At 42.9% G+C, this 244,560-nt stretch overlaps 11 protein-coding genes and 1 pseudogene across 27 annotated transcripts in view; 6 read left to right on the forward strand and 6 right to left on the reverse strand.

Annotated features, from left to right (window-relative positions):
* The window catches only part of LOC115130620 (FK506-binding protein 5), a 14,822-nt gene extending 14,666 nt beyond the window's left edge, over positions 1–156 (reverse strand). Inside the window, exon 1 of the mRNA XM_029661937.2 lies at positions 1–156. This exon is cut by the window's left edge and continues 118 nt beyond it. The gene's annotated coding sequence lies outside the window, so the exon portion shown is untranslated.
* Positions 157–522: 366 nt separating this feature from the next.
* taf7 (TAF7 RNA polymerase II, TATA box binding protein (TBP)-associated factor) lies at positions 523–9,988 on the reverse strand. The gene is made up of 5 exons (XM_065019142.1): positions 9,013–9,988; positions 8,454–8,594; positions 8,117–8,237; positions 2,024–2,127; positions 523–818 (listed from the first exon to the last, which is right to left on the reverse strand). Exons 3-5 carry the CDS (start codon positions 8,235–8,237, stop codon positions 774–776), a joined length of 270 nt encoding a protein of 89 aa, XP_064875214.1. The 5' UTR covers positions 8,454–8,594; positions 9,013–9,988; the 3' UTR covers positions 523–773.
* Positions 9,989–15,898: 5,910 nt separating this feature from the next.
* LOC115130621 (sodium/hydrogen exchanger 6-like) lies at positions 15,899–39,719 on the forward strand. The gene is made up of 16 exons (XM_029661939.2): positions 15,899–16,318; positions 16,923–17,122; positions 17,816–17,893; positions 18,006–18,082; positions 18,490–18,602; positions 18,900–19,005; positions 21,047–21,188; positions 21,628–21,733; positions 21,850–21,938; positions 22,060–22,173; positions 22,439–22,550; positions 34,478–34,631; positions 34,837–34,867; positions 34,989–35,074; positions 35,914–36,019; positions 36,281–39,719. The coding sequence occupies exons 1-16, from the start codon at positions 16,036–16,038 to the stop codon at positions 36,557–36,559; spliced, it is 2,076 nt and encodes a 691-aa protein (XP_029517799.1). The 5' UTR covers positions 15,899–16,035; the 3' UTR covers positions 36,560–39,719.
* Positions 39,720–55,145: 15,426 nt separating this feature from the next.
* LOC115130624 (four and a half LIM domains protein 1-like) lies at positions 55,146–70,641 on the forward strand. 2 transcript variants are annotated; one of them, XM_029661953.2, is made up of 6 exons: positions 55,146–55,254; positions 67,600–67,781; positions 68,338–68,515; positions 69,122–69,291; positions 69,533–69,719; positions 69,909–70,641. In XM_029661953.2, exons 2-6 carry the CDS (start codon positions 67,626–67,628, stop codon positions 70,061–70,063), a joined length of 846 nt encoding a protein of 281 aa, XP_029517813.2. In that variant the 5' UTR covers positions 55,146–55,254; positions 67,600–67,625; the 3' UTR covers positions 70,064–70,641. The 2 variants fall into 2 exon arrangements, with proteins under 2 accessions (XP_029517813.2, XP_029517812.2); XM_029661952.2 differs by lacking the exon at positions 55,146–55,254 and adding an exon at positions 61,681–61,787.
* Positions 70,642–70,663: 22 nt separating this feature from the next.
* Positions 70,664–109,675, reverse strand: LOC115130622 (MAP7 domain-containing protein 2-like). Of its 10 annotated transcripts, none has more exons than XM_029661942.2 (21): positions 109,566–109,675; positions 95,770–95,892; positions 95,064–95,144; positions 94,542–94,705; positions 93,598–93,706; positions 92,714–92,803; positions 91,846–91,953; positions 90,887–90,997; positions 90,248–90,346; positions 87,396–87,521; positions 85,057–85,175; positions 77,383–77,510; positions 76,955–77,247; positions 75,905–76,031; positions 75,645–75,825; positions 75,458–75,562; positions 75,139–75,186; positions 74,936–74,984; positions 74,637–74,823; positions 74,214–74,497; positions 70,664–74,065 (listed from the first exon to the last, which is right to left on the reverse strand). In XM_029661942.2, the coding sequence occupies exons 1-21, from the start codon at positions 109,648–109,650 to the stop codon at positions 74,058–74,060; spliced, it is 2,625 nt and encodes an 874-aa protein (XP_029517802.2). In that variant the 5' UTR covers positions 109,651–109,675; the 3' UTR covers positions 70,664–74,057. The 10 variants fall into 10 exon arrangements, with proteins under 10 accessions (XP_029517802.2, XP_029517801.2, XP_029517803.2 ...); XM_029661941.2 differs by having other exon boundaries at positions 85,057–85,199; XM_029661943.2 differs by lacking the exon at positions 92,714–92,803 and having other exon boundaries at positions 85,057–85,199.
* A 1,081-nt stretch (positions 109,676–110,756) lies between these two features.
* Positions 110,757–115,478, reverse strand: LOC115131150 (uncharacterized). Its single transcript, XM_065019078.1, has 11 exons — positions 115,316–115,478; positions 114,925–114,988; positions 114,717–114,830; positions 114,335–114,516; positions 113,940–114,061; positions 113,759–113,899; positions 113,575–113,688; positions 113,289–113,442; positions 112,987–113,134; positions 112,834–112,873; positions 110,757–112,604 (listed from the first exon to the last, which is right to left on the reverse strand). Exons 2-11 carry the CDS (start codon positions 114,970–114,972, stop codon positions 112,309–112,311), a joined length of 1,359 nt encoding a protein of 452 aa, XP_064875150.1. The 5' UTR covers positions 114,973–114,988; positions 115,316–115,478; the 3' UTR covers positions 110,757–112,308.
* Positions 115,479–120,124: 4,646 nt separating this feature from the next.
* On the forward strand, positions 120,125–144,633 carry LOC115130625 (adhesion G-protein coupled receptor G2-like). Its single transcript, XM_029661954.2, has 23 exons — positions 120,125–120,256; positions 120,609–120,691; positions 120,857–121,480; positions 123,576–123,656; positions 123,780–123,887; positions 124,060–124,151; positions 124,259–124,326; positions 125,904–125,940; positions 126,221–126,246; positions 126,626–126,768; positions 127,453–127,582; positions 133,392–133,498; positions 133,625–133,829; positions 133,972–134,137; positions 135,235–135,384; positions 135,535–135,654; positions 135,730–135,882; positions 135,969–136,090; positions 136,309–136,577; positions 141,241–141,346; positions 141,463–141,749; positions 141,839–141,940; positions 142,049–144,633. The coding sequence occupies exons 2-23, from the start codon at positions 120,616–120,618 to the stop codon at positions 142,207–142,209; spliced, it is 3,333 nt and encodes a 1,110-aa protein (XP_029517814.1). The 5' UTR covers positions 120,125–120,256; positions 120,609–120,615; the 3' UTR covers positions 142,210–144,633.
* Positions 144,634–145,553: 920 nt separating this feature from the next.
* Positions 145,554–151,519, forward strand: LOC115131151 (transcription cofactor vestigial-like protein 2). Of its 2 annotated transcripts, none has more exons than XM_029662746.2 (4): positions 145,554–145,813; positions 148,407–148,618; positions 149,621–150,016; positions 150,283–151,519. In XM_029662746.2, the coding sequence occupies exons 2-4, from the start codon at positions 148,426–148,428 to the stop codon at positions 150,312–150,314; spliced, it is 621 nt and encodes a 206-aa protein (XP_029518606.1). In that variant the 5' UTR covers positions 145,554–145,813; positions 148,407–148,425; the 3' UTR covers positions 150,315–151,519. The 2 variants fall into 2 exon arrangements, with proteins under 2 accessions (XP_029518606.1, XP_029518607.1); XM_029662747.2 differs by lacking the exon at positions 145,554–145,813 and adding an exon at positions 147,863–148,148.
* Positions 151,520–158,031: 6,512 nt separating this feature from the next.
* LOC115131152 (parapinopsin-like) lies at positions 158,032–187,333 on the forward strand (annotated as a pseudogene).
* A 2,727-nt stretch (positions 187,334–190,060) lies between these two features.
* Positions 190,061–194,348, forward strand: LOC115131153 (CD40 ligand-like). Of its 2 annotated transcripts, none has more exons than XM_029662749.2 (5): positions 190,061–190,356; positions 191,293–191,427; positions 191,556–191,577; positions 191,714–191,785; positions 191,934–194,348. In XM_029662749.2, the coding sequence occupies exons 1-5, from the start codon at positions 190,174–190,176 to the stop codon at positions 192,299–192,301; spliced, it is 780 nt and encodes a 259-aa protein (XP_029518609.1). In that variant the 5' UTR covers positions 190,061–190,173; the 3' UTR covers positions 192,302–194,348. The 2 variants fall into 2 exon arrangements, with proteins under 2 accessions (XP_029518609.1, XP_029518608.1); XM_029662748.2 differs by having other exon boundaries at positions 190,063–190,356; positions 191,714–191,797.
* A 7,884-nt stretch (positions 194,349–202,232) lies between these two features.
* Positions 202,233–234,040, reverse strand: LOC115130626 (rho guanine nucleotide exchange factor 6-like). Of its 3 annotated transcripts, none has more exons than XM_029661955.2 (22): positions 233,738–234,040; positions 232,391–232,474; positions 230,042–230,126; positions 222,591–222,709; positions 222,219–222,423; positions 222,052–222,104; positions 221,818–221,912; positions 219,929–220,024; positions 219,528–219,650; positions 218,160–218,298; positions 217,315–217,374; positions 215,725–215,871; positions 214,359–214,445; positions 214,194–214,275; positions 213,146–213,261; positions 212,660–212,848; positions 211,715–211,735; positions 210,753–210,846; positions 209,817–209,903; positions 206,435–206,531; positions 205,996–206,050; positions 202,233–205,777 (listed from the first exon to the last, which is right to left on the reverse strand). In XM_029661955.2, exons 1-22 carry the CDS (start codon positions 233,900–233,902, stop codon positions 205,655–205,657), a joined length of 2,322 nt encoding a protein of 773 aa, XP_029517815.1. In that variant the 5' UTR covers positions 233,903–234,040; the 3' UTR covers positions 202,233–205,654. The 3 variants fall into 3 exon arrangements, with proteins under 3 accessions (XP_029517815.1, XP_029517817.1, XP_029517816.1); XM_029661957.2 differs by lacking the exon at positions 233,738–234,040 and adding an exon at positions 232,720–232,738; XM_029661956.2 differs by lacking the exon at positions 211,715–211,735.
* Positions 234,041–237,471: 3,431 nt separating this feature from the next.
* LOC115130627 (RNA-binding motif protein, X chromosome-like) lies at positions 237,472–243,169 on the reverse strand. Of its 3 annotated transcripts, none has more exons than XM_029661959.2 (11): positions 243,064–243,169; positions 242,356–242,481; positions 241,942–242,048; positions 241,683–241,836; positions 241,379–241,492; positions 241,166–241,280; positions 240,909–241,040; positions 240,739–240,824; positions 239,222–240,181; positions 238,502–238,593; positions 237,472–238,366 (listed from the first exon to the last, which is right to left on the reverse strand). In XM_029661959.2, the coding sequence occupies exons 2-9, from the start codon at positions 242,462–242,464 to the stop codon at positions 239,868–239,870; spliced, it is 1,131 nt and encodes a 376-aa protein (XP_029517819.1). In that variant the 5' UTR covers positions 242,465–242,481; positions 243,064–243,169; the 3' UTR covers positions 237,472–238,366; positions 238,502–238,593; positions 239,222–239,867. The 3 variants fall into 3 exon arrangements, with proteins under 3 accessions (XP_029517819.1, XP_064875739.1, XP_064875740.1); XM_065019667.1 differs by having other exon boundaries at positions 241,379–241,519; XM_065019668.1 differs by lacking the exon at positions 239,222–240,181 and having other exon boundaries at positions 241,379–241,519.
* Positions 243,170–244,560: the final 1,391 nt, after the last annotated feature.

Raw genomic sequence — 244,560 nt, forward strand, 5'->3', positions numbered from 1 at the left:
CTCTAAACTGTGGCTAGGTAAAAAGGTGTGGTTTAAACCCTGGGGCTACACTGCAGGGGGACGAAGCAGCAGTGTGTGAATTTAGACTCTCTCCCCTGCTCTCCCTAATTAGTCTAGTGAGGAGGGAGTGTGTTGACGTCCTGAGGCAGCCCGGTGCAGTCCTCCTGCTCTCTGACAGATTGCTAGATTACCAGGGTTTGAAGAAGGCCACTTTAATCTGGGCATGCTAATCCCCCCCTCCCCAAATCCTCAGAATAATCCCCTGTAAGAAGTTGAAGAGGTGGGTGACCAGAGGAACATGTGAGGGCGAGGCAGAGAGAGATCACTGTGGAAGAAGATCTTTCTAGATGGTAGGAAGGTAAATCCTCGAGGACGTGGGAGACCATTGTCTACTCAACAGGGGTTGATGACTAACTACTCTGCCTCTGTAATTGCTATGGTCAGACTCAGTGGTTTCCATTGCTAGGTCAAATGAGGTGAGACAGTGTTGATCTGTCACTAGGAAATGTCAAACACAAACGATTCAATGGCTTAAAAAGTTTATTTACAGAGATCTACCAACCTATTAAATAAAATAGGAAGAATACAAAAACAGGAAACACGAGTCCTCCAACGAGTCCATGATGTCTGGAGGCAAAAGGGAAAATATATAATGGAATGAAACAGTATGTAAAGGAGGGCTCTTTCAGTGGTGGCAGATGCTTCTTCTCTATTCCCCAGCCGGTCTCACAGCACCCATTTGACACTTGGCTGCCCCCTGGTGGTCACTTGGGTCACTTCTCGATCAGTGAGTCCAGCTGCTCCTGAAGCGAGGCCAGCTGTTGGAGCAGAGATTGGGAGGGTTGATTGATGCCTAATGCCCGGGTGTAATTAGTAGGCTAAGTGGATAATGATTAACACGTCTTCCAACATTATTCCTTTTCCATTCATTTGTCAATACAAACAGCAAAACAAGCTGATGTGAAGACAGAGACGGGACTTGAATACTGATCGTTGGATTGGTGTTAAGAGTTCTTGACAATTCCAATTAAGATCGATTTAGATTGAGTCAAAGAATTGACTTAGAAATAAAGAAAACCCTCGCCATTGGATGTGTAAGGATGTTCAGTTGCTAGGTGAAGACAATGGCAGTTCAATAAAGTGCTTCTTATATAAAAAATATAAAAAACGTGTTTTGGTGTGCTTGTTTGTCTATTCAATTCAAGCATCTTAAATTGCACTGTAACGTAGCGACAGTATACTTTCCCCTTTGCATTCCTTTATGGTAAATTCTGCTTAATACCAAATGAAATGATCAATATACATATAAATTGATGCGGTTTTAAATGCACCTTCCCGTCTTGCTCTGCCAATCTTACCCGCTCCATCGCTCCTCCTGATGAATGATTTTAATTGAGCAGAGCCTGATAGCAGTTCTGCTAAATAAGAGCAGAGTATAGTCTGTCTCAGCATTAGACAGTTCCCTTAGCTTGTTTTGATGTTTCAAATTGGAGCCTGCCGTTGCGCGTAGTGAGCGTATCGTTCACCTGACAGAAAGGCTATTTGGAATCTTAGTCAGATTCCCGTGACCTTTTCCTGTGGCTGGGATAATAATGGTGAAAGATCGAGAACTCAGCCAGGCGAGCAGAGAGCTGAAAAGTCTTGGTAAAACAAGCCAAGGCTGCCCGTGTCTCACACGTTTTTAAATCTGCCCCGAGGAGCTGTTGGCGGAACTATGAATTTTTATGGGTTTTTTTCCCTGTGAGGAACGCACAAAGGGCTGATGGCAGAAATGTACTATTTATGCCTTCTAAAAAAATTACATCTTCAAGTTGCCCTGCGGTCGGAGTTTGGGAAGTTAGTAGTTTAGAGTGGTTATATTCCACATAAATACTTCTCCCTCCAAGGTTGTGTGTGCGCATTTGAGTGAAAGAGTACAAGACTTCTTTTTGAAGGCCTATATGAAATCAGTCTGTGGTCATCTCACTCTGCTATATGACTCAAATGTCATGTAAAAGTAGTGTCTATAGCTCCCTTTCAGCACCTGGTTCTCCACCTTCATGATGAGGTCCTCCTGTTGTTTCTTGCGGGCGCCCGTCTCCTTCAGCTTGGCCTTCACACCGTCTACCTGCATGTGGTACTCCATCACTACAGGAGGAGGCACAGAAGAACCATTTACAGTGTCAGGTTTCCTCAAAACACACAGGTTTCACAATAGCTCAATGGAACCGAGTTCATTCCTCATCTCCACTCTTAAAATCTACATTGAGTGAAAGCAATAAGCTGGACATGTGTCATTTTGATCCTCTTTAAGATGCGTATGAAGCAGGGAAAGGAAGCATTAGAAGGTGACAACTGGTATGGAGATTCAACCCACTGACTCTTCCACACACAGCAGCACCAAGACACGGCCATTTGCTACACGCCAACTGAAATTGAATAAAACCAACAAGGGCCTCTGATTTTGCACAAATCAGAACACATGCTTCCTTCTTCCATCAAAACCTGTGGCAATCAGGTAGTTTGCCTCCAGGAATCAGCAGTATAAACAATACCAAAGCATACTCCCCCGCACCTGTTTCGGTGAAAAGCTGAGGGATGGGGCTGGAGAAATGTAACCACGCTCTAATTCATAGAGCTATGGATGCAAGGACTGACCATCCATGTTATCAACATGAACATGTTTTGGGGCTACATAGTGTTTGTTTACATTTACTTTGTTTACAACGCTTGGAGTAAAACAAACTTATATTTTGGGTTCCAGTGGGGTATGACAGTGATATTCTTCAAGAAGACAGCGCCTCCAGAAAGAATTCAGACCCCTTACATTTTGTTATGTTACAGCCTTATACTAAAATTGATTAAATCGTCGTCCTTTCTCCCATTCTTCTCTGCAGATCCTCTCAAACTCTGTCAGGTTGGATGGGGAGCACTGCTGCACAGTTATTTTCAGGTCTCTCCAGAGATGTTTGATCGGGTTCAAGTCCGGGGCTCTGGCTGGGCCACTCAAGGACATTCAGAGACTTGTCCCAAAGCCACTCCTACGTTGTCTTGGCTGTGTGCTTAGGGTCGCTGTCCTGTTGGAAGGTGAACCTTCGGCCCAGTCTAAGGTCCTGAGCAGGTTCTCTGTGCTTTGCTCCATTCATCTTTGCCTCGATCCCGAATAGTCTCTCAGTCCCTGCCGCTGAAAAATATCCCCACAGCATGATGCTGCCACCACCATACTTCACGTAGGGATGGTGCCAGGTTTCCTCCAGATGTGGAGTCTGGCATTCAGGCCAAAGAGTTCAATCTTGGTTTCATCAGACCAGAAAATCTTCTTTATCGTGGTCTAAGAGTCTTTAGGTCGCTTTTGGCAAACTCCAAGTGGGCTGTCATGTGCCTTTTGCTGAGGAATGGCTTCCGTCTGGCCACTCTACCATAAAGGCATGATTGGTGGAGCGCTGCAGAGATGGTTGACCTTCTGGAAGAATCTCCCATCTCCACAGAGGATCTCTAGAGCTCTGTCAGTCAGAGTGACCATCGGGTTCTTGGTAACCTCCCTGACCAAGGCCTTTCTCCCCGATTGCTCAGTTTAATACATTTTAAAAAATGTCTAAAAACCTGTTTCCATTTTGTCATTATGGGGTATTGTGTGTAGATTGCTGAGTATTTTTTTTTTAATAAGGCAGTAATATAACAAATTGTGGAAAAAGTCAAGGGGTCTGAATACTTCACAAAGGCACTGTATAGGAATAGGCCAATTTAAAGTGAATCCAATCCCAGAACCAGGCTGAGGTTAATGTTAGCTCTCCGTTTTCTGGCCCACATTAGCTCTCATTAGTAGGGAGATGGCCTGAAAACACGTTAGGTGGAATCCGTTGAATTAAATCAAAGAGTATTGATTTAAAAGAAAACGTGCTACAGAGGTCATGGGCTCCTCATTAACGGCACTAGTTTCACAGGCATGTGTGTGGACAGCCACAGCCAGACTTTGACCCATTAAAAGAGGCAGCCCTACAACAGATTAACGGAAAGCTGCAGGACTGGGATGCAGCTTTAGCTGTGTGACGGACAGCTCCATGTGAGCCAGTGAAGGTGCACCGAGCTGTCAGAGAGACAGAGAGCTAGCCCAGCTGTGACTGAACCAGGCTGCAGGAGGAGAGAGAGAGCACCTGTCAGTCTTCTGAGTGGGGAGATAACTGGAGATGAAGGGATGGAGACGTTCGTCTGACCTAGAAAACTCAGTCTTACTCTAACTTAAGCTCATTTGTGTAGGGTTGGGTATTGCCGTCCTCCATTTTGACAAGGGGACATATAGAGTGGTTAATGTGATTTGATGTCCGATCTTTTTGTCGGTCCTCAGGCGGTGCTTCTGTTCTGAAATTACGCCCACATATCAGCCCCAACCCCCACCCACCCATCCTCTTCTCACGTTGGCTGCTATTCCAATAACGCAGACAGATCATTCTGATAGGTGCCACGTTGATACCAATTACAAGACAATCACTCTCCTGTTAGAATAGATATGAAAATGTTATTGCCAAGGAACATTTTGTTGCCAAAATGGAGACAGGATGCCAACGTCTGAATATGTACGACTGCAATCCCCTCTCCATCTGTTTAAATTATATATTTTTCTGTTTTCAGTGTTCTTACGACTCTCCACCAACAAAACACAGTCTTCCCTGTAGGACAGTTATGGACCCACTAGGGCCTACTGTACTGTGCTGGGAGTGGGACAGTGTAAGGCTATGTGACATACCGTTTGTTCCAACTTCTGTATGGGTGTTGTTTGGGGAAAACGGTTATGTTACAGTCTAATTCTTTATAAATGCTTAAGTACTATACTTACTGTACGTACTGGAGTGGGAAAACACTTGTTTAATTTGGCCGCGAGAACTGATTAGAACCTGGTCTTGTTTGACAATGCTTTAAAGAAGTGGAGCCAAGTCCCGCCATCTCTCGTGTAACCTTGCCTCCCGTTAGGTGAGGCAAGCAGCTCTTTGTGCAGAGGTATATAATGACTGTGAATCCGTAACCTCCGAGTTCCTCTCCGGGTTTATCCTGTGTGATCTCCCTTGCAATTGCTTGAATAAACTCTTATTAACTGGATAATGAGCTCTGCCTGATCCTTGGAACGAGTTTTCCTCAAGAGTGGGGTGGCTCTCAGGTAGTGGGAGAGTGGGATGTGTTATGGCTCTCATTTCAAACATCAGCCACATATTGAATACATGTATTGCGTTAACTGTGAGCCACTCTGTATGGAACCAAAGTATCTGCTATACGACAATATCAAAGTATTATGTGAGAGGAGCTTGTTGTGCCCACTTCCATGGTGCTTACCAGAGGAGCCATGCCCCGTCTGTTGAGTCCAGGTTGACCAGACAGCCTTTGTTGTCTGCCTCCTTGGTCTCATCCTCAGCTATCACCTCCCAGCCTGAACACCAGGTCAGGGAAACATTGGACACCAAACACTACCTCACTGCTTTCATTAAGTTATGTGATGTTCCAACTATTACAAACATACTGGCTTCAATATGGGCCAACAATGATATATTAAAGTTCCAGAGTCCACTTAAATTAACACTCAGGGAGCTGTTGATGCTGTACCCCTGGGGTAGGCAACCCTGGTCCTGGAGTGCCGCAGGCACTTCATGTCTTTGATTTAACCAACCTTGAAGACCAGGTGTCTTCAATTTAGATGACCAATGAACTGATCAATTAGCTCAGTTGGTCAGGTGTGGTGCCTAGTTGGAACAAAATCCTGCGGCATGCCAGGAACAGGGTTGCCTACCCCTTCGGTACCCTGTTCTGTGCTCTTATTCTGTCCTGCTGCTTTATTGTTTCATTACAGTGCTAACACGAGAAGGTGTTGGTGCAGGTGACATTAAGACATTAGCAGGAGTCAGTTCGGGTGAGGCCCAGCAGAGCAGAGTGTAGGCTCCCGCTGGCCTCTCCTCAACAGCTACAGGCTGTTGTGTTTCATTTACGGTGTACGCCTTAGGCACGTGACAAACTCATTCTACGGCGGGCCGAGTGTCTGTGGGTTTTTGCTCCACCCTTGTACTTGATTGATGAATTAAGGTCACTAATTAGTAAAGAACTCCCCTCACCTGGTTGTCTAGGTCTTAATTGAAAGAAAATTTTAAAAAACCCGGAGACACTACACCCTCCATGGAATGAGTTTGACAGCCCTGATCCAAGAGACGGGTTGATACAGCATTAGAGAGAGTGAGTCTGTGTGATATATATATATATATATATATGTGCTTGTTTGCCCCAGTGCGTGATATAAAAGGACACGGACACTAACGGCCTCTGCGTCAGTGCTTAGCAATCTCTTTACCTTCTCCACGTCGGGAGACTCGATGTACTGCAGAGGAAATCAGATTACATTTACTTCTGGCCTCCAGACTACTGCACACCGCCTCGGCACACAACACTACTGCACACACACACACACACACATACATACACTGCCCTCAGAGCGAACATCTGGCCATGTGCCAGCAAACACATTTGGAATAAAACAGGGAGCCAAATCGATATGGCCCTGCACCTTAAAGATTATTTATTCAAAAGACAAAATTAGGAATCCTTTCTCTCATTCGCTCAGATCAAAGCGTAGTTAGATTGCTTTTATGCATATCTTTGGGGCAAATGAAGATAGGCCTTTATTTACACTGAAGAAGAATATAAACTCAACATGTTGGTCCCATGTTTCATGAGCTGAAGTAAAAGATCCCAGAAATGTTTCATACACACAAAAAGCCTATTTCTCTCAAATGTTGTACACAAATCTTAACATCCCTGTTAGTGAGCATTTCTCCTTTGCAAAGATAATCCATCCATCCGACAAGTATGGCATATCAAGAAGCTGATTAAACAGCATGATCATTACACAGGTGTACCTTGTGCTGAGGGCAATAAAAGGCCACTAAAATGTGCAGTTGTCACAACACAATGCCACAGATGTCTCAAGTTGAGGGAACGTGCAATTGGCATGCTGACTGTAGGAATGTCCACCAGACCTGTTGCCAGAGAATGTAATGTTAATTTCTCTTCCATAAGCCACCTCCAAGACTATTTGGCAGTAAGTCCAACCAGCCTCACAACCGCAGACCACGTGTATGGCGTCATGTGGGAAAGTGGGTTGCTTTTGTCAACGTTGTGAACAGAATGCCCAATGGTGGCAGTGGGGTTATGGTATGGGCAGGCATAAGCTATGGATAATAAATACAATTGCATTTTATCGATGGCAATTTGAATGCACAGAGATACTGTATCGAGATCCTGAGGCCCATTGTTGTGCCATTCATCTGTTGCCATCACCTCACGTTTCAGCATGATAATGCACAACCCCATGTCGTAAGGATCTGTACACAATTCCTAGACGCTGAAAATGTCCCAGTTCTTCCATGGTCTTCATACTCAGACATGTCACCCATTGAACATGTTTGGGATGCTCTGGATCGACAGCGTGTTCCAGTTCCCACCAATATCCATCAACTTCGCCATTGAAGAAGAGTGGGACAACATTCCACAGACAGCCTGATCAACACTACGTGAAGGAGACGTGTCGTGCTGCATGAGGCAAATGGTGGTCACACCAGATACTGACTGGTTTTCCGATCCACGGCCCTACTTTTTTTTTAAAGGTACCTGTGACCAACAGATGCATATCTGTATTCCCAGTCATGTGAAATCTATTTATTTAATTTGACTGATTTCCTTATATGAACTGTAACGCAGTCAAATCTTTAAAAATGTTGCATGTTGTGTTTATATTTTTGTTCAGTATATATGTAAATCGTAGTTTACTTCCGCTGCTGTTGCTATTTTTATGTCGTTTGAATAAAGGGCCTGGGACGAGATCTCGGCATCATCTTAAGAAAATATTCACGAGAAGAAGGGAAAGAGCGCAGAGGAAACGAATGTCAGTAGCTCTCTTTTTTTTGATATCTTCTTGAATCTTCTCTTCCTTGTGTTCTTCAGAGGACAGGTGGGAGACCAAAACATTATGATTTCACGTTCACAGCTCAATCAAAAAGCAAACTTCTAGACCTGCTGAGGCTTGAGGTTAAGTCTCGGCAGCCGGGCTACAAAGTGCTACACTCAGCAAATTTCAATACAGAGGGGATATAGTTCTACTTACTGCCATGGTTCCACACAAAGCTCTTGACCTCGTCTTTGACCTTCTTCTTCTTGGGGTCTACAGTACCAGTGGGCTCCTCCGGGGGAGGGTAGAGGTCTCCGTCCAAAGTGCACACCAGCATCTGCCGCACACAGAACAGGGTCAATGAATATCAGTTCATTATAGACCAAAGAGCAATGAAAAATGGACCTTTATTGACCTTTTAGAATGCTCGAAAAGTCAACACAAAAACGATAATATGCGAGGTCATTATCAATACAGAATAGAACAGGGCGGCCTGAGTCATAGAGCAGACACTGCCGCTGTTGACAACTGGTCTATACACAATCCTACTCACTTCTATGAGCGCATCCTTCCTGTCCAACCTGACAGATGTCAGCAGTCTTCTAGAAGGACCGTTTTCAGAGACTCCAGGATGCAGGACAGATCCACCAGTAGGGGATGCGGTCCCTTCTCACGATGCCATGTTGACCATTAACTGGAGAGGGAGCAGCATGTCATTTCACACTTATGTCATAAACCTATGCCTATTGATATTATACTATAGATGCATATGCTATATGTCCTACATGCCCGGTAAGGAATGGACATTCTCTGATGTGATGCTGTGAGATTTAATTGAATAACCTCATATGGACCAAAATGTTCAAATAGGCTTTAGGGTTAAACAAGGTTCTTCCTACTTTACTTTCAAATGGCTTAATCAGCATGATTAATGAGGGCACTTTACAGTATCCTTGATTTGAATTATGCAAATTACAAAGCCTAACTTTCTACATTAAAGTGTGGTAATGGTGTGAGTGAACAGTTAGGACAACAAGGTACACTTGAACTAGCAACACATGACGGCTCAATACATATTAGACCATAAATGAGTTGAATAGAGCTTGACCTACCAGTCTGTCTTTGAGGTTCATGCTGCTAGATTGGGTAATCCGTTTTATCGTTGAGGCATATTCTTTTGTCAGAGATAATGCAAATTAGAAAGACATCCATTACCGACTTGGTTCCTGGCATGGCAAGGGTTAGGTTAGATAAAGAGGTTAGGTTAGCGAAAATGCAAAAAAATGTTGACGTTAATTTGACAAAAACTAGATCCCGCCTAGCTCTCAACCTCTAGGCGGCATTACGCCTTGACAGTTCTCAGCCATTAGCTTCGCCCATGACTGCCTTATGTCAACTACAATCCCGACGCTGCGTTTTGACGTTTAGAATCTATAATAATCATCACTTGCGCTATGATTAAGAAACATATGGGCTTTATCTTTCTTCAGCGATAAAGAGTCGTTCAAATAAAAAAAAGATACATTACATGACCAAAAGTATTTGGACACCTGCTCGTCGAAAATCATGTGCATTAATATGTAGTTGTTCCCCCCTTTGCTGCTATAACAGCCTCCAATCTTATGGGAAGGCTTTTCACCATATGTTGGAACATTTGCTGCGGAGACTTGCTTCCATTCAGCCACAATAGTATTAGTGAGGTTGGGAGATTAGGCTTGGTTTACAGTCAGCTCCAATTCATCGCAAAGGTGTTCCATGGGGTTGAAGTCAGGTTTCGGTGCAGGCCAGTCATGGTCTTCCACACCAATCTCTATAAGGCATTTCTGTATGGACTTCGATTTGTGCACAGGGACATTGGCATGCTGAAACAGGAAAGGGCCTTCCCCAAACTGTTCCCACAAAGTTGGAAGTGCTTCATCATCTAGAATGTCATTGTATGCTGTAGCCAGAGCAAATATTTTCCTTCACTGGAACTAAGGGGCATGGAAAACAGCCCCAGACCATTATTCCTCCTCCACCAAACTTTACAGTTGGCACTATGCATTGGGGCAGGAAGCGTTCTTCTGGCATCCGCCAAACCCAGATTCGTCTGTCGGACAGCCAGATGGTGAAGTGTGATTCATCACTCCAGAGAAAGCTTTAGCAGTGCAGAAATTTGATCAACAGACTTGTTGGAAAGGTGGCATGCTATGACGGTACTACAGGAGGTTGGTGGCACCTTAATTGAGGTGGACGGCTCGTGGTAATGACTGGAATGGTAACAAATACATCAAACACAAGGTTTCCAGGTGTTTGATGTCATTCTATTTGGGCCGTTCAGGCCATTATTATGAGCCGTTCTCCCCTCAGCAGCCTCCTGTGGACAGTGCCACATTGAACGTCACTGAGCACTTCAGTAAGGCCATTCTACCGCCAATGTTAGTCTATGGAGATTGCCTGACTGTGTGCTCAATTTTATACACCTGTCAGCAACAGGTGTGGCTAAAATAGTAAAATCCACTAATTTGAAGGGGTGTCCACATACTTTTGTACATATAGTGTACACTTATTGTAGCAGTTTTGTATAGATTATACAGGTATGGGTGCCTTCATCTGACAAAACTACACTTCCCGAGTTACGCTTACGCTGTTTGGAGCATGCTATACAGATAATTATCACAGGTGGTTGCCTCTTGTCTACAGTCTGTTTTCCATAAACAGGAGCTGTAACATGGAGATATGGCCCTGTGGGAACACTAACTCTATCAGGGTGTGTATTAATTTAACCTTTTGTTTTTTTCATGATTTCTCGCTGATATGAAAGCTATGGTCCGTAACGCAAGCGATGCATGTTAATGTTCAGACTGAGGATCAGGGATCTTATTAACAAAACTCCCCTCCCGCAGAAGACGCCTTCATGATTAAGGGCTAGATCCCTTCTGGCCATGACACAGGTTAGGAGAATTAGGTTAAGGTTAGGAAAATAGTTTGCTTAAATGCTCTCCTAACCTCTTATGAAAAGTCCTGTCCTCGAGTACTCCCAACTGCACACATTTTCGTTGTAGCCATTTACATTTACATTTAAGTCATTTAGCAGACGCTCTTATCCAGAGCGACTTACAAATTGGTGCGTTCACCTTAAGACATCCAGTGGAACAGCCACTTTACAATAGTGCATCTAAATCTTTTAAGGGGGGGTGAGAAGGATTACTTTATCCTATCCTAGGTATTCCTGAAAGAGGTGGGGTTTCAGGTGTCTCCGGAAGGTGGTGATTGACTCCGCTGTCCTGGCGTCGTGAGGGAGTTTGTTCCACCATTGGGGGGCCAGAGCAGCGAACAGTTTTGACTGGGCTGCGCGGGAACTGTACTTCCTCAGTGGTAGGGAGGCGAGCAGGCCAGAGGTGGATGAACGCAGTGCCCTTGTTTGGGTGTAGGGCCTGATCAGAGCCTGGAGGTACTGAGGTGCCGTTCCCCTCACAGCTCCGTAGGCAAGCACCATGGTCTTGTAGCGGATGCGAGCTTCAACTGGAAGCCAGTGGAGAGAGCGGAGGAGCGGGGTGACGTGAGAGAACTTGGGAAGGTTGAACACCAGACGGGCTGCGGCGTTCTGGATGAGTTGTAGGGGTTTAATGGCACAGGCAGGGAGCCCAGCCAACAGCGAGTTGCAGTAATCCAGACGGGAGATGACAAGTGCCTGGATTAGGACCTGCGCTGCTTCCTGTGTGAGGCAGGGTCGTACTCTGCGGATGTTGTAGAGCATGAACCTACAAGAACGGGCCACCGCCTTGATGTTAGTTGAGAACGACAGGGTGTTGTCCAGGATCACGCCAAGGTTCTTAGCGCTCTGGGAGGAGGACACAATGGAGTTGTCAACCGTGATGGCGAGATCATGGAACGGGCAGTCCTTCCCCAGGAGGAAGAGCAGCTCCGTCTTGCCGAGGTTCAGCTTGAGGTGGTGATCCGTCATCCACACTGATATGTCTGCCAGACATGCAGAGATGCGATTCGCCACCTGGTCATCAGAAGGGGGAAAGGAGAAGATTAATTGTGTGTCGTCTGCATAGTAATGATAGGAGAGACCATGTGAGGTTATGACAGAGCCAAGTGACTTGGTGTATAGCGAGAATAGGAGAGGGCCTAGAACAGAGCCCTGGGGACGCCAGTGGTGAGAGCGCGTGGTGAGGAGACAGATTCTCGCCACGCCACCTGGTAGGAGCGACCTGTCAGGTAGGACGCAATCCAAGCGTGGGCCGCGCCGGAGATGCCCAACTCGGAGAGGGTGGAGAGGAGGATCTGATGGTTCACAGTATCGAAGGCAGCCGATAGGTCTAGAAGGATGAGAGCAGAGGAGAGAGAGTTAGCTTTAGCAGTGCGGAGGGCCTCCGTGATACAGAGAAGAGCAGTCTAAGTTGAATGACTAGTCTTGAAACCTGACTGATTTGGATCAAGAAGGTCATTCTGAGAGAGATAGCGGGAGAGCTGGCCAAGGACGGCACGTTCAAGAGTTTTGGAGAGAAAGGAAAGAAGGGATACTGGTCTGTAGTTGTTGACATCGGAGGGATCGAGTGTAGGTTTTTTCAGAAGGGGTGCAACTCTCGCTCTCTTGAAGACAGAAGGGACGTAGCCAGCGGTCAGGGATGAGTTGATGAGCGAGGTGAGGTAAGGGAGAAGGTCTCCGGAAATGGTCTGGAGAAGAGAGGAGGGAATAGGGTCAAGCGGGCAGGTTGTTGGGCGGCCGGCCGTCACAACAACTACGTCACGTCACGTAGCCCAGGTCAAACATGCCTGGTTCAACTCATTGAGGGCCTGATGATTAGGTGATAAATTGAATCAGGTGTGTTTGTCCAAAACTACAATAAAAATGTGTACTGTTGGGGGAACATGAAGACCAAAGTTGGGAATCACTGCTGTACTCCATCCTTATTGTGGGCAGCCGCAGGACAAATTGACTCTCCAGCTCATGTTGTGCTTCATTGTGTGTTTTTTTTTACTGACCTTCCCCACTGCAAATTAGTGCATAATAACAGATTAATATTAGTCTTTAATGGTAGCTACCTATAATTAACAAAAATATAAATGCAACATGTACATTGTCAGTTTCATGGGCTGAAATAAAATCTCCCAGAAATGTTTCATATGCACAAAGCTTATTGCTCTCAAATTTTGTGCACAAATTTGTTTACATCCCAGTTAGTGAGTTTTTCTCCTTTGCCTAAATATTCCATCCACCTAACAGGTGTGGCGTCTCGAGAACACAGATGCACCTTATGCTAGGGACCAGAGAAGGCCACTAATATGTGCCGTTTTGTCCAACAACACAAAGCCACAGATGTGTCTGTTATAAAGCCCCTTTGTGGGGAAAAACTCATACTGTTTGGCTGGGCCTGGCTCCCCACCAATGGCTGTGCCACTGCCCAGTTGTGAAATCCATAGATTAGGGCCTAATGAATTTATTTCATTTGACTGATGTCAAAATATGAACTGTAACTAAGTAAAATCTTTTAAATTAATATATAATTCATATATAATATAATTAATATATTTTTCAGTGTAGTTAACTGGCTAGTTACTGGAGCTGTCTGACAATTTCTAGTAACTTTAACTGATTTCATTTGGCTTCACCGAAGACAAACTTCTAATATTCCATGTTAACAAAACGTACATTTTATTTTGGAGGTACATTGTTTGTATTTTTGTTCTGCATGGTGACTACTTTGAAATGAAAAATAGACTGATGCACACAGCAAACCGGAAAAGTCTTATTTAATTAGGTCTTACCTAAAATTCAAACGGCACATTCCGCCACCTACTGGCCGAAATGGGAGCAGGACGGCTTAACATCCCAAACCGACCCCTAGCCCCTTTCTTACGTACTTTAGTGAATCAGAAATATATAGGTGATAGAATCCTCACGAAATCATATGATAAAAGCAATAACCAGCACCTAACATGTGGACACATGGGTAGACTGTAAAATGTAATGTATTTATTTTTTGCAAAGGAAGGAAAAGATAGGTGCAGTTTATTGTGCTGGAACGAAGCTTCATGGTGCGTTCAAGACAACTTAGAAACCTGGAACCTTCGAGTTAAATTTTGCGTAGAGCTTCCTATTGGTTGATTCTGATACTTTCCAAGTGGGAAAGGCTGAGCTGAATGCCGCGTTCACGTTATGTCGGGAACTCGGGGCATACGAATTAAAATTAACATAAATTATTTGCGTAGATCTTCCTATTGGTAGATCTTCCGATTGGTTGATTCTGGTACAAGTGGGAAAGTCGGGTATCAAACTCAGCAAAAAAAAGACATGTCCTTTCACTGTCAACTGCATTTATTTTCAGCACTTAACATGTGTAAATATTTGTATGAACATAAGATTCAACAACTGAGACATAAACTGAACAAGTTACACAGACATGTGACTAACAGAAATTGAATAATGTGTCCCTGAACAAAAGGGGGATCAAAAGTAACAGTCAGTATCTGGTGTGGCCACCAGCTGCATTAAGTACTGCAGTGCATCCTCTACTCATGGACTGCACCAGATTTGCCTGTTCTTTTTGTGAGATGATACCCCACTCTTCCACCAAGGCACCTGCAAGTTTCTGGACATTTCTGGGGGGAATGGCCCTAGCCCTAACCTTCCTACCCAACAGGTCCCAGACGTGCTCAATGGGATTGAGATCCGGGCTCTTCGCTGGCCATGGCAGAACACTGACATTCCTGTCTTGCAGGAAATCACACACAGAACGAGCAGTAATGTCTGGTGGCATTGTCATGCTGGAGGGTTATGTCAGGATGAGCCTGCAGGAAGGGTACCACATGAGGGAGGAGGATGTCTTCCCTGTAAGGCACAGCGTTGAGATTGCCTGTAATGACAACAAGCTCAGTCCGATGGTGCTGTGACACACCGTCCCAGACCATGACGGACCCTCCACCTCAAAATCGATCCCGCTCCAGAGTACAGACCTCGGTGTAATGCTCATTCCTTCAACAATAAACGCGAATCCGACCATAACCCCTGGTGAGACAAAACCGTGACACGTCAGTTAAGAGCACTTTTTTGCCAGTCCTGTCTGGTCCAGCGACGGTGGGTTTGTACCCATAGATGACGTTGTTGCCGGTGATGTCTGGTGAGGACCTGCCTTACAACAGGCCTACAAGCCCTCAGTCCAGCCTCTCAGCCTATTGTGGACTGTCTGAGCACTGATGGAGGGATTGTGCGTTCCTGGTGTAACTCTGGCAGTTGTTGCCATTCTGCAGGTGTGATGTTCGGATGTACCGATCCTGTGCAGGTGTTGTTACACGTGGTCTGCCACTGTGAGGACGATCAGTTGTCCGTCCTGTCTCCCTGTAGCGCTGTCATAGGCGTCTCACAGTACGGACATTGCAATTTATTGCCCTGGTCACATCTGCAGTCCTCATGCCTCCTTGCAGCATGCCTAAGGCACGTTCACGCAGATGAGCAGGGACCCTGGGCATCTTTCTTTTGGTGTTTTTCAGAGTCAGTAGAAACGCCTCTTTAGTGTCCTAACTTTTCATAACTGTCACCGTAATTGCCTACTGTCTGTAAGCTGTTAGTGTCTTAACAACCGTTCCACAGGTGCATGTTCATGAATTGTTTATGGTTCATTGAACAAGCATGGGAAACAGTGTTTAAACCCTTTACAATGAAGATCTGTGCAGTTATTTGGATTTTTACGAATTATATTTGAAAGACAGGGTCCTGAAAAAGGGACTTTTTTTCAAATTAGTTTATTTCTATAACGAGTAGAAATAAAATTAGAAATAAAAGTCAAAATTGCCGCGTTTCCGTCAGAACCTTAACGCCGCACACCTTTCTACAAGGAGTTTCCAAGTCGGAAATGTCCAAGTTCTGAGTTGTCTTTTGCCGTGTTTACGTTAGATTTGGTTTTAGTTGTTTTAAAGCAAGTTCCTAAATCTATACATAGTTTGGCACATTAGTCGTTAATACGGTAACACATTTGTATCATACCAATATCCAAAAGGACTTTTACTTTGAAAAAAAAAAAAAAACACTTTTCCTTCCGGAATCATCCGTCTACTGTTGCTGTCTCCGCTTAGCTAGCTTGCATGAAATATCTTTCTAGAAACCTCGAAAAACGACGACGTACTTTCTTGAAGATTGAATCGTCAAAATGGGTTACAATAAATTCCGAGTCAACGCTACTCGGAAGATGTCGAAGACGTTAGCTCTGACTGTTCTAGCCTGTTTGTCGTTCTGCATCTGTGTTTGCAGGGCAGAGGATAGTGCCATGGAGAACATGGTCACAGAGAGGAAGGTTGAGGATAACCACAGACAAGACAGTGCCGACCTGCTGATTTTCATCATGCTCCTAACCCTCACGATTTTAACCATATGGTTATTCAAGCACCGTCGTTTCAGGTTTTTGCATGAAACGGGACTGGCTATGATCTATGGTGAGTATGGGTGAGAGGCCTCCATGTCAGGAGACTGCATGATGTCGTCATTACTTATCGTCATACTTAGCTTCGATGCAACCAAGAGACTTTGCAATAATGCTGGACTAGTCTCTGACTAGTCCAACACAATATCAAAAGACATACTACATAAACGTCATACTGTTTATGTTGCTACTGGTCACGCACAGTATGTTTATTGACATTTACTGTACATCTGGTAACGTTGCTGTCATTCAAATAGGGATGATGTCGAGACAACACAAGGTTCTGGCAAAAATTAGGCCAACAATGTCCATATCTCTATATTAGATCTCTGTTGTTGGTGTTTGGAATAATATTTATACCTTATCAGTTATGCTACTGTGTGCAGGTACTAAACCCATACCGTTCAATGTCACACACCCAGCAAGGTCCAACTTACTTAGCAGTATTTTTCTTTAGTTGCTCTGAACACTTCATGCACTCCCTGAAGTCCCAGGTTATTTATTTACATTGCGCATGGTGCTGTTCCGGCATGAAGGGCAGAGAGGGCAACTGATAGATGCAATTCGGTATTTGTTAACCCAAGTTCATTCACTCTGTTCCCTCGCTCTCCCTCCAGGCGTGCTGGTTGGGGTGGTCCTGCGCTATGGTATCCACGTACCCCGTGACATTAGTAACGTCACCCTCAGTTGCCATGTCAACGCCAGCCCACCCACACTGCTCGTCAACGTCAGCGGCAAGTTCTACGAGTACACGCTGAAGGGTGAGATCAGCGCCTCTGAGATCAGTGATGTACAAGACAACGAGATGCTTCGCAAGGTAGAGTCCCAAACACGTGGTCATTACTCATTTTGAAACAGGAAGTGATGGCTTGACTGACCAGAAAAGTGGCTGCTTCCACATAAGTCGTGGTTATTGTCTAAACGTGTTTTTTTTCCCTCAAATCTAAACTGCTGTTTGGGAGGCTTTGTACAACTCAGACAAATTGGTTACCTTTCTTTACACATTTCCTTTCTATCGTTCCCTAGGCATTTTCCACACGTACTCACTGTCTAATACACAGACACATGCACACTGTGTCTAACTCGGAGCATAACATGAGGTAGCCTACAGAGCACTGTTATTCAATGCAACTACTTTTGTGAAAATGTAAACAAATAATATCAATCTTAGGATTTTTCAGAGGGTGCTGCAGGACCCTCAGCATCCCTACTTCCTGTGGCTATGTGCCAGTGGTTCCCAACCTTTTTTGGTTACTGTACCACCAATAGATTTTTTAGCGCTGCTCGGAGTACCCCCTTATGTGGATTTTACCAGTAGGCCTATGGTCTCATGAGTTTTCTTAAGGTAACAACAATGATGGAAAATGGACTTTGGACCCTAGTTAGTTATTGTCACATGCATTTCTAATTGGGTTTTAACAACCACAACAAAAATCACATTTTATTATAGTTAGTGGGACACTGTACAGTGATGTAATACAACCCTTCTGAGTTTTTCTTCTTTTCTCAGGTGACCTTTGACCCTGAGGTGTTCTTCAACATCCTCCTGCCCCCGATCATCTTCCATGCCGGCTACAGCCTGAAGAGGGTAAGGCATGTGGTTAGTTGTTTAAAAGTTGAATCAATAGTTAAATATCACAGTGCTGATTTGTTTGTCGGTAATATTTAGGCCTAGTCCTTCACATAACTCTATCTCTCAGAGACACTTCTTCAGGAACATGGGGTCCATCCTGGCCTACGCCTTTCTGGGAACAGTCATATCATGTTTCATCATTGGGTGAGTTTCATAGCAGCTGGACTTTTATTGTCATGAATCTTGCCATGGAGGCTGAACTGAACGATTTCCGCTAGATGGGTCAGCTGCAAAGTCAAAATTAATAAAAATAAAAATTTGCATTTTGATCTTAAATTAAGGTTAGGCATTAGGGTTAGCAATATGGTTAAGGTTAGTTAGGTTTAAAATCTGATATTATGACTTTGTGGCTGTGCCAGCTCTAGTGACCACTCTGCAGAGCTGCCTCCAGGGCAAGATTCATGACAACAAATGCCAACCTGCAAGTTTACACCCAGCTATACTGTATTGTGTATGCGTTACATCTTTGTGTGTTCATACACCTTTAGTCCTTTGTGTGACCTGTCAGAGAAATGCTGAACTGAGGTAATATGATCTCTACCTCTGTGCAGGTTGCTGATGTACGGCTGTGTCACGCTGATGAAGCAGGTCGGACAGCTTGACGGGGACTTTTTCTTCACAGACTGTCTGTTGTTTGGAGCCATTGTCTCTGCAACTGACCCAGGTACAGTCTCTGTTCATCTCAGTCACCTCTTTCAGACACTCAATAATGGACCACGCGGTAATGGTTGAACCGCGTGCTTCAGCAGTAATATGCCTAGTCATATATTGTTATCCGAAGGGGGTTTTCCTGATTTCACAAGCTGCAAAAACTATTTGAGGCTACGGTGTCTCTAAATGAACAAACAGTACTATTGCTGCTTTTTCTTTCTAGTTTTTCAAGCGAAGGTCTGTTAAGGGAGTATGCAGCCGAACTGAAGCATGTGGAAGCCTTTACTTTACTGTGTCTCCTGTCCTGCAGTGACGGTGCTGGCCATCTTCAACGAGCTGCAGGTGGACGTGGATCTGTATGCTCTGCTGTTTGGAGAGAGCGTTCTCAATGACGCCGTGGCCGTGGTGCTGTCCTCGTGAGTCCTCCGTCTTAACCTGACACACCTGTCTACCGTCTGTCTGTCCTTGACACACCCACATCGTGAAGTTTGTTATTTGTCTTTGTGATCCATTGTTGTGAAGCTTTGGCTGACAAACCTCATCTTCAAACAGCTGTGCTTTGGAACTGTTTTAGATATTTTGGGCTGGATAAAGGGGAGGTTTGTCCTAGTCTCGCACACAAACACACAAACACACACACACATGGACACGGACATGCACACCCTCAACCAAATGTTCTTTGGTATTGATTATCCAGTGTGTGACCTGGTTGTACTAAACCAATAACTATTACTAATGTTGTGGAATGTGTGAGATTGACCCTTTGGTAACCCTAACCAAGTACCTTCCCTCTGCTTGGAACTCTGATTATTTTCAGAATTCTAATGGTTTATGGTCGGCTCAGCGTGGGGGTGCAGCACGCCCCTGGAGTCAATCAATCAGCCAATCAGTGGGTAGAGGGCGTGGCGGCGACGCGAGACACTCCCCTGAACGGGTGTGCTAGCTCAGAGTGCTTTTGCGGTGGCTTCTTTTTGCATCGTGAGAACATGCACGGCAAATGACCAGCAGTTACACCCCAGATAGCAGCTATACAAGTACAACCCTTAAACGGATAGTTCACGCCGACATCAAAAGTGTGTCAGATATTTCATGGCATCTGCTTTGTGGATCTTGAGGTATGCATTAGGTGAACTCTTGAGTCCTCAATTCAAAATGTAAGCCAGTTCTCGTGGTGTAGAATCCTGGTGATTTGCTGTTTGGGGACAGGCGTTTATTACGCCCCCAATTTGCATGGTCCTGCTGCTCGGCTCGAACCCCTTTTCCCTTCCTCTCTCTGTCTTCTCGGTCAAACCGCTCTCTCACTCACTGCTTTTCTCTCAGCCTTGTACGTATGCCCTGGTAATGATGTTATGTAAGAGAATTGTTACATTTTTAAGGGAATAGTGATAACCCCCTTATTTGATTAAGTTTAACACGGATTTCTTTTGCTGCCGCATGAGCCAGAATTGTATAACGAGGTTGGATTTATTGGAATTTGGATTGAACCATGTTATCTAGAATCACTAATTCCAAGCTTCAGCTAATCTTTCACGAGTGGTTCCCCGTATCTATGAGTTGAAAAACCCATGCCTAATACTCCCTCTGGTCTGGCTTGAATGGAAAGCTGTTGGAAGTATTTCTGTTACAGTCAGTACTGAGAGATACCTTAAGACTGGGTAGCTAGTAGTCCCATAGAACCCTCCTGTGTAGAACATTGCTGCTAAGAGAATGGTATCACTTCATATACAGGACCGTACTTACTAGCAGATGTCTATACACGAGTATGTGCACCAGTGGAGGCTGGTAGGGGGAGCTGTAGGAGGACGGGCTCATTGTAATGGCTGGAATGGAATAAATGGCACGGTATCAGACATGGAAACCGTATTCCGTTCCATGTATTCCAGTCCAGCCGTTACAATGAGCCCATCCTCCTATAGCTGCTCCCACCAGCCCCCACTGATGTGCACATAATGTAGTATAATCTCATAATTTCTTAATGGGTTTCCCATGTGAAACTACGATAGTCATTGTAGATATTGACCCAGCAAGCCACTATATATTTGCATAAGAGAGTCATCTGCACTTCAAACAGACCGGGCATGCAAATGTTAGTACCATTACTATTCAGTGCTCTTGGGTCATTAGCCTCATCAGAGTCATTTGTATAAAGGCCTCCCCTGGTCTATAGGGATACACCTGGTGCACCATACCTTAGTTCTGATATCATTGGGGGCTTCTCAAGACGTTCAACCTGCTCAGGATGGAAGCACATTTTGTTAACCACCTCTCTAGGTCAAAACGTACTAATGGTCTATGGTTCGCATTCATTTCTCATGCCCAGAAATGAAGCAGTAAAAACCGGTATTTAATTTCCCTTTCCACCCTCGTAACACTTCATCCATCCACATAGGCCGCTTGAGCTACTCTATTATTTTGCACCTTTTCTGGGATTGACTGGGGTGTGTGTGCGTGTACCAGGTCCATCGTGTCGTACCAGCCGGAGGGGGACAACAGTCACACCTTTGAGGTGATGGCCATGTTGAAGTCCTTTGGGATGTTCCTGGGTGTCTTCAGTGGATCATTCGCCCTGGGAGTGGCCACCGGGGTCATGACGGCGCTCATATCCTTTAGTCAACTATGTACTTCCCTTTGTGTGATTTGAAGGTCTAGAAATGCAAATATTGATATTACAGTAACAGCAAGGTTACAAACAGATGCAAATGCTTTTGTTCTTGTATTAGAATGGATGAAGTAGATTCTTAGCCTAGCGGATGAGCTTGTTGGGTCAGTAACCGAAAGGTCGCTGGTTTGAATCTCCGAGCCGACGAGGGAAATAATCTTATCGACTTGAGCTTGGCACTAATTGCTCTTGTAAGTCGTTCCGGAAAAGAGCGTCTGCTAAATGGCTAATATGTAAAAGTGCTTTTGGTATTGTCACCTTGCTAGTTGCTGTGTATTGACCTCAATGCTCTGGAGTCTAAACTGTTCTTTCATTGTTTGGTGAGTTGTGTAGTGTGGTCGTTTTCATGGCGCATTTTCTCCTTGACCGTTATCCTCACGTCACTAAGTTCACTAAGCTGAGGGACTTCCAGCTACTGGAGACTGCTCTCTTCTTCCTCATGTCCTGGAGCACCTTCTTAATGGCAGAGGCCTGTGGCTTCACAGGTAACCAATCATCTTACTGAACCGGTGATAAACCCCCCCCCCCCCCCCCCACACAAATGTTTTTTTTTTTCATGACTCACTTTATCATGGTGTGTCTGGTTGTTTTGTGTCTGTAGGTGTTGTGGCAGTGCTTTTCTGCGGGATCACTCAGGCTCATTACACCTTCAACAACCTGTCCCCTGAATCACAGGACAGGACCAAACAGGTGAGGACCACGTTTACCATTGCATTTATTTACTGCGAGCTACGCTGGACAGCAATGTCATCTGCTAAATATTGACATTCCATCATGGTCCCTGAAAGGTTGTTTTTGTCTTGTCCTGTAGTTGTTTGAGCTGCTGAACTTCCTGGCAGAGAATTTCATCTTCTCCTACATGGGTCTGGCCCTGTTCACCTTCCAGAACCACATCTTCAACCCCACCTTCATCGTGGGCGCTTTTGTATCCTCACCTATAATGCAATGAGATGATGGGAGTACAGCAGGCAACCCTAGTCTAAGAGTAGTGTATAGGGGCAATGACAAACTGGGCATTATTTAACTGTTATTTAACCACTAGTCATAATAGAGTACGTAGCATTACTGGGCATCTAAGTACAGAATTTGGTTTGTAATGCTGGGAAGGCACTAGACTGAAAAGTTTTTCTCAGGAGATTGCTAGTTTCTTTACCCTCTATGGACGTCTCCTTGACAACAATCACTCCCAGCTGGCAGTGTTCCTGGGCAGAGCAGCCAACATCTACCCCCTGTCCTTCCTGCTCAACCTTGGACGCAGGAACAAGATCAGCTCCAACTTCCAACACATGATGATGTTTGCAGGTACTGCATTTACACAGGCAGCCCAATTCTGATCATTTGCCCAATTATTGTCAAAAGAGCTGTTCTAATTTGTCAAAAGACTAAGATTGGAATGTGGCCAGGCGGAGATCTGGCGCCACCATTTTTCATTTTCCTTCTTTCATCACTAGATTAAATAACATTGTATTTACTTGAAGAGAAAAGGTGATGATGATATATTGCTTTATATCCAGTTTCTGGGTTTCAATTGATGAAATATTTGCCCCAATTTTTGTATTTATTATTACTTTAAAACATTTTTAGGGATTTTTCTTTTTTAAGTGCAGAGGCTGGGATATCCTGCCACTTTTTGAACTATGTTGATTTCTGAGTGTGAATTCTTGTGTCCAGGGATTTTTAGGAGTCACTGTTCTGCCATTACATCCTTAGTCTTCTGAAGCTCAGTTGATAGAGAAGTGCGTGCAATGCCAGGATAGTTCCGTTTGATTCTATAATATTATTATAAATATAGAAAAAACAAGTCATACCAGAACGTGTTGTTGAATTGACCGCTATGTAACTGTACTAACTGATTGTCATGTGATGACGATTATTGAAGCTGTTTACAAAGTTCCCACACCAGCCACGTTATCTAACAAAAAGGTTTTTTAAGTGATATGACTTGTGGAGAGACACACACTGCTTGTCGCTTGTGCACACACATACGAACTGGGTGGTTCGAGCCCTGAATACTGATTGGCTGTGTTAGGTTCTAAATATTCGAGTAAGAACCTGAAGGACACTGTGAAAGCTTAAACCAAGTTTATTCTTCCCAAAGGATCGAACAGCTGAATTGACAAAAACATGTTTACAATAGTGGTGGTGTTTGTACCCCACTTTTGGCGGAGTCTCCTCCTCCTCACTAAACATTGTATCTTTATTGCTAGGCAGGAAACGAAGTGATGCGGGCAATAAACCTTTCCTTCTCCCTTAATGTGACCTCGACCCCCTTCATCTCTAATCTATGGTTCTCTTCCCTGATCAATGCCTGCCATGTGATAATTTCCATACTCCACACATTCCAAGCTAATTGCACCCACCATATACCTTCCCCCTACAGATAACCATTAACCTCTGGTGTAGCCCCTCGGCTGTGGCACCCCTCAGGTCTCCATTATAACTAATGAATAATAACATTTAAAATTCAGAAATCCAAACCCATCAGTCCCCCCTTTTTGAACATTTGACATCATACTGTTCAACATCACATAAACTTGGAAATTACTATATAAATGGACAAACAATGACAATAAAACATGAACAAACAAAAAAATAAACATGATTAACATTCACCGTGAGGTTTACAAACTCAGAGACTTATGGCCTGTGTTCTATGATCACACCAAGCACACGCTCATTTCCATTTCTCATAAAACACTGATGATAACGTGTCCGCTGGAGCTGTTGACTTCTTCCATTTCAACTTTCTCCTTCTGGTTCCTAAGAGTGTGACAATACAGCTTCCCGGGTGGCACAGTGGTTAAGGGCGCTGTACTGCAGCGCCAGCTGTGCCACCAGAGACTGGGTTCACGCCCAGGCTCTGTCGTAACCGGCCGCGACCGGGAGGTCCGTGGGGCGACGCACAATTGGCCTAGCATCGTCCGGGTTAGTGAGGGTTTGGCCAGTAGGGATGTCCTTGTCTCATCGCGCACCAGCGACTCCTGTGGCGGGCCAGGCACAGTGCGCGCTAACCAAGGTGCACAGTGTTTCCTCCGACACATTGGTGCGGCTGGCTTCCGGGTTGGATGCGCTGTGTTAAGAAGCAGTGCGGCTTGGTTGGGTTGTGTATCGGAGGACGCATGACCTTCAACCTCCGAGCCCGTACTGGAGTTGTAGCGATGAGACAAGATAGTAGCTACTAAAACATTTGGATACCATGAAATTGGGGCGAAAAAGGGGTAATATTTTTTTTTTTAATTAAAAAAGAAGAAACACAAAACAGAAACTATGCATAATTATATATGCATGAAAACCCAAAGTCTGATAACATTTCCCACTCTCTCTTCGCCTGACTCTATGCCTCCAGGATACTTTTCTGCTGGATTCCACAAACATGAAGGCCCTAGAGAACCTCCTCATGCTTTCACCCAGACTTCCCCTTTCCTGCCACAGGCTCCGAGCGGTGTTCCCAAGCCATGTCATTTTCACTTTGTTCCCCGTCTCCTTCTTTGCCACCTGATGTGCAAGTGCATAGCCCTGATCAACGCTACTCTTGAGGTAACTCAGCACTGTATGTGCTTTCACACCAATGCCTCCAGAATGTTGTCCAGAGTACAATAACCCCAACATATATCCTTTCATCTGATGCATTAACCAAAAAGGCAACTCAACCCTTTCTATGGTGGTTGAAGTAGCTCCCAGACCCAAAACATCTGTATGTCTACAGTGGAATCTAGTCTTTCTCTCTCTCATTAGCTCCGCTTCCTCTGTCATGGCGTCTTCAAGCTCGCCCATTATGCGGCTGGACCTCACTTCGCGTGAGAACCGTGAACCCACCGAGGAGAGACACGACGATCTTTACCGCTGCAGGTGATGTAAGGAGTACTGTGTGTAGACCAGACCAACGCTGTCCCAACACCCCCGCCTGGTGTATATTGACGTACACTCAATCTCCAGAATTCAGCCCGTGCCCTCGGTTATCTGCTGCTCCTCATGTGCTGCTTCCACCTGGGAATATACACAATGCAATGCATTGGTCATTTCCTGACAACACAGACTCCCCTTAGCCCAGATCACTAATCTGTGACATGTATAACAGCCCCCGGTACTCCCATCGGTCTCCCAGTTACCAAGCCATGTGGCATGAGTCCTCGTAAAATTCTATCCCAACAATGCTGCTAAAATAACCCTTGCTACTACTGACACTGACGCATACCTCAATCTCCCTCATTTGCTCCGTAGTCCAATTCCATGCTGTTTGTTACTATAGCCTCCTTTTAATTACTGTCCCTACAGCGACTGCCGTGAGTAGCTACTGCATGGAATCTTTCAAGTGTTCGCTGGCTGTTATGAACAGGGAAAAGATGAAGGAAGGATATCCAACCGAACAAAACTCTTTGCGTCACAGAGTTCTTGAAAGTTGACAATAGTGTCTGAAATGCCAACACTATCTCTGCTACTCACACCATGATCTGGGTATGTGTCACGTTCAGTTTAACTTCATAGTAGTCCCTATATCGTGCACAGTTAGCTCGCAGGAGAGTGAGGACAGCTCTCTCCTGTAACAATATACATATAGTCTCTTATGAGCCCCACAGATCTCCACCCCAGTCACATTCCATCTCACTTAACAGCCTTATGTAAACATTATGTCTCAAACACAGATCTCATGTGTACCTCACTTCCTGCTACAGATAGATTTGCACACACATCATTCCATCTAAACCATAACACACTAGTCACTACCCCCAATGTACTTCTACAGTTATAAACATACTAAAACATTCTTAAATCAATTAGTCAATGTACATCAGTCCCTCCTGGAACAATGATCACACTTATGTTGCACGAAACCTAAAAACGTATTGGCTTGAAAAGGAAAGAGGAAACCGTAAGTGTTCAATCATTTCACACCACCCTTGAGGCGACTAAAACTGGGGAAAGAACCATCCATCCGTTATGTTCCAAGCCCATGTGATGCTGGTCTCCGTGCCCGTCTCCTTCATTTTTGTCCTTGGGTGTTAGTCTGGGTCATTGCATTATGAGCCTTGTATGCAATTAATGAGCCTTGTATGCAACCGTATCATCCAGCAATCTATATGTGTTAATGCGATTTAACATACTAATTCTGATCACATGGTTAAAAAAACCGTCATGTTTGAACCAAGCTGTCATCCAGTGAGTTTTCTAATAACCTCCCTGTCGGAGGACACTTAAAGATAAGGTTTGTAGAGGCTCCCTGGGCATAATACATTTGAGCAGTGCAACCCACCCCTCACAGTTTGAGAACAACTCTCTCCCGCTGTATCCGAATTATAAGTAAAACATTTGATACATTATCCACCCTAATTTAGAATCACTGTCCTTAGTGCTTTACTTTGTGTCGATCACTCGAATTCCAGCTTCTCAACCTAGCACACATCACGGTTAGAATGTACATTTAAAAGCGGGACCTTTTATTGCCGGTAATAACTCTTCTCATTACAACCCCCCCCTTTATCCCTGTTTTCCTGTCGCGAGTGGCATGGTAATGAAAGATTGGTATCTCAATGCATTCTTAGTCTAGATTGTTCGCAGTGTGTAGACCTTCCTCAATACCACCCCCTCCTCCCGGCACTTCCTCCTTCCCAGTGGCACATACAGTTGAAGGCGGAAGTTTACATACACTTAGGTTGGAGTCATTAAAACTTGTTTTTCAAATACTCCACACATTTCTTGTTAACAAACTATAGTTTTGGCAAGTCGGTTAGGACATCTACTTTGTGCATGACACAAGTAATTTTTCCAACAATTGTTTACAGACATTATTTAACTTCTAATTCACTGTATCACAATTCCAGTCAGTCAGAAGTTTACATACACTAAGTTGACTGTGCCTTTAAACAGCTTGGAAAATTCCAGAAAATGTCATGGCTTTAGAAGCTTCTGATAGGCTAATTGACATAATTTGAGTCAATTGGAGGTGTACCTGTGGATGTATTTCAAGGCCTACCTTCAAACTCAGTGCCTCTTTGCTTGACACCATGGGAAAATCAAAAGAAATCAGTCAAGACCTCAGAGAAAAAATTGTAGACCTCCACAAGTCTGGTTCATCTTTGGGAGCAATTTCCAGACGCCTGAAGGTACCACGTTCATCTGTACAAACAATAGTACGCAAGTATAAACACCATGGGACCACGCAGCCGTCATACCGCTCAGGATGGAGACGCGTTCTGTCTCCTAGAGATTAATGTACTTTGGTGCGAAAAATGCAAATCAATCCCAGAACAACGACAAAGGACTTTGTGAAGATGCTGGAGGAAACGGGTACTAAAGTATCTATATCCACAGTAAAACGAGTTCTATACGACATAACTTGAAAGACCGCTCAGCAAGGAAGAAGCCACTGCTCAAAAACCGCCATTAAAAAAGCCAGACTACAGGTTGCAACTGCACATGGGGACAAAGATCGTACTTTTTGGAGAAATGTCCTCTGGTCTGATGAAACAAAAATAGAATCGTTTGGCCATAATGACTATTGTTATGTTTTGAGGATAAAGGGGGGACGTTAGCAAGACGAAGAACACCATCCCAACCGTGAAGCACGGGGGTGGCAGCATCATGTTGTGGGGGTGCTTTGCAGGAGGGACTGGTGCACTTCACAAAATAGATGACATCCTGAGGATGGAAAATCATGTGGATGTATTGAAGCAACATCTCAAGACCTCAGTCAGGGAGTTAAAGCTTGGTCGCAAATGGGTCTTCCAAATGCGCAATGACCCCAAGCATACTTCCAAAGTTGTTGCAAAATGGCTTAAGGACAACAAAGTCAAGGTATTGGAGTGGCCATCACAAAGCCCTGACCTCAACCCTCTAGACAACTTGTGGGCAGAACTGAAAAAGCGTGTGCGAGCAAGGAGGCCTACAAACCTGACTCAGTTACATCAGCTCTGTCAGGAGGAATGGGACAACATTCCACCAACTTATTGTGGGAAGCTTGTGGAAGGCTACCCAAAAGTTAAACAATTTAAAAGCAATGCTACCAAATACTAATTGAGTGTATGTACACTTCTGTCCCACTGGGAATGTGATGAAAGAAGTTAAAGCTGAAATAAATCATTCTCGCTAATTCTGACATTTCACATTCTTAAAATAAAGTGGTGATCCTAGCTGACCTAAGACAAGGAATTGTGAAAAGCTGAGTTACAAATAAATGTTATGTAACTCTTGCCTGTCAGATTTGATGGCCCTTGGTAATGTCCCGATTTTTCAATATAAAGTAATCAGTTTTTCCCACGTACACAATTCTCTCACACCTGAGCCACTACCACCATTCTGTATGGTCCATTTCTCCCACCAGTACAACAGGAGCGTAGGAGAAGTTGGTATGTTATCTCACTCCACATGCGCGGTCTCAGGACTCATGGCGCACTTCTGCCGCCCGTACCCAAGTTAATGGCTCGGACTCAGATTGGAGTGTTTAAAGTCACTGTCACATTGAATGCCTTTTTTGCTCTTTCTTCGGCTGGTTAGGGATGGTTTTGAGGTTCACACACACTGTTAAGACACAATCTGCATTAAGACACAATCTGACGTCACCTTCCATGATAACCCCGAGAGGACAGATCAGAACAACAGTTTAGTTCAATTCCTTTCTGATTCAGGAAATCCAGACAAGCATTGACTATCACAACTATTACACTCCCAATTTCCTTATTAACATTATCTCTACGACCAATGCCAAAGAGCATAACAACATACTGTTACAGTTGAAACCATTTTCAAAATGAGTTCATACTCCCTTATTTTACTGGCGACCTCTCGGAAGAGTTACCAGGTCAGGGAGTTAGCACCCTAACCCATGGGAGAATCCCAAAAATCCAGCAGACCCAATCTTGTGAAATGTTGTATCGAAACAATGTCAAGAAATTAAATCAGCAATTCACATATCACAATCCATTTCATGAAATCAGCTGGTAGTTTCCCCTTTCAACACATGATTCACATTGGGATTCAAAGTCGTGTTAAATCTAAAATAAACAAATTTGAATAACCCATCAACTTAGAATTACAACTCTTGATAACTCCATAAGGAGATGATGATATCTTATGAAGTAATGGTAAAATCGAATAGACAGACTGGTGTTTCTCATTCATTTTATAATTAAATCCCACCTGTTTTGATCCTTTCTAGTGAGATTGGTCAGGCCTCACCAGAAAGTCAGGGTACAGGGCATCCAACACCATTAAATATTTCCTCTCCCCTTTCTTTCCCTGTCCTTCAGAAACCCTTTAAAACATGTCAAACATTTCCATCATTCTGCATACCCAATTTAAAACCAAATTGAAAATACCCCACCCAAAATAAATCCCACAGTCTCAACACCACTAACGCATATTCATAACCAGTAAATTGTTTGTGTGGTAAACCGTAGGTCAAAAACACACATGAACAGGCCTTATCTGGGAACTCCGTTTATGGCCTATTCCAGATACTTTTATACTTAACTTCTTGACGCACCCATCCCGTTAGCGGGATCATTTTCATCAACATCAGTTGAATTGCAGAGCGCCAAATTCAAATAAAATTACTAAAAATATTTAATTTTCATGAAATCACAAGTGCAATATAGCAAAACACAGCTTAGCTTGTTGTTAATCCACCTGGCGTGTCAAATTTCAATAAAGCTTTTCGGCGAAAGCATAACAAGCGTTTATTTAAGAACATCTCTCTCGGTAGACAAAATATTACAAACCGCTAGCAGCCAAGTAGATTGGTCACGAAAGTCAGAAAAGCAATAAATTAAATTGCTTACCTTTTGATCTTCGGATGTTTGTTCTCACGAGACTCCCAGTTACACAATAAATGTTCCTTTTGTTCCATAAAGATGATTTTTATATCCAAAATACCTCCATTTGTTTGGCGCGGTATGTTCAGAAATCCACAGGCTTGAGCGGTCACGACATCGCAGACAACTTCCAAATACTAAAGAGGGTAGAAAGATGTCAAATGTTTTTTTATAATCAATCCTCAGGTTGTTTTTATAATATATAATCGATAATATGTCAACCGGAATGTAGCTTCTTCCATAGGCGAGAGAGAAATTGGCTGTTGCGCATGAAAAACACTGCTGGCACCCAGCCATCCACTGACGCGATGGGTTCTTTCTCGCTCATTTTTCAAAATAAAAGCCTGAAACTATGTCTAAAGACTGTTCACAGCTTGAGGAAGCCATAGGAAAAGGAATCTGGTTGATATCCTTTTAAATGGAAGCAAGGCATCCAATGGAACAGAGAGCTTTCAGGAAAAACAGCACTTCCTTGTTGGATTTTCCTCAGGTTTTCGCCTGCAATATCAGTTCTGTTATACTCACAGACAATATTTTGACAGTTTTGGAAACTTTAAAGTTTTCTATCCTAATCCGACAATTATATGCATATTCTAGTTTCTGGGCCTGAGAAATAGGCAGTTTCAAATAGGTACGTTTTTTTAGCCAAAAACGAAAATACACTCAAGAAGTTAACTGCTTTCTCCAAGACCACAGTCTAAGGGAACATTCCAACGAGAGACAATGAAACCCCCTCTTCTGGAAAAGAAAGTGTACATTTTGTTAGCATTCACAATGCTACATCTTAGCGGGGCGGCAGGTAGCCTAGTGGTTAGAGCGTTGGACTAGTAGCCGAAAGGTTGCAAGATTGAATCCCTGAGCTGACGAGGTAAAAATATGTTGTTCTGCCACTGAACAAGGCAGTTAACACATGGTTCCTAGGCCGTCATTGAAAATAAGAATTTGTTCTTAACTTCTTACGGCTGAAATAACGTTAATGGGATCGATATGACACCAGCCAGTGAAAGTGCAGGGCGCCAAATTCAAACAACAGATCTCATAATTAAAATTCCTCAAACATACAAGTATTATACACCATTTTAAATATAAACTTGTTGTTAATCCCACCACAGTGTCCGATTTCAAAAAGGCTTTACGACGAAAGCATACCATGCGATTATGTTAGGTCAGCACCTAGTCACAGAAAAACACAGCCAGTTTTCCAGCCAAAGGAGTCACAAAAAGCAGAATTCATCACTAACCTTTGATCTTCATCAGATGACACTCATAGGACTTCATGTATTGTGTAACATGTATGTTTTGTTCGGTAAAGGTCATATTTATGTCCATAAATCTGTTTACATTGGCTCGCTGCGTTCAGTAGTTCCAAAACATCCAGTGATTTTGCAGAGAGCCACATCAATTTACAGAAATTCTCATAAAATGTTGATGAAAATACAAGTATTATGCACAAAATTATAGATACAGTTCTCCTTAATGCAACCGCTGTGTCAGATTTCAAAAACACTACCGAAAAAGCAGTAATCTGAGTATGGCGCTCAGTCCAAATCAAGCCAAACAGATATCCGCCATGTTGGAGTCAACCGATGTCAGAATAGCATTATAAATATTCACTTACCTTTGATCTTCATCAGAATGCACTCCCAGGAATCCCAGTTCCACAATAAATGCTTGTTTTGTTCGATAATGTCCATAATTCATGTCAAAATAGCTCCTTTTGTTTGTGCGTTCAGTCCAGTAATCCACATAACGCGCTTTCACTAGGAGCAGATGAAAAGTAAAATAAAGTTCCATTACAGTTTGTAGAAACATGTCAAACGATGTTTAGAATCAATCTTTAGGATGTTTTTAACATAAATCTTCAATAATATTCCAACTGGACAATTCCTTTGTCTTCAGAAATGAAGTGGAACTTAGCTACCTTTCACGTGAGCGTGCGAGACTGATGCTGTGGCACTCTGCCAGACCACTCACTCAAAGAGACCTCAAACCAGTTTCTAAATACTGTTGACATCTAGTGGAAGCCGTAGGAAGTGCAACATGACCAATATACCACTGTGTATTCGATAGGGGCTGAGTTGAAAAACTACAAACCTCAGATTTCCCACTTTCTGGTTGGATTTTTTTCTCAGGTTTTTGCCTGCCATATGAGTTCTGTTATACTCAGACATCATTCAAACAGTTTTAGAAACTTCAGTGTTTTCTATCCAAATCTACTAATTATATGCACATTCTAGCTTTTATGGCTGAGTAGCAGGCAGCTTAATTTGGGCACACTTTTCATCCAAAATTCCCAATATTGCCCCCTACCCCAAAGAAGTTAAAGAACCAACCCTACACCATATATTTACCTAGATCTCACAGAGCAAAACCTCCACTCGGGACCTATCCTTAACCTATTGGAACTACCCATCCCGGATCTGGGAGAATTGTCATCAACTAAACTAATTAGCATTGCGCATCGATCAAAAAATATTACTAGAAAATATTCATATTCATGAAATCACAAGTGAAATATAGTGAAACACAGCTTAGCCTTTTGTTATTCACCCTGTCATCTTAGATTTTGAAATTATGCTTTACAGCCAAACGCAAGATAAGTGTTTGTAAGTTTATTGATAGCCTAGCATAGCATTATGTCCAGCTAGCAGCAGGAGGCTTGGTCACGAAAATCAGAAAAGCAATCAAATGAACTGTTTACCTTTTGATCTTCGGATGTTTTCACTGACGAGACTCCCAGTTAGACAGCAAATGTTCCTTTTGTTCCATAAAGATGATTTTTATACCCAAAATACCTCCGGTTGTTGGTCACGTTATGTTGAGAAATCCACCGGAAATAGCGGTCACGACAACGCCGAAAAACATTCCAAATTATATCCATAATATCGACAGAAACATGGCAAACGTTTTTTATAATCAATCCTCAAGGTGTTTTTCAAATATCTATTCGATAATATAACAACTGGGATAATTGGCTTTTCAGTAGGAGCGAGAGGAAAAATGACTACCTCTGTCTTTTACGCAAGAATCACTCTGAGAGCCCTCAGCTGGCCACTTACGCAATGTAGTCGTTTACGCTCATTCTTCAACATGAAGGCGTGAAACTACGTCAAATCTGGATGATATCCCTTTCAATGGCCAATAGGGGTGCATAGGAACACAACGGTTTCAAAATAAGAGGCACTTCCTGATTGGATTTTCCTCAGGGTTTCACCTGCAATATCAGTTCTGTTATACTCACAGACAATATTTTGACAGTTTGGAAACTTAAGAGTTTTCTATCCTAAGCTGTCAATTATATGCATATTCTAGCATCTGGTCCTGAGAAATAGGCGGTTTACTTTGGGAACGTTATTTTTCCAAAAATAAAAATAGTGCCTCCTAGTTTCAAGAGGTTAAAGGAACCTACCCTACACCATCATGACACTCATGAATCTCACAGAGGATCACCCCTACTCGGGACCTATCCCTATGGAACCTACCCTACACCATATATTTACTACCGGTCGTTACACAATGGGCCTACTGAATAAACTCAGGCTTTCTAGGTCTGTATCCTATAATTGTTCGGCCTACAATTCTCATCTCCCCAAGATGTCAAAATGATTTGAAACGGGTTTAGGAACTGTGCCTACCTAGTTTGTTGCCTGCGCCACTGATCCCGACTCTCTGGTTTGACTGTAAATCGTGGTGAATCCTGCCGACAACGCCAACTGTTCTAATTATTAGAGTAAGAACTCGATGGACACTGAAAGCTTAAACCAAGTTTTATTCTTCCCCAAAAATCTAACAACTGAAACGACAATAACATGTTTACAATAGTGGTGGTATTTGTACCCCACTTTGGGCGCAGTCTCCTCCTCGCTAAACATGATCTTTATTGCTAGGCAAACTAAGTGATACGGGAAATCAACTTTTTTTCCTTCTCCCTTAACGTGACCTGATCTCGACCCCCTTCATCACAAATCCATGGCTCTCTCCCCTTATCAATGTCTGCCATGTGATGGTTTTCCATACTCAGTACATTCCAAGCATAATTGCACCCACCATATATACCTTGCCCCTACAGATAACCATTAGCCTTTGGTGTAGCCCCTCAGCTATGATGCCCCTCAGGTCTCTCTAATGATTAATAACATTTAAAGTTCAGAAATCCATAACCTTCAGCTGACAGCCGTGGTATATCGGACCGTATAACACGGGTATGACAACACATTCCTTCTTACCGTTCTAATTACATTGGTAACCAGTTTATAATAGCAATAAGGAACCTCTGGGGTTTGTGGTATATGCCAATATACCACAGTCCAGGCACTCCGCGTTGCGTCTCGCTTAAGAACAGCCCATAGCCGTGGTATATTGGCCATATACCACACCCTCTCGTGCCTTATTGCTTAAATAACCCCTCCTTGTCCTCCCTAGGGTTGCGTGGGGCGATGACTTTTGCCCTCTCCATCCGGGACACGGCTACCTACGCCCGTCAGATGATGTTCACAACCACCCTCCTCATCGTCTTCTTCACTGTATGGGTCTGTGGAGGCGGAACCACCCAGATGCTTTCCTGTCAGCACATACGGTAGGTCCACCATGGGGGTCGAAAGTCAAAGTTTGGGGTTGTTGGTGTGTGTCTTTTTTTTGCCTTCAAAATGAACCTTTTGTTGTTTTGATGTTTATTCTAATTTCGGATATACACAGCACGTAGAGTTGTCTGTCCAGTTTCAGTATGATCGTCTGTGAACACTGATCTGGGAGACTCATTTGTGTTTCTGCATTTCGAACAGTGTGGGTGTAGATTCGGATGCAGATAACTCAGTGAGTATTAAGCCTATGAATATTGAGTTATTTGACTCTACTGCTGTAATCCATCTGATGTAGTGCTGTTGTTTTGAGTGGATCTCTGTATCTGTCTTTTCTGTGACTCTTGTCTCCTCAGATGAGCATGACAGAGGGATCAGAGCGGCGGAGCACCAAACACGAGAGTGCCTGGCTCTTCAGGATCTGGTACAACTTTGACCACAAGTATCCTTTGGTGTCACTCCCATCAGCACACAGCAGATGGCACTCCAGTGACATTCATTTCAAAGCATTTTTTGTTCTCTATCCAGTTGTTCTCTATGAGTATAAAACCATGATTTTCCCTGATTGACTGACCTTCATGTCTTAAAGTAATGATGGACTGTCGTTTCTCTTTGGTTATTTTAGCTGTTCTTGCCATAATATGGACTTTGTCTTTTACCAAATAGCCCTATCTTCTGTATACCACCCCTACCTTGTCACATCACAAGGCACACCTTTTAATTGAAATGCATTCCAGGTGACTACCTCATGAAGCTGGTTGAGTGAATGCCAAGAGTGCAAAGCTGTCATCGATGCAAAGGGTGGCTACATTGAAGAATCTCAAATATAACATCTATTTTGATTTGTTTAACACTATATATATATATATTTATTTTTTTTGTGATGTATTCACTATTATTCTACAATGTAGAAAATAGTCAAATTAAAAACTCTTGAATGATTAGGTGTGTCAACTTTTGACTGGTATGGGGTATTATTTTGACCCCCATTATGGGGTATTATTTGTGGATTGATTAGGGGGAAACAATTTAATCAATTTTAGAGTAGTGCTGTAATGTAACAATGTGGAAAAAGTAAAGGAGTCTGAATACTTTCCAAATGCACTGTATACAGTATGTGTGCTTAATTTCTGCAATAACATACTAGCCTACAGCAGTGGAGGCTGGTGTATTGAGGAAGAGGAGTATGGTACACATATACTAAATCTCCATTACGTATTTGAGCAGTTTGTTTTGATTCTCTGTGACACAGTTGAGGCCTTGACTGTAACCCCTCTCCAGCTACCTGAAGCCCATCCTGACCCACAGCGGCCCTCCTCTCACCGTCACCATGCCTGCCTGCTGTGGACCACTGGCCAGATGCCTCACCAGCCCACAGGCCTACGAGGTCAGTCCCCACAAACCATGTGTTCCTATTAACCCGGTGACCCTGTTAGGGTGGTTATGGTAATAGCGATGACCTGTAGTGTTTTCTTCTTTGTCTTAATGGGTATCACAATGGATCACGTACCGATGAATGTACTCAAATGAAGAGTTGCCTGTTTCATAAAAGCTAAAGAATTAGTTCAGTTATAACAGGAGTGTTTGATCCGTTAGAGTTAGTTGTGACCTATTCTTATATGTTCCTTTCTCACTTTCCTGCCACCAGAACGAGTGCCAGCTGAAGGACGACGATTCGGACCTCATCCTGACGGACGGGGACATTAGCCTGACCTACGGTGACATCACGGTGAGCACGGACGCCAGCGGCGCTCACATCAGCGCCGGGCCCGCAGGCACCACCTCCGCCGTCATCTCCGCCGATGACCTGGACCGCGAGCTGACGTACGGTGACCACGAGCTGGTGATGAGGGGCACCCGCCTGGTCCTGCCCATGGATGACTCCGAGCCCCCCCTCGCGGACCCCCGACACCGTATGCGGATGTGAGGCGAAAGAGAGGCCAGCTAGCCAGATGACCAATTCACTCTCCGTCCTGCTCACCTTAATCTGCAGGAATGAGATCAACTAAGATCAGCAAGAGACTGGTCTATCTCTGTCTGTCTGTTTGTCTCTCTGACTGTGCCTGTCTGTCTTTCTCTGACTGTCTTTCGCTCTCTCTTTCCTTTTCTCTCATACCGCTCATCACCTCTTTCTCACTCTCCCTCACTCTCGTTCCTCTTTGAGTTTCTCAAGAGGCTAATCCATGTCTCTACCTCATTCTTGTTTGCTCATTTGTACTCCTATCGCCATCACTGTAATATGAAGTATTTATTCATGTTTTCTTTTGATTTGGTTAAACCGATAGCTTTTCTCAGTTTGTCTTCTAATAGGACCACGTGGCAATCTTGTCACAGTAGTGTTGTAGAGGACTCATTAAGAGTCTATGCGCATGCATTAGTCTATGTGTGGAGGTCACAGTACAACAGCTAGTTTGTCTCTGTATCACAAGGTGTGTAATAACGGTGACATGCTAACTGTGCATGCTAAATTGTGCATCCTTTTTCTATGCGTGGGGAGTGAGAAGGTTGAGAGGCTGATTTGAGTTTGTAGCCTTGTTTTTGGGTCTGATCCTGAATGTTACTGCCTTCTCTGTGTGATCCAAGGCATGCTGACTTGATTTAATGGCTCTGCGTTGCATTTTGTTGCTATGTGAATACGGTTACAATCAAGTGCCTCAGTGACCACTGTAGTTTTATTTTCCCTTTTTAGAAGTAATACACCTCCGTCCACATGGTGGCGACGTTTTCTATGGGTGACGGGCTGTCTGCATTTGAGCCGTTGGGCTGTGGACTGTTACAATGTTAAAAGCCTGGTTGAATGACAATGGAAGGACAGTGGTTTAACCAGGCTAACAGTGTAGCCTGGCACACTGTCTTGGACTTCCCACAACGACCTTAGACTGTGACTTTGGGAGGGTTTGACACCTTACTTTAGAAGCTGATGTCACTCACCACAGATGCAGAAAGAAGGGCTGTCGTTTTGAATACCAGATCCAAATCTCTCATACGGTGAAAGCTAGTGCCATTTTCTCCTGCATTGACATTTTATGAAAAGAGTGCAGACAGCCTCAAAATACTTTGTATGTATTTTGCAACATACTATAAGTACTTTAGCTACATAACTCATTGTCACTGTAATTATACGATACTGTATGTGTAACATGGTGAAATATTTGATATTAGGGACTGCAATGTTAACTATTATCAAACCTACTGTGGACTTTCTATCTGTGCTAAGCTCTTGCTTCCTACTGGCTAAGATCTATCTGGTTATTCACTGCGTTGAAGTAGTATACAGGGAACATGCTACAGTAGCTCTTGATCAAGGATCAAATTTGCTTTGTTTTTGTCAAATTTGTCTGGAATTTACATTTTGTGGATCAACGATGTTTAATCTATTCATCATTTCTTATCCAATTCTATTTCAAATTGAATTTGCTTCATTTGGGATTACTTATGGGAATGGCCTGAGGTATGTCCGTGTCAAAAGATTGAGCTGCACTCTATATACTGGACCGCAGTTGAACTGTTAACTGCCCTGAGTTACTGGTCTATTGGCTACATGGTCCCTGATACTGTATGATGTTGTGATATCTCGCATAGTATGTAGAAATCCCTCACAACTCAAATAGGCAAGTTGGGGTAACATTTCGGATTAAATGATTCAGAATAGATATTTTGAGAAGAAAACGGAATGGTTGTACGAAAGGAATTTGTGCTAATCTTTATTTGTGTAAAATAATTATACAATAGGTTTGTATTAGACTTACACTAGTCTAATGTATCCTATATGCCTCGCTGTATGGGGTTTGGCCTGATTTATAGCTGATGCCTGGCCTCTGAGTAGCTCTTCTAAGCTTCTTGTCTATATGGCCTCTGCCCTGTGACTGGTCTGCGATCAGAGTGAGTAGCTCCTCTGAGCTGCTTGGATTCATGTGCTCTACCCTTTTGACTGTTCTGGGATCAGCGGTGGCTGGTAGTGTAGTGCAGCAGGAACTGTTGACAGGACACCTGCCTGGCAACGCACTGTTGATATGGATTGAATCGGGCACTGTGCCAGACAACACTACAGATGAGTGAGGGAGTAGGAGAGCGAATGAGGCAGGGTAGGAGCTGAGGAAAGGGAGGTAGAGATGAATAGTGTACATTTTTCCTAGACATGGCTTGGTCTTTCCCTCAGTGTTCCCTCCTGCTGTGCAGGAACCTCTGACGGCACGTGTCTTCTCTCTTCGTTTTTATCAGGCATGCCTCTTGACACCACAGTGTGCAGTTAATTATTTTTTTCCCCCTCTATTTTCTGTTTGTTTCCCTCTATATATTTTTGTATTCTTGATGAAGAAGGGAAATAAGGCGAAAGCATTGAGGATGTTGCAGCATTTGCACTTGTCTTTTGAGAGTTGTTTGTTTCAGTTTGCTTCGATTGTCTTGCATGTGACATTTGTCCTACTTTTGAGCTGCTTTTAACTGGCTTTGAATTACACGTTGGGTTTATAATGAAATGAAAAGGAATTCACATGAATCCAGGGAAATGTGATCCATTTATGTACAGGTTATTATGGCCTATGTTACCAAGAGAAACAAGATTGGCCTCATTCCTATTCCATGCCATTGACTGTCTTCACAACAACAAGAAGGTCAAAAATCAGGAGTGTATACCAGTCTACCACTGACAGATCTAATGTTGTAGGTCAAAAAAAGCCACTTGTAGGTCTACTTATATTTGCCAGTACTGTTCTTACAGTATGTGTTCCATTTTTGTATTTGAACTGTCAATGGTAACTTGTAATTAACTTGTTGACACTAGTCTGAAGTAGCTGACCAAAGGGGCTTGTTGTGCTCTGTGTTTTCAGACTGTCCACTCTGTGTTTATACTGCTACTTCGCTGTGTGTGTGCACGTGTGTGTGTGTGTGTGTGTGTGTGTGCGCATGTTGTCTACACCTATGCGTGCGTGCGTGTGTGTGTCTGCTGTAATGCGTGTGTGCCACACTGTGCTCCCCCAGTGTTGCAGGTACTGACTGTTTACATCTCTGTAAATATTCCTCACCTGTTCCAAGTTGCGTGCAAAATATTCAATAAACAGAATCCTGTGCTTTGGATTGAACCCCTCTGTAATCGTATCCTTATTGACTTGCTGATTTCACATCAACGTTATGATGTAGACACGATCTAGTTGGCCTCTGAGAATGTAACGTTAGCTAATAGCTAACCAGATCAAGTCTCTGATGCAGACTTCTCCAGTCCAGACCTTCCCCTAAGATTTGGCTGGAATAAGAACAGAACAAAAAACCTGTTGAATCATGCCAGTCATTTATCGACCAGCCTTGGCCTTCATCCCCTTTAGTACTGTATCACAATACCCTCTAGGATGGACAGCCTGAATCTCAAACCTATTTCTCTCCAGATCCTCTCATCAGAGACTGGTCCATCCTTCACCTGGACTGCCACACAGACTGAGGTGGGGTAAGGTTTCCTCCCTGGGCAGATGTAGGTATAGGGAGGTGTTCAGTACTCCTCCTCTGGCTATAGGTTCAGGAGTTGTCCCTGATTTAAAAACTAGAGTCCTAGTTATTCTTTTTCTGCCTAGGTCACATCGTTAGGAAACACTTTAACCATTTTACTAGGGATGGACATTTCCCATTCACCTTTCCAGGCATGAGATGTTTTCAGATGGGAGGCAGCTCTCTTTACCGCCAGAGTGTTAGGCATTCTCCCTCCAGCATATTTCCTCAGTGTAGATCTGGTAAGAGGATGTTCCTAATATGGTCACAACTCCCCTAAAAATTATTGTTTGGTGTAAATATCAACTTTAAAGGGTGACTGGGACAACATCAGGATCTCCCAAGGGTCATTCACCATTTATTGCGCTCTCTCTCTCTTTCACACACATACACCTTTCTAAATCTATGCCCAAACAGTTTGAGCTTCTAATCTCTCCAGAAATGTCTCTCACTGTTGCTGCCTGTTATAGACCCTCCCAACTGTGTCATGGACACCATATGTGAATTGATTGCCCCCCATCTTCTGTTAGGTGACCTAAACTGGGATATGCTTAACACCCCGGCTGTTTTACAATCTAAACTAGATGCCCTCAATCTCACACAAATGATCAAGGAACCCACCAGGTACAACCCTAAATCCGTAAACATGGGCACCCTCATAGATATTATTCTGACCAACTTGCCCTCCAAATACACCTCTGCTGTTTTAAATCAGGATCTCAGCGATCACTGCCTCATTGCCTGCATCCGTTATGGGTCCGCGGTCAAACGACCACCCCTGATCACTGTCAAACGCTCCTTAAAACACATCTGCGAGCAGCCCTTTCTAATCGACCTGGCCCAGGTATCCTAGAAGGATATTGACCTCATATCGTCAGTAGAGGATGCCTGGTTGTTTTTTAAAAGTCATATCCTCACCATCTTAAATAAGCATGCCCCTTTCGAAAAATGTATAACTAAGAACAGATATAGCCCTTGGTTCACTCCAGACCTGACTGCCCTCGACCAGCACAAAAACATCCTGTGGCGTACAGCACTAGCATCGAATAGTCCCTGCGATGTGCAACTTTTCAGGGAAGTCAGTGAACCAATATACACAGTCAGTTAGGAAAGCAAAGGCTAGCTTTTTCAAACAGAAAATGCATCCTGTAGCTCTCACTCCAAAAAGTCCATGGAGAATAAGAGCACCTCCTCCCAGCTGCCCACTGCACTGATGCTAGGAAACACTGTCACCACCGGTAAATCCACGATAATTTCAATAAGCATTTCTCTACGGCTGGCAATGCGTTCCTCCTGGCTACCCCAACCCCGGCCAACAGCTCCGCACCCCCCGCAGCTACTTGCCCAAGCCTCCCCAGCTTCTCCTTCACCCAAATCCAGATAGCAGATGTTCTGAAAGAGCGGCAAAATCTGGACCCGTACAAATCAGCTGGGGTAGACAATCTAGACAATCTCTTTCTAAAATTATCCGCCGCCATTGTTGCAACCCCTATTACTAGTCTGTTCAACCTCTCTTTCGTATCGTCTGAGATTCCTAAAGATTGGAAAGCTGCCGCGGTCATCCCCCTCTTCAAAGGGGGTGACACTCTAGACCCAAACTGTTAAAGACCTATATCAATCCTGCCCTGCCTTTCTAAAGTCTTCGAAAGCCAAGTGAAGAAACTGACCATTTCGAATCCCACCGTACCTTATCCACTGTGCAATCCGGTTTCCAAGCTGGTCACGGGTGCACCTCAACCACGCTCAAGGTACTAAACAATATCATAACCGCCATCGATAAAAGACAGTAACTGTGCAGACGTCTTCATCGACCTGGCCAAGGCTTTCGACTCTGTCAATCACCATATTCTTATCGGCAGACTCAACAGCCTTGGTTTCTCAAATGACTGCCTCGCCTGGTTCACCAACTACTTATCAGATAGAGTTTAGTGTGTCAAATCAGAGGGCCTGTTGTCCGGACCTCTGGCAGTCTCTATGGGGGTACCACAGGGTTCAATTCTCAGGCCGACTCTTTTCTCTGTATATATCAATGATGTCACTCTTGCTGCGGGTGATTCCTTGATCCACCTCTACGCAGACGACACCATTCTGTATACATCTGGCCCTTCTTTGGACACTTTGTTAACAAACCAAACGAGTTTCAATGCCATATAACACTCCTTCCGTGGCCTCCAACTGCTCTTAAGTGCTAGTAAAACTAAATGCATGCTCTTCAACTGATCGCTGCCTGCACCCACCCGAGGCCAATGTCATACCAATCACAAAATTCCAGCTAAATTTGGAGGACAGTAAAAAAAAAAACATGCTTCTGACGAAGAGCTACAAAAGTAAATAAAGAGCCTTATTAGACTGAAAGTATATATAAGGTGATTAAACTGATCCGGTACTGCCCCAAAAAACTATCCCGCCGAATGTCCCGCCAAATTGTCCCTTTGTCCTGCATTTGGGTATTTTAAATGTGTCATCCTAAATGGAAGACATTGCACACCTGTCTAAGATTCTCCTGCATCTAGATTTGTGGGATTAATTGGCAGTATGGCAGGAACAGCTGTCATGCTTTGGGCTATAAAGGTTATAGAATCTCAATACAGATGCCCTTGGTATACAGGAAGACAATACCCTCACCTTCATCATCCTCATTGGCATACAGAGGAGGCTAAATGAATGGGTCTCATCATCATCCGTTTATGAAAGGAACGTGTCATGGTTTCTTGTTAGCATTGCCAAGTGGGAGATATGTGTTTACTCTCATGTACTGTGTTCCTACTGTAGGTGCTGGTTTAGAACTAATTCATTCAGATGTTATTCTCTAAGGATAGAGGACAGAAGCATTCTCTCCGTTATATAGTGTGTTTAATGTGTCTGCTTACGAGAGAGAGAGACAGGAAGAAAGAGAGAGTGTGTGTGAGACGACAGTAACCAGATCAGTGTGGCAGCCTTCACCCTCCCCTTCAGTAGAAATGAACACCAGCTCAGCATAAGCTCAGCTCACATACTTCTGGCCTGAGGTTTGAAAGACCCAGTCACCTATAAAACATTACAGACTCAAGTAGACCATATCTCACTCTCTCACACACACACACACACACACACACACACACACACACACACACACACACACACACACACACACACACACACACAACGAGTGCTTGGGACTACGAGGTTCCGGTGGCAGAACGAATCAGCTGGCCGGGCCTTTGATTTCCATAGGCTGGGCACGTTTTTGCTGTTTTTATGGGTGTAATAGCAAAGACCATAGGCTGCTCGTGAGTTTCATGTTTGGGGAAGCTTGCAATTTACCATTTCTACCAATCTGTGTGCCAGTTTATGATTATTTTGATATACGCGTTTCCGTGGAACAGTTTCATTTCATTTCAATAATTACATTTTTGTTTCTCAAAATCATTGTCATGTGGTTAATCATACAAGTCGGAAGTAAAATGATACAGGTCTAAAAGTTAAAAATCAACTATGGCAAGAGCACTACCCTCTGCCATATGGACACATTAATAATCTGTGACCCATTGGCGGCTAAAGAAATGAGAGCATAGAACTCAGAGATAGCCTATTGGCCAATGCAGCAGTAGGCCTATAACTTCCATCATCAACTAAGTAAAATACATAGACCTAAAGCTGACAAATAAAAACAGTAGAAAATATCCTGATAAAAATTCTAGTTACACAATCTCTCCACTCCGCCTGTCTTCCTCTCTTTCTATCTGTTTTGACTTGAGCTATTGCTAGTGAAGTGCAACATTGTATTAAATCATCACTGGGTCCAGCCTGAAGCTGTAGCTGGCGAACTTGCATCGTTGTATCAACTAGCCTATTTCGGACCCTCAGAGTTTCCTGGGCCAGTGAGCTCAGGACAGACAACTGTTTTATTATGACATTTCCACTGGATATATAGGATCATCAGATCGTGATATTTTGCTCCTTCACACCGAGGCTTGGTTATTATAGAGGCCAGGAGTTTTGGAAAGATTTTTTAAACGCTGAGGAACTATCATTCGCAATGGATATTCAAAAAACAGAATTCGTTGACTTTTGTGAGGCGAACAAAAAATGACTGAGAAGCTCAGCTAACAGGCTATGCACACACTGCCTATAAAATGAGGTGTAAACTGAGCTTCCAAATGTATGACTATTAGAGACACATATTTCCCTCAGATTACACAGATCCACAAACCCAATTTTAATAAACTCCCATATCTACTGTGGTTCTAAATCAATAGCTGTTTAGTGGTCTGAAAATGTTGGAAACATACATTTGCTTGACCATGCTCTAGGTCGACCTGGCCGGGGTATCCTGGAAGGATATTGATCTCATCCCGTCAGTAGAGGATGCCTGGATATTTTTTTAAATGCCTTCCTAACCATCTTAAATAAACATGCCCCATTCAAGAAATTTAGAACCAGGAACAGATATAGCCCTTGGTTCTCCCCAGACCTGACTGCCCTTAACCAACACAAAAACATCCTATGGCGTTCTGCATTAGCATCGAACAGCCCCCGTGATATGCAGCTGTTCAGGGAAGCTAGAAACCATTATACACAGGCAGTTAGAAAAGCCAAGGCTAGCTTTTTCAAGCAGAAATTTGCTTCCTGCAACACTAACTCAAAAATGTTCTGGGACACTGTAAAGTCATTGGAGAATAAGAACACCTCCTCCCAGCTGCCCACTGCACTGAAGATAGGAAACACTGTCACCACTGATAAATCCACCATAATTGAGAATTTCAATAAGCATTTTTCTACGGCTGGCCATGCTTTCCACCTGGCTACTCCTACCCCGGTCAACAGCACTGCACCCCCCACAGCAACTCGCCCAAGCCTTCCCCATTTCTCCTTCTCCCAAATCCGTTCAGCTGATGTTCTGAAAGAGCTGCAAAATCTGGACCCCTACAAATCAGCCGGGCTAGACAATCTGGACCCTTTCTTTCTAAAATTATCTGCCGAAATTGTTGCCACCCCTATTACTAGCCTGTTCAACCTCTCTTTCGTGTCGTCTGATATTCCCAAAGATTGGAAAGCAGCTGCGGTCATCCCCCTCATCAAAGGGGGGGACACTCTTGACCCAAACTGCTACAGACCTATATCTATCCTACCATGCCTTTCTAAGGTCTTCGAAAGCCAAGTCAACAAATAGATTACCGACCATTTTGAATCTCACCATACCTTCTCTGCTATGCAATCTGGTTTCAGAGCTGGTCATGGGTGCACCTCAGCCACGCTCAAGGTCCTAAACGATATCTTAACCGCCATCGATAAGAAACATTACTGTGCAGCCGTTTTCATTGATCTGGCCAAGGCTTTCGACTCTGTCAATCACCACATCCTCATCGGCAGACTCGACAGCCTTGGTTTCTCAAATGGGGGTGCCACAGGGTTCAATTCTTGGACCGACTCTCTTCTCTGTATACATCAATGAGGTCGCTCTTGCTACTGGTGAGTCTCTGATCCACCTCTACGCAGATGACACCATTCTGTATACTTCTGGCCCTTCTTTGGACACTGTGTTAACAACCCTCCAGGCAAGCTTCAATGCCATACAACTCTCCTTCCGTGGCCTCCAATTGCTCTTAAATACAAGTAAAACTAAATGCATGCTCTTCAACCGATCGCTACCTGCACCTGCCCGCCTGTCCAACATCACTACTCTGGACGGCTCTGACTTAGAATACGTGGACAACTACAAATACTTAGGTGTCTGGTTAGACTGTAAACTCTCCTTCCAGACCCATATCAAACATCTCCAATCCAAAGTTAAATCTAGAATTGGCTTCCTATTTCGCAACAAAGCATCCTTCACTCATGCTGCCAAACATACCCTTGTAAAACTGACCATCCTACCAATCCTCGACTTTGGCGATGTCATTTACAAAATAGCCTCCAATACCCTACTCAACCAATTGGATGCAGTCTATCACAGTGCAATCCATTTTGTCACCAAAGCCCCATATACTACCCACCATTGCGACCTGTACGCTCTCGTTGGCTGGCCCTCGCTTCATACTCGTTGCCAAACCCACTGGCTCCATGTCATCTATAAGACCCTGCTAGGTAAAGTCCCCCCTTATCTCAGCTCGCTGGTCACCATAGCATCTCCCACCTGTAGCACACGGTCCAGCAGGTATATCTCTCTAGTCACCCCCAAAACCAATTCTTTCTTTGGCCGCCTCTCCTTCCAGTTCTCTGCTGCCAATGACTGGAACGAACTACAAAAATCTCTGAAACTGGAAACACTTATCTCCCTCACTAGCTTTAAGCACCAACTGTCAGAGCAGCTCACAGATTACTGCACCTGTACATAGCCCACCTATAATTTAGCCCAAACAACTACCTCTTTCCCTACTGTATTTAATTGATTCATTTATTTTGCTCCTTTGCACCCCATTATTTTTATTTCTACTTTGCACAGTCTTCCATTGCAAATCTTTTTTTGCCTTTACCTCCGTTATCTCACCTCATTTGCTCACATCGTATATAGACTTGTTTATACTGTATTATTGACTGTATTTTTGTTTTACTCCATGTGTAACTCACATTTACATTTACATTTAAGTCATTTAGCAGACGCTCTTATCCAGAGCGACTTACAAATTGGTGCATTCACCTTATGACATCCAGTGGAACAGTAGTGCATCTAAATCTTTTAAGGGGGTGAGAGGGATTACTTCATCCTATCCTAGGTATTCCTTAAAGAGGTGGGGTTTCAGGTGTCTCCGGAAGGTGGTGATTGACTCCGCTGTCCTGGCGTCGTGAGGGAGTTTGTTCCACCATTGGGGGGCCAGAGCAGCGAACAGTTTTGACTGGGCTGAGCGGGAACTGTACTTCCTCAGTGGTAGGGAGGCGAGCAGGCCAGAGGTGGATGAACGCAGTGCCCTTGTTTGGGTGTAGGGCCTGATCAGAGCCTGGAGGTACTGAGGTGCCGTTCCCCTCACAGCTCCGTAGGCAAGCACCATGGTCTTGTAACGGATGCGAGCTTCAACTGGAAGCCAGTGGAGAGAGCGGAGGAGCGGGGTGACGTGAGAGAACTTGGGAAGGTTGAACACCAGACGGGCTGCGGCGTTCTGGATGAGTTGTAGGGGTTTAATGGCACAGGCAGGGAGCCCAGCCAACAGCGAGTTGCAGTAATCCAGACGGGAGATGACAAGTGCCTGGATTAGGACCTGCGCCGCTTCCTGTGTGAGGCAGGGTCGTACTCTGCGGATGTTGTAGAGCATGAACCTACAGGAACGGGCCACCGCCTTGATGTTAGTTGAGAACGACAGGGTGTTGTCCAGGATCACGCCAAGGTTCTCAGCGCTCTGGGAGGAGGACACAATGGAGTTGTCAACCGTGATGGCGAGATCATGGAACGGGCAGTCCTTCCCCGGGAGGAAGAGCAGCTCCTTCTTGCCGAGGTTCAGCTTGATGTGGTGATCCGTCATCCACACTGATATGTCTGCCAGACATGCAGAGATGCGATTCGCCACCTGGTCATCAGAAGGGGGAAAGGAGAAGATTAATTGTGTGTCGTCTGCATAGCAATGATAGGAGAGACCATGTGAGGTTATGACAGAGCCAAGTGACTTGGTGTATAGCGAGAATAGGAGAGGGACTAGAACAGAGCCCTGGGGGACACCAGTGGTGAGAGCACGTGGTGTGGAGACGGATTCTCGCCACGCCACCTGGTAGGAGCGACCTGTCAGGTAGGACGCAATCCAAGCGTGGGCCGCGCCGGAGATGCCCAACTCGGAGAGGGTGGAGAGGAGGATCTGATGGTTCACAGTATCGAAGGCAGCCGATAGGTCTAGAAGGATGAGAGCAGAGGAGAGAGAGTTAGCTTTAGCAGTGCGGAGCGCCTCCGTGATACAGAGAAGAGCAGTCTCAGTTGAATGACTAGTCTTGAAACCTGACTGATTTGGATCAAGAAGGTCATTCTGAGAGAGATAGCGGGAGAGCTGGCCAAGGACGGCACGTTCAAGAGTTTTGGAGAGAAAAGAAAGAAGGGATACTGGTCTGTAGTTGTTGACATCGGAGGGATCGAGTGTAGGTTTTTTCAGACGGGTGCAACTCTCGCTCTCTTGAAGACGGAAGGGACGTAGCCAGCGGTCAGGGATGAGTTGATGAGCGAGGTGAGGTAAGGGAGAAGGTCTCCGGAAATGGTCTGGAGAAGAGAGGAGGGGATAGGTTCAAGCGGGCAGGTTGTTGGGCGGCCGGCCGTCACAAGACGCGAGATTTCATCTGGAGAGAGAGGGAGAAAGAGGTCAGAGCACAGGGTAGGGCAGTGTGAGCAGAACCAGCGGTGTCGTTTGACTTAGCAAACGAGGATCGGATGTCGTCGACCTTCTTTTCAAAATGGTTGACGAAGTCATCTGCAGAGAGGAGGAGGGGGAGGGGGAGGAGGATTCAGGAGGGAGGAGAAGGTTGCAAAGAGCTTCCTAGGGTTAGAGGCAGATGCTTGGAATTTAGAGTGGTAGAAAGTGGCTTTAGCAGCAGAGAGAGAAGAGGAAAATGTAGAGAGGAGGGAGTGAAAGGATGTCAGGTCCGCAGGGAGGCGAGTTTTCCTCCATTTCCGCTCGGCTGCCCGGAGCCCTGTTCTAACTCTGTGTCGTTGTATGTGTCGAACTGCTTTGCTTTATCTTGGCCAGGTCGCAATTGTAAATGAGAACTTGTTCTCAACTTGCCTACCTGGTTAAATAAAGGTGAAATAAAATAAAATAAATAAATAAATAAATAGGTCATATAACTGTCTGTTACTATACAGTTGAAGTCGGAAGTTTGCATACACTTAGGTTGGAGTCATTAAAACTTGTTTTTCAACCACTCCACACATTCCTTGTTAACAAACTATAGTTTTGGCAAGTCGGTTAGGACATCTACTTTGTGCATGACACAAGTCATTTTTCCAACAATTGTTTACAGACATTTACATTATTTCACTGATAATTCCCTGTATCACAATTCCAGTGGGTCAGAAGTTAACATGCACTAAGTCGACTGTGCCTTTAAACAGCTTGGAAAATTCCAGAAAATGATGTCATGGCTTTAGAAGCTTCTGAGAGGATAATTGACACCATTTGAGTCAATTGGAGGTGTACCTGTGGATGTATTTCAAGGCCTACCTTCAAACTCAGTGCCTCTTTGCTTGACATCATGGGAAAATCAAAAGAAATCAGCCAAGACCTCTGGAAAAAAATTGTAGACCTCCACAAGTCTGGTTCATCCTTTGGAGCAATTTCCAAACGCCTGAAGGTACCACGTTCATCTGTACAAACAATAGTACGCAAGTAACACTGCTACTCCTACTGCCCTCTCTTCGTCCGCCCACGTGTTCTCGCACACCCGAGAGCTTCTGGTCAGCGGGGTGGTGGCACCGGGATCCTCATCTCTCCCAAGTGGTCATTCTCTCTTTCTCCCCTTACCCATCTGTCTATCGCCTCCTTTGAATTCCATGCTGTCACAGTTACCAGCCCTTTCAAGCTTAACATCCTTATCATTTATCGCCCTCCAGGTTCCCTCGGAGAGTTCATCAATGAGCTTGATGCCTTGATAAGCTCCTTTCCTGAGGATGGCTCACCTCTCACAGTTCTGGGCGACTTTAACCTCCCCACGTCTACCTTTGACTCATTCCTCTCTGCCTCCTTCTTTCCACTCCTCTCCTCTTTTGACCTCACCCTCTCACCTTCCCCTCTACTCACAAGGCAGGCAATACGCTCGACCTCATCTTTACTAGATGCTGTTCTTCCACTAACCTCACTGCAACTCCCCTCCAAGTCTCCAACCACTACCTTGTATCCTTTTCCCTCTTGCTCTCATCCAACACTTCCCACACTGCCCCTACTCGGATGGTATCGCGCCGTCCCAATCTTCGCTCTCTCTCCCCCGCTACTCTCTCCTCTTCCATCCTATCATCTCTTCCCTCTGCTCAAACCTTCTCCAACCTATCTCCTGATTCTGCCTCCTCAACCCTCCTCTCCTCCCTTTCTGCATCCCTTGATTCTCTATGTCCCCTATCCTCCAGGCCGGCTCGGTCCTCCCCTCCTGCTCCGTGGCTCGACGACTCATTGCGAGCTCACAGAACAGGGCTCCGGGCAGCCGAGCGGAAATGGAGGAAAACTCGCCTCCCTGCGGACCTGGCATCCTTTCACTCCCTCCTCTCTACATTTTCCTCTTCTGTCTCTGCTGCTAAAGCCACTTTCTACCACTCTAAAGTCCAAGCATCTGCCTCTAACCCTAGGAAGCTCTTTGCCACCTTCTCCTCCCTCCTGAATCCTCCTCCCCCCCCCCCTCCTCCCTCTCTGCAGATGACTTCGTCAACCATTTTGAAAAGAAGGTCGACGACATCCGATCCTCGTTTGCTAAGTCAAACGACACCGCTGGTTCTGCTCACACTGCCCTACCCTGTGCTCTGACCTCTTTCTCCCCTCTCTCCAGATGAAATCTCGCGTCTTGTGACGGCCGGCCGCCCAACAACCTGCCCGCTTGACCCTATTCCCTCCTCTCTTCTCCAGACCACTTCCGGAGACCTTCTCCCTTACCTCACCTCGCTCATCAACTCATCCCTGACCGCTGGCTACGTCCCTTCTGTCTTCAAGAGAGCGAGAGTTGCACCCCTTCTGAAAAAACCTACACTCGATCCCTCCGATGTCAACAACTACAGACCAGTATCCCTTCTTTCTTTTCTCTCCAAAACTCTTGAACGTGCCGTCCTTGGCCAGCTCTCCCGCTATCTCTCTCAGAATGACCTTCTTGATCCAAATCAGTCAGGTTTCAAGACTAGTCATTCAACTGAGACTGCTCTTCTCTGTATCACGGAGGCCCTCCGCACTGCTAAAGCTAACTCTCTCTCCTCTGCTCTCATCCTTCTAGACCTATCGGCTGCCTTCGATACTGTGAACCATCAGATCCTCCTCTCCACCCTCTCCGAGTTGGGCATCTCCGGCGCGGCCCACGCTTGGATTGCGTCCTACCTGACAGGTCGCTCCTACCAGGTGGCGTGGCGAGAATCTGTCTCCTCACCACGCGCTCTCACCACTGGCGTCCCCCAGGGCTCTGTTCTAGGCCCTCTCCTATTCTCGCTATACACCAAGTCACTTGGCTCTGTCATAACCTCACATGGTCTCTCCTATCATTGCTATGCAGACGACACACAATTAATCTTCTCCTTTCCCCCTTCTGATGACCAGGTGGCGAATCGCATCTCTGCATATCTGGCAGACCTATCAGTGTGGATGACGGATCACAACCTCAAGCTGAACCTCGGCAAGACGGAGCTGCTCTTCCTCCCGGGGAAGGACTGCCCGTTCCATGATCTCGCCATCACGGTTGACAACTCCATTGTGTCCTCCTCCCAGAGCGCTAAGAACCTTGGCGTGATCCTGGACAACACCCTGTCGTTCTCAACTAACATCAAGGCGGTGGCCCGTTCTTGTAGGTTCATGCTCTACAACATCCGCAGAGTACGACCCTGCCTCACACAGGAAGCAGCGCAGGTCCTAATCCAGGCACTTGTCATCTCCCGTCTGGATTACTGCAACTCGCTGTTGGCTGGGCTCCCTGCCTGTGCCATTAAACCCCTACAACTCATCCAGAACGCCGCAGCCCGTCTGGTGTTCAACCTTCCCAAGTTCTCTCACGTCACCCCGCTCCTCCGCTCTCTCCACTGGCTTCCAGTTGAAGCTCGCATCCGCTACAAGACCATGGTGCTTGCCTACGGAGCTGTGAGGGGAACGGCACCTCAATACCTCCAGGCTCTGATCAGGCCCTACACCCAAACAAGGGCACTGCGTTCATCCACCTCTGGCCTGCTCGCCTCCCTACCACTGAGGAAGTACAGTTCCCGCGCAGCCCAGTCAAAACTGTTCGCTGCTCTGGCCCCCCAATGGTGGAACAAACTCCCTCACGACGCCAGGACAGCGGAGTCAATCACCACCTTCCGGAGACACCAGAAACCCCACCTCTTTCAGGAATACCTAGGATAGGATAAAGTAATCCTTCTCACCCCCCTTAAAAGATTTAGATGCACTATTGTAAAGTGGCTGTTCCACTGGATGTCTTAAGGTGAACGCACCAATTTGTAAGTCGCTCTGGATAAGAGCGTCTGCTAAATGACTTAAATGTAAATGTAAATGTAAGTATAAACACCATGGGACAACGCAGCCGTCATACTGCTCAGGAAGGAGATACGTTCTGTCTCCTAGAGATTAACGTACTTTGGTGTGAAAAGTGCAAATCAATCCCAGAACAACGGCAAAGGACCTTGTGAAGATGCTGGAGGAAACAGGTACAAAAGTATCTATATCCACAGCAAAACGAGTCCTATATCGACATAACCTGGAAGAACTCTCAGCAAGGAAAAAGCCACTGCTCAAAAACCGCCATTAACAAATCCAGACTACGGTTTGCAACTGCAAATGGGGACAAAGATCGTACTTTTTGGAGAAATGTCCTCTGGTCTGATGAAACAAAAATAAAACTGTTTGGCCATAATGACCATTGTTATGTTTGAAGGATAAAGGGGGATGTTTGCAAGACGAAGAACACCATCCCAACCATGAAGCACTGGGGTTGGCAGCATCATTTTGTAGGGGTGCTTTGCAGGAGGGACTGGTGCACTTCACAAAATAGATGGCATCCTGAAGATGGAAAATTATGTGGATGTATTGAAGCAACATCTCAAGACATCAGTCAGGAAGTTAAAGCTTGGTTGCAAATGGGTCTTCCAAATGCACAATGACCCCAAGCAATACCTACAAAGTTGTGGCAAAATGGCTTAAGGACAACAAAGTCAAGGTATTGGAGTGGCCATCCCAAAGCCCTGACCTCAATCCCATAGAAAATTTGTGGGCAGAACTGAAAAAGCGTGTGCGAGCAAGGAGGCCTACAAACCTGACTCAGTTACACCAGCTCTGTCAGGAGGATTGGGCCAAAATTCACTCAATTTATTGTGGGAAGCTTGTGGAAGACTACCCGAACCGTTTGACCCAAGTTAAACAATTTAAAAGCAATGCTACCAAATACTAATTGAGTGCATGTAAACTTCTGTCCCACTGGGAATGTGATGAAAGAAATAAAAGCTGAAATAAATCATTCTGACATTTCACATTCTTAAAATAAAGTGGTGATCCTAACTGATCTAAAACAGGGGATTATTACTAGGATAAAATGTCAGGAATTGTAAAAAAAAAAAAAAATTAAAAGATGAAAAAAGAAAAAAAGAGTTTCAATGTATTTGGCTAAGGTGTATGTAAACTTCCGACTTCAACTGTATGTGCAATATCCTTTGTGGACTTCACTGGACAGAGGTTGCTATCCTGTTTTGTGTTAAAAGAAAGCTGTGGTTGAATTTATTCTGCCACTGTGTCTTATTGTCTCGGGCCTTTAGGCCTCTATATCATCGTGCAATTATCACACAGTGATTGGTGAACATTTGATCTCAATCACTTTCATGGGAATATGCATTTAGATTTTCTTGAATGACTGTTTCGAGCAAATTAGAGCAGACGGTATTATAAAACGGTAGAGCCTTCCTGTATTTTGTTTCAATCAAAGCTCATTCTGCTTAGTTGCGCTCTGTTTTGATTTTTGGCCAGTGTGAGATTTTTTTGGGACTATTCAATTTACCATCCTAAAATCTCAGAAGAAATTAGGTGGTGTTATTGATGTTACAGCAACGTTATATTATGTTAATATTTGGTTATGTATTGTGGAATACTAATGAATCATTATGTGATCTTCCAAGACACTGATTTAGCTTGGATCTAACTTTACTCAACAAGCACCATTGTGAGAGGTGCAGCACTAGCCTACACCTGCTGCACCGAACAAGCAATTGAAGCGCAATTAGCCTATACTATTGTTGCCTTGCACAACATTTGGTGATGCAGAAACGAGGGACCACAGGTATTGCCGTTTTATGAAAATCTGGGAATATTTGGCCAAGGAAACATTTCTGTTTGGTCTCAGGGAATGTAAAATAGTTAGGGTGGGGGACTTTTCAAACACGATTGAGTTTGAGTGAAGTAGCAGCAAAGATGTTGAATGAGAAACTACCACATATTATGATATATATGTTTTCATTCGCGAAACTTGACCGCAAGAGACAGGTTGGTTGTCTGACTGAAATATGGGACAAATCGACCTTTTTTTCTAAATGAGTGGTGTTTGAATTTGTTGATATAATGCGGGACATGTTTGTTTGTTTTCCGGACAAAGGGACAAAATGCGGGAATGTCCGCAAAATGTGGTCACCCTAAATAGGACCACTGGGAGAGGGGTGTCTGCTCCCAGGGAATTTCCATCCATGTACTGTTAGTGATGCCAATAGTAAAGCCAAGCCATTTCGATCTTTGTTGCTAGAATTGTGCTTTTGATATAAAATCATATAAAATATGGTTATCCTTATGTCATTGGCAACTCACAGTTTGATAAGATACAACGTTCTAATGTATCAGCAATATTATTTACCTGTGTTATTCCTTTGTAGTAACAGTTGCAGGCTTAAGGAGGGTGAGTAAGGATACAAGTACTGTATTTACTTTTGGCTTAGTGTGACTCATCTTGTTGCAATCTCTCTCAGCAAACGATATTCATTACCAAAGAAGGAGGTGAGCATGCACTGGGGAATACTTAGCATACATATGGATAATATACATGACATATAAATGTCACGTCAAACATCTCCATCCTAAATACATTTTCTGAACAGCACAAGACATCCTCCTCTGAATGCAATTAAATGGATATATGTAATGAAAATAGCTTAGGCTACGCTAAGAGTTCAACGCCATACTAAAACATTGCAAACTTGTATTGCGATTGCTTGATTCATATGCCTGATCTCAAGGAGCAGCCTGTTGTTAAGCAGAAGCTCTTTCTTGATGCTTTTGAATTCTACAGTATTGCTTCCATTACCTCCAGTACTAACCAGTGAGAAGTTGAGATCCTAACAGCTACATCTTATAAATTCCTGGATGAGGTCATTGTTGATATTAACATAGAGGTTTGGATCATATCCTGCTGTGTTTTTTTTTCGTTTGAGCTCCACTTGCTTTTAAGGAGCGTCAACGGCGCGTCTGGTACCTCGGCTAAAAACGTACTGTTGGACGCATCACTGTGGAGAGAGGAGGGTGCATATTTTACGCTTGGAGATAGGTGAGTGAAATTACATTGTTGAGAATTAAAAAACAACTCCAAACCTAGTAATATTCGTTTTTAGTTTTGGGATAAAGTTTATCTTTGAAAGGGAAAATTCCAGCGGACCAGACTGTTTATGCGAAAAAGTTCAACTTTTTTGTTATATATTTCTTTACTCCCCTTTATGTCTATGACGTGAGTAAATGTTTAAATCACATTTGTTGTGCTTTTGTTCAATTCTTACTTTGGGTCCGAGCAACAACAAAAAATGGACACAAGGTGCATGTGCATTTGGGCACATTGAATGCTGGTGTACATAATTAAATTCCACGTAGTTGGCACCAGTAGCTTTAAAGAGGTCTAATAAGGAAGGCTGGAATTTTAATAGTCAGTGATGTGAAGTAAAGTCCCATCCCTGGAGGCATGTGATGTTTTTATTCTTAGTGCATTTTAGCCTATTGGCAATTATTAATCTCAAGTATATTTTTTAAAGAAGCTGTTGCAGTACATTTTGTGGACTGAAAATGTATAGATTTTCAGATAAAACCAAAGATCTGTGAGTGTCTAAATGCATATGGTTATTGTGTGGCTTGGTGAATTACCGAAGCCAGTTTTAATGGTTTAAAATTAGCAGTTTGGTACATGTACTAGTGCTTATAATTTCTAGTTTTATAGTTTACTGACATATGCAAAAATAACTAACTGAAAACCATTTTATTTACATTTTGTGTTCTGTACACTGATGAAGCCATCTATTCAATCAAACCCTGAAACCGGCCTTCTGGCATAAGTCAAAAGCAGCATTTGTCTTCCTCAAGCAAAATATTGTGTACAATGGGACTCACAAAAAAACTTTACTGTATATAATGTTGTTTTGGACATTTCCAATAGTCAAAATGTGGTATCCAGTATTAACTGAATAGGGCCCTGGCCCCATTTCTACATCAACAGTGCTCAACAATACCATAATAACAGTAGCCTACCTCCCGCCAGTGGGCTATTCAAGGTCAGCCCAAAAACCCTTTACAAAACACACAGTAAAATAGGTTGCCCTTAGCCCTGCTACACTTTACTGGTTAAGCCAGCTGCCATGCCAAATGTATGATGTCATTTTCTCCCAGCAGCAACTTCAGAACACCTGGGGAGGCCCCTCCTCCTCTAGTGTGACTGGCTCTCATTGTGCCAATGACATCACCATTTTAGGCAATAAAAGCCCAAACTATTTTTTGTTTGGATTGGGTTCAGTGCCCATAGCTTTTCATAATATGGTACATTAATTATATGGTACTTTACAGCACACTCCTTGTCTCTAACCAGACTGATTGATTCAGTCCTGTTTCAGTCGTTGTGAGCATTTGTGCCGTCGTGAAGAATGTGTTCATGCAAAGTTTAATCTGATCAACCAGTCATATAGTGAAATATCAGCCTGGCTCACCAGCAACAGCAGCAGGACCCAATGTTTGCAGACATAATGCCCATTGGAACACATTGTGACATTGATTATGTTAGATCAGAGGGCTCAGCTACTGGAGGGCCTTGTGTTTCCTGTATGGTCCACATCAGTCCCAGGGACACCTGGCCTTCTGCCCAAGAAGACAGCCTCTGGAGCATCAGTGTCCTCTGTTTACTCTCACTGCGTGTGTGTGTAGGCTTGCGCCTGTGTGTACTTGTTGGTTAAGGGGCTTTTAAGTAAGCATTTCACTGTTGTATTCAGCGCACGTGACAAATAAAATTAGATTTGAAGTGTGTGTAGATGAGTGGAGCATATGAAATAATGATACAGCACGCTCACTAGCCTTTCAGCTGACTGCTGGGTAGATCCTAATTAGGCAATGTAGTGTGTCTGACTGACCTGCTGGCTGTGAGGGAAGCAACATTGTCTCCAGTGGAGGCAGAACTGTACCTCCCTGCCTTACACATTTTACATTTTGGTAATTTATCCAGAGCGACTTACAAGAGCAATTGGGGGTAAGTGCCTTGCTCAAGGGCACATCGACAGATTTCGAACCAGATTTTGGGGATTCAAACCAGCGACCTTTCAGTTACTGGCCCAACGCTCTTAACTGCTAGGGTACCTACCACCCATCTCCACATCCTTCTTGTGTTGTTGTTACAGAGAAAGAGAGAGCGAGAGAGAGAGAGAGAGCTCATAACCCTCTCCCAGACCCTCTTTCCAATTGGCAGAAGTACTATGTGACTCTCCAAATGACTATGAATTTAACCATATTTTGCAACTTGGGGCTCACCACTTTTTAAGGGCGGTCGGCGGGCTTATAGGGAGGGATGAAGTGAGTGTGTCTTTCTTTTAAGAGCTCTTTCCATCGTCCTACTTGACATATACTGGGGATAGACTCCTCAATCTATCTTTATAAACAGAGCAGACTGGGCTATTGGAGCAGTTTACTTTTGGAGAGATTCAGAGAGCTGTGAGTCATGCAGAAGAAATGGGAGCTCGAAGTGTTGGCCGGCCCACTGTGAAATCCTTATCAGTGTGTGTGTGTGTGTGTGTGTGTGTGTGTGTGTGTGTGTGTGTGTGTGTGTGTGTGTGTGTGTGTGTGTGGGCTCAATGTCATGGAAGGGGGGGGGGGGTGGGGGGAGGGTGAATGGAAAAACACATATCCCCAACACCCCCTCTTGTTTGGAAACACTGCTGCCCTCGATTGACACATAGGACCGAGAATAAATGTGTGGTTGTGTACGGGGTAGTAACCTTTGTGTGCAAGTGTGACGTGAATATCATGTCAGTGTCATGTCCGGTTGCGAGATGAGGATGTGGGCATATGATCACGTCAGACTTGTTGACAAAATGGCTCCTTGTGTCCACTCAGAAATCACACATATTTGACCCAGGTTTGTCTCCACCTTCACCTCTGTTGTTGCTAGGGAACATGTGTTGATATAGTTCTGTGTCTGTGTCACTGTCTGTGTGTGGTGGTGAGTCAGTAATACAATAGTTCTCCCCTGAGATTAGACGGCCTTATCACCGCCCTTACCACTGACCAGGACCAGGAACGGATGGTGACAGAGTCACAACAGAACTCAGAGAGACAGACAGAGGGAACATTCTGAGAAATTACCCGTTGGATAGGCTGTCCTTTTGTTTCTGTCGGTGCTATTTCAACCGTCCATTAACTAATTTATCACGATTAGAGGCTGACATTTTTTGCCAGAGAGGTGGTCATTGAGAATGTGTTATTTAAGCAATAAGGCCCGATGGGGTGTGTTATATGGCCAACATACCACAGCCCAGGGCTGTTCTTAGGCACCACACAACACGGAGTGCCTGGATACATTATATACATATATTGGCCATATACCACAAACACAGAGGTGCCTTATTGCTATTATAAACTGGTCACCAAAGTAATTAGAGCAGTAAAAATACATGTTTTGTCATACACGTGGTATACAGTCTGATATACCACGGCTGTCAGCCAATCAGCATTCAGGGCTTGAACCACCCAATTTATAATGACAACTTAAACACAGTCACACAAGATTAATAATGCATGTTGCCAGTGGATGTCAGTGTTTCTGTAACACATGGTAAGGGATAATTTGTGCTGTAGGGTAGGTTATCGACAGATCTATGAACTGTGATAAAACCACAGACAATGTACCAGTGATATAGCTGTCTCACAGGGCTATGGTGATCTTAGGTTGTGTCTGTACACACTGTACACTAGGCTGTACAGTAGAAGGGGGGTCGGCATGTTCTAATGACCCAATCAGGACCTACTCCTGCATCTGGTCAGGAAGTCCACTCCAGACTTCCTATTTTTTCCTACCTCTCTAATCCCACTGGTAACATGTGCAATACGACTCTGTCTGGTTAGATATATGATGTTTATGCACAGAGGTTTTCAAATGATGTCATGATCTACTACCACCACCACTACTACTGAGCGGCTGCCAGGTTATCCTCTGAACAGTTCTTTTAATCTCTGCCAGGGAGCATAAAGACTGAGAACAATAGCGTTTCATGCAGTGGAGTGCTAGGAAGCATTGAGGGACAGGAAATCTGTGGTGCAGAGAGTGTAGAGTCCCGATATCTGTGTCCCGGTTGGATAGGTAGATACACTGTGACATGGACACAGTAGATTAGAAAGACAGAGAACTGAATGTAGTCAACCTATTCTCCTACAATATGTCACATGTATTGTCAACATTTGAACACTTCGGTGTGTATGGCTATTGGCTAACTAACTCCTATCAGTTTCCATCTTTAGATTGGAAAAGGTATTTGTGGTTCTTGTGTGGTTTGTTGTTGCTGATGGAGCCAGGGTGAGTGTGTGGTGCTATTTCCGTCCTGTTTAAAGGCAGTACCTAAGGGACTGGCAGGCGGGCATGCATTCCTCTGCCATTGTCTACTAGGAGAATAGACACAGTCTCAATAGCAGTACCCGCAAATGAGCCTGTCACACCGCTGTCAGCATTCCAAACACGCATGTGTACAGGGACACGCACGGACACATGCACAGACGCACGCATGTTTTCTCACACACACACACACACACACACACACACACACACACACACACACACACACACACACACACACACACACACACACACACACACACAGATTTATATTGTCAACACAACAACTGCCTGTTACAGAGGGAGGGGGAGATGGAGGGAGAGAAGAGAGAGATATTGAGAAAGGATCAAGAAAAAGAACAACTGAGGGAGGCCGTACAAGGGAGAAAGGGACAGGGATGACAATAATGGGGGGGATGAGTGTACTAAACAGAGGACAAGAGACAGGGCTCTTACTCAGGGGACTTAAAAGGGCCATCTGTGATTGCCACATCCATTTCTAGTCAAGTGTAGTGCACTGCGCAGGAGATAGGATGCCATTTGGGAGAAACACAGGGAGAAGGGCTGAGACATGGTAGACTCATTAGGGCAAGTAAACAATGGGGATCATGGGTCTTTACTCGGGTCATTGACATGATGATGTCTTGATTATTTAATCCCGTTCCCATCATTACCTCCCATACTTTCCTGTTCAATTTGTGTGTGTGTGTGTGTGTGTGTGTGTGTGTGTGTGTGTGTGTGTGTGTGTGTGTGTGTGTGTGTGTGTGTGTGTGTGTGTGTGTGTGTGTAGAACCACACTTATGTGAGGCATTATGAGGTCCCTGGCAATTCCCAGCCCTAATATTAACATGGCATAAGTCGTGGCAAAATATGTAGAATTGCAGGAAATTCGCTTTTAAGCTGCAAAAATCTCTCTCCACCCCATGACAAAGTGGATAGAATTGCAGGAAATTAGCTGTTAAACTGATTTTCTTTTCTCTCTTCCCCATGGCAAAATGAGTAGAATTTAATTAAATTTGTTATAAATGTATTTTTAAACTTAAATTTTTTCTCCACCGTGAAGACGGGCCAGGAAAAGGTTTTGCCCACGAGGTGCCCCAACCAAATCTCACTTAAGGCCCCCAGAAGGCTAGGGCAAGCCCTGGCTACTGGTATAATGCATTTAGTTAAGAGAGTTAAGTAGTTTAACTGCACAAATATATTGATTGCACAAATCCGTTGTCTGCATGTGTGGGTATGGATGTGGGTACGCAGACCCGCGAGCCACATGATGCGGTCCCTCATGATGAGTTCATCTTTTTTGTGTCCCCCATCAAAGTGGCCCATCCCAGCTCTATGGTGTATAGTTCCTTTTGAGTTACAAAATAAATCCCTCTTACTGTGAACAGCTTCGCTCCTTTCAAGGAAATATTTTCACTGAGAGACACCAAGGTCACAGAGAGGTATTCAACATTGGAAAAAAAGTGTTTGAAAATTTCTCTTTTTTTTTCTCTCCTTTGGATCTTAAATGCATCTTGTGTTTGTGCCTTGAAGAACGTTGTCTGGGAGCACTTCAGAGCATAGTTTCTACAACACATAATCGGGTTATGTAAATACAGACACACACAAACGCACGCAGAGACACACACGCAGACGCAACATGCACACATACGCACGCACAGACAGACACACACACACACACACACACACACACTCTAAGTGTTGATGGTAATATAAACAGTGTTACGAAACAAACTAACCATACATTATGGCTTGATTAATACACTGCACAATGTCTTTCAGCACTTTCACTGAGTAATGATATCAGCTTGCTGGTCGGTTGCAGTGTTGCACTCTCTCAGCCACTGTCTCAATGTTAATATAATGTATATATTATATATAAAAATAACATAGGGGGCAGTGGGGGTATCTGTTGCCTCTGATGTCCCAGCCATGGTATTGGCTTTCTCTGTCCATCTCCCCCCCAACACTCTATTCTTCTGATACATATCCTAAAATGGACTGGATAGTTCATGGTTGGGTTTGGGTGTGGGGTTAGGGGGTGAGGGGGCGGCTGTGGGCGTCAGGCTGTGGGTCAGAGGGGGTGTATATATAACCCATACCTTGGTGGGGTGTGTGGTCTTCTCCTTTCTCCCTGCGTGGATGCTACTCTCTCCTCCGGTTCTTTGATTTGTCTTTCTCCTCTCCTTACCTCTCTTACCTGGACCTAAACATGGCTTACAGACTTTCAGGTAGCTAAAGAAATAGGCTGATGTAGTGTGGGGTTGCATTGTGATGGATGCTTGTCTTGTTCATATGGGTTCAATCCATTACTGATACCTGGTGCTGGACTAGTGGTGGTGGTTTGGTTTGGGGAGATTTTCTCAAGTTTGATCAAAGACACTGGCTGGTAGGTTGTGGAAAGTTCCTCTTGGGCCTTGGCTAAAAATATGGGTTTGTTTGGTGTGTCAGAATGGACATTTTGTGAGGAACCACTACTCTGGAGTTCATTTTCTAATTATTGCATTTTTGGTGGAAAGGAAGCGTAGACCTTAAGACACCACAGAGGGAGCAGAGGTCCCTCGAGTAAGTTGGAAAAAAATATCTGGAGTAAAGTGATGGTTTGACCTTTTTCAAGGCAATGCTATTTACAGCTGGATTGATGCATCTGTATCATGGAAATGAAGTCCTTGGGACAGCATCATTTAGGCTGTAAGTAGTGGATCAAATATGATTCACTCAATATTTTTTTATTGGGTACATTTCAAGTCAGACAGAGATATCACATGGTAGATACTATAGATTCAGTGCCTTCAGAAAGACTTCTCGACTTTTCCCACATTTTGTTGTGCTACAAAGTAGTATTAAAATGTATTTAATTGTCATTTTTTTTGCAATAATCTACATAAAATACTTTATAAGGTCAAAGTGGAAGAAAAAAATGTAACTAATATATCTTGATTAGATAAGAATTCACCCCCCTAAGTCAATACATGTTAGAATCACCTTTAGCAGCGGTTACAGCTGTGAGTCTTTTGGGGGTACGTCTCTAAGCGCTTTACACACCTAGGATTGTGCAATATTTGCCCATTTATTATTTTTAAGCTCTGTCAAGTTGGTTGTTGATCATTGCTAGACAGCCATTTTCAAGTCTTGCCAGAGATTTTCATGCAGATTTAAGTCAAAACAAGGCCACCCAGGAACATTCAAGGTTGTCTTGGTAAGAAACTGTAGTGTAGACTTGACCTTGTGTTTTAGGGTTATTGTCCTGCTTAAAAGTGAATTAATCTCAGAGTCTGTTGGAAATCAGACTGAACCAGGTTTTCCTCTAGGATTTGACTTGTTCTAAACTAGATTCAGTTTATTTTTATCTCGCAAAACTCTGCATTTCTTTCTGATGACAAGCATACTCATAACTCCCAAGTGGCGCATTGGTCAAGGCACTACATCTCAGTGCTAGAGGTGTCTCTACAGACCCTGGTTTGATTCCAGGCTGTATCATAACCGGGCATGATTGGGAGTCCCTTAGGGCGGCGCACAATTGACCCAGCGTCGTCCAGGTTAGGGTTTGGCCGTCATTGTAAATAAGAACCTAGTTAAATAACATTTACAAAATAACAATGCAGCCACCTCCATGCTTGATTATTTGTAGAGTGGTACCCAGTGATGTGTTGGGTTGCATTTGCCCCAAACACTGTATTCAGAACAAAAAGTGAATTCCTCTGCCTCATTTTTTTTGTTGCATTATTACTTTGGTACCTTGTTGCAAACAGGATGCATGTTTTGGAATATTTTGTATTCTGTACAGGCTTCCTTATTTTCACTCTGTCATGCAGGTTAGTATTGTGGAGTAACTACAATGTTATTGATCCGTCCTCAGTTTTCTCCTATCACGGCCATAATTCTCTGCAATCGTTTTAAAATCATCATTGGCCTCATGGTGAAATCCCTGAGCATTTTCTCTTCCTCTCTGGCAACTGCATTAGGAAGGACGCCTGTATCTTTGTATTGTCTGTGTGTATTGATACAACATCCAATGCCCAATGAATAACTTCACCGTCCATGCTCAAAGGGATATCATTTTATTTTTAACCAATCTATCATTTGGTGCCCTTCTTTCTGAGGCATTGAATCCGTTTGAATCTGTGCATGAAATTTGCTACTCAACTGAGGGACCTTACAGATAATTGTATGTGTGGGGTACAGAGATGGGGCAGTCATTCAAAAATCATGTTAACCACTATTGAGGTCACACAGAGTCTGTGCAACTTGTGCGATTTGTTAAGCAAATGTTTACTCCTGAACTTATTTAGGCTTGTCATAACAAAGGGGTTGAATACTTATTGACTCAAGATATTTCTGCTTGTCATTTGTTTATTTAATTTGTACAAATTTCTAAAATCAAAATTCCACCTTGACATTATGGGGTATTATGTTTAGATCAATTTAATACATTTTATATCCAGGCTGTCACGCAACAAAATGTGGGAAAAAAGGTCAAGGGGTGTGAATACTTTCTGAAGGCACTGTAGCAGTTGATCTTACCTCCAAAACCCTCTCTCTGGGGTCCGTTTGGCTTTGATCTGCCATCAGTAAGCCATCCGTGATCAATGCTAATGAGAGCCAGGCTCTGTGAGGCTATCCCTGGCATCCTGGTTCACCACTCACCGTGCTCTTACTCTGACCTTTCCACTGTAAAGTGTTTCTCCCACCCCAGGGACCAAAGTGGTGTACTCCAACCCCTCCTACAAAGAGTGCTGGTGCATACCATGGCTGTTTCTGTGGAAGCAGCTGTGTGATTGGCAGTAGCTGAAAGGCTTAGTGTTTAATCACAGTGCTCTTTTATTAGGCACATCTAGACCCACAATGGTCACGGTGGCACAGTGGCATCCACAGTGTCCTCAAAGGTCAATCATCTGACTTTGTGGGCCTAGGTGTCCCTGACATACGGGCACAGTGCTTACACACTCAGAATGGAATGCATGGTTAACTCAGTTTGAGATGGATTTGGGCTTCTGAGACTGTGATACTTTGATACCCTACTGCCTCTAATCTAGCCATTGATCCGGTCCTGCCAATTGGATTCTATTGACCTGATCCCGAGTGGCTCGTACCACTGAGATAAGAATGGGGATGACTCACCGGTGGCTCTGTATATAGGGGCTCAAGCCAGGCTGCCTCCTTTATCCCTCTGGCACAGTGAAGACGGGCCTCTCTTTCCCCTCTTGTACGAATCTATCCGAATCTATCCACATATCACAGCGTCTCTAACTCATCCCGTTCAGTTCACCACACTCACTGTTGACCACATCCCCATGCCACTCGAAGAGCACCAATTGGCACTCATCAATATTTGCAGTGTTCCCACGGCTACCAGGATATATTGTCATTCCATCATTAGTATTTCCCCCCATTGCTCTCATTGTATTAAAAAGGTTTAAGATACTTGAGCGCTCACAATAATATCACATCTGTTGTCTCATTAGTCAGAGATATTTTCGTGAAGACGGGTTGGTTGTTTAGCAACAAAACCAACACATGCACAACTATGGGGCAAAACAGACAGGGTTGGCTTAGATTGTTGACAACATGTCAATTGTATTTTGTCTCCAATGTTTATTGAAAATATAAATACATTTGCACAATCAGCACTTGTCTCTCAAATAAGGAGATGATCGTGGACTACAGGAAAAGGAGGACCGAGCACGCCCCCATTCTCATCTATGGGGCTGCATTGGAACAGGTTGAGAGCTTCTAATTCCTTAGCGTCTTCATCACTACATTTACATTTACATTTAAGTCATTTAGCAGACGCTCTTATCCAGAGCGACTTACAAATTGGTGCGTTCACCTTATGACATCCAGTGGAACAGCCACTTTACAATAGTGCATCTAAATCTTTTAAGGGGGGGTGAGAAGGATTACTTTATCCTATCCTAGGTATTCCTTAAAGAGGTGGGGTTTCAGGTGTCTCCGGAAGGTGGTGATTGACTCCGCTGTCCTGGCGTCGTGAGGGAGTTTGTTCCACCATTGGGGGGCCAGAGCAGCGAACAGTTTTGACTGGGCTGAGCTAACAAACAAACTAACATGTTCCAAGCACAGCAAGACAGCCGTGAAGAGGGCACAACAAAACCTATTCCCCCTCAGGAGACTGAAAATATTTGGCATGGGTCAAAAGGTTATACAGCTGCACCATCAAGAGCATCCTGACGGGTTGCATCACTGCCTGGTATGGCAACTGCTCGGCCTCCGACCACAAGGCACTACAGAGGGTAGTGCGTACGGCCCAGTACTGGGGCCAAGCTTCCTGCCATCCATGACTTCTATACCAGGCGGTGTCAAAGACTCCAACCACCCTAGTCATACTGTTCTCTCTGCTACCGTACGGCAAGCGGTACCGGAGCGCCAAGTCTGGGTCCAAGAGGCTTCTTTAATAACTCTACCTACATGTACATATTACCTCAATTACTTAGACTAACCAGTGCCCCCGCACATTGACTATGTACCGGTACCCCCGGTATATAGCCTCGCTAGTTGCAATTTGTATTCTATGACATTTCAGATCTACATATAATAATCTTTCACAAAGTAGTTTGGATGTAGTGAACTACTTTTTCAAGGTAACTTTAGTAAACTATATGTTTCATAACGGTAGCTGTAGTTTAGCTTAACCTTCTTCCGTTGTGAAATAGATGGTAGCTTGGTAAACTATATTTTCAGAGTACCTTCTCCAGCACTGTTGGTGTTATCCTGACGGATGATCCGCATGTGCTGCCCATTGTGAATGGAATGTTAATGAGAGGAGCAGAGGACAGTTTTGTTCACAGCCAATGAAATGATGCTGCCAAAAAGAAGACAACGGCAGAGAGGTTGGATGGGATGTGATGGACTGAATGAGCCAGGCACTCTAAAAATATGACTTTAACTTTCCAACAAAGCCTGATAAAGTCAGCCAACCCCCGCAGGGCCGAGTTAGACACAGCGTGATGACTACATGCTAAAGCTCTGTTCACAGCCAGACATCTGTGGGTCATTTTGAGGCAGCCATTTTCCACACTTCCCTCAGACGTTTGGCATGCCGGTGCTAAGCCCCTTGCCTGGTTGGGTCTGATTGGAGGACAGAACTCGTACTGAAATGCCAGCTTGAACATGTATTTTTCTTAGCTTGGATGATGGATAGGTTTTGTGTGTCTGGGTGACTGCTAGACAGGGCCATGTTTTTTCAACATGACAGTGTGTGTTAATGGGAGTGGTGGGAAAAGTACCCAATTGTCATACCTTAATAGAAAATGACTCAAGTAAAAGTGAAAGTCACCCAGTAAAATACTACTTGAGTAAAAGTCTAAAAGTATTTGGTTTTAAATATACTTAAGTATCAAAAGTATAAATAATTTAAAATTCCCTATATTAAGCAAACCAGACAGCATTTTCTTCTTTTTATTTTATTTACGGCTAGCCAGGGGCACACTCCAACACTCAAGCATAATTTACAAACGAAGCATTTGTGTTTATCGAGTCCGCCAGATCAGAGGCAGTAGGGATGAGCAGGGATGTTCTCTTGATAAGTGCATGAATTTGAACATTTTCCTGCCCTGCTAGCCATTCAAAATGTAAACGAGTACTTTTGGATGTCAGGGAAAATGTATAAAAAGTACATTGTCTTTAGGAATGTTGTGAAATAAAAGTAGTCAAAAATATAAAGAGTAAAGTAAAGTAGATACCACAACAAACTACTTTACACCACTGGTTAGTGGCAGTGTGAGGACGTTGAGGGCCCGGAGTCATTATTCAGGTCTGGCTGCATGCATTGTAGATGGCTGAGGAACAAGTTTCAAGTTCAAGCTTTAATGACATGTGCACGAGTAACACTTTTCTTTTGGTTACTACATGATTCCATGTGTGTTATTTCATAGTTTTGATATCTTCACTATTATTCTACAATGTAGAAAATAGTCAAAATAAAGAAAAACCCTGGAATGAGTAGGTGTGTCCAAACTTTTGACTGGTACTGTATACATGACTTGTTCCCCAAGGTAAATGTGGTTGTTGTTTGTGTTTGTACAGGGCCGAGGAGCTACTCTACTTCCACCATGACTGAACGCTTTGACTGTTACTATTGCCGTGACAACCTGCATGGGAAGAAGTATGTGATGAAGGATGAGAAGCACGTGTGTACAAAGTGCTTCGACAAGCTCTGTGCCAACACATGCGCCGAATGCCGTCGCCCCATTGGGGCTGATGCCAAGGTGGGTATTGTGTATGTCCTTGTGAGTGCACCCTTAAATGTGTGTTCATAAAGCTGATTGGCTTCAGTTCATATGTCCAGATTAAGGCCAGTGTTACATATCTGTGCCCGTATCCACAAAGCCTTTCAGAGTAGGAGTGCTGATATGAGATCAATTTAGCCTTTTAGATAATAACGAATATGATTATATGGACAGGTGGCGACCTGATCCTTTGGCAGCCGCCTCCACAACATAACAGTCACAGATACTTACTTGTGTTATAGACACTATCATTGCTAACGAACCCTGAAATATTATACAATTCACATTGTTACACCATGACTAGTGTCTACCCCAAGGTGTCCGGTTTGGCTGTCAGTCCCTTCATGGTATGCTGCACTCAAATTCACGTAATCTGCACTAATGCTTTCCAGAAGGACATTCTCTTTTTTTCCTAACACCTCTGAATACCATCGCCAACAAATGGTTGGGGAAAGTGCCTTAGTCTGATGAGGTGTGTAGGAAGCCCATGTGAATGAATGCATCTCACGCCTTTCCCTCCCTCCTCTCTGTCCAGGAGCTGAACCATAAGAACCGTCACTGGCACGAGGACTGCTTCCGCTGTGCCAAGTGCTACAAGCCCCTGGCTAACGAGCCCTTCGGCGCCAGGGACGACGGCAAGATCATGTGTGGCACGTGTGGCTCCCGCGAGGATGGCAACCGGTGCCAGGCCTGCTACAAGGTGGTCATGCCAGGTGGGCTTAACCATACCCATAATACATTTCTTTCTTAAGTGACCTAGCAGTGTGCACATGGCTGCTGTTTACATTTGTTATTCTTGTGAAGCCCAGGGCAAATTCCGATACTATGCGTGTGAGTAAATTCACTCTGAAGTGCTAGAGTGGGCTCTGGGTGTTCGTAAATTCAGAGCGTTTAGTTCTGTCTCGGAGCGTTCAGAACGCACATTGGACGCTCTGGCCGAGGAGTAGGGTTGATCGGAGTGTTCTGACCTCACACTCAAGCTATCTTGCTAGCTACTTTCAGACCCAAATGAGAGAACATCTCACTTACCACTTTATTCGCCCTAGCATAGCTGGTTAGACTGTTTATGTTATCTAGAGTGTTGGTGACTAACTGAGCTGCTGGCAACAAATGAATTCCATGTTTTTTTTCCGACGCTTACTGATACCGGTCATATTCAACAGGTGTTGCGCATTCGTAAATGAATCCGTTATTCTGCACTCTGGGACACTCAGACAAGAGTACTCTGAAATCTGAGTAGATAGACAGTGAGTTTACGAACTCACCCACTGTGTGAAACAAGCGTCTGTTTTCTAATCTATTACATCTTTGACTGCCAGGCACCCAGAATGTGGAGTATAAGAACAAGGTGTGGCATGAGGAGTGCTTCACCTGTATCGAGTGCAAGCAGCCAATCCGCTCGCAGAGTTTCCTGAACAAGGGTGACGACATATTCTGCGGCCCGTGCCACGAGAAGAAATTTGCCAAGAAATGCTTCCACTGCAAGCAGGTGCATAAGACCTGCCCCTTCACACACCCACAAACAGAACAAAATCGTTGTCATTCTGTTGTGAATTTTGTTTCATTATTTCCTGCCATGTTAGTGTAATTACAGTAGGCCTAATTATAGCATTCTTATACTCAAGTATACCAACAGAAGGTACAAGTTAAAAGGAAATGCTTTCAGTTATTCATACAGAATAAGTACATGGTCTTCCAATGCAACTAACATGGTGTTTTTCTCCCCTCAGCCCATCACCTCAGGTGGTATAAGCTACCAGGACCAGCCCTGGCACTCAGAGTGCTTTGTGTGTCGTACATGCCGTAAGGGCCTGGCCGGAACGCGCTTCACCTCCCATGAGGAGCATGTCTACTGTGTGGACTGCTACAAGACCTCCGTGGCCAAGCAGTGCAACGGCTGCAAGAATCCCATCACAGGTCAGACACCCACACTTTACATGAACATTTATTGTAGGGACACTTTTTATAATAAATGAAGGATTTCATTGTGTAGGATGGAATGTTTTTAGTGATATTCAGTGGCATTAATAAGATGTTATGCCTGTAAACTGGTTAGAATATATCTGGCCCATTACTATGCTGCACATACTATCTCCCATAATACAGGGTTTGGCCATGGGACCAACGTGGTGAACTACGAGGGTCACTCCTGGCACGAGTACTGCTTTAATTGCAAGAAATGCTCCCTCTCCCTGGCCAACAAGCGCTTCGTCATCAACGGAGAGGACATCTACTGCCCTGACTGTGCTAAGAAGCTGTGAGCATAGCCAGCAACATGCCCTGTCTCATTCATGTTAGGGGCAGAACATAAACGGGATAAGCCAACCAACTCCAATTAAGTGGCCAATCAAGCTTTAAAAGAGAAAGTATGTATTAGGTTAATCACCTGAATGAAATCTAACAGCAGTTGAATATGAATCTTGTTCCACTGTTTTCTGTCATTGTTGAATACTAACACACCAAGTGGTTTGTTTTTCTTGGCCTACAATATGTAATACTAACAAGCTTGGGTCAAATTCAGAACTCTGCATAATCATTAGGGAATGCCCTTTTCAGTTCCTTACTGGAACAGTAATAATGGCTGTTACATGCTTCCTGAATCATATACTAGCTAAATAATCAGTCATGGTGTCTCTGAAGTGATGTGTTTGAAGAGCTGTTGACAGTTTTGCGTATAGTGCTTCAATAATCAGTATGGACAAACTAGGTCTTTGTAGGTATCAGTGTTATGCTCAGAGTCTAAATCATGTACTCAGCTTTTTGAAGTGAAGTTTAGGATGTGAATGCACATTATTGCTCAATAAAGGTAAGCGCCAAAAATTGTGTTTATTTCCCTCTGCTCGACAGAAATGAAAGCCCTCTTATTTTGCAAAACTTTATTTAACAGTTCATATCCTCAGTACATTTTAGATATATTTACAAATATAATTTGTGGACAGGGCTTGGGTTAGGGTCTGAAAAGCCTCCAGAAACCAATTCATATTCACTGTAGCCCTGGTCAGGTAGAATGATTGTCATGGCCAAGGTAAGGACATGTGATGCGTTTTATTAGTTATTATAGCAATCTAAGGCACCATTCTAGCCTACCGTCATGAGATCTTTAAGAACAGTTAGCTATTCAAGCGCACCGATGCAGAAAGGGATTAAAATAAGTGTCCAAGGCCTGTTTATTACTAATAGATCAGGACTGCCGTGTATTGGCGGTGTCTGACTGGATGTGCCACTGCCATTACCTAAGCACATGTAGCGCTGACCACGGAACAACCATGGGTTTCACATTGAACATGTCTACGGCAATACCCTGCACTTTGAATAGATGAAGGTTTGTCAAGTCAAGGAGGGAAGTTCATAAAAAGCCTGGACGGGAAGACACCGGGGAGGAGAGAGAAAATGTATTTCCTTCAAGAATACCAAACCCCCCCTCAGGACTATACAGTGAAGTCACCCCAATCTACAAATGTAATTCATTTCAGAAAGCTTTTCAACCCTTTTAAAAAGTGGAAAACCTCCCACAGTGCAAAGCGTATCATATTGTGATGAATAATAAAAAGGTTTGCACATGAAAACTAAAAACAGTTTCCCCTCTGACAGAGATGCTTGCTTGTTTGTTTCGTCAAAGTTACATTCTTTAAGCCTATAAGTCAAAGCTAAGCTCATTGCCCTCCAACTCTAGACATGTATATAATATAAAGCCATTTCAGAGAAACCTTCTGGTTTATTAGCACAACAATCAGCCAACAGGCTTATTATGAGGCAAAAAATAAGGTCCCCAAACCTCTGTTTGGACAATTCAAGCATAGGGAATTAAAGCTTCTCCATACAGCTTTAAAAAAAAATAAACGCACAAGACTGACCAAATCACACTGTTCCCGTCTCCATCCTTCAGTGGTAGACTCAGTCACACTGCTGTTACAGAGGTGTGGGGCGCAGTGGTCAGAGTCCATGTTAACTTTTCTATTGCAACCTTCAAAAACACCATCCCTGCAACCTTTCACACCATGTTAAAATGCCCTGAAACATTCTCCCACTCCTCAGTCCACCCCTCAGTTGGGAACAAATGCAATTGTCTGAGGTGGTTGGGGGATGAATAGCAGAACCATTCAGAGCATCACAAAAATGCCCTCAATCAACATACACACCCATGTTCTCTCAACAGTATGGGGATCCCATGTGTTGTCCCCTAGGGCTTGTAGAGTACTAGAGAAGAGGGTTTCCTATTAGCGCCCAGGGTAACTCCCACCCCCAAACAAACCTAACTCGATTCCACACAAACCCTTAGCCCCTATCCCTTTGCACTTGAGGTGATCTGCAAGTACTTGATAGGTATAAGCAATATAATAGTGTCACCTTGTAGAATTGGTTCCAGATTGCTTACACCGATCCAATCTAGTGTCTAGAGGCTAGGGACTAGGGCTTGACTTGGAACAGTGCGTAGGACAACAGCACTGACTACCCTGCCAAAGAGCACGAGTCAAACAGAACCCAAACTAAAATACAGTAACAGATGAGACAATTAACATCCATTCCCACTACACCACCCCACCCACATCGGCCTAACACTGATTATATACACACACGGTACAATAACACTTAAATATGGAAATATATTTTTCATATAAACAGACAGCCAAATTATACATTATAAAAATAATTGGTTTGTTTTTTTTGCCAGGAGAGAGAAAGTATAAAAGCATTAGCTAGTGTGTTTTGGAGATCATAGGGCCTTAGTAGAGAAACAATGGAATTAGCTACACAGACTGCGTACATCTACTGCCGGTTCAAAACTGCTCAGATGCCTGACAGAACTGTTGTTTCAGCCCTATACTTTGGGCGTTGTAAGTGAGAACTTCAAACCTTTCAAGTTCAGTTTCTGGACTAGTACTGTACACACACACCCCCTTCAGAGAAAACTCTGAAGCAATTCTAAAATGAAGCTGATGGACCTTGTCTGACTGCAATTAACCAACATACACAAGTTAATCCGTTATGGGCTATAGTCATTCATATGGTAAGAGTATAGATTCATGCAGTCATTGCTGGGGGTCAAGTTATACCTCAGCGCTCAGGGTGCAATTAAATTAGAATTTGATACGAGTTAGCTAACAATTAATTCTATATACACATACATGTAAAACCATAACGACATGTCAAAATATTTTTAGGATAAACCTAAAGACCAGGAACTGAAAATTAACAGCAACAGTTAAACTTCACTGAACAAATATTCACAAAATCACCAGCTTTTTTGGGAATTCCTACAGCCTTCAGTTTGTAAAGACAAAGCAATAGTCAAGAGTCATTTCATAAAACAATCAGTTTGATTTGTAGACATAAGTGCCCCCTAGTGGCCCTAAGAAGAGTAGAAGTGAGGGAGGTGGGAGAAGGCGAGGGAGATGGAGGGGCTCTGACCAGCCCTTCGGAAGACAGGGAGAGGGGTAACCCATAGAAGAATAGGGTCTAGAGAGTTTTAAGGTTGGATCTATGGATGCTGGGAAAAGCAGCCTGCCAGACAAATCCAGAATTCTAGGTCAGAGTACAATTTGGGTAGGATGGGATTACAGTTACAGAGTGCTGCTCACGGCTTGGGCACACAGTAGGTCCTAACCGGTTTGTGTAAGTGCTCCCTCAGTCTATTCACTGGACACGCCCCTTTAGGCAGACCCTGAGACTACAGTACCCAGCCCACTCCCCACCAATCAAAATGGGTTTGATCTCATCTCAGCGGGGACTCAAGTTTCCTGACATGAGAAGTAGTGAAGTCTTAACCATCATATAGCCGAGTGCACGTGCATCCTGGAATATTCTCAAACCAGAGTACCCCCCCCCCAAAAATAGACATGAGATAAGTAATTACATATTACAAAGAAGCCCAAATTTATAAATTACGTCACACCCCCTGCCCCACCACCTACAAAACATCAAGTGTGAAAAAAAAAAAAAAAAAGAACCAAGTGAAATGGTAAGTATGGGAGGATAAAGATGAGACCTTAAAGCGAGCACATTGAAGGAAAATTGAGAATTTCCCTGAAGCATCGTTTCTGTGTTGTATTTTTAATGTTTTTTTGTGTGTGTTGGGGGGTGCAAAGCTAGCGTTCTGGATGTGTCCCCCATGCTCTTCCTCTGGCTGAGGTGGTCCAGACAAGAAGGCTGGGTGGGGTGTGTGTATGTGGGTAAGTGTGTGTGTGGAGGGGGGTCAGTTGGACAGGAACTCCAGGAGTGCAATATTAACAGGCCTCTGAAGGGAGAGCTGCAGCCTCACATGTCTACAGAGAGAGAGAAAGAGGGAACAAAAATGTGTAACTGATTATAGAATATCCACAAAGCTATTTACTTTTCTACACAACACGTGCAGTACAGTTACAGAAAATCAACTATACAACCAGTTTAGTTGCCAAAGCACTTTTCTCTCACCTGACAGTGCTTCGATAGGCTGGCTGGAGGGGTGGAGGGTGGCCACGGGGATCCCCTTGTCCTCGAAGGCCACCCTGGGCCCCTCGGGACCCCCGTCACAGTCGATGAGGCCCTGGTTGCGGCCCTCTGCATCGATGAGGGGCCGGCCCTTGGAGTTGACACCCAGGTCAATGAGCTCCTCGAAGCTCCAGGGGCCAGGCTTACCGTTGAGCCCCGGGGCCAGCTTGTTAGAGTCCTCGTTCAGGAACTCTGAGCCTTCTACCAGGCGACCCTTAGGCACTGGACTGGAAGGGGAGGGAGAGAGCCAGTCAGTATAAGGAAGGCGTCGAGTGAGTAAGTGAAAGAGACACTTAAAGCCAAAATAGTCCTACATCAGTTTCATTGTGCTTCATGTATTTGGGAGTGTGTGTTTTTGTGTCATACTTAACAGCCAGGGAATCCTCAGCGCTGGTTCCGTTGTTGTTCTCCTTGTCGTCCGCCTCTGGCTTCCAGTTCACGCTGCCCAGCGGCTCCCTACGCTCTCCCATTGGCTCACTGCGGGTCAGGCCACGCCCCTCGTCCATGCAGTCAGTCTCCATGGCGACATCTCCGGTCTGGGCTGACTCGTCGTCTGCAGAGACGAAACAAGCAGATGACTCAATTTGCACACGTACACAGAGGGAGTGGTGTCTGTGCAAACAGACAGGCTATTCAGTGTACACACACGGATGGTGGACAGTTACCCTTGGCTTCTTCTTCGTCACCCTCCTCGTCTCCCTCATCATAATCTCTCTAAACAGGACACATTAACAGAGTACTGGTCAAAATATCCATCAACAAGTAGGTGCAAGGACTACTGGGTGTTCTTATCCAAGGCGACTGACCTAAGTATTGGAGAAATTCCTGTTGCCATGGAGAGATCAGAGTATGAGAAATGTGAACTCACTTTTTCTAGGTCCCCTTTTCTGGTTCTCTTCATGATCTCCTCAATTCGCTGTAAGTAAGAGTGACAGGACGGTTCATGTCAAGAACCGCTGGCAAATTACACCCTGCAGACACTCAATGTAATGTAATACAAGTTAATGACAGTCGATTTGATTGGACTGCTTTAAAACTCAAGTGTTGGTATAGTGAGTGGATGTAGGGGGTATTTTCACTGAGTGTGCATACTTAATGTACATAATGAACATGTTACTGAGACCATAGTGAATGCATACAGTGTGTATGATAAAGTGTGCAAGCTGAAACGGTGATTCTCCACCCACCTTCTTCCTCTCCATGCGTTCCTGTTGGTTCTGGGCCATGACCCTCTCTCTCTCAATGCGGACCTTCTCCGCCTCAATTGCAGCCTGTGCCTCCGCCTCTTCACGCTGTGATTGGACAAACATGTTGCCAATCACACAAGCAGACAATCAATTAGATCAACACAAGACTAAAAGCATTTGTCCGTACCTCTTTCTGTAGCTCAGCCTGTCTCACGGCCTCCTCTACCTCCAGTCTTTCTCTGTCTGCCTCCGCCATAAGAGCGTCCTCCTCCTCTTTCTTCTTCCTCTCCTCCGCCAGCCTCTTCTCCTCCTCCAGGCGTTTCAACCGATCCTCCTCAGCCAAGCGTTTGTCCTCCTCCTTCCTCAGCCTATAGATAACGAGATATGGCCGGTCAATTTCCCCCCAGAGAGAGAAAGAGATTATAGTAGCCTCGTCTGGTTCCTCACTTCTCCTCCTCCTCTCTCAGAACTCGGAGTGCCTCCTCCCTCTCCTTCTTCTCCCTCGCCAAACGACGGTTCTCGGCCAGGATCATGGCAGCCTCTGCAGCCGAGTTGGTGCCCGCCATGGACTTGTCTAAGAGCCAGAGAGGAGACACACAAGAGTTTAGTTCGACCAATCTTAGCTAATATATTGGTCCACTAATAACAAAGTGTCAAAGCATAGCCAACACGATACAGGAGCCATAGCATCAAACACTCCATATAGAACTCTACTACTGTAGAGCACATTGAGAGGAGAATGAGAACTATAGGTTGAGAGAGGGAGATCGATGAAAAAGATAGAGAAAGAGGGAGCAAGAGAGAGAAACAAAAGGTTGGGATCCGATTTCAAATGACAGTCTCTGTGGCTGCTGGTCATAAAGAGCTTTCTGTGTCCTACTGCAGACAATCCTATTGATAGCAGCGAGTCCCTGCAGCACACGCAGTATCCATTAACCCTCTCCTAATGAGTTCTACAGTAGTAGTACAGGACTCTCACCAGAAGGGGGCACGAGACATCTCTAGGGCTAACAGGATGTAACTACAGCTGGGAGGGAGTTAATGGCTGTGCTGGTCTACAGCTAGCTACAGATCAACTTTCTGCTGCTGCCATGTCAGTTTCCCTTGCTAATGAACAGCAGAGGAACACACTAAACACACTGGTGAAACTTAGGAATTAAGCTATAGATCATTTATATACATCAGGATGGAGGACAGAGCAGAGGCTACTATGAGCCAAACAGATGTTCTTTATTACTCAGTTCACATATAGTACAGGGTTTCCAACCCACTGCTTCAGGGACTCACAGTACAGGCCCTGGCTCTCATTATCAGACGAAAGTGAGTCTCAAGACTATGAGACTGGTGTTTTTTCCTGCTTGATCAGAGCACGACAAGGTCCTTATGCAAGTGAGATTTTAGCCTTATGTCATGACTGTGGTACTGACAGAAGGAAATGGCTAACTCAGCCTAGAGAGAAATGTGATCTCAGTGAGGTTGGAGGTCCTCTTCACTCACCGTCCTTGTCTTTGGTCTTACTGGAGGTGGTATGAGTAGGGGTGGGTGTTGTGCTGGTCTGGGGAGCCTCTGGGGACTGGGGCACCACAGGCTGGATGGGACACAGGTCCTTTGGCTTGGAATCCCGCTTCCGCAGGGTTGGGGGGCCGGTGGGGGTGAGGGCCGGTCTCTGGATGGGTGGAGGTTTGGCCGAGGTGGGCTGGGGGGACGGGGGCTTGGCCGAGCTAAACTGAGGGGATGAGGGGCGATGTTTGATACCCCCAGGTGACGAGGGACGGTTACGTGGGCTTGGCCTGTAAGAGGGGAGACCAGATTAATGACGGTTTTATAAATTATCCAACAGCTGAGCAATATCAACAGTACACAATTAAAGACAGGAAATATTGGATATAGTTCAAACGTTCTCAGGGAGAGATGTGGGGTGTTACTTTGCACTGGGGGAGGGGGTTCTCTTGCTCGCTGGGAGGGGGGCGGGGGAGGGCGAGCGGTGGCGTCCCGCGATGTTGGAGGGCGAGGCGGGACGTTTCCCTCCGGGCGATGAGAACCTTTTCTCCTTCTGTCGTTCCACACAGAGATAGTGAGAGAAGAGGGACGATTCAGTCCATTACGTCAGATCCTCCAAATGTTATATTTTATCATCTCTAAAATAACACATTTAATTTTTTTTTTTATCTAATATAAAGTTACATGTAGGCTATAACATTTTATTCATTTCGTGTCATGCAGGGTTTTATCTGGATCAAAAGGGGCTTAGGTGGTGTGTGTGGCATGGGGGTACATAAATCCATCTGGTTTTAGTCATTACGGTTTACACAGAGTGTTTATTTAATCCCCCCAAAAATGTTCTACAATTAAAAACACTGGAATTAGTCGGCTTGACAGAACGTTTAGGCAGCCCGCCCAAGCATTTCAATGGCCGAAAAATCTGTCATGTATTTTGTTTCCACGTTAAGTGCATAATGGCGCCCCACCACTAAAATCCCTCATGAGAACACAAGTGGGTCAATAAACATGGAGTGACCAGATACCACCTGATCCATGAGACAGTCTCCCTCCCATGTGGTCAGTGTCATGGACAGTCTCCCTCCCATGTGGTCAGTGTCATGGACAGACTCCCTCCCATGTGGTCAGTGTCATGGACAGTCTCCCTCCCATGTGGTCAGTGTCATGGACAGTCTCCCTCCCATGTGGTCAGTGTCATGGACAGTCTCCCTCCCATGTGGTCAGTGTCATGGACAGTCTCCCTCCCATGTGGTCAGTGTCATGGACAGTCTCCCTCCCATGTGGTCAGTGTCATGGACAGTCTCCCTCCCATGTGGTCAGTGTCATGGACAGTCTCCCTCCCATGTGGTCAGTGTCATGGACAGTCTCCCTCCCATGTGGTCAGTGTCATGGACAGTCTCCTCCCATGTGGTCAGTGTCATGGACAGTCTCCCTCCCATGTGGTCAGTGTCATGGACAGTCTCCCTCCCATGTGGTCAGTGTCATGGACAGTCTCCCTCCCATGTGGTCAGTGTCATGGACAGTCTCCCTCCCATGTGGTCAGTGTCATGGACAGTCGCCCTCCCATGTGGTCAGTGTCATGGACAGGACAGTCGCCCTCCCATGTGGTCAGTGTCATGGACAGTCGCCCTCCCATGTGGTCAGTGTCATGGACAGTCGCCCTCCCATGTGGTCAGTGTCATGGACAGTCGCCCTCCCATGTGGTCAGTGTCATGGACAGTCGCCCTCCCATGTGGTCAGTGTCATGGACAGTCGCCCTCCCATGTGGTCAGTGTCATGGACAGTCGCCCTCCCATGTGGTCAGTGTCATGGACAGTCTCCCTCCCATGTGGTCAGTGTCATGGACAGTCTCCCTCCCATGTGGTCAGTGTCATGGACAGTCTCCCTCCCATGTGGTCAGTGTCATGGACAGTCTCCCTCCCATGTGGTCAGTGTCATGGACAGTCTCCCTCCCATGTGGTCAGTGTCATGGACAGTCTCCCTCCCATGTGGTCTGTCATGGACAGTCTCCCTCCCATGTGGTCTGTCATGGACAGTCTCCCTCCCATCCCCACTGCAGCACACATCAGCCTTTAAATAATGTCACAGGACTGACAGTCACTGTGAAGGTTACCGTGTGGGCCTGTCTGTTTCAAATGCATCCATTTGTAAAAAGCCCACGTGCCATGGGACGGGGGTCTGAAAACATGCTGATGGCACAGCAAGTTCATCCAAAATTTGTGTCCAAAATTTGACTGGTACTACACACACACAAACCAAAATTATAAAATGCAACATATAAAGTATTGGTCCCATTTTCCATGAGCTGAAATACTGTAAAAGAACAGATTTTCCATACACACAAAAAGCTTTTTGTTATCAAATTGTGTACACATTTGTTTACATCCCTGTTAGTGAGCATTTCTCCTTTGCCAAGATATCCATCTACCCGTCAGGTGTAACATTATGAAGCATGATCATTAAACAGTGCACCTTGTGCTGGGGACAATAAAAAGGCCACTATAAAATGTGCAGTTGTCACAACACATTGCCACTGATTTGAGGGAGCATGCAATTGGCATGCTGACTGCAGGAATGTCCAACAGAGCGGTTGCCAGAGAATGTCATGTTTATTTCTTTCGACCATGAGCCCCCTCCAACGTCATTTTAGAGAGTTTGTAAGTACGTCTAACCAGCCTCACAACCATGTGTAACCACAGCAGCCCAGGACCTTTACATCCGGCTTCTTCACATGCGGGATTGTCTGACGGGGGATGCTGAGGAGTATTTCTGTCTGTAATAAAGCTCTACTGTGGGGAAAACTAATTCTGATTGGCTGGGCATGGCTCCAGAGTGGGTGGACCTGGCTCCCAAGTGGCTGCGCCCCTGCCCAGTCATGTGAAATCCATAGATTAGGGCCTAATGAATTTATTTAAATTGACTGATTTCCTTCTATGAACTAACTGAGTAAAAAAAATAAAGTGCATGTTGCATTTATATTTTTGTTTAGAGAGTGTGTGTATATATATATATATATATCACAGCTCTGGAAAAAATAACAGTACAACCACTAAAATGATGAGTTTCTCTGGATTTACTATTTATAGGTATGTGTTTGGGTGAAATGAAAATGTTTTTGTTTTATTCTATAAACTACTGACAACATTTCTACCAAATACAAATAGTCATTTAGAGCATTTACTTGCAGAATGTTTTAACTTAAATCAATATTTGGTGGAATAACCTTGATTTTCAAATCACCACTTTCATGCGTCTTGGCATGCTCTCCACCAGTCTTTCACATTGATGTTGGGTGACTTTATGCCACTCCTGGCGCAAAAATTCAAGGAGCTTGGGAGTAATGTCAGTAGTTTATAGAATAAAACAAAACAACGTGTTTCTTACCCAAACACATATCTATAAATACACTGCTCAAAAAAATAAAGGGAACACTTAAACAACACAATGTAACTCCAAGTCAATCACACTTCTGTGAAATCAAACTGTCCACTTAGGAAGCAACACTGATTGACAATACATTTCACATACTGTTGTGCAAATGGAATAGACAACAAGTGGAAATTATAGGCAATTAGCAAGACACCCCCAATAAAGGAATGGTTCTGCAGGTGATCACCACCTCTCAGTTCCTATGCTTCCTGGCTGATGTTTTGGTCACTTTTGAATGCTGGCAGTGCCTTCACTCTAGTGGTAGCATGAGACGGAGTCTACAACCCACACAGGTAGTGGCTCAGGTAGTGCAGCTCATCCAGGATGGCACATCAATGCGAGCTGTGGCAAGAAGGTTTGCTGTGTCTGTCAGCGTAGTGTCCAGAGCATGGAGGCGCTACCAGGAGACAGGCCAGTACATCAGGAGATGTGGAGGAGGCCGTAGGAGGGCAACAACCCAGCAGCAGGACCGCTACCTCCGCCTTTGTGCAAGAAGGAGCAGGAGGAACACTGCCAGAGTCCTGCAAAATGACCTCCAGCAGGCCACAAATGTGCATGTGTCTGCTCAAACGGTCAGAAACAGACTCCATGAGGGTGGTATGAGGGCCCGACGTCCACAGGTGGGGGTTTGCAGGACGTTTGGCATTTGCCAGAGAACACCAAGATTGGCAAATTCGCCACTGGCGCCCTGTGCTCTTCACAGATGAAAGCAGGTTCACACGGAGCACGTAACAGTCTGGAGACGCCGTGGAGAACGTTCTGCTGCCTGCAACATCCTCCAGCATGACCGGTTTGGCGGTGGGTCAGTCATGGTGTGGGGTGGCATTTCTTTGGGGGGCTGCACAGCCCTCCATGTGCTCGCCATAGGTAGCCATTATGTACCGAGATGAGATCCTCAGACCCCTTGTGAGACCATATACTGGTGCGGTTGGCCCTGGGTTCCTCCTAATGCAAGACAATGCTAAACCTCATGTGGCTGGAGTGTGTCAGCAGTTCCTGCAAGAGGAAGGCATTGATGCTATGTACTGGCCCGCCCGTTCCCCAGACCTGAATCCAATTGAGCAGGTCTGGGAGGAGATCCCTCAGGAGACCATAGGTAGCCATTATGTACCGAGATGAGATCCTCAGACCCCTTGTGAGACCATATACTGGTGCGGTTGGCCCTGGGTTCCTCCTAATGCAAGACAATGCTAGACCTCATGTACCGACCATCCGCCACCTCATCAGGAGCATGCCCAGATGTTGTAGGGAGGTCATACAGGCACGTGGAGGCCACACACACTACTGAGCCTAATTTTTACTTGTTTTAAGGACATTACATCAAAGTTGGATCAGCCTGTAGTGTGGTTTTCCACTTTAATTTTGAGTGTGACTCCAAATCCAGACCTCCATGGGTTGATAAATTTGATTTCCATTGATAATGTTTGTGTGATTTTGTTGTCAGCACATTCAACTATGTAAAGAAAAAAGTATTTAATAAGAATATTTAATTAATTCAGATCTAGGATGTGTTATTTTCGTGTTCCCTTTATTTTTTTTAGCAGTGTAGTAAAACCAGAGAAAGTGATCATTTTGCAGTGGTCTCTAAATTCTTTCCAGAGCAGTATATCAGGGTTTCTGTTGGGAAAATGTGGAGCTTGACATTTGACCAGCAGCAATTTAATTCACCGGATATTTGAGAAGTTTACCAGACCCATATGCAAATCACATTTAGGTTACAGTAATTCATATTAACAGAACATTCGAGGATGCAAAGATATGCGGTTCTTCTTACTGAATTCTGATACGCACTTTGAAGATGTGGACGGTTATTCTAACATTTACTTTTCCTCAGCCAACAAGATGACAAACGAATAGCAAAGTCACTAGCCCATGTCAACCTACTATCGGACTTATTAGACAAGTTAGCCTCTTCTATTGGTCAGCTTGTTGAGAAAGAAATGGACTATTCCAAAACAGACTCTGGGACAGTTGTGGGACAATAGATGGCAAATTCATACAACCAGTTGGTCTAGGCTACATAAAAATAACAGTTAAAAAGCAACGAGGTTAAAACAAATCAGAAAGTTTAGCTTTTAATGTTGATAAAATATTAGTAGGCTACAAAATGTTTAATTCCATAACACAATTAGCAGGAAAACACCTCAAAAGTGCCTCAAAAGGGTACCGGACATGTGACAGAAGAAAATGGAGAAGCGAGATCTAATATGCAACACCTAGCATTGGTTGCTAATATGAATAGGATTATGCCTTTGGCTGCAGGACAAGGAAATACATTTGATATAAACTAAGTGCCCCCACGAGTCCACGGATATGGTGGAATTTGGCTGGCTACTTTGACACAAGACATAGCTCAATTTATTTGAGTTTATTTAACTAGGCAAGTCAGTTAAGAACAAATTCTTATTTACAATGACAGCCTGCAGGGAACAGTGGGTTAACTGCCTTGTTCAGGGGCAGGAGAGATTTTTACCTTGTCAGCTCAGGGATTCTATCCAGCAACCCAAGGCTCTAACCACTAGGCTACCTGCCGCCCCAATAATATGTGGTAAAACGTTTTAATTTCAAACAATTAAGTATATGTTTTCAAAATGCATACTGCCTAAGATGCATAACGAATATACTGTACACACACACACTGCAATTTAATTCCACAATTTTATTCATAGTAACCTATAGACCGATAAGCATGACCAGTCAAATGTATTTACATCGACTGGTATTTCAAATCAATTAGGCTAAATAGCTTTATTTCAATGTGGTTTTTTCCCTCCCAGTCAAATTGTACATTTGATTTATTTTCTAATATATCTACATCATTATTATTTTTTTTAATCAGCCAAAAAAGCCAGTTAACGGAAACCCTGGTGTGTGTGTGTCACATGCGTGCCTGTGTACTTATCCTTGCTTTGTCTGAAAACTGTTTAAGAAACCGTAAAAGCCAGAGTGTGCATTTAGTTCTAGACCATTTGTTTTATGTGGGAGCAGAGAAGGCAAAGCAGAGAAGGCAAAGTGCATGCACTGTATGATAATTATTCTGTGAGGATGTGTGTGGAGAAGAGAATGAAAGAGAGGGATGGCTTCATAAGAGGAAGTGCCGTCACCTATCCATTTCACCACACAGAGTACCCTCCGTCCACACACACACTGGAGATGTACACTAGCTAATCACTCAGAAGATGAGTGCATGGACAAGCACACACGCAAAGACACTGGCATGTCTGCCCGCATCATAGAAGCAGAATGACTCCCTTTAATGTGTATTCTGGATATCACCAATTTTCTCTTCACATACCATCTCCCTAGCTTAGAGCTGTCCCCTGCAAAGCTTTGGTGAGATACCTACACGAGTGTCTTTGTCTCGCTCTGCAATCTCTTTTGTAGGCTGTACTGTGAAACATCTCTCCTCCTCACCCACAGCTTCATCTCCTTATCCTCTCATTTATCCTTGCTGATCTTAAAAACACAGACTGTGTCAAAACAATATAGAGGCTACCTACCAGGAATTGGCTTTCACCTGTCCAGTTGTTCATAGTCGGAGGAAAAGAGCAAAGGAGACGAGGAGAGGAAGCCACCTCAGGCTATTGAGACGCAGCCCCGGGCAGGCTCACGATGTGGCCTGCTCGCTCTGTCCTGCTTTGCATTGCCTGACCCAGCCGCTCCAATTCACTACTATACTCGGCCTATTGCGGCTCCTTTGTCTTTTTCTGAGACAATAGCGCTACTTCATATGCAGGAAGGACCATGGAGGAAGGGCAGGGAGGGAGAGCGAGCCAGGCAGTGGAGGACACTGAACCAATCAAAGAGCTTCCCACAGGCTCATGGAACACGTCTCGAGGCCAACATGATGCTGCTTAATGCCCAATGACTCTACTTAGGGACTAAATCTTGAATGCAGTATAGTTGCATCTTTTTACTTGTTTGGTAGACATCTCTAATGCAGCAAGAGTGAGCAACGACCTCCTCTAGTGAACAAAGCTTTTCACCCCAATGGACAATAAAAAAAATAATTCAATTCAGACTCGGTCTGAACTGTGGGATAGCAATGTGATCCTGAGAGAACACCGCTCTCAGATCAATATCGTGGATGGATAACCCACAGGGCTGCTTTGACTGGCAAATCATACAGGATGTGTGTGCATATAAAACCAGTACCATTTGTCCACAGGATTTATTTTCCTGACACCGTATCATTGCAGGCTCGGAGAGAGTGTTAATCATGGCTTTAAGCACCTTGTTCCTGTAACTTTATCCTGGTGTCATACGGGCTTCTGGGAAAGATACCCCACACACATTTACATAGCATACACGGCCACTGTGGACTGTGTACTTACTGAGAATGCAGAGACATGTAGCTACTGTATTTCCACTGGCTACTATGGCGATACATTTACACAGTGGAGACACAACAACGTTCTTAACTGATTTGCCTAGTTAAAATAAAAATGATCAGTTTGCCACCATGGACATGAACACACTAGCTACACCCAACCCTATCAGGTGTTAAAGTGCTCGGCTTTGCCATTCTTAGTGCTCGACACATGCACCAGATCCCATGTCCATTCTGTTAATAAGTCTGTCTTCCATACGTCCATTCTATACATGCTAATTCTATGTCTTCCATACCTCCATTCATGCCAATTCGGTCTTCCACATTTATGAGGTCTCACCAGTGAGGGGTCCACTTGGTCTGCCGAGGCGGATGTAGGCAGGGTGGCGCTCTTCTGCCGGTCGATACTGCGGCTGCGCAGGGGTCCTCGCTGCACCGGGTGCAGGGGGCTGGCCGAGGCTGAGCGAGGACACAGGTGACACTCTGGTAAAGGACACAGTCATCGCAGGGCAGGGAAACCAGCCAATGGGAGCATGGGTAAAAGCAGCCGAGTTGGGTGAGCAAAGCAGAGGCATGGAGAGAGAGAGAGATGGAGAAAATACAAGTAGAAAGAAGATGGTTCGGGGGATAAGAGCACAAAACAACATGGCATATTGTTAGATTATGCACTGGTGGCACAAGGTTGGTTGTTGAAGCATCAGGGCTAGGCTGGCAGTGGCAGGGCTGGAGGGGGGAGACAGAGAGACTGGGACAGACTGACATCCCCTGATTGGTTCTAAAGCTCTTGTGCTGCACAAAGCTGAACACATTGACACAACACGGCACTGAGCACACCGCCACAGCAAACAGTGCACACAACCCACCACCATCGCAGCACAAGCTGACCGCACTCACACTCTAGAAGCACCGCAAATGCTGGAGGATGACGTTAATGGTTGGTACCCATTTGTATAAAAAAAAATAATAATAAAAAAAAAAAAAAAATTGGGGGGGGATCATTTCAGGCGTATCAGCATTTCCTGTTTTAAAGAATATTTTAGGGCTTAGCCTAGTACACCAGTGCCACTACTCCTTCCACCTTGAATTCAATCCAAATCAAAACAGTAGAATACATGACAGAAGTCCTTCAGGGAGAATTCTGTATGCACACTGTCAGCTACACCATAGAGTACTCCAGTATATTTGGCTTACCTGGCTAGTCAATTTCTGACCCACATGGAGTAGCTAGCCTCTCTAAAAAGGGTGTTAATGAGAAAACCTGAGTGAGTCGGTTTCATAGAGAGCCAGTGTAAGCTGGTCTGTGGTTCGGGACACGAGTTCTTACTACTGTAGCTGGGTGCTTGCTGTGTCAGATTGGGGGATTAGCAGTGGTAATCCGGAGGCCCAGGGATTTTGCTCACCCTGCCAGTCCCTACTCCCAGATATGCTCTGTAACTCATTCTGATGAGCAGCAGAGATAAAGGATGCGCTGTTGAAATTAACACTCCCTGTCCATAAACTGTCACATCATGTTTCTGGGGGCTATAATTATTAGTGGGGAGGGAAGCCATACCAGCTAACGTGTCTCAATGGGTTGTCGATACGCACCGCACAGCTGTCAAATCAGCACCACGTTACGACACTATGCAGTACATGGCAGGCCAACCAGGCCACTCAACCATGTTCAACTAGCCATCTCAGAGCATAGGGTTAATGGGTTCAGCCCAGGATATGTGATCAGGGGGTTAAGTCCATTAGGTAAGCGGAGGAAGAGCCTCTAGATAGGGATCAAATGACCCCTAAGTAGTATGGAAGATATCTCATAGCTTCTGCACTTCCTCATGGTGACGTATTCCCATGAAAGCACATTAGATATTAACAAATAGCGTTCTAATCACCGGTGTTGCAAGTCAACAGAAGTCAATGACCTGTGCTGAACTACCTTTAGGTCAAATTAGTAAGACCAGCTGAACTGTGCATTCTGTAACAGGTATTCCACGGGCAGTGTCCTAATAGAATAGAGTTGTAACAGGGATCGGAGCAGAAGCTCCTCTAGGCAAGTCCCCAGCTCCCTGAGATCATTACTAGTTACCAGCACACAACCACCACAACACTCATTCTCTCTCACGCAACAAGCACTGGGCCCACAAGAAAGCAGCTTAGTGCAAAGCCTCCAGCATGGGCCCTGTTTCCCAGGGCCCCATCCTCAGACAATTGTGTCTGAGCTAAGTGCATGTGAGCAGTGCTTGTGTGTGGCGCCAATCTACATATGTATACACAACCTTGTGATCACGAGTGTACTTTTACTGTAAAGCAAGTTCTGTACCACTAAGCAAGCAGGGCCCCTCAACATTGAAATTACAGGACTATAGCCTTCAGCCACCACTGTACAGCAACCACCACCAAAAACAACAAGGGGGCACAGATTGCTTCAAAGGATTTGCCTAGCCAGCAGCAGGGGCCTGGGCTAGAGAGATATATTTCTATATATCTAGTGACATAATATGGTCCTGGGGTGGGGGGAGATCTGGGTGTTTTATAGCTATTAGGTAGTGATGTAATGGGGGCAGGGGTGTGGATTTCAGGCTCTTATCGTATACTGTAGCTAGTGATATGATGGAGGCCAGAAGCAAGGTTGGGGGGGGTCCCTGTTAATTGCTGAGTCCTCAAGCTCTAAAGGGGTCTCCTCTGTGGGGTTACCTGGGGCGTCGCCTCCTTCGGCCGACAGGGCAGCGGCGCTCTTGCTCCTAGCTAGTGAGGCCTGGGTGGGGGTGAGCAGGCGACTGAGGAACCCTCCGTCCACGGGGCTCGCCAGGGGTTTGCGAGCTACACGGCCAGCATGAGCGGAACCCCCCCAAAAATGAAGGAGCCAAAACAAGAAAAAGAAGGAGGCGATAGGAGGGGGGGTGAGGGTCAACACAAAGAAAGGGGCGGAATGGGGTTTTGGGGGGGTCACCATGTGATTTCCACTCATAAAAAGGAGAGAATAAACATAAGAAACCAAGCCGTGTCGCAATAGTCTTGAATGGCTTCCCTGTGGAAACCTAGTCCTATCAACATTCCACCCAGTGGTCATGAGGACAAAGAGACCAGGAAAGGAAGCCATGAAAAAGTATTGAGACAGACCCAGAGTGATTGTCGAGCAACTGAAGAGGACTAGTGAGGTACAATGAGGTCAAATTAAGGTGTGTCCCTGGTGCAGAAGGGATAAAAAGGGTGTTAGTGAGCTTAGTCCACAGACAGGAAAGGGTGTGTGCTATGGGGTAGATAGGGAGGGCAGGGAACATAGAGGTAAGGGCTCAACGTAAGAGTGCGCAAGTACTCTTAGGTTTCTACTGTACAGACTCAGTGCTTTGTTTTGGGAAGAACAATAATTTAAAGTCAAATGGAAAATGCCAATCTAAGGCAGTAATTCTATGCCCTGCCCACCGCATTTGAAAAGACAGTGGTGTACCGATCACTTATGCACGTTATCGAGAGACTGTGAGTCTGACAGTAAAAACCGAGAGCTCTTGATCTCATGCAATGACAGAATACAGTTCCCCTTTGGTTCCATTGGAAACCCAGTAACAAAAGGATGAAAAACAAAAACAGAAAGGTAAAAGTAAAATGGGCTATAAGCACCGTTTCCTTTTTGGCACTTTGGATGAAGGGACTTCCATCGAGGCCTCCTTCAGGCTCCCTGACAGAGTGGACGTCTTTTTCAGACAGACTAATGTTTTAGAGGTAGAGTGGCCCAGCCCCTTCAACTGTCAGTCACAGAGCTCCAGACTGATTATAGGACAGGGTCATCCAGGGAACATGGTTAGGAACGGGAGAGTTTTCCCCTGTCTAGTTAATGAAGGGATTCAGCTTTTAAGGACAGACATGGATGTCTCGTTGTGGGATTCTTCTAACTCAGTATGAGACGTTCAAAGATGATCTTATTGAGTCAAACTGAAAGGCTGAAGGATATTTGAACACTGCATTAAGTCTCACAAAACATCACAGCACTGAGAAACAATTTGCCCTGTAAATGAGATGCGTTTTTTTTCTCTCTCCCCAACGCAGTTAAGCCAAAACCACGTCCCGTTATTCAGAGGAGCGTTCTACTACGCTCCCATTGGCTAGCTAGCGGTGTCTCACTCACAGGCGATCAGGGCGGAGACAGTGAACCTTCCAAGTTAAGGATGGAAAGTGTAATTTAACAACCACCATAATGGAGGCATATTATCATCGCGTCATCATGTTTGGTAACATTTGCCCATGTATTTATTTTCAGAGTTTCAATGGGTTGTAAAAATGTCTCAGAACTCTGCTGAATTCCCTCAATTTAAGGTCAGCAAGGTTAACCTAGGCTAATTAACATTACTAGCTCGGTATTTGAAGTTATATTATCATAAGTAGTCTACCAGGTGAAAGCGTATGCTTACTATTCATAATTCCTCAAATATTTATTAGCTAAATCATTCAGTCGAATACGCTATGCTACAGCCATTGAATCGGTCTGAGCGTTAAGGGATGCAAACGGCTAGCTCGGTCCACGACGTCATGTTTGAAAAATATACTATCTTGAAGATAAAAGGGCAAACGTTATTAATCAGTAACTGAAATTTCGCACTACGGAGATATTCACTTCCGGACTTGGAGCGCTCAAAGCGTTGTTGAACGCCCCTCTGAATAACGGGGCGTGGTTTTGGCTTAAACTGCGTTGGGGAAAAAGAACGAACGCAAATGAGATGGTCGCTTTTCAAAATGACTCTACAATCAATATACAGTATGGACAGATGGAGTGGTTAACACATAGGCATACAACACAGTTAGTAGTAATAGCACAGCATTTCAACAAGGAGTGGCCATGCTAGTGCTCTCTAGACACTAGCTGAAGTGGGATGGCACTGACATACACCGCAGGGGCACGAGACCACACGTGTCAAATCCTCTGCTTACATACGTCATCTGCAGGGAAAACAACAAACCCATTGTGACCAACAAACAAAACATTGTGTTAGTCAGGAGCACAAAGGAGGTATTTCTGGTTTATAGCAGCTCCGAGAGAGAGAGCGAGGTTAAGACAAGATTATCTGGGAGCAAAAAAAAACACAGGGGTGAGCAACAATATAGGAGGGATCTGTTCGAGAAAGATAAAGGAGTGAGGTGAGTTAGCAACACGAGGACCAGAGAGAGTCCCTGGTAGAGACCAGGGATAGACGGAGACACAGGAGTTGGGCAGGTAGGTTAGAGGCTGTCGAGAGGCAGACAGACAAGTGTGCGCAGTGTTGGCTGGAAAAGAGCACATGTGTAGAGAGAGGGGCAAAGAGTGGAGGAAAAGGCTGGTTTGGAAGTTTAGAAGCACTAGGCTGCTGCACTTCACAATCGCCGCAACACAACAGTAGCTGCAACTGGCTACACCTCTCCAGCTGGCGCATACAAATCACCGCTAGGAGCTGAACATTAGCGAACTGAGTTAAAAGACAAAATGTCAGAGGAGATGCGTGCTTGTTATTACAAAAAGAGGAGGTCCGAGCGATGCAGACAACGACGAGAATATAAAATAGGTACATGCTAGCCACCTTGGTCGTCTGTAGTCCCCTTGTCGAGCTTGGAGGGGGTTTGCGTTTTGCCCCCTCCCGCTCGTGTAAGGGAGGAGCTTCTCTTCTTCAGGGAGGGTCCTACAGACAGGAGAGGGGGGTTACAGCCTACCAGGGACAGAGGGGGCGGGTCAAGCTCCCCTAAAAGTCCTCAAGAACAACATGAATGTTATTTAGCATTATTTTGTTCTCATTACAGTACAAATCAATTGTTAGTCGACTGTGGCTAAATTGCACTGTATGTTCCATGTGAGCAGAAGGAACACAGCCATTGCACTGGTCATAATCTGGTTACTGGCTCTCTCTTGATAGAGAGCTACATGATGTCTAGCACCACAGTAGTGCATGGTGTTAGCCTGCATCGGTCAACTAATCAGTTCCAAAAAAACATTCATCTAGATCTAAGAAACATGCAAAAAACTAAAAGACTCTATATCAATTATCTTAAATATGTTCAGGCACCACTTCCCAGTGGGCACAGGTTGAATCAAAGTGGAATAGACGCCGAATTGCAGTCTTTGCCCAGTGGGTTGTAAGGAGCCTCAGAGCCACACCAGGCAATGGTTGCTCAGACTCATTAGAGGTTGTGTAGAGCATGTAAAGGAGGGCCTTAATATGCACCTGTCTGTTCCACCTGAAGCTTTTTCCTGCCTTCCTTATTGGGCTGAGTGTATAGGTCGATTTTGTCGTTTCTAGGCAACCGGTTCAATGACGAACTCCTCACACGAGCACCTGAGAGACAACGAGTAGACACCCAGGGTGAAACAGTGACACAGCCATTTCTCTTCCCGTCTCCTTCACAATAACAGGCATAGGAACATTGTTGTAGTTGGTCTAATTTGTCCCTTCTACTTAAGAGGGACATACACACTGGAATATTGCTGCAGGTGGTCTTACAATTTCCATCATCCTACCACAGGAAGGCCCAAGGTCACAGGGATCGTTATTACAAAAGAAAATGTGCCGACATTCTCAGAATGTGTTCCTAACCCTGGTGAAAAAGGAAACGGGCTAGTGGAATTTGACACAGAGACAGGTTAAGGAGGAGAGAAATCAACAATATCAGATAGCGAGAGAGGACAGACAACATTGTAAGTATCTTGGCGACGGTGGAGGAAAAGGAAGCTGTGGAGAGAGAACGATTGGACCTAGAATGATTCTTCTTCTCAGTGATGGTCAGAAACAATGCAATTCCCTGCGAATCAAACCAGGATGAATTGCATTAGCATTAGGAAGGTACAGTACAAAGACTACCGAAGACGATAGAAGAGATCACAAATGCGTCACTGATGCTTTGGGGCAACTCCTTCCCTGTGTCACAAAATGCACTACAAAACTGAAAGTGAACAGTAAATGGATGCAATGGAATCCCAAGTTCATGCTGGGTTGATCATTGGTTGAGGTCAGAAACAGCGAGCCACGGCATTGGTTTACCAGTCTATAATGTTCCGCTGATTGGCTTGTCTCTCAGCTCCTGGACACGGGAAGGAGAGGGTCAACGCAGTGACAATAACAGTGGGCTGACACGGTGGCTGGGTAGAGGGTAGGATGGAACGCAGGAGGGTGGAAAGGGGACTTACTTTTGTCGGGAGAGTTGATGAGGGTGGCGGAGGAGGAGGACAGGCGCTTGTTGATGCCAGCCTCAGACAGCTGTTTCAGGTTCATGGTGGAAGTGGAGCGCTTGTCAACTAAGGGGTGGAGGGAGAGACAGATAGGGAGGGAGGGGGTTATACAGGAGACTGACCAATGGGAGACTGGTGGAAGGGGAAAGGACATGGGGTGGGGGGGGTGGGTGGAGGACAGGGTTCTGCAGGGTCCTAATGACCTGCAACCAACATTCAACACTCATTTAGCCTCAATTCTAGGGCATACTACACCGGTGGGGTCCATGTATAAAACAATCATTGAACTAAGGCACTACTGAACATAATACATTTTGATAACAGAACAAGTAGCAGACCAAAGCCATTCCAGTTCATAGGCAGGCACAGCAGTTCATGATAAAAGTTGAAAAGCCAGAAAAAAAATCCACAGAATAGATACCACAGGTGAACAGTCAAGAAATCAACATTAGTTGGCACGTGTTAAACAGTCAACAGCAGTGCTGCTCAGAGAGCAGAGCCTACATGTGACACCTCATCTGAAAGTGCTTCAAAGTGAGTGAGAGAGTAAAGAAAAAGAGGAAGTCCACCGGCTTGTGGGACAGAAGTGACAGTGAAGTTGCCCATACATGCTGATCTAAGGTCAGCCTTGCATTTTCCCCACTAACGGTTAATGTCAGGATAAGCTGATCCTAGACATGTACATATAAGCAAAATCAACCCATCCCTGGGAGAACCAGGAAGATATTAGTGAGGGAGTGAGTAAGATAAGGGCTGGTGGTTAACATAACAGTGCCAGTCCATGCTGCTTTGCTGTGGGTACAGTACAGGTATCAACCAGTTTAACCTGCACTTTGTTGTGTCCTGGGGGGCTTTTCTGGAGACGCGGGTGAGATTACTATAGCTACTGGAGAGGCGGCACCTGCGTCAGGGTCTCCTGTGGGGGGGGAAGAGAGTCTCTCAGCGGGGAGACAGGAGCAGACACATACCGCCCACAGGGGCAGTGAGGAGGAGGAAAAGGGCTGGCTGACAACAATCAGTAGATTTCCATCTCTGACAGTCAGCGCCCACAACACAGCTGCTAGGAAACAAGCTCACATGATAAGACTCGGATGAGGATCAGACCACATATGGGTCAAATGACCTGATAACAGACATCTTTTTTTGACCTATAATATGAACATTGCTTTTATGAAGTATGGTCCGGATTCCCTTACACAGATTAAGCCAAATCCTTGACTAAGCGCTTTCAAATGGAGATTCTCTTGGATTACATTTTATGTCCAGGACTAGGCTTAATCTGTGTCTGGGATACGGCCCCTATATGATTATGAGCAATAAATTAAAGAAAAACAGATTGAGATATTATATAGCAGCTATGCTAACGCTCACTGCACATTAAGAGTATGCGTCATTAAACTAAAGAGGCATTCAGACTTCAAAAGAAAAGCATAGAAAATGTTGAGAAATGTCGTTAAGCGAGCCTCGGACATACGCAGAACATATACCGATGCCTAAATCAACATAACTCCAGCTGACAGCAAACCAATAACGAGCCAGTCACTCTGAGGATGAGTCAGCAAGTTTTAACCGACCTGTGCTTTTCAGCATCCGCTGTCAGACAAATAGGAAACCATAAATCCTTACACACATGCTTGAGTCCTATACACTTAGCAGTCCTATCCATATGGTATAGAGCAGAGTGGAATGGTATGGAGGAGGATTCCTTACCGGATCGGTTGTCTGATTCTGAGAGTCCTCCCCAAGACCACCTCTTCTGCCTCTGCTCCACTCTCTGGCTGCGCTCCAGGGTCCGCCGCATCACCGCCTCATAGTGCTCCTGCAGCACACAGAGGGAGAGAGAGAAGGGGAGAGAGCGGGGGTGGAGGAATGCAAAGTCATTCACATGACAAAGTAATTCTCTGGGTCTCCCAAACCCAAATAAACAGGGTCAAAGGGATAATGATGACAATATGAGCCTACGTCCCCGAATGAGGTGAGTCGATAACTCAAAGAGAAATGCTGTTTTCAGTCTGACAATAACAGTTCACTACAATATGATCATAGTGAAACAAGAGGGGGTGATGACAACGTTAGATAAAGCCCAATTGTCTGCTCTACTTTGAAGCAAAGATTAATATCCCTGTAATATTTTTTAAATTATTTAGTCTTTCATATGTTATACCAACACTACATTGTTCTGGGGTGGTAGAGTTGCATTTGTCTGCTTAGCAGTGGTGCAAAGCAACAGGTCACTAGAACCAATCAGGCTGGAATAAGAACACTGAGGGAATGAATTTCCTGCAGCAGACGCCCATTAAAAGAAGCAAAAACAGGAGATGGTTTCATTCATAACACTAACAAAGTATGCATCCTTTCCTGAAGTTGTTCACTCATGCTCTAACAGAGACATAGCATTAACTCTGCCAATTAGGCTACACCAGACAATCCATGAACCTGAGCAGTGAAAATAGTCAACTCGTGATAGCTGCACATTTGATTAGTCACTGCAGTTCACCCGTCCCAATTCAAATACATTATTTTCGCTTACTATGGATATCGACATGCTCCAGTTTAGTGCACACATTTACGCCATTGACTACACAAATAGTCTACAAAACAAGAGTTGTATCTGTAGCGCCACCCTGGTGTTGGAGGACCCCCGGGACCCGTACCTTCTCTTCCTCCTGTTTCTGCTTCCTTTTCTCCTCCACAGCCGAGCGTCTCTGCTCCTCCTTCCTGCGCTGCTCGTCCAGCTTCTTCTGGCGCTCCTCCATCTGACGCTCCACCTGCAGCTTGGCCTTACGCTCTCTCTCCAGGATCTGAGAGTCCTTCGCAGCTGGATAGGCGGGTGTGTGTTTAGGTGTGGCATGTATGCGCGCGCAGTGTAAAGAGAAAAAGGGAAAACACATTGGTTTGTTTACTTTGTGACCAGCCCAGTGGTCAAAATCACCCAATTAAAATCTCCCAGTAAAGTCCCACTATATAGAAGGTATTTCCTGTCTCAACAGGAACTTGTAATGTATACACTTGTGTATGTTGCTAAGATAAGTAATGAAATGGTCAGAGGCTGGGCCCATTAAAGAGAATGGTGTACAGGCCGGACTCCTGAGACATTAGCTAATAGCTAGTAGAACGTGTTGATGGATTATGACCAACCCATAGAAATGGACCCACCATTTAGACTGAGCTCTTACCTTGCTGCCTATCGGCCTCCTCTCGTCTCTCTTTTGCCACTCGAAGCCGGTCGTCTATCCTTAGTGCAGCACCATCAATGACTGCATGCACACAGAGATGCAGATAAGTGTGTACACACATGCAGTGGAAATAGTGTGGGCATGGGCAGAAAATCAGTGGTGGATTATGATGTGCTGCAGGGTCACCGTGAGTTAATCACCTGACAGGCAGATGTGCTCATCATGAATGACATTAATGCCCTTTGAGTCATCACCTTATTACTGCAACAGTTGACAGCACTGTTTATGCGGCATTAAGCCACAACGACATGGCGGTGTGACGTGTGAGTGATAAGTGTCACTCATTATAACCCAGGTAACAGACAATGTGATTTGTAGTTAAAAAACCTGTATGAGATAAGGAATATATATAAATAAAAGACTGGCCACTTGGCAATGAATTAAAGGTAGGCTTAATTTATGACTACTGAGCCATCGTCATGTTTACCACATGGTTAATGACAAACATTAGCTAAGCCTCCACACTGGAACTCTGGCAGAGGCTATGGGAGAGACATACGAGCTGTTCTGGTGGTGGGTGTGTATACGTTTGTGTAGGCCTAGGCTATAGGTATGCATAATATATACATATGAATGTACCCTGTTTGTTTGTGTGTGTGTGTGTGTGTGACAATGCAGATGCAGCAGGCTAGGGATATTTTGTTACCTGGCCGGGGAGACTTCGCTGCAGTGGTGTTGGGTGGTGTGTTTGCTGTTGCAGGGGATGCAGGTACTGGGCTGTTCCCTGCTAGGCTGCGCCGCTCCTCTGCCTGCGCCTGCGCAGATGCAGCTAAAGACACACACGACACAGAGAGAGAGAGAGAGAGAGAGAAAGTCAGGTCACGCTGTCTAGAATAGCATGATGAAATGTCTAATGAAATGAAAATGCCTTTGGAATAACGAGCTGCTGAGCAGTCTAGAGCAGGTGGCTCTCTGTGCTTTGTTTGTCCTCCATAGGAATGCATGTTCTAGAGAGATCCAGAGGAATTAAAGCTACAGAACAATCCAGCTATTCAGCCTCCCCCTGCCCCCTCTCATCAACGGTCAGCCAGGCTGCTGTCCACTGGGCTCTGAGTCTCTCGAAACACCCAGTTCCCAGCATTCAAGTGACCACCCTATGCAGACATCCCTGGATTTTAAAGGATCAGATGAGGAACACTTTAGTGTAAGGGTTAAAATGTTGGTTTCAGACTTGGGCAAATGACAAAAAAACATTGAGGCCTAGACCTCCATAGGGCACATCAGAGAGCCCCACTCAGCATGGCCAAAATGGCTCCATTCAAAGTTGTAACCTATTGCTATAGGGGCCTCTATAATAAGCCTATCAAGGCAGCCAAGGCACTAGGCCGGCAGGGGGGAAAAGAGGGGGGTGGAGAGAGGGAGGAAGTGGAAAGAACGTGATCAACAGCTCTGAGCCATGGTAGCAGCCCTTTCCTCATCCCCAGTACGTGAAAATGTGTGCGCGTGTGTGTCAGTGGAAGAAAAAGTACCCAATTGTCATAAAAGTAAAAAGATAACTTAATAGAAAATGACTCAAGCAAACCAGATGGCATTTTCTTGCTTTTTTAAATTTATGGATAGACAGCGGGCACACTTCAACACTCAGATATAATTTACAAACAAAGCGTTTGTGTTTAGTGAGTCCGCCAGATCAGCGGTAGTAGGGATGACCAGGGATGTTCTCTTGATAAGTGTGTGAACTGGACCATTTTCTGTCCCGCTAAGGATTTAGGTCAAATGTATGGAGTAAAAACATTATTTACATTATTTTCTTTAGGAATGTAGTGAAGTAAAGTACAGATACCCAAAAAAAACTCCTTATTAAGTAGCACTTTGAAATATTTGTATTTAAGTACATTACACCGGTGTGTCAGGAGCATTGTGAGACTGCTGACAGAGGGGTCGTCATGTGATAGCACTCTGGCTGCTGATCAAGCTCAAGCCAATAGTCTGAAATAGCCTCCTGACTACTGTCCTTCATGACCACCACTGATAAGTGGAAGGACAGGTTGGAATTTTCAACTGCTGCTTCGGTGATGCTCTATCTGGTTAGATTAGAGATTGTGAAGGAAAGAATACAGGAAAGGACACCGCAAAAGAGTCCCTTTCAGGCTGTTGGAGAACAAAGTCAACACAAAACCGGTCCCCTCTCACTGCTCTTTATGATGTCACATGCAAACAATAATGTTAGTGCAACACAAAGGAACCGTGATCCTTACTTCCCACAGCACCTCTGGCTCTCCCTACCCGTCTGCATTGAGACAGTAGGTGACAATAGGGGAGCTCTCAATGGCTCTCCTTACAAGAAGTGACACTGACAGTACACTGTGTTCACTGCCATGCTTTGTTTCATACTGTTGTTTTCTGCTGAGTGGGATGACCGGGAGTGCATATTACAGAAAATCTCATATAAGGAGGAAGAGAATCTGCAGGAGAAAAAAAAACAATTCAGCCGGATATGAACACAAAACAAAGGCAGGTTATCAGCGAGTGGAAACTCAATCAGGAACATAAAGGGGACTATAGAAGAGGACTATGTTACATCCCTTTAGCATTACATTAGCCCATATCACTGTGGTTCTGGAGAGAACACCTCAAATAGTGACAGACAATGGAGCTCAAAGTTCAATGCTCCTCCACTCCCAATATTACCGGAATAGATGTGTATCTTTAGCCATTGGTCTTCACAGACTAGAGCAATAGGATGTAGTCAATAGGACAAAAAAATAAAACATATTATACAGAATGACGCCGGAGGGGGATGGCTGCCGTTTTATGGGCTCCTAACCAATTGTGCCATTTTGTGTGCTTTTTCGCATTTCTTGTAACTTATTTTGTACATAATGTTGTTGCGAATGTCTCTTATGACCGAAAAGAGCTTCTGGATATCAAAACAGCGATTACTCACCTCAAAGATTTTTTTCTTTAATGAGTCGGAAGCAAAGGCTATAATGTTGCTCCCAGATGGTCCCAAATCCTAGGGATGCACGATATGAAATCGGTAAGCACATCGGAATTTAGCTTTAAAAAAAAGCCGACATCGACCCGATGTGTAGTTTAACGCCAATGTGCAAAACCGATGTCCAAACTGATGCGCAAACCTATATAACGTAGGTAGACTAAGTAGTGGCGCCATGGAAAATACAGCACTACACAGAACAAAAGCAGAAAAATACTAAGCGTACACTTCCAACAATTAAACATGTTCAGGTCGAGCATTCATTTGAAAGAGTAAGAACATTTTAGCGAGACAACTCAAAGGCGAAATCCATTAACTCCAAGATAATGGAATTCATTGCCCTTGAAAATCAACTGTTCCCTGTCGCGGATGATGTTGGCTTGCACCGACTTGTCGAGCACCGGTACACACTACCAAGTATGCGCTATTTTACAGATGTTGCACTACCGGAGTTACATAGTATTGTTGTAACGCACATCTATGAGCTACTTGTTATGGGTATCACTGCTATTAGCTTCACAACTGACATTTGGACCAGCGATGTCAGCCCCATGAGCATGCTGAGTCTGACCGCACAGTGAGTCGACGAGGATTTCGTACTAAGGAAAGCCGTATTGCATGTTCAAGAATGTGCTGGTTCTCATACCGCTGCTGCCATTTCAATGGCATTGAAGAACATTTTTTGAAACATGAACACTCCTAGCTCCAGTCAAACAACAGACTCGAGAAATAAGCTCAACTGCGTCTGCAGTAGACGTGATACCCTCTGTCAAAACTGTCGACACATACCGTGGGGTTAAAACTTTCAAAAGTACTCTACAAGAGGCTGTAAACAAGCGATTCGGTGGAATTCTCTGAGCCTCTGTACTGTGTCGCCACCATGTTCGATGCTAGGTACAGGGACGACAGATCCAAAATTCATACAACCACTGCACAACAAAACATTTTCAAAAGCAATGAGGCTGATGCAACAGATCAGACAGTTTAGATTAAAATGTTGATGAAGTTGTATTTCTTCATATTATAAGCTCAGAAATGTGTACATGGCTGTAGGCTACACATGAAGGTTCCAAAACGCAATTAGCCAAAAACACTTGTCAAAAGTGCACCGCACGAGCGAGCAGTTTCATGTGACAGAACTGAAAATATAAGTTAGAAATTAAGAAAAAAGGGGAGCTCTAAAGATGCAGCAACTAGCATGAGTTACTAATATGAGTAGGATTGTGCCTTTGGCTGCTGGACAATAAAATAATGTTGATTTGAAAAATTGAACATAAGAGAAATGCTAGTTTCAAAGGCATGAGGTGTTTCTAAAAGCATTCCCTCAACATTTCCATGGTCGTTTTCTGGCTAGTCTACTTTGAAACAAGGTAAGAAATGGTTCATAAAATGGCAAAAACAGCCAGGTTTTAAACAATTAAGTTTATGGTTAAATAGTTTCAAAATGCGGACCACCTCCGCTCAGATTCAAGGTGGGCGATGTGCAACAGGCACTGTCCTTCACTCTCTGATCTTGTGACAACTTGATCTGAATGAACTGTGCAGAGTATGGCGACAGAATCAAACCCATAGACGTTAATGTTAGTTATCATTCATTATACTTGTCAAACATGACTGACATTTAGCCTATATTTCTGTAATTTAAAGTCTCATAGTTTGGCAACATTTTCTGGCCCATCCCTCGAGTCAGCATCAGTTTGGACACGAGGCTGTAGTCAACATGCATATCACATACACTGACATGTAGGCTTTTTTAATTTGAATATTATTTTCAATGTTGGTCTCTCTGATCCAATTCTGAGCAGATTAATTATTTGATATTGCGGTGTTATTTATTGAAACTTGTCCATTTGGACAACTTAAAGGGATACTTCGGGATTTTGGCAATGAGGCCCTTTAACTACTTCCCCAGAGTCAGATGAACTTGTGGATACCATTTGCTAGCAGATACCAATACATTGCACTAACTCTAGTTAGTATTGGCTCGTGAAACTACCTCCAACTTCCTTCATACTGGACACAGAGGCATAAAGATGGTATCCACGAGTACATCTGACTCAGAAGTAGATAAAGTATCCCTTTGTATCTATACTCTTCTTGTCCGACTTTTTATTTTTTACTTGACACTGACAAGAGAACAAGCATTACTGTTGAGCTCTGAAACAGTATCAATATTTTTCATGCAGGTCATCATGGATGAATGAATGTCTGCTGCTAATCCCACAGGAAGTGGAGGTCAGTTTACTTTTCCTCTCCTCAAATCAACCCCCCGCCGCATGTTTACGAAACATGTCTGGACCAACACTGAAATGCTTACTTATGGGCCCATCCTAACAATGCAGAGAGAAAAGACAAATATGAAGTAAAAACACATAAAGTCCTAATAGATGCACAATGAGTAACGATAAATTAAGTATATAGCAGGGGTACCAATACCAAGTCGATGTGCAGGGGTACGAGGTAACGCGTCACTGGGTGGGAATCCCAAGTTAAGTGACTCAAAAGGTGGATGAAAAGGAGTTCTAATGAATGACGATAGAATTCATAAGCTTATGAACTAGTTAGAGGCAGTGGGTTGGCTAGAAACTGAGGGGTACTTTGATTCCTGCTCAGTATTCGAATACACATTTGGGGTTAACAATTAAGTAGTATAAACATCCACCTTTCCATCAAGGGAATAGACAGGGGAGAGAAACAGGTGGAGGGAAAATAGATTAACCTTAACAAATACACAGCTCTTGGGTGTACCAAATAGGGGAGAAAAGATATAATCCAAGTCTGTGCAGATATTTATGAATCATCCACAAAATGAAGTTAGGCTTAAAGTGACTCTTATGACACTATTCATCTGGTGTCCTTCTCGCCCTGCCAAGGCTTAGGCAGCTCTGTCGCATGGCAACTGTTGCTGAGCGAGGCAGAGTAGAGCTTGAGAGACCAGACAAGGGTTTATATCTCGCTCACTGTGGACCAAATCCTCAATTCACACTAATTCCAAGCGCAGTGCCAAAGAGAACTGAAAAAATATTTTTTTTAAATAATTCACCCCGAACCACTAATTCCTATGATTAACAGTGTTAGTGTTATATTGAAAACTATTTTTGTTAACAAAATGTTTCATTTTGGCATTATAGCATGATTGGTAGAAACATGTGAAAATCGTTTTTGGAAATCTATTGCAGCTCAAGTCTACTACAAAACCCACAATGCAATGCTCTCTGGGCTGGCTAGCTAGAAAACATAGCTACACACAATAAGTCAAAGCATGTGAAGTAGCTACCTACTGTACAAATCAGCTAAACTGCACTATCAATTTAGAAGTCTCTCACAGAGTTCAACTTGCATTTAATCTCTGCCCAGAGCACATTTCTTTCCCACAGAGTTACTTTTGAGAAGATGGGAAACTCCATTAGAATTGTATTAACACCCATTGTGTACGTTGCCCATGCATCGTCAATGGGATGCGCGGTGCATTCTGGGACAAGGAGAGCCCTCCTCCAAGGAGTGAATGGGAATCAATTGGGTGCTAGCTCAAAAACCAAACTTTGGCATGCATTTCATGAACAAGTACAACATTGCAAAATACTCATATCCTGACTTTCAGAAGGGATTGTGTGACAATTAGCTTAGCAACCGCATTAGGTGAATGTGATGAGTTGACAGTCAGTTTGGTGGGGCGATTTTCCATATATTGCCCAATGGGAGACCCATCTCCTTTCTGTTACATCTTTGTTTCCCACAGACAGAGCTTTGCGACATGGTTCTTAGAGAAACGTAGTTCAATTATTTGGTACACTGTTTAGATTAAGCACATCTAAGCTAAATATATACTTTGTCATGACGATATAAATGGATGGATGTGTTCTAGACAACTATGCCCATACCAGCTATTGGCTGATTTGGCGATCTGGAATTCAGGTAATTGTTTAAAAGTGTTGTAAAATGTGATGTGTGTGGTACCCCATCAATAGAGACGAGAATTATGTAGCTATGACACGTTCCTACATGATTTCCTAACTTTCACGGACGGACCACTTAGAAGTTAAATCATGGGGACATTTTCTATTTCCCCAAAATAATGCTCCTCCACTCCCAATATTACTGGAATAGATGTACATCTTTAGCCATTGGTCTTTACAGAGTAGCTCAATAGGAGCTAGTCAAGAGGACAAACCTAACACGGTAAACAAAGCTGCAGCAATATCTCAGTAATGTATTAGTGAAACAGCCTTAATGATCACCTGCTTGTGTGATAGCGTGATTAGGACTTGGTGTAGCCTGCCCTAGCAGACACAGTAAAGAGCAGGCTGAGGATATCATTACAGAATGTGAAAAAGGAGACAGTCAGTCACCATCCTTCCATCCACTCAAAAAAAGGATTGCAGTGGGCAAATATTGGGCACGCTCCATTACAATGGATGCAAATAACAGTTCACCATGCCAACATTAATGATCGAGTCCCTGGTTACACCCACCTATGCTCCAGTCCATACCCATTAACCCTACTACTACCCCTTGAGAATGTTGATACCAGACATTATTCAAAGCCAATATTAGTCTTAAACTATGCATTTATCCAGGTCTCTCCATATATGTCAACGTAATGTAGAACTGAAAGAGCCAGGTGTCCCAGGGCTCTACAGTGCGACCATTTTAAAATGTAGGAGCACCAGTGGGGCTAGAGAAAGGAAAGATTCTACATTTGTGTGTGCACCTAACTGTTTCAACTTAGGAGCACACGTCATCCTTGTAAAAAGGTCAACATAGAACCCTGTGTCCTTGTGCACACAGAGAAGAGCTGACGAGGGGAGGAAGAGGGCACCTGCATCCATCTCTCCATCACTATGGAGATTTGCATCAATAAGCATACATTAGACCTGAATGGGCTGGCTGCAGAAAATCAGACAGACTGACGCAGCACAAAGCCGGGCAAGAACGTGGGTAGTGTTTTTTAAACCAGAAGTCAATCGTGACTGTGTGAATGTATTATGGAAAACCATTAGGATAGACAGATTTTCCTGCCTAGCCTATGTCCACAACTAAAACACTATCCTTTGAAAACATAACCTACTTTTTCCTGCATCAGACCATAGAGGACATTCCATTTTATATAGCATATGCTTGCTAGCTGCGGAGGCGCCACATTGCTGCGATAGGGGGAAACTCCTTAACCGATTAGTCTGTAGTACATAACTTATCCTATTAAGCAGTTAGGATATAGTACAGGAACAGCTTTGAACAGAGCTCTCTATAAATCACACGCAACATAGTAAATAGACTGGCTATAAACGGGTTGGTTGTTTAGCAACAAAACCGACACATGCACAACTATTGGGCAAAATCATACAAGGTTGGCTTAGATTGTTGACATGTAAACCATTCTATTTTCAATAAACATTGGAGACAAACACATTTGCACAATGATCACTTGTCTTTAAAATACATTGTAGGTGACTGTTGTTGGTTAGATAGCAAGCTTTTTTTTTTACATAATAGCATTGGCATGAAATCTGTCAAAATAACTCAACAAGCCATGGTATCAAGAACAAGATTAAAAAAGTCACTTACAATTCCCCACATGGCAGTTTCTTGTCATTGTTGCTATCTATCCATCCAAAATCACAACAATACAGACTTCTTCCCCATTGTAGTATGCACATAATTTGACATTGTCAGCTAACCCATCTGTTGGTTTAGGCTAGCTAGGCTAGCCTAAAACATCCCCCAGGCAGAGCTGTTAGGGGCAGCAGTAAGAGACCACTCTCCACGGGGCTCCTGTCTTGGAAGAGGCCAGTCAATGGTCATAAACAGGAAGCAGGCCAGCCTGCACTAACATGCAGCTGCAGTTATGTTCAGACGGCCAAAACCACCAGTATCCAACCAGCAAATCCCTAACTTCAAAGCACTATGGGTAATGCACACTTGTATAACAGTATGGGGCATAAGGGTACTCATATATCCACCCGACTTTATAACTGGAGGTCGACCGATTAATCGGAATGGCCGATTAATTAGGGCCGATTTAAAGTTTCCATAACAATCGGAAATCGGTATTTTTGGGCACCGATTTGCCAAGTTTACATTTTTTTTTTTTTAACACCTTTATTTAACCTCTTAAGTCGACCCTCTACTTTTTTGAACATTCTGTTAAACATCGCGCAACATTTCAGCGCCCTGCTACTCATGCCAGGAATATAGTATATGCATTTGCTTAGTCTGTGTGGATAGAAAACACTCAGACGTTTAAAAAACTGGTTAAATCACTGCTGTGGCTTTACCAGAACGGCATTTACATCGAAAAGCACAGGAAAAACTGATCACTGAAAATGGGAAAATATATCCATGCGCTACTTGAACCCATTGATAAAGGTGAACCACAATTAATTGACTGAGGTTGCAGTACCTACAGCTTCCACACGGTGTCTAGAGTCTTGTCATTTCCCTTCAAGTTTTTTCTTGGTCAAACACATGCAGGGCACCGTATCTCCTATGGTCTAGGACCGGATATTTTCGTTGAGTTTCTAGCCGGACATTTTTCCAGACGGACAGCTAATGATCTTTACATCGCCTCCTGATGAATTTTATCGCTTATTAACGTTTACTAATACCTAAAGTTGCATTACAAACGTATTTCGAAGTGTTTTGTGAAAGTTTATCGTCGACTTTTTGAATTTTAAAAAATGACGTTACGTTTTGAAACGATGTTTTTTTCGTTTATCACACAGTCTACATATAACGATATCTAGGCTTTATATGGACCGATTTAATCGAAATAAAGACCCAAATAGTGTTTATGGGACATCTAGGAGTGCCAACAAAGAAGATGGTGAAAGGTAATGAATGTTTTCTATTTTATTGTACGGTTTGTGTAACGCCGAAATGCTAATTATTTTGTTTACGTCCCCTGTGGGTCTTTTGGGGTGTTGCATGCTATCAGATAATAGCTTCTCATGCTTTCGCCGAAAAGCATTTTAAAAATCTGACTTGTTGCCTGGATTCACAACGAGTGTAGCTTTAATTCGATACCCTGCATGTGTATTTTAATTAACTTTTGAGTTTTAACTAATACTATTAGCATTTAGCGTAGCGCATTTCCAGAGCTCTAGTTGGGACGCAAGCGTCCCGAGTAGAAGCAACAGGTTAACTAGGCAAGTCAGTTAAGAGCACATTCTTATTTTCAATGACTGCCTAGGAACGATGTATTAACTGCCTCGTTCAGGGGCAGAACGACAGATTTTCACCTTGTCAGCTCAGAGGATCCAATCTTGCAACCTTACAGTTAAGTAGTCCAACACAATAACAACCTGCCTCTCTCTCATTGCACTCCACAAGGAGACTGCCTGTTACGCAAATGCAGTAAGCCAAGGTAAGTTGCTAGCTAGCATTAAACTTCTTATAAAAAACAATAAATCATAATCACTAGTTAACTACACATGGTTGATGATATTACTATATATTATCTAGCGTGTCCTGTGTTGCATATAATCTGACTGAGCATACAAGTATCTAAGTATCTGACTGAGCGGTGGTAGGCAGAAGCAGGCGCGTAAACATTCTTTCAAACAGCACTTCCGTGCGTTTTGCCAGCAGCTCTTCGTTGTGCGTCAAGCATGTGAGTCAAGCATTGCGCTGTTTATGACTTCAAACCTATCAACTCCCGAGATGAGACTGGTGTAACCGAAGTGAAATGGCTGGCTAGTTAGTGCGCGCTAATAGCGTTTCAAACTTCACTCGCTCTGAGCCTTGGGGTGGTTGTTCCCCTTGCTCTGCATGGGTAACGCTGCTTCGATGTGGTGGCTGTTGTCGTTGTGTTGCTGGTTCGATCCCAGGGAGGAGCGAGGAGAGGGACGGAAGCTATACTGTTACACTGGCAATACTAAAGTGCCTATAAGAACATCCAATAGTCAAAGGTTAATGAAATACAAATGGTATAGAGGGAAATAGTCCTTCAATAACTACAACCTAAAACTTCTTACCTGGGAATATTGAAGACTCATGTTAACAGGAACCACCAGCTTTCATACGTTCTCATGTTCTGAGCAAGGAACTGAAACATTAGCACATATTGCACTTTTACGTTCTTCAACACTTTGTTTTTGCATTATTTAAACCAAATTGAACATGTTTCATTATCTACTTGAGGCAAGATGTATTTTATTGATGTATTATATTAAGTTAAAATAAGTGTTAATTCAGTATTGTTGTAATTGTCATTATTACAAATACACTATTTATTTATTTATTTAAATCGGACGATTAAATCGGTATCGGCTGTTTTGGTCCTCCAATAATCGGTATCGGCGTTGAAAAATCATAATCGGTCGACCTCTATTCATAACCCCTGTATTCATCACAATAAACTGAGAACATTGGTTCACTGCTAAAGAAGACCCATGCTGACTGACCGTTGCACTGGTGCCTCCTGTTCAAAGCACCACCCACCACACACATACCAGTCAGACGACAAGAGTAAGTTCAGTGGGTCAGTGAAGTTGTTCCAACACTCGCGCTCCCTCTCGCTCTCTCTCTCCAGGACCCGGCTGCAGCTGTAACAGGCTGGGTGTTACTTGGTTGGCAGAAAGTGCAGTACTGCAGATGCCTGGAGTGTAATGTGTCCACACGGTCTAACAATGACAGCATTCACCGGGCACAACTGTGATGAGGGTGCGCACACACACAGACAGCAGATCTTGTCCAGGACAACTGGGGACACATTCACTCAAGAGCTAAGCCTGGGCTATTTCCAGAGCCATCGGGATGATGATACGTCAGCAGGTCGTACACCATTCTCATTGGCTAATGAGAGAATGCCCTGACCAGAGCTTGGCTCCTTAGGGTGCACACAAGGACTGTCCCAGGTGTGGACATGCATCACATTTCATCAACATCACTCATGGTGGGCAAACAAGTGCAATTGAGTGGATAGGCTAGAAGGCTCAATGCTTATACAGTCCACTGATTCAAAGCCAAATCTATGAACTAGGCCCATCTTTCCTTTTTAGTGTGTCATTTACTACTCTATACCATCAAAATGAGAGGGCGATGGACTGGCCTCTTATTCAAATAATGTAGTCTACATTTGTTTCTCAAATCTTTCCACTGTGCCGAAAGGAGAGGGCCTTTTGCATGAGTAAGCACATCCATGATCGTTAACTGCAACATAATCAGTTCTTATTCACCCTATAAAAAGAGTTGACCTGCCTGGGGGCACGTTTCTCTCTGTGCTGTAATGCCTGGTGAGTAACCAAACTGTGTTCTTGACTGGGGCTCTGCCATCTCACTGGCTAGCGGGTCATGACCTCAACTCAGGGTTAACCTCCTGCAGAAGGCAGAGATGACAGGATCTACTCCTAGCCGTTTCACTGCTACAAGCGACTGCACCAAATAAGGCTTGTCAATTTCATCCTTTGATTCAATCACAGCGATTCAGAAATATTGATCACGCTTTTGATTCTGCAGCCCAGGATTCAGATATCCTTGCTGGGATTTGAGTCCCAGGCATCTGATCTGCACTCAAGGTCTGAATGCCCAGTTTGATACACAAGCTCACATTCTTGTGGAGATTTTAAGGCTGGACTAGATTCCAGCCATTATTTTGTTAGCCTTCCTATGTCCAAATGTTGAGGGAACCTCTACAAAGTCAGTGCAGTTGGGATTTTCAAACATCCCCTCATCACACTCTAGTCTAGATTGCATTTCACTGGAAAATACTTCCACAAAAATCAGTGTGGATATAACTTTCAGAGTGAAAATAGTGAATGGGAAACTGGATGAGGAAAAGTTATGGTCTACTTTCAGAAACCCCTTCTCCACAAGGAAAAATGCACACCCAATCCGTGTTATGTTGGGGGGGGGGACACTAGCATTTCAGCCAAATCTTACAGCTTGAGTCAAAACAAACTGGGCATTCAGACCTTGACGTAGACCCAGTGAGAACTTGGCTGCCACTCAGGGAAGTGGCCCGCAAAAGAGAAAAGTAATGGACGAGGGACATTGAAAGGAACTGTGTGTAAATAAAATTACTACCGTTATAGAGTAAAAGACAGAAAAAGTGTTGGTTTATAAAGCAAATTTCAACCACTCAAGAAACAACCCTTTATCACTGACTACATCCATGAAAACTAGCTGTAACTGGACAGTCTTATCCTCCATCAGCAGCTATGTGGGCTTGTTGTTCATTGCCTGTGTGGAACTCAGTGCAAGACCACTTTAGAAGTTATGTAGCTAGCTACTTTGTCAAAAACAGTTTTGACCATGGACATGATTACACTAGTCTAGTCACTCTAATCATGCTAAACTTTCAGAGTCACTCATCTAACTTTTGAACCATATGGTAGAGTCATAGGGTTTGGATTATTGCAATTCTCTATTGAATGGACATGTCTTTATAAAACTTGAATTAAATACTAATTTTATGGGTGAACACCTTAGAATCTGTCACATGTAAACAAGGTTAGTACAGTAGACTGAAATATTTTTTACTTTGAGATAATGTTCACTGCTTGAATGCTAGCTAGCTAACAGGCCAAGACAATTGATGTAGTAACGTTAGCTAGCTAAAGTTAGCCAACAGTTACATACAGCCAAGTAGGAAAACTGCTGCCTAGACAAATAAATATGGTTAGCTAACTAACGTTAACTCTTTGCTCAGCTAGCTACCCTGCTAATGTAATTTGAAAGTATCACTTGCTGGCCTTCCCAGAATCAATCTTATTAGCCGAGATATCTACCTAACGTTAGCTAGTAAACTAGTTAGTTAGCCAGCCAGAAACCACCGTTTGCTACTTTTCATACAAAATGGCTAGGTATCTAAAGTTAGCGTACTAGTAAACGGTAGGACTTGGGAGTCAAAGATGGGCATGACGTTAGTCAGACAGTAAACACTTGAGGCTGGCTAGCTAAGTGTATACACAAATCTGCCAACTATGTTAAATGGCCAAATAAGTTAGTTAGCTTTTACCTAACTAGTTAGCCAAATATTTAAAATTTAAAAAAAAGTGAATGTATGGCGCCAGACAGCAGCGCGCAGATGTGTCAAACGGTCACGAAATCAATGTCGGATCCAACGATTGGTTGTCGTTCTACTACTACGTTAACTCTTGTTAGTTTAGGTGTTTAAATTGCAGGTCACAATAAATAAACTTTAATTGAAAAATGCCGAACGTTGTACCAAATATAATGGCGTGGTTATGATTGCTAGCCAAGTCACATTACAGTGCAAAATAAATGACCCGGTAAACTATCATTTTGATGTAGCTATTCCGCTAAATAGTAGTAGCTTTGACAGATAACGTTAGCTATCAAACTAGCACCGAAGGGGATCAGACAACCAACCCCAGCACATTGTCAACGGATAGCTAAGGCTTACTAGCCACAGAACATGTTCAAAATGAGTATTAGCTAGGTTACCGGTAGCAGGGTCACTTGGCAAACAACCAAGAGCAATTTCGACTTAATAAAATACATTTGGCACATCAATATTTAGTTATGCTATGTGTATTTCTTACCCATTTGAGCTCGCAACTCTTTCAGAGACGTTGCACCCTCCGCCATTTCTATGAAGTTTTCCTTCTCTATTTTTTTATGGCACATTACCCAGAGACGCGCATAATCCGCGGGTACGTGGACATCCAAGTAAAACAAGGGAACAAGACAATAATAGGCAATAGCGTCACCTAGCGTGAGAATTTATGGTTGACAGTAGGCAACTGTTGCTTATCATGTATTTTGACATGTTGATGGTGAAATCGTTTCAGAACACAGATTATGAAATGATAATGTATGCATGTTTTATTCCAATGGAAGTTTAATTAGAACACGGGTGGTAAGTAATATTAGGCCTCCCGAGTGGCGCCACGGTCTAAGGCACTGTACATCGCAGTGCAGGATGGGTCACCACAGTCCCTGGTTTGAATCCAGGCTGTATCACATCTGGCCGTGATTGGGAGTTCCATAGGGCAGTGCACAATTCGTCCGGGTTTGGCTGGAGTAGGCCGTCATTGTAAATAAGAATTGGTTCTTAACTGACATGCCTAGTCAAATAAAGCTTACATGTAATATATATCATTTTGTATTAATATTATATGTATTGCTGTCATAGCATAAATACAAAGTTTCCTTGAGGACTTACCTTATGGAGAAAGCTGGAGTGTCTGAGGAGATTTGCTGCAGTGGTGAACCAACCCCTCCCATAAAGAAAACAACATGTTCTCCCTATTTCCATCCAACACTAATGCTTCTGTCCTACCCCATCTCACATGCCTTAGCCAGCGGGCCCTCATTAATTTTACATGGAAAACAGGGAGAAACATGACACCGTGGGTTCAGTTACACTGCCCTGAATGATACAGAATAGCCCCATGTTATTTAACACTCTGACCACCATCGCAAATAATGGAAGTGGTAGTGAGATTTTGGACCAGTATACCTATGAGATACTATAAACCCCACAATGGTATAATTGTCATGGGTTCACAGCCTGCCGTTTACATACTATTTGATGGTTAATGATGACGTCTCTGTGCTCTGCATCCTGTGATTCGGATGACAAAGTCATCTATCTAGGTCACATTACAATGCTGACTATTCACACCTTATGCAAACAAATGATACCACACTGTCTTATGCAACAGAAAGGAGTTCAGCGGTATTACATATGTAATGGCTATACATTCAATGGGTTAATTTAACCAAATGTGCACAAGTAATAGCAGTTTATAGCCCAAAATAAATCACATTTCAAACTGTCAAGTTCTGCTCCGTTTCGCTTGATTAAACCAACATTGACATAATTGGTACCATTTAACAAGCCGTCAGTCCCTCTTTTTAACAATGAATTGCAGAACTAGTGCATTATCCAAGAGTATAATTTCAAACCAGGGTGTGACATACCATGCTGACTTCATGTCATGGTGTTAGAGTACATTCAGAAATTATTCAGACCTCTTTACTTTTTCCACATTTTGTTACGCTACAGCCTTATTCATCAATCTACACACAATACCCAATAATGACAAAGCAAAAACAGGTTTTTAGAAATGTTTGAAAATTCATTAAATAAATAAGTATTCAGACCCTTTGCTATGAGACTCGAAATTGAGCTCAGGTGCATCTTGTTTCCATTGATCATCCTTGAGATGTTTCTACAACTTGATTGGAGTCCACCTGTGGTAAATTCAATTGAATGGGACGTGATTTAGAAAAGGCACATACCTGTCTATACAAGGTCCCACAGTTGACAGTGCATGTCAAATCAAAAACCAAGCCATGAGGTCGAAGAAATTGTCCGTAGAGCGAGACAAGATTGTGTCGAGGCACAGATCTGGGGAAAGGTACCAAAACATTTCTGCAGCATTGAAGGTCCCCAAGAACACTGTGGACATCATTCTTAAATGTAAGAAGTTTGGAATCACCAAGACTCTTTCTAGAGCTGGTTGCCTGGCAAAACTGATCAATCGGGGGAGAAGGGCCTTGGTCAGGGAGGTGATGGTGACAATGACAGAGCACCACAGCATCACGCTGTGGGGATGTTTCTCAGTGGCAGGGACTGGGAGACTAATCAGGATCGAGGGAAAGACGAACGGAGCAAAGTACAGAGAGATCCTTGATGAAAACCTGCTCCAAAATGTTAAAGACGTCAGCGCTCATGACCTTTGCCCCACGACCTCAGGACCTGGGGCAAAGGTTCACCTTCCAACATGACAACGACCCTAAGCACACAGCCAAGACAATCCAGGAGTGGCTTGGGGACAAGTCTCTGAATATCCTTGAATGGCCCAGCCAGAGCCCGGACTTGAACCCGATTGAACAAATCTGGAGAGACCTGAAAATAGCTGTGCAGCGACGCTCCCTATCCAACTTGACAGAGCTTGAGAGGATCTGTAGAGAAGAATGGAAGAAACTCCCCAAATACAGGTGTACCAAGCTTGTAGCGTCAAACCCAAGAAGACTTGAGGCTGTAATTGCTGCCAAAGGTGCTTCAACAAAGTACTGAGTAAAGGGTCTGAATATTTATGTAAATCTGATATTTCAGTTATTATTATTTAATGTTTTTTTGGGGAAAAATCTAAATGCCTGTTTTTGCTTTGTCATTATGGGGTATTGTGTTTAGATTGATGAGGGGGAAAAAACAATTGAGTCCATTATAGAATAAGGCTGTAACGTAACAAAATGTGGAAAAAGTCAAGGGTCTGAATACTTTCCGAATGCACTGTATGTCACACAGGCCAAGTTGGGATTGGCAACATGTCCCTAGGGCCTGGATATCTCTGTGTGATTGACCACCAGACCACGGTGTATCCTAGCAACAACGTCAGGGCGGGGCAGGAGGGCGGCGGCCTGGGCCAGTTGGGGCAGTAGGATGTAGGTGGAGGTGCGCAGGTACTGGAAGAGATCCTGGAAGCCATGGAGGTTAGAAAGGACCTCCGGGGTGACACCCAAGGAATAGCCCAGCCTTCTCACCCCGCTGCCCCGGCCACAGCCCCCTGAGTCCAGCAGCAGAGACAGGTCCTGGACTGTGTCATAGTTTAGCTCCTCCAGACTCTGACCTGGACCAGCACAAGGAGTTCAGTGTCAGTCAATGACATAAATATTGGTGTAAGCACTGTAATAGAGACTTGTCAGTCAACACCTAAACCGTGGAAACACAAAAACCTGATATCAGTTTCTGAAAACATTTGGTTGTATATTCATATGAAAATACAAAAGCATGAATTGATTGAATTGATCAATCTCACCCTCAACATCACTTGTTCGACATGGGAGATCCTACTGTACCTTGAGAAACTTTGCAGATTTCCAACAGTTTTTGTTCCATCTACAAATGAAAAGTGGAGTGAGTTAGACTAGTTATAAGAATTTCCTAGTGTCTCATAATTTATAATAGATCAATATTCATTAGAAAATGGAAACACAAAGCACATGCAATACCTCCTCTGGTGTGTGACAGTGTCCTCTCTGACCCTCCCAGGGGCCGTCTTCACCTCCATGTTGAAGGGATGGCTTGATGTTGGTGGTGACATTGATGACAATAGAGGTGGGATGCACTTCACCTTCACGGCTCAGTGAGCTTAGGCATCTTATTGGTGGAAAGAAAGAGGCTCTATTGTTTGACATCTATTCATCAACCAGCCAACATGACCAGTAGATGGAGCAATGCAGAGAAGATTGTTCAATTGACCCGATTACAGTTATTCCCCAAAGCAGAACCTCTGGCCAGGAGGATTAGGTACCTGTGGTGGGCGTCCTGGGTTGGTCCAGGACTCTCTGGTGGGGTAATTGATGGTATCGCTCCAGTCTCTGTGGTGTTAGAGAGGAGTGTATTCCGTGGGAAGGCTGTGCCTACTTCAAAATGTAGACCTTCAGGACAATACTTTGGAACCTGTTCTGAACACCCCACAAAAAAAAACAAAAAAACATATAATCCACATTCCATTCCCACCTTGTGTGAATACAGAAAACGAATGGGAGATTGAGTACAATTTTTAGCCATGGTTTGAACGGGAAGGCAAAACTCACCGAATCTCTCAATGATCAGTAGTAAGGCCCAAAGTAACAGAAGCAGTAGGAAGATTGAGGCGGAAGTCACTGAACCAATAAGAGCCATGGAGACTTGGACCGTATTCAGCGTCACTATATGAACAATACACACATAACCATCATCTACACAACTAGTTTTAAGAGTCAATGTACTATTACTCACTGTTCTCTGTAACTCCTTTGAAACTTCTCCTGGAAAAAGTGATTGCCAATGAAATTCTCACTCCGAGGAAGATGATTTGAACATCAATGGGCGCTACCAGTGGAAGGCTTACAGAGACGTTATAATTGTTTGCTAGCAGCATTCATTTATTTGCTGGCTGTTCAATTCATGTTTACCTTACCTGCTGTGGAGGTGTGTTTCCACTGCAAAGGTAAACACTCTTTCCGGATCTTGCGTGTTGGGCTGTAACAGGGCATGCACGACAGGTCCACCTCCCCACTCCTACTTCTGAGCTTATAATACCTGAGTACAGACATAAACACCAGACATAATGACATACGCAGCATGGCCCATGGGGATGGTGACTGATCCTACGTTTCCTTCATGCTCTCTAAGACTACAGCGGTTTTTGGCCTCTCTTGAACGTTATTGGAATAAAACACAATGGAATTGCAATCAGTAATATGTCACAAATGGAAACCAGCCAAGTCCAACCTTAACCCCCTGAGGTGAAATGTTACGTGTTTGCTTTTGTCTGCACTGCACTTTTACTCACCCCATAGATATAGGACTTACCCTGGGAGGCAGTTGCCACACTGGGCATTGTTGATGGGTGAGCACACTGCTCTCTCCTGGCGGTTTAGCAGAATACAACGAGTGCACTGCCAGCAGGGGGCCAACCCAGTCTCAGTACTGAACTGCCCCTCTGCACACGCCACACAGCGGCCGCCCTCTCCCCCATCCCCATAACCACAGTCCTGGGACAGGAATCAGACAGGTGTAGAGCCAGAGGCAGTTAGACAGACAGACAGACAGACAGACAGACAGACAGACAGACAGACAGACAGACAGACAGACAGACAGACAGACAGACAGACAGACAGACAGACAGACAGACAGACGGATGGATGGATGAACGGATGGACACACACACACACACACAGTAACTATTTGTTACGTCTGTTAGCTGCTCCCCAGGTCCACAGACAGGACAGTCAGCACAACTGCCATTAGAGTGCAGAAACTGGGTCTGATTACAGCTGGGCTCAGACAGTGCCAGCAGACAGGATGCCTGTGGAGAAGCACAAGCCACAAAAAAACACTTATTGGCATAACTCTATGGTGAAACTCCCCCACAACATAACACATACTTTAGAAGGACCTACCATCAGCAGAGCTGCAGAAGCACTGGCCTCCATAGAAAGACCCTCCATGGTCCTGCAGTCTGGGCTGCTCAATGTGGGGGACATGAAAGTATTATGAGAGAGTATTATTATAGTAATCAACTGAAGAAGTCAAGAAATCATACATTTCTCCATCATTTTGCAAAAAGAGTAGACTGCCCTCTAGGGGTTCCAAGTCATATTTTTGCAAAACGCCACAAAAATTCTGTCAATATTGATTACGTTTCAGAATTTTGAATATGCCCATATGCCCAGTAGGTGACAGTAATGCACCTTAACATTGCACACTGCCATAAAACACCAAAGAGTCAAAATTGAGAAAAACAGCAAAAATCATGCTAAATTACATAGACATAGTCCTTAATTGCCATACCTGTAATGCTTCTTCCCAGTGTGTTCTCACTCAAACTTTATGGGTGTCCAGGGTCTGTGGAACTCATCCAACATGTATTCGGAACTGCCTGTTACTCTACATGGCAGACCCTCACTCAGCACAGCAGAAGAGAACGAGAGGGTTGCTTGCCTCATTTAACCTTCAGGCCCCTCCCTCTCTCTCCACCGGGTGGCTCACATTGGTGGGAAAGCTTCATGGGAATCCCCCTCTCACCACCCAGCATTCCTGCTCTGTGACACAGGAGAGATTCCCTCCCAGGCCAATAGAAGACAAGGAGAAAAAAAAAATAGAAGGCAAGGAGAAAAAAGAAAAAAGAAAAAAAATAGAAGGCAAGGGAACACTGGTGATGCTGATGCCCACCTGGAGCCTACGTAACGACTGGCATTCTCAGGTTCCCCCTGGTCTGGTCCTGGCTGGGAAGCCCTCTCCAGGGGCTGGGCTCTGTTCTATAAGGTCAAGGAAGGGAGGGGGGCAGGTGAGCCTTGAAAGGGGATGAATACAGTCTTCTGTTTCATACAAAATAATAGCCTTGTGTATGTAGGCTGTGTGTGTGCCTCCATGGGTCTTACTCCTCATGTAGTGTATTGCAGATTAGAAACTGTATAGAGAAATGCGTGAACAGTCAGTCATGTAAAGAAAAAGACTCAACTACTGAATAGTGATGCACCTTGAAGGTTACAGCACACTAAATGCCCAATAGTTGGCAGGCTCAAGAGAATAAAGTAATGACCTTTAAATCAAAACAGTAGACTCTCAGGAATACGATTAGATGTGTTACCTGAACTGAAAACCTAAAGGTGAACGTTGCCGCCACTATTTGCACAACATTACAGTTCGGTATTGGTATTTTATTGTAGACCGCCATTAGCTGTTGCGAAAGCAGCAGCTACTCTTCCTGGGGTCCACACAAAACACAACATAATACAGAACATTAGTAGACAAGAACAGCTCAAGGACAGAACTACGTCAATTACATTACACTACACATAAGAGTCATTGGACGAAAGTGTCTTCTGTTTTGTCAAGAACCCCGACTCTTGGCCTGAACATTAACACGCATCGCTTGCGGTACGGTTTTGGAAGTATAAGGACCTTATCTTTCATATCAGCAATAAATATTCTTTAAAAAATTAAAAGGTTACATTGATACACACCTTTATAGGCTTAGGGTTCCCACACTGCCATATCTCCATGTTACAGCGGGTGTTTACAGAAGACAGACGGAAGACAGAGAGACCACCAGTGCTGATTAGCTAATTTAGCAAGTGCTGAACACCAGTGTGTCAGTGTGTAATGGAAGAAGGCCGCAAGAAACGTGTTGTCACTGAAAAATAGTGTCGGCTGCAACTGTGATACAGTCGGTTAAAACTGTATACAGTAAGTGTATATTTTGCATTTGTGAAATAATTCTGATGTGACATGAAGGCAAAGGGCTTTATGTTTCTAGAACAGTATCACAATTTTGAATCGATTCACGTTTAGAGGGAGTATTTGGCTGTTTTGGCTGCCAGAGCAGTATACATTGCATTCGGAAAGTATTCAGACCACTTTACTTTTTCCACATTTTGTTACATTACAGCCCTTCTAAAACGTATTCAATTGTTTTTTTTTCGCCCATCAATCTACACACAATACCCAGTAATGACAAAGCGAAAACAGGCTTTTAGAAATGTTTGCAACTTCATTAAAAAACATCTAAAACTGAAATATCATATTTACATAAGTATTCAGACCCGTTACTCAGTACTTAGTTGAATCAACTTTGGCAGCAATTACAGTCTCAAGTCTTCTTGCGTATGACGCTACAAGCTTGACACACCTGTATTTGGGGAGTTTCTCCCATTCTTCTCTGCAGATCCTCTCAAGCTCTGTCAGGTTGGATGGGGAGTGTCACTGCACAGCTATTTTCAGGTCTCTCCAGATATGTTGGATCGGATTCAAGTCCGCGCTCTGGCTGGGCCACTCAAGGACATTCAGAGACTTGTCCCGAAGCCACTCTTGCATTGTCTTGGCTGTATGCTTAGGGTCATTGTCCTGTTGGAAGGTATACCTTCGCCCCAGTCTGAGGTCCTACTTTCTATAGGATTGAGGTCAGGGCTTTGTGATGGCCACTCCAACACCTTGACTTTGTTGTCCTTAAGCCATTTTGCCACAACTTCGGAAGTATGCTTGGGGTCATTGTCCATTTGGAAGACCCATTTGCGACCAAGCTTTAACTTCCTGACTGATGTCTGAGATGTTGCTTCAATATATTCACATACATTTCCATCCTCATGATGCCATCTATTTTATGAAGTGCACCAGTCCCTCGTGCAGCAAAGCATCCCCACAACATGATGCTGCCACCCCCGTGCTTTTTTTAAATTTATTTTTTTTAGTTCATTTTACTTTTACAGGGACAGTGCACATTAATCAACGTTTCAGTAAAAGTGCCGGTTTTAGCCAGCCGGCTAATTTTCAACCGCAGTCCCTGGGCAGGTTATTAAAAACAATTACAATATAGACAATAGCACCATAGAACAAGCAAGACATAGCAACATAGGACAAGCAAGACATAGCATACAGACAGAGCAACATAGAACAAAAAGCAGCAAGACAAAATTCATAAAAGCAACAAAGTGTTTCCACACCTCACAAGCTACAGACAACAGACAACATGGAAAGCGGCAACACACAGCTAGGGACCATGTTCACAAATCTGATTGACCTTCAGCCAGGTCTTCAAGCATTTTGTGAAAGTGTGATATGTGGTGCAGTTATGTGTGTCTGATGGCAGTGTATTCCAGACATGGGAAGCTCTCACAGAGAATGCAGATTTACTAAAGGTGCTTTTCCTTAGGGGAACTATACAGTCACCTCTCATGGCAGACCTTGTGGATCTGCTGCCATATGTCTGGGTTTTCTGTTTAACAAAAATATTGAGTGGAGGGGGAGCCAGGCCATTAAGGATCTTGAATACAAGACATGCGTCGGTGTATTGCACAAGCTTCACAGTTGGGATGGTGTTCTTCGGCTTGCAAGCCTCCCCCTTTTTCTCCCAAACATAACAATGGTCATTATGGCCAAATAATTATATTTTTGTTTCATCAGAACAGAGGACATTTCTCCAAAAAGTACAATATTTGTCCCCATGTGCAGTTGCAAACTGTAGTCTGGCTTTTTTATGGCGGTTTTTGGGCAGTGACTTCTTCCTTGCTGAGTGACCTTTCAGGTTATGCCAATATAGGACTTGTTTTACTGTGGATATAGATACTTTTGTACCTGTTTCCTCCAGCATCTTTACAAGGTCCTTTGCTGTTGTTCTGGGATTGATTTGCGCTTTTCACACCGAAGTACGTTCATCTCTAGGAGACAGAACGCCTCTCCTTCCTGAGCGGTATGGCGGCTGTGTGGTCCCATGGTGTTTATACTTGCGTACTATTATTTGTAGAGATGAACGTGGTACCTTCAGGAGTTTGGAAATTGCTCCCAAGGATGAACCAGACTTGTGGAGGTCTACAAAATAAAATTCTGAGGTCTTGGCTTATTTTTTACAATTTTCCCATGATGTCAAGCAAAGAGGCACTGAGTTTGAAGGTAGGCCTTGAAATACATTCACAGGTACACCTCTGTTACGTTCCCCAGTTTATGTATTGTAGTTTGTATATTTGCATGTGTTTATTTCAGGAAATGGCTTCCTGAAATCCCTCAAGCAGCTGATTGGTCGACTCCATGGCTAATTGGAGAGCTGACCCCGCCCCCTCGTCAAGACGCAGCTGTCTCCAATTACCCATTCCCTCTGAAGCTATATAAAAGCCAGTGTTCTGTTCAGGAGAGAGAGATTTTCTGGGAGGTCATTGCAGAGATATTTTGATAGAGGTTGATTTTGCTGGGAGTTCATTGCTGAGAGTTGGTATGTTTTGTGAGTTTGTTGCTCAGATAGAGCTTATTTGATGTCCTTTGTTTCTTAGTTTGTTTGTGAAATTGTTTAATATTCTGTTTCATTTGTTCCCAGGGGGGAAGGGGAAGGCACCTAGGGAGTGTTTAGGCAAGAGGCCCGCGGGCATACATATACCCGTAGCATATTCGCTGTCTAGGCACACTAGGTAAGACCTGGGCGGACCACCCCCTGTATTTTGGTTAGGGCACCAGGTGGTGCTAAATTAGGTAAGTAGTGGGTAGGCAGGTAAGATAGGAGAGGGGGGGGACTTTGAGATTTACTTTCTTTGCTTTGGTTCCGTCCAGCCCCTTTTCCCCATATTACCGTGTAAAGGAATAAAGTCCTTGTAAACGGTACTACATTCTGCCTGTTGTCATTCTTACTCGCACCTACAGTCCATACCTTTTTTCGCTTCACGGAGAGCTTAGTTGTAGCAGGGTGTTGCGTTCCCTCTTCATAGAGGCGTGAGTAACAACCTCCAATTGACACAAATTATGTCAATTAGCCTATCCGGACCTTCTAAAGCCATGACATTATTTTCTGAAATTTTCCAAGTTGTTTAAAGGCAGTCAACTTAGTGTATGTAAACTTCTGACCCACTGTAATTGTGATACAGTGAATTATAATAGAAACAATCTGTCTGACTTCAACTGTACATAGGGCACATACAGTACATCTAAGTTGGGTAGAATTTGTATTTATTTCCATTTTTGAAGAGCTAAAGTTGTAGAAGCATGGTCCAGCTGCCCTCTGTTGCATTAGTTCGTTTTATTGCTAATTAATAAGTAACCTAGGGTACTAAATGAGAGGGCGTGGAGGTCTTCTTAAAGATAAATACACTAAAGTCTCCCTCCTTCAACAAAGACTATTATCCCAGGAGGTCAACCTTTTCTCTTTACCTTCCATTGAGTATTATAGACATATAAGAGACAATTTATTAAACTCATTTGCTTGTGTTTTCTGGCAAAGGAGAGTGCTGTTTGGACTGGGGAATGACACAGGTAAGTCATAGTTTTGTTTGCATGTACAGTGCCTTCTGTCTACTTTAATACACACAAGTGAATTTTTCCCAATACTTTTACTCCCCTAAAGTGGGGGGACTATGTACAAATTACTAAATGGTTCACCTGATATGGATGAAAATCCCCTCAAATTAAAGCTGACATACTGCACTTTAACCTTATAGTCATTGTTATATTTCAAATCCAAACTTTTGGAGAATAGAAGAGAAAATGCTACCCTGTCCCAATAATTATGGGGGGCACTGTACTGATAACAATTCTATTTGCAGATAGTCCTAGTCCTTGTTCCCCTTTTCTGACATGAGAGATATTGTTCCTCTTTTGTCTTTAGACTCGTGATGGATTCTGCCAGGAGACCCTGTTTAATAGCTGTGTGTTTATCAGTACTGGCAGCCACTTGTCTTCCATGCTCTGGTATGGTCATAAATATACTGTATAATAATGTAATTATGAAGCATTAGTGTTACAGTAGTATCAATCAAATGTGTTATGGCTTTGACTGAAGACAGGAGGAGTTTGGTGAAATTGTCCAAAAATGTCCAATGTCAATGTATGATATTGGTTCTGTCTCTGTACCAGGCTCCCCAGGCCCCAGCCTGTGGGGTAAGAAAGTGGTGTTCATGGGCCGTCACTGTGTGTGGCAGCTGGATAAGGGGTGCGTAGTGCCTCCCCTGGAAGAGCTCAGTGTGTGTGTGCACCTATACCGGGAGATCGCAACATCTGAGTGGACAGGCTTCGTGTACAAGGCGCCTGGCGAGAGACAGGTAGAGCTGGGTCTGGCAGGCCGAGGAGGGTTCTTGGTGGCATGGCTGTTTGGGCATCAGTGGTCCGTACCAGAGGATCTGCCCCTGAAATGCTGGCACAATGTCTGCCTCACCTGGTCCAGCCACTCCGAGAGGCTCCGGCTCTACATCAATGGGAGCAGTTGCCTGGACGCCCATGTTAACGCCACCCTGCCCCGGCGACTGGCCTACAATGGCACCCTGACCTTGGGGGTGTCCCATAACATAGTGGGTGGGGTGATGGAGTTTGAGAATGGAAAGAACTTCCTGGGTGCCATCAGCCTGTTCAGGATGTGGGGGCATGAGCGGACAGCTGAGGTGCGGGCCCAGAGCTGTATTGATGGGAACGTGGTGAGATGGGACAACAACGACTGGGATTACCAGATTTGCCTACCTGAAGATGACACCAACATCCAGTGTGGTTAGTTTCCATACATATTGTGTTCTACTGTGGGTGCTATTTTGAGTTCTATTAAAAGGGCTCCATTGAACAAATGTACAATAAAGGACAAAAGTTATACATTTGCCATTTAGCAGACACTCTTATTCAGAGTGACTTAAAATCAAATCCAATCAACTGGTATTGGTCACATACACATGGTTAGCAGATTTTATTGCAAGTGTAGCGAAATGCTTGTGCTTCCAATTCAGACAGTGCAGTAATATCTAACAAGTAATCTAACAATTCCACAACAACCACCTAATACACACAAATCTAAGTAAAGAAATGGAATAAGAATATATACATATAAATATATGGATGAACAATGACTCAGCGGCATAGGCAAGATGCAATAGATGGTATAAAATACAGTATATACATATGAGATGAGTAATGCAAGATGTGTAAACATAATTGAATTGGCATTATTAAAGGAGCATTATTACAGGAGAAATTCGGGTAAAGTGCCTTGCTCAAGGGCATATCGGCAGATTTTTGTTCTCCCCTTCATCTACACTGATTGAAGTGGATTTAACAAGTGACGTCAATAAGGGATCATAGCTTTCACCTGGTCAGTCTATAATGGGAAAAAAACAAGTGATTCATGTTTTGTACACTCAATGTACAGTTTAAGTCGGAAGTTTACATACACTTAGGTTGTAGTTATTAAAAGTATTTTTTCAACCACTCCACAAATGTATAGTTCACAAACTATAGTTTTGGCAAGTCGGTTAGGACATCTATTTTGTGCATGACACAAGAAATTCACTGTATCACAATTCCAGTGGGTCAGAAGTTTACATACACTAAGTTGACTGTACCTTTAATCAGCTTGGAAAATTCCAGAAAACAATGTCATGGCTTTAGAAGCTTCTGAGACCCTGCCGCCCCTATGGTTCTCAATCAAGGATAACAATTGACAGCTGCCTCTGATTGAGAACCATACCAGGCCAAACACAGAAATAGAAAATCAAAGACAAACTAACATAGACAACCCACCCAACTCACGCCCTGACCATTCTAAAACAAAAGACAAAACAAAGGAACTAAGGTCAGAATGTGACAACCGCTCAGGAAGGAGACGTGTTTTGTCTCCTAGAGATGAACATACTTTGGTGTGAAAAGTGCAAATCAATTCCAGAACAACAGCAAAGGACCTTGTGAAGATGCTGGAGGAAACAGGTGCAACAATATATATATCCACAGTAAAATGAGACCTAAATCGAATTAACCTGAAAGGCCACTCAGCAAGGAAGAAGCCACAGCTCCAAAACCTCCATAAAAAAGCCAGACTACAGTTTGCAACTGCACATGGGGACAAAGATTGTACTTGTTGGAGAAATGTCCTCTGTTCTGATGAAACAAAAATAGAACTGTTTGGCCATAATGACCATCGTTATGTTTGGAGGAAAAAGGGGGAGGCTTGCAAGCCGAAGAACATCATCCCAACTGTGAAGCACGGGGGTGGTAGCATCATTAGGTGGGGGTGCTTTTCTGCAGGAGGGACATCTCAGATATCAGTCAGGAAGTTAAAGCTTGGCCGCAAATGGGTCTTCCAAATGGACAACGAACTGAAAAAGCGTGTGCGAGCAAGGAGGCCTGCAAACCTGACTCAGTTACACCAGCGCTGTCAGGAGGAATGGTCAAAAATTCACCCAATTTATTGTGGGAAGCTTGTGGAAGGCTAACTGAAATGTTTGACCCAAGTTAAACAATTTAAAGGAAATGCTACCAAATACTAATTGAGTGTATGTAAACTTCTGATGAAAGAAATAGAAGCTGAAATAAATCATTCTCTCTACTATTATTCTGACATTTCACATTCTTAAAATAAAGTGGTGATCCTAACTGAACAAGACAGGGAACTTTCACAAGAATTAAATGTCAGGAATGGTGAAAAACTGAGTTTAGGGGTATTTGGCTAAGGTGTATGTAAACTTCAGACTTCAACTGTACATGTTCAAACACATACAAATAGCATGCACAAAGCATACACATGGATGCAAATGGAATGCACATTCACATTTTTCACGCTGTTAGGCATACCTATTTGTAATATCTCTCTTCTTCACAGGGGCTTTCCCCAATGTGACAGCCTCTCCTCCCACTGTCACCAACACCACTCCTGGTTCACCAACCAGCACTAATACATCAGGTGACAAAGTTATTTCATAAAATAAAAATGCTGACTGCTATGCACTAAGGAGGACCTGAAATTGGCTTCGATTACATTTTCATAAATCTATTCAAAAGAAGCTGGTTAATTTCTTGTCTGTAGACCCTGTAACCCCTACAGAGACACAGCAACCATCCCTTGGACTGCCTGTAAGTCCCACTGGCCTGTCTACAACCAAAGAACCTTCAGACCTCAACTCAACAGGAACAGGTCAGCCAATAAGACACATTTGATTATAGTCTGCTATCGCAAGAAATATGCTTCATTTTCATAGAAAAATCTCAGTGGCTCTGAAGTTCTTTCCGTCTCCATGGGTGCAATATTCAAGGTTAGAGATGAAGGCTGTTCAAATGTACAATGATTTCCACTGTTATGCTGCTAGGCATTGCATCCACCTTCTACAGAGTTCAAATGAAGCTGAACATGACAATGACTGTAACTGGCAGCGACCCAGGGGAGACCATTCAGACGTGGGTAAGAAACACAACAATGACAACACTGAAACTGGAAGATGATAAACGTACAATGACATTCTCTTCGATATAACTTTTTTATACAGCGTCTTTATGTATTGGCTACAGGTTCAGAGAAAACTTGGAGAAGTCAGGATGAACGCATTACATTTCCAAATATTTCAATCGACTTATAAGTAAGTCCTCATCATTCACAAATGGCATCACCTACCTACATGAATGTATATGGCTACGTGTAAAATAGCATAATAAAAGCAAGACTGCGTTTGATGTGCAGGGGTGGAAAGAGTACATTTACATTTACATTTAAGTCATTTAGCAGACGCTCTTATCCAGAGCGACTTACAAATTGGTGTGTTCACCTTAAGACATCCAGTGGAACAGCCACTTTACAATAGTGCATCTAAATCTTTTAAAGGGGGGTGAGAAGGATTACTTTATCCTATCCTAGGTATTCCTGAAAGAGGTGTGGTTTCAGGTGTCTCCGGAAGGTGGTGATTGACTCCGCTGTCCTGGCGTCGTGAGGGAGTTTGTTCCACCATTGGGGGGCCAGAGCAGCGAACAGTTTTGACTGGGCTGCGCGGGAACTGTACTTCCTCAGTGGTAGGGAGGCGAGCAGGCCAGAGGTGGATGAACGCAGTGCCCTTGTTTGGGTGTAGGGCCTGATCAGAGCCTGGAGGTACTGAGGTGCCGTTCCCCTCACAGCTCCGTAGGCAAGCACCATGGTCTTGTAGCGGATGCGAGCTTCAACTGGAAGCCAGTGGAGAGAGCGGAGGAGCGGGGTGACGTGAGAGAACTTGGGAAGGTTGAACACCAGACGGGCTGCGGCGTTCTGGATGAGTTGTAGGGGTTTAATGGCACAGGCAGGGAGCCCAGCCAACAGCGAGTTGCAGTAATCCAGACGGGAGATGACAAGTGCCTGGATTAGGACCTGCGCTGCTTCCTGTGTGAGGCAGGGTCGTACTCTGCGGATGTTGTAGAGCATGAACCTACAAGAACGGGCCACCGCCTTGATGTTAGTTGAGAACGACAGGGTGTTGTCCAGGATCACGCCAAGGTTCTTAGCGCTCTGGGAGGAGGACACAATGGAGTTGTCAACCGTGATGGCGAGATCATGGAACGGGCAGTCCTTCCCCGGGAGGAAGAGCAGCTCCGTCTTGCCGAGGTTCAGAGTACTGAAATATCCTACTCAAGTTAAAGTACAGTTACTTCAATTAAGTAAAATTACTGTTGTAAAAAAAGCTACTCGGGTAAAAGTAAAAAGTAGATCATTTAAAAAGTACTCAGAGTAAAAGTTATTGAGTTACTTTTCAAATAAAAACATTGACCTTGATAATAATGAGCTAACTTTGCTAAGGTTACCTTAAGGTTGTTACACATGATCTTTTCCATGCATTCAATTGAAAATGCAAGAGAGGAAATAAATGGAAATGGAAATAAACAGCAACTAAGTTAATTTATTTTATGATTGCAACATCTGTATGTAAAAATACTATTATACTATGAACATATTCAAAATAAATGTAACATTCAAAGCAACTAAAATCAGGGGTGGAAAGAGTAGGCTTCTGAAATATCCTACTGAAGTAGAAGTACTGTTACTTACATTACATTTTACTCAAGTAGAAGTAAAATTACTGACTGAAAAATACAACAACAACAAAAAGGTTCTCGGAAAAGCTACTCAATTACAGTAACTAGAGTAGAGTTGTAATTCGTTACTTTACACCTTTGTCCATGTGTTTTTTTATAGGGACAATGATAAAAAAGAGACTCAAAGAGTGGAGATGGTGAGTATTAAACATTTTGGCTTTTATCAAACATGCAAATTGATTAGGGTATGATTAAATGTCAAATGTAATTTGGGTAGACAAAGCATCATCGCAGCAATAAGGAACCAGTTATACTACTGCAACAATTAATAACCATAATCTTTATTACCACACTGTAAGTCTATGGCTTTGTCTTCAAATAACGTTCAATATGAATAAACAAATGGTTTCCCGGTAGCAATGAATTGTGTGTGTTTGATGAACAGTAAATACTTCCTTGTGGTGTCTTCTCTGTTAGGCTGCTGAGCTGAGAAATCAGAAAAGGTAAGTGATGATGAAACAAACCATGTCTGATCATTCAGAGACGCCTTGATAGATATTGAAAACTACATCTTGATGTAGTATGCAGTTGAAATTACAGTAACCATTATTTGATATTTTACTGAATCATGGGAGGTATGTATCATGATAATCATGGGAGGTATGTATCATGATAATCATGGGAGGTATGTATCATGCATCTCACAATGTTAATTTAGGATCAGTTTTGCCTTTTAGATCACAAGGAAAAAGATTACATGGATACGGAAGACCTGATCCTAGATCAGCAGTCCTATTATTCTGAGACGCTTGATACGTATGGACCCTGGTCTATTAGCAGCTGCCTATGGTTTCGGGTACTCATCCCATGTTGTCTGTATAGGTTTAGATGTACCTTCCATGTTCAGGATGCCGATGCACGGAACGTCATGACCACTCAGAGACTCATCAATGACCTTCTGTCCAGGATCCATTTTGGTGGAGAGATCCAGGTAGACAGCAGAGACGTTCACGTCTCACATATAGGTACAGCACGGCTTTCCTCGATCTGTATTAGATTTGCTGATCTACACTGAGTGTACAAAACATTACGAACACCTTCCTAATATTGAGTAGCACCCCCCTTTTGCCCACAGAGCAGCCTCAATTCGTCGGCGCATGGACTCTACAAGGTGTCGAAAGCGTTCCACAGGGATGCTGGCCCATGTTGACTCTAATGCTTCCCATAGTTGTGTCAAGTTGGCTGGATGTCCTTTGGGTGGTGGATCATTCTTGATCCACAACTGTTCAGCGTGAAAAACCCAGCAGCATTGCAGTTCTTGACACACTCAAACCGGTGCGCCTGCCACCTACTACCATACACCGTTCAAAGTAACTTAAATATTTTGTCTTGCCAATTCAACCTCTCAATGGTACATATACACAGTCCATGTATCAATTGTCTCAAGGCTTAAAAATCTTTCTTTAACCATTCTCTTCACCTACACTGATTGAAGTGACATCAATAAGGGATCATAGCTTTCCTCTAGATGAACCTGGTCAGTCTATGTCATGGAAAGAGCAGTTGTTCCTAATGTTTTGTGCACTCAGTGCATATTAGACTTCATAAGTGAATGAATGGTGTCCACTGCTGTCACCCATCATACTTTCTCAGATCTGTGATTACTTCAGGAAAGAAGGACGGTGCCTGACTTCCTTCCCCCTCTACAGATCCAGGGAGCTGTCCTGAGGACACCCATGAGAGTATCAGGGGTGTGTATATATGGCCAATCAAAGATGCCCAGAAGACAGAAACTATGATCTGTGAGAAGAACAGTGGTGCCAGGGCTTCCAGGAAATGGTGAGAGGCCCAGCTAAAGTTACGTTTGCAACAATGCTTGTTGATTGGTAAACATATGTGCCATCAGTGCATTTGCAAAGTATTCAGACCCCTTCCCTTTTCCACATTATGTTACATTACAGCCTTATTATAAAATAATACAATTAATTGTTTTCCACATCTATCTACACATAATACCCCATAATGACAAAGCAAAAACAGGTTTTTATCCATTTTTAAAAATAAATTAAAAACAGAAATATCACATTTACATAAGTATTCAGACCTTTTTTATATGAGAATCGAAATTGAGCTCAGGTGCATCCTGTTTCCATTGATCATCCTTGAGATGTTTCGATAACTTGATTGGAGTCCACCTGTGGTAAATTAAATTGATTGGACATGATTTGGAAAGGCACATACCTGTCTACATAAGGTTCCACAGTTGACAGTGCATGTCAGGGCGAAAACCAAGCCATGGGGTCAAAGGAATTGTCCGTAGAGCTCTGAGACAGGATTGTGTTGAGGCACAGATCTATGGAAGGATACCAAAACATTTCTGCAGCATTGAAGGTCCCAAAGAACACAGTGGCCTCCATCATTCTTAAATGGAAGAGGTTTGGAACCGCCAAGACTCTTCCTAGAGCTGGCCGCCTGGCCAAACTGAGCAATCGGGGAGAAGGGCCTTGGTCAGGGAGGAGACCAAGGAACCGATGGTAACTGACAGTGCTCCAGAGTTCCTCTGTGGAGATATTAGAACCTTACAGAAGGACAACCATCTCTGCAGCATTCCACCAATCAGGCCTTTATGGTAGAGTGGCCATACAGAAACCACTCCAGTAAAAAGCACAGCCTGTTTAGAGTTTGCCGAAAGTCACCTAAAGGACTCTCAGACCATAAGAAACAAGATTCTCTGGTCTGATGAAACCAAGATTGAAATCTTTGGCCTGAATGCTAGACGTCACATCTGTAGGAAACATGGCACTACGGCGAAGCATGGTGGTTGCAGCATCATGCTGTGTGGATGTTTTTCAGCGGCAGGGACTAGTCAGGATCGAGGGAAAGATGAATGGAGAAAAGTACAGAGAGATCCATGATGAAAACCTGCTCCAGAGCGCTCAGGACCACAGCCTGGGGCGAAGGTTCACCTTCAAACAGGACATCAACCCAGCTCACACATCCCACTCAGAGCCCGGACTTGAACATGATCGAACATATCTGGAGAGACCTGAAAATAGCTGTGCAGCGACGCTCACCATCCAACCTGACAGAGCTTGAGAGGATCTGCAGAGAAGAATGGGTGAAACTTCCCAAATACAGGTGTGCCAAGCTTGTAGCGTCATACCCAAGAAGACTCAAGGCTGTAATCGCTGCGAAAGGGGCTTCAACAAAGTACTGAGTAAAAGGTCTGAATACTTATGTAAATGTGATATTTCAGTATTTAAATGTTTTTTTTAGATATGTGTAAAAACTTGTTTTTGCTTTGTCAGTATGGGGTATTGTGTGTAGACTGATGGGGGGAAATAAAACAATTTAATCCATTTTAGAATAAGGCTGTAACGTAAGAAAATGTGGAAAAAGTCAAGGGGTCTGAATACTTTCCGAATGCATTGTATGGTCAGGCCACGTGGTCAGAAATTCTCAAGGATGTATGGATTATGGTGAGAGCACCATGTATGATACTGTAAAGTAAAATTATGTGTATTAGACCTTGTTAAGCCAGGCAAAATTTAAAAAAAGCTTTATTCAGACAAACAGTCCTCTTAGCCCTTTATGTCTTTCTGAGAATTTGTGTTTCTGAGAATGTGTACTCTTAGTATTATGACAATATTCAGCTTTTTACCTGTTCAATGCCAGAGCTGTGAAAACGGTCAGAGGAAAAAAACACATGTTGCCATAGCGACGGCTCAGTGAGGCCCTCCTTCAATTAACTTCAACACACAATACAATCCTGTTCTATGCGCTCTTCCCTATGTGCACACAATCACCTACTCACAGATGTGACACTGGTGGATCTCTGACTGCTAGCAATCAAGCAAGAATCAATTTCCTTCAACTGAATTATTAGGCTACCAATCAATGTCTCACAACACAGATATTAATATTGCATGAAGATAACCAGACAAGTCCAATAACTGAATGATGAGGATAATCAGTTTTATGGGGCCGTGAATGGAACGCCTCTGCTGTCAGAGTGAAACATTTCCTCATGTTTATTATGCACGCAGTAAAACATTGCCCTAATATTTATTATGCAAGCAGTAAAACATTGTCCTAATGTTTATTATGCAAACAGTGAAACATTGTCCTAATGTTTATTATGCAAGCAGTGAAACATTGTCCCACGTTGTTTCCACGCCATTAAAACAATACAATAAACTATGTGATGACATTGAATCAACGTGGAAAACTGATTGGATTTGCAAAAAGTAAATTTAAGGACACTTCGTGTTTTTTTCACCTAACTTTTAACTTAAATCCAATGACATGGTGAAATGTTTTCTTGATTTCACGTTAAATTCACAGTAGTTGACAACTCAAACAAATATAAATCAAAACTGACGTCTGTGCCCACTGGTTAAGGCTCATACAGGAAGGTTTACTCTAGGTAATAAACATTGAAGACCTTTTAGGGGGCAGGAGCAAATACATTATTTTCATACGGGATGGTTTGGGTTAGATGATTAGCAACAAAACCGACGCGTGCACAACTTTAGCACAAAACAAACAAATATTGAAAACATTTAAACTATATTTCGTCTCCCTGAACTAAAATATAAACACAACATGCAACAATTGAAACGATTTTACTGAGATACAGTTCATATAAGGAAATCAGTCGATTGAAATAAATTCATTAGGCTCTAATCTACAGATTTCACATGACTGGGAAGGGGTGGAGCCATGTTCGGGCCTGGGACCGCATAGGCCCACCCACTTGGGAGCCACCCCCTCCAACTGGGGAGCCAGGCCCCGCAAATCAGAATTCGTTTTTTTTTAACAGACAGACATACTCCTGGTTAGCGTCTCTGGCAACCGAACCAATAGATCGAAAGACCTAGAGTAGCAACCCTAGATTTGTGTCGGGACTATATATTGTGAAATAATTTAATAGTATGAATAAATTAATAAAAATACAGCATTGAAAGTAGGAAAATATGTCAATCATTATTTGAATATTTTGGTAACCTGTTGTATAAAAGTGATAATGCGGTGCGTGCCAACATATCCTCCAAACACCGGCTTCGAGGGTATTATCACGTAACTATGTCCTGCCATGGTATAGGCTCTGAGATTAAATAGGCAATGATGTTGTGCTCCTATTACACAACAATACTGTAGCCTAACGTTACCCATACTGTCAAATATTTTACAGAAGCTACCAGTCTGTACTGTGTTGGCAGAATGTTTTAATGGCAAATTGTTCTGGACCTGTCAGCAGAACGTTTGAATCCCACAACGTTTTGCATTTCCCCTAGCTGGCTAAATTTAACTCCACGATTGACGAAGTTTTCGCACCCAAGGAATAGTGACCAATTACACCGAACAATGTTGTCGGAGCTTCATTCCGCCCACACTAGTCGAAGCTCAAGTAAATGTATTTATTAGGCTATTGGTCCAATTAAATCAGAGACGCACATGGTAATTTGTCGTATGGCTCCTTCGGGAATATAAACCCATCACGGCTAGAAAAGGTAAGGAATTTGTTCTGCATTGGTTGTGAAAATAAAATAAAAATGATCAAGTTTTATGTATAATTATTTTAGATGATAAAGTAATCATATAAAACAGATTATTTTTCTCAAGGCAAATGGCTACATTCTTGTTAATATGTTTTCCAGTTGTTTTATTCATAAATATGCTTTTCATCATATCCTCCATTTGCACAAAATACTTAGGCCTACTCGCCAACTTGCAATACAATATTTCCACCACTAACAGATGTGTATACACGTGGTCTAACGTTTGCCAGGAGGTGAGCATATTGTACATTTTTTTTTAAATTAAAAAGCCAACTGGCGCATTCACATTTTGGGGTATATTTTGTATGGACACACGGTTTATAAATGAGTCCCCTGGAGACTGCGTCCAAGATGTCTGAACATTGTGTTCAAGGTAATTTACTCATGTTCGCATACACCAATTCATGGGCCATCTGTATCTTGGTTGCATCCGGTTTACACGGACCAACATCACATGTACACTAGCCCTCAGTGCACACAGGAAGCAGTGCATGTTTACTTCGACATTATATATGTTTTATAAAGAGTGACAACACTGCCATGTTGATATGTGCTTTGCTGTTGGAAAACCACATTAGAGTCTGACTTTCACGTGTGGCAGATGCACCACCCCCAACTTCACTCCTGTGAGTGACGGAAAATAAAATCAGCAACAATTATTTGAATAATTCAATGGATGTTTTGTGCACAACGTTGGTGACTAAAGTGTCTTATTAGGAATTTTCTAATCTGAGTTTTGTATGTGGCCGTTTTTGGAAATTGTCTTTCTGGGCCAGGTGTCAGTTAAACTGCAGTACCGAAGCAATACTATGACTACTCGAAACAGCTGTTCTTAGACCTGAACCCTGGCACGTTGGGTGGGGGCGGCGAACTTGACGACGTCACAACGACCTAAGGGCATTATGGAAGTCCAGAGGGTACATCATTATGAATAAATCAAAAATGCCCTCATTATGTCGAGATCACAACTTATTTATCTCACTATCACGACATAACAAAAGTTGTTTAGTCAAGATCACAATATCATTTTCTCATGATTATGACATAACAGAAGTTGTTTTGTTGAGATCACAAGATAAACTCTATAAATAGGAGCGGACACAGATTGACAGTATGGCTGGGGCGGCAGAGCCCACGTTGTATCAACGCATATGTTTTTATTGATTACTGCACTAAGGGATGGTACATTTCATGCTAATATTATGCCTTCGTTTGTGTTTGGAGCTCATTTTCAGTTTATAAGTTAGAATGTTACTACCAAGCTAAATGTCCTTACCATCAGCTACGACCTCTTGGGGCATCTCAGCCCTCATGGGGCATTTAAGACCTGAACATGCCTGACAGGCAGCCTGTCTCCTAGGCTGTATGACACCCCCAAGACCACAGCCAATCGCATGCAAGCAACAACGTAGCTCCGGTGCCTTCAGAAGGTATTCATATGTCTTGACAAATTCTACATTTTGTTGTGTTACAGTCTGAATTTTCTCACCAATCTACATACAACAACCCGTAATGACAAAGTGAAAACACATCTTTAGAAATGTTTGCAAATTTATTGAAAATTAAATACAGAAATATCTCATTTACATAAGTATTCACACCCCTGGGAATACTTTGTAGAAGCACCTTTGGCAGTGATTACAGCTGTGCGTCTTTCTGGGTAAGTCTCTAAGAGCTTTCCACCCCTGGATTGTGCAACATTTTCCCATTATTTTAAAAATTCTTCAAGCTCAGTCAAATTGGTTGTTGATCATTGCTAGACAACCATTTTCAGCTCTTGCCATCGATTTTCAAGTAGATTTAAGTCAAAACTGTAACTCAGCCATTCAGGAACATAACATCAAATTGTATTTGTCACATTCGCCGAATACAACATTTGTATTTGACTTATGTTCTCCATGATGACTCCTTAGCCCACCGTCCTTGAAATAATTGTTTTTTATCATTGTAAAAATAGATGTGCAATTATGCAAAATAGCAACATATTGCTTAATGACTACAGATCAGAACAAGACAAGACTGGTCCTCTCGTCTTCTGCTCATTTCACCTTAATCTCCTTTTCTCTTGGTCCCCTTCTTCACATTAGTGAGTTGGATGGAGTGACTGAGAAGGCCAAATGGGCTGAGCCAAACCTGAAGGCATGCAAGCCAATGATCACCATCTCTGATCTGGACAATGTCACCGTCACAGCAAGTAAGCCCCTTGTGCAGTCTAAATACCAGTGACTAGGTTCTGGTGAAATAACAGTAATTTGTCATGTATTATACTGTACCAACGGCATGCATACATAACTTTGGACTTTGTGTCTTTTCCTCCCAGACAACTCAGCAGATGTGGTGGACATGATTGAGGACCTCCTGGGTGCCGAGGGGGACCTGAGTGACTCCCAGCTGGCCACCGTGGTCCAGAAGCTGGATGAGGTTCTGGGAGTCAGCACAGTGACCCCTGCCCTCGGCGAGGACATTGTCAGCATAATCGCTGACATCCTGGGGTCCAGTTCTAACCTATCAGCGGTCGCCAACGAGTAAGGGAAAGGGACAACGGGGAGAGGGAATGTGGTTGCATTACAAGAGTACATTTGAATCTAGCCTCGTCTAATTTTTTGCCTTCACTGCTGTCGTTTATGGCAAATCTGTCACACACATTTCCCATCATGTTCCCAAAAGCATACTGGGTATCACAGGCAGCGTTGGGGACCAGATGGATTTCCCTGAGGAGTCACAAAATGTGACCGTCCCCTCCCTGGCTCTCTCCATGATCAACGTAGATCCAGAGCAGTTCCAGGGCCTCACATTTGGCGTGTCCTCCTTTTCAACTGGCCTTGCTCCAGAGGTAAGTCAGCAATGACACTCTATTTTCTCGTCAGGCACGTACTGGATTTGACAAGCAGTGGCTATCACAGCTGACAGAGATACACTGTCTATGCTCCAGCAGTCAAATACCTGTCCTGTCAATATAAATGTCCGATCCTTTTTTGCTCGAGTCCTTCCTTACTGAAAATCAATAGCATGAAACACTAGACTGTTTTTACTCCATTCAAATGAGGGCATGCCCTTGAATGAACAGAGAAAATGTAGGACACATGCAGAGGTTATTGTGAAACAGCTAAAGGTTTCTTGGAACTGACTCTAGCCTCTAGCATTAATTTCTAGTTAACCTTCAATGTGGAAAAACAGCACAGGATTTAAACTGCGGCGAAACACTGAATGGTAATGAAACTACAACGATTTAAAGGAACAAGAACATTGCTTTACAATAACAGTGTGTATTCCAACACTTGTCCAGTGTTGTCTCTGTGGTGTAAGGACCTATTACATTTAATTCCATGATGGAATGGAGTTATATAGGACGACTTGAATAAAACATATGTTTTGAGTTACTTCAAATCAAAGTTGACAGTTTAGCAGAGGTTATAGTGGGTGCAGTGAAATGCTTATGTTACTACCGCTTAACAATGCAGTAAAATGTCAAACAATTCAAATGTAAGGTTGGAAAAAGGACAAGAAATCAAGAACGGTGTGATAAATCTGATTAAAAATCCAAATAGCGCTGTAGCAGTAGCCAAATGTAATCTATACATACTGTATATACACCTGGAGAATTTACACAAGATCAGCTTAGAAAGATATGTACAGCAGTATATATATTAGAGTAAGTTATGTCAAGAATCCAGTGTATATATACATATGTGGTGTGGATAAATAGTGTAACTAAAATACAATGTACAGTAGTAGAAATATTATGATGAGCACAGTGTGAAACGGGAAGTGACCAGTGGTTCAATGTCTCTATAGCATGAGACAGCAGTGTTGGCTGTGTGTGTGTGTGTCTGTGAGTGTGTTTGTGAGTATGAGGTGTGTGTGGTAGCTTGTGTGTGTGTGTGAGTGTGCATCACCTGGTAAGTATATGTACACCTCTTTCTGTTGTAGATCTTTGTCAACCAGACATTCCTGAGTCAGCCTTACGACGGCACAGTGGCGTCCATCTCTCTGCCCCGTGCCCTTCAGAACTTCTTCCCCGAGGGAAACAAAAAAAAGCGAGTTCAGTTCCACTTCTATGGCACACAGGAGCTCTTCAAGGTGATGACGTATGAGGTGTCTAATTATTTTGGGTCAATTATTCATTAATAAGGAATGATACTCGGGATGTTTCATGGTTTTCTTACTTCAAATGAAAGATTCCAGCAAATGTACAGTAATTCAGTGTTCAAGTTTTATGATCATTCACAGGATCCAGAGACCAACTGGACGCTGAATAGTTACGTGGTGTCTGCCAGTGTCAATAACAGCAATGTCAGCAACCTCGGGAATCCCGTGGTGGTGACACTTACTCACCTCAAGCCCAAAGAGGTGAGGAATAAAAAATAGCTTTATCTTACCACTGAGCGTAGCGATGACGAACTAAATCCTTTTCTTCCCCAACAGAAAAACGACAAGGTGGAGTGTGTGTATTGGGAGTTCCAGAAGAACAATGGGAGTGGTGGATGGGACAGCAACGGCTGTGAGACACTACCAAGCATCTCCGCTTATCAGACCACCTGCCACTGTTACCACCTGACCCATTTTGGCGTGCTCCTGGTGAGTCACCTTTTTCAAATCACACTACTGCGTTAGTGCAGTGCATCTGGACTGATATATTATGCTCCTATTGTGGTGTCCTACAGGATGTGTCCAGGACTCCTATCAGTGAGGCTGACCAGGAGACACTGATGGTCATCTCCTACTTGGGCTGTGGTGTGTCCTCCATCTTCCTGAGCATCAGCCTGCTCACCTACATGGTCTTTGAGTAAGTCAGCATCCAGACAGATAGAATATTGTTCTCTATTTTTCTGTATCCTTTGGCATCTCTCCCCCTTTTCTCTCTGTATTATCTAATCTCCTCCTGTACTTCATCTGCCACTCTCACTATTCCTCTCATTCTCAATCTCTTTCCACTCATCTCCCAATTTCTCACCCTGTGCCTCTCTCTCTATCTCTCACACACTCCTTTCCACTCTGTCACAGGAAGCTGCGTCGAGACTATCCGTCTAAGATACTCATCAACCTCTCTGTGGCTCTGCTGGGCCTCAACCTGGTTTTCCTGATGGACTCTTGGCTGTCCTCCTTTGGCTTCTATAGCCTCTGCATCACCACGGCAGCCATGCTGCACTACTTCCTGTTAGCCTCATTCACCTGGATGGGCCTGGAGGCTGTCCACATGTACTTCTCTCTGGTCAAGGTCTTCAACGTTTACATCCCCTCCTACATCCTCAAGTTCTGCACCCTCGGCTGGGGTAAGCCAAGGCAGTCTGAGGCAAAATAAGGACACTTGTAAAAACATCTTTAAAGTAATTGTCCAATGAAAATATTTTAAAAGCTGTTAACTCATACCCAAATAATGTCGTTGACTCATCCTTTACTTGTATTTGTGGCCAAGTCATAAATTAGATTTTTTTTTTTTTTAAACCCAACTCAAACCGTTTAAAAAATGCTTGCTATTTCCTCATAGAGGATGACGTCATGTTTTTGGCTGAGAGGTCTCATTGGCTCATTAGCTGAGCTGGCCAATCAGCTGTTTTACTTGACATTAATATTTTTATGATTGAGGCTACGAACACAGAGTTTTCGCCCCCGCAACTCTGGAAACGTCTTTCTCAAAACTAAGGATCCGAATAACATTCTGCGCATGTGTGATTTTACGCACACATTCAAGTTTCTCTATTTACACTATGCTTTACTCAGCCTCTTCTGAACCGTCAACCAATTTGAGCGACATGATAATGAAGCCTCATATTTCTGAACAGCTGAAATAACAACTTGGTGATGATTTGAACGAACGTTCCGAAAATATATACATTACCTTCAGCAAGTATTCATACCCCTTGACTTTTTTTTCGCATTCTGTTGTGTTACAGCTTGAATTTAAAATTGATTCAATTTAGATTTTTTTTTGTCACTGGCCTACACACAATACCCCATAATGTCAAAGTGGAATTCTGTTTTTAGAAATGGTTACAAATTAATAAAAAATGAGCTGAAATGTCTTCAGTCAATAAGTATTCAAACCCTTTGTTATGGCAAGCCTAAATAAGTTTAGGAGAAACCATTTGCTTAACAACTAACATAAGTTCATGGACTCTTGTGTGCAATAATAGTGTTTAACAGGATTTTTTATGACTTCCTCATCTCTGTACCCCACACATACAATTATCTGTAAGGTCGGATCACTGCTCAATTATCTCAGTCGAGCAGTGATTTCAAATACAGATTCAACCACAAAGACCAGGGAGATTTTCCAGTAACTTGTAAATAAGGGTATCTATTGGTAGATGGGTAAAAATGAAAAAGCAGACATTGAATATCCCTTTGAGCATGGGGAAGATATTAATTACACTTTGGATGGTGTATCAATACACCCAGTCACTACAAAGATACAAGCTTCATACCTAACTCAGTTGCCGGAGAGGAAAAAAACTGCTCAGGGATTTTACCATGTGGCCAATGGTGACTTTAAAACAGTTACAGAGTTTAATGGCTGTGATAGGAGAAAACTGAAGATGGATGAACAACATTGTAGTTACTCCACAATACTAACCTAAATGACAGAGTGAAAAGTAGGAAGCCTTTACAGAATAAAAATATTCCAAAACATGCATCCTGTTTGCAATAAGGCTAAAATAAGGCTAAAGTAAAACTGTGAAACATTTGGCAAAGAAATTAACTTTATGCCCTGAATACAACGTGTTAGGTTTGGGGCCAATCCAACACAACACATCACTGAGTACCACTCTTTATATTTTCAAGCATACTGGTGGCTGCATCGTGTTAGGGGTATGCTTGTCATCAGCAAGAACAATGGAGTTATTTTGGATAAAAATAAACGGAATAGAGCTAAGCAAAGGCAAAATCCTAGAGAAAAACCTGGTTCAGTCTGCTTTCCAACAGACATTGGGAGACAAATTCACATATCAACAATAACCTAAAACACAAAGCCAAATATACTCTGAAGTTGCTTACGAAGACAACATTGAATGTTCCTGAGTGGCCGAGTTACAGTTTTGACATAAATCGGCTTGAAAATCTATGGCAAGACTGGAAAATGGCTGTCAAGCAATGATCAACAACCAACTTGACAGAGCTTGAAGAATTAAAAAAGAATAATGTGCAAATATTGTACAATGCTGGTGTGCAAAGCTCTTAGAGACTAACCCAGAAAGATTCGCAGCTGTAATCGCTGACAAAAGTGATTCTAACATATGTTGACTCAGGGTTGTGAATACTTATGTAAATAAGATATTTCTGTATTTCGTTGTCAATAAGTTTGCAAACATTTCTAAAAACAGGTTTTCACTTTGTCATTATGGGGTATTGTGTGTAGATGGGTGAGATTTTTTTGTTTATTTTGCCATTTTGAATTCAGGCTGTAATAACAAAATGTGTTATAAGTCAAGGGTTATGAATTACTTCTAAAGGCTATCTGTCTGTTGTTAGGGATATTGCCGTAGCACAAGCAAGACGCAATCTACACATTGCATTGGGGAAAACTATCAGAGTTTTGTGTGATGATGCAATCGTTATAGTTATGCTGCCATAAAGCCATAGTTGCTGAAAAAATAACTCTGCCACCCAATAGCAATGTTTGCACATTAAATCGCTATTGACTGCCTCTGTGTCTTCATTGTTGGTATGCTGTATATTTATAAATATATATACAGTGGGGAGAACAAGTATTTGATACACTGCCGATTTTGCAGGTTTTCCTACTTACAAAGCATGTAGAGGTCTGTCATTTTTATCATAGGTACACTTCAACTGTGAGAGACGGAATCTAAAACAAAAATCCAGAAAATCACATTGTATGATTCTTAAGTAATTCATTTGCATTTTATTGCATGACATTAGTATTTGATCACCTACCAACCAGTAAGAATTCCGGCTCTCACAGACCTGTTAGTTTTTCTTTAAGAAGCCCTCCTGTTCTCCTCTCATTACCTGTATTAACTGCACATGTTTGAACTCGTTACCTGTATAAAAGACACCTGTCCACACACTCAATCAAACAGACTCCAACCTCTCCACAATGGCCAAGACCAGAGAGCTGTGTAAGGACATCAGGGATAAAATTGTAGACCTGCACAAGGCTGGGATGGGCTACAGGACGATAGGCAAGCAGCTTGGTGAGAAGGCAACAACTGTTGGTGCAATTATTAGAAAATGGAAGAAGTTCAAGATGACGGTCAATCACCCTCGGTCTGGGGCTCCATGCAAGATCTCACCTCGTGGGGCATCAATGATCATGAGGAAGGTGAGGGATCAGCCCAGAACTACACGGCAGGACCTGGTCAATGACCTGAGGAGATCTGGGACCACAGTCTCAATTTAAACCATTAGTAACACACTACGCCGTCATGGATTAAAATCCTGCAGCGCACGCAAGGTCCCCCTGCTCAAGCCAGCACATTGTCCAGGCCCGTCTGAAGTTTGCCAATGACCATCTGGATGATCCAGAGGAGGAATGGGAGAAGGTCATGTGGTCTGATGAGACAAAAATAGAGCTTTTTGGTCTGAACTCCACTCGCCGTGTTTGGAGGAAGAAGAAGGTTTTAGTACAACCCCAAGATCACCATCCCAACCGTGAAGCATGGAGGTGGAAATATCATTCTATGGGGATGCTTTTCTGCAAAGGGGACAGGACGACTGCACTGTATTGAGGGGAGGATGGATGGGGCCATGTATCGTGAGATCTTGGCCAACAACCTCCTTCCCTCAGTAAGAGCATTGAAGATGGGTTGTGGCTGGGTCTTCCAGCATGACAACGACCCGAAACACACAGCCAGGGCAACTAAGGAGTGGCTCCGTAAGAAGCATCTCAAGGTCCTGGAGTGGCCTAGTCAGTCTCCAGACCTGAACCCAATAGAACATCTTTGGAGGGAGCTGAAAGTCCGTATTGCCCAGCGACAGCCCCGGAACCTGAAGGATCTGGAGAAGGTCTGTATGGAGGAGTGGGCCAAAATCCCTGCTACAGTGTGTGCAAACCTGGTCAAGAACTACAGGAAACGTATGATCTCTGTAATTGCAAACAAAGGTTTCTGTACCAAATATTAAGTTCTGCTTTTCTGATGTATCAAATACTTATGTCATGCAATAAATGCAAATTAATTACTTAAAAATCATACAATGTGATTTTCTGTATTATTGTTTTAGATTCCGTCTCTCACAGTTGTACCTATGATAAAGTGTACCTATGATAAAAATTACAGACCTCTACATGCTTTGTAAGTAGGAAAACCTGCAAAATCGGCAGTGTATCAAATACTTGTTCTCCCCACTATATATATATATATATATATATATATATATATATGAGTACAGAAATTGTTTGCTCATTGGGAAATGAATATCCAACTAGTCAGTGACAACTGTTTGGAGTTTGTGACAGCAACTATGTGAGCTTGTTGCAGTGTTATAGACACTATGTCCTCAGATTTACTATGATCTTCTATGTACCTTACCTTCTTACGACTCTTGTGTAGCTTGTGAGCGTCACAGAATTTGGGCATGTTCATGAGTCTCAGCTTTTCATAGATATTGTTTAATAGTTTGTATCTCATACGATTGGGACTCTACAGATGTTTTTGTAAAAAGACCCGGCCCCAGTCCATTTGGGGATCCGCTCTTACAAACATCACTCTAGCTCAGCCCCCGTTAATCACACAGACTAATGGTTGGTATTAATGGATGTAGAAGAAGTAGACCAATTGAATGGTGCAACCCATATTGTCAATCATATTGTAAAAAAAAATGAACATCAGTCTATCAATCAAATCAAGGTAAATTAAAGTTATTTAATTTCCTTTTGAGTGTTTTTATATTGTAGTCAGCGATTGAATCCTTCACACGGATCCTGTTTGACCAAGGGAATAGAATGAAGAAGTAAAGTTCTCTGTCTCCACACAGGCATTCCTCTGGTGGTTGTCAGCCTGGTCCTGGCCATAGAGAAGGATGCCTATGGCAATGTTCTATCTGGGGACTCCCTTGACTCTCTACAGGGCTCAGAGCCATTGTGAGTATGCAGCATGGCCAGTTGACCACTGTTACGGATACATGTGATTAATCACATTTCTCTTTCTCCCTCTCTATTTCACTCTCTCTCTGCCTCCCTCTTCCTCCTATTCTCAGCTGTTGGATGCAGAGTAACGTTTTCTTCTACATCACCATCGTGGCATTCGTGCTACTGGTCCTGGTCTTTAACATGGTCGTGTTCATCATGGTTCTGATCCAGATCCGACACATGCAGACCAATAATCCTGCAGCTACAGTAAACAAGCGCAGTGTCATGCATGATCTGAGGGCGGTGGCCAGTCTCACCTTCCTATTGGGTCTCACCTGGCCAATAGCCTTTTTTACCTGGGGACCGGCCAGGGTACCTATGCTCCACCTCTTCTCAGTCCTCAACAGTCTGCAAGGTAAGAGGACCAATATACGTTGTCTACTGTACAATAGAGAGAGAGAGAGAGAGAGAGAGCCCATTATCTTCTCTCCGGCTGTGTTTCAGGGTTCTTTATCTTTGTGTTCCACTGCCTGATGAAAGAGAATGTGAGGAAGCAGTGGAGGATCCACCTGTGCTGTGGCCGATTCAGGCTCAATGACTACTCAGGTACAGTCGAGGGGCCTCCAAGCAGTCTATCTGATATTGCATAAGCCCCATGTGGTTCATAGAGAGTGTTCCTGAGGTTGCTTCATTTTTACCTTTGACCCTGTTTAGATTGGAGCCGCTCCGTGACGATGGGCGGCAGGACCAAGCAAAACCATCTGGTGCACCGCTTTCCGTCTGTCAAGTCTGTCAACACCTCCTCTAGGAAGATCTCTGATGACTCCACTACAGCTAGTGGTAGCTCTTCCCCACCCTACCACCAGTGGGCCTAGTCTACTGTAGCTCCACCAGGGGGCCTAGTCTACTGTAGCTCCACCAGTGGGCCTAGTCTACTGTAGCTCCACCAGGGGGCATAGTCTACTGTAGCTCCACCAGGGGGCATAGTCTACTGTCGCTCCACCAGTGGGCCTAGTCTAGTTCCACAAAGGGTATTAACTTGGCTCCACCAGGGGGCCTAGCCGGGCTCACAACATAGTGCCATAATACCACTCACCTGGAACAATGAGAAACACTTGAGCTCATGACACCATAGCAGACACCTAAGTTCAGTCCATTCTGAATTACACTGTGAAAAGTCCAGATACTCGACTGATTCTATCTAAATGACCAGTATCCTTCCCACGAACTGCTGTATGTCTCTCTGCAGTGCAGTCTCTCTGCAGTGCAGTCTCATCATCCTCGGGAGATATTCATTCATACTCTATGTGCAAGTATTAGCCTGTTCTGTGCTTTAAAGGACATAAGCTCTATTATTATAGGACAGGGAGGCAAGTAGCCTAGTGGTTAAGCGTTTTGGTTCCAGTAACCGAAAGGTCGCTGGTTCGAATCCCCAAGCAAACCAGGTGGAAAATCTGTTTTCTGTACCTTTGAGCAAGGCACGTGACCCTAATTGCTACTGTAAGTCGCTCTGGACAAGAGCATTTGCTGAATGACAAAAAAAAAGTTGACTTCATGTCAGACTATTGTTGTAGAGTATGATCAATATTTTGGTACTTTATGCATTCTCTTTTTAAATGACATTTCTCTTTCTCAAAATCTGTTTCTGTTCTTCTTTTCATGATGTTAAATAAATAAAACATACACATAGTGAAGTTTAAAGAGTCAAGGACGCTTAATGACTTTTTTTGACTTCATAGAAAGAACAGATCTTTTCAAACAAATGTACAAAGCCTCCTTGCTGTTATGCAATGAACTGTAGGCCTACCATTGATCTGTGGATCTGTCACCATTTCAACTGAGAAAAAATCCAGGACATTTCATGACACACGTTATGTTCACCGCCATCTCTAAAAGACTTGAAGGTTGATGAATGTGGGTTGTTTAGCGTAGGGGATAATGCAGTAAAGATATTTTATGTTCAGTCTTTTCTCCATTTCTCCATCTCAAATGCAGCTTATTGTATGAATGGCGTTCTTCCCACGCTCGCCTTTTGACACAAAGATAGGACTACTAAGTAACAATAACATTCTGTATATACAGTAGGGTCCGAAATTATTGACAGCCTTGATAAAGATGAGCAAAAATTACTGTATAAAATAAATAATAAAAATACTGTGCTATATTGTATGCTCAAACAAATTGGGAAATTATACTATTGTATTCCAATACAGTTGCTCAGAGAAAGTCCATGGCAAAAACCGGTGGAATCAATGCTGTTTCCACGTCATTAAAACATATATATATCTATGTGATGATGTTGAATCAACTTGGAAAACTAATTGGATTTGCAAAAAGTCATATATGTAAGGGAAAGTTCGTATTTTTTTCTTTTAACCTAAATCCAATGGCAGGGTGACATTGTTGGTTGATTTCACATTGAATTCAAGTTAGTTGACAACTCAAGCAAATGTAAATCCAAACTAGACATTTAATTGACGTCTGTGCCCAGTGGGAGAGATTTTGTTTAACAAGTAATACTTTTTTTTTTTTTAAAGGTATGGTCAAAATGATTGACAACCCTGTTTTCAATACCTTTCAATACTTCACCTTGCAAGGATAACGGCACTGAGCCTTTTTCTAAAATGTTTTATGAGTTGGAGAACAAATTGGGGGGATGCAATAAAATGCAAATGAATTACTTAAAAATCATACAATGTGATTTTCTGGATTTTGTTTTAGATTCCGTCTCTCACAGTTGAAGTGTACCTATGATAAAAATTTACAGACCTCTACATGCTTTGTAAGTAGGAAAACATGCAAAATCGACAGTGTATCAAATACTTGTTCTCCCCACTGTATTTGTTCTACACTACAGGGTAAAAAAATATTAAGTTGGGGTGCTTCCAATATCTTGTCTGTAAGAAGAGCTTCATGTACTGTATGTGACAGACCTCTGGGGTCTAATACTCTAATACTCCTGGTCTTGTAGGATTTACTGCAGGGTGAGGCCTAGGGCTGAAATGTGGACTAATGCACTTCTTTACAGTCATAGGTCCCATTTCCTAAAGTGTCTCAGGTAGGAGTGCTGTTCTAAGACCAGCTACCCTCTGTCCATGTAACCATATAAATGATTATGAAAAGGCTAAACAGATCCTAGATCAGCACTACTATGTTTAATGAATACAGGCCCTGCCCTGGTATACAGTGTACTCCAATTTATGTGCCTGTTCTGGTACGTTATCACTTTGCTCACTTTGTTGTATGATGGGAGTATGTATTCTCTTTAAATGACAGTGAATAAACCAAGTCAAAGCTGAGTCTTATTTTGGAAAATACATATAATTTGTTTGGCTCATGTGTCTTCCAGACAGTATACACAGTTTGTGGAGGACACGTTGTGAGCATGTTCAGCAGTGTAGTCCATTCAAAATGTCCATTCTCAACACATCTGACAATAAGGCTATTTGTCAAGTACATGATAGCATAACGTCACGTTTCTCATTGTGTTCTTATATTGACTAGTGAAAAGATACCCCACCACATCTCCATTGGTGGCTGTAACTATCATTGTGGTTCTCTGCATGTGTAACAGGAAAACCTCAGTGGTGTCTTTTGTTATTGTCAGTGTACTTTCTGAAATCTGTCATCATTTATCATAATATCAATCACGAATACGGCTCTCGTTTTTGTAAGAGAGCTATTTAAAATAAGAATTTAAAATATAATATTAACATGTTATTACACCCCTAAATTAAAAATAAATAAAAAACCTTTTATTACATTATTGTCTGACATTACTGTGTGAAATGCTCAGCTGTGCATTCTGCCTAAAGGAAAACATCTATACCAAGCATATAAAGCTTGTCTTAGTTTAACAATATAATTATTACTTGCACAGTGCACAAAAAAGTATGATAATGGTGTTTTCTCGGCGTAACGGCCATTCTATAACGATGGTATTCATTTGAATCCTTTCAGTATCACACAGTAGATATTTCCACACTTTATAATTAAACTCTTTCCATATAGCATGTGTTCCCATAAGCCATTTTCTAAACGTGAATACGAGTTGACAGTGTAGACAGAGTTGACAGTGTAGTTCACTAAGGAATGTTTTGATAAGGTGCTGCCGGTGTGTGGAGGAAGTTGTTAAGTTACATTCTCATCATACTGTCGTAGCGCATCACACCCTCCCTCGCGATATCTCCACACAGCAGGCAGCTCGAGCGCAGGATGTGTTGAATGAAGGCGGGTTTCTGACGAACAAACTCCAATAAGCGAAGAGATCGATGTTTTCTCCATCAATCTGGAAATTTGAGAGCACAGTAATCTCAACAGGTTGTGTTTTATCAGCAGCATTTGAGGAATGCCAGTGCTGTTGTTAAAATAACATTATTTTGAGTAATTGTGCGCAATTGCATATAGGCAGCATCAAGGGTTACTTCAATCAATCAAACCTGGGACTTGGTCCTTGATCAGAGGAGCTCACCTGCTCAGGTAAGAGAGAGTACATGGCATGCATTTCTTTGTAATATAATCTTACAAGACTGCATACGTAATGTATAGTTTTATCAATATTTGCAGATACATGTCTGATTATTATAATTCCCCACTTTATGGTGTATTTATTTTTTTCTGACTTATGTCACTTGGGAACTTTTTTATTCAATATTACATGGTTGTTGACATAATTTAACTGAAAAAAGGTAGGCCGATTTATATACAGAGATAAAAGTTGTGATGCAAAAGGCAGGTTGACCTTTATTGTTATGAATCTTGCCCTGGAGGCAAAACTGAGCGTTTCCTCTAGATTGGCCAGCTGCAAAGTCAACATTGTCTATATTGTAGAAACATAAACTTTTTGGTCTTAAATTAAGGTTAGGGTTAGCACTGTGGTTAAGTTTAAGGTTAGGTTTAAAATCAGATTTTATGACTTTGTGTCTGCTCCAGCTACACACTAAAATATAATGGTTCTAAATAGACCCAGATAAGGGTTATTTGACTTGTAACCATAACGGAACCCTTTTTGGTGCTGTAGTTACAACCCTATTTGGACCCCTTTTATATAGGACCCCTTGTAATGGTTCTTTACAGAACCTTTATGGAGAATGGTTCTATAAAGAACCATTAAAAAAGGATCTATATAGCACCGGGGAAAAAAGGCTTCAGCTGTGGTTACAACCCTAATTGGGGCTATATGTTTCTTTCTAGATGCTTTATGGAGAACGGTTCTATAAAGAACCTTTTTCAATCTGAAAGGTTCTTTGTCGATCATTTTGAAGAACCATACAGGGTTCTTAATTCTGGTCAGCCACATTATACTGTTAAAATGCTATAGGTGTTATTAATGAGTTAATTGACAAGTTGAATCAAGTGAGCTACCTCTGGAACAGCTGGGGGGTCCCTGAGGAGAGAATTGAGACCCACTGACTGATTTAGTCAACCATTTTCAATTGACAGGCCATACATGACTCATTCACAAGACACCATCACTGGCCATAAATAATATGCAATGGCATAACACAACACATTAGATAAACTGGAATGACACTCTCACTCAGGGTTGTACAAAAAGAGCTGTGCGCAAACCACACCCCAAAATATTCTAATGAGCCGGTCCCCAACATTTTAATTATCACCAAAAGAGCAAATAACCTTTTTGTGAACTGTAAAGAGCCATTGAAGAATTCAAAGGTTTTTTTGAGCCATTATGGTTCCACATAGAGCCATTACCCTTCCCAAAGAACCCTTGAGGAACCCTCATTTTTAGAGCGTAGTGACCGCTCTGCAGAGCTGCCTCCAGTACATGAGTCATCTCAATAAATGCCAAACTGTATAAAAAGGATGTAGTGAACAGCCTGTAATGTGCTGACATGAATAAGCATTGATTTACTTTGAACCTTTGTGTAATGACAAGCAGACATTGTTTGCAAATAACAGATAAATACCAATAAAAGATGACATTTCAGTCAGGTTTTGAATAGCTTATCCTGCCCACTATTTTATGTTGATACATGCACAGAAGAAGGCGATTTCTCAACATGTGTTCGATGAATCAAATAAGATCACCTTGATACTTATTGAATTATTATTGAATTATCATCCCGGCAGAGTGGAAAACAAAATGACAAATGAATGTTAGGTTATAACCCTTTTACTACTTAACGGTGAGATGATCTGTGAATTCCTCTGGATGCTACAATAGCCACTCAAGTCAGTAAATAAAACAAAAATGGAGAGAGTAAGCCCTAGTTCAAAAACCTCTCTATCGCCGTACCAAACTTAAAAACACGTATCTTTGTCTTTGGAAGAGTGGGGATAGAGTGCCTTCTGAAACCACGCAATGCGCCTCGTCAAACTTCTGACAATAGTTCGGCAGCCTCTTTCGGTGCTATGCAAGTGAAACAGGCCTCTGTTTCAGGCAGCGCGTCAGAGCAGTTCTTCCACTGTCGGGAGAAATGGTCATGTATGTTAAAATATGTTAATTGTAAAGGTTGCTTGGCCACACCCACCGCGGGAAGCACAATCATGGGCTCGGATTCTTAGGTGGACTTCTGTGAGAGGTCACTGTTATGCCAGCCGACTAAACTCAACTCCACGATTCACGATGGAGTTGAGCGGTGACTAGTGTGGGCGGACTGGAGTTCCGACGTCACATAAAATAAAGTTTTTAAAATCAAAATCGATGGATTTCCACACCCAAAGAATAAGCCGCGTTTACAAAGAACAAATGTCACGGAGTTGTTTAGTCGGCTACTGTTATGCCTGAATTGAACCCAAACCAACGAGGAAGTCTGCTGCAGTGTTGAGAGCGGTTGAATGAAAACAATCGGTATGCCAAGCAAAGCTCTTAACCGTCCATGCCAGACGACTTTTAATTTCTATTCAGTTTGACTCACCATAAGTTCAGCGTCTGAACTGTGCATTATAATGTTATATCCATATCCCTTAATTATGGACGTACAAAAGCCATAACTCAGCAATCACATACTGTATGGGTAGCCTAGCCTACAGATGATGCATGGACTTGTTAGGCAAAATATGAATGTTCTCTACCTTCCAACCATTGTACTCTACTATGTTCCCACAGGATCTAAGTTGAGTCAGCGATGGCAGGACATTCAGGTAGCCCCCAGGTAGTTCTAAAGACAGAGGAACAGTCCAATAGAGTCATCTTCACCTACTTCCAGGGTGACATCGGTAGCATGGTGGACCAACACTTCAACCGTGCCCTCAGCAAGGCCAGTAAGACCAAGGCCCCCAGCGGGAAGGGCAAAAAGAGCCACAAGGCTGTCAAATCTGGTGAGCAGACTGATACCTAACTATGCAATGAAGGTTGGAATTAAGATTGGAGTGATTGATTGAGTGATTGGCCAATACACTTGGAGTCCAGTGCAATTAGGAAATAAACTTTATATAAAATATACATTTTTATAATAATATATATATATATATTATTGTGGCTGAATGGAAGCAATTCCCCGCAGCAATGTTCCAGCGTCTAGTGGAAAGCCTTCCCAGAAGAGTGGAGGCTGTTATAGCAGCAAAGGTGGAACCAACTCCATATTAATGCCCATCATTTGGTAATGAGATGTTTGACAAGCAGGTGTCCACATACTTTTGGCCATATAGTGTACATAGATCTAAATCAGGCTTGAATTATGAATGCAGGTACTATCAGTCTGACAATGATTTTGATGTGATATGAAGGCTAAGGGCTTCATGTTTCTAGAACCATATCGCAATTGAGAATCGATTCAGATTTAGATGGAGTAATTGGCTGTTTTGGCTGCCAGAGCCAGTACACAGTGCATTCGGAAAGTATTCAGACCCTTTGACTTTTTCCACTTTTTGTTGTAAAATTGATTACATTGTTTTTTCCCCTCATCAATCTACACACAATACCACATAATGCACTGTATATATATATATATATATATATATATATATATATATATATATATATATATATATATATATATACAGTGCAAAAAAATGAAATGCCTAAGTCTATAAAATAACATTACCTGCATCATTTCAACAACTATATATATATCGTTGTTGAAATGATGCAGGTAATGTTATTTTATAGACTTAGATTTTATCTGCTAATTTCAGCTTGTCTATCCCCCCCAAAAATAAAAAAGGCATTTCATTTTTTTGCAATGAACTTTGTATGCTATCATCATGATGCTGTGTGCACCAAACAAGAAAACGTGTGTTCACTGACATGTGAAATGTACAAAATGAACACATTTCTAGACTCTTTGTGGATGTATTTTTGTCTATCCACATCTGTTTCAGAGTCTGACTCAACATCTTGCCAGTGGGTTGTTCCAACCCCATCTTGGTCTGAAGACCATTTTCCCCCTGTGTCTGGTCGCCTTCATCTGAGCAGCACCAATGAGTCTCTTTCCAGCCACCGCCTGGCTCTCAGCTCCCCAGATGAGAGCACCAACCCATTGGCCTTCGCTCCGAGGCAACATGGTGGTCTGGGCCTGCCTGCCATGGCCTATCCTCACTCCATGTCCCATGAGGGCCTGGGGGTCACTGGACAGCCTTACACCAACTCCCTGCTCAATCTCTTCCATAGTGACCAGTCAGAGGTGGCTGCAGGCGTGGCCTCGGGCTCCAAACCAGAGCTCCTCCCTAGCTGGATGGGTCAACCTGGCTTCAGAGACCCCATGAACCGTGACTCAGGTATGGCTGCCTCTACCCAGATCCCTTATCACTATGCATGTGCAGGGAGAGGGAGACTTCTTTCTTTCACATAGATTAGATAGTGAACTGACAAATAAATCTGTAATTCTATATCCATTGGATTTTGTAAAGATTAGGGAGGTTTTACAGTATCTGTGCTCCAGTGTTTTTTATTTTTTTACTTCATTTATTTTGGTGGTTTGCTTGGTTTTCCAAAGGTCTCTTTTGAGTTATTCAACACCTATTCTACCCTCTTTTGGGAATAGGTCTGCAGAAAAGGGAACTCTATTGGTATTAAATGAAGCATGACCGCGCAGGGAAGAGAGGAGTCTGCAACATGTGCATGCTGTGTTCACTCCTCTGGTTATCAGACAGGCCTCCTCCACAGCCACTAGAAGAAGGAAGTGCCGGTAACTCTCCCCTCTGTTCCTCTTCAAAGGATGACTTCAGTTCCTCACAATGCAGCAGCTGGAACTGCCTCTCAGAAACAAATCACTTACTGACTAACCAGTTTGCAAACCGGATCATAATTCACATCAAAGACCAAGGTGACAACCACTGCCAGTCGCCAGTATGCTGCCTACAACTCAATAGCTTTAAGCATTTATACACAAGGACAGAGAGAGAGGGAGTGAGAGGGAGAAGGGGGTGTTTTGCATGTGTAAGAAAAACAGTGTTATGTCAAAAGTAGCCTGTATCGACTGGAGAAAATTTACAACGTTTTTTAAGACTATTTTATTGAAATGTTGGTGTTTAGGAATATCTGTTTTCTCTGATGTGTGGACTTCTTAAGGAGGGGGTTTTGATGTGATTTTCAGTTGTGATATGGAAACAGAAACTGTTTTCATTTTTTTGCACGTAGCAAATTAATGAAATGCCGTTGATATCCTAATAAATGATTGCCAAAGTAACCATGAAAATGAAAGATGTTTATGAAGAGGTTTTTGTTATTCAGAGATTTCTGATGAGAATACCAAGTAGACTATCTGCATTGCATTGTAGGAATTGACACAAACCTCTTTTACTGTAATAATTGAGTTGTGATTCGTGATTAAACATTAAAAAATATATATTTTCCATCTTAAAAGTAGACTCAGGGAAATGACATTGCCACAAGCAGCATCGCATATTTTGAGATGAGCAAGATGCAAGACTTTGCTCCCACACAGTCACACACAGTATCTGTGCATGGGTTCACTTCACCCTGTTAGAGCGTGGTAGCCACAGGACCAAAACGGGAGAAGTTGAGCCTTGCTGTTTACTTTCTACATCTACGTCATATCGCTGAGTCTACCTTTGATGAAGTGGAAATACATGATGAACTGGATCAGATGAGATATCTCTCGCCTGGCAAGTGCACATAGTGTACATTACTTTCACAGGAACAGACCTCAAGCCATTTAGAACAAGTGTGACAATACTGCCATCCCGTGGCTGAAAATAAGAAGAGGGAAAAGGTGCCAAATGTATTTCATTTTCAAATTAAAAATGTTAAGAAATAAATACTAGACTACTAAATATGGTCATGTTTTTGCATTAATTCTTTTATGTTCATTATGTGTATTTACATTTACACTTCAGTAATTTAGCAGATGCTCTTATCCAGAACAACATACAGTTAATGCATTCGTCTTAAGATAGATGGGTGGGACAACCAAATATCACAGGCATAGTAAGTACACTTTTCCTCAATAAAGTAGCTAACAGCAAAGTCAGAACTAGAAAGGTGGGAGTCGAGGTGTGGAGGGGGATAATTTAAGATACTCTTTGAAGAGGTCCCTACCTCTTTCAGGTGCTTTTGGAAGATGGGCAGGGACTCTGCTGTCCTAGCTTCAGGGGGAAGCTGGTTCCACAATTGGGTGACAGGACAGAGAAGAGCTTGGGTACGTGGTGCAGACACAGATCCTCTCCACGTCATCTGGTAGGAGCGGCTTGCCAGGTAGGATGCAATCCAAGAGTGGGCAGAGCCTGAGACACCCAGCCCTGTAGGGTGGAGAGGAGGATCTGATGGTTCACGGTGTCAAAGGCAGAGGATAGATCTAGGAGGATGAGAGAGAGTCAGCTTTGGCAGTGCAGAAAGCCTCCTTGACACCGAGAAGAGTAGTCTCGGTTGAGTGATATGTCTTGAAGCCTGACTGGTTAGGGTCAAGAAGATGGTTCTGAGAGAGATAGCGAGAGAGTTGGTCAGAGACTGCACGCTCCAAGTGTTTTGGAAAGAAAAGAAAGAAGGTTTATGGTTTTTGACATCAGATTAGTTGAGTGTTAGTTTCTTGAGGAGGGGAGCGACTCGGGCCATTTTAAAGTCAAGAGGGGACGCAGCCAGTGGTCAAGGATGAGTTGATCGGGGAAATGTGGATTGGGAGAAGATCTCCAGAGATGGTCTGGAGAAGGGATTAGAGGATGGGGTCAAGCGGGCAGGTTGTCAGGCGACCAGACCTCACTAGTCACTCAAGCACGGAGCAGGAGGGGAGGGCCAAGCCACCCGGGAGGAAAGGGGACAGTGCGAGTCATACGATGCAGAAAGGGAGGAGACTATGGTCGAAGAGGCAAAATCAGGAGACAGGAGGGAGAAGGATTTTGCAGAAGGGAGAGATGATAGGATAGAAGAGGAGAGAGTAGTGGGAGAGAGAAAGCAAAGATTGCAACAGCGCAAGACCATCTGGGTAGGGGCTGAGTGGCAAGGGTTGGAGGAAAGGGAGACAGAAAAGGAAACAAAGTGGTGATCAGAAACGTGGAGTGGGGTTGCAGTGAAATGAGAAGGCGAACAGCTTCTGGTAAAGTTGATGTACAGCGTATTGCCTGCCTTGTTAGTTGGAGGGGATTGGGAAAGGGTGAGGCCAAAAAAGGCAAGGAGGGGAAAGAGAAAAAAATCATCAAAGGGAGGTTTAAGTTGCCAAGTATGAAGAGCGGTGAGGCGTAGTCAGGAAATTAGCTTATCAAGGTGTCAAGCTCATTGGCCCAAGGGCACCTGGTGGATGATACATGACAACAACGCTAAGCTTGAGTGTACAAGTGACAGTGACATAATGGAATTCAAGTGAGGAGATGAGAGAGGGAGAAAAGAGAAAATCTCCAGTTAGGATAAATTAGTAGCCCTGTGCCACCACCGCGATAACCAGATGATCTTGGACTACGAGAGAAAACGTGGTCAGATGAAGAGAGAGCAGCTGGAGTACCAGTGTTCTCTGGGGTGATCCATGTTTCCGTCAGGGCCAAAAAGTAAAGGGTATGAAAGGCAGCATAGGCTGAGATGAACTCTGCGTTCTTGACCACAGATCCGCAGTTCCAAATGCTGCCAGTGACCCGGGGAATTTACCTCGACTAACCTGTGTCCCCGCACATTGACTCGGTACCGGTACCCCCTGTATATAGCCTCGTTATTGTTATTTTATTGTTTTCCTTTCTATATATTTTTTTCCTTTAGTTTATTTGGTAAATATTTCATTTATTTGGTTTATTTGGTAAATCATTTCTGAACTCTATTTCTTGAACTGCATTGTTAGTTAAGGGCTTGTAAGTAAACATTTCACGGTTATATTTGGTGCATGTGACAAATAAAATGAGATTTGATTTGGACACATCTCATGTGCACGTGCACACACACGCAAACACACGCATACACAAAACTCTTGTGTGGTTCCTTCCTGTGTGTATCGTGTCACCACTGGTGGTACAGAAGAGCCTTTGTTCCTTGGCTTCAACACCAATAGACATCTGAGGACTTCTAAACAAACAGTATTCACCTGTATCTCAATACATATAAAAAAATATATATATAAAAAATAATTATTTGGTGGAGATTTGACATTACTAGCTAATTACACAAAGTTCCAGGCATCCTTAGCATTCTATTTACATGTACGTTTTTTTTAGAGTGAGATGAGGGGAGTCCTTTGACATCCATTTCAGCAGTTTGATTGATGCGCTCCCATCTGCATTTGTCACAGAGGCTCCGTCCAATCAATTGGTTGGACACGCTCTTCTCCCTTATTCAGAGTGTATCAGTGACTCAGAAGCCAGGTGTGCCACAACAGTAGCAGTGCAGCGCTACACATGACTAATTAGCTAATTAGTTACAGAGAAACAGGGATGTCAATGTGGAACAATAAGAAGTTTACAGGTGACCTTATAATATAATGTCCCTTAGATTTTTCCCATGGTAATGTGTTATTTCAGTTTCACAAACACATTTAGAACCTAATTGTCTGTCCAAGTTACAGATTGACCTCGTATTGATACCTTAAAAGTTGATGGGCAAGTGCGTTAACCCAAGGGTTTGTTTTATTTGCCAGTTAGCATTGTTGAGTGCGAAACAGTGTGTGGAAGGAAGAGCCTGCCCCCAGTCACTTCAAAACATGGTGACGCTGCCTTTTTTTCCCACTCTTATCTAAAAACTCTAAACTGACCTATGATTTTTCAGGTGGCATTTGGCCATAATGGATTCCACTGTCTGCTCTTTCTTGTCTCTATCTTCATCTCTATCAGTCTCTAACCTTTAACTCAGTTTCAGTCAGCACCACTATATCCACATTGAATTCCCAATCCATTTCAAATCCTTTGTCGGAACTCGCAATCAGTTGCATTAGTTAGTGCCAATAAAAGGGAATCGCTTGGAGGAGCAATATTGGTCATGACGCCCTTAGGAAGCAGCGGCGGTACGAGGGGGCACTAGCCACCACTGATGTATGATTGGCCACCTTTGGTTCCCCACATTCTCATTGGGTCAGAGCGCTGTCAATCTGTCTCAGATTGAAGAGGAAAAGACTGTGCGTTCATTCTGGTTTGCCCGTTGGGTGGAATACTTTTTGTGGCCTCACAATTTAGTTTAATGAGATGAAAGCGCTGCAAGCGTTGATCTGGATATCCTTCTCCCCCAAAAATAATGTTAAACTAGGTGCGAGGCCTAATTACACAGGACGAACTGTGGTTGAAAATGGTTTCCTTTCAGACGGGGGAAACCCCCGGCCTTGATGGCATTCCAATAGAGATATAAAAACCTTTTAGGAACTACTGAAAGATCCATTACTACTATGTTTTAATTACTGGTAAACACGCACAAAAAAAACGTAGATTATCAAATAACATTACTTGCATAATTTCTCATTTCCAATACCTCAAAGGAAGATATATTGGAGAAAACATTAGACAACTAAAAATAATTGAAAACTATGAGAATGCAGGGAAACCAGGTCTAATTTTTATAGCAGATTTTGAGAAAGCTTTCGATACAGTATGTCTAGAATCAGTTTATACGTGCCTGGATTTTTAAAATAACTATTAAATAATATACAACAATTCTTTATAAAAAAATAATAAATAACGGTTACTTCTCTGAGAACTTGAATTGTCAAGAGGCGTAAAAAGGTTTCTCTCTGTCACCATAGTTATTTATTATGGCCTTTGAACTGTTAGCTCTAAAAATCAAATGATCTAATTAAGGGGCAAACAACGAAGGGATTAGAGACAAAAGTAATAATGTACGCTGATGATTAAAGGTTTCTTTTGAGTCCTCAATCTTCAAAGGCCTTATTGAGGACTTGGATCATTTCTCTGGAAAGGGGATACCTAGCCAGTTGCACAACTGAATGCATTCAACCCCTCTGAATCAGAGAGGCGCTTTAATCGACATCCACACCATCAGCACCCAGGGAACAGTTGTTATTGGGGGTTAACTGCCTTGTTCAAGGATAGAAAATCAGATTCTTTTCAACTTCCAGGCTTGGGGATTCGAACCAGTGACCTTTAGGTTATTGGCCCTTAACCACTAGGCTACCTGCCACCCCTAAAACACAAATGTACTATATTACGAATTGGGTGTCTAAAAGATACAAACTTGAAATTGCCTTGTGGTCTCCTGATTAAATGTAAAGTTACACCGAAGCAACAAAAGAAAACGTTGCACCCACATGATGTACCAGCACATCCTTGGTCTAAAGTGGGAATGGATCTGTTCACAGTCAAGAACGTTCCTTGTCTGATTATAGAGGACCACTATTCAGATTTTTGGGAAGTGGAGAAAGTGATTGACACAACAGCCGCTTGCATTATCGACGGTTTTAAGCAGCAGTTTAGCAGATATGGCATACCTCAGTGGTGTAGTTACGGACAATGGGTCCCAGTTCACGAGCCAAGACTTTGCTTTGTTTTCATTAGCCTGGGAGTTCCATCATGTGACCTCCCCACCCTACCACAGCCAGAGTACTGGTAACGCAGAGTCAGCAGTAAAAATAGCAAAGATTCATCACAAAGGCTATACAGATGTGTGGCAAGCCATTTTGGTGTCGAGAACAACTCCCACAGAGGGCTTCGACTGCAGTTCTGTACAGCGCTTATTGTCTAGACGCACTCGCTCTCTGTTGCCAACAACTCCCAAGCTCCTCGCACTAAAGGTCATTAGGGATGTTCAGGCACACAAGCGTGCACGTCAGGATAAGTCAAAACATTACATTGACCAGTATGCAAAAAATTGACCTGTAATAAATCAAGGCCAAGCTGTCAGAATGCTCCTGTCACCTCACACCAGGGATGCCACATACATCTTGGCACATACGTAGGGCACATTAGCGCAAGGTCATATGAAGTGGAAGTAAAGGGCCGAAAGTATCGAAGGAATCAGAAGGACATACCCCCAGTTCAGGAGAGCATATGGCACAGGAGGGACACATGGGATGACTGTGAATATCCTCTGGATCGTGTGGGCATTACACATAAAGAGGAGACTGGGAAGACCCCACCAGGGCAGTTATCTCTGCCGACAGTACCTCCGCAATTTCAGGAGGCTGTGGAAGAGGAAGGAGAGGCCCTGAAGCTCCCAGATGTGCCCAACGTCCTAGTGGTATCAGTGTGACACACTAGGACAAGGGCTAAAATAAGACCGCCCATGCGGTACGGGAGACAATGTCCCTTAAGAGATTGACAATGAATTGTGTTATATTATAAAAAAATGTTTTAAAGGTGTTGATAATGTAAATAGGTATTTTCACTGTGGTATTGAAATGGTATGAAGTGCTCGAGCTAATTATATATGAAAAGGAAGATGTTAAGATAGTGGGCATAATGCCAACCCAGAGATGGCCCTAGTCGGGCACCTATCTAGGATATATAAACTGGATCATTATGAGTGTCTGAATTGGGATGTCATGACCTGTAACATGTAATACCTGAGTAAAGGATTATTCTTGCATTTTACAAAACTCTCCAACGTGAGTTATTCTAGCTTTCAATATATATTTTGTTTGTTCAAATCGATGAAGGTTTTTTTATTCAGAAATATGAAGCAGACATAGGCTACATCATCATGGTTCAGAAGAGGGTGAGTAAAGAGATAAACATTAAAGGAGGGGGAGCATGAGCAGTAACTAAGTTGTGTGCGTAAAATAACACACCGCAGAACGTGATCCATATCCTTAGCTTTGAGAAATAGGTTTCCGGAGGGGGCGTGGCAGGGCGGGGCAGGGACAAAATCTCTGTATTCGCAACCGCGGGCCTTTTAAATAACATTCTTAGAAAGTTAATTTAAAAATAAATTTAAATTCTGAGAAAAGACTGTGTTTTTAAATAAACATTTTAGAATGTATTCTAAATGTTACTAAACTTTTCATGTGTTTTTTATGGAAAGTCTTCTTTAACATTCTCAGAATAATTTGAGAATATTATTTTTAATAGAACCATGCTGAAGTACTGAAATTCCCACAAAATAACGTTGTTTCTTAATGTTCTCTGAACCATTTGAGGACATTCCCAATGTCAAACCAATTGGAGAACGTTCCTAGAACATTACCAAGATATAAATGAAATGTAACCGTGTTTTAACATGTAGGAAACGTTCTGTTAAAGTAATGAATTGCCAAGAAATATCGTTTTTTTGTTAAGATTCTTAAAGGTTCTGAGAATGTTACAAAGCCAAGTAACGATCCTGCACCATTCCCGGGAAGTTGTTGGAAAGTTGTATGCAAATTACCATTAGGACAACCACGCTCTCACCAAACTCTAAGAAACATCGACTGCCACTCGAGCATGTTTTTGGTACTAGCTGGGTTGTAAAAGTGATAGAATAAATGGGGGTTCTGTATGTCTTCCTTTGCCACCGAGACTGTTGTGAGCATGTGTTCTGCACTGTGAACGAGTTTGAATGAGTGAGAGAGCGTTCACTCCTCTTGTTGTAAGTCACCCCCGCGTGCGCTGAGGGTGCTGATGGTTGTCCACATAAGAGCTCTGAATTTCAGCAGCACCGAAAGCTCTGCTTCCAACCTAAGCACCAATGTCAGTGTTCGGGACACCTTGGTTCCCCAGGACACCCTCGACCTGAGCAGGCAAGGCCACACGGTGGTGGCAGTATGCCTTGGGCTCATTTTGGTCCTGGGATTCTTCAACAACCTTCTTGTCCTGCTTATCTTCGCAAAGTTTCGGTCGCTTTGGACGCCCATAAACCTCATCCTTCTGAACATCAGCGTGAGCGACATCCTCGTGTGTATTTGTGGAACTCCATTCAGTTTTGCGGCAAGTCTACAGGGGAGATGGCTCATTGGACACCATGGTTGCAAGTGGTACGGCTTCGCCAATTCGCCTTTCGGTGAGTTTTTCAAATATTTCAACAGGCAGCGAAAGCCATGTAGCCTACACTTTAGGCTAACCTCCATGTGACAAAAATAACAAATATTTAGCATATAGTAGTTTCTTAGCCTAAGCAACTTTACTGGCAAAAGGGCATGCAAATCCATCAGATTATTACTGCTCGATCAATTCTTAAATAAATCCTCCAGGCTCATTATGAAAAGTCTCAGAGCACAATTCATCATCAATTTATGACTGTATATCCAATCTAATTAATAAATGAATGGTATTTTATTCCTCCCTGTGCTTGTCAAATTTTCATTAACCTACATTTGAATATGAAAACAGTCGAACATGAATGAAAAACGGTTGCATAAAGCTTTAGCAAGAGACATTTGCATTCAACCTTTATACCAAAATTGATTCGTTTCGGTGTGTGAATAAGTTTCAATGTGCACTTGACTGGGAAGCTTGACATAGTAAATGTAGTGACTTTGCATAGGACCTTGAAAATGTAAAGCATGTAGACTGTTCTAATGTATAACCCCATAATGGGACCGCCCATTCAACACAGAGTACAACAGCCTACCCCTTTTAGATCAGCCACTCATACAAATTGTAGCTGATCTTATACATGTACACTTCTCACCTGTCATCTCTCCTTGCATGTCTCTGGATCCAAAATTGGATAACCAAAATGGATTGAATTATAATATGTGGGTGTTTGACAAATGCAGTTCATTATGTTAAATAAAGGTTACATAAAAACATGTTGGTGTCATTCATGTTTCTGATTAAAGTGTACAAAAAAAATGGCTATTCTTTTTAATGAGCTTGGCAAATACATAAATTGTCAAAGCAGGTTATTGGTCCAATGCTGTGACATTTGGCTGATGGATATCTTTAAAGCTTAGTGATTATCCCGATGGGAGCGATACGGCTTCCCTGTTCCCCTCCCTTTGAAACCACACAGGAGGGCAGTGACACACACACACGCATGCATGCCCCCCCCCACCACATAAGCGCACACACATGCAAACCCCGGCTCCACAGAAAGCTCAACCAAACCTGTAAACACTCCTGGAGGGGAGGAATGGGCACATCACGCCGGCCCTGAACAATTTCTCTAATGGATGCCATATTTTACTCTGTCTGCTTCCTGACGGCTCTATATGCTGTCATTCTTCATAACAGCCAGCAACCACTAATCAAGGATGGCATCCATTCACAACTAACAAAGTCTCAAAGTACTCTGAGCACTTAGGAAGACTAAATTAAGTTGGGCAAACTTTTTCTTTCGTTGCCTTTCAGTTGTTGCACAGGAGGAAAACTTTTAGCATGTTCTCACCTCCTGAGAGGACACACTGTCAATTCAATAACAAGTCACACTTCCTAGAATGTCAGGCTAGTACTCTGAGACAGACTAGCATGATAAAGACACAAACCTATTTTTCCCTCAGCTTTAGACAAACACACACACGTCCCAATCGCACACTTACAGACAGGCAGAAAGACAGGCAGACATGCGCGTGCGTGCACACACACACAGTATAGAGCTGTATAGCACGTCAGCACTAAAAGCCAACTTGCAGTGGTCTGACTTCATGTAGGAATATAATACTGCACCATATATTTTCTTACTGTCCTGTGTGGCATGGCGTGCCAGCTCTCTCTTGGGTTTACTAAATATTACTTTTAACATTTAGCTAAATGTTACCAAAATAGGGCAAAACAGAGCTAATGATTGTTATGTAACCTCCCATTCTCCTTAGCATCTGAATTCTCAAACTGGTGAAAAAAAACGGTGATAACTGGCATCTGTTATAACAACACCAGACGCCCCATGACACCCTGATAACCTCCCCCGCATCTCTCTCTCTCTCGCTCTTTTCCTCTCTCTCTCTCTCTTTCTCTCGCTCTTTTCCTCTCTCTCTCTCTCTCTCTCTCCTAGGGATCGTGTCCCTGGTGTCTCTGTCCATTCTGTCCTATGAGCGCTACCCCACGGTGCAGCGCTCCACCCAGGCTGACGTGTCTGACTTCAGAAAGGCCTGGCTGTGTGTGTGGGGCTCCTGGCTCTATTCCCTGCTATGGACCCTGCCCCCCTTCATGGACTGGAGCAGCTATGGCCCGGAGGGGGCCGGGACCTCCTGCTCTGTCCAGTGGACCAGCGCTCTCCGGCCAGTGTCTCCTATGTGGTCTGCCTGTTCATCTTCTGCCTGCTGTTGCCCCTCGTGATCATGGTCTACTCCTACGGCGGGATAGTGGTTTCCTTCAGGGGGGTGAGTGGTAGAGGTCGACTGTTTAATCGGCGAGGCCGATTTTAATTAGGGCCGATTTCAAGTTTTCATAACAATGGGTAATCTGCATTTTTTGGACGCCGATTATGGCCGATTACATTGCAATCCACGAGGAGACTGCATGGCAGGCTGACCACCTGTTATGCGAGTGCAGCAAGGTAAATTGCTAGCTAGCATTAAACTTATCTTATAAAAAAATAATCTTAACATAATCACTAGCTAACTACACATGGTTGATGATATTACTAGTTTAATAGCTTGTCCTGCGTTGCATATAATCGATGTGGTGCCTGTTCATTTATCATCGAATCACAGGCTACTTCAACTTCGCCAAACGGGTGATGATTTAACAAAAGCGCATTCGCGAAAAAAGCACAATCGTTGCACCAATGTACCAAACCATAAACATCAATGCCTTTCTTAAAATCAACACACAAGTATATATTTTTTTAAACCTGCATATTTAGTTAAAAGAAATTCATGTTAGCAGGCAATATTAATTAGGGAAATTGTCACTTCTCTTGCGTTCAGTGCAAGCAGAGTCAGGGTATATGCAGCATTTTGGCTCGTTGCGAACTGTGTGAAGACCATTTTTCCTAACAACGATCGTAATTAATTTGCCAGATTTTTACATAATTAAGACATAACATTGATGGTTGTGCAATGTAACAGCAATATTTAGACTTGGGGTTGCTACCCGTTCAATAAAATACGGAACGGTTCCGTATTTCACTGAAAGAATAAACTTTTTTTTTTCGGAATTATAGTTTCCAGATTTTACCATATTAATGACCTAAGGCTCATATTTCTGTGTGTTTATTATATTATAATTAAGTCTATGATTTAATAGAGCAGTCTGACTGAGCGGTGGTAGGCAGCAGTAGGCTCGTAAGCATTCATTCAAACAGCACTTTCCTGCGTTTGCCAGCAGCTCTTTGCAATGCTTGAAGAACAGAGCTGTTTATGACTTTATGAATCTCAACTCCCGAGATTAGGCTGGCAATACTATAGTGCCTATAAGAACATCCAATAGTTAAAGGTATATGAAATACAAATGGTGTAGAGAGAAATAGTCCTATAATAACTACAACCTAAAACTTATTAACTGGGAATATTGAAGACTCATGTTAAAAAGGAACCCCCAGCTTTCATATGTTCTCATGTTCTGAGCAAGGAACTTAAATGTTAGCTTTTTTACATGACATATATTGCACTTTTACTTTCTTCTCCAACACTGTGTTTTTGCATTATTTAAACCAAATTGAACATGTTTCATTATTTATTTGAGACTAAATTGATTTTATTTATGTATTATATTAAGTAAAATAAAAGTGTTTATTCACTACTGCTGTAATCGGCCAATTTTTATATATACAGTGGGGAGAACAAGTATTTGATACACTGCCGATTTTGCAGGTTTTCCTACTTACAAAGCATGTAAAGGTCTGTAATTTTTATCATAGGTACATTTCAACTGTGAGAGACGGAATCTAAAACAAAAATCCAGAAAATCAAATTTTTAAGTAATTCATTTGCATTTTATTGCATGACATAAGTATTTGATCACCTACCAACCAGGTTACCTGGTCCTCCAATAATCGGCGTTGAAAAATCATAATCGGTCGACCTCTAGTGGGACTCAGGTGGGGGAAGGTCCATTTTGAAAGCAGTCAATACCGGAAGTGAATTGAAGTGTATGAATGGAAAATGTTTCCATTCATTCATGAACTGAATTTCAAATTCTCATGTTTTTCTTCCTAAATGGACTCCAACCCTAGAGTGGTGCTGTCACTCATTGGTGGTTGGCTACATGGTGTCTGGTGCCTTATTGAGACTCATGATGAAGATCATGAGATTATGATGAAGTGTGCACTCTGGTACTAATGAAGTGTGCACTCTGGTGCTAATGAAGTGTGCACTCTGGTGCTAATGAAGTGTGCACTCTGGTGCTAATGAAGTGTGCACTCTGCAGCTGGTTATATAGTAACTCTACCTGTCAGATCTGTGCTTTACATGACATGAAAGATTTTGACATGCTGAGACAGAGTCTGCATTGAAATATATATTATATATACAAAAGTATGCGGACACCCCTTCAAATGAGTGTATTTGGCTATTTCAACCACATCGGTTGCTGACGGATGTATAAAATTGAGCAGAGAGCCATGCAATTTCTATAGACAAACATTGGCGATAGAATGGCCATACTGAGGTGCTCAGTGACCTTCAAAGCTGCACCGTCATAGGATGCTACCTTTCCAACAAGTCAGTTCGTCAAATTTCTGCCCTGCTAGAGCTATCCTGGTCAACTGTAAGTGATGCTATAGTGAAGTGGAAATGTCTAAGAGCAAAAACGGCTCAGCCGCGAAGTGGTAGGCCACACAAGCTCACAAAACGGGGCCGCCAGGTGCTGAAGCGTACGGTGCGGAAATATTGTCTGTCCTCGGTTGCAACACTCACTACCGAGTTCCAAATGTCCTCTGGAAGCAACATTGTGGGTTTCCATGGCCGAGCAGCCACACACAAGCCTAAGATCACCATGCTCCATGCCAAGTGTTGGCTGGAGTGGTGTAAAGCTTGCCGCCATTGGACTATTTTTCATGGATCAGGCTAGGCCCCTTAGCGCCAATGAAGGGAAATCTTAACGCTGCAGCGTACAATGACATTCTAGACAATTCTGTGCTTCCAACTTTGTGGCAACAGTTTGCCCCCGTGCACAAAGCGAGGTCCATACTGATGGTTTGTCGAGATCTGTCTGGCCTGCACAGAGCCCTGACCTCAATCCCAATGACAATCCTTGGGATGAATTGGAACGCTGACTTCGAGCCAGGCCTAATCGCCCAACATCAGTGCCCAACCTTGCTATTGATCTTGTGGCTGAATAGAAGCAAGTCCTCGCAGCAATGTTCCAACATCTATTGGAAAGCCTTCCCAGAAGAGTGGAGGCTGTTGTAGTAGCAAAGGGTGGACCAACTCCATATTAATGGCCATGATTTTGGAATGAGATGTTCGACAAGCAGGTCATGTAGTGTATCCTGGTCAAAATCAAGCTACTGTTGGGTAACTGAAAAACATTTTATAACAATGATATTGGTAGTTCATACAGGTAATTGTAGAATGTATACCAAAATAGCTTTGTTTTTGATGTTGACAGACCGTACTGTGGCTGCCCGCATAATGGTTCAAGCCAGACCATGATTCACCATTATACACAGACCCTACTCAGCCTTTGTGCTTCTGGACCCATTATCCCTTTGACAAACAGTGTAATTGGAAAGGATGTCTGGATATATCTGTCTGGCTGGATGATTGGGAGATATTATTACATTTATACAGAAGTATTTCCTTCATTTAATGACTGGAGGCCAAAACCAGATAGCACTACACAGTACAAACAAGATGTTTCAAAAACACATACGGAGACACAATCTAGATCATTTCCTCAATGTATTTTTTGCCACTGCTGTGACCATGCTATAAAGATCTATGGTAACACGTAGCATGGCGGAAAATAGTTCATGTCTATTAGGAGAAGCAGCTAGATATTGGCTCATGGGCAGGCTCTCTGGGGAGTATTGGAGGCAGGCTCTCTGGGAAGTATTGGAGGCAGGCTCTCTGGGAAGTATTGGAGGCAGGCTCTCTGGGAAGTATTGGAGGCAGGCTCTCTGGGGAGTATTGGAGGCAGGCTCTCTGGGGAGTATTGGAGGCAGGCTCTCTGGAGAGTATTGGAGGCAGGCTCTCTGGAGAGTATTGGAGGCAGGCTCTCTGGAGAGTATTGGAGGCAGGCTCTCTGGAGAGTATTGGAGGCAGGCTCTCTGGAGAGTATTGGAGGCAGGCTCTCTGGAGAGTATTGGAGGCAGGCTCTCTGGGAAGTATTGGAGGCAGGCTCTCTGGGAATCTGGACCTGGTTGTGTTCAACCCTCCTTAGGTTTTTGTGAATCATTCTTGCCGTTGAGGGGCTTTTATAAGCCCTGGGCATCTGGCTCACACAACCAATTTGTAATTAATGGGTTCCAATTGGTGGCTGCCTGCCCTGCTCAGAATGCCCTCGCCTTATGCTACCCGCCAGCGCTACTCCATGAATGAATCAACTAGGAGCCATTTTTGGGCTGTGGAATAGGCCCTTACTATTGGTGACAATCCAGTTATGTAAGTGTCTCATTTTCCCTGTGTTTGTTGAAGCCTGTTCAGCTGAAGGGACCAGCGCTGCAGACCTGATTACTTGTGAATTTCCGCTTCGCTGATCCACCAGTCACCTTCCTTCTGAAGCCCCCCCAGGCTTTTCTTAGAAACCAAGCACCAGCTTGTGGAGTAGTACAGTCATCTGAGAGGTGAATTACAATTCACCATGCAGTGACACATCACACAGAGAAATGACATTCATATGAAGATAATCAGTATGGATCCAGGGTGGTATTTTATGGTTGGGCCTCACTGCACATCTTAATTCCAGGCACACTGTTGGTCATAAAAGCCTCTCCCATCACTGTGAGATTTATCATGCCGTAACTGTGCCTCAGAATAAATGTCGATACGATGGCATCCTAATGTGTTACTCCAATGCATGGCCAAATCTCCAGGTGTCACAAATGTACCTTTTTTTATCAATTTCCTGAAAAGAACAGTCTGAGCCTCCAAGATAGAAGTGCCTGCTTCCTTTGTGGGTCTGGAATAGAGAAATCCAGGCAATACACCGGAAATACCCTTTGTGATGGCTTGGCAGCAGTAGAATTCCTATTACATGTTTAAGAAGATTGCGTATGTAACAGAGGTTATGGCCTACTCGGCCGGCAACAAGGCTGTGTCTAATTGAGCATCAGTGGTGGTCGTTGCCGTTTAAGATAAGGGAGGATGATTACTTTTTTTATGAACATGGCCTTATTTCTATTACAGCATATTGGATGACTGTCATTCATATTCCATTCACCCAGCTCAATGTAATATTGATAGGTTTAGGCTACTACATAATACTCACATTTTCCCTGTGCCCATCATGAGGTTGCTACAACCTAGCCTATGAACGAAGGTTTACAAGGTAGGTGCACAGGTTGAGAGAGTTTTCAGTAATCTAGGTAACAGACAGTGACACCTTCAATACCACCTTGCACACTCTTGCCTGCATCTAGCTGATTTATGGTGTAATCATCAGTCCAACAGTTGCAAACGAGTTTCTATTGGACAAATTCAGGTATCCCCGTTTCATTCCATTTGCTTCCGTTTAACCGTTTAAGAAAAGGTTTTCAACAGAATCTGTGCAATGAATATCCCAATGGTCACACGCAAACAGTTCAGTTTCATAGCAGCCACATTCAAACAGCTCGTTGTACATATAATTCCTTCTCGCCTCTATCTACACGCTCTCCTCCTCTCACCTTTTTTCTTCGCTTGTGGACTTCAGTTCACAACACATCAGCTGTGTCTGTGACTAGGAGAAAAAACCTTTCCAAGCTAAACCTTCATATCATGACCGCTACACACAGCCTACATTGTTGTCATGTCATAGTCAACATAGCTACTAGAACTAACACGTTAGTAAACCCGCTACAATCACGCAGTACAGTGTAGTCAGCAATCAGTTTAGCAGTTACACCGGAGGGCCTCGGTGGCAATAAATTAATAAAACCAAAAGCTTACCTTGACTTAGAGTTCCAGTGTTAGATAGCCAGCTAGCTAACATAGCATTCCTGTCTGTTTGAGTAGGCTAAACTGCATTTGACACTAGCTAAGTGAAAGGGAAAGAAAATATACAATGAAATATTGCTCTCTCGCTTCACTTTCGTTTTTGAAGAAATTAATTTGTTCAAAACTGTTAAACTATTGTCTTTCTCTCTTTGAGTAAACTACTCAACACATTTTATGCACTGCAGTGATAGCTAAGCTGTACCTTATGGCTCCAGTCCTAGATTCATTCTCTGATCCTTTGATTGGGTGGACAACATGTCAGTTCATGCTGCAAGAGCTCTGATAGGCTGGAGGACATCTTCCAGAAGTTGTCATAATTACAGTGCTAGTCTCTGGAAGGGGGTGAGAACCGTGAGCCTCCTAGGTTTTGTATTGAAGTCAATGTACCCAGAGGAGGACAGAAGCTAGCTGTCCTCCGGCTACACCATGGTGCTACCCTGCAGAATGATGCTGAGGCTACTGTAGACTAGGGTTGAATGGCGAGAACACAGTTACCGATATGTACCGGGATTTACCGACCAAAACCACTCCCCTTTCCCAGGATAAATAACTGCAAGAAACCAGTAAATTATAATAAAGTATTTATATGAACAGCATGGTGTGAAATGGAACTGTTAAACTATATGCAAATCTAAATCTGGCTACTCAATGGCTTCTGCATGATGAATCATCAATGCTCAAGGTGGGGATAGGCCGCCCATCTCAGTACGGAGCGCAGTTCACAATGCATGTAGACCAATCATCTCATTATGATAACTTTTTTTTTGTGACAGGTAGGCCTGCATTTGCTGCAGCATAGTTTATGCTACAGTAATATAAAGACCGAATGCACCTCTAATTAACCCATCTCCATCGGGCTTTTAGGATCACCTTGTTTTTTTATTGGAAAGATGTGTTTTTTTTATTGCAGCTGCAGAGTTCTAAAACAGCTTATCACTCGAATATCATTGCTTTAAATCAGTGCACGCGCGAGCACTCTGTCGCAGTCTTTCTCTCTCCCCGTCTTTCTCTCTCCCCGTCTTTCTCTCTCCCCATCAACTCCATTCAAATTGCACCCAAAATAGATCATTTTCTAGATGGATAAATAGTCCTATATATAGATGTCCTAGCCTACCTCTTTCAGGTAATACATTGCATGCAGTTTTAGCCTTATATTTAGCTAATTAATGATGGGTTATGCATAATAATCTTCTAACTTATAGCCTCTCTTGCACAATAAGCTGTGCTTTGCTGGCCTCTATCCTTAGCTCTTGAAAAGCTAGAATAGTATAGCTTGCTGGACATTGTAATTTTTTTTAGCCTTTCTCATACCAATAGACTATTCGAAGAGGGACACAAGCTATTATTTGCTGAATGTTAAATACATCAGCCAATAGAACTTACTGGTAGTTTTGAAAGGAGCGAATTTGTTCTATATTAATCAAGGATGTCATTAGAATAATGAAGATAAGGACAATGCAACTTATTTCATTTAACTGTTGGAAGCGAGGAAGGAATGAAGCAACAATAGAGAGAGAGGAGGTACAGTAGGCTAATAACATTAGGGGAAATATTATGAAAGGTAGGCCTATGTATGCGTCAGACTACTAATTATACAAATAAGCCTATTATATTAACAAAATTAGAATCAAATTCGCTAGTCACATGTGCTGAACCAGAATTGTAGGTTTTCTCCCTGCTTTATCATGGTTTGAAGGTAATTCCAGTCCATTGAATACAGTATGAGACAATACAGTTCACTCAAAATGATTAACCTACTGGAGCTAATTTCATTTATTTACCCAAGTGAGCATATAGCTAGCTACATCTATGGGCTTTTATGTTTTTCTGTCATGCTTAAATGTGCATTAGCCTCTATCATACAGTACCAGTTGTCGTGTCTGTGACTATCATTAAATGTGAAGACTGTATATTATCAAATCAATTCTGTGTAATTTAATGACCCGATTAAACTAATCATGTAACTTTAACTAGGAAGTCGGGGCACCATGGAAAAATGTTGTTTATAGAGTCTCCTTTTTCCCAAACCGACTGTTCAGATATTTTAAAATCTTATCAAAACAGGCCCTTATTAATGAATTGTACCTCATCTGTTCTCATTACTGAATATCGCAAACCCTTGGCTATCTGCACAAACTCTAGCCTCCATAATGAATCAGCGATATACAAATTGGCTTAATTATTTACTAACTAACTAATCAAATCACAGAAATACATAAACAAACAATAGTTATTGGTTACTAACACAATGCATTGAATAGTCCCTAGTGGGCTAAACCCGTATGACGGCTTGGTAGATAATGGAAAGAGGTGGGGACAAATAATTAAGCCAATGTGTATATCGCTGATTCATTATGGAGGCTAGGTTTTGTGCAGATACCCAAGGGTTTACGATGTTTAGTACTGAGAACTGATGGGGTACAATTTATTAATAAGCGACTGTTTTGATAAGATATGAAAATATCTGAAGTCGATTCAGGAAATAGTTATTTAGTTAATGACAGTAAATATTTTCCCGTGGTGCCCCGACTTCCTAGTTGATTAAAGTTTAGATGATTAGTTTATCAAATCAATTCTGTGTAATTAAAATAAGTCTTCACATTTAATGATAGTCACGTTACGACATATAGTGCGCCGTGTGAGGAATCTAAGATAGAATGAGGCATTTATTTTGATTCAGCCTGTATAAATTTGAAAAGCAGATTGCATTATACACCCAGATTATGCTATACAGCAGGGGAGTTGTAGACAGGAATTATTGGTTGTGTGTGTTTACCCATATAAGTTGTCCTGGTGTCGCGTATCTGATGACGTCAGGGTGTCTTATGAGTTGGTAAAGTTAGTGATAAAATTTCTAGTACTTGGATAACAATCCAGCTAATTATAGAAATTATAGAAATTGATGCGTGTTAAGGGAATTTTAATCAATGATGACTAATTATGTATACATTTCAATCAGGACTGACTAATCAGAATACTATTATGTTACTGTATATGTATGAATTTTCTTTTTAATCCTAATACTGAATATAATGTGTGTAAATATAATCAAGAATTAGAACAATGACTGTCTGTTCCTTGGTAGAAATGAATGAACTATATCACCAGAAGGCTTATCTTCAGAAGCTGTCCTGAGCTCAGGTCGTATATTATCTTAATAGGGAGAGACGATGTGAGAACCATGCAGCCTTTGTATTAGAACGGAGATGGGACGGGTTGGTACTGGAACTAATGACGTCATTTCCAGTTTATAACCTGTGGTAAACTGTATCGTGTTCAGTACTCTCGTGAATAAAGGCTGCTATTTGACTTTATACTGGGCTCTGTCCATTTCTATAAAATAAAATAAGGGTCATACAAATCCTTATGAATGACAGAGTGTTTAATTTTAATTGGGTATTAAAACAGATTAATTAAATTCCTGCAACAACGCGTTGGGCCGAATGTGCTATTTCTGTCTCCCGCGTTTCAGAACCGGGTAGACTCTGTCATTATTAATTTCTCGAGCGAGGACAGAGAGGCAGCCGAGGAGGAGGTTTTAGCTTGACAAAACGATGATTCTCTGTCCCTCACGGTCTCAGTAGCGTGAGTAGACTCCGTGTATTTCTTTGTTTACCACGCGTTCCAGTTAAACCATTCCCATCCCTTTAAAGGGATTCTATGTTATGCTTGAAAGTGTACAAAGTAGGATTAGCTTGCACGAGATGCTACAGCTAACAAAGGCAAAGTAACCATTTCGTTTTTCCTGTGTCACGTTGAAATTCCTCCGTCTTAAGCGACTTAAGTCCCACCCTTTGTACTTCCATTTGACTTCAGCTTTCTGCGTTCAGTGACCCCTGGGGGTGAAGAATCGGCAGGATTTAAAAAAATGTTTTTAATCATTTGTGACACCCAGTGTGTATCACGTTTATATCAAGTGGTTACTAATGTTATCCAGCCAATCAACGGATTGGGTATAGTTGTCTCTTTCAATTTAAATAATAAGTAAAATTGCCAGACTTACCTTTTTCAAATTGACATTTTAAATAATTTCCAAATTGATTGGTTTCTGCAAATGAGACAATTTTCCACATTAACCTTGATACAGCAACGCTCTCAGGTTAATTAAAGTTGAATTCCCAAATAGCCTACACAGGTTTGATTTATCATTAACATTGATTAATCAGTCAAATTTGCTTTTGCAAAGCTCATTCAGTACTTCCCATTACTGAAGGAAATCCCGCCTTCGCAGGAATCCCATGTGGCTTCGGCCTTGGGGATAAGTGACCCTAGTGGTGAATGTACCTTAACTGTAACCAGTAGTTCAAATGTTATGATAATCCAGACTATCTTAATTGATTGGATGTAATCGTCTCATTCAATTTAATAAGTTAAATTGTCGAACATACACTACCGTTCAAAAGTTTGGGGTCACTTAGAAATGTCTTTGTTTTAAAAGAAAATCACATTTAAAATAACATCAAATGGATCAGAAATGCAGTGTAGACATTATTAATTTTGTAAATGACTATTGTAGCTGAAAACGGCAGATTTTTTTTATAGAATATCTAAATAGGCGTCCAGAGGCCCATTATCAGAAACCATCACTCCTGTGTTCCAATGGCATGTTGTGTTAGCTAATCCAAGTTTCTCATTTTAAAAGGCTCATTGATCATTAGAAAACACTTTGGCAATTATGTTAGCAGAGCTGAAAACTGTTGTCCTGATTTAAAGAAGCAATAAAACTGGCCTTCTTTGGACTAGTTGAGTATCTGGAGCATCAGCATTTTTGGGCACGATTACAGAGTTAAAATGGCCTGAAACAAAGTTTCTTCTGAAACTCGTCAGTCTATTCTTGTTCTGAGAAATGAAGGCTATTCCATGCGAGAAATTGCCAAGAAACTGAAGATCTCAAACAACGCTATGCGCTACTCCATTCACTCAGATTGCAACACGTAAGGGTATCTCCAGAACACTCTTCTGATGCTCAACACACATGCCACTAATAAATAGAACCCTTCATTCAGGAGGAAAGTTATTAGAAGTCATGAACCATAATCACACTGCGTATGACTGGTTCAGTGCTTACTTCCGTCTTGAGGGTAACTCCTCCGTGGATGACATACAGTTGAAGTCGGAAGTTTACATACACTTATGAGTCATTCAAACTCGTTTTTCAACCACTCCTCAAATTTCTTGTTAACAAACTATAGCTTTGGCAATCCGGTTAGGACATCTACTTTGTGCATGACAAGTCATTTTTCCAACAATTGTATACAGACAGATTATTTCACTTGTATCACAATTCCAGTGGGTCAGAAGTTTACATACATGTACACTAAGTTGACTGTGCCTTTAAACATCTTGGGAATTTCCAGAATATTATGGCTTTAGAAGCTAATTGACATCATTTGAGTCAATTGGAGGTATAACTGTGGATGTATTTCAAGGCCGACCTTCTAACTCAGTGCCTCTTTTGCTTGACATCGTGGGAAAATCAAAAGAAATCAGCCAAGACCTCAGAAGAAATTGTAGAGCTCCACAAGTCTGGGTCATCCTTGGGAGCAATTTCCAAATGCCTGAAGGTACCACGTTCATCGGTACAAATAATAGTATGCAAGTATAAACACCATGGGGCTATGCAGCCGTCATACCGCTCAGGAAGGAGACTCATTCTGTCTCCTAGAGATAAACGTACTTTGGTGCGAAAAGTGCAAATCAATTCCAGAACAACAGCAAGGACCTTGTGAAGATGCTGGAGGAAACAGGTACAAAAGTATCTATATCCACAGTAAAACGAGTCGTATATCGACATAACCTGAAAGGCCACTCGGCAAGGAAGAAGCAACTGCTCCAAAACCGCCATAAAAAAGCCAGACTATGGTTTGCAACTGCACATGGGGACAAAGATCGTACTTTTTGGAGAAATGTGCTCTGGTCTGATGAAACAAAAATATAACTGTTTGGCCATAATGACCATCGTTATGTTTGGAGGAAAAAGGGGGAGGCCTGCAAGCCGAAGAACACCATCTCAACTGTGAAGCACGGGGGTGGCAGCATTATGTTTTGGGGGTGCTTTGCTGTAGGAGGGACTAGTGCACTTCACAAAATAGATGGCATCATGAGGTAGGAAATTGATGTGGTTATATTGTAGAAACATCTCAAGACATCAGTCAGGAAGTTAAAGCTTGGTCGCAAATGGGTCTTCCAAATGGACAATGACCCCAAGCTTAAGGACAGCAAAGTCAAGGTATTGGAGTGGCCATCACAATACACTGACCACATCCTAATAGAACATTTCTGGACAGAACTGAAAAGGCGTGTGTGAGCAAGGAGGCCTACAAACCTGACTCATCATCTCTGTCTTCAGGAATGGGCCAAAATTCACCCAACTTATTTGTGGGAAGCTTGTGGAAGGCTACCCGGAACATTTGACCCAAGTTAAAACATTTAAAGGCAATGCTACCAAATACTAATTGAGTGTATGTAAACTTCTGACCCACTGGGAATGTGATGAAAGAAATAAAAGCTGAATAAATCATTCTCTCTACTATTATGCTTACATTTCACATTCTTAAAATAAAGTGGTGATCCTAACTGACCTAAGACAGGGAATTTTTACGAGGATTAAATGTCAAGAATGATAAACTGAGTTTAAATGTATTTGACTAAGGTGTATGTAAACTTCCGACTTCAACTGTAGCTATGAAATAGACTCCTTCATACCTATCACCACTACAATGGTGTAAGACACATTGACGTGTCATAAAACTACTACAGGTTCCCTTAACATATGTCTTGAGGTCGACATCAATTCTTACTGACCTCCAGGCATTGACCTGGAAATTATCTGATGACATCAGACACATTCTTGTCACGCCCTGATCTTAGAGAGACGTTTTATTTCTCTATTTGGTTAGGTCAGGGTGGGATGTGGGGTGGGCATTCTATGTTTTGTTTTCTATGATTTTGCCAGGTTTGGTTCTGTATGCCTCCTGTATGTCTTCCCAGCCTGGTGAGTCCTGTGCCTGCTCCCAGAGCCAGGACTCCTGTATGTCTTCCCAGCCTGGTGAGTCCTGTGCCTGCTCCCAGAGCCAGGACTCCTGTGATGATCCATGGAAAGAAGCCTCCAATGATGATCCATGACAAGAAGCCTCCAATGATGATCCATGACAAGAAGCCTCCAGTGAGGAGTCATGGCACGAAGCCTCCAGCGACGGCCTCCAGTCTGGAGAGCCGTTTTAGTTCTCTATTTGGTTAGGTCAGGGTGTGATGTGGGGTGGGCATTCTATGTTTTGTTTTCTATACTTAGGTAGCCCTTTCCCTCCTTTCAGTGTGGGTAGTTAACTTTGAAGCTTCACAGCCTACCCGGATACTTGGTTACTTGGTATGTGCTTGTGTAAGCACAAACACACACGTACAACGGCACATGTAATAAGGATTTATACTTGGATCACTTAAGCATCCGAGCAAAATACCAGCCTTAGTAAAGTTGAACATTTACTTTGAGGCCTTTAACTCTACAGCTGCAGTACTCACCAGTTTCTCCAGAGGTCCATAGGTCATCCCTGTAGACTGCCCGAATCTGGTGCCTTGCAGCTGTAGACTTATCATGTAGTTATCAACTTAGGATAGCGCCCTAAGCAACACCACAAATTAGGAACGCCCTAGATATGACATTAGACAATGCCATGATACGTTCATGGTCGGCAAAATGAACCTATGTAGAATACAGTCCAATTAGATGGTTTGATAATTAGATTTTGTATATCATTTGTTTATGCTTTCATTCCTTTTCCTTTCAATTCCTTTGACACTTAGGAAGTGATAGAGCCATAAACAAAGTCCCCATACAACCATCACTTAGTGCCACAATGCCGCTCAATGGGAAGAAATGTAATTATATATTTTGAGTGTGTGTGTGCGTTGTTAACATCTGCCTAAGTTACTGCCCAGATCTTCCTGTCTGGATGACCAGACGATGGGTACGGAATGACGATCCCAATCTGGACATCCGCTGCCCATCCTTGTGGCGGCCCGTTCCATTTGCAAAAATCCTACCCAGGTCGACCACCAAAGATGGACCACAACGGCAATCACCAACTGGACATCCACTGCCCATCCTTGTGGTGGACTGCTCCGCTTTCAGAGAGCCTACCAAGGTCAACCACCAGAGGGGGACTGCAACGATGATCCACAACCAGGACCTCACGTGGTCGTTAATTTTTTATGTTGGTTTACAACATGCAGGATAATCACAAGATTGAACCCACCAGAGGGGGACTGTCACGACGTGGCCCCTTTTGGGTGTATATCGTGGCTCCCCCCTCTCTCTTTCTCTCTCTCTCCCACATCAGGTTTTACAACGGTCATAAATACTTGGAAGAAACTGCCATGCAATGTTGCGGGAGAGAGTCTATGGAGACAGAGCTTCTCTTGCCAAAACTCCTAATCCCTAAAATGGGAGAATAAAACAATATTTCTATTTTTGTGAATGTGGGAATGGTCCGTGGACACTTAAGGGACAGTCATGTCGAGTGTGTGTTTCATTTGGTGATCTCATGAAGGACAGGAACCACTCATTACTGTATATTTGGTTGTGTACACTTCTTAATTATGGGGTTTACATCTAAATATTGTGAAACGTATGTGATTAAACTGTTTGTGAAAAGATGTAATGTGATGGTAACCTTCTAAATGAGAAAATATGGGTTTTCATATAAAGTTTACCAAATCAGTGGCCACTCCCACGTGAGCATATTTGGCGTCATGGACCCCCCCCCCCCCCCCCTTTTCTCAGACGTGTATAAAACCCACTCCTGACGAAATGTACATTAGACCAGAAAATATGGAGCTAACGCTACATGTTGAAATGGTTAAGAACTATAACTCTATAGGCCAAGGAGACCAGACAGCGTGTAGTATTGGCTACACGGATGGAAATGGTTCAACACTGAGACTATCGATCACTACAGAATAAAAGCAAATCCAAGACGTAGAATTACAGTGCCTTGCGAAAGTATTCGGCCCCCTTGAACTTTGCGACCTTTTGCCACATTTCAGGCTTCAAACATAAAGATATAAAACTGTATTTTTTTGTGAAGAATCAACAACAAGTGAGACACAATCACCAATAACTATGTAATAATTACAAATAGAATTGATTTGATAAAATAAGTCTTCACATTTAACGATATTCACATTACGACACAGTCAAAAGTTTGGACACCGACTTATTCAAGGGTTTTTCTTTATTTGAACTATTTTCTACATTGTAGAATAATAGTGAAGATGTCAACTATGAAATAACACATATGGCATCATGTAGTAACAAAAGTGTTAAACAAATCAATCTATTTTATATTTGAGATTATTCAAAGTAGCCACGCCTTGATGACAGCTTTGCACACTCTTGGCATTCTTTCAACCAGCTTCATGGGGTTGTCTCCTGGAATGCATTTCAATTAACAGGTGTGCCTTGTTAAAAGTTAATTTGTGGAATTTCTTTCCTTAATGCGTTTGAGCCAATCAGTTGTGTTGTGACAAGGTAGGGAGGGGGGAAGGGGGGGGGGGGGGGTATACAGAAGATAGCCCTATTTGGTAAAAGACCAAGTCCATATTATGGAAAGAACAGCTCAAATAAGCAAAGAGATATGACAGTCCATCATTACTTTAAGAGATGACGGTCAGTCAATGTGGAAAATTTCAAGAACTTTGAATGTTTTGTCAAGTGCAGTCACAAAAACCATTAAGCGCTATGATGTAACTGGCTCTCATGAGGACCTCCACAGAAAAGGAAGACCCAGAGTTACCTTAGCTGCAGAGTTACCAACCTCAGAAATTGAAGCCCAAAGAAATGGTTCACAGAGTTCAAGCAACAGACACATCTCAACATCAACTGTTCAGAGGAGAATAAGTGAATCAGGCATACATAGATCGAGTTTCTGCAACAACAAAAAACTACTAAAAGACAGCAATAAGAAGAGGAGACTTGCTTGGGCCAAGAAACATGAGCAACGGACACTACGGAAACCTGTCCTTTGGTCTGATGAGTTCAAATTAGAGTTTTTAAAATTCCAACCGCCGTGTCATTGTGAGACGCAGAGTAGGTGAACGGATGATCTCCGCATGTGTGGTTCCCACCGTGATGCATGGAGGAGGAGGTGCGATGGTTTGGGGGTGCTTTGCTGGTGACACTGTCAGTGATTTTGAATACAAGGCACACCTTAATACCAGCATGGCTAACACAGCATTCTGCAGTGATACACCATCCGATCTGGTTTGCGCTTAGTGGGACTATCATCTGGTTTTCAACAGGACAATGACCCAAAACACACCTCCAGGCTGTGTAAGGGCTATTTGACCAAGAAGGAGAGTGATGGTGCTGCATCAGATGACCTGGCTTCCACTATCACCCGACCTCAATCCAAATGAGATGGTTTGGACCGCAGAGTGAAGGAAAAGCCGACAACAAGTGATCATCATATGGGAACTCCTTCAAGATTGTTGGAAAAGCATTCCAGGTGAAGCTGGTTGAGAGAATGCCAAGGGCATGCAAAGCTGTCATGAAGGCAAAGGGTGGCTACTTTGAAGAATCTAAAATATATTTTCATTTGTTTAACACTTTTTGTTTGGTTACTACATCATTCAATATGTGTTATTTCATAGTTTTGATGTAGAAAATAGTCAAATAAAGAAAAACCCTTGAATGAGTAGGTGTGTCCAAACTTTTGACTGGTACTGTATATGTATTGGATAACAGCACAGTCATTTGGGATTTTTTGGGGCTCATTAAAGGTATTTAATTTATTTAACCTTTATTTAACTAGACAAGTCAGTTAAGAACAAAAATCTTGTTTACAATGACGGCCTACCCCTTTCGGATACTGGCCCAACCCTCTAACCACTAGGCTTCCTGCCACTCCATTGATGTATGACTCATCAGGGCTCTAATCAAATCCAGACATAGGCCTATTTATATGCTTTATAATGCTTTTGAATGACAAGTCCGGTTTTTGTGGGAAATACCGGGTTACCTGGGAGAAAAGTTATTCTTAGGAGGGAACACATGTAGAATACTGGTAGAATAGTCAACCCTACTGTAGACTTTCATTGCAACACAGTGTCTTTTAATAAATGATTTGGTGACGTGAATATATTTAGTATAGTTTTTTTCACGATTTACATTTTTAAAATCATGAAATTTACTGACAGAAATGGTCCGCCCCTTCCTCCTCCGATGAGCCTCCGCTGTTGAGCATGTAAGAGGTTTGTGGCGCTGACAGAGACATAGGAGCTGACATCCTGTTATTCCTTCTGATTGGCTGATATCCTCAGTCGGCCATGCTCATTGTTCGGGGTGCTGCGACAGGCGTCAGAGTGGACATTACAGAACGACGCACTTGAGGAAGCATGAAATCAACTCTGGGGAGGTGGAAAACACGCAGCACCACAGTGCTTACGCAAAGATACTGTTGGTTCTCATGCCAGAACCGAGCTATTTTGACACAAAGACATGACACAAAAAAAATATTTTCAGATAAGTAAAAAATGGACTGCAATTACAGCTGATCATTTGGCTCTGTCATACATTACATAAAATCCACTGTTTTTGAACCCTTAACATACATGACCAGCACTACAGCATTACAAGTGGGGTGCTACACATTGGTAATAGCAAAGATAATACAACAGTATAATCAATGCAAAACTTTGCCAGACAATTTTCTTCTCCCCTCCTGTTCCCAGGTGGCTAAAATCAACCTGCTGTCGGCCCAGAGGCGAGAGCAGCACATCCTGCTCATGGTGCTGTCCATGGTGTCCTTCTACCTGCTGTGCTGGATGCCCTACGGCATCATGGCCCTGGCGGCCACCTTCGGCCGGTCAGGCCTGGTCACCCCCGTGGCCAGCGTGGTGCCCGCCGTCCTGGCCAAGAGCAGCACTGTAATCAACCCTGTCATCTATGTGCTGTTCAACAACCAGGTGAGAGGGGGCGCTAAAGGATGGACCAGAGGGACAATGGTGTTGTTCACCTGTCGTGTAGCCTTTACAGCGGTGGGGAGAAACGTATATGCAGCTTAGACAGCCTTATGACAGCCTGGCATGTGAGTAATATAGAGGCGAAAGAAACGCACACCTATTTAGGCGAGGTGCTGGCTAGCGGAGTAGAACACTTGACAAATTAAAGGAGAGCCACACACTCCGATGCAATAATTTAATAACCTAATAATCAATGTTTCGACAGACAAGCTGTCTTCATCAGGGTATAATGACAAACACTGCGGGGTGACTAGTTTATATAGTGTCAAAGGACACACACAGGTGTCTGTAATCATGGCCGGGTGTGGCCTGATATCATTGGTTGATTGTCAGATATAAAAATAACATACCAAAAACATAAATGGATAGCATACTATCATAGACACAATTTGGCTACATAAGCCTACAAACATTTACAACAGCAAAATCAGAAGAATGGCTTCAGATCAAAGTCTACATTAAGACCGAGGGAGCAAGGTTCTTTAAATTAAAGATCCAGGCAGCCTCTCGTTTTAACAATAAATTGTCCAGGTCACCCCCTCTCCTAGGGAGGGTGACATGTTCAATGCCGACGTAAAGTAGGGACGGAATCCAGTGGTTTGCTTCCAAGAAGTGGGCCGGGTAAATCCAGTTCTGTCATGCTCTGAAATTTGTACTTTTAATTCGCGCTTTGTTTTACCCACATCATTTTTAGCACAAGGACAAGTTATAAGATAAATAACGGCCTTAGTGGAGCGCGTGATAACACCTTTTGATTGGGATCTGTTTCCCTGTTTGGGGGTGTTTGAAGGATCTACATTTATAAGTGCCATTGCATGTAGCACAGCCATTACACTTGTAGTTTCCATCCAGTAGGGGCGCAAATAGACGTTGTGCAGGGATATCTTGGGGTGGTAAATCAGAGTTTTTTTTGTTTTGAATTTTCTCAATAGCAATATTAATCGGACCATTTTTGTACCCCCTCACCTTGCATTTTCTTTGCTTCTCAGCCATATTTCTGTCTAAATCTGATTTATTTTTTTGCAAAGTCTTTTGATTCGACAGAATTGGCTGTAGGGCAAACTGTTTTTCAATGGATGCGGGTGACAACTTTCAGCCCTCTACGAACTGTTACGATCAGTAGGTTTCCTGTAAAGATCAGTGTATAGAACATTATCCTCACACAAGATCAGGAAACTGATTTGACGTGTCAGACTGCATAGTAAATCTCAGTTGCTCAGAACAAGAGTTAAGAAAAGCATGAAATGCCTGGAGCTGTTTTGCATCACCCCTCCATAGAACAAAAATATAATCAATGTACCGTTTCCAATTAATGATGTTAGTAGGAAAACATTTTTGAGAGGATTGAAAATGGACTGTTTCTCCATGTAACCCACATACAAATTAGCATAGTTAGGAGCCATGGGGGATCCCATAGCAGTACCCTTCGTATGAATAAAGAAATCATTTATTATCATGAAGTAGTTGTGTGTGAGAGTACTATTTCAGACAATGTTATAATGCCTGCAATGGAAGTTAGTTCATTTGGGTCACGTTGCAGAAGAAAATGTAACAGCTTCAATTACCGCCCTCGTGGGGAATATTTGTGTATAACGACTCGACATCAAAAGTAACTAACAAAGTATTGTCAGGGAGAGATCAAGAGATTCAGTAATAGAGATCACACTGCTGGTGTCCTTCACAAAGGAGGGGAGCTGTTCTGCGAGTGGTCTAGTAAAAAAGTCAACAAAAGTCGATAGAGGGGCCGTTACTGCATCAAGGGCCCCTACAATAGGGCGCCCAGGAGGTTTTGTAACATTCTTGTGTAATTTCGGCAAAGTATAAAAAGTAGCAATTTTAGGGTGTTGAATAACCAAAAAAGAACATGACATTTTAGCTATCTGACCAGAACTGAAATACCCATGTAGGACAGTAAAGATATTGTTCTGAAATTGGGCAGAGCTTGTTTTTCATTCCTTAGGTAAATGATGGAAAGATATGTACTCTTGTTTGTTCTTAAGGAGATGAACAACATATTTGTCAACGAGTCTGCAATACGTCTCAATAGAGTGATTGTGATTGGATGGAGGTACAAAATAACACCTACTTCTAAAAGGAGTCGGAGTATGTGCAGGTGAGAAACCTACATGTTCAGTAGAAATATCACTATTAGGGGAGAAAAAGTATTCCCTTAAATGGATGTTATATCGACATCGAACATGTCACCCTCCCTAGGAGAGGGGTTGACCTCGACAATTTATTGTTAAACGAGAGGCTGCCTGGATCTTTAATTTAAAGACCCTTGCTCTCTCGGTCTTATACTTTGATCTGAAGCCATTCTTGTGATTTTGCTGTTGTAAATGTTTTTAGGCTTATGTAGCCAAATTGTATCTATGATCGTATGCTATCCATTCATGTTTTTGGTATGTTATTTTTTATATCTGACAATCAACCAATGATATCAGGCCACACCCGGCCATGATTACAGACACCTGTGTGTGTCCTTTGACACTATATAAACTAGTCACCCCGCAGTGTTTGTCATTATACCCTGATGAGGACAGCTTGTCTCTCGAAACGTTGGTAATTAGGTTATTAAATTAATGCATCTGAGCTCCTAGAGTGTGCGGCTCTCCTTTAATTTTTCAAGCCTGGCATGTGAGGCCAGAAAGACAATCACACACAGCCCCCAGAGTCCATACTAAGGATATCATTGAGGTTTTCATTTTAGAGGTATGTCCTAACATGTCGACATGATGTTTTTGCTAAATACTCTATTTCACGTTCATGGACATGATTACTTTAGCTTGACAGGCTAATCATGTATTTTGTTATGAGAGGTCAGTTGATAAAATTAATAAATGGGGGTTCAAGTGCTTGTGACAGCCCACCTGTCAGTGAGGAGCAGAGAGGGACTGGGTGAAGGGACACTGCTAACATCCCCACAAGGACTACTGACAGTGACACCCTAACTCCTGTCATTGTGGGGACACAGTATTGTGAGGACACAGACTCCCAGTAATGACTTTGCACCTCTCATCGCCCTCTGCCTCATAGATACTACCTATGACACTTACAGTAAGAACAGGCCAGCTGACATACTTAGTTTGGCAGCTACCTTACATCCCATCTGTCCTCTCTTGGGGCACTTGAACCAAGAAGAGGTGTCAAGTATCAACACACCACAGGAGGTTGGTGGCACCTTAATTGGGGAGGATGAACTTGTGATAGTGGTTGGACCGGTGTTAGTGGAATGGTATCAAGTACATCAAACAGGTGTTTGATGCCATTCCATTTGCTCCGTTCCGGGCATTATTATGAGCCGTTTTCCCCTTAGCAGCCTCCACTACTACAAAGACTTATTTTGACAATTTTAATAGAGAACACATACTAGCAAACTAGGTCACTTTATGCTCTCTTTATGCAGCCTGGTCTCATAGACTAGACATAACATGTAAATCTGGAACACTCAAATTAGTATGATGCTATGTTTGGTATGGTGACATAAGACAGAAGGTTACTGTTCGAATCTCATCACAGAAAACTTGATCACTTTAGCTAATTAGCTACTTTAACTACTTACTATGTTTTAGCTACTTTGCAAGTACTTAGCATGTTAGCTAACTCTAACCTTAACCTAACCCCTAACCTTAACCCAACCCCTAGTCTAGCTAAAGTTAGCCACCTAGCTAATGTTATCCACAACAAATTGGAATTCATAATGTTTTTTAAATTGCACATTTAGCAAATTCTTAACATATAATACGAATTGTAATTCATAACATACGAAATGGATGATGGACATCCACAAATGAACACACGAAACCTATCATACTAAATGGAGTGTCTCTGATTTACATACAGAATAATATGAAATGCTCTGAGACCAGGTAGCTTTCTTTGGATGAGTTTGATCAAATCAAATGTTATTGGCCAAATACACCTATTTAGCAGTTGATATTGCGGGTGTAGCGAAATGCTTGTGTTCTTATCTCCAACAGCGCAGTAGTATCTAACAGTGCAGTAGTATCTAAAAAATAATTCACAACAATACACACAAATCTAAAAGTAAAAGAATGGAATTAAGAAATGTATAAATACTAGATTGAGCAATGTTGGAGTGGCATTGACTACAGTAGAATAGAATACAGTATATATACATATGAGATGAGTAAAATCAGTATGTAAATATTATTTAAACATTATTAGTGACTAGTGTTACATTATTAAAGTGGCCAGTGATTCCAAGTCTATGTATATAGGGCAGCAGCCTCTAAGGTGCAGGTTTACGTAACGGGGTGGAAGCTGGCTAGTGATAGCTATTTAATGACCTTAAAATAGAAGCTGTTTTTCAGTCTCTCGGTCCCAGTTTTGATGCAACTGTACTGACCTCACCTTCTGGATGATAGCGGGGTGAACAGGCCATGGCTTGGGTGGTTGATGTCCTTGATGATATTTTTGGCCTTCCTGTGACATTGAGTACTGTAGGTATCTTGGAGGGCAGGTAGTTTGCCCCCGGGGATGCGTTTGGCAGATTGCACCACCCTGCGGTGCAGTTGCCCTAACAGGCGGTGATACAGCCCGACAGGATGCTCTCAATTGCACATCTGTAAAAGTTTTGGGGGGCCAAGCTGTTGCGCCTTCTTCACCACACTGTGTGTGAGTGGACCATTTCAGATGGTCAATTATGCGTATGCCAAGAATCTTTGAAGCTTTCCACCTTCTCCACTGCGGTTCTTTCGATGTGGATAGGGGCGTGCTCCCTCTGCTATTTCCCCGAAGTCCACGATCAGCTTGTTTGTTTTATTGACATTGAGTGAGAGGTTATTTTCCTGGCACCACTCTCCCCGGGCCCTCACCTCCTCCCTGTAGGCTGTCTCGTCATTGTTGATAATCAGGCCTACTACTGTTGTGTCGTCAGCAAACTTGATGATTGGCCACGCAGTCATGGGAGAACAGGGAGTATAGGAGGGGGCTGAGCACGCACCCTTATGGGGCCCCTGTGTCGAGGATCAGCAAAGTGAAGGTGTTGTTTCCTACCTTCACCACCCAGGGGGGCGGCCCATTTGGAGGTCCAGGACCCAGTTGCACAGGGCGGGGTTCAGACCCAGGGCCCCGAGCTTAATGATGAGCTTGGAGAGCTCTATGGTTTTGAATGCTGAGCTATAGTCAATGAACAGCATTCTTACATAGGTATTCCTCTTGTCCATATGGGATAGGACGGTGTGCAGTGCAATGGCGATTGCATCGTCTGTGGATCTATCGGGCAATAAGCAAATTGAAGTGGGTCTAGGGTGTCAGGTAAGGTAGAGGTGATATAAACCTTAACTAGCCTCTAAAAAAACTTAATGATGACAGAAGTGAGTGCCTCAGGGCGATAGTCATTTAGTTCAGTTACCTTTGCTTTCTTGGGTACAGGAACAATGGTGGACATCTTGAAGCAAGTGGGGACAGCAGACTGGGATAGGGAGAGATTGAATATGTCCGTAAACACTCCAGCCAGCTGGTCTGCTCATGCTCTGAGGACGCGGCTAGGGATGCCGTATGGGCCGGCAGCCTTCCGAGGGTTAACACGCTTAAATGTCTTACTCACTTCAGCCACGGAGAAGGAGAGCCCACAGTCCTTGGGAGAGGGCCATGTCAGTGGCACTGTGTTATCCTCAAAGCGGGCGAAGGTGTTTAGCTTGTCCGGAAGCAAGACGTCGGTGTCAGCAACGTGGCAGGTGTACCCTTTGTAGTCCATGATTGTCTGTAGTCCCTGCCACATACATCTCGTGTCTGAGCCATTGAATTGCGACTCCACTGTCTCTGTACTCACGTTTTGCCTGTTTGATTGCCTTACTGAGGGAATACTTACACTGTTTGTATTCAGCCAAATTCCCAGTCACCTTGCCATGGTTAAATGCGGGGGTTTGCGCTTTCAGTTTTGAACATATCCCAGTCTGTGTGATCCAAACAATCTTGAAGCATGGATTGCGATTGGTCAAACCAGCGTTGAATAGACCTTAGCACGGGTACTTCCAGTTTGAGTTTCTGCCTATAGGAAGGGAGGAGCAAAATGGAGTTGTGATCAGATTTGCAGAAGAGAGGGTTAATCATGAAACATACACCCCTGCCTTTCTTCTTCCGGAAGAGTTTTTAAAATGTTTTATTCCCGTCTGATGCGATGTACTAAGAATCCAGATGGCTGAATGGAAGGGGACAGTATATCCCGAGAGAGCCATGTTTCTGTGAAGCAGCGTATGTTACAATCCCCGATGTCTCACTGGAAGGAGATCCTCACCCTGAGCTTGTCTACTTTTATTATCCAGAGACTGAATATTAGTAATATACTCTGAAGAGGTGGATGGTGTGCACGCCTCTGGAGTCTGACTAGAAGTCCACTCCGAATACCTCTTCTCCGCTGGCGGTGTTTTGGAGTAGCCTCTGGAATAAGTTCAATTGCCTTGGGTGTACAAACAAAGGATCCAATTCGGGAAAGTCGTATTCCTGGTCGTAATGCTGGTGAGTTACCGCCGCTCTGATATCCAAAAGTTATTTCTGGCTGTATGTAAAAACACCCAACAAAAATTCTAGGGTAATAATGTAAGAACTAACACAGTTGCTTAGGAGTTAGAAGCAAAGCTGCCATATCTGTCCGATGCCATCTTACTGTTGTATCAAATGCTATCGCCTCAGTGTGTGAGAGTGAGATTTATACTCAAAGTGACTCGTGTGTGTGTGTGTCAGTTTTACAGATGCTTTGTGGCCTTTGTGAGATGCAGAGGGGAGCCCCAGTCTGTGTACGGCTTTAACACCCAGCAGAGCAGCAGAGAGGAGAACGCTACCCCCGGTAAACCCCTTTCATGCCCCTCTCTGGCCCAAAAACAGCCCTCTCTTTGCTCCCCACACACCGAGAGCTACAGGAGCCCCAGCAATGCCCCCCTGTGTGGCCTGCGGAGCGAACGGCGCACCATGTCTCTGGTGGTCCACTACACCCCTTGAGAACCTCCTTTACTGGGCTGGGGGAACCACACTCTTGAGGTGAGAGAGGCTCAGAGAAAAGATAGCCACCTGCATTCTCCTGTGGAACCTTTGAATTCCTTTGTGAGCAAAGTCAACCCAGTCTTAAGCCCTTAACCAAGAGGAACTGGTCGCGACCCATCAGTTGTGTCCCCAGCCATCTAGGGAACTCTGCCTTGGATTCTACAAGGAGTTGTGAAAACATACAAATTTGACAGATTTCTTGAGTTATTTTAGATTAATCCAGACTATTTTGAGGAAGTGTATACTAATTGCCGCTTTTTACTCTTATTTCAAGCGAAGGTCTTTTAAAGGAGAATACGAGCACACTCGTTCAGCTAGACGCCTTAGGCTACCTGAATGTTCTGTCAAAGGCTCACAGCCGTAATCGCTATCAAAGGTGATTCAAACATGTATTGACTCAGGGGTTTGAATACTTCTCTAATCAAGAGTGTTTTTTTTTTTTTTTCTCCAAATGTTGAAGCGTTCTTTCACTTTGACATTAGAGTATTTTGTGTAGATGGTTGACAAAAAATGACAAATCCATTTTAATCCCACATTTTAACACAACAAAATGTTTAAAAAGTCAAGGGGTGTGAATACTGTACAGTATACAGGCTCATGTTCACTTGAACTGAGGGCACCATTGGGACTGTTCTACCCAGAATCCCGTTGGAATTACATGACACTCTGGGTTAATTGAACTGTGAGGCTTTGCCAGTGGTGAGGATTTTTGTATTCAAACATGTCCAATTTTACATCCACTGTAGCTCTAGCTCTTACCTTAATTTCAACCTAACTTGAACTGTAACCTTAAACGTAGCTCTAGCCTTGTATCTTCATCCTCAACCTAGCCTTATGTCAGACTCGCATCTTTTGCTTTTAATGCCAGCCTAAGGTAAGCACATGGATTTCAAGTTAGAATGCGGCCCTCACTTAAGAGTGGCATGCCACCAGAGAGATTAGTACTTACACCACTAGAGGAAGCCCTACGTCATATTACTGAGATGGCTAAGTGTTTTTTTTTGTTTTGTTATAACTCTCAAAATCAAATCAAATCCAAATGTATTTGTCACATTCACTGAATACAACAGGTGTAGCCCATACCGTGAAATGCTTACTTTACAAGCCCTTAACAACAATACAGTTCAAGAAATAAAGTTAAGAAAATATTTACTAAATAAAATCAAATAAAAAATGTAATAAAAAGTAACAATAAAATAACAACGAGGCTATATAAAGGTGGTACCGAGTCAATGTGGGTGGTTACAGGTTAGTTGACGTAATTTGTACATGTAGGTAGGGGTAAAGTGACTATGCATAGATAGTAAACAGCGAGTAGCAGCAGTGTAAAAACAACAGGGGAGGGTCAATGTAAATAGTCCCGGTGACCATTTGAAACCACCTAGTATATAGGTCCTGGATGGCAGGAAGCTTGGCCCCAGTGATGTACTGGACCGTACGCACTACCCTCTGAAGTAACTTACGGTCGGATGCCTATACTGTAGAATGTATTGCTTGGGCAGTTGTGTATTGCAGGACAGCTTGCCAGTCTGTGCGTAAATATGCTTCAATATTAGTCTCAGTATTGTTGAAGTACATGACATTGTTCAGATATTATTTTAATTCAAGGTATCACATAAACAAGCTGACGCCAAGACAGTTTTTTTTTGTAGTTGTTTTAAAACTGTTGCCAATGCTGCGTTCAGTAATGGGACACTCCAAATTGTGTCATTTCTCTGCTTAGCAATGTGCATTATGAAAATAAAAGTTTAGTTTATTTCTAGTTTGTCTAAAGTCCTCTGTTACTGCTAGTGCAGAGTGAATGTCAACCCAAGACATCCTCTATGTCTGCTTTTCAAATGTCACCCTATTCTTTTCATAGTGCTCTACTTTTGACAAAGGCACTAGTCAATATGAGTGCACTATCAAGGGAATAGGTTGCCATTTAGGACGCAACCTAACACTCCAAATGAGCCGGCAGATGACACGTGTTGACATTCTATGGAAACTGCTTGACTCAATTGAATTAGTAAATGGAAAGATTATTGTCTGAGAAACTCCCAACTTGACCATAGTCTTCCCCTTCTCTAAGTTCCACATCGTGATTCCTGTACCCTGTAAGAGTGTGTAGGAGTGTGCATGTGTGCACGTGTGTGTGTATGTGTGTCTAAGTGAGAAAGGGTGTGAGAGAGAAATAGTCATATATGCCAGCCTGGGGCGGCAGGTAGTCTAGTGGTTAGAATGTTGGGCCATTAACTGAAAGGTTGCTGGATCGAATCCCCTAGCTGACAAGGTAAAAATCTGTCGTTCTGCTTCTGAACAAGTCAGTTAACCCGGTAGGCCGTCATTGTAAGTAAGAATTGGTTCTTTATTGAACTAGGCAAGTCAATTAAGGTGACATTTTTGTTTAAATGATGTATGAGTCATGATACCTGCCCTGTCCTGCCCTCTCACACTGATGGAGAGAAGTGTCATTTGCACCCAGGGGTACAATTTCTGGGAGAACCAAGTAGAACATGTTAATTCTTTCTCTATAACCTTGGTTCCATGGGGGAAGTCAGATTCTGATCCAGGTGTTAGCGTCCTGCTTGTATTGGCTTTTAGAGAAGGAATTTAAGACTTGAGTGTGTTTCAAGTAGCCTACCTCTCATTAAGGTGCCTGTAGTACAAGCACAGTCATTTTCTCTCCTGATGTAACTACTGCAGCTGGGCCAAACAAATGGCTGCTAAATGTTTAGCAAAAGGCAGCTAAATGTTTTCCCCCAAATTGAATGACATAATTAAGGTTTGAATTAGCGCAAATGTCAAAAGATGCTCATTCCAAGCGCTGGTGTAAAAATACATTTGAACAGAGATTCATTAAATGAGTCTCTGATTGGCTTATCCTGCCAATGATGACACAGGTGCTGCATAGACATACAGTAGAAGATTCATAAAATAAAAAGTTAGAGAGAGCGTCTGTTTTTACCACAAGAATAGTAAAACAAGGACTATACATTTTGCCTGTCCCCATATTTTAGGTTCAGGTGTTAGGGTTAGAATTAGGGTTAGGGGTTTGGTTTAGGGTCTACGGTTAGGGTGTGTGTGTGTGTGTGTGTGTGTGTGTGTGTGTGTGTGCGAGAGAATAGAGAAAGAAAGTGTCTTTGTATTTGCATAATTTAAATATGTTTATTCATATGGGTGAGAAGAACAAACATCTGTCATGTAAAAAAAAAAAAAACTTCACAACAACTGCAGGCAATCAAGCCATCAGGGTCTAAAAGGTTGTCGTCACCTCTTTGAGGTCTGTTTCAAGGCAGGCCACAGGGGATGACTTTGTGCCCACAGCCCCTCACTGAAATCTTGCATGGGAATGCATTTTCAGTGACACCCGTAAAACCCTATGCATATTAACACGTTGTCTTCAAGCGAGCGGTCTTTCCATTTTCGCTAGTCCTACGGTCCAAATAAATACTTAACTGTGGAAAGAGAGGCTGGGGGTGGATCTTAAAGCCACATACATCATTCTAAAGTAAACCAAACTTCCAGCTTTTGTTGGGGGGGGGGGGCAACATTGGTCACACAAGCATTGGTATGGTTGATACTGACTAATTCTGCAACCTCAGTGGAAATCTCATGGACAGATAGAGCTACGGTAGAAAGAAAGATATGCATCAAATAAGTAGACTATTAAATGAGTGTACATTGACGTGTCAAATGTGAAACCTCTTTCTGTAACCAGGGCAAACAGTGTGGGTTTTGGAGCACCTGTAGATGAAAGAGGGGCTGATTTCCACTTAACACCAATTTGATGACACAGTTAAAATGCGTATAGACACTGCTTTTGTCTATTGTTTTGGATTGCATCCGATCGACTAATTCAGTGGTGTAAAGTTTCAGCTTGTTATGTTGTCCACTGTGAATCATGATGGTCGCCTAAAGTCTTCAGGACGTTGTCTCATGGTCCCCTGGAGGTTTTGTCTAGTTCCCAGTTTGTCCCGAGGACGTTTTTAGGACGTTACCGAATTTCCTCAGGGCATCCCGTTTGCTGGGTAGATGTGTCTTTAGGTGCTTTTACACTGGTTGCATTTTTCTTCGGTTACATGGACACATTTCGGCCACAATACCTTGCTCAGCAAATTCATTGATTGCGCAACATCCGAACAATTCTTAGGGAGTTTTTCATGGGCATTTCTGATATGCTGTTATCATATCACACACCAACCACTTCAAGAAGGGAACTGTTTGGAATTAATCCTTGGGGAAACATGGACTTGAGAAACCAACAGGTGAAAGGTCAAGGAATGAACACTAAATGTAAAACGGGGTTGTTTTTCTCTCTCTGCATTGTTGGTAAGTAAGCATTTCACTGTCTACACCTGTTGTTTAAGAAGCATGTGAAGAATAAAAGTAGATTTTTGGGGGGGAGGGGTTGATGCCTTCAAGTCATACACACTGTACAGACACACACATGCATTCAGAGACACACACACACACACACACACCTCTTAAAGTTGAGATTCCAGGAAGTGAACTCAGAAAAATACACTAGCTAGTGACAACTGACAGTAGCTGTTCAGATGTGTATGGTGTGTGAAGGCAGTCAGATCTCTCCTCTCTGTATCTAGATCCCTCTGCACCACCATGATCAACACTTACCAGACCAGCATGCCTCCGCCACCTATTCCCCCACGGCTAGGCTCTGTCATGTCGGCACCAGGACCAGGCCACAGCAAGCCTCTTATCAGGTTTCTCATTGGCATGATAGTGCTTCAAATGGTTCTGCTACTGGGGGGATTCACCTACCTGTACCACACGGACAACAAGGTACGAACTCACCTCTCTTTAAATATATAGACACGGTTATTTAAACATCTAAGAGTGGGTCTAACGTTCAGGTTCATTGGTTTTGGGCAAAGTTTCTTAGTGCCAAGTTCAGAACTATCATAGATCTTGGATACAAGTCTACTTTTGTTATGCAGCCTATTTGAGAATAACATGTTTCACTGTACTTACTTAAAAAATATATATATATTATGAAGACAGTAGGCCTATTTTCCTCAAGTTTAATTTTAAAATATTCTCAAGAATGTGCGTGTGAGTGGGAATGATATAAATGTATTCATTTAGTTATGTATAATAAGTATGTTATATAGCGGAAATCTATCCTGGGGTGTCTTAGAGTGGGATATTGTTTGATTACACGTGAGAAAGACCTCTTGGATATCTTCACTCTTCAAAGAGCGATGGGGTTTAATGCAGAGCATCTTTTCAACATAAAAATATTTCAGTGAAAACCTAGGCCTATTTATTCTTCAAGCACAGGGGGTCTCAGGAAACTTCCCAGGATCCGAATAAAAACTTCAACAGATACATTCAGAAACAGCTCGTACACAACCACCGCTTAGTCCTAACGTTTCATGAGTTTGTCCTGATGCGAACTTACCCTACATTACTCATCTCATATGTATATACTGTACTCCATACCATCTACTGCATCTTGCCTATGCCGTTCTGTACCATCACTCATTCATATATCTTTATGTACATATTCTTTATCCCTTTACACTTGTGTGTATAAGGTAGTAGTTGTGGAATTGTTAGGTTAGATTACTCGTTGGTTATTACTGCATTGCATGTGTATGTGACAAATAAGATTTGATTTGAAAGACTGACATATGATCATTCTTAAGCAGTGCTGATATTAAGATACATTTAGCTAGAATAGAGTTAACGTTTATTCCTGCTTTTATTGGGGCTCAGTATCACAAGGACCTTGACAGCAAGTACCTGGATGATATGATCATCCTGAAGAGACTTGAAGAGTGTGAGAAAGACATCCAGTCAGTGCTGGACTGTAAGAATCTTGTGGAGAAATACAAAAGCATCCTGGCAAAGGTAGGCCGAGGTTGCCGAGACTCAAATTAAGATATCGGAGGTTTCATGAGTACATTTTGTAGAAGAAAAAACATGCGGTATTAACATATGATTAAGCAATGCTGTGCTCTCCTGTCTCTCCGCTCAAGGTCTCACAAGAGGAAGGAAGAGGTATGTTCAAATCTTTTATAGCATCTATGTATGTATCATTTGCTTGACTTGCTACTCTACCAAGCTCACCTTCTGTCAGCAGAGAACCTTCTCTTCTGAGAGGGTGAAGACTAACTGTTTGTCTGTTCTGTTTCAGCTGCTAAACTCACTGGGGATGGGCCCTCGTATGGAGCCATGGCACGCATGATAGTAAAGCAACCCGTTTCTGGTACGCCCCCAAGTAAGAGATGTTACTTACCACTATAATTCTAGGTTTGTTTTGTAGGAACATAGTGGCCTATGTTCCTACAAGATATAAGAGTTTCAGTATAAGGTTTTGAAATGCACTTCAACATGTAAATTGTCTGCTTGAACAGCAAAGTATCTGGAGTGGAACATAGGCCACTCTGTGCGGAAGAACGTCCAGTACTACATGTCCAGCTGGCTGAAGGTGCTGCAGCCTGGAGACTACAACATCTACTCCCAGGTGGCTTTCTCCAAATGGCACCCCAAAACCCCTCTGGCCAGCCGGGTGAAGCTGAGGAAGGGGGAGACGGGAGAGGAGAAAGACCTGATGACAGCCTACTGCAGCCTGGGGGACCAGGATCATACAGACGTATGTACAGCTTTCCAGGGAGGAGTGTTCCGTCTGGAGCCAGACGATCAGCTTAGTGTGTGGGTGACGGACCCCAGCCTAGTCAACTATGAGGAGGGGACTACCACCTTTGGATTGTACAAGCTGTAGGCTGGTCATCACAATGGACATTGCCTACAGTATGGAGATGATGGACTACGTTACTTTGGATTGGGCCTGTTTTTCGAGCGATGAATGGAATCCAGGCCATGTGAGTGGTTGGAGTGGGACAGGACTGAATACAAATCTCCTAAATGGATCTAAACATGGACTAGACCAGTGGTTGCCAAACTTTCTATAGTCCCATACCGCTTCAAACATTCAACCTCCAGCTGCGGACCCCCTCTAGCACCAGGGTCAGCGCACTCTCAAATGTTTTTTTGCCATCATTCTAAGCCTGCCACACACACACTATACGATACATTTATTAAACATAAGAATTAGTGTGAGTTTTTGTCACAACCCAGCTCATGGGAAGTAACAAAAAGCGCTTATAGGACCAGAGCATAAATAATAATAATAATAATAATTTTGCTCTTTATTTAACCATCTTACATATAAAACCGTATTTTGTTCATTGGAAATTGTGAATAACTCACCACAGGTCAATGAGAAGGGTGTGCTTGAAAGGATGCACATAACTATGCAATGTTGGGTTGTATTGGAGAGAATTTGTCTTAAATAATTTCCCACAGACAGTATGTGCCTGTATTTAGTTTATGCTAGTGAGGGCCGAGAATCCACTCTCACGTAGGTACATGGCTGCAAAGGGCACCAGTGTCTTAACAGCGTGACTTGCCAAGGCAGAATACTCTTAAATTACATTTTCACAGAACCGCTTGCTGCAATTTCGATGAGGCTCTCTTGTTCAGATATCGGTAAGTGGACTGGAGGCAGGGCAAGGGATAACAAATCCAGTTGTTTGTGTCATCCATTTTGGGAAAGTACCTACGTAATTGTGCACTCACTCAGCTATAATCACATTTGACATCGTCCATAAGCTTGAGTTTATTTGCACAAAAAAAAAAATCATACAATGATGGAAAGACCTGTGTGTTGTTCTTGTTAATGCAGACAGAGAAGACCTGTGTGTTGTCCATGTTAATGCAGACAGAGAAGACCTGTGTGTTGTCCTTGTTAATGCAGACAGAGAAGAGCTCCAACTTCTTAATCAGAGCCTCAATTTGGTCTCGCACATTGAATATAGTTGCAGAGAGTCCCTGCAATCCTAGATTCAGATCATTCAGGCGAGAAAAAACATCACCCAGATAGGCCAGTCGTGTGAGAAACTGGTCATCATGCAAGTGAAAATTATGGTCAGTAAAGAAAACTTTAAGGTCGTCTCTTAATTCAAAAGAATGTGTCAATACTTTGCCCCTTGATAACCAGCACAGTATGTTGTAAAAGTGTTACTTGGTCGCTGCCCATATCATTGCATAGTGCAGAAAATACACAAGAGTTCAGGGGCCTTGCTTTAACAAAGTTAACCATTTTCACTGTAGTGTCCGAAACATCTTTCAAGCTGTCAGGCATTCCCTTGGTACCAAGAGCCTCTCGGTGGATGCTGCAGTGTACCCAAGTGGCATCGGGAACAACTGCTTGCACGTGCGTTACCACTCCACTACGTCTCCCTGTCATGGCTTTTGCGCCATCAGTACAGATACCAACATGAGCAGCAGCTACGTTTGGCTGCATACGGACCGTTAGTGGAATTTCCGCGAGAGAGTAACGGTTAATGCGACTGGATGTTAATTATTTGACTAGGCTACCTGTATTTGACATTGTGTTGTTATTTGCTGAACACTAGATGGTTTAATTTTATTTTTGGCAGTGAAATGAGGCTACTCAGGCGAGAGAAAAAACTCACCCAAATGTATAGCCCTGTTGGAAAATATAAATGTACTGTTTGAAAATGGGAAGATTTTTTTATATAATAATATAATATCTGGACTAGATCAATTAAAAAATATTAATTTTCTTACCAAGCCCATGGTGAAACCCACAAATCCCTGGAACTTATTGCTGTTGATTGGATAATTTAGTATCCCAGCCCTACGATGTTTGATATTAATATTAATTACTAGGAATATGGCAATGACTGTGTATTTATTGTGACGTATGGTGTCTGTATAGATAATAAATTATTTTTTATTGAAAACGTTCGATTATTTAATGACATATAACCGTATATCTCTGTGCTACGTTTCCACTTGGTTTATCACATACAGTATCTCTGTGCTAAGTTTCCACTTGGTTTATCACATACAGTATCTCTGTGCTAAGTTTCCACTTGGTTTATCACATACAGAATCGGCTTGGTGGTTGGAACTGATGCAGCCTGTGAAACCTTTAATTTCACAGGCCAAGTCCCTCCATCTCCCTGCAGTTTTGTGGGTTGCTAAGTGTAATGATCAAACCAATGGTTGGTTGTTTGGCTCAAGAACACCACCAAATAGGCTGATCAATAGCATGAGACATCACCACAGACATATCAAAAGTCATGCAATTTGTAAAGAGGCATTATGGTTCCCCACAGAGCAACAAAGTTTATGAAACCAAGTTGCAGCCTTGCACTCAAACCTTCTGCATCCTTTTGCATCCCCTCACATCAAATGTAATACAGTGACCTTCCAGAACTATGCACCACAGCAAGAAGATCTGTGCAGGAAAACCACAGACTGGAAATAGATCAGGGGATGTGTGGAAGAGGTTCTTTACCAGACCATAACGTGATGATGCTTTGACAACGATATGAGATCTTAACACTGACGGTAAGCTACTTTGTAAAGTAACATCTATTCATTGACTATCGTGTGTGTATATATATATATATATATATATATATAAAAGGTAAGCGCAGTACAAAGGTTAAAACTCCACACAGCCCCGCTGTCATTTATACCATTCTACTCCAGAGATCGAGTGAGTGAGTTGTTTAACAGCATGGAAAGTGTGAGTCTACAGCACAGAGGTGCAGAACACCCTGCCAGAGGTGTAGAGGGGAGGTTGCATTCACAGGATGTCATCTATACTCACCCATGTCATGGGTCTCTCAACATAGAATATGCTACAGTGACTAGCCTATGTACCTGTAGTGCAGGGGTCAACTAGATTCAGTGGTGGAACACGTTTTTTCATAATTATGTTCCGGCCACCTGAACATAATTATAAATGAGTTGTACTCTGCAAATTGACAGAAGAAGCCCAAATAGATATAGCATTGGACAAACACATGATCATTTAAAATATTGATTACATTGGTAAATGATTACGTCTCTCTATGAGTGGGAATACTTTAATAGATTTCCTGAATTAAAATAATTTTGAGGTGAATTTCTGTTGATGTTACAGTATTTTATGTCAAAAAATATAAACACAAATTGCAGCAATTTCAATTATTTTTACTTGAGGAAATCACTCAATTTAAAGAAATGAATTATGCTCTGATCTATATATATATTTCACATGACTGGGCAGGAGCACAGCCATGGGTGGCCCTGGGAGGGCATAGACATTGAGTTTTTCGCCACAAAACTGATTTATTACCTATAGAAATACTTGTCAGTTTCATCAGCTATCCAGGTGGCTGATCTCAGACAATTCCGCAGGTGAATTAGCTGGATGTGGAGGTCCTGGGCTGGTGTGGTTACACATGGTCTGCGGGTTGTGATGCCGATTGGAAAATACTGACGAAATCTCTAAAACGACATTGGATGCGTCTTATGGTAGAGAAATGAACATTACATTCTCTGGCTACAGCTCTGGTGGACATTCCTGCAGTCAACATGCCAATTGAACACTCCCACGAAACTTGAGACATCTATGGCATAGTGTTGTGTGATAAAACGGCACATTTTAGAGTGGCCTTTTATTGTCCCCAGCACAAGATCCACCTGCGTAAGGATCATGCTGTTTAATCAGATTCTTGATATGATGGATAGATGGTAGATGGATGTGGACACCCATTCAAATTAGTGGATTAGGCTATTTTAGCCACACCCGTTGTTGACAGATGTATAAAATTGAGCACATAGCCATGCAATCTCCATAGACAGACATTGGCAGTAGAATGGTCTTACTGAAGAGCTCAGTAACTTTCAACATGCTATTGAGTTTAAAAACATTTTTTTATTGAGTTTATTTTATTATTACAGTGCACATTAATCAACGTTTCAGTAAAAGTGCCGGTTTTAGCCAGCCGGCTGATTTTCAACCGCAGTCTCTGGGCAGGTTATTAAAAACAATTACAATATATACAATCCTTGAGCAGTGAGCACACGCAGAGCAACATAGGACAAGCAAGACATAGCATACAGACAGAGCAACATAGAACAAAAAGCAGCATGACAATGCTACCTTTCCAACATGTCAGTTTGTAAAATTTCTACCCTGCTAGAACTGCCCCGGTCAACTAAAAGTGCTGTTATTGTGAAGAGGAAACATCTAGGAGCAACAATGGCTCAGCTGCGAAGTGGTAGGCCACACAAGCTCACAGAATGTGACCGCCGAGTGCTGAAGCACATATTGTGTACCAAGTTACAAACTGCCTGTGGAAGCACAATAACTGTTCGTCAGGAGCTTCATGAAATGGGTTTCCATGGCCGAGCAGCCACACACAAGCATAAGATCCCCATGCGCAATACCAAGCGTCGGCTGGAGTGGTGTAAAGCGGGCCTCCATTGGACTCTGGAGCATGAATCATGCTTCACCATCTGGCAGTCCGACAGATGAATCTGGGTTTGGCAGATACCAAACATTGGCAGATACACTATCTGTCCAATGCGTAGTGCCAACTGTAAAGTTTGGTGGAGGAGGAATAATGGTCTGGGGCCGGTTTTCATGGTTCCGGCTTAGTTCCAGTGAAGCAAAATCTTAACCCTACAGCATACAATGATGATTATGTGCTTCCAACTTTGTGGCAACATTTTGGGGAAGGCTCTTTCCGGTTTAAGCATGACAATGCCCCAATGCACAAAGCGAGGTCCATACAGAAATGGTTTGTCGAGATCAGTGAGGAAGAACTTGAGTGGCCTGCAGAGAGCCTTGACCTCAGCCCCATCGAACACCTTTGGGATGAATTGGAACTCCAACTGCGAGCCAGGCCTAATCGCCCAACATCACTAATGTTCCAGTGGCTGAATGGAAGTCCCCGCAACAATGTTTCAACATCTAGTGGAAAGCCTTCCTAGAAGAGTGGAGGCTGTTATAGCAGCAAAAGGGGGACAAACTCCATATTAATGCCCACTACTTTGTAATGAGATGTTCGACAAGCAGGTGTCCAAATACTTTTGGTCATGTAGAGGTGTGTGTGTGTGTGTGTGTGTGTGTGTGTGTGTGTGTGTGTGTGTGTGTGTGTGTGTGTGTGTGTGTGTGTGTGTGTGTGTGTGTGTGTGTGTGTGTGTGTGTGTGTGTGTGTGTGTGTGTGTGTGTGTGTATATAAAAACAAACACATACATCATCTCGGGAAAATGTTCCAATTTCTTTTACATTGCAGCCGTATTCTAAAGTGGATTACATTTGTTTTTTCCTAATCAAAACACAAAATACACAATACCCCATAATGACAAAGCAAATATCTTTTACCAACGTATTAAAAATAAAAAACTGATCACATTTACATAACTATTCAGACCCTTTACTCAGTACTTTGTTGAAGCACCTTTGGCAGTGTTTACAGCCTCAAGTCTACTTGGGTATGATGCTAGAGGCTTGGCTCACCTGTATTTGGAGAGTTTCTCCGATTCCTCACTGCAGATCCTCTCAAGCTTTGTATGGTTGGATGGGGAGAGTCGCTGCACAGCTATTTTCAGGTCTCTCCAGAGATGTTTGATCAGGGTTCAAGTCCGGGCTCTGGCTGGGCCACCCAAGAACATTCAGAGACTTGTCCCAAAGCCACTACTGCGTTGTCTTGGCTGTGTGCTTAGGTTCGTTGTCCTGATGGAAGGTGAACCTTCTCCCCAGTCTGAGGTCCTGAGCGCTCTGGAGCAGGTTTTCATTGAGGATCTCTCTGTACTTTGCTCCGTTTATCTTTCCCTTGATCCTGACTAGTCTCCCAGTCCTTACTGCTGAAAAACATCCACAGCATGATGCTGCCAACACCATGCTGCACCATAGGGATGGTGCCAGATTTCCTCCATACATGACACTTGGCAATCAGGCCAAAGAGTACATCTTGGTTTCATCAGACCAGAAACACTTGGTTCTCATGGTCTGAGTGTCCTTTAGGTGCCTTTTGACTGAAGAGTGGCTTCTGTCTGGCCACTCCACCATAATGCCTGATTGGTGGAGTGCTGCAGAGATGGTTCTCCCATCTCCCCAGAGGAACTCTGGAGCTCTGTCAGAGTGACCATCGGACTCTTGTTCAACTCCCTGACCCCTCCCTTCTCCCCCGATTGCTCAGTTTGGCTGGGCAGCCAGCTCTAGGAAGAGTATTGGTGGTGCCAAACTTCTTCCATTTAAGAATGATGGAGGCCTCTGTGTTCTTGGGGACCTTCAATGCTTCAGAAATGCTTTGGTACCCTTCCCAGATGTGTGCCTCGACACAATCCTGTCTCGGAGCTCTACGGACAATTCCTTTGACCTCATGGCTTGGTTTTTTCTCTGACATGCACTGTCAACTGTGTGACCTCATGTAAACAGGTGTGTGCCTTTCCAAATCATGTCCAATCAATTGAATTTACCACAGGTGGACTCCAAGTTGTAGAAACATCAAGGATGAACAATGAAAACAGGATGCACCTGAGCCCAATTTCGAGTCTCATAGCAAAGTGTCTGAATACTGAATCATTTTATATCACAGATATACGTACGTACGTACGTACACACACACACACACACACACACACATATATATATATTTATACAGTCGTATGAAAAAGTTTGGGCACCCCCCCTGAGGCTGCATAATCATTTACTCTGTCGTCACAGAAAATGATCACAGTGGCATGCCATTCATTTTCTAATAAAAGCTGAGTACTGGGGTATTGTCCAGACAAAGATTTTTTTGTGTAGCAATATTAAGTTGTATGAAATTAAATCAGATGTGAAAAATAGGCTATGCAAAAATGTGGGCACCCTTGTCATTCTGTTGATTTGAATACCTTAGCACTGATTAATTGGAACACACAATTGGTTTGGTGAGCTCATTTAGCCTTCAACTTTATAGACAAGTGCATCCAATCATGAGAAAAGGTATTTAAGGCCAATTGCAAGTTGTTGTTCTCTTTGACTCTCCTCTGAAGAGTAGCTACATGGGGGCCTCAAAACAACTCTCAAATGACCTGAAAACAAAGATTGTTCAACATTATGGTTTAGAGGAAGGCTACAAAAAGCTATCGCAGAGATTTAAGCTGTCAGTGTCCACTGTGAGGAACATAGTGAGGAAATGGAAGACCACCGGCACAGTTCTTGTTAAGGCCAGAAGTGGCAGGCCAAGTAAAATATCGGAGAGGCAAAGGCGAAGGATGGTGAGAACGGTCAAAAACAGTCCACAGACCATCTCCAAAGACCTACAACATCATCTTGCTGCAGATGGTATCACTGTGCATCGTTCAACAATTCAGGGCACTTTGCACAAGGAGAAGCTGTATGGGAGAGTGATGCGGAAGAAGACTTTTCTGCACACACGCCACAAACAGAGTCGCTTGAGGTATGCAAACGCATATTTGGATATGCCAGCTTAATTTTGGAATAAGGTGCTGTGGACTGATGAAACAAAGATTGAGTTATTTGGTCATAACAAGGACCGTTATGCATGGTGGCAAAAGAACACAGCGTTCCAAGAAAAACACTTGCTACCCACAGTAAAATATGGTGGGGGTTCCATCATGCTGTGTGGCTGTGTGGCCAGTGCCGTTACTGGGAATCTTGTTAAAGTTGAGGGTTGCATATATTCCACTCAATATCAGCAGATTCTTGGGAATAATGTTGAAGAATCAGTCACAAAGTTGAAGTTACGCCGGGGCTGGATATTTCAACAAGACAACGACCCAAAACACTGCTCAAAATCTACCCGGGCATTTATACAGAGGAACAAGTCAAATGTTCTGGAATGGCCATCCCAGTCCCCAGACCTGAATATCATTGAGAATCTGTGGGATGATTTGAAGCGGGCTGTCCATGCTCAGCAACCATCAAACCTAACTGGAGATGTTTTGTAAGGAGGAATGGTCCAAAATACCTTCATCCAGACACTATAACAAGCCTACCTGGTTAAATAAAGGTGAAATAAAAAATAAAACTCATTAGAGGCTATGGGAAGCGTCTAGAGGCTGTTATTTTAGCAAAAGGAGGCTCTACTAAATATTGATGTGATTTTTCTATTGAGGTGCCCAAATTTATGCCCCTGTCTAATTTTTGCACATTTTCTGTTAATCCAATAAACCTCATTTCACCACTGAAATATTACTGTGTCCATCAGTTATTTGATAGATCAAAATGAAATTGCTGATCTAAACACCCAATTATTTATAAATGGAAATCCTGGAAATTGTCAGGCAGGGGTGCCCAAACTTTTTCATACGACTGTGTGTGTGTGTGTATATATATATATATATATATACACACACACACACACACACAAACATATACATACACACATATATACAGTGGGGAGAACAAGTATTTGATACACTGCCGATTTCACAGGTTTTCCTACTTACAAAGCATGTAGAGGTCTGTAATTTTTTATCATAGGTACACTTCAACTGTGAGAGACGGAATCAAAAAAAAAATCCAGAAAATCCCATTGTATGATTAAGTAATTAATTAGCATTTTATTGCATGACATAAGTATTTGATACATCAGAAAAGCAGAACTTAATATTTGGTACAGAAACCTTTGTTTCCAACGTTCTTTGGTACGAAAAGTGCAAATAAATCAGAGAACAACAGAAAATGACCTTGTGAAGATGCTGGAGGAAACAGGTAGATAAGTATCTATATCCACAGTAAAACGAGTCTTATATCGACAAACTTAAAGGCCGCTCAGCAAGGAAGAAGCCACTGCTCCAAACCCACGTTTAAAAAAAGCCAGACTATGGTTTGTAACTGCACATGGGGACAAAGATCGTACTTTTTGGCTAAATGTCCTCTGGTCTGATGAAACAAAAATAACTGTTTGGCCATAACGACCATTGTTATGTTTGGAGGAAAAAGGGGGAGGCTTGCAAGATGAAGAACATCATCCCAACTGTGAAGCACGGGGGTGGCAGCATCATGTTGTGGGGGTGCTTTGCTGCAGGAGGGACTAGTGCACTTCACAAAATATATGACATCATGAGGTAGGATATTTTGTAGCAACATCTCAAGACATCAGTCGGGAAGTTAAAGCTTGGTCGCAAATGAGTCTTCCAAATGGACAATGACCCCAAGCATACTTCCAAAGTTGTGGAAAAATGGCTTAATGACCAAGTCAAGGTATTGGAGTAGCCATCAAAGCCCTGACGTCAATCCTATAGAACATTTGTGGGCAGAACTGAAAAAGCGTGTGTGAGCAAGGAGGCCTACAAACCTGACTCAGTTACACCAGCTCTGTCAGGGGGAATGGGACAAAATTCACCCAACCTATTGTGGGAAGCTTGTGGAAGGCTATCCGAAACATTTGACCCAAGTTAAACAATTTGAAGACAATGCTACCAATTACTAATTGAGTGTATGTAAACTTCTGATCCACTGAGAATGTCATGAAATAAATAAAAGCTTAAATAAATCACTCTACTATTATTCTGACATTTCACATTCTTTAAAATAAAGTGGTGATCCTAACTGACCTAAGACAGGGAATTTTTACTAAGATGAAATGTCAGGAATTGTGAAAAACAGAGTTAAAAAATATTTGGCTTAGGCTTTTGTAAACTTCAACTGTATGTATGTATGTATGTATGTATGTATGTATGTATGTATATATACTTTTACATTTAAAATAAAGTTATCAGCAAACTTTAGGTGGCCAAATAAAAATCAGCCGCCAGTTGATGATCCCTGTAGTGGAATAGGCTTACCAATGGACTTTCACAACATGAATGAATACTGTTAATAAAACTATGGTTTGCGTTAAATTTTTATTAAAATAATGAGCATACTGAAAGCATAACATGAAAGTATGCAGCCGCTACAAAAAAAGAAAGAAAAGAAAGACTTACAATACTTCTAACAGTCATACTTTTGCATAGAATAACTTTTTTAAACGATAGACGTGGAGCAGTCTGACAGGTCTCGATGAGAAGGATGGGATAGGTTATATCTCTCCAAGTGCTCACTTAGGCTTTCAGGCATTAAACATTATAAAACGCTGTATGAAAACTATTCAATACAAATATTGATGTAATAATAATAATCTTAGCAATAAAACATGAACAAATGATACTGAAGGACATTTGTACAGGTGACAAAACATGCAGAACTGAGCTGACATTGACAGTGGGACCTGAACACAACAGTGTGTTCCAGTATGCTGCTATCCATCATGACTAGAGAGAACGCACTGCTGAGATAGGCCCTTTTTGGTTAAGGGGCAAAGGAGGAGTCATCACTGCAAATGATTTCTTCATGCATCCTGGGTCTACATTGCCCAACTGACCGTTTCAGAGTGACACTGTAAAGCAGCCACGGGCTGATTCTTTTTCTTGAGTGTCTGGTTGGGGGGCCTGAACTTACTTACAAATAATGTTTCGACTGCAAGTTGACCACAAGAAGCCCAAACAGATATAATATTTGACTAAAACATCATTTAAAACCTTACCATTGTATACAATCACAGGTCTCTATTATGCGTGAGAATACTTGGGAACAGATATCTGAAATGTTTATCAATTGGTGCTGATTTCATGCTGTTATTACAGTCTTATGTCCAACAACAAAAACTCTAATAATAACAAATAAAAAAAATACTTGGGGGGCCAAAATAACCGCCAGTTGGGGAACCCTGCTGTAAAGTAAAACAGTCAAACTGAAGCAGTCACTTAGTGCACTGCTCTGCAGTGCAGTAGGAGGTTGGCATCAGGTGTTACAGTGTATGCACTACATATAACCCTGGGATGAAGTACTGTGATTGCAATGAATCATTTCTCACCTAAGGCCTTGACATAAGGCAGGGATTCCCAAACTCGGTCCTGGGGCCCCCCCTGGTTTTTGCCCTAGCACTACATAGCGGATTCAAATAATCAAATGGTTATTTGAATTAGCTGTGTCGTGCTCAGGGGGGGGGGGGCTAGGACAGAGTTAGGAAATCCCTGACATAAGGCACCAAAGCCCGAATCCACACTGAATTGTTATAATACCCTTACCTCTCCCCATGAGCATCTAACCAGTGCCATAAAACGCATTGAAATGTGAAAACATGACATAAAAACCAACCTGGGCAATTTGCTAGAAAACCCATTTAATCCCTGTCACTTAATTTATCCCTCCTCGTAAAGTGGATCAGGAGGCACTTGATCACTTCTTCTCCTACACTACTCACACTGACTCACTCTATACACTCTCCAACAACACAATCAAAGTGGGGACATATTTCCCTCTGCCTGGAATAGTTCCAATATGGGAAGGAAGCATAATAATGACTATGAGACGAGGGACGGTATTCCTAAAGTGTCTGAGAACAGAAGTGCTGATCTAGGATCATTTATTCCTTTTTAGACCATAATTAAAAGTGATCATATGGACAGGAGGGGCTTGATTATAGATCAGCACTCCTACTCTATGATGCTTTGTGAATACAGGCCCAGAACACTGATGTTAAATGTAATGACACTTTCTTGGAATTTATACCAAACTCAAAATGTGGGACATAGCCTACTACATACAAATAACAAATAAGAATGTTCCTGTTGTACCAAATTCTAAAAATCAAACTGAGTTGTTTTGTCTTCCCCAATGGACAATGTCCAATAAATAAGACCACTTAAACTTTTCCCCCTTGGCACCAGAACAAGGTTAACATTCTGTAGAGGTGGTTTTCTGCAGTGCGGGTTGGATTGAATTCCAGCCCAGTTTTAAAAAAGGCAGAAACCCATAATGACCGCCCCAAGTGGGTTCCCAGTACCATATACATACACTTTTCTACACAATTAAATGTTTTAATGGAAAATAAATAAGCAATATATATTATTTAACCCCAGAATAAAGCAAAGCTATGAATTATTAGTACATGTATTGAATTGTTATTTGTAAATTGTCTCGGTAAGAAAGTATGTGTGTATTCTATACACAATACACTTTAAGAAATAAGGCACGAGGGGATGGGGTGTATGGCCAATATACCACGGCTAATGGCTGTTCTTAGCACGACGCAACGCGGAGTGCCTTGATACAGCCCTTAGCCGTGGTATATTGGCCATATACCACAAACCCCAAATGTGCCTTATTGCGATTATAAACTGACTACCAACGTATTTAGAGCAGTAAAAATAAAAGTTCTCATACCTGTGATATACGGTCTGATATACCACGGCTGTTAGCCAATCAGCACTTCAGGGCTCGGACCACCCAGTTTATAAATATCTATATCCCTGATAGCTTTGGACTATATATTGATTAGCATGTCTAATGCGTAATACTATCTTAGAAACACTGTACACCCATGCAGATTGTAAGGTACACAGTCAAGGACCTTTTTCGATAAAAATTAATACCAGCTTGGAACAGTATTGAAATCCACTCTCCATGAGCTAGAAGACCGTTTTGATAGTCTATGGAAAGGTCTCACCTATCTGAAATGAAAAGCTAAAGCCTACAAAATATCTCGGAGATGCAGAGTCTCACGTCTAGAATGTGCAATCGCAAAATGCCAATCGTGTTCACTGAAACTCGATGCAAGCTTCTCTCTTTCCCCACGAGGCTGCGGGGGTGTCCTCAACACCAAACAAACGCCAAACAATGCTGTAACAGATGTAGAGTGGGACAGATGAGCCCTAGTTATGGTGGAACGAGTCGCTCTCCCGCTGAAACAAGTGCATGCAAGAAAACACCCATTGTACCTAAAGAAGGCTTCTCTTCACCCATTAAATTTCCTATTGAAATGTAGACACAGTAGTCCAGAGTGGCGATGCAGCTGGTGACACTGCAGTACTAGTTATTTATCCTTTGTCCAAAATGGTTCCATCAGTGTTGACCAATTACAGTGGCAGCAGAAGGGATGCAACCAATCAGAATGTTCAATTCTGGTTATTCCCCTCCCATTGGTCTCAGTTAGCTTTTCCGGGTGCTTGAGTAAGACCCATGGTTATGACTTGAAAATCCTCCAACAGGGTTGGATTAGGAAGACAGATAATGAATAGTTCAGCATGTGAGGCCAAGCATCAGAACAGCGAGTTGTTCCAACCAGAGTCCAGCTAAATTAATCCAACCCTTCTGTGTTGTAGAGATGGAAGCATGGACACACTGCACACAGTCACACACTGCTCACTTACTCACACACACACACATATATGCAGGATAGGTAAATGGATAGGTGTGTGGGGTTGTTCAGTGGTCTCCATCCTCCCAGGCACAGTCGTTCTTCTGCTTGGCCAGCTTCCTGACCACTCTCTCCAGCTCCTTACGAGACTTCTGCTCATCCTCCAGACATTGCTTGATCCACTTACTCTCCTGGCGAGACATACACAAATATCCATTGAAACTCCGCAAAGACGTGAGAACACACGCATTCACACACACCTACAAGCAGGAACCCACAATCACAAAACATGTACCTGCAGATAGACAAGCACGCGCCCACATAAACCACAACACCGACACTCCTGAACAAAATGGCTTGTCAGACTTTAAATGTGTCAGAGTGAGTTTTAGATCAACAGTTATTTTACCTTCTTTAATTCATGGACCTCATCCTTTAAAGCGTACACCGCATCAACCAGACTCCTGCAAGTCAAGAAACAAAAGGTTAACAGAAAAGCCGGACAATAGCATATTAGTCATGTTACAATATGTATAATATGGCTTTGGAATGAGTGGTCGAGGTAGTTGAACATAACAATTTCACAAATATTAAAGTCCCAATTTCTTGCTATTCAACGTTCAAGACAAAACCCCTGTTTTGCCAACACTTCCAGGTCATCATGTAAAGACATACATTTTTTCATTTGAACTGATAAATAAAATACTAGTGTCCTACAGTATCCGTGAAAAAGCTTCGGATTAGACGTGTTGAAACGTCCGGCTGAACAATAACTAACTGCGGATGCATGTGCACAGTAATGTAATGGCCTAATCAAAGTCTATTCTCCTGAGTGATGGCAGTCTTACTTCTCCTCTATGATGGTCTGACCGTTGTTCTTCATCTCTTCCACCATCTTCTCTTCCTCCGGCAGCAGGACCTGAGGGACAGAATCTTTCCTCACCGCTGCAGATACACACAACACACACACACACACACACACACACGAGTAAGCCTTTGTCATTGCCATGTCTATCTATGGGCCATTAAAAGGTGTGGTACACACACACATCTTGGACGTGTTGAAGAAAACTATGTCGTCTGTATAACACACACACGTATTACGCGAGCCTACCAAACTAGCTAAATGCCTTTTATGCTCGCTTCGAGGCAAGTTACTGAAACATGCATGAGTGCACCAGCTGTTCTGGACGACTGTGTGATCATGCTCTACGTAGCCGATATGAGCAAGACCTTTAAACAGGTCAACATTCACAAGGCCGCGAGGCCAGATGGATTACCAGGATGTGTAATCAGAGCATGCGCAGACCAACTGGGAAGTGTCTTCACTGACGTTTTCAACCTCTCCCTGACCTCCCTCTGCAACTGGATCCTGAACTTCCATGATGGGCCGCCCCCCAGGTGACAAGGGTAGGGAACAACACATCTGCCATGCTGATCTTTAACACGTGGGCCCCTTAGGGGTGCGTGCTTAGTCCTCGCCTGTACATCTACGACTGCGTGGCCAAGCACGACTCCAACACCATCATTAAGTTTGCTGACGACAACAGTGGTAGGCCTGATCACCGACAACGATGAGACAGCCTATAGGGAGGAGGTCAGAGACCTGGCAGTGTGGTACCAGGACAACAACCTTTCCCTCAACATGAGCAAGACAAAGGAGCTGATCGTGAAACACAGGAAAAGGAGGGCCAAACACACCCCCATTCACATCGACGGGGCTGTAGTGGAGCGGGTCCTGTAGTGGAGCAGGTCCTTGGTGTCCATATCACCAACAAACTATCACGGTCCAAACACATCAAGACAGTCGCGAAGAGGGCCCGACAACGCCTTTTCTCTCTCAAGAGAGATTTGGCATGGGTCCCCAGATCCTCAAAAAATTATACAGCTGCACCATCGAGAGCATTCTGACCGGTTGTATCATCGCCTGGTATGGAAACTGCTCGGCATCCAACCGTAAGGTGCTGGAGGGTAGTTCAAACGGCCCAATACATCACTGGGGCCAAGTTTCCTACCATCCAGGACCTATAAACTATTGTCAAAAACTCCAGTCACCCAGGTCATAGACTTCTCTGCTACTTTACGACAAGCGGTACCAGAGCACCAAGTCTATGTCCAAAAGGCTCCTTAACAGCTTCTACCCCCAAGCTATAATAATGCTGAACAATTAATCAAATGGCCCCCCAGACTATTTACATTAACACGCCATTTGTTTTTACACAGCTGCTGCTCGCTGTTTATTATCTATGCAGTCACTTTACCCCCCTACCTACATGTACAAATTACCTCGACTAACCTGTACCCCCAACACGTCGACTCTGTACCAGCACCCCCTGTACATAAACTCGTTATTTTATTATGTTTTACTTAAATGTATTTAGGTAAATATTTTCTTAACCAACAATGCAGTTCAATAAATAGAGTTAAGGGCTTGTAAGTCAGCATTTCACAGTAAGGTCGACACCGGTTGTATTCGGCGCATGTGACAAATATATATACAGTTGAAGTCGGAAGTTTACATACACCTTAGCCAAATACATTTAAAATCAGTTTAACAAATCCTGACATTTAATCGAAGTAAAAATTCCCCATCTTAGGTCAGTTAGGATGATCACTTTATTTTAAGAATGTGAAATGTCAGAATAACAGTAGAGAGAATGATTTAATTCAGCTTTTATTTATTTCATGACATTCTCAGTGGATCAGAAGTTTACATACACTCAATTAGTAATTGGTAGCATTGTCTTCAAATTGTTTAACTTGGGTCAAACGTTTTGGGTAGCCTTCCACACGCTTCCCACAATAAGTTGGGTGAATTTTGGCCCATTCCTCCTGACAGTGCTGGTGTAACTGAGTCAGGTTTGTAGGCCTCCTTGCTCACACAAGCATTTCAGTTCTGCCCACAAAATTTATTTAGGATTGAGGTCAGGGAGGGATTTGTGTTGGCCACTTCAATACCTTGACTTTGTTGTCCTTAAGCCATTTTGCCACAACTTTGGAAGTATGCTTGGGTCATTGTCCATTTGGAAGACCCATTTGCGACCAAGCTTTAACTTACTGACTGATGTCTAGAGATGTTGCTACAATATATCCATATACATTTCCTACCTCATGATGGCATCTATTTTGTGGTGTGCACCAGTCCCTCCTGCAGCAAAGCACCCCCACCTAATGATGCTGCCACCCCAGTGCTTCATGGTTGGGATGGTGTTCTTCGGCTTGCAAGCTTCCCCCTTTTTCCTCCAAACATAACGATGGTCATTATGGCCAAACAGTTCTATTTTTGTTTCATCAGACCAGAGGACATTTCTACAAAAAGTACGATCTTTGTCTCCATGTGCAGCTGCAAACCGTAGTTTGGCTTTTTTATTGCGATTTTGGAGCAGTGGCTTCTTCCTTGCTGAGCGGCCTTTCAGTTTATGTCGATATAGGACTAGTTTTACTGTGGATATAGATACTTTTGTATCCGTTTCCTCCAACATCTTCACAAAGTCCGTTGCTGTTGTTCTGGGATTGATTTGCACTTTTCGCACCAAAGTACGTTCATCTCTTGGAGACCGAATGAGTCTCCTTCCTGAGCAGTATGACGGCTCCGTGGTCCCATGGTGTTTATACGTTCATACTATTGTTTGTACAGATGAAAGTGGTGCCTTCATCCTTGGGAGCAATTTCCAAACGCCTGAACCAGACTTGTGGAGGTCTACAATTATTTTGGCTGATTTCTTTTGTTTTCCCATGATGTCAAGCAAAGAGGCACTGAGTTTGAAGGTATGCCTTGAAATACATCTGCAGGTACACTTCCAATTGACTCAAATTATGTCAATTAGCCTATTAGAAGCTTCTAAAACCATGACATCATTTTCTGGAATTTTCCAAGCTGTATAAAGGCACAGTCAACTTAGTGCATTTAAACTTCTGACCCACTGGAATTGTGATTCAGTGAATTATAAGTGAAATAATCTGTCTGTAAACAAATGTTATAAAAATTACTTGTGTCATGCACAAAGTAGATGTCCTAACCGACTTGCCAAAACTATAGGTTTGTTAACAAGAAATTTGTGGAGTGGTTGAAAAACTAGTTTTAATGACTCCAACCCACGTGTATGTAAACTTCCGACTTCAACTATATATATTTTTGATTGACAGGTTGAAAACAGACAATCACACAGACACATACAAACGCGGTGGCGTGTGCTCGAATACGAACACACACACTATCCTTCGTCTCACCCGTGTTGTTCTGATGCAGGCTGGCCCCTGTGCAGTAGGACTCGATCACCTTCAGAATCTGTGCATCCTCCTCCAGAGCAGCTGTACCTGTCAATCAAAGGCACGCAGGGGAAAAACAATGGGTCAGGCGGCTTCTGAACCACAACAACTAACTTTATATTCAAACCATCAACATTCCACTGACAGTCAGGTCCAACAGATTTAGCTGCAGCATCTCTATGGGTTTATGCTACCGATGGTCCATTTCCCTCTCATCGTTCCATGCAATTTAAAGTAACAGTCCAGTGTTTCCAGATGTCTATGAAATATGACCTTTATTTCATTATAACATGAGAAAAATAGTTTTCCTTCCAAGAAATGGCAATTAAGAATATTATAAAGCAGCTTTTCTGTGTTGGAACGGTGTGGGCGTACCCCAACAACAGTTTTGTTAATGCCGGTCATAAAAAAATATATTAATGACAACTAGTAAACAGCTGATTGGCCAGCTCAGCCAACGAACCAACCGTCATGTTAAACGAGGAAAGAAAAATCATTTTTGAAACAGTCTGTTTGAGATACAAGGTGGTGTCCCCACCCCCCCCCCTCTAATTTACACTTTGGCCACAAATACGAGTATAGGACAAGTCAACAACATTATTTGGGTACAAGTTCAACTTTAAACACTAATAAGAAGCAGCTGGATGTGTTTGATGAGTAACTGACTCACTCACCTTGAGAAGGCGCACAGACTGCGAGTTACCATCAACCACGTGAGATACACGTTTGAGCTAATATGCAGAGAATTACATTGTGTTGATTCACAGAGCTAGAAATTGGTCATTGGTTAGGCGGCGGGTGGAATTTGTCACACAGTGTGAATCTGTGCTTTCCTTGGTGGCAACACATTTGGACACTAGGAAATTATACATAATAGTGTGTAATGATCAAACCTACTTTTCCGCAGGAGGAACTCATCGTCGGAAGGTTTTCGTTCCGTTTTGCGTTTCGGGAGGAACTTCTTAATGGGCCTCGGACTTTTACCGGAGTCCTGTAGGAGTCGGGGAGAAGTGTTAGCAGGGTAGAGTACACAGTGACAAATGTTGTCAAGCCAGGGGAAAAGGACCACGGTAACTGCAAGCCTACAGTAACACACATTGCCACCATGGACAAAAACAAACAAGGTCGACAAAGTCTTACATATTGCATAAGCATGGGAGGGTAATAACCAAAGAAACCTGGGTCATGTTCAGTAGGACACGCAACATGAAAAGACAATTGGTGTTTCTTATTGAACAAGTCTAAGTAGTCACTCCCTCTCTGTCAGGTTTCTTCCTTTTGGTGGCTAATGAACATGACCCTGGTGTCATTTTAAACAGTTCACTTAAAAAATAAAAATAAATCGTCTTCTCTGAGTCATTAATTATGTGATTTCCAGCACACACGTCACACACTTGGAGCAAACTGTGTGGTCTATGATGTCATCATGGCAGCTAAAATGGATATCCTTCACCATTCATGAGCCAAAGATGAAGATCCTAATTGAAACGATGAATAAATCAATGTAATCCTTTCATTTGTAGTCTATTTGTAAACGATTCTATTTTAAAACCTGGAAAGGGAATGAGTGTTTCTGCGCCAAATTCCACTTGTACAAGTATGGCTTTCTGTTACCTAGAAATCGGGCTTTGTTGTTACCTAGAAAACAGATAGAGATCTCAGGTAGACCGTCTGCCAGAGGTTTTGGGTGACTACGGGGGATAAAAGACAGACAAGGCAGCAGAGAACACAGGAAACCAAAAGCTTACAGCAGAGGAAGAGGAAAACAGAGCAATGGGTTGCCACTTTAGCACAAGGGCGCACACAAGCACACACACACACATATCCACACAGTAAGAGAGAGATAGATCTAGCCTTACCTTCAATATATAAGACATTCTCTATAGAAGCCAGTTTGGAGAGAGAGAGAGAGAATTTTCTTTGAGAATGTTGATAGAAGTAGATTAACAGTGAACATTTCAGTGCCCCCCCCCCATCCTGTAGTGTGAAGAAAACAGTGATGAAAATATAACATGGTAGGGGAGAGAGTTAAAGGGGAGATGGATGCATTATACAAAAGGGTAGAGAAGGAGTCCCCGTTATTAGCTGCTTTAACCCTGGGGGCAGAGAGCATGGTGCGTAATTCTCAGTGATGAACTACCACACATAACCCATTTTTGGTTATTGCGTGTATGTAACATCGTTTGTCTGCTTTTTTTTTTGTTATTTTTTTTTGTTATGGATGTCAGGACTCACAAAACTATAGCCATTTTTAAAAAGGACTATTCTGGCTAAAAAAAAATGGAAATTGAATGAACTAGAGAGAACATTAACACCTGATCATTCTAGCTCACCCTCATCTCACAATGACCACAGCTGTATCTAGTGCAGCCGACCACCAGGTCAAACACAAGTATTTACCAGAACTAACGTGGTTACTTAACAGGAATACACCCCCCCGCCCCCACTACATGGTCATCCTATAGCTTCCGGGAGCACCGTTTGCCTACTCATCTGCTAAGCGCTCTGCCCACACAAACAGAGCTATATCCCAGAGGGATTTTCCATAGTCCTATTAGAGTCAAGTTACTGAGAGACGTAAAGCAGTGTTCTGTACGCCAGCTCCTGAAGAAACTTAGCGCATGCAGGAGTTTGTCCTAGCCCAGCACAACATCCTGATTCAAGTAATCAACTATTCTTCCAGACCTCGATAAGAACAATCTGGAGGGTTAATGCTGGGCTAGAGAGCTGCGCACACTGCAGCTCTCCAGAATCAAGAGTGAAGAACCCAGAGATAGATGGACTATAAATCTGGGTTGGCCTACCTCCTTGTAGCCCAGTGCAGCAGAGGGCTTGAGGGGCGGGGCAGGACGCAGGCAGCTCAGGGACCAGGGTTTGGTGGTCTTGGGGGGCTCCAGTGGTCCCCGGTTGCCCTGGCTGGGGGTGATGAAGATGGGCAGGTGCGACTGGTGAGTGGGAGTGCCCACCATACTGAGCGGTTTCCCCCCCTCGTTCTATATCATCCATACACAGAGGTAAGCCACAGTCAGAAAGAGGGGATGTGTGAGGTTCAATGGAAGTTTAATTCAAGTGCCAGCCATGTGTGAAGTTCAGTGGTAGTTCATAGTTCAGTGCAATGCGAGTTCTAGCTACGTGTGGAGTGGTGTGCACGTTGTCACATCACTGGCCATGTCTAAAGGGAAATACACCATTTTGTTTAGTGCACACTCTCTACACACAACAGCACTTCCTGTATCTTTGAAACAATAAATAATGCAGTGTATGAACGTGTGTGTGTGTCATGTCTTTACCCTGATTATGGTGCCCACAGGGCTTCCGCCTTTGGTGTAGGTATTGAGATGGTCCAGCCAGTCCTGCAGTTCCTGGGGGTTACTGCAGATCACTGTGACACGATCAAACATGCTCCCTGCAACACACACACACACACACACACACACACACACACACACACACTTCAGTGGGTTGCACTTTGCTGGGAAGTTCCAGGCTAAGCTACCTAAAGTTAGGTACGGGTAACACTTTGTTAGCGAGCTGTTTCGTTAAAGCCCACAAGTCTGACATGAATCACAAACGCCCACCACGGCACAGTGTCGTGACTGGATGACAAACTGGATCATGGTGTCATGGTTACAAAACAAGTTAGCCTCAGTACAAAACCACTGGCAACTCTGAAAAATACGAGGTCAAATCATGACGTCAGCGATCTTCAGGTCGGAAAGTTAGAACTCTTAGAAAGAGACCCGAGTTCCAGAGTTGGAATTCCGAGTTGGAAGACTGTTCGAATCAAATTTTCCCCAGTCTGAGCTTGTTTATTTCAGAGTTCCCAGTTGTTTTGAACTCGGCATATATCATAGCATGTGTCAAGTGGCAAGTAAATAAGAAAACTCTGATGAGTGGTTCTCCCAGCAGTCTTGTCATGTTAAAATGATAGCATTACATAAACACTATGATTCATAGTTGACATAACTCACTTAGTATCGCTTCCTTTCCCCCTCAGTGGATATCATAAGTCTTAAATCATTTAACCAGACATTAATCAAGGTTTACACAGCCAGAGTTTGTACTGAAGGGACTGGAATAAGAATGGCTGCCAAATCAGCTTGATATTATTTTATCAAAGGAATGCTATATAAGAAAAACTCCATTGGTTCACTTAAATGAGACGCAAATGGCCATTAATAGCCTAGAACCCACTGATGTAACAGGAATACGATAACGGACCAGTGACCTCCAATCTACTCAACAGGACCTGTGTATGATACGGCCCTTTCAATAATTGTGCCGCAGATTATAGTATTCCGGTCTTTCTCTATCTCCTCTGAGATTAATTTACTGTACCTGTGATATCAAAGGCATAGTGGCCGTTCTCTGTGTCGTCTGTCTGTCTGGAGACCGTGGAGCCAGTCAGTGGCAGCCTTCCCTGTTGGAAAAGAGAGGGGGGGGTGACACACTGCCACAGATACTTGGGAATCACCTGGGACACATCTGGTGCTTGTAGGTTACCTGGTATATGAAGCCGCTCATACGCGGACTAGCAGACAGCATGACGAGCACACTGGGAAACATCATGAGATAGCGCTCCTCTTTCTCCTATGGAGAACACACATTAACACAGATGCAGCATGAACGAAGCAGACATGGCTGTGTGTCAAATACACACATTGACACCCACAGACAGAGATGAGTGTCTGAAAACTCTGGCAACGGGACGTGAAAATCAGTTGCATCGATGATATTTGGGGAGCAATATCGTAGATTATGAATCCACAAATCAAAATATTTCAGCTAAGTTTAAAGTTGCACTATAAAGAAATTGCTCTGCCATTTCCCGGTTACTAAAATTCTAAATCATTCGCCAAATTTCAGTTTATGTGACAGAGCAAGTGAATATAGTGTAGAAAATCATTGTACCATCTAAACCGCTGTGAAATACACTATTTTTCCCACAATCAAAAATATTGTATTTTCAGCTGTTTGAAGCTAGTTTACAAAACCGAAAGTAAGATACAAAAACTAAACATAAAAAAGGGAAGTCTAGAAAAAGCGCACATAGAACAGATCTACCACTTCTTAGAATTGCTTTCAATGAGAATGAAAGATTTGTAACTCACATTTCTATGTGAATATTGTCAGGTCTCCCAAAAAGTTACATATTGCAGCTTTAAAAAGGTGAAGAAAACAGGTTCTGTTTGAAAGATATTAGATAGATGTTGGTTGGTGCTTCAATAAGACCAAAACAAAGCCAGACATTTGTTCCCCTCAGCCCTCAGATCCTCATATTCGACCCCTACACAGAAACCACACTACAGGGGGGATGACTTTTCACTCTACAGTCTGTGGTTTCTGATTCATAATGAATTCAAATATTTGAATAACATTGGCTTAATGTGGGAGAGGCGGTTGCAATCACAATATAGGACTCATCTTCAGAACGTGTTGGACGGAAACAAACTTATCTGCTCTGAATAAAGTCGTCAGGTGCTGAAATATTACAATTCTGAAAGGGGAAATAAGTCCTTGGATCGATTCTAAGCCTGTGAGTGAACAAACAAGCAACAATTTTACTTCCTGTTTGTCAAGCATAAAAAGTAACTGGTCCACCTCACTTTTCCCGTTATTTGCTTTGCCCAAGCACACATGCATGCTGCTCAAAACATGAATATCCATTCAACCACATGGCTGTGAAAGGAGCCATTGGAGTCGTTACTTTGAACTTTGACCTTCTCGGAGGTTGCCTGTAGCGCTCCGTCTGGATAGTTGCCGATACACACAGATCTATGATTAGCTTACTGCCCACAATCCTAACATTAACCATTGGTTGACTCATCTTAGTTCAGCATATAAGGACACCCGTATCTGTTGCTCTCACCTCATTGGTCCCATTCTGCATGTGCACCTGGGACATGTAGGCCACGTGACCCAGAGACTTCATTCCGTCTCCCTCCCAGCCTCTCACTGGCTCTGACAGGATCTGTAGTTCTAGGTTCTTACGCTTCCGCAGGTCCTGACACTGGGTCTGAAATGAAAGGGAGAGGTGCCAATTAATGTATAGTGCATATGAGACACTGTTAGTGTGTGGTGGAAACAGACAGACAATAAGAGAGCCATTTTAAGCCTGGGTTAATATAATATAAAATGTCCATGATACGGCATTACTGCAACAGGTATAACGAGTTACAGAGAACAGTTTACGGGACCAGAAGGGGGAATCCCCCTCTCACAAAGACAAAATGACAAAGCAACATCCACCAAGTTCTGACTCAGACATAAAGAGCAGGAGCGTATGTAAATAGGCCTGGCGGACCCAAAAGAACAAGTTAACCTTTGGGAAGCACAAACACACGCCCCCAACACACATCTCACACACAGACACCTCAAGAGACTACAGTACTCTCAGCCACAGTGGAAACTGTCTCTCAAACTATTTCTCCAACAGACACCTTGTATTGACTCTCATCTAACGCTCGTCTTCAAAAATCTGTGCTGCTATTTCAGTAACAACCCACCGTAGGAAAAAGCTTTTCACTGAGGACATATTACACAGGAAGCAATATATTTGATTTATTAAAACTGCTGAGATGGGCGTATCAATGCCCTTTCACACAGGTTAATATAAGCACCGCCTCTTTGACCTTTTTTATGTGATGCTCCTCCCGCTCAGTTTGGCAACATAAGAACTAGATACAGAAAACATTGACCCATCTTCAGAGAAGCCTTTATTAATGTCACACAATGAAAATGTGCTTTCATGAAGACACTGAGCGCGGTTATTTGCACACAATAATGCGATTATTGTGGATAGTCAGGTGAATATAATAGTTTGTTTAAAACTTGCACATGCTTGGGAAGAAGAACGATTTCCATAATAATCCTGTTTACATGGACACATCTGAAATCAGGCTACCTGATGGGACTTTTGAGAAATGCAGAAAATGTCCAATCAAAATAAAACCTGCCACAGTGACCATGTTTATTTTTACGAAAGCTTTTTGATTCGGAGTTCAGACATATAACGTTTGTATGTGAAAACTAGTTCTAAGAAGCATATTTTCAGTTTTTCTGAACTCACTTCACTCGCGCGTTAGAGGAAGGCTCTGACCTACTGGTCCTGGCACATGCACAGATCAAATACATCGCTGGAGCGCTGATTAAGCTGTTTACATGTCCTAATCATTCAAAAGATTGCGCAGAAACCCAGGCGTTTTAAATCGGCATGTGCTGTATTAGATTTTGGCCTTACGCCGATTAGGATAAACATTGTACCCTGTTTACATGACTATTTCATCATTTGCCTACAGCCATAATCAGTTTAATATTAAATTATTATTGTATATGTAAATGTACTCACTGATAGACAAGTCACTGAAAACTCTCTCTCTGTAGTGTGTTAGTAATATAGAATAGATGATGCTACTATAGACTAGTAAGATTCTACAATGCACAGGGGTTCTGTACCTACCACCAAGCTCTTAAAGGCCACCGTTGCCTTCAAGATGTCACTGTAGTCCGGGTGGGCCTCCTGCAAGACAGTCAACAACAACAAAAACTGTTAATTAACTTAAGGTTTTATACACACCACCTTATAAAAAGTCAGGGTTGAACGTAAGCCGGTACGGAGTCAATGGAAAAGAATAAGTGGGTTACATAGTGGTTTGATGAGAACACTTCCATTTTGCCAAGGCAGAGACGAGTGGCCGTGTAGTCTAATAACCATCGCAGAATGTAGTTACAATACACGTTTAGGTGTTTCGTAACAGAAGGCCGTTTCCATTCATCAAATGGTGGGCGCACAGAGCAATGTTCGGACGCTGGAATTATTTTGTGAGTGGACGAACGTGCACGGGTAGCTTACAGGAGAACCTTTTTCAAGTGATTGTTCGACAATCAGATGAAGACATCATGACTGGTTGTGTTAATGCCACATTAAAATGTAATACATGCCAAATGTTACGACAATTCATTACTAAGCCTACAGAGATCATAAGAAATGAATAGGGATTCTATAATTACACCTAGGCTATTACACACACACACGGAGTACCGTACTAGTAAGAAATTAAATATACTTTCACCCCTGAATAAAGGTGGATGTAAAAAAAATAAAATGTAAATAATCCAACTACATTAAGATGTTTGGGAGGGATATCAAAAGGTGGTATAGCAATGGTATTTGAGCGTTGAAGCGGAGTGCCATCTGGGACAGCGGAGGAGAGTTCAATTTCAGTTGCATATGGTTCCATAGATGGGCCTATAGAGAGTTAAGCAACTGCCCTCCATGTTGGCTCTAGATGAGGCCTACTGTACCTCCACGTGTCTCTCCAGCTCCTGCAGCAGGACGGGGTACTTGTCCAGCCTCATGAAGGGTTTACTCAGGCTGGTGGTCAGGGTCAGGATGCCTGGCGTACTGGCCCCCTGGCTCTCCATAAACGTACCCAGCTCCTCACTACAAAACACACACACACACACACACCAGGCTTACGATGTAAAGAGATAAAGGGGAAAGATTCTACCAAGATTCCCCAAAAAAAGACATTGATTTTGGAGTGAACAATCAATTAAGTCAATGTTGAATTTGTTTGATAGTGAAAGGACAAAACTTAAAAAGATCCCACAGTATGAAAGATGCTAATTAGTTTAGTGTGAAATCGAAAATGCCTCATCTGTCTCGAACAACAACCACAACTATAGATATCCTGTGTGCAGCTTCCTGTACGTGTGTGTTTTCTCTGCAGTGCATCTTTTCACATTAACTGTGCAGCAAGAGACGGGGGAAATAGCATACATGATTAATTTGCTAAACTAACATAATAATTACACAACCGCTTGATTCATTTCTTGGTTTTAATTACCACTACCGTGTGTGAAGGACAGCAGAGGATCCATTAAGAGGTGCACAGAGGCTCCGGGCTGATTGTAGTGAATGACACAGTGAGGATATGATGACGGTTGGCTACACACTGAAGGTCACTCATTCATAGTTACAACTGATAAGCGAGAAACCCCTCTGTCGTGTCCAATAATGTATATAAACCCTGGATTTGTAACGATATGCATTGGCCATTGAGAGGCATTGAAGCCACTGGTCGGCCATTTTGGCACTCCCAAGTAGGAGTCCTCCATAGGAATGAATGAAATTCTACAGTATTTCAATTAAACATTTTCAAGGACAAAATATACGTGTTTTTTGTTGTTGTACTGGGGACAGTAACATTAGCACGCACAAAAAAATACTTTAAAAGGAAAATGTTTATATATATTTTTTTTCTTCTTTTTATGTTTAGGTCAGATATAATTTAAAGTATGCATTAAAGAGTCTGTAATAGAAAAACAAATGCAGATGCATTTATTAGTATCTCCATAACTTCCAAAATCTTTATTTTTTTAATGATTTTTTTTACAACGCAGGAGGAGTACCAAGATGGCTGTGAGGTGGATTCAACACAAGCCCCCTGTCAGTCATCCAGGGTTTATATATACACATCATTGGTTACACCTCTACATTTAGAGAGAGAAAGTATGACACCTAGTGGGTGAACGAGAAACACCAACTAATTCCAAAGTTATCCACAAAAACATTTTCCTTGCATTATTATACTGACTGTTAAATGCAATGAAATGTGAATAAAATGTAGATTAATGTAATGCAGAACTGAGATGCCAATAAGGCCTGACCTGTGGTCAGTGAGTACGCAGACAGCTGAAGGGTGACTGGAGCAGTAGGACAGGTACAGCATCTTGATCTGACCAATCAGGTTGAGGTAGCAGGCAGCCACTCGCTGCTGGCTCTCTGGAACCCTGCAACACGCACAGAGAGAAGTGGGTGAGTTAGTTGGTAGGACAACAGTTGGGTTGTTCCTGTATCTTTGGTTTCAGATATCGGTCACTAGGGGGTGCACGTCGTCCGAGGCCATCCAATCTAGATCAACATCTCAACAGAATATCTGATAGAAACAGTCCGGCATGTAAAACGTCTAGTGGCAGATTTGACATGCGGTTAGGGTAATGTGGTTTGATTCAGTTGCCTCAAATTAGCAGTGCCTCCACCACAGCCATTAACACTCTCACACACTTACTTGGTACACTCCTCCAGAGCCAGAACCAGGCCCTGCTGGAAGGTGAGGATCTCCTCCAGGTTAGCGCCCAGAATGCCACTGTCTGTAACACTCAGCCTGGACACCACACAACAGAGAACATAGAATTATAATGAGTAGAATGAATACTCATTAAAAAAATATATGTTAAACAAGGTACATACAGTGGGGCAAAAAAGTATTTAGTCAGCCACCAATTGTGCAAGTTCTCCCACTTAAAAAGATGAGAGAGGCCTGTAATTTTCATCATAGGTACACTTCAACTATGACAGACAAAATGAGAAGAAAAAAGAATCCAGAAAATCACATTGTAGGATTTTTAATGAATTTATTTGCAAATTATAGTGGAAAATAAGTATTTGGTCAATAACAAAAGTTTCTCAATACTTTGTTATATACCCTTTGTTGGCAATGACAGCGACCAAACGTTTTCTGTAAGTCTTCACAAGGTTTTCACACACTGTTGCTGGTATTTTGGCCCATTACTCCATGCAGATCTCCTCTAGAACAGTGATGTTTTGGGGCTGTAGCTGGGCGACACAGACTTTTAACTCCCTCCAAAGATTTTCTATGGGGTTGAGATCTGGAGACTGGCTAGGCCACTCCAGGACCTTGAAATGCTTCTTACGAAGCCACTCCTTCGTTGCCCGGGCGGTGTGTTTGGGATCATTGTCATGCTGAAAGACCCAGCCACGTTTCATCTCCAATGCCCTTGCTGATGGAAGGAGGTTATCACTCAAAATCTCACGATGGCCCCATTCAGTCTTTCCAGTCTTTACACGGATCAGTCATCCTGGTACCTTTGCAGAAAAACAGCCCCAAAGCATGATGTTTCCACCCCCATGCTTCACAGTAGGTATGGTGTTCTTTGGATGCAACTCAGCATTCTTTGTCCTCCAAACACAACTAGTTGAGTTTTTACCAAAAAGTTATATTTTGGTTTCATCTGACCATATGACATTCTCGCAATCTTCTTCTGGATCATCCAAACGCTCTCTAGCAAACTTCAGACGGGCCTGGACATGTACTAGCTTAAGCAGGGGGACACGTCTGGCACTGCAGGATTTGAGTCCCTGGCGGCATAGTGTATTACTGATGGTAGGCTTTGTTTCTTTGGTCCCAGCTCTCTGCAGGTCATTCACTAGGTCCCCCCCGTGTGGTTTTGGGATTTTTGCTCACCGTTCTTGTGATCATTTTGACCCCACGGGGTGAGATCTTGTGTGGAGCCCCAGATCGAGGGAGATTATCAGTGGTCTTGTATGTCTTCCATTTCCTAATAATTGCTCCCACAGTTGATTTCTTCAAACCAAGCTGCTTACCTATTGCAGATTCAGTCTTCCCAGCCTGGTGCAGGTCTACAATTTTGTTTCTGGTGTCCTTTGACAGCTCTTTGGTCTTGGCCATAGTGGAGTTTGGAGTGTGACTGTTTGAGGTTGTAGACAGGTGTCTTTTATACTGATAACAAGTTCAAACAGGTGCCATTAATACAGGTAACGAGTGGAGGGCAGAGGAGCCTCTTAAAGAAGAAGTTACAGGTCTGTGAGAGCCAGAAATCTTGCTTGTTTGTAGGTGACCAAATACTTATTTTCCACCATAATTTGCAAATAATTAATAAAAAAATCCTACAATGTGATTTTCTGGATTTTTTCCCTCATTTTGTCTGTCATAGTTGAAGTGTACCTATGATGAAAATTACAGGCCTCTCATCTTTTTAAGTGGGAGAACTTGCACAATTGGTGGCTGACTAAATACTTTTTTGCCCCACTCTAGGTCATTCTAAGAGATTCACAATGACAACGTTCTTAAGTAATTGGTATTTTAAGATGAATAAACATCTGAATGAATCCGCCATCCTTGTTCTTGAAGCTTACTTGTCGCTTGCCAGTAGAGGTCGTAGGTAAGAGCTCAAGACTGTCTGCAGCTCCTTGACAAACTCCCGCTCATGCTCCTGAATGTCTTGCACCACCTGAGAAAGATCATTGAAATAAGCCACATCCCACATCCATGGTGTTACAGCCTATACAGTTCCCCTAAGCAAAGCGGTCATGGCCCAGCGCATACGGAGCTGTAGAAAAGGGAGATCCAATGGGAGAGGGCCCACTCACCACACTGTAGTAGTTCTTGGTAAGTTGAGTGGCTTTAGGAGACACAGGCTTATCTGCAGGGCATAAAGGAATTAGAACCCGAGTTTTGGAGCAGCAAGTGGCATGCAAAATGATCTAGTCTAAATCCATTCCAGGTACTACATAGACTCGTCCCCAACCCGACCCACCGCAGGGCTTGACCTCGCGGACATAGTTGCTGGGGAACCAGCCCGTCTTGCCGTTGAGCGTGCCCTCCCACCAGCCGCCCTCCTCCTGGCGCGACACACCGATCAGGTCTCCCTTGTTGAAGGACAGCTCATCCTCGTTATTCTGCTTGAATTGGAAGCGCGCCTTCACCAGCAGCAGCCCACCCCCGCCGTTCTCCGACATCTCCTGGTTGGGTAGAATGCATGTCAGTTTACTGAGTGGTAAACAACCGCAACAACCAGTATTGGGGTCCATTCCATTTCAATGCAGCCAATTCAGGACATAAAACAGACATTCTTGAGATGGAATTGACATGAACTCTGTGAGCTGTGCGTGTGTTTGTGTGACCCTACCACTGGTTTGGATGGTCTGCGCAGGGACTTGGACTTGGATGAGGATAGTGTGTGGGAAGAGGTGGACTGACTAGGAGCGGATGTGCCGGACTGGGGACATGACCTCTCAGTGCCACAGTCTGTGGAGAAAAAACACAGACCGAGACTTTTGAATATTTCATTATGATCCACAAAAGAAAAGACATTGTGAGTGCAAGGACTCAAATAACTTAGGTTATATAGATGTTTGTCAGTCAGTCGTGAAAACAACAACTTACATCATTCTTATAATCAAGTACAAAAATCCCTGTCACATTTATACAATTACACATTACTCATAACAGATGAGATGACACAAATATCTCGCTCTCTCATACACGTCAGTGCTGCTTCAGTAGTTAGGTTAAACAGCATTTGGCTGTGTACTGCACAGTGGTAGCAGCTTGTTGATGAGAAGGTGTTTCAGTGCAGGCTGTTGGCTCTGCTGCGCTTGACAGAATCACCAACTCTGCTAGCTAGAATTGATCCCTGGCCAGCTCAGAGCAGCCATCTAACACAGACAAGCCCAGAGACCTTGTTAATGACAAACATAAAAGAGGCCAAAGGCCTAATGATTCATACCTCTAATGTGCTTACACTCATATTGATTTGGATGGTGAAGCTAAAACATTTATTTCGGTTCTACAACATTTTGGATTAGTTGTGTTTTATATGAAGCGACAGTACAGAATGTACTTATTGGAGCGTATTTTCATACATACAGTATCAGTCAAACGTTTGGACACACCTACTCAATCAAGGGTTTTTCTTTATTGTTACTATTTTCTACATTGTAGAATAATAGTGAAGACATCAAAACTATAATATAACACATATAGAGTCGTGTAGTAACCCCAAAAAAGTGTTAAACAAAATCTAAATGTATTTGAGATTCTTCAGAAGCCACCCTTTGCCTTGATGAGAGCTTTGCACACTCTTGGCATTCTCTCAACCAGCTTGATGAGGTACCTGGAATGTATTTCAATTAACAGGTGTGCCTTGCTAAAAGTTAATTTGTGGAATTTCTTTCCTTCTTAGTGTGTTTGTGCCAATCACTTGTGTTGTGACAAGGTAGGGGTGGTATACAGAAGATAGCCCTATTTGGTAAAAGACCAAGTCCATATTATTATGGCAAGAACATATCAAATAAGCAAAGAGAAACAGTCCATCGTTACTTTAACACATGATGGTTAGTCAATCCGAAAAATGTCAAGAACTTCAAAAGTTTCTTCAAGTACAGTAGCAAAAACCATCAAGAGCTATGATGAAACTGGCTCTCATGAGAACCGCCACAGGAAAGGAAGACCCAGAGTTACCTCTGCTGCAGAGGATAAGTTCATTAGAGTTAACTGCACCTCAGATTGCAACCCAAATAAATGCTTCAGTTCAGAGACTGCGTGAATCAGGCCTTCATGGTCAAATTGCTACAAAGAAACCACTACTAAAGGACACAAACAAGAAGAAGAAGAGACTTGCTTGGGCCAAGAAACACGAGCAATGGACATTAAAACTGGTGGAAATCTATCCTTTGGTCTGATGAGTCCAAATTTGACATTTTTGGTTCCAATTGGCATGTCTTTGTGAGACGCAGAGTAGGTGAACGGATTATCTCTGCATATGTGGTTCCCACCGTGAAGCATGGAGGAGGTGTGATGGTGCTTTGCTGGTGACACGGTCTGTGATATATTTAGAATTCAGAGCACACTTAACCAGCATGGCTACCTCAGCATTCTGCAGCAATACGGCATCCCATCTGGTTTGTGTTTAGTGGGACTATCAGTTGTTTTTCCACAGGACAATGACACAAAACACATCTCCAGGCGGTGTAAGGGCTATTTGACAAAGAAGGAGAGTGATGGAGTGCTGCATCAGATGACCTGGCCTCCACAATCACCCGACCTCAACCCAACTGAGATGGTTTGCAATGAGTTGGACCGCAGAGTGAAGGAAAAGCAGCCAACAAGTGCTCAGTATTAGAGGTCAACCGATTGTGATTTTTCAACACCGACCAAAAAAAAGCCAATACAGATTAATCGGCTGATATATATATATATATATATATATAAAAATAATGACAATTACAACAATACTGAATAAACACTTAATAAAATAAATTTAGTCTCAAATAAATAATGAAACAAGTTCAATTTGGTTGAAATAATATAAAAACAAACTGTTGGAGAAGAAAGTAAAAGTGCAATATTTGCCATGTAAAAAAGCTAACGTTTAAGTTCCTTGCTCAGAACATATGAAAGCTGGTGGTTCCTTTTAACATGAGTCTTCAATGTTCCCAGGTATGACGTTTTAAGTTGTAGTTATCCTGTTGGTTCTAGGGGGCAGTATTTTCATTATTTGGAAAAAAAACTTTCCCGTTTTAAACAGGATATTTTGTCAAGACAAGATGCTAGAAAATGCATATAATTGACAGCTTTGGATAGAAAACACTAACGTTTCCAAAACCGTAAAGATATTGTCTGTGAGTATAACAGAACTGATTTTGCAGGCGAAAGCCTGAGAAAAATCCAATCCGGAAGTGCCCCAGGTTTTGAAAACGCTGCGTTCCAATGAGTCCTTATTGAGCTGTGAATGTGCCATCAACGAGCTTATGCTTTCTACGTATTCCCCAAGGTGTCTACAGCATTGTGACGTAGTTTACACATTTATGTTGAAGAAGAGCCGTAGGTGGCCACATTGCGTAAGTGGTCACATGGTGGCTCCGAGAGAGATTCTCGCGTAAAATACAGAGGTAGCCATTACTCCAATCGGTCCTACTGAAAAACTAATTGTCCCGACGGATATATTATCGAATAGATATTAGAAAAACACCTTGAGGATTGATTATAAACAACGTTTGCATGTTTCTGTCGATATTATGGAGCTATTTTGGAATATTTTTAGCCGTTTTCGTGACTGCAATATCCGGGCGATTTATCAGCCAAATGTGAAGAACAAACGGAGCTATTTCGCCTACAAAAATAATATTTTGGGAAAAAATGAACTTTGGCTATCTACCTGGGAGTCTCGTGAGTGAAAACATCCGAAGTTCATCAAAGGTAAACGATTTAATTTGATTGCTTTTCTAATTTGTGACAAGATTGCCTGCTGCTAGCAAGGCATAATGCTATGCTAGGCTATCGATAAACTTACACAAATGCTTGTCTAGCTTTGGCTGTAAAGCATATTTTGAAAATCTGAGATGACAGGTTGATTAACAAAAGGCTAAGCTGTGTCTCAATATATTTCATTTGTGATTTTCATGAATAGGAATATTTTCTAGGGATATTTATGTCCGTTGCGTTATGCTAATTCGTTTCAGGCGATGATTACGCTCCCGCATGCGGGTTTGGGAGTCACAAGAAGATAAGGAATTATAGGACTATTTCTCTATACATTTGTATTTCATATACCTTTGACTATTGGATGTTCTTATAGGCACTATAGTATTTACAGCCTAACTCGGGAGTTGATAGGCTTGAAGTCATAAACAGCTCAATGCTTGAAGCACAGCGAAGAGCTGCTGGCAAAAGCACGAAAGTGCTGTTTGAATGAATGCTGTCAGACTGCTCTATCAAATCATAGACCTAATTATAATATAACACACAGATATACGAGACTTAGGTCATTAATATGGTCAAATCCGGAAACTATCATTTCTAAAACAAAACGTTTATTCTTTCAGTGAAATACAGAACCGTTCCGTATTTTATCTAATTGGTGGGATCACTAAGTGTAAATATTGCTGTTACACTGCACAACCTTCAATGTTATGTCATAATTATGTACAATTCTGGCAAATTAATTACGGTCTTTGTTAGAAAGAAATGGTCTTCACACAGTTCGCAACGAGCCAGGCAGCCCAAACTGCTGCATATTTCCTGACTCTTCTTGCATAGAACGCAAGAGAAGTGACACAATTTCCCTAGTTAAAAGAAATTAATGTTAGCAGGCAATTTTAACTAAATATGCAGGTTTAAAAATATATACTTGTGTATTGATTTTAAGAAAGGCATTGATGTTTATGGTTAGGTACACATTGGTGCAACGACAGTGCTTTTTTCACGAATGCGCTTGTTAAATCACACGTTTGGCGAAGTAGGCTGTGATTTGGTGATAAATGAACAGGCACCGCATTGATTATATGCAATGCAGGACAAGCTAGATAAACTAGCAATATCATCAACCATGTGTAGTTAACTAGTGATTATGTTAAGATGGTTTTTCATAAGTTTAATGCTAGCTAGCAACTTACCTTGGCTCCTTGCTGCACTCACATTACAGGTAGTCAGCCTGCCAAAGTGTCCTCGTGGAGTGCAATGTAATCAGCCATAATTGATGTCCAAAAATGCCGATTTTCAAGTTTTCATAACAATCGGCACTAATTAATCGGCCATTCGATTAATCGGTCGACCTCTACTCATTATATGTGGGAACTCCTTCAAGACTGTTGGAAAAGCATTCCAGATGACTACCCCATGAAGCTGGTTGAGAAAATGCAAAGCTGTCATCAAGGCAAAGGGTGGCTACTTTAAAGAATCTCAAATAAAATATATTTTGATTTGTTCAGCACTTTTTTGGTTACTAAATGATACCACCATATGTGTTATTTCATAATTTCAATGTCATCACTATTATTTTACAATGTAGAAAAATTGTAAAAATAAACTGATTGGTACTCTATCTTGACTGGTACTCTGTTTAGAAATTAAAGCACTTTATGCATCTAGTACCTCCATTTGAAGGCATCATAATTATTTGAACAAATTCACTTAATGTGTATTAAAGTAGTCAAAAGTATCATATTTTGTCCCATATTCCTAGCACACAATAACTACATCAAGCTTGTGACTCTACAAACTTGTTGGATGCATTTGCAGTTTGTTTTGGTTGCGTTTCAGATTATGTTGTGCCCAATATAAATGAATGGTAAATAATGTATTGCAGGTTGATTTGGACATTAACAAAATCATCTTCAAAGAGCTGACTAACAAACTCTCCTCAGCATTCTCAGACAGGAGGAAAGCCTTGTAGGACTACCAGACTAATACTGGAAAACACCTGGCAGCCATCATGTGAGAGGATTCCCTTGAAGGCGCAGTGATGCATCAGCTCTTTATGATTCACATAGAGATAAGACAAACAGCCATCCAGCCACAGCAGTACCAACAGACCTGGGCATGTCTCTGCCACAGCCACACTCTTTCCCAATGCAAGCTGCTAAAACAAAGCCAAATATGGACCCATAGCCATCCTTTACAACTTAGCCAACACAGTATTAGATCTATACTTGTATCGGTGTCGGGAAGTGACAGCAAATCTTCTTTTAATGAGCTAACACATGACTTTACATGATACATGTGCATCCTTGTTGGCTGGTAAGGAGTCTAAATCCACTTTCCAATGAGGGACAGTGTCCCGGAGTAACACCTTTGTCTAATCTCCTTTCATTATAGGAGTGGATCATCGCTAAGCTATTTAGACATGTTTTGATAGAGAGCCAACCATCTGGAAGACAGGATTAGCCAGATATCCTCTTAGCTATACAGACTGAGATCATTGTAATGAGAATTGATAAAGAGAGATTGGCAAAGCCGGTATCTCTGACACTGATCAGTGAGTCATGTTATTTACCATATTGCTACAGTCTGGAGATGACTCTGGAGGAAAAAACACCACAATCATGTTTTTATTCAACCTTTTAGACCTGAGAAAAACAAATCCATTGGAGACCTGGCCATGTATGCTACAGGAAAGATAAACTACAAAAGGTGCCTCCGGGGTTCTGAGTTCCCCTTTTACAATTGAGGGCACTCCCATCAGCATTAGGCCTACGTACTGTATATCCATGTTGGTTCAGCCAACAATTTCTAGGGCACTGCCAAGAGTCAAAGCCAATCTTGACCTTACTCCCATTCCTCATCATTTTGCAGCTGCAGATGGGCCAAAAGAGCAAAAACGACAAGCCAGTATAGTAGAAGTTGTTGTGTTTCTCTTAGGGCTGTGTGTGTGTGTGTGGGGGGGGGGGTTATCACACGGATTCCACATGCCTCAGCACATGCAGTGAGACGCCCAGACAAGCCCTGTAGTCAGCAGCCCCCTCCTTGTGGCCTGGCAACCACTGCTTCTTGCAGCTGCACTGTCAGATTGTGCACACAAGAAGCACACAGAGAGACAGCGACAGAGAGAGGACACTCTGTGCGGAGGCTTGCCAGAAAATCACAGGCAGCAGAATTACAGAGAGATGCCTCTTCTTGATCACATTAAAGCGCATGTGACTAATTCAGCCCAAATGAACAGCACTAGATGTTTTGAAGATTGGCAAATAGCTTCTGGTCCTCTCAGACGCCATTAGATGATTTGCATATCAAGCTGATCACATCACTGAGAGGAGAGAGGGCAGAGCGAGAGCTTTTGGTCCAGTTTTCATGCTGTGGCCTGTACTATCCATGCTCTCTGATGAGGACTGGCGCTAAGACAACTTCAAACTGATAACGAGACTGTAACAGATACAGTGAACTGATGGCTTTGAAGACATTGAAAGCTTTTAGACTTCGCAGCAAAAGCTTCGCACTAGCAAAAAAGACAACCACTGGTTCGATTGGAGTGACAGTATTGCCATTTAGCACGTGCACGTCTTAGAGCCAAGCTGCACCGTTGCTTTGACTTAAAATACAATTTCCTCATATTGACAATGAAACACTGTATCCGCCAAGTAAATTCCACTCATACCACTGAACTTGCTGCAACGAATAAAGCCTTATTCAAGCTCAGCCAGGTGTCTTTCGAATGCAATGTGACAGAAAAGAGCCAGGCGTGTTCAGTAGGATGAGAGCCAAAGACACGGTAGTCATCATAGTAAATATGGTACTCTGCAGGAGGCCCATAAAAACAGCGAGACACAGCCGTGCTAGCTGCCTGTGAACAAGACACCTTTCATGATTCACAAGGCCTTCTGGGACCAATCCAGGCAACAAAACAAAAACATGACAAGCATGTTTACACCCTCACAGACATGGCAGAGTGCGTTAGAAAAAGGACAACGCTACACGTGGTCATTAGGAGTCTCGGCAGTGCACACGCTAACAAGTAGCTGTAAAACGATTCACTCCACTTGGCTCCTCTTTTAGAGAGGGCAGATTAGTCATGTGGCATACATGTGTATTATCTTTAGTAGCATACACATCAATGACTACAACGTTACTTTGCATGATAATGAAGACGAGTATATATTATTTCAGTCTCAGCCTTAAAAAAAACATTATGGTCTTTATTCAGTGGGGTGCAACGTTTACAACCTTGAAGATAGAAGTATAAGTTAGTTGTATAGAGTGAGAATCATGCCCGTTTTACACAGTGCATTTCTATCTGAACGTGTTGTAGCTTTGCATCCTCCTGAATAAAGGCCCAGAGCAGATCAATACAGTCATCAGACTGACCTTGGGTGGCGAAGTTGACTCCCAGCAGAGTGGTCAGCACTTTGTTAAAGTTCTCCCCAGTGTACAGGCACTCTGGTTCAAATCCCTGGCAGGAGAGGAGAAAAGACACAAAGAAGACACTTTCAATTCAAAAGCAAAATGCCTAGCTGCTCATATGACGGACTAAAAACAGCAGAGGAAGAGAAGTAGGTCAAAAATCATTAGCATCAGAGAGGCTTTTCACTGATAACAAAAAAGTAGGAGATGCTGCCTTGCTAACTGTCACACTGAGAAGCCTGACTGCAGCCCAGCAACAACACACAATGGAATACGACTTGCACACAACAAGACAGAGACATGTTGAATGTGAACCATATTTTTAGTGGCATAGCGGTTTTGGTAACGAAACAGGCGGTTCCCTCCTCATTTGCCATTCGATGCACACTGAGCACTCGCTCTCTGTCTCCCGGCCTCACAGACAGCCAGCTATCCACTTTCCTCTAGCAGCTATAGTTTCACATTTTAAATAAAACATCTTAGATATAGAGTTTGGGTAGCAGGGCATGAGGAATCGGTTGACTATCTAGCCCTTCAGAGCCAAAGCTACTGTGACTCAGTGGTAGTGCATAAGCCACGCTTCAGTTTTGGTAAGACTATCACAACACATTTGGCTCTCTGTTAACCATGTCAAGATGAAAGACTACTGGGGCAGCTTGTAATACTGACATATGTCAATCTGTTGCTTGTTCATTTTCGACAACATCCACAGAGAACCGAAGCATGGATCAAAACACAGTGACATAATAGCTAAACAATCGGGCATCGGAGGCTAAAATATGACATATGAAACTCACTTGTCCGTCTTTGTCAAAGAGCCTTGAGCAGGGGCTGGGTAGTATGTGACTCACATATGTTATAACTGTATATTACTGTAGATGTCTATGAAAAAAAAATACTGCAGGCTCAGGCTGTATATATTCAACTATACTGTAGTCGACTAGAACTGGTCAAGTTGGCCCTCAATCCGTTGCTGCTGCTTCCCCTTTTTGCATCTCTGCGCAGAAGGAAAGGTTGAGAGAGTGACTGCTCGCTTTCTCTCGTCACATGACAGCCCCACGTGCCTATTTTGTCTGTGGTTAAGATAAAGAGAGAGGGTTTCAGCATCACATCACTGACCAGAGCAAGGGAAGGGCATCACTGACCAGAGCAAGGGAAGGGCATCACTGACCAGAGCAAGGGAAGGGCCGAACTGCAATGGTCCGAAAAAAGAAAAAAAAGTCAAGATGACATTTTACTGGGACTCTCCAAATCCTTACGGTTGTGAGCTACTGCACTGCCGCAAAGGCTCTAATTATGGAGGAGAAGTGGGATCGCTGCATGAAAGCAGAAGGGACCTCCCAAAACAAAAACAGGCCAGCCAGCGTTTCTCTTCCTCAACCACTTGACTTGCAGCAGCGAGCCTGGCTGATTCAATTACTTTTTTTTTAACAAACCAACTTATGTGGTTCAAGACCAGAAAGGACTATTTATAAAAGGTTGGGGAGTGAGGCACGACTGTCCAACACGGCAGTCACTATACTGCATAGGGAAGGAAAGGACTTCCATCACCCTCTTATTATCTGCATCACCATTCATTGTGCTGGAAATATGTTAGGCCTGAGGGAGAGACTAGTTTAGTGGGGGTTCTGCTGAATATGCTACATGCAGACATAAATATCAATGTGACTTCTTATTGTGGCTGTAGGGGGGTCATTTTCACTTGAAAGGTAGAGAGTACAGCTAGATTTATGTTGAATTGCATTGCTGTTCAATGTACACTGCTCAAACAGTGGACAGTGGAGCCTTATTCAAGACAGAAGCAGTCTCAGTTGAGACCCATCAACAAGCCGCTGTCTGTCTGTGTGTTCTGTGGGAGTGACTGAAAGCATGCCTACTTAAGAGGGTAGCCCCATTCCACAAGGCAAGCAAGAGACATGTGCCAAAAACATTCTACATGCAGAAGAAAACAACCTGTGCTGAAATAACAGCAAACCAGTTCTAGGCAAGTTAAGACTGTAACCCGTGTTGAATATATTGCCACAGTCATGCAGTATTATTTTCTAACCATGGCTTCACATTTCTCAGCTATGACACCAATCCTCAAATAAGTTTGTAGTTAACCATTTACTGGAGCCTAGAAACAAGAATTCGGCAACCAACTCAAGTCAAAATGTCCAACAACAAACACATTATCATATAAGATGTGTTAGAAAAGCATTTCACTACACCCCCGCGAAATATGTGTATGCGACCATTAAAATGTGATGTAAGAAAGAAAAACATTGCAGATTAAACAACCACCACAAACAAAATATATTTGAAATGACTTACCTCTACTTTCAAGGATGTACATCCTCTCAAAAACTCCTTGATATTAGCGATGCAGTCGGCTTCGTTTCTCGGATCCTGACAGTACTAAAAAGAGACACGAAACAAATATATAAAAACATAGCCTACCTTGGAGATAAAGATAACGGGTTAATTTGGTTTAATTATAGGCGTTGACGCAAATGACAACTCAAGATGGGAAAAGAAGCAAAGTAACAATCCACGGTATCCTTTAGGATGTTGGTATATCTTACAGTTTACAAAGTAACTGTGGATTCTTCCTACGCCTGTCTCATTCATGTATACATAAACCCACCAGGTCATAAACCCACCTCTCGCTCAAACTCGCTCAAGGGGGCAGTCGCATCAGGAAGCGAGCCTTTGAGGAGGAAGTGACGTGCAGATGACCTCTCACTTCTCCGCTGCGTTGCGTCTTATTTTTTGTCTAGTCAGTGACAATCATCAGTTTAAAATAGGATGAAATTAATTTAGAAGAGTGCCTTACAGCCGATGTATGCTAAATGAATCATGTATGTTTTCCTTTGTTTTACGGACTACATTCAGTTGGCCTGTACAAAATACATTACAGTGAATGTCTGGTGCCCCAAAAAATCTACCTGCTAAAAGTGCAACGCTGCATATCGATATGCGTGCATGTTGATTGTTTGTCATTCTGTCTCCGAGACTACTTTTTGTATCACAAAATGCACGTGGAACTACTATACATTCATAAGACCACAATTAATAAAAGTGATATATTCTAAAAGTTTAACTTGTAGCCATCATATCATTCTAAAAGTGTACCCTGGGTAGTCTTTCATGTGATATGACTTCAACATAAACAACAGATGCAAATGCATCTAGCACAGGTGAGAAAAAGCATTGGATAGCAGAATGTGCATCAGTTTGAATATATAAGAATATTTGGTGACTTAATGTGTTTTGGAACGTTATAGTTACTTTTAAGACTAAACCACAGAACAATAAATAAACTCTTTCGAGTCGTTAGTGAACTTCAGAATGCGGAACACTTTTTTCACTTCACAGGAAGTCAGCAAGTTATCCTATACAAATGTAACAACATTTTACATTATTGATATGGCTCATCGTAAAGTTGCATGTGGCAAATTCATTTATTCCAAATGTTTTAACTAAGACATGTTACATTACATTTCTCGAATGGAGATCCGAGCAATTTGATCATTCTACCCCTCCCTTCCTCTCCAGAGACGCTGCCAGTGTTTTTTCCCCTCGCATTTGAAAAGCGTTATGACTTTGTAAATGACTTTTCCCGTTATCACTCATTGTTATGTTGCACTTATAACAGTGCATTTACAATGCTGCGCTTACCTTTGGAACAGAGCCGGGCACGAGCCGCTCCATAAGTTTGCACAGGACGACCCCATCTTTCAGAGATGTTTTCAGAAATTCCTCTGGGTCAGCTATGTTCTTCTTGGGTGAATTAAGTACCCCTAATGATATCAGCCACGTAACCGTCTGCTCTTCTGGGTTCATATCTCCAATTAACCCTCCTTATTATGCATCCCCAACGAAGGCGCAAAGTTCCAGAACTCTGTATCAAAATGTTGTTACCCACATCCGTAACACACTTCTGCTTGTAAAAACTCCGTTAGCACTAGTATGGGGGTAGCCCTACTGGTTAATAACAAGCACTGTACAAAGACATATAGCCATTAACCCTTGTGTGGCGTTTGGGTCTAAGGGAACCATTTTCAATGTTTACCTTAAAAAATGATACAATTATTTTTTTTTTCAACTTTTTTAAACTTATTGGCATTGGCTCATTTTCTGTGAAAAACATGTAAAAGAACACATTTTCATTTCTATTATGTACAGTACCAGTCAAAAGTTTGGACACACCTACTCAATCAAGGGGTTTGCTTATTTAAAAAAACGAATTTCTACATTGTAGTGAAGACATCAAAACTATGAAATAACACATGTAGTAACCCAAAAAGTGTTTTATATTTTACATTTGAGATTCTTCAAAGTAGCCACCCTTTGCCTTGATGACAGCTTTGCACACTCGTGGCATTATCTCAACCAGATTCATGAGGTAGTCACCTGGAATGCATTTCAATTAACAGGTGTGCCTTGTTAAAAGTTTATTTTTGGAATTTCTCTCTCCTTCTTCACACGTTTGAGCCAATCAGTTGTGTTGTGACAATATGTGTGTGTGTGTGTGGGGGGGGGGGTAATCTGGAAAATGTCTAGAACTTTGAAAGTTTCTTCATGTTCAGTCACACAAACCATCAAGCCCGAAATCAAAACTAGCTCTCATGGGGACCGCCACAGGAAAGGAAGACCCAGAGTTACCACTGCTGCAGAGGATAAGTTCATTAGAGTTAACTGCACCTCAGATTGCAACCCAAATACATGCTTCACAGAGTTAAAGTAACAGACACATCTCAACATCAACTGTTCAGAGGATACTGTGTGAATCAGGCCTTCATGGTCAAATTTCTGCAAAGAAACCACTACTAAAGGACATCACAAGAAGAAGGGACTTGCTTGGGCCAAGAAACATGAGCAATGGATATTAGACAAGTGGAAATCTGTCCTTTGGTTTGATGAGTCCAAATTTCCGATTTTTGGTTCCAACCGCCGTGTCTGTGTGAGACACAGAGCAGGTGAACGGATGATCTCCGCATGTGTGATTCCCACCGTGAAGCATGGAGTAGGAGGTGTGATGGTGTTTTGCTCGTGACACTGTCTGTGATTTATTTAGAATTCAAGGCACACTTAACCAGCATGGCTACCACACCATTCTGCAGCGATAGACCATCCCATCTGGTTTGCGCTTAGTGAGACAATCACATGTTTTTCATCAGCACAATGACCCAACACACTATTTGACCAAGAAGGGGTGTTGGAGTGCTGCATCAAATTAAATGGCCTCCACAATCACCCAACCTCAACCCAATTGAGGTGGTTTGGAATGAGTTGGACCGCAGAGTGAAGAAAAAGCAGCCGACAAGTGCTCAGCAAATGTGGGAACTCCTTCAAGACTGTTGGAAAAGCATTCAAGTGAAGCTGGTTGAGATAATGCCAAGAGTGTGCAAAGCTGTCATCAAGGCAAAGGGTGGCTACTTTGAAGAATTTCAAATATAAAATATATTTTGATTTAACACATTTTCATTACTACATGATTCCATATGTGTTATTTAAGTTTTGAAGTCTTCACTATTATTCTACAATGTAGAAAATAGTAAAAAATTAAGAAAAACCCTTGAATGAGTAGGTGTGTCCAAAATTTTGACTTGTACTGCTGTTCCAACATAGCACCAAGAACCTCCGTTTCCCGGTTTTCTTGCACTCTTTACCCTTTATATTGTGTGAAACTACACAATGTCTTGTGGGAACCTGCACAATGCTATTACAATACATTACTTTAATACATCAGTATTTTCCCACACTCTACCCCAGCCAGGTGCAAATTGGGGGAGGGACACAACAAATAAATAGCTTTGCATGTGTGGCTCCTTACCACAATCAATTAATATGACAAAAATAATCTCTGCTCAGAGGGCCTTAGAAATCATTTTTGCAGAGAGAAGCTAGTTTGTAAGGAGCGTCTTCCACTTTGGAAGATGAAGAATTTTCAGAATATGATCATGTCTCTGTCAATTCGGAGTCTGACAGTGAGTTGGAAGAAGAGGATAAGATTGACCCTCAGCCAACCACAGGAAAAGCCCGTCAGCAACCTGCAGGAGGAGAAATATGGATGTCCAATTTTTGTTGGGATTGAATGGTCTTCTTGCCCAAGGAACAAGCCACCTCGCTTGGCTCCCAATATGATAAGGATGCAACCAGGGCCGACTTGGATGGTGGTTACTCATGTGTAGGACATAAAGTCTTCTTTTGAACTGTTCATCCCAGACACCACCCAGAAAATCATTCTGGACTGCACTAATTTGGAGGGTATTTTGGGAGAGAGATGGACCAAACTCATTTACATGCATACTCTGGTGTTTTCAGATCCAATGGGGAGTCCACAGAATTCCTGTAGGATACAGAAACTGGCAGAGAACTTTTCTGTGTAACAATGTCTCTGGAAATCTTCCACATTCCTTCCAGTATTATCTGCCTCGGTAACCGAGACACCAGACCGACCAGCTCTGCAGCAGAGAGACAAGCTAGCCGCAATCAGGTCAGTGTGGGACTAATGGGTGGACCGCCTTCCCGTTTTCCTACCCTGGGCCCAATGTTACTGTTGATGAGCAGCTTATGCCAGGCAGTACATACCGTCTAAACCCGCAAAATATGGAATCAAGATCTGGGCTACCTATGACACTGCTTCATCATATGCGTGGAACTTAAAAGTGTATACGGGGAAGCCAGAAGAAGCCCCTGAGAAGAACCAAGGGAGGCGGATTGTCCTGGACAAGACACAGGGACTCCTTGGCCACATCACATGCAATAACTTTTTTTTACTTCAGACAAGCTCCTCAAGACAAAGCTGGCAATGGTAGGAACAGTACAAAAAAAACAACCCAGAGCTCCCACCTCAGCTTTTGACGACACGGAACAGACCAATAGATTCTTCTAAGTTTGTGTTCACGGCCAACACATCCCTAGTCTCCTAAGTGCCACAGAAAGGCAAGAATGTGGCCAGGAATATCAAAAAACAATTCATAATGGATTACAATGCCACAAAAGGAGGGGTGGACAATTTAGACAAGCTGGTGCATGGCTACAGCTGTAAAATAATCCTACACTGGCCACTTGTGATATTCTTCAACATTTTGGCGTACAACGCATTTGTCATCTGGATGGCGTAGCACTCAGATTGGAGCAGAGGGAAGCTCCAGAAGCGATGGCTCTTTCTCAAGGAGCTGGGCAAGACCTTATATCCAGAGGCAAGATATCCCAAGGTCCCCAGGTTCTGTAGCCACCATGAGGATGCTGGCACCAACAACTCCACCACTAGAAGAGTGATGTTGTAACTATATGTTATAACTATAGCACCAAGAAGCTGCGCTGCGATGTGTGTGGACACAAGGACAGGAAGACACTGTACAGATGCATCAAGTGCAAGAAATACATTTGCAACACACAGAGAGTAAAATTGTCCCTCTTGGAGACCGGCTTTAATTACTTATGTTCAGGGGGGCTCATTTATCATTTCCGTAAAATACTGTATGTAAAATGTTTCCTTCCAATTTGTTCAGTTCAAAGCAATAAACATAAATAGTGATAACCTTGTTTCACTTATATTTGTTTAAGATAAACATGATTTATTCCACCAATGTCTTGGTTATAGATTTTTGGTTTGCAAAAAAACCCCCACAGAAAACAGCAGTTTTATTGATAAATGTGATGTAGCAGAGGTAAATAACAATTATTAACCATGTATGCTGTCTATTCTACGTGTAATTGATTCAACATCTAAGTTAATTGTTATGGCTGTATTGTTTTAACCCAATAATGTTGTGAGTCCATCAGACCCACGGACATTAGGTGAATAACAAAAAAACTACACGGGTTAATTTCGCTTTCGATTCTTTGTAATAACTGTTCTGTCCACACCTGGGAGACACTGGAGAATTCTAAGCAATGGTTGTGTGTGTGCTTCCAATTCCACTGCAATATCAGGAAACAGACAATTGTGTTATCTGATGGGCTCCACCATATCTGGCAAGGAAATATTCTATAATCTAGATTTCTGTAAGAGATGCCTATCACAAATGTGGCTCAGCAAACCAAACAGAATCTGCATTCCAATTCTAGTGTACCATCTTAATGAAGTTGCTTAACTCCAGCAATGAATGGTTGTGCTTTAGGGAAGAGTATAATTTTCGCTGTTCGAAGGTCTTTTTTTTTTTTAGACCAGGCATTAGAATGACCTTCCTTTTGAGTCTCATTTCTCTGCCTGGTTTGTGTCCAATGATGTTGGTTGTTTCCATGCAGGCACCTGCCACTATTAGTTGTAATTGGGAGCGGTGCCAGCACAGGTACCTGAAACAGTGAAGAAAAGATGCAGTCTTTCACAAAATTAACATGGGGCATGTGGCTGTCCACAGGTGTTCTTCAAAGGTGTTTAAGGGTTATTAAAACACTGTTCTTTGATCACTGAATTGGTGCTGGACATACCTGTTCGGTTCGCTGTGCGATGGTCCAACATCAACAAACAGGAAGGCTTGAATCAGCAATAGTTCCAGAAGATTGCTCCATTAGAGCTCAACCTGAAACAAGAAAATATAAATGAATGTCCTGCCATTTCTTTGATTTTGTATTACAGAAAGTTGATAACCCAACCCGCCAGTTTCCCTTGAAAATAAGTCAATGGTCCGATGTGATTCTCGCTCCCATTCACTTCCCAGTTTGGTTGTTAGGACATGGCTGGTCTTCCGAGTTGTCTCCATTTGTGAGTTTGCATGCTTGTGACAAGATGAGCTTTGACTACACCACTTACTAAAAAAAGAAAATTAAATCCATGGTACACAAAAACAAAGACACCTTATGAATATTGCACCTTAGTAAAATAAACTAATTTGCCATACTTAAGTTGGAGAAAAATAAAAAAAAGTCTCCGGCAAAGGTATCTCGTGATTCTGCACATTGTTGACAAGTTACCTGTTGACCCTTAACCTAGGTTTAGTGGCAAAGTCATCATTTATCAAGTGAAATATAACTCCTTATGTTGCTGATATCAATTTGGTTGACGAAATATGACAATTTAAATTGAACGCCATTGTTTAATTTCATTTCCTGGTGCACCCAGTGGCTCGCACACCAACCATTTGAGCAGACTAATTTACGGGCATGAAATTAATTTCACAGACGAGAAACAAAAAGGTTTGCTTTGCTTACCAGCTGTTGACACTATCAGTCGTGTTGAAAAGACTCTTGCGTTTGGTTGTTGGGGTCTTTCTTTGGTTAGGTCGTTGCAAGCCACCATTGTTTGGCTCTATGGTGAAGGAGCCATATCCAGAGAAAACTACACCGATGAAGAGTTTGGAAAGTGACATTTGCTTTATCCTCAGACAACCGGTTGGTTGACTGAAAGTACAGGACTGTTAAGTGTCATCTACAAGCTTCAGTTAACTGCATCTCAACTGATCTCTAGTGGACAGAACTTGTAGATGTGCGCTGGGATATGGGTGTACATTCATGTCAGTTTCTGGTCTCTTTCTGAACATCCATTAGCGTTGCGAAAGTTCTTTGGTTAAAAACTTTATTAGTGTATGAAAGCCATATCCAAGACTATAGCAGGACATAACAGCACTAAATGTACAAAAAATAAACACTCATCACTTGGCAATGGTATCACATGGGCCGGGGAAATATAAAACAAGTAATTTTAACACTTAAAACAAAAAGAAATTGACAGGCTGAGGATAAACAGCTCAAAACCTAAGCTTGTCCATGGAATTTGACATCCCTAGTTTTTCCCCTCACTATACAAGTAGTGAATGAGCAGGCATTGTGTAACGATCGCTCTGATGTCATATCCATCTCAGTATCTGCTGCGGGCAATTCCTCTATCGACTCTGCTGCCTCCGCGGCCACCACGGGGCGCCCCGCGACTTGAGCCACTGTACGCTTCACGGGGATAGCCTCTCTCGATTGGGGGTGCTGGACCCCGCTCCTGTTTGCCCATTCGCTCACCACGGCTAGGAGGGTAAGGTTCACTCCGACTGCTGGGGTAACTTTCACGACTGCCATATCCATCCCGGGAACTGCTTCCATAGTCGTCATAGCGACTGCTTCCGCCACTGCCATTGTAGGATGGTTGGGGGCCCCTTGAGGGTGGGGCGCTGCGTGAGTTACCTGCAGGGTCAATGGGTCAGGTAATTGGCAAGTTTCACTTCACACACTTTGCTGAATTGTTATGAGCCAATCTTTTCCGTGAGTATTTCTTAATGACAATCAATAGCAACTACACGTTTAAATCACCAATATGCTAGGGAGCTGAACAGAAATTTACACTGAACATTTAGGTGCTTTGGCAGATTATTTATCCAAGCTTGGCAGAACATAAAATACGAATGAAACCCCTTTCAGCATGCCATGTTTTGTTGAGTAGCTGTTTTTTTCCTTTTAGAATTCCAGTTGTTCGAGTTGCACATTGGTCACACGTTTTTTTTCAGTGAGGTCTTGGTGGTTTTGTGAGGGTCGTTTTACCCCCCAAAAACAGACTTGTGTGCATGACTCCTTGAGGGATTACTTTGCGACACTGTTGAGCGAACAACGATTGGTCAAGAAGCTTTGTTGGGCGTTTCCATGGACTCGTGATGCGTATACGGTCACCAAATCCCAGGGCCACATTGAGCAGGTTGCGAGACTAGAGCAACTTGTTGCCATTACACTTAAGTGGTCAATCTTACCGTAACCATCGTAGGGCTCTCGATAAGAGGCTGCACTAGGGCGCTCCATATAGCTTTTGGGTTCCCGGCCTCCACCATAACCATCACTAGTGAAAGAAATGGTGTAACATTACTTCACTTTGATGCCAACGGAAACCTACACAATCTTTAGACTCACAAGTCAACCATACCTGTAGCCCCTTGACATTGACCCATATTCATCACGGGAACTGGATTGGGGATAATCCCTTGGTGGATAGTCCCGTGGCGTTGGTGCGTAGTCCCGTGTATCCCTGGAACTCACATATTCCCGACTAGAATAGCTGTCAAATGGGAAAACATGCCACATGTGTAAACAAGCAATGTGAAATTTCTAAAGAAGTTTCATTCAGAATGTGTAACCAACCACAAATGGGTAGTGAGAGATTTTTTGCACGGGAACACCCACCTGTCCTTTGTGCTGTAATATTCATCTCTTGGTGATGGGTAATCATCCCTTCTGGACATTGAGTCCCTGCGGGGAGGGGGTGGGCCATAGGGGTCCCTGTCCCTAGACATGGAAGCTAAAGAAAACAAGATCCCATGTAATCATCATGTCTTTGTGGCACTACATGCTTAGTCAGTCCTCATAGTGATAAAGTCGAGAGGTCCTCACACTTACGTCTGCCCATTGGAGAAGGAGCATGTCTCTTGGGTGGGGGGCCTCCATTACGAATCGGAGGTCCCCTTTTCAGTGGTGGAGGGCCTCTGGACGAAATCCCTTTGAAAAAGGGTTCTACAATCCCTACGTTATCATAGTAGTCTTTCGGCAGACAAGAAATGCAAATATTAATGGCAAGCTCAGAACTTACAAAACAAATCCAGTTTCATAACCTACATACTTAATCCAATTTAGGTGGTTTTACAATAACACTTTGCATAAATGCCCAATACCACAACCCCTGTGAGTACTTCTGTAAAGGTACCTCTGGATGGTGGACCCCTCATTGGTGCTCCTCTAGATCCTCTAGGACCTCTAGGGGGACCGCGGCCACGCATGGGGGGTGGGCCGCGTCTGCCTGCTGACTCAAACTGAGGTTTTGTTGCTTGTTCAACCTTTATTGGCTTACCATCCAGTGACTGAGAAGTAAATAGATTATAACGTTAAAATTAGAAATGTATACAATCTACATAAGTTAGGGGTCATATAAAAATTTAAAAAATTTAAACAATGCAATTGTTTACCTTCCCATTCATTTCGCGCGCAGCATCCTTTGCATCTGCCGGACTCTCAAAGGTCACAAAAGCAAAACCTCTTGATTTGTTCGTTTCACGGTCTTTCATCAACAGAACTGGAAAGGAAAAATATCTACTTAGTGCTCACACAGGAACTGTACTAGGTTACAAAATATTAATCCGAACTGATACTCAGAACTTTAGAGTTATTGTGCATTTCTTTCAAAACTATTGCTGATCAAAACCATTTGGTTATTAACTTACTTAAATCACACTTTGCTTAATCATAACAGTTTATCCATTAAAGGAATCAAGACTGCAGCTTGGTACTGCTGAATCTGTCCACATACAATAGCATACATAAGTATTAGCCATGCATGGGCAATCCATTTAAAATGATTGAGTTAACGCATTTATTTTTACCTTCTACTATTCTGCCATATTTGCTGAAGTACTTCTCAAGGGCCTTCTCGTTAGTTTCAGTGTCCAGGCCACCGATGAAGAGCTTCCCTGGTCGGTCAGCCTCTGCCATATTTGGGTCGGTTTAAGCTATTAAGAGAATAGTCGTTATTCCACGGAGACACCAGATCAACGTTTGTGAAACAAATGAGCATGTTTGGACTAGGGCATATTTGAGAAAACAACTTGTCCCGAACTCGGTCTCAAAACATGCAGTTCGCCATCTTGGCTAGCATAATATTAAATTCAAATATACGCGTTAGTTGTATAGCATTGTCCACTAGAATGGTACGTTTTAACAGCACAAAATGGCGTCAAAGGGGGAATGAATGACAAGCTAACTAGCATTTCCAAACATTTGTGGCTACTCCTTCCAGTTAAGATAGTTTCCAAACAAGTAAGCCACGTTACAAACTAGCTAGTTAGTTTGCAATAAAATAACCACGTGGGGGCATTGTCAGTTAAAGAAAATAAAAAGAGGACGAAACTGTGGATTCATTCAACAAAGCTCAAAATGGCGACTGGTTGGCTAGCTGTTGGTCGATAAAACAAACGTGCGTGCATAAATGTATCTTTCAACGCATTTTTATAAAACATTAAAGTGTGTTGGCCGTTTAATATCTGTAAAACAGACAAGACATTGTGCACAAATGTGAGCAGTGTCTAACCTACCTTTTAAAATTTCACGACACGCTCGAAGCCTCCTCCAGGAAAATACGAAACGACGAAGGTAAACGTATACTGATCACGTGGTATCACGCACACGGAAGTAGTTGCCAACCTTTTTATTTGTCAAATTATTCTAAAATATAAAAAAATGTTCACAATCAATTTGTCACTTTTTACATACAAAAATCAGTTGTTCTAATTAACAGACCGAGCAACTAGAAAAATCACGAATAAATAATACAACATAAAATGAAACAAAGAAGTAAACAAAACAAAGACCAAGTTTTCTAATCAGGGATCAAATTAAATTGTATTTGTCATATAGAACAGATGTAGACCTTACAGTGAAATGCTTTCTTAAGCCCTTACCAGCAATGCTTTAATACGTTACAAAATTGAAAATAAAAAAATTGAAAATAAAAGGAAACAAATAATTAAACAGCAGCAGTCAAATAACAACAGCAAGGCTATATACAGGGGGCACCGGTATAGAGTCAATGTGCGTGGGCACCGGTTAGTTGAGGTAAGTGAGGTAATTATGTACATGTAGGTAGAGTTAAAGTGGCTATGCGTAGATTATAAACAGAGAGTAGCAGCAGCGTAAAAGAGGGGTCTGGGTAGCCCTTTGATTAGCTGCTCAGGGGTTTTATGGCTTGGGGGTAGATCTGTTAAGAAGTCTCACTCTGGTACCGCTTGCCGTGCGGTAGCATCAGAATACAAAAGTTACTATAAAGACATAGGGCTTGTTTAGAATGGACTAAATTCAAAGACTTCATGTAACCTCATTCAAAAATACTACAAACTGAGGGGTAGATTTTAAGAAACAACATTTGTGTTTGAAATATGTTTCCATAATAATACAATTATTGTAAATAAATGCATAATTTCTATCCTACATTAGGAAACCAAATCTGGCACTGTTTTAAATTAAAGTGGGTTTAATAAGATTATTATATGTAAAGCATATTGAAATGCATCTCAAAAGTTTTTAGTGAGTTGACATGTGAAGAAAACATGTTCTGATGTTTTTCGTGTGGCTCAGTTGGCATGTCGCTTGCCAAAAGTCGCTTGCAACGCCAGAATTGTGGATTCGAGCCCCACGGGGGTCTACTACAGAGAAGAAGAAAAAAGTATGACATGTATGCGCTCACTCCTGCAAGTCACTCTGGATAAGAGCGTCTGCTGAATGACGACAATGTAGAATAGCAGAGTTACAAAAAAGACAGTGGTCAAGTTTAAATATGTGTCTTAAGAAATCATTACATTTTGAGATGAACAGAATTGATTTAGCTTTAGGTGATACAGGAAAAGAAAGGTATCTGGTTCTTATTATGACTATGTAAATCCTTGTGAAATCTTGTCGTATATATTTCCGTTTCAAAGTTGAAGAGAAACACTCAGAAGTAAGAGTAGTTCTTAAGAATTTGCTATTGCATTTTATCTAAGAATTGACATCCATCTATAATTTGTGGAATTGCCTTAACTTCACCCCACTTCGAT

The sequence above is a fragment of the Oncorhynchus nerka genome, linkage group LG6, assembly GCF_034236695.1.
Source record: "Oncorhynchus nerka isolate Pitt River linkage group LG6, Oner_Uvic_2.0, whole genome shotgun sequence".
NCBI lineage: Eukaryota > Metazoa > Chordata > Actinopteri > Salmoniformes > Salmonidae > Oncorhynchus > Oncorhynchus nerka.

Bases quoted from the DNA above. Each gene is read 5' to 3' on its own strand.
- taf7 (XM_065019142.1), bottom strand. From the start codon at position 8,237: ATGCTGGTGTGCACTTTGGACGGAGACCTCTACCCTCCCCCGGAGGAG. The intron at 2,128-8,116 runs GTAAGTAGAACT...CTCCTCCTGTAG, and splicing joins CTTTGTGTGGAACCATGGCA to TGATGGAGTACCACATGCAG. The intron at 819-2,023 runs GTGCTGAAAGGG...CTGCTCCAACAG, and splicing joins TCATGAAGGTGGAGAACCAG to CTGGCCTCGCTTCAGGAGCA.
- LOC115130625 (XM_029661954.2), top strand. From the start codon at position 120,616: ATGGATTCTGCCAGGAGACCCTGTTTAATAGCTGTGTGTTTATCAGTA. The intron at 124,152-124,258 runs GTAAGAAACACA...TATTGGCTACAG, and splicing joins GGGAGACCATTCAGACGTGG to GTTCAGAGAAAACTTGGAGA. The intron at 133,830-133,971 runs GTAAGGGAAAGG...TGTTCCCAAAAG, and splicing joins CTATCAGCGGTCGCCAACGA to CATACTGGGTATCACAGGCA.
- LOC115131150 (XM_065019078.1), bottom strand. From the start codon at position 114,972: ATGGAGGGTCTTTCTATGGAGGCCAGTGCTTCTGCAGCTCTGCTGATG. The intron at 114,831-114,924 runs GTAGGTCCTTCT...GCTTCTCCACAG, and splicing joins CTTCTGCAGCTCTGCTGATG to GCATCCTGTCTGCTGGCACT. The intron at 113,135-113,288 runs GTACCTAATCCT...TCCACCAATAAG, and splicing joins ACCCAGGACGCCCACCACAG to ATGCCTAAGCTCACTGAGCC.
- LOC115130621 (XM_029661939.2), top strand. From the start codon at position 16,036: ATGGGTTACAATAAATTCCGAGTCAACGCTACTCGGAAGATGTCGAAG. The intron at 16,319-16,922 runs GTGAGTATGGGT...CTCTCCCTCCAG, and splicing joins GGGACTGGCTATGATCTATG to GCGTGCTGGTTGGGGTGGTC. The intron at 18,603-18,899 runs GTACAGTCTCTG...CCTGTCCTGCAG, and splicing joins TGTCTCTGCAACTGACCCAG to TGACGGTGCTGGCCATCTTC.
- LOC115131153 (XM_029662748.2), top strand. From the start codon at position 190,174: ATGATCAACACTTACCAGACCAGCATGCCTCCGCCACCTATTCCCCCA. The intron at 191,428-191,555 runs GTAGGCCGAGGT...TCTCCGCTCAAG, and splicing joins ACAAAAGCATCCTGGCAAAG to GTCTCACAAGAGGAAGGAAG. The intron at 191,798-191,933 runs GTAAGAGATGTT...CTGCTTGAACAG, and splicing joins CGTTTCTGGTACGCCCCCAA to CAAAGTATCTGGAGTGGAAC.
- LOC115130624 (XM_029661952.2), top strand. The intron at 69,292-69,532 runs GTGCATAAGACC...TTCTCCCCTCAG, and splicing joins AATGCTTCCACTGCAAGCAG to CCCATCACCTCAGGTGGTAT. The intron at 69,720-69,908 runs GTCAGACACCCA...CCCATAATACAG, and splicing joins CTGCAAGAATCCCATCACAG to GGTTTGGCCATGGGACCAAC.
- LOC115131151 (XM_029662746.2), top strand. From the start codon at position 148,426: ATGGCAGGACATTCAGGTAGCCCCCAGGTAGTTCTAAAGACAGAGGAA. The intron at 148,619-149,620 runs GTGAGCAGACTG...CATCTGTTTCAG, and splicing joins CCACAAGGCTGTCAAATCTG to AGTCTGACTCAACATCTTGC. The intron at 150,017-150,282 runs GTATGGCTGCCT...TTTTGGGAATAG, and splicing joins CCCCATGAACCGTGACTCAG to GTCTGCAGAAAAGGGAACTC.
- LOC115130622 (XM_029661941.2), bottom strand. From the start codon at position 109,650: ATGTGCCATAAAAAAATAGAGAAGGAAAACTTCATAGAAATGGCGGAG. The intron at 94,706-95,063 runs GTAAGAGCTCAG...CCGCCTATCCAG, and splicing joins GGAGGCCGATAGGCAGCAAG to CTGCGAAGGACTCTCAGATC. The intron at 85,200-87,395 runs GTAACCCCACAG...GTCCTTTACCAG, and splicing joins CGAAGGAGGCGACGCCCCAG to AGTGTCACCTGTGTCCTCGC.
- LOC115130627 (XM_065019667.1), bottom strand. From the start codon at position 242,464: ATGGCAGAGGCTGACCGACCAGGGAAGCTCTTCATCGGTGGCCTGGAC. The intron at 241,281-241,378 runs GTAAGTGTGAGG...TGTTTTCTTTAG, and splicing joins TCCTTCTCCAATGGGCAGAC to CTTCCATGTCTAGGGACAGG. The intron at 240,182-240,738 runs GTAAGATTGACC...TTGACCCTGCAG, and splicing joins AGAGCCCTACGATGGTTACG to GTAACTCACGCAGCGCCCCA.
- LOC115130626 (XM_029661955.2), bottom strand. From the start codon at position 233,902: ATGAACCCAGAAGAGCAGACGGTTACGTGGCTGATATCATTAGGGGTA. The intron at 218,299-219,527 runs GTCAGGCCTTAT...TGTGTTTTGTAG, and splicing joins TGCGTACTCACTGACCACAG to TGAGGAGCTGGGTACGTTTA. The intron at 206,532-209,816 runs GTGAGACGAAGG...GTGTATCTGCAG, and splicing joins CCTGCATCAGAACAACACGG to CGGTGAGGAAAGATTCTGTC.